The sequence below is a fragment of the Triplophysa rosa genome, linkage group LG3 (genome assembly GCF_024868665.1).
Source record: "Triplophysa rosa linkage group LG3, Trosa_1v2, whole genome shotgun sequence".
NCBI lineage: Eukaryota > Metazoa > Chordata > Actinopteri > Cypriniformes > Nemacheilidae > Triplophysa > Triplophysa rosa.
The window spans coordinates 5062407-5350764 of record NC_079892.1 but is presented as its reverse complement, the minus strand read 5'-3'; the positions used below and the strand labels follow the sequence as shown (position 1 = coordinate 5350764).

Sequence of the window (288358 nt, the reverse complement as noted above, 5' to 3'; positions counted from 1 at the left end):
CTTTGTCAAAATTAAAACAACCTAGTTTTCTTTGACAGACATCTTATGCTATTAGATGACCTCAACTTACATGTGTCCTAAAGAATTAAGACTTTTTATTTTATTTTAGTCACATCTATTCATAGAGTCACGTCTAGTGCCTTTGAGCTTCTTCTGACGTTATGAAAGCACTAAAAAACATATTTTCTCTGTCCCTCTTGTCCTTTTTTCAAAAGAAGGTTTTCAGAAAATGGATTAATGGAACCATGACCCTGTCAAGGAAGGAAAAACAAAACAATGAGGTAGAGTTGAGACAGAAGGCAAAAATTAATAAGAAATAAGTTTGGGCACAACCTAAACTGTGCTTGGAATTCCAAAGCTACGTCTGAAGCTGATGACACCGCTGTCTAAAAATCAATCAATCAATGAAAGGAATTAAAATTTAATTAAAAACGCTTATGGAATGACGTGGAAATGACCATTGGCTGGCTTGTAATTGAGTGCTACTTGCCTGTTATATAGAACGCCGAACGTTAGCACTGGCACAATTAGCCACATTTACATATCAATTATGTCGTAATTCAAAATTAATCACAGTAATAATTACGCAGCGTATTGGTCAAAGCATCATTGTCGCTTAACAAAAACTTAGAAAGGGAAAGTGTGACTCGCGCTGCTAATGAACGCGCACGGTCGTCTCTCATTGAGTTTTTACAAAAAACCTGACACGCATGGAGCAATGCACCGACGCCAATTAGCGCCCGCACTGTCAAGAGACAAAATTTGTATTACAGTCACTATGCCCTCATTGTGAGCGTGCGTGTGTGTGCTTTGTCACAAGATTAATTATGCCCGGCTCTGACTAAACTTAACGGTGTGTTCATATTGTGTCAGGAAAGCTAAAAAATACTGCCTGGTGTCAGGCTTTGTTTTGTCTGACATTTGACTTCAGCATCTTTAGGTGTTACACGCGCAGATGCCGAAATACACACAAGCTCGCTGTTTGTTTATCTCGGTTTTTTGTAAACGCTGTGTTATCACATCCCACAGGTGTTTTGCGATTACCACGGCCACTCCAGGAAGAAGAATGTGTTTCTGTACGGCTGCAGTATGAAGGAAACGCTGTGGCAGTCTGGATCTACCATTAACACAGCCTCCCTGAAAGAAGACCCGGGTTACAGGGTATGAAAAAAACCAATGCTTAAAGGGATAGTTCACCCAAAAATTCAAATTCTTTCAGAGTTTATTCACCCTCATGTCATGTCATATGACTTTCTTTCTTCTGCAAAACGCAAAAGAAGACATTTTGCAGAATGTTGGTAACCAAACAACATTGGTCCCTATTCACTTACATTGTAAGGACACAAAAACCAAGACATTTCTCAAAATATATTCATTTGTCTTTCACCGAAAAAGGAGTCGTATACAATTTATGAATGACATGAGGCATGACGACAGAATTTTTTCACTAATGCAACGGTTCAAAATTTATAAATATTTTGTATTTTATGATTATTTATCAAGTTGTTTGATGACAACAATTGTTAAGGAACATTAGCTCCCACTTAATCTGTGCAGTCTTTTGTCTGTTTTGTAATTGCCAGTGTTTGTTTGTGAGCCAGCGTTCTGCGTCTGAAGTTTAGCGTGCCTGAAACATTTTTCTCCAGCGCTCGCTATGACGAATTGAGTTAATGGGTAGGAAAGAGGCATGTGGTAACCGGTAGAATCTGTAATGCATTGTGTTCTTAGCTACACAGCGTCTGTTGTCTTGCCAAAGATGGTCTAGAACAAACAATTTGACACCCTTAAACTAAATAATAAATATAAACGAAACTGCAGCCGAGACAGAAAATATAAATAATAAAACAAAATTTAAAAACATATTTTCAAAGCAGAGATATTTGTTTGTATTTACAGACCATCGCTAAAACTTTGGACCGAATAGCTCCTGCATTCTCTTTCAACAACTGCAACTATCTGGTGGAGAAGTCCCGGGCGTCCACGGCGCGGGTGGTGGTTTGGAGGGAGATCGGAGTTCTCCGGAGCTACACTATGGAGAGCACTTACAACGGCTGCAATCAAGGAATCTACAAGGTCAGTTAAAGTAAAACCATTTGTGGTTTTAAACATTTCGCTACACATTTTTATTAGACAATTTGCCTCTCCTACAGTTGATGGTTTTCATTAAAAAAAGAAAAACACACTAATTTAGGCTTTTCGCCGACTTTCATTCTGTAGGTTGAAATAAAGGGTGCTGCTTAAATCTGACCTTCTTTTCGTCCCCCGACACTTTCCATCTGTTCCTCCGCAGCTTTGCTCTTCTCTAATGATGCTGTCTGAGGGACCATCCCTCATTTTCCCAGCTGTTCATTATCTACTCGTTCTCTCTCGTCTACACATTTAATAATCATTCATTAACCTGCTTATTTAGCCACATGTGGTTTTCAGATCGCATTCTATACATACCTCCATATTTGCTTCCCTGAGAATGAACTTTCAGAAGTTACTTCTGTATGACAGCCCTAGTTTATTATATAGCTTTTTCTAAAATTAGTATGAACCGGAATCATTTTTCTCTCACGATTTGAACTACAATTAATATTAGTAAACAACATATATGTTGTCATATTTCTTATTTCATTGCTGATTGATAACTAAAATGATTGAAGATTTGAAGAGCATAAGAAAATATATGAATTGTATTAAGCTGCCCTAGGCATCATAAAGATGGCCGCCAAGTTGGCTGAAACTTAGTCTGGTACTAGCATAGCCGATGATATTATAACAAATCTCATCCATCCCCAAAACACATTAGACCGAGTAACAGATACTGACACATGATATTTCCTTAAAGGGGAGTGATAATAATGCAGTGACATTTGGAAACATACTGGGAGGTGTGGTAGCCCTTTAATAAAGGACAGAGTGCCGAATGACTCTTGACCACGGCCTGCACCTTTGAAGGTTCCGTAAGTAAGAAAAATGTTTTTGAAAGGTGCTAATGGTCGAGGAACAAGGTCTGATTCGCAAATGTCAGACCTTCAGGGAGAGACATTTTATTACGTTTAGCAAGTCCTTATTTCCTGCCAAAATGGATCTTGTAACTCAAATAAAATCAGACGAGTGCGTGCGTGCGGGTGAACATGAGGTGAGAGCGGTCCTATCCTTGCTCAAGGAGACTGGAAATAAAGACCCGATTGGCTAACAAGTGCAAAACTGATATTCCCAGAGAAAGCTTTCCGATAGCATTCCTATTCGTCTTTGCTCATGGCCATTTAGTTCCACATACATTTTGGCACATTTTGTCTTGGGTAATAATGCATTAAGTTTGTAAAATCAATTTAAATTATAATAAAACATATATTAAAAAAATTTAACTTACACATTCGTTTACCAGTAAAGACCAAACAGCCAATGCTAACCAGCCTAACGTTGACCTCTTTGATCAATCCCATTGATTTTTCTGACTCCATTTCGGACATCTACACACATCATCTAAATGTAGTTATCGCCCTTACACAACGGTCGACATCAGTGCAAACCACGTCCCTGTTGGTGTTCGACCAGCGTGTCCGACAATATGCAGGACGCGTGAGCTTCTAAATGCATATAGATTTGGACTAATGGATCAGAAAATCAGACATTTCATTACGAGCGGCGCGCTTGGGCGCAGCTGGCAGGCCAGATGTTTTGGTACATGTACTTTTAGCGATGGGCGGCTGCCCGAGAGTCTGTTGATTAAAAAGTCTGTACTGATATTCACCGCCGATGTCAAGAACCTGGCAGACCATTAGACTGTAGAGCCAATTCAAGAGGGTGCTCTACAAGCTTTCTAATGCGATTCAGAGAACAGTGAGAGAGTGAGAAAGAGAGAGAGAGAGAGAGAAACATTCCCTCTGTTCACAGCTAATTCATGCCAATTAGCAGTCCAGACGAGCTTTGGGATTCGGGTTGGGAGCGAAGCTTAATTACGTTCCCAGTCAGTAAATCAGAGTCTGGATCATTCCGTGTCATCGCTGCCTTCAGTTCCTGATCAAACGCACGACTACATGTGAAACACAAAAGAAACGTCACGCTAAACCCGAGCTTCATTCGGTCATCATGGGTTTGATGAATTAGCATTTACATATTCCTCTGGATTGATGGAAGGAAATGATGTAACTTGTTCAAATCTATCAGTGCGTCCGAAATCGCATACTTCCATACTATATAGCATACGAGTATGTCCGAAACCTCAGTATGCACAAAACAGTAGGCAAGAAATACCCGGATGGTCTCTGCTTCCGCCGAGATTTGTGAGTGTGCATCAGATGGACACTTCTCTATCCCATGATGCCACGGGAGCTGAGCAACGGTCAAATTTAGTTAATCAAATAAAAATAAGGGAAAACTTCAAAGCGGGTGTCCGTTTTGTAGAGATTTATGAATTTCTCGTGAATAGATTATGTTTGTACCGACGCCTAGGTACAGGTTGATGTTAATTCGTCATATGTCAAAGAGCATACGGGTCGCATGACAATAAAACATGGCGGATGCAGTACGTCAGAAATCTATTCATACTACCCCCACACAGACTATACTGTTTTAACGGTCGATAGGTAGGTACTTCATTTAAATCAGTACGTACTGTCACAGTGTGCGATTTCGGACGCAGCATATGTCACTTTTTAAACAATAAAGCCCACAGTGGTTGGTTTTGGGAACGAGAAGCCGAATTGCACAGCTGTGACATTCTGCCACATTTCTCTGCACTTCAATAAGTAGAGCATGAAACGCACAACTGGAAATGAAGTGAAACGTATCCATTATCCCAGATTGCCAGTGACACCGGGAAGACCTATTGTATCCGTCTCCCACTCAAGGCGAAGGTGTCTTTTGCCAAACGATGAATAATCTTCAAAAGGAATCTCATTTACATCACAAAGACGGGACCTTTAATCACCTTAGCTTTGCAATTTCAGTCTGCGGTATGAAATTCCCCTCTCCTGCCTTTCCCTTCACACTTCTTTTTATTCGGAACTTAATCAAGTATTGTCATTTTTTTTGCGTAGAAAGAAACACATGGATTAATATAAACGGGAGGCTTGATGGAATTGGCACAAAGTTTCTTAATTAGGTATGCTGAGTGCTATGTTCTGATTAGGTTTAATTTCGCCGCAGCTGTGATAAACACTTTTGTGTCGAGCAAAGCTGGAGAAAAGTTGAAATTTTGGTGTAAGCGTTTCTCAAAGGACCGGAACATTCCACTGGATAATATCACTTAATCTTGAAGTCAACATATAACAGGCGGTAAACACTGTCTGATCTTATCAGATGTTTAGAGTTGTTAGTTTGGAAGTTTTTAAAGAGAAGTTTTAGTGCACAGTGCTTTGACTTAAAATAGAGCTTCGGGAAAGGCTACTTAAAGGGGTAGTTCACCCAAAAATAAAAATTCTGTCATTATTTATTTACCCTCATGTGGTTCAAAACCTGTATATGACTCTTTCTTATGTCGAACACAAAAGAAGATATTTAAAGAAATGTGGTTTTGTGTGCATACTGTATAATGGAAGTCAATGGGGGACAATGATGTTTGCTTACCAACATTCTTCAAAATATCTTCTTTTGTGTTGTGCAGAAGAAAGAAAGTCATACAGGTTTGGAATGAAACGAGGGTGAGTAAATGATGACATTTTTATTTTTTGGGTGAACTATCCCTATAAATTTTACCTCCTCGACCCTATATTCTTGTGGTAATTCGAAAACCTGCTTTTAAACACCAATTAATTAAGAAGTCAAATATTCTGTTTCACTTCAAGTGTGTTGTGAATGCTGTTTCATGTTGACTTTAAAATGAAAGTGTCATACAAGGTTAATTTTGAGTTTACCGCTCCAAGCCACGAGTCAGCCTGCTCTTCTAAACCTTCCACTGAGAGGCATTTTTTTGAAGAAGATTGATCTGATAATTGTATTTCAGGACAGTAAGTGGAGCTATGACCCATCTGATTTCCAGAAATTTAATTGGATCTTTGGAAAAAAGAAATAAATAATGATGGCTGCAGCCATTTTGAGGAACATATGCTGGAGACAGTAATTTGATATTTGCAAATTGATTAAAGCAACTCTCATAATATGTGATTCATTTCAAAGGACGGCTTTTAATTATGGCCAAGGCAATATTTCGCCAGGCACAGCGAACGGAGGAGACCTGCTGAGTGTGCAGATCTGACTGTCAGCTGGGTTCTGCCTTTATGCCAAACGCAGTGTAGGTGAACGTTTAGAAAGTGGATACTCCGGATAAACATTTTTTTTGTATAACGCTAAAGTCAAATAAGTGCATAAACACTTCAATTTTGGACTGTTTTCAAGAGAAAGCCATCATATGCATTTAATATGAATCACTTTTAATCACAGGTGCGGTGACATAAGAGACGTTTTATGAATGTTTTATGATTTTTGATGCTTGAAAGCATGCGTCTCTATTATTATTGCTCCTTTTGTGTTTTTATAGAAACATTCAGACAGGTTTGGAATAACATGTAAGTTATGGTAAGTTATGACAGTGTTTTTTTTAGTGAAGTATTTCTTTAAATGTAAGTGTTGGTTGTTTGTAGAGGGATAGTTCACCCAAAAATGAAAATTTTGTTATCATTTACTCACACTCTTGTCATTTTAAACCTATATGACTATATGGTAAAAGAAAATATTTTAAAGAGTGTTGGTAACCAAATAACATTGGAGCCCATTGACTTGCATTAGTTTTGTGTTCATACAAAAGAAGTGAATAGGTACCGCTGTTTTCTGGTTTTAGCTCAGATATATGCTTTCGATCTGAATTAAATGTGAGAGAGACTCAGAACACAAATTTATAAAACACAGCTTCTAATAATAAAAAATAATAGTTTTAATGCAGTGCCCTTGATGGAACTTGCACACAAATATACAAATATACAGCAAATATTCTGAATCATAAAAAAAGACAAATATATATATATTGTATATAGTTAAAACTAGTCACAAAAACAAACTTTAAAGGATCAACATACTTTTGTATGATATGTGCTTAGATCTTCCGGATGTCTCCATCTTAATGTCATCCAAGGCCAGAGGAGTGCCGCAGACCTCCCTAAGTGATTTCTGCGGGTCACGCTTCTCAAATCGCTCTGTTTCTGTCCGCTATTCATCAGCAGCCGATGTTAAATGATGGTGTCACGCTGGCATATGAGAGGAAATGTCAGTTGTCAAATCCACGGAAGAGATGATGGGTTTGAGAGGAGGATTTATTTCATATTGGCGCACACTGCATACGCTCAAACACACACTCACACGCTTGTTTAGATAGACATGTGCCGGTATAGTAAAGAGAGATGCCTGTAAATATAAAATATGAAGGTATATATAATGTTTTTTCTTTTATGATTTTACCTGTTTTTAATAGACAGAGGACACATCTGTGCCAAAGAAATGATGTGACGTATGTCAAACACGCTTTCAAATTTTTATGAAAGAGAAATGATATATTAGGAAATAATAGTGTGCTGTAAAATGAGTTTTGTAAAAAAAAGTCCACCATTTCAGGTCTTTACAAGAGTGTGATTTGAAAGCGTGATGTTTATCGGATGCGACCGGCTTGTATAACCAGGTGATGCTTGCACGACGCTTCATTTTAATAACAAGTTCATTAAGTCTAATTAAAATCATTTAGTTCATGTTTATTAATCTTTTAAATTTCTTGCTGAACTCCGGGGGCCACACGAGCATATGGTCTGTCAAAACCAGCCTTGACTGTTAGATTTCCCCTCCAACTAAACACAATTCATCTGATCCATCTAGGACTTCATGACATAGACGTTTCACCGGGCTCACTTCCAAATACTTAATTATTTTCCTGTGTGAAAAGATGGAAGAGATGTCGACTTGTTTTCAAGTCCCATTTGTTGATGTAAATATTGACAAAGAATTGACAAAGCCCTGCTGGCGGCTATACAGGGCTGTGTAACCCAAATACAAAATAGATCCAAACAGAAAGCAGCCGAGTTTAGTCTTACTTTTTTATAATTGCTCCTGTTGACATTTAAGTCTAGAATATAAGGTCATTGTCAAGAGGCTGTTTGTGAGTGTGACAGTGAGATGTGTGCCCAAATTGCATCGTCCACCGCACAAAGAAAACATCCTCAAACTTCTTAAGAAACCGTTTGTAGAATGGAGAAATAAACCAAAATGTACTCCAAACTAAACAAGAATTCAGATCAGCATAGAATAAACTTCATTGCACAAAAAAACATGTTTTGTGAAACATTACGGCATTTATATAATGCAAAATATAAGAAAGATTCAGTTTGTAAATCCACAAGATTGCAATGCAGTGTTGCATCTGACACCTAGAGGGCGCTGCCGAGTCAGGGACTCCAATCCCATCATCACCCACTTCATCAATGACACTGATACTTGCTAGCAAAGCTCTCAGTGTAATGTATGCTCGCGCCTCTATTGGAAAACAGTTCAAATTTGGCGTTACAAAATGTCCTGTAGGGTCATTTAACCACAAGACTAAGCAATAGAAGTCTCAGGGGAAATAAAAAGCTCGCTGGAAGTGGCCAGGTACAAATGCAACTGGTTATTAATTGTTGGACTTGTAGTTGATGTATGATTGCAAGCTGAAAAAAGAAAGGTGCGTGTGTGTTTTGTGTGCGTATGTATCAGAGAAGTGGACGAAACAGTTCGGCACTACAGGAAACAATACGACTTTTATTTCTTAGACTAAACTTTAACATTCATATGTAACACAACATTGTGAACTGATTTGTCCAAATTGAATGTTAATTTAATCTGTCAAGTTGTTTAAATTCACATATTTCTGTGCTACACTATGATAAGTTGCATAAAGAGACATTTTACGGCATTTCCAGAATATTTTTGTGATGCAACTCTTCAAAGATTTTTATATATGTCATGTTGTGTTTCAGCTGTTAGACTCCCGGCATCTTAAACTCTCATTTAAAGTGAAAAATGTTTCATTATTTACTCATCCTCTTGTCATTTCAAATCTGTATGACTTTCTCTCTTCTGCAGAACGCAAAAGACGATATTTTGAAGAACTTTGGTAACCAAACAACATTGGCCATTGACTTCCATCGTATGGACACAAAACCACCGAGACATTTTTCTAAATATCTTCTTTTGTGTTCCACAGAAGAAAGTACGTCATTTAGGTGTGGAATGACATAAGGGTGGGGTAATGATGCCAAAACTTTCATTTGTTGGGTGAACTATCCCTTTAACTGTTTTCTCAACCCAGCTGTGATTTGTTTATTTTCTGCCCTGTGTTTTCACGCTTGACCTGATTTTGCCAAGTGAGAGATTGGGTCAGCATACTGTAGTTTGTTGTCCCTGGAACAAAATATCTGCAGAAAAAGCCCAAACCCTAACCAAAATAAGAGGGAATAGATGAATATCAATTGTGTAAAGCACCTAGCCCTGAATGAAAGGCTAAACATTTATTTCTCAAATCGGATTGGTTGATTAGAATGTTGTCCGGGTCCACAATGATGTTGACCCCCAAATATCTTTTACTTTGCAAAATTAGCATTTTAGCATCAATTCACAGCAAACCATCGTGTTGTTTGGGGTATTTTGACTTTTACATTTAACTGATAGTTCACCCCAAAATAAAACTTCTGTCATCATTTACTCACCTTCTACTTCTAGTCATTTTAAACCTCTATGTCTTTCTTTCTTTCTTGCGCAGAACACAAAGAAGATATTTTGAAGTATGTTGTTAACCGTCACCCGTTCGCTTGCATTGGTTTTGTGTCCATACAGTCGAAGTGAATAAGTGCCGTTGCTGTTCGGTTACCAACTTTCTTCAAAATATCTTCTTTTGTGCTCTGTAGAAGAAAGTAAGTCATAAAGGTTTGAAATGACAAGAGGGTGAGTAAATGATGACAGAATTTTCATTTTTTGGGTGAACTATTCCTTTAAAGAGAGAGCAGAATCTACTAAACATTCACACAATATAACATACATTATGAAAATATGTAGTTTTGCACATCGCCAAGATGTTCAGCCATTAAACTAAAATGACCCAAAAACATGACAAATGTATTCCTGCAGGGCCTTTAAACATTACAGGTACTAGTAGATTTGGTGGAATGGTACCATGGTGATCAAGCCGTATGCCACTGAGATTAGCTCTGAGTTAATAAGAGCGATCAAGATGGGTAATTTACCCCTCTAATGACTCGGACCCTCTGAAAGGCCACGATAGCTGCTACGCCTGCGAGCCGCTTTCACAGGCTTCCCGCAACCCGTGTGGCTCTCCTCAACTCGGGCCTTATCAACATTAAAACCTGTCACTGCAATAAACAAGGAATTCGCCTCCCCCTACCAAACGCTTTGCTGCGTAAGCGCCGCTTTTTCCTTCAGTTAGAAGTCTAGACTCAAAGTGATTTAGGCTAATTTGCAAACAAGGGCGTGCGATGTGTGTTCGGTTTGTGACTCATCGGTTGTGTGAATCATCTTTTTTTTTTTGTTTGACTGCGTTATGCCTCAGTGAATGTTAAATCAAAGGTTTGTTATCTGGTTGAAGACATATCAAGTTTTATTTAAATTCTTGATCATCCAATTCATTAGTGCCGACCAATTAGCCGTAAACGTCTTCATTGCTCAACACTGAAGCATGTGATCTTTCAGTACTAAAGAATATCAAATGTCTTCTCTCGCACACTTATGACATAAGTCAAAACATAAAACGCATCCCACGTTTCAAATGGAGTCGCTTGCTGTGATTTGTTTGATTTGCAATTAAGAACATGTGCAAACTACGCGAACGTGTTGACTTTCCTCTCTGAATATTCTAGCGCAAGTGTTTTGACATCTCTGGCCGCATCCGAGCAGAAGTAAAGGCTCAGCGTCGGTCGGAATGATCAGTTTGGCCTCCTCAATGCAAACATGGTGAGAATCGATTTTCGACTTGAGCAAACAGCCTGACCTCTATGCATTCTGTCCATGCATCAAGCCCCCCCACCCTCCCCCTTGCTCTAAATTATTGAAGAGCGATATCCCAGAACGCCGTTCTCCCTCGCTTTCCACACCTCTGCATCTCATTGGCCGGCTGGTGAGAGAGCGGGCTTTGTGGGTAAATGTCTGTTTACGTTCGTGCGTGTGCCCTATGTACCCGGCCGTACGTGTTTGCGGTGCGAATCGCGTGAGTGTGTGTTTTCGAGTGTTTGTGCCTCCCGTCACGTAAAGGTCAGATGTAGGTGGGTTTGCCTGGTGTTGCGCAGCCATCACTCTTTTCCTTGCACGGCTCCCTATTAATTTGGCTGCTTCCCCAGAGTGCGGCGAGACTCTTAAGGTATTAGCACCAACGCTCGCTCTGACTCATCTGCCATGCTGAGTTCACAACCAAGACTTACTTATCTACAGTGACAAGGTTCCTGGAGAGAGCGAGGTGGGAGAAAGAGGCGAGGTGGCGGGCCAATGACGTGACTCTGATTTTGTCGGCTTTTACAATTATTGAAAACATTGTTAGGAATGCAAATATACAATACACAAATATACATTTTCTGTAATTAAATAGTTTTTCAGGCCAAAATTTGTTTTGAATTCACTTAAATTATATTTTTGGTTTGGCATAATTTATAATAATTATTATAGATTATAAAACAGTCATATACAGATATAAAATATGCATTTTCTGTGATTCTGTGCATTTTTTTCAGTATTTTTCAATTCATGGTGAAATTTTGTTTTGATTCACTTAAAAGGGTTAAAGTTGAAAGGTGGTGTAACTTTTTTAAAAGTATAATTTTTTTGTCTGGCATAATATTTAATTATTTTGTATAGAATAAGTAGCAGTGATATACAAATATAAATATACATTTTCTGTGATTATATATTTTTTAGGGCTGTCAAACGATTAATCGTGATTAATCGCATCCAGAATAAAAGTTTGTGTTTACGTAATTTATGTCGGTATACTGTGTTAATTAATTTTGTATTTATGAACACATACACATAAATGCATTTATTTTAGAAAAATATAAAATATAACAATTAATAAACGTTTATTTAGAATTTAAATTATTGGTAAATATAAATTAATACATTTAAATATTTCCTAAATATATAGACAAGTATGTGTATGTTTTGTGTTTATAAATACAAAATTAATATGCACTGTACACAGATATATATTATGTAAACACAAACTTTTATTCTGGATGCGATTAATCGCGATTAATCGTTTGACAGCCCTAAAATTTTTCAATATTTTCTTATTTCAGGTCATAATCTGTTTGGAACTCACGCAAATGGGTTGAAGTTAAAAGTAGATGTAACTTATTTGTTTTTGTTTCTCATAATCTATTTTTATAATTATTATTTGACTCATAAAAAGCAGTAATATACTGTACATATATACAATATACATATCACGTTATCTGTGATGAATTTTAGTTTTTAACTCAAAAGGTTTAATTTTAATAAGGTGGTGTAACTTAAAAAAAATGTTTATCCATAATTAATAATTCTGTAATTATTGATAATAATTTTCTCAAAAATAGCAGTGAAACATTTTTTTATATTTTAAGTAATGTTTATTTATATTTTTCATTTTATTCTTTGTTCATTTATTTATGTATCATTTGATTTGAATTTATAGTATGAATATATTTTTTAATATTTGAAAAACATTGGTTTGCCAAAAAACAATTTTATTTCTATGGGACGACTAAACAAGTGAGGACCTCATTGCTGTGCCAGTTCTTTTATTCATAAAAATGCATAAAAACCTTTTTAAAAATTGGTTGTGCACGTTTATTCACGTTATTTTATTGAATTCATTTACGGTCAACATTTTTGTAGAAAAAAAACTAAAAATGAAGGAGACATGCTTCTGAGAACATGACACGTTTACGTTAAAATACATTTTCAAATATTGTCATTGACCCCGGAATCATGGCATGAGATGTACAGTAGCCTTATTAGAATGAAACAAGAGGGAGGGGCTCATCCGAAAGTTGTGACACCCTTTTCTCACTTGATTACATCCACCATGAATGAAACCACCACATTTCCTTAGATAACACAAGCAAGTGATACACTGGGGTTCGGTGAGGTTATGGCAGTGATCTCTCATAAATGAATCTTCATTAATAGAGGAAGGGGCTCTATCGCACCAGCTTGCTGTTCCCAGTGCAGCCCGAGGTTTGTGTGAATGAAAGGCTCATAGGGATTTGTTGCTGCATTTCCTCAGGGAATCGTGCGGCGTTCACACGCTAATAACATGCTTGAGCGGGCAGGTGCGGCTGTTTCTTGGCGAACTGCTCTGCAATCATTATGATGTTATGAAAGGCCTAATCTGACGTGAAAACGGATCGGTAAAATATCCAGGTTGTAACTGTGGGCAGAGCATAAGGGTTAAGGAGTTTATCCGGGCGAGAATCGATACAATCGTAAAGAAAACCGCCTGTTTGTTTTTCATGCCATTTAAACATTTGTCTTATGACTGATTGCACACGAATGCACTGAGGCATAACAGGTCTGTGGTCAGTTCAGTGAATTAAAGGAATAGTTTACCTGAAAACAAAAAAAATCTATCATTAATTGAATTGTTGTTGTTTGTTAAACAAACCAAACAACATTTAAAGAATCATTATGTAGACAATATCTATACAACAACAGTTGAGTAAATAAGTTTGCTTCACTTCTAATAGACGTAAACATAGAAAATGTATTGTGGATGTATGGGGTGGGTGATTGTATGACCCCTAACCTAAATTCATGTTATAGCTAGCTATGGTGTTTTGTTAGAATTCAGGCATTAGCGAATGAGCCACAAACAGCCACAAACACTTTTGTTGTGTTTTCCCTGGCAAGTGGAACGCAGATTTATTGATTTTGGTTAACGTGCAGTAATCCACAGCAGGTTTTGTGTGCCCAGAATACCGTGAAAGGTTCAATGCCTGCACCGTGTTTGTTTACTGTCGGCAGAACATATCTTTAGTGTCTGGATTTCTATTAATGGTCGTTTCCGGAACGATGCATTATATGAGGTCAAAGATGGTGCTCGGCAGGAGGTGTAGCTGTGTGCTGCCAATGCAGATTAACGCTAAAGCCAGACTCTCCGGTGCTACTCGCAGCAGATTTTCCATGAAACAAAAGATTGCAAGTGTCAGCTTCAGACAAATGACGCTAGACTCTCTTCCTCGGAACTGAAAAACTGCATTTTTGAGGTTGCTTTTAAGTAACTGGTCGCTGAGGTCATACAGTAGGTGACCCTGGCAGAGTAACCACGATGTAGTTCATCTCTCTCGTGTGAGACCCAGGGCCACCAGCCTCTTTGTCTTGAGCAAATGTGAGCTATAATGCACAGATAATGGGAAATTACATCACAAATATGAAAAATAAAGTCGTAGCTGTGAGATATAGGGTTGTAATTATGAGAACAAACACAGCTTGTGTGTGATACATTGGAAGGGAGTTAACAATATATCACAGGTAGTACAACACCCAAGATGCAATACGGTGTTTAGAAGGTGTAAATAGTGTTGTGGAGGAGCCAGGAACAGATATTTCTCATGTTTTCATTATTTTTCTCTGTAGTATTATTCATTGTGGTGTTGTTCGTATGTAGGGGCTTTTTCTAGGTCTCGGACCCCACAGAGGATGCCCCTGGGGGGCTTTTGGCTTGGGCTGTAATCCATCTTTGCTAACAACCCGAAAGTGTCCAAATGTCATTTTCATTTGGAATTGGAGAGAAATAATGTCACTCGTTCACAGAATAAAACTACTACAGATCCATAGAAGACAAGCTCACAGAGGTTGTTTGACAGCCTTCAATCAACCACCCCATCAACCGTGAATCTCAAACATCAATCTTGTTTTTCACCCCGCAGGGTCTACAAACAGGGACGCGGGAGCTGGAGGAGATGGGAATGAAGTTTAGCCAGAGTCTCCTCACCCTCAGGAGGAACTCCATCCATTACACCAGCCGTCTGATCCACAACGCATCTGCCCTGCTGGATCTGGATGACAGACTCCTGGACCACAAATCCAATAAGTGAGCTCCAAATGACCTTATTTTTCACCACCGGCTCGTTTTGAGCTCCACAACTCTTTAAGATTTTAGATGACCCTCGTGTCAAGTTTTATTTAACCTTCTCTGAATTCAAAGGATGCACTCAGTACTTTAGAAAAACAGCTGTCTTTGGATTTTTGATGGTATGTGTGCGTTCCGTTCAGGTGCCTTTGTGGGCTTTTTTGTTTGGGATCTGTAATTGTCTTTAACTATGTTATGATAACGATTCTGCTTCGGTGAAGCAGAATGAAAATAAGTAGATTTGCATTTCCTGGAGGAAATGCCAACGCATGCAATGCAGCAGTGGAATAGAGGTAAAGACTTTAGTAAAAGGAGAGTTTGAAAAAGTTGTAAAACAGAGATGTGCATACGCTGAAATGTCATTTTCGAAATTGCCTAGTTGCGGTTTGCCCTCTGTTAGTAAAGTTTTTAAACTTTAGTACACTAGAAAATTTAGTACACTAATAATATGATGTCACACGCTGGATTTGCAAAACTTATGTCATTTTTTTCTAAATGTCGATAAAAAGTTGCGAAATGATGCCATTTCCATTAAACGGTGTTATGCGACTGAAATGTAAAAAAATGTATTCTCTCAATAAGTCATTTTGTCCAAACTTCTTTTGGTTTTATGGTGGGTTGCGAACCAACTTTAGAAGTGTGTACCGCCACTTACTGTAATGAAGTGTGGAATCTAGCCGAACCATACAGCGGCATCTTAAAAGAATGCGACAAAAAATTGCAGATTTTGTAAAATATTCCTTTATCGAATTGCCTCAAAAAACACATCATGCAAGTGTAAAAACCTTTTTGCGATATATGTGAGTTTTTGTGAAATTGATGTTACCATTAGGCATATTTTTTAATTCGTAATATCAGTTTTCGGGATTTGTCACACATGACAGTTGAATTTGGAATAGTGTTATTGGTTGATCTCATTGGTGCCGGACATTTAAAGAAAAAATGGCAATGTTAGTGGTTTCCAATGACCTTTAAAAAGTTATCGTATTGTTTTCTCGAGGCAGCTATTTTGCATAGCATTTTAAAATATATAAAATGTTGAAATAAAAGCATCGGGTGCTTTGCCAGTTTTCCGTTTGCGACTAAAGGAGTTTCCTGGGAGCAATGTTCTGTATTTTCCTTTCCTCCATCTTTTGTTTCATCTCTCTCTCTCTTTCTCTTTCTCCCTCACTCTCTCTCATCCTCAAGTTAAAATTCACTTAGTGTCTTGATTTCTGTCATGGAATGAAATGGACCAAAGCTAGGCTATTGATTTCTACGAAGTTCAATTAAATCCCTTTTGTGTGCGTTTTGAATTGTTACATCTTGTCCACACAGGCGCTCTGTGTTCTGAGGAGATTATCCGACTCTTCTCCCCTCTCAAGGATTTTACACGCTTTCTTTTCTTCCCCCTCTTCGCCTTTTCTTCTTCTTCGTTGTTTTGAAGAAAAATGCTAAACTTGACTGGTCTTACCCAAGTGTATTGCGTAACTGAACTGCGAGCATCCGCCGAATACAGCTTCATACCTATTTTTGCTTGGAATAGTTTTATGTTTTGCTTACATGGAAGCATCAGAAAATTTCTATTATGTAGATAAGAAATACATTTTAGGATGCCTGCTGCTTTGACGTTGCAAGCTATGAATACAGTGTGAGATGTTGTCTCTCTGTTGTTAGGCCAGAAAATATGTAGCGGCAACTTTTGACAGACTCGTCAGAATAATATGAATTTGTAAAATGAACAGTGGAATTTAACATAAGGCTTGTGGCGAAATTATTTTCAGGTTTATCATTGTATTGAACTCATGCTAACTTTTTACGAAACGGTTATATATATGAACCTTGGCTGTCAAACAATTAATCTCGATTAATCCAGAATAAAAATTTGTGTTTACATAATATATATCTGTGTACTGTGCATATTAATTTTGTTTTTATAAAAACATATACACTCACCTAAAGGATTATTAGGAACACCATACTAATACGGTGTTTGACCCCCTTTCGCCTTCAGAACTGCCTTAATTCTACGTGGCATTGATTCAACAAGGTGCTGAAAGCATTCTTTAGAAATGTTGGCCCATATTGATAGGATAGCATCTTGCAGTTGATGGAGATTTGTGGGATGCACATCCAGGGCACGAAGCTCCCGTTCCACCACATCCCAAAGATGTTCTATCGGGTTGAGATCTGGTGACTGTGGGGGCCATTCTAGTACAGTGAACTCATTGTCATGTTCAAGAAACCAATTTGAAATGATTCGAGCTTTGTGACATGGTGCATTATCCTGCTGGAAGTAGCCATTAGAGGATGGGTACATGGTGGTCATAAAGGGATGGACATGGTCAGAAACAATGCTCAGGTAGGCCGTGGCATTTAAACGATGCCCAATTGGCACTAAGGGGCCTAAAGTGTGCCAAGAAAACATCCCCCACACCATTACACCACCACCACCAGCCTGCAGAGTGGTAACAAGGCATGATGGATCCATGTTCTCATTCTGTTTACGCCAAATTCTGACTCTACCATTTGAATGTCTCAACAGAAATCGAGACTCATCAGACCAGGCAACATTTTTCCAGTCTTCAACTGTCCAATTTTGGTGAGCTCGTGCAAATTGTAGCCTCTTTTTCCTATTTGTAGTGGAGATGAGTGGTACCCGGTGGGGTCTTCTGCTGTTGTAGCCCATCTGCCTCAAGGTTGTGCATGTTGTGGCTTCACAAATGCTTTGCTGCATACCTCGGTTGTAACGAGTGGTTATTTCAGTCAAAGTTGCTCTTCTATCAGCTTGAATCAGTCGGCCCATTCTCCTCTGACCTCTAGCATCAACAAGGCATTTTCGCCCACAGGACTGCCGCATACTGGATGTTTTTCCCTTTTCACACCATTCTTTGTAAACCCTAGAAATGGTTGTGCGTGAAAATCCCAGTAACTGAGCAGATTGTGAAATACTCAGACCGGCCCGTCTGGCACCAACAACCATGCCACGCTCAAAATTGCTTAAATCACCTTTCTTTCCCATTCTGACATTCAGTTTGGAGTTCAGGAGATTGTCTTGACCAGGACCACACCCCTAAATGCATTGAAGCAACTGCCATGTGATTGGTTGATTAGATAATTGCATTAATGAGAAATTGAACAGGTGTTCCTAATAATCCTTTAGGTGAGTGTATATGCATAGGCTATATTTAAGAAAAATATAACAATTATATAGAATTTAAATTGATGGTAAATATAAATAAATAAATGTAAATATTTCCTAAATATGTACACGTGTATGTGTTTGTAAATACAAAATTAATATGCACAGTACACAGACATATATTATTTAAACACAAACTTTTATTCTGGATGCCATAAATCATTTGACAGTTCTAACGTGAACAAATACAACCTTATTGTAAAGTGTTACCGAACTTATTTGCCATTGTAGTAATTAAAAAAATTTACTTAGTTTACAAATATCATATGAATCTATACTTTTGACTAAGTTAGCAGTAGCTTGCTTTAGCTTAATATCGAATAAGTTAAGCATAGTAAAAGTCAAAGTAAAGTCCCCTTTGAGCTATGTGAATGTACAGTACATGTCTAAGAGAGAGAGAGAGAAAGAGATTGTCTTGTGTGCTCAGGGTCTAGGTTAGGGATTCGATCAGTCTCTTTTGACACTCGACACTGTAGAAGATAGATGGATGTCACTTTACCGCCAGCTTCGCAACTTCAGTTATATTATGCAAGTGCTAGCACAACCTCCCCCTCTCTCTCCCTCCCTCTCTTTCCTCACAGCCTTCATTGTGCTTAACAGAAGTCAGTCCAGGACAGCCGACTCTACTCCACATATCCCAAATCATTCCAGACAGAATCACGCGGATGGTTAATTCACCTCAATCCCCTGACACAAAAGAGAGCCGAACGCTTCACAACTGACAGGAAGCCTTTCTGTAGCTCTTCTGTGAGCGAAGGGAATTCACATTCAGATGCTTGCTATTTAGATGCAACACATGTGCTGGCGAATGAGAAGTAGCCGGTCTGAACGCTCAATACCTTCTAGATGTCACCGCACGCTGAAATATTCTCGCTCGCTTCATCTTCAGGTCTATTATATCTTTTGTGATGGCTGTCAGAGGTGAGAACTGCTTTTTTGCTTTCATAGTAAAACGTGGCAGAGAATTGATTTTGTAATAATAAAGCATGATCTTTGAATAGAGAGAGAGATGGCTTTCTATCAAAGGGCGAGAGTTAAAATGAAAAGGTTTAATTTTTCCGCCTTTGAAAAGCTTCACCGTGACGTCACTTAAAGGTCTCCTCAGACGAGCACTTTCAACAAGTTGGTATGATTTATTGGGGTCTTCATGAAATGTCTGGAGCATATTTTGCTTAAAAACACTCAATGGCTGTGTAAACAAAACCCTTCTTGCCTCGTCAAAAACAGCTATGCTCATAGCAACCCGTTTTGGCGTGTCAACACAACACACGTTTAGTACTGCCATGGCAATGGTTTAACTAAATGATATTTCCTGAATTCCTCTGCGGTTAGTTTCATCTTAAACGTCTCAAATCATTCGTCCGGAGACAAAAAAAAGACAAAAAAATCAGTCACAGCAAACAGCGCATCCTAATGTGCTTACGTGGTGTATGCTTACCTAAAGCGGAATTACATGGATTTTAGCGCTCGTCATTGACAAGTTATAACGTTACACACACAATTTGAGAGCTAGTTTGCTGTGACAGATTTTTTAAGCCTAAGCACGAATGATTTGAGACTTTTAAAACGAAACAAACCGCAGTGTTTGCCCCTGTTCATTAGCAAAACAAACAGCTTGCCTCAGCTAAACATATTAACGCACATAATGTATTAACATTCATACAGCTAAACTCCAAGTGTCCATCTGCACTTATATACAGTGAGTTTAACAATGACTTTTAATGTTCTATTTAGTCCGTGACTGACTTGGCTCTCTTCACTATCATATGCTAGCGTTATCCTCCTATATATACGGTACATGTACGTCAATTCAGACTGTTGATAAATATTACTCACATCAGCAGTTTTGTCTCATTCAGTTGGTCTCGATCCCTCTTGAGGAACAAATTTGAAGCTAATCCTGCTTGTACTGTCCCAGGTTGAAAAAGCACTCCGGTTTGAAGTGATTTGCGCAAACAAGCAGGTTTTTACTTATGGTTTCTGATGGATTTCCACTAAAAATAAAATAAATCCACTCCTGTCCCTTCCGAGGTTAGGACTCTGTGCAGCGACTACATTGTATGTTGTCCACAAACTTTATGTCAGGAAAATTGGCAGAAGAACCCAAGCGCAGGCAACGGCAGTGAAGGGGTTAACCAATGACTTTATTAAATGATAGACACAACAGAAACAAAACACCCACGATGGGGAAAATAGAACTAAGAGTATATATATAAATATAAAAGAGTAAACACAACAACTTCCCTCAAGGGGGCAAAAACGAGAACAAAATAATAAACAAACTAACAGGCAAAACAGCAGAAACAACACGAGAAACTCACAGAACAGCAAGACCAGGAACGTCGACCATAAACATACACACAGAACGCAACGCAATACAAGAGCACAAGACAAAGAAACAAGAGGGTATATATAGGGAAGACAAACGAAGGATAATTACATGGGGCAGGTGTGGGACATTAAACACTCAGGGAAAGATAACGAGGAAACGAGATGGCGGGAACAGAGACGAGACACTGGAAAAACACATGAGAGGTAAAAACATAAACATCTCATGGCCTTCCCACATAAAACCCAAGGACTCTGCCCCGATCCCACCACACTACTAGAATTTCATAAACAAGACGGTGGGACCGTGACACTTTAGCCATGGCGTCACGTACATCGCTGTCGCTTGTGAAAACAACAATGGCGGAGTGCGGTGGGTGGAACTGTGTAGATTAAGGGGCGGTAACATTATAATAAAATCCGCTTTGGACATCACAATCGGAGCAAAATCTGATCGGCTCGATTTCTCACATGCTTGCAGGGAAAGGCACACCAAAACAAACTTACTGGGTTCTTATTTTTCACATTTTCTGGGTTGCAAGATGCACCGGGGACCCGATTATAGCACTTAAACACAGAAAAAGTGGGGTTTTCATCTGATGTCTCCTTTAACATCAAGAGGATTTCTTAAAATAACCTCAGGGCTTTTGAGAACGCGTTTTTATGCCCACCGCATTTTGATGCTGAGACGCCCAGGAGATAACAAGCTCTCAAATATAACTTTGAACATCTCAACATCTCTAAATCAGGACGTTTTACATTAAAGGTTGACTTATCCATACAGTAGAACTTCTTCACCTCTTGGGGTTTGGAATTGAGCCCCTGCGGATGCTTTTGTTCTCATATTCTTTTCTTACTCCAGAACGCTTTATTAATACCATTTACTTGAAACTTAGTCAGTCAGGAAACATATTAGATTGCAATACACAAAAATGAGTTCAAACAAACAAACAGACATATATGCTTAGTTGACAAATAAATTGCACGTGTGTCCTATGGTGTGACAGCAAGAAAAACAATGAATATAAATCTCTTATGCATTTATATTATACATAAAATATTGATCAAATATATTGATAATATATTGTATATTTTTAACAGTATATTTTTTGCTGTCACACCATAGGATGCATGGTACGGTTTGTTTGTCAACTGTCCATGTACAGACAGGAGCTCCAATAAGAACAACAATAATAATGAAATTCCACATAAAAACCAATCACAGGACCTCAGCGACCACATTTGTTGTTTTAATTTTTCTCAGTTTATTTCCTCAAGAATCTGGGGTGAATTTGCCCAGCAGTTTCTCCAAGCAACGACCGCCGGCTTATCGTTTCATCTATTATTTTGTCCTCAGATTCACCCAGCTTGGCCCGTGAATGCACCTCCAGCAATTCAGACAATGAGAATTGAGCCGGGCTGCTGTGAAACTCATCAAAAGTTGCCACAAACTACATTAACTTGTTAATCCACTCTGAAATGACTGTCGCCCTTCAGGAAACCAGCGAATGTTGAACCTGACTGTTAGCTTGCTTCATTTCAATTTATTTAGACCATTTAAGAAGTCTTTAGAGAGAGAGACGCATAATGTTTGACTGCTTTCCAAGACAATCTTCATCCCTTCTTTATTTGTCCTATGCAGGGCTGTATGTTTCAAATGTACTATATTATTACCTTCTTACTACTATCTACCTCTCTTACTTTCATTTATTAGTGATGCTTTGAAAAAGCATAACTATTGTTATTCGAACATACATACTTCTTATAATTATTCTTGTTCCGCCAAAAGTTTGGCATGCTACTTGTCCCGCAGCTTTTGACGTAGACCCATGAATGAATACGTCACATCGACGGGCCTATTCGGGAATGGTGTGCTGTGACTTTTATAAGCGATCAGGTGGGGGGGGTGCGATAGGGGGGAGAAAAACCACCCGAAAAATCCCTTTGACTTAACATTGCGCCCAACTTTAAGGGATCGTAGCTCCGAGCGAGGATATCGTAGAAACATGAAAATAATACACGATTTGAAGGGGTTATCAGGCTCTATAAGAACATCACTCACAATGGGGTGTAAGTTGCACCCCTGGGGTGTGAGAGCCTCCCAAAATTTCCGTATACTTATAATGGCGCCCATAGACTCCCATTCAAAACCTAGATACCTATATATTCACGCGTTATTTTTTCGCTTTGGACCCATGAATGACTAAATCAAATCGAGCGGCCCATTGAGGAATGGTGTGTACTTTTTGAAGCGATCGGGTGGAGGGGGTGCGATAGGGGGGCGAATAAAAACCCGAAAAATCCCATTGACTTAACATTGCGCCCAATTTTGACAGGTCGTAGCTCCGAGTGAGGATATCGTAGAAACATGAAAATAATATACGATTTGAAGAGGCTATCAGGCTCTGTAAGAACATCACTCACAATGGGGTGTAAGAGCCTCCCAAAATTTCCCAATCACAGTAAGCATGCCCATATAAGCCGTAAAACGTCCCGTGTTGAATATCTTAGCAGTACAACCACTTAAGAGACAAGGGGGTGGGCTCATTTTACTCAGGCTACCAATCAGTGTGACATGATCATTATGAAGTTATTAAGCCACGCCCATAGCAACCATTTACAGCAACCTAGCAACCGATCCCATAGACTCCCATTATAAAAAGTCCATGTGGATATCTTTGCAACACAGTGTCGTAGAGACAAGGGGGTGGGCCCGTTTTACTCAGGCAATCAATCAGTGTCCCAGGATCATCATGAAGCTTCGAAGCCACGCCCATAGCAACAAAACATGTCAGCCTAGCAACCGTTTAGCAATACCTATATCTCTGCATCGGAACATTGTAGAGAGACGGGGGTTGGTTCTTTACACTCATAGCTTAGAGCATCATCAATTGGCAGATGCTAAGCCACGCCCATAGCAACCAAACAGGTTAGCCTAGCAACCATTTAGCAAAACCTATATCTCTGCATAGGAACTTCGTAGAGACACGGGGGGTGGTTCGATTCACTCATAGGTTAGAGTATTATCAAGTGCAGATGCCAAGCCACGCCCATAGCAACCAAACACATTAGCATAGCAAACATTTAGCAAGACCTATAACTCTGTATCAGAACATCTTAGACTCATGGGGGTTGGTTAGATTCATTAGTACTTAAAGTGTCATCACCCTAGTGCCGAGTTCCGCGGTTTGCCACGAAAGCATCACTCACAGTTTCTTTAGAAAATGTACTATCTAGTTAGTCTTATTAATGTTCAGAACCGGTTTTTAATGATTTCTTCTGTGGAATACAAAAAAAGATATTTTGAGAAATGTCTCTGTGGTTTTGTGTTCATACAATGAAAGTCAATGGGGTCCAATGTTGTTTGGTTACCAACATTCTTCAAAATATGTTCTTTTGTGTTCTGCAGAAGAAAGAAAGTCATACAGGTTTGAAGTGACATGAGGGCGATTATTGATGAAAAAGTCTAATTTTCTTCATTCTGTACAAATCTAGTTGTTTCTATTTTCTGCTGTGCGCAGCCGATTGTGTATTCCAATTTCACCTCATAATAGCAATTTTCATAAATCATACAAACTTTCCCGGGCTTGTTGGTTATGTTATTTATGAGGGTAATGGTAATCACTACCTGAGTCTTTCCATTCAATTGAGTCGTTCTAATTGTACTAAAACGCTTTCAAAGAGCTCCCAGATGCACGCGGCCGTCTCATGAACGATCAGCCCGGCGCGCCTCTGAACGAAGAGGGCAGGATATCTCCACATTAGCTGATGGTAATTCCTTTGAACAGCTGCCTGCTCACTCCTGAGATATATTTCACAAACCGCCTCCAGAGCGGACGCGTTTAGTGTCATCCCCGTTACCGAGCGGTACCCGTCCACTTACGCATGCCCCGTAGTCGACCTGCTTGGCAAGCGCCGCGAACAGATGGAAAGAGTCAAGCGAATGCATTTAGGAACTGAACGCGGATGCTTTTTGGTGGCCAAATGAGAAACGTGTTTCCAATGTACGACACAGAAGCTGTGACCTGGAAGTTCTTGAACTGTTGAGCTCTTGGCTCGGTCATGCACGGTTCAGATTTATGACATGTAGTTTTGTTAGAATGCGAGACTATAGAACACGCATTCTTGATGTTGAATTTGTTAATGGTTGTTGGTCACGTCGTTCAATTGCTAGATCAATGCATAACTCATCGATTTATTTGATTCCCAGGAACCACATACTGCTAAATATATACAGTATATGACTTGAATAAACTAATCGCTGTGCCAAATGCGTAAATGCAAGTTGCGGCGCATTGCGTCAGGTTGGGTTCTGGAAAAGAATATTAGACTTTTATGCAATGGCAGTTCTGCTTTTCATGGCATTTTACACCTGATGCGTCAGTGCACAAAAAACGTAACCTTATCTTATTTGCTAAAAGCTTGCAATCCATTTTAACCATGCAGCACATTATCTAAAATTGTGATGGGTGGCACTGAAATAAAGTCCTTGTTTACAGCACAAACACATCTTTCTATGCAAATTTGGATGGTTATAGACAGATATTGATTTAAGAGATGTTTGTTTACATTGTTGTATCGATCCGTGTGGTGGATGCGGAGGTTATTCATTAAATGACGACTGAATCATGCATGCATTCAGACACACAACATGGTCAAGAACGCTTTCAGCATTTTAAAGAGCTTGAAGCAATGTGGTCAAGCGATACAGTACATGGTAAAAAGTTGCACCCTAAAGAAAATCTTTTTACTTTTTCGTCAAGGGAGCGGAGTGTTAACGGTCCAGTGTATGAAATTTAGCACCATATAGTGGTGAGGTTTTGAATTGCAACAAACGGCTCACTCCACCCCTCCCTTTCGAAGCACTACAGCACAAAGATGTCGTCACGTTTTCGCTTCTTTGCCGAAGGAGATAACGTATTTACGAAACGCACTCTGTAGAGAAGTTTGCGCATTTAGGGCTACTGGAAACCAAATGGCGAATTCCACGTAGGATCATTCTAAAGTAATAAAAACATAACGCTTCATTATGTAAGGTCTTTATACACTATGAAGACATAGTTATGTACATTACATTGCATTTCTGTCAATAGATCCTCCAAAAAATGACCTTTTAATGCATTTCTAAATATCTCACTATAAATCACTGAACCAATCGATACATTTAAAAAAATGGCATCATGAAACTTCACCAAACTTCCTATCGCACAATTGTTTAATTATTAACGCACAATTTGACAGGCTTAAAATTCACAGCTGTTGTTTTCGGTTACAGTCCCCACAGGGGCAAGCCTGATAGCAGGACGTGTTGTAAACGCAACTACCTCCACACGTCTTTTACTAGCATGCACTATGCACTCAGAGAGAGAGAGAGAGAGAGAGAGAGAGAGAGAGAGAGAGAGGAGGAGGCGAGAAGATAAGAGCTGAAAAAGAGGGCTGCAAACTGCTTTTGAGTGGCGTTGATTTTAATGCCTTCTAGAAAATATTTGCTGGCAGTTCTGTTATGATGTGTCTGTAATAGTTTGTGAGAGCTCACACTGTAAACAAGAGCAGCGTATCCTTGTGCGGCGATGGGCATCTCCCAGGAGAGAGCTGATTGAATATCTGTCCCCCGCCGTCGCACTGACCTGCTCGCTCCAGCGCCCGACATGCGGCACACAGCTTGTCCTTTCTAATCTGCAAATGAAATTATTTCCAGGACTTTGGACACACTCTTTTTTTACTTTATTTTTTCTCTTGGAGCTTTCTGAGGCGCCTGTCAGATTGTTCATGGTAGTAGACATACATTTACACATTTGACAGAATTTTCAGTTACAGAAACAAAGACTTTTACAAATTTAGACATGATGTGTTGTTAACTGTTGTTATGTTTTTTTGGATATAGATATAAAGTAAAATTATGTAGTGGTAGGTCAACACCTTTGGTGTAGTAATGCACTTAAAAAGTATGAAAAAAAGTGTTTTTAGTCAATAATACTCCTATTCTTAAAGGGGTCCTATGGTGCGAATACATGTTTTTCTGTGTCTTTGGTGTGTTATAAGTTGCCCATGCATGTATTAGACACGTAAAATTGCAAAAATTAAAGTGTAGGAACAAAAGAAGCATTCTATCTAAAAGCGAATGTTCACCCAGACCTGCCTGAAACGCCTCGTGTAACCACACCCCCACAAATCTACGTCAGTTCGTGGTCTGAGTTGACTAAGACCGCCCAAATGTATACGCAAGTCAGTACTGTCAGTACAATTGCTTTGGAACCTGATGTTCCAAATATGGTAAAAGGCGTTACATTTCCGTCACAAACTTGCAGTAGTCGACCAATCACTACGCACTGGTTAACTGGCCAATCGTAGCACACCTCGCTTTTCAGAGCCATGAGCTTTGTAAAAAAATCTGCGCGTTTCAGAGAGGCGGGGCAAAGAAGAGATACAAACATGCACGGTATGTGGAAAATACAGCGTTTTTTAACCTTAAATCGTGTATACACATTGCATTACATCTAAAACGAACGATAATATTCGTTTTAGCCGTGTCATATGACCCCTTTAAGTTCTCATGAATTCTTGTTTGTATCCACATACTAAAATCATAACTTTTCTTTAATCCTCCACATCAAAGTTACATCACTTATATTTAAGATTAACAGTTTTTTTGAAGTTGAAAAGACGATTATTTTAATTAAAGTTTACATTGAAAACATACCATGCAATGACAGTATCACCCATTAGGTTTTTATTCAGTCAGCCGGTTTAAACAAATGTAAATCATTTTAATAGACATCCAAACACATTTGTTAGGTCACATTTCTTCAAAGCTCATGTCATTTCAAGTACCGTATATTTTTCAAGTACTAGTCTAGTCTCAACTAGTCTACTTTTCCTGTACTTAAACCTCTTCCTGAATGTGAAACCGTAATCCATTATAAGTAGTTTATGATCATTTATTTTATTTATATAGTTATTTTTTGGGACCAGGCCTTCAACAAGGGATTTGAGAGGCAATTACATGCCGTGTGGTAGTGTAGCACACCTCTCCCCAGATACATATAACTTGTTTTTTAAGTGTAATCAAATCATGTTTGTGAATTGTAAGTAGCTAAGATACCAATCATGTCATTAACTGACAATATCTCACTCCTGCCTCATTTTTCTGTGTTGGAGAAATAAGCAACATTTTTAATAAAAACAACTTTTGAGTATAATTTTGTGACCCGAAGTCTTGGTCCACAGCATGACGTATAGAAGAGGTAGAATAGACGTTACTATTGTTATTGTTATATTATTATATAGATTAACATTTTTTAATCTAGGGAAGTTAAAGGTTTTATGTGATTGATTTACAGTACTAAAGTGTATTTAATACCATGCACTGCAGTAATATTGACTTGTATATTACAACGTCAACTTAAATATTACAATAGTATTACAAGATACTTGTTTCAAGGTTGTTTTACATCTCTGGGTTTGCGATTCAAACAGAAGCGAAATGTGGAAAAAGCGAAATGTGTGTTGTCCAGTCCCAACTGAGGCACTTGTCTTTCTCTGCTGCAAAATTAGCCTTTTAAAATTCAAGCTGCTAAGACCCTTTATCAAACAGGCGAGGGAAGAATTGTTTGGATTGTTTTTGGTCAGGAGGTGATAGTGGGAGGAGATTTGATCCTCATTTCTCACACTTCCATTGTGTTTATGATGAATGTCGTTGTGCTATTACTGATTCTGATCGCTGAGGATTTTGTCCCGTGGATGACATCAATAATCCGATGAAGATTGTATATAATTACAAAACTGACAATGCGTTTCCTGTTATGATGCAAATAGAACAGATGAGCTATGGAAGGCGTACGATTGTGTGTCTTGCGAAACTTAAATAATAAATAGAAAATTATAAAAAATAGTTGTGGGTGAATTACATAAGAGATTAATGTGTTGGAGTGTCTGAATATATAACCAATAAAGCATTTTGTCACACACACATATATTTAATAAGGTATACAGTAGTAGTAAAATGAAATCGGGACAACTCTTTAGACAAGAAATATTTGGTTCCACTTTATATTAAGTTACACAAATTCATTATTAACTACTTGCTTATTAACATGCTTATTGGTTGTAAATTAGTACGTATAAAGCACATATTAATGTCTGACCTTATTCTGCACCCCTTAATCCTACCCAATACCTAAACCTAACAACTACCTTACACGCAGTTAATTGAGGCAAAGTCATAATTAATAATAAGTTAATAGCGAGAAATGGACCCTAATCTAGACAAAATATTTAACAAAGGAAAAAGCTCAAATATAAGAGATGTATAAGATAAATCGAAAGTAACGTATAAATATCAAATATTTATGAGACAAAATAAAATAAAAATGTAACTTCTGCCTTATTTCTGCATAAAAAAATCTCTTGAAAGGTTACCACATGTAAGAAATTCGTGTTTGGAAAAATATACTTCCATTTTTCCTGCTCTTGGTGAAATATAGCGCCTGTCAGAATAATAATGCAATCAAATCCCTGTATTTTCAAAGAGTTTATACATTTCGGGTCAGTGTCTTTATTATCGGCTCATTTTGTCTATGCTGCAAAGCCGTTTCCCACCGTGACATTTTCTGACTCTCTGCATCGTCTGTTCTCGTATCCATCGAGATGTGGCACAGCCCTTGTAAACATTTACATAATACTTGAATGAATGATGTATTTACTTAGCAACTATCCAACAAGGAATTCAAACTCTTTCTGTTAGCACGTGGGCGACATAACAAAATGCAGATAACGCCGGCGTTTCAGAAGCATGCATACCAATTTAGCCAAGCCAACAGGGACTTCTGTAGATCATTAAACTGAAATCACGATTGCCAAGTCTGTGAGATGACTCGAGGCATTCTCTAATATTCTCGGAGTTGTTAAAAGTGCAAACTCTCTCTCTCTCTGCTCGTGGTCTCTCTTGTCACATGGTATTTTTATAGCTCGTATGATTTGCTCAAAAACTGTATCCAGAACCAGGGCCTCACATGCATATGTGGTCTAGACCTGTTATAGACCCTTGGGTGAAACTTTCCTTGGTCTTTTAACATGGGCAAGAGCCTGCCATCGCTAATAAATTTGCCATCACGACCATGCCAAGCGGTCAACCGCGGACCCTTTAGCTGTCTGTTGTTTATCGAATCCCCGGAGTCTCCATGTTCCAGCCTCCAGCCACACGAGCTAATCCTTCTGGCAGCCATTGATTGTCTTCCATACAGTGAATTACAAGTGATGCTGGAGTAATTGAAATGGCAGGTGATTGTGTCCTAGCAACCTGCGGCACATTAGCCAACCAGGATGCCAAGCTTTTCTAAGATATCATTGAGTTAGAATTGAATTAGAGATTCTGTGTTTCTAGTTCTTTCTTTCGCCTTTTCACTCTCTGTCTGTCTGCAGTATGAAGTAGACTGGGGCAAGTTGTCACCTGTATAACTGCTAAATGTTAAGACATAAACTGTCTGAATATGTAATTTTTTCATTCTGTTTTCAAAATTCTTGTATTATTTATTGAACAAGTGAAGCGTAACAAGAATAAATTTGCTGGGACACATTATGACAACAGTTAACTGTCGACCAATCAGAATCCAGGATTGGAATTTACTGTTTTAGAAACTGTACAGGTAGATTATAGTAAAAAATGACGTTGTTTTTATATTTTTGTACATTATCTTTTATATTTTTGTTTTATATTATTTGTTTTTACTTCATAATTGTTTCACGGGTTAATTTTCACCTCTTTAATGGAAGGTTCCTTTTGTGACAACTTACCCCATATAGTGTCAAACTGATAAAGCTGGACTCCCATACATCCAACAGTGTAAAGACGTATTTTAAGGGTCCGCCACAATGATTTGGTGTACCTTTCACTATCAAAAATAACCGATGTTAAGAAACTAAAATGTAGAAGAACTAGCCCCGGACTCCATTATGTTATTTCGATTTGTGTATGTGTTTGCTGTTGTGTTTATGATGGAGTGCTGAGAAGCCGTTTTGCTGTCTATCAGACAGACGCATGGACTCCACATAGCAGAGCGGCACAGAAACGAACACCGCTCTCTCTCTCAGCGTCCACTTAACGTAATTGAAACCAGACCTGAATAAGCACACAAGTCTTTGTTTTCAGAGAAGTCAAAAAATGAGCTCATCAAACCAAAATCTGGCATTGTTGTTTGGCTCACAAATGATATTGCTTGCATTGTTGGTCGCGGAGTTGAAGGTGCCCTGTTCTTTAAAACTGATCATTCCGGTCTATTCTTTTGTGACATCAAAAACGTTATTGACACGTGTGTCTGCGGTAACTCCATGAAAGTCAGTTACAGTTTCGTCCTTACTGTCGTTCGGTGTTACAGCAAAACCCGAGGAAGAAAAATGCAACGGCCTATTAGGAAAAGAAAGGATGACCTTTTTGTGTGTATTTTACTTTTTTTAATTTCATATAATTATTGCACATTTTGGTTTGTTTTTGCAAATGCTCTGTAATGGCATGTCATTTTGAATAACTTTACCCAGTCATATTTAAAGGGATACTTCAGCCAAAAATGAAAATTTTTGGGTGAAGAACAACTCGAAGGTGAGTAAATGATGACAGAATTTTCATTTTTGGGTGAAGTATCCCTTTAATGTCTGGCTCCAATTTTGTGTTTCACTGCCAAAGATTAAATGGATGTTAGTACCAATGCACACGTCTTTACTGCTTCGAAGAATATTGATAGACAATATGAAGTGCTTTTATAATGATGCTTTTGTGAATATCTTTTGTAAAGTTTTAAGAAAGGTCAATGCTTATGTTGATCTTTTTAATTTAGTCATGACCTGTTAATAAGTGGATCTTTGACCTGACATGCAATTTAAGCAAATTCAGCGTTCCCCCATATAAACCCAAAAGGAAAATGGTATTGCCTCTATAGCTCAGGAGATTTGATGTTTGACTTCTCAGTTGTGTTTCGTTTAAAGGTCCAATGTGTAATTTTTTGGAGGATCTATTGACAGAAATGCAATATAATATACATCACTATGTCTTGTATGCGTGTATAAAGACCTTACATAATGAAGCTGCACGGCATTCGCCATAAGCAAAAGTTTTCATATGCCCTCCATTTAATCTCACTGATGTAGGAGAATATTAAAGAGATCCGTGATTTTTCTGTTTCATGGGAGTATTTGGATAAGAAATGTCTTCCAAGTGCTATTTTAATTCAGATATCAAAGACAGGAGCTAGTTTTTGTAAGTGCGGTTCTTCATACGTCTTCTCATATTCTCAGTTTGAAATCGAAACTACAATACTGATACCCCGCTCAAACTGACTGCATTACACGTACAGTATAATTCCACGGTCTTGATCAATAATCAATAAGTGCTTTGCTGAAATTTACCAGGTGTTTCCTTATTTTAATGAGGTTTTCATACAGTTTAATGACTCCACAAATATGTTTAACTTCCTTTTGAAGAGCTGTTAGAATATTCACAAGACCGCATTAACCTCAATCAAACGGCCCGTATACTGTGTATGCAAATGATCCCGCTTTGCAGACGACAGGTGCTCCATCCACAAAAAAGACAGTAATATCTCCGCTTGTTATGCGTCCCGCGCTGAATTCGGAGACCCAGGAGAATAAAGAAGTTACGCGCACCTGTTGCCGCTCTGACAACCGCAAAACAAATTGGTTCATTTCGTGAGTCAAGAGGACGTGATTTGTTTGTGAAAGGGATGTGTCTCCCGTGCAGGGGCGGACTAGGACTAAAAAGTGACCCTGGACTTCAAACCAGGAGCAGGCCACAACACCAGGCTGTCAACATAATACACCAGATAATTAATGCACAAATCATTCTATAACACCACAATTTAGAAACAAATGTTTCTAAGGACCTTTTAAAGACACATTGCAAAGCCAATAAAACAACAAACATTAAACATTAAACGGTAAAGGCCAGTGCAGTCAGAACAGACATCAGAATTAAATAAAAGCCTGCCTAAACATGTCAGTGTAATGTAGGGTAATGTATTTGACCTGTTTGTAAATGACACTTTACTGACCATGACATGTAACACACCTGAATCAAAGATTCAAGTTTTCCTCTGTTTTAAGTCTAAGGGTGATGACTTCCTACTTATAAATAATTTCCTAGACAAGAGAATTTACTTAAATGCTGCCAAAAGGTGTGAATAGACTTTGCTAAAAACTCTTACATCAAATATAAAGTTCTGCTTTCCGTACTGGAGAAAGACTGCTCCGCGCTGCGCGCCTATCCAAACATGGCGTTTCTGATAAACTAAACAGATGAGTTGTTTACATTTCACGAGCGCGCGCAGCCTGTGTTTGAATGCTTTTGAAATTCTGTCCGTCTCTGTTTCGAGTTACCAAAACAGCGCAACGGATGAGCTGTTTTAACATCACAAACACGCACGGCTTGTCTCTCTCAAGCAGAGTCATGCTCGCGAGCCTGGAGTCGTGGCTCCGCACTGCGGAGTCTCCATGCGCGCGTCTTCCAAAACAGATGAGACATGCGCGCAACCTATATCTATTCGTGTGTGTCTAATTTCAATTGGATTAAATGATGTGACACAACACATTTTCAACTCGTTTATATAATAATAAATCAATCAGCCCAAATAATAGGCCTATTTGATAACATTGAGAGCTTAATAATTTGCCGCTTACGCTACATAAGACAAACATAAAAATCTGTCCATTAAAATACACATTTAAATATAAAAAAAAAATTGTTGCAGGCAGCTATGATGAACCAACCCACTTTTTTTAATACTGCTGGTCCGCGCTGAATACAATTTATTTTACATTGCAGAAAATAAAGCAGTGTTATTCTATTCATAAATTCTTTATTTTTGGCCTTATTTTTTACTTAAAAAAAATCCCAAAGCATCGATAAGAAAACCGTTAAAGTACCGGACCGATAAGCAGTATCGATAAGAGTAGTAATACCGTTAAAATCATAACGATACCCATCCCTAGCTGTCGGTTATGTTTTTAGGCATGTTAAGTCGAATGCACATTAAACATCTTACATTACGTGACAAACCACCTAAGTTTTAATTTAAAACAGCAGAATTCACAAAAGTTAAGTAGTTTGCATCTGTAAAATCTTACCGTTTATCATTTTTATTGTTAAACAGCTTTGTTATGTTTGACATCCCATATCTCGATACTTCACAGTCATCAAACTGAATTTGCGCTTGGTTTCTGTTAGCGCCCACTTACCGAACTTCTGTCTTCCAGTCTTCTTCAATTTAATTGGCTGAAACGTCTGTCTTCTTCAGTTTGATTGGTTTAAGTTCTGCTTGGCCTCTGTAATTTGATTGGCTAGAATTCTCTAAACCCTGTTTGATTGGCCAACCTTTTGACATTGACGAGCGCTGTTACCGCTGCGGCTAGGGCACAGAAATCGCAAATATAACAAGTGCGCAAAAGAAAATGTGATGATCATTTCTTTATATTCATACAGTGGGTCGGCCCACATTGAGCAGCGGCACACCGGGAAAACTCCCGGTGCTCCAGACGGCCAGTCCGCCACTGCTCCCCCGTCTCGTGAGAGCGCTCCGTTTTTCACCCGCAGCATCTCATCTTTCCCATATAATGAAGAGGAGAAAACACAATGTTGTTCTTCACATTGTGGCGCACCAGATGTTATTCTTCCCTTTAATTTCCACCCAGGGCAGAGAAAATGATAAACAAACGCGCATCTAGCCGGGGTGAGGACGGGCGGAATCAGATTGCTCGTCACACGCGTGTTCTCTGCGGATCCCTGTGGTTTTGATCTGATTAGTGTGACTGGGCTTTATGTTTACTGTCAATCAAAACGCTTGGTGAGCTGAAGGTCACCGCGTCCTTCGGCGATGTGTCGAGAGGCGCACAGCTGCAGAGCTTTTCTGATTTTACTTCGTAGTGATGAAGCGATGACTTGGGAAGCACTTTATTCATTTTATCAGGTTTAATACATCTCTATTTTACTTGTATTTTTTTGTGCTTTAATAGTTTGGTTTTGGTTTCTGCAGTTGCTTCGAGGACGATGAGCCACCTTGCCCCGAGGAGATCCAATACTCATCCTGCACTGACCTGTTTGGTTCTAAAGATCTGGACACAGAAGTGAACGTTAACATGTGCAGTATTGAGCAGGATGAAGGCAAGAATGAGCAACGGCGTACCGACAGGAAGTCCCAACTCGTTCCTCACTTCCTGCAGCAAGATGCAATGGAAACTTTAAGCATCAAGAGTGGACAGTGTAACAACATGGACATCAGTAACAGATACTTTTATTAAAGTTAGATTGTTTGTCTTATCTGTTATTTATATTTTGTATCAATATACAGTGTCTAGAGTGTTAGCTTGTCTTAAAGGAACAGTTCACCCAAAAATTCAGTCAACTATTACATATCCTCATTATTTATTTGTTCCAAACTTTTGTGATTGTTTATTTCTTTTATGGAACACATGGCATAACTTATTGAGGAGGTGGATTCAGTACTTACATCTCACTTTAGCACTTAATAAAACACATAAAGAGTTCACCCAAAAATTAAAATTCTGTCATCATTTACTCATCCTCTTATCATTTCAAACTTGCATGACTTACTTTCACAGAACACAAAAGAAGATATTTTAAAGAATGTTGGTAACCAAACAACGGCGGTACCCATTCACTTCCATTGTATGGACACAAAACCAATGGGTGCCAATGGGTCGTTGTTCATTTACCAACTTTCTTCAAAATTTCTTTTGTGTTTTGCAAAAGAAAAAGTCATACAGGTTTGAAATGACAAGAGGGAGAGTAAATGATGACAGAATTTTAATTTTGGGGTGAACTATCCCTTTAAATTTTAAGTGGCTTGCTGATCATTTTAAACTACTTTAAACAATCAATATTTTGTATTCTCAAACAGCAAGAAAATCATTTAGGTTTAGAACAACAACTGTAAATGATCACCATTTTTGGGTGAACCCTTTAAGGGTCATATCAAAATGTAATATGAGATTTCATGTCACATGTGTTTTGTGAATCTAAGATGATAATGTGCAGAACAACACTTGAACAGTAATTCACATTCGATTACTCATAATTATATGATATGCCAATCGTTTGGTCTTTGCAATGTTCCAGCTCAAATCATGACAACATTATGGGTTGTTTACAGCTGAGTAGCTTACTGAGAAATTCAAGTGCCTCTGTTATATAACAGGATATGATAGCACTGCAGATAATTAATTAATAATATTTATTATCTTAACGTTTAAACATTTATGTTTTCAGTATGTTCTGTTTTTCAATCTAAGTAGTTTTGAGAAAAGTTATTTAACTTTCACAATGTTGATATACAAGTAGTTAATTAATACAATTAATGTACAATCAATTATTAATATAAATTAACATTAATAAACATCAAGGGGTGGTTTCCCAGACAGGGATTATTTTAAAACAGGACCAGGCCTTAGTTAAATTAGGATATTTAAATCGTTTTAAAAAACATATGTTACAAAAAAACATTACTGGTGTGCATCTTGAGACAAAACAATCTCACTGATATATTTTAAGATATGTCAGTACAAGTCTTTTTCGATCAAAACACCTCTAACATTTAAGTTAGTCTGGGACTAGGCTTAAACCCTGTCCTGGAAACCACCCCCAAATATAAAAGACTTGTTATAACTAAACACAGACCGGACGTTAACTTCGGCCTCACGCGTCTGATGAAACAGTCTATAACCTCACAGATATTATTATATATAACTTATTGTTGGACCATTTTAGAGCATAGATGATACGTAGATGCTGTATTTGACTTAAGTCAGTCTGAAAAAAACTTTTCTTATCCTATTAAAATCTTTTATATCTGCGTTACTTAAAAAAATCACATGTAAGTGTGCACATGTAAACCTCAGAGTGTTTTTTTACAGAGCCTTAGAAATAATGAACAGCCTTGGGTCAGGAGCAAAGCTACAAAGATTCATGTCAGTCCATGTTCAAATTCAGCAGCCAATCAGAAGAAAGCAATTAAATGGTGACAGTTTTAGCTGGAAGGGAAATCTGCCATTGCACATTAACCCGCAGTTTTAACTTCTGTCTAGATGGGTGACGAAAGATCGGAAGACTGTTTATGCAATTGAATTTAGCAAGCTTTTTTCATTTGTATGTTTTGCAATTCACACCATACATTACAGTGATTTGCCAATGTGGATGAGAATCCATGCTTTATTGACTATAGTTACAGCTAATGGGCATTAAGCACAACGTGCAGCGAATATCTGAATATATTTACAGTATACTGTCGTTTCTACACTTAATCCATGGGTGAGTAAAATATGGACAAACCCAACCATTGGTTTAAATGAACCTAGAAAATGTCCATATTATACCCAACCATGAGTTGAAACAAGGTTAGAGATTAAGAACCTAATTACCTTGGCTGCAAGTAAGTCACTTTGGATAAAAGGGTTATTAGTTTTGTATTGCATCATAGTTATTATGTGTATTTTAGCACGCCCTGTGTTCGTTCTCCATCAGCATCCTGTACTACTATACATTTGTACAATAATTGCGTATTTGAGACCATTACTAAGCAAATGGCCACCACAGATGAGTCAAAACATCCCGTCTAAAGTCTCCACCGGCAGAAGAATTGAACGCGCCGTAACTTTGTAAACAGCGCAGCGTCAATAGAATAATAACTAGGAAGGATAACTGCGCTGTTCCTCTGAATGAAGAGAGTGTGTGTAATGACTCCATTTTCATTTCTATCTCTCAGGGGCATTTAGGGCTCAATCTAGGGGTAGATAATGACTTAGCTGTGACCTCCATGTCCGTCTCGAGCAACCTGCAGCAAACAGCGTGCTGTCCTGCCCTGTAATCTCATTCCCATTTACAAAGAGATGGTCTAATTAGATCCTGGCAGGGTGAGGTACGTACCTGAGTGCAGAGCGGCGAGCGGGCGCTCATTGGTATGCGGCGGACGCGGGCTATGCCACACACCACTGCATTTCTTAATTGTGTCTCACACCAAGTCTGCTGCTCGACTCACTGCAGTCAACGCAGGGAGACGATACCAGTCGAGGTATTACTCCCTTCCCCGCCGAATGACCCTCCTGGAGCTCTCAAGCCTGCGATCACATGCGTTCGGCAAGCAGGTGGTCTTCTTTAAATAGCTATAGGGGGCTGAGATGAAATGATATGGACATGATAAGAAGAGAATTACTCTTTCCTCACAACAACTTGTGCTTAAAGCTACAATCCGTAACTTTATTGGTTAAAGTTATTGAGCAAGTACAAAATCGATGAGTGTTGAAAAGTGTTTCCTCATAATAATGATTTACAAAGTTAAACTGTCATGTTGAATTTCCCAGGACGTGTCGTTGTTTTTCGAGTAATGTAAAGATCATACCGTTAACATTTGGGTACCAAAAATCCAAGCATTCTATGAGTATTTCGTCTGTTCGCATCTACCGGGAGAAATAACCGGGAAATGGGATAAATAACAAAACGGGAGGGTGGCGGGAGATCCCCGATAGCACAGGTACGTCTCTAAGATGTCTGCTCAAGATCTGAAGATCTTGAAAACAGCTGATAAACGTCTTAGAAATGTTAGTTTTACATACATTCTAAATCATAAGCATCTCACGGACAAAAACATCTTTTATATATCTATATGACAACAGACGGGAGACATGTCAGAGACGTATTGCAGATGTTCAAACAATCAAAAAAATGTCTTGCAGATGTAATATAGACGTCTCCCAGATGTATGTATCAGGGTTGACTTTGAGAAACGGGAGAGAAAAATGGGATTGTTGACAGATGTATGGTAAAGATACCTGTACCTGCATAAGAAAGGCATACTTACAATTTTAAGATCATCATTTTAATGAAAGAAATGATTCCAGTCCATCATTTATTTACATTCCTCAAAAGAAGCCTAAAACTGTCTAAAACAGATAAAATACAGTTTCATTGAAAAGCGTCAGTGTGTTATGAATAAAACATTGGTCAGAAGCTCGGTTTATAATAAGCGTCATGCCCTTTTAACTTGATTAGATTTTGTTGGATGCTCTGTGCGCTGCGTCTTTTTATCAAACTGAAACCCGTTTACATTGATCATTAAATCTCAGGTTTGTTTTTCTTGTCAGTGGACCATCTGGATATTGTGCGTCGTTTTTTTGATTTATGGCTCTTGTATCTTTTCTATTGCAGAGTGGACTGATAGACAGGTTTGGAATTTATCATACAGTACGTGATGGTCACTGCCGCACTCACAAACGTTTGTAAAGTTTCTGGACTATAGACGGTTTCATCGGACGCACACGCCTGGCCCGAAGTTAACTTCCGCTCTGTGTTTGGTTACAATGTAACAATTTATATTATATTTAATATACATTAATATTAACATATATGAACATTTTATTGTATAAAATGATTGATTATTTGCGGAGGTCTACCGGACATCAAGTTTGGGTCACATAACATTTATTTATGTTTTTGCTGCTGAAATTTTTCAACCAATGAGATTTGAAGTTATCAATACGTCATCGTATTTAAATTTAGGGTTCTTACTTTCTTTTACATTTCTATTTTGCTAAATTAGCTTAAAACATTGATTTTCTCTCACAAATCTACTTGTGAGAAATGTACTTGAATTATGATTTTTGGAGTTTGAACAAGTCGGGATCTAGACATATTTATGGAGTGCCTGCATTGCGTTTTAAGCCTTACTGTGGAATATGCTGCAAAGTACAAACTCTGTGTTAGATAAATAAAATGAAGCTCTTAAGAGGGAGATGTTGCTTTTCCTCGCTAATGCCCCATCACAACTTTGCTTTCAAGACCGTTTTTGCCTTAGGCATCTCTAGCAGATAAGAGACGTTAAAAAGAGCGACATTAAATTACCTGTTTTAAATTTGTCTGTAGTGGATAATTGACCACTTTCTCTGCTCTTAGAGGAGATTTGATGTACTTCTCCAAGGGAACCATACAAAACAGAACAACACAATGTCTTTTAAGAAAGCTACTAATGGACGATGACAACATGCATGATGCCATCATGAATTTGTGCGGCAAAGATGGAATTCCCTCAATATTTCTTACAGGTTGCTATGGCACCCCAAATATCTTATTTGTTACTGTGACTACTGTACGGCACAAAGAGATATGTACATCATTTTGTTTTCAACTATAGAGAATTGAGACTCTGAGCACGATTATTCTGTTCCAGGTTTTGCCTCCATGTAACCAATAACAGAACAGCATCATCAATCCACAACATAAAGTACAAAGGCTCGACTTGAAATTGCTTTCTGTGGGCACACAGTCACAGGAGATTAAATTAGGGTAAATATTGCATCTAGATGTCCGGAACAACTTACAGAAATGTTTCGGGTTTGATACAACTTACGCTCTACCGACAGCTTCTGTGGCATTAGGATATCCACCGAAAATGTCAAAAGGTTGTGAAAGGCATAAGGGGGAGCAAACGACGACAAAGTGTTTTGTTTTTGTCACAGTATTAAGTGCGAGTTGTGTATTGAATATGGAGTGCATGTGAATATGCAATTGCATGTGTAAACATTGACCCCAGAACAGTAATGAGATCGATACTCGCGTCTAGACGAAAACAAAACATTTAACGGCCGATTTGGCTATAATCGGATTGCAGACTGTTCCCCTCTGCTCCTTGTTTGTTTGTTTTTCCCAAACATGACATTTTCAAAAGTGTGGTAAACGTAAGTAATAGATGTCTGTGACCAAATACAGCAAACTACACAAATGTTTTGCTGTGAGAAAATCACAAGAAGTCTGTATAACTGTAATCTGGGCTTTTATTATGTGTCCATGTCTTTATCAATTCTTCTTTATGAAAAGGTGATGCCAGTCGACTGCACAAGCTTCAATAAAATTGTTTAAATACCCCTCCACCCCCCTCTCCTCCACATAATGTTTCTCTGCGGGGAATTTCATTATGGCCTAGATTAAACCGATCACTCGAAAGAGAGAGAGAGAGAAGGAGAGAGAGAGAGAGAGAGAGAAAAATGTTTTCCAAAAACAACAAAAGATAAGGTGACATAAGGTGACAGTGATGTTGGTGGTAATATTTCAGAGCTCTGTCCTCTTGTTATAGTTATATATTTGCTTTGTCCATACTCACAGGCATTAAATTGTAAATAAGATATTTTTGATAAATGCTACCAATGGACAATTTTTTTAATTGGATAGTTTATCCAAAATTAAAATCGTTTTATCATTTACATATCTTCATGTCACACGCAACCTGTCTGACTTTCATTCTTCTGCAAAACACAAGAAAAAAGATCTTTTTAAGAATGTTGGTAACCAAACAACACTGGTCCCCATTGACTTCCATTATATGGACACAAAACCAAAAAGACATTTCACAAAAAACCTTCTCTTGTGTTCCACATAAGAGAGTCATAGACAAGTTTTGAACAAAATAAAAGTAAAACAAATTGTGACCATTTTTTCTGATTCTGATTTTTATTTTGGCCTGAACTATCCCTTCAAGGATGTTTTGGCATCTCTAAAAACTAAGCATTATCAATAGAAATGTATTCTTTTTATGGGCTTTCTTGAGAACTCTTTAAATATTTTAGCATTTCTTTTGACACAAGACAAAAATCTTCAATAGTTAACATTTGAAGCCCAAGAACCGTAATGCACTGATGTAAATACCAGAAATCAGGACCTCTGCAAAGTCAAACTTCTACCTTTGGGATGCCCTCCTAACGTCCCTGTGTAAGGCGTCAGCAACCAATGAAACATGAAATTAAATTAGCGCCTCTATATGTTTTGTGGGCAACAGAGCCACACAAGAATGATCGGCTGTCTCTTGTTTGGTTTCCTGGTCGTAACACTGAAGAAATAACATCTCTCTCTCCCCCCTGGCTATCTTTTTCACCTCTGCCCAGCTAATGGGTATATCGTGAAGGAGTCTGTTGGTATTTTCTGACAGGCTTGAGTTAAAATCAAGAAAACCGTCGGTAGACTCTCGCTACTTGAAGCAAATGATTGTTTTTCTTTTTGAAAAAAAAAAAACCAAGCATTTAAAACACCCGATCTCTAACAAGTTAAGAAGACAGAAGTTTTGGCGGGCTAATTCAAGGTCAGCATCTAGCCCCGACGCTCTGAATGGGGTTCCTCAGAAGTCCGTGATGAGATTCCTTCAGCAACTTTTCCAGACAGCAATCACAAGTTGACCACCTTGATCTCCATCGAAACCCCGGCAGCCTTGAATCTTCCAAAATTCACTTCTCGCCGCGGATTGATTGTCGCAAACACATTGTTCTCTGATCATATTAGGTCCGTAATCAATCCGCATCAGATTTAACAAAAACGATTTCACCCTATGAATACATTAACGCAATCGTGGCATTCATTGCACGGTTAAATCAACCTCAAAACAACCCCAGCGTCTGTAAACAACAGCACGGCTTTTTTAAGAAATAACACAATGAAATGTGTTTTTATTTGAGGGGGAATGAAGGCAATCTGGAATACAAATAGCCATATTTCATTTGTATTCCATCAGGAGATTGGGACGAAACGGCAGCCGTAAATAAATAATGGTGTCTTGCTCGGGATGGGCGTCGTAAATTTTTAATGTGCGCTGCCCAGCAGGAGACACAGGCAGGTAGAGGCCACAGAACACACCTACCTGCTGCTACGGTGTATTGCGGTGGTTTACTGTAGGTGTTGAATGGGTGACGCGGGTGTTTATTGGTGAGATGAAAACTGGAAAACGGAAATCAAAAGCAAACAACACAAAATATAATAAGTATTGGGACGCCCCCTTTTAATAGACATGTTTATCTATGTAATTTCAATCCAAACAAATATTAATGCCATAATTTCATATTCAAGAATTTTGTTTCCATCTTTGTTTGCAACAAGGGTTGTCACGCTACCATAAACATATCTAACGGCACTATAGGGAGCCGAGGAGATGACGTATTTTTATATGCAAAACATGGAAGCGAGTTAGCATTTTAGGACTTCCGGTTCCATTGCTCCAAAGTCCATGGGTTTTATGAATGGGTTTTTGGTAAATCGCCCGAAATAAGGTCTGTGGTAAACAAAACCTCTAAATATTTTCACGTTTTATTCTATGAGTAAAGACACACCAATTTTAACCCGCTTGCTAACAAGTTGCTAGAAGCGACTACGACCCATATGAAGCTCACAAATAATGCAACATGGGCACAAATCTCTTAAAACGTAGATGCGGATTCATTCTCGGTGTCATTACATACCAAGGAACACATTTTTAATAAAGTTTGAAAGAGTTGTCGGAGGCTTGGTGGTGGTGACGTTGATATCGAGCCTACAAAAATATGTCATCTCTGAGGCACTGGATACCCGAGCAAGTATCACGGTACCAAATTGTATCGCGATACTGCCATGTTCACAATTCAAATCTACAAACCAAAATTATCTAAATACACACAAAAAAGAAAACATTTTGTATTTAATATAGTAAAATGTTATTATACCATTATACGGCAATATATTACTCATTTAATGTACACTATTTTATAACAATATTTTGTAATATTAACTATAATAACTGGATAAATGGTATCACATAGTATACTTTAAAATGTAATGTTACTATGGTAAAGCAAAAAGATAACGACAGCACACGATTTATAAAAAGAGAATATTAACCAAATTGATAAATATTTACAATAAACGCTGCAATATATCATGATAAAATAGGCATTGTTCTTTTTTATTTCACTGGGACTTTAAATGTAACACTAAAACGTCCAGTAGATGGTGGCAATATTTTATGGAGTCAGTGAATCTTTCAACCGATTCGTTCAAAACGACTCATTTATTTATTGAATTAAATGAATGATGAATGACTCACTGAGTCACTGTTGCTTCGATGAAAACACAGATTCTTTTAGGAGAGAAAAGTTGTTAGAGAAAAAGGCATGTGTGTTCAAATGAACGTCCATGCGCATGTGCAACATTATTTTGTACGACAACGTAACTACCGTTTAAAAAAATGGAGCGGCATCGCGAGTATTTTGAAGCTTTAGCATCGCGATGCTATATGCTAATAAAATATGCCGAAGCGTCTTTCACAAAGCTTCGCTTGCCACTTTTTGCCAAGTCGCTCTCCTCGTTCTTCCTTTTCTCCCATTGAACAATTAGGAAAGTAAATGCTTGGTAAACACTGGCAGCTGTGAAACCTCTTGTCCCATCTGCCGCCCCAGGAAGGGCCAGGCCTTCAGTACTTAACTGTAACACATTCATTGTAACCTAAAGCAGCAGTGTTTGGAGGCTAATTAAGACTTTTAACAAGACTAACCAAATGTTGCCAGTTTCTACTCATGAACAGATGACTCATCTGATTCGCTCGAGCTGTTCGTTTGAACATAAATGGCTGACGGACGGGTATTCCCCCGCTGGGATTTCTACAATCCAACGTGTCCCATGGTGATAAGGTAGGTGCCTGTGGATATCAGGTGGATCTAAAGAGGATGATGTTGGTTTGTAATACAGGTGCCTTGCTGAGGACGGTTGGAAGAGAGGAATTCGGCTGACGTTGAGCTGTCTTGTGGCCTTCATAACTTTGTGAGTATTGTAATGTTGTACGAACCATTTTACTGTATTTACTGTTCTTTACTGAATGCAAATATTTAACATTGAGAAACTGAAGTAAATATGAGTGCGACTTCCACAAAACCGTAATGTTTTATTACAATTGGCATGATGTTCCTGCATAAGCGCGTCCAACTGAGGCGTCGGTTCATCCATCAAATTTGTATTAACCGTCAGTGGCTTTGCATGCTTTTTCATTCATTTTTAAGCTTAGAGTGAAGCATTTGGGTCACTGGATCTAAAACCTTCACATAGCTCATATTTTGTCTTTGTGGGAACTTAGAGAGCCCACATAAAAACAAGCCAGATAGGACGGGAAGCTAGACGATTTTAGGACTGACAACCGTATTCTATTGCTACGTGAATATAGACAATAATAGTTCTCCAAGTAATAGTTCTTTACAGTTAGAAATACAGCTAAATATGTGCAGTCTTGAATGATTTAGAATGGACCAAATTGGATCTCAGTGATGGCAAGCACAAGAGTTAGTACTGTATAACGATTGTTCAACTCTTAATTGTTTTTGATGATAACCAGATCAAACATAAAGTCCTCTCGATCTAATGAATAAATACCTTCATTATTACTTCAAAGTGAACCAAATATTAAATGTTGATTTTTTTAAGCATGCAAAAGAAATTGTTCTGGAGCTATGTGGCTTTTAAATATTGCAGACTTCAGTGGTGAGGTTGCGAACTGCAACCAACGGCTCACTCCACCCCTCCCTTTCAAAGCACTACACTAACACAGCTGACGCCACCGTAGAGCAGTTTGTCCATTTAGGGCTACAGTAGAAACAACAAGGGGAATTCTATTGAAGGGGACGGGCGGTGTATGTAGATAGAAATAGCTTATTCTAAGGCAATAATAATAATAATAATACACCTCTGAAGACATACAGTACAGCAGTTATATAATTATATTGCATTTCTGACAATAGATCTTCCAAATATAAATGCGTTATAATCTAAAGAAAAAGAACAGAGATGAAAGTAACATTGTGCCACCTCAATCCAGCACTTGCAGGGACAGATAATAAGATTTATTGTTTAATTCCCTAAACTTAAATAAGACATTTTGCAGCCTTAGTGCAAACTCTTTATCTTTTCAATTATTCTTATTTTGTACAGGTTATATTCCACAGGCTGGGACATTTTGTACAAAAACTGAGACGTTTAAATGTGTGTAGGGCATAGTTATTACTGTCCTTTATTAAGGTTGACAGAAACATTTCACTCAAATAACCCTTAAATTTTGATTCAAAAGTTTTGAATAGTAATGTCTGTAACTCCATAAGAAAATTCATGCTGGCTTAGTTTGTCAGCTCTTTTTATACAGAAGGCCTAAAATAATTCAGTTAATGTCTATCAATCCTCTGCATCCAGGACCTGTGAATGTTCTAGATCAGTGACTTTGGTAATTAAAATGCTGCACAATTTCTCATTAACTGTGTCCTTTTCTGTCAGTGAAGTTAAATTGATATGCAACACTAATCTCCAGCCTCCACATGTACCTAAAAACAGAATGACCCCCAAAAAGTATTTGGACAAGTGTTTGGTTTTGTTGGGTTTTTATTATACAACAAAAGAATGTTTAAAATTATAAGACAAAAATATTTGTACACTTTTGGATTGTTTAGTTGAACATGTCCATCATTCACTTGACAACTAAACCTGTGTGAACTGTAAAAGTTAAATCATTGCAAAAAATATGCAGTGCAAACATTCATGCGCATTGCATGCAGCTTAAAGGGATAGTTGATCCAAAATAAAAATCTTTAAATTAAAAAATCTGTATGTGACTCTTTCTTCTGTGAAACCCAAAAGAAAATATTTGAGAAATGTTTCAGTGGTTTTGTGTTCGTACAATGTAAGTCAATGGTGTCCAGTGTTGTTTGGTTAATATCTTTTTTTGTGTTCTGTAGAAGCAAGTTAGTCAGACATGAGGGTGAATAAATGATGACAAAATTTTCATTTTTGGGTGAACTCTGCCCTTAAGTGAAAACTGTACTTTCACAATCCCTTTGTACACTGCTCTCTGTATGTTCCATCACAGGGTTAACACATGAATGCAATCTCAACACCTTCCAAGTCAAACAGTCTCTTCTGAAGACGGCTTCAATCTGCCATGGACAAACTCCTGAGGATTTAGAAGCTTTGGCGCTATTGACTGAATCTATTCAGCATCTGATGATAAAAAGCTTATATGAGCTCAGATGCCTTTGAAATGAGTGCAGCCAAGCAACCAAGACAGCCTGAAAAGAGTGCGATCATTAAATCTGCACTTTATTTCCATAAATAGTGAAAACGTGGTGCCAGTAGGAATAAATAAACGCTTGTAAAATTACACTGAACAAGCTAAAATATTGTTAAAAAAATATATATGACAAATCATTCACAGTTGGTCACATTGTCAAATCATTTTCCAGAAAGATCCGCCATATCACGATCACATCATCATGCCGCATTCCCTTGCCACACGTTCTGCCACGCCATCTTTTATTTTGGTCAGGTTTTACCAGTGACAGATGGAGATTACAAAGGAATAGAGTATTAACTCCGCCAACTACGAAGGGAACAAAGGAAGTCCGCAAGGGAAGCAAAGAGAAAGACTTCCTCATCTCTTTAATTAGAGCAGTGGTCTCGGGTGAATATACCCCTTCCCTAACATGCAGAAGAGCTGACATTCAAAGACTTAAAAGAGCAAGATGATCACAAGGTGACACACACAGGTGTTCTTGCCTTCAAAAACAATGAAAAGCCGACTGGGTCATAATTGGGTCTTTCATCGCTGCCATGCTGTAAGTTAGTTTACCTAAATATTACAAAACTTCTCTACCATGATGACGCACAAAAATAACCTTTGGTCTTATTGTGAATAGCCCTCATATCATAAAGAGGAATCATAAAAAGAGGTTATCATTGCTTTCTTCGGGTGGAAGTGCCCCTGTTTACTGTTGCCTTCGTTGAGGTTAACATCCCCTTAGACACCGGCCCCTGCTGCCAAAAGAATGTTTCAAATTGTGAGCCCACAACTACAGGCAGCTCTGAACAGCAGTTGTTTTGCAGTTCAAATCGAATCACACAGGAAGTGAAACGTGCTTCTTACTGCACAGCTAGCGCTTCCGCCGTAAAGACACAAACAGGGTTTTCTGTCTTAATTCACGAGTATAAATAGATTTCACTTGAATTCCAACAAAATTCACTGTCAGTCCGGGTTACACGCAGGCTGGTGTTCAGCACCACGGACAGCGACCAAATTAAAGAACTCACGTTTCTTTAAGACCTCGTGAGGAAAGACTTACGCTGTTCAGAACTCATCAAGAATGACTGAAAAGTTGTCTAGAACTAGACTAGAATGCAGTTTTATTTGAGAAACCAAAAGCCATTTTGGGGTGAATAAAGAGGGGAAGTCTTCATGCACTTTTCTTGCTGAAATATTTTTTTTTCTATTTCAGACCTGGAAGTGTAAATTTTCGACCATTTTGCAATCGTAAGTAGGCAAAGATGAAACCATTTTTAAAGGATTTCTACAAAATGGTAAATACAGAAATGCAAATGTATAAATTGGGTGTAAAATAACATGAAAAACTTGTAATTTTACTTTACAAAAAACAATAAAAAAAATTCTGGTGCCTGAGCTGCCAGAATATTACAGTTTTTTACAGGATTTTTTTAACAGTGTGGATATCTTTACAGCCAATTGAAATGCGAAAAAAAGTTAAATTACAGAAATGCAAATGTACAAGTAGGGGGTAAAATAATATGAAAAACATGTAATTTTATTTTACAAAAATGTTCTGCGACCCCAACTAATGGAAAACAGTTTTTTTTAAAGAGAATTCAGAGATATAGTAGATCATGCATAGATAAAATAAACGTACAAATAAATAGTAAAACACATAGTTGCACTATTATGGTGCAAACCAATTTGTGCAAGAATAATTGGAATGCGTCTTTAAACTATAAAATTTACTTTTTAGTAAATAAAAATGTCTACATTGTTCCTTCCTAATCATATCCTGTGTGACCCAGAAATCAGTATTAGCCTTGCTCTTTTCATTTCCCAATAGTAAAAAAGATCCTTTCTCAGATGTCCCAGTGATATAAATATATCTATGCCCCAAAGGGGCCGTCTTGGACGGTAAATGGTGGGGGAGGCCATCCCATATCTTTTGTATCAACAAGAACATGTCGAGTTTAAGTCGTGGCGGTGTCCTCCATCAAAAACCTTGTGTAAAGGAGAATCTTTGATCTGGAGCAGAGAGAGATGATGTCAGTTGTGGAAGACTGCTGTTTATCACTGTCACTTGTTTCGAGCGCTATTTTCTCCTTTCAACATGTGAAAAGAATGAGGGGCTGTCAGTATGACAGATGCAGGTGTGACAGATGAGGTGGATGATGAGCAGCCGCCACACGCTTTGTAGAATCTGTTATGCTCAGCTAAACTGCGCTGAATCTCATCTGCTTGCTCATTTTGCTTTCGGGTGTTTGTTTTTTTTGCACGCGATTGACAGCGACTCTGGATTGATGGAGGCGGATTTGATTTTCAAGCCATCACCTTCAGTATGTTTGCTCATGCTTAATATTTATGGACGTACCGCTTGCATGCTTTAGATTACAGATTCATTTATTGGTTTAAGAGTGATTGCAGAAAACGGGGAGAAACTCTTGTAAAGGGGTCTCGATATGCAAAAGACCATGCGGTGAAACACTACAATATCAGTTACAAGCAGTTTGCAGAATCTCTCAATTTGCTTTTCTTTTGTAGTCTTTAAAGCCACTTAGTGTTTTGTCATTTAATCTTGACCGGCTGTTGGATCTTATCTGTAAATTACGTCTTCACTCAGACTCCACTTGTCCCTTGAGGGGTTCCTGTTGTGTCCAGCTCTAAATCTAGTGTCAGGCTGTATAGGCTTCCTACATTCAGCATAAAATACAATACATATAGACATACATACATATCCCAAGTTCTGGTTAAAATTGTAGTCAACATGCTTATATTAACTTTGACCTCTCCAAGTTAGAAGTCAACATTTTCTAAAGGCAAGACATTTCTAGGCAACTAGGGAGTTTTTAAGGATGATTTATTTTACTTAGGTCTGTATTTTCTCCCTGTTACTGACCACTGATGTTCAGAAGTTCAATACACAAAAACCCATTGAAAGTTGGGGATAGCCCAAGCAACACACTTCTGCCCATCTGCCAGTATTTTAACATAATTAAAATAATCTGTTACATGTACATTGATCGTTCTGATGTGTTACTGTTGGCATGCTAACAGAGTGTGATGGGCAGGTGCTCTAAACTGAGATGCTAAGATGAGCGTGTAATGTTATATAGATGTGTTATCGTACCTCCTCTCATCATCTGTCCTGAGCGAGATGAGCACTGATGGACAAATTCGCCACAGTTGTCATTTTTTCCGCAGCATGTCATTTTTATAACAACCTCAAAGGTGCTGTGTCCTAAAAACATGTTTAAAATTAGTCTTCAAGCAGTACGGGCCCTTGACATGTTGAAGCATTTATAAGAAAGAAAGAAAGAAAGAAAGAAAGAAAGAAAGAAAGAAAGAAAGAAAGAAAGAAAGAAAGAAAGAAAGAAAGAATGTGGGGGGATAGAGAAAGAAAGAAAGAAAGAAACATTTGGTTGCAAATATTGAAAGAAAGAAAGAAAGAAAGAAAGAATGTGGGGATAGAGAAAAAGAAAGAAAGAAAGAAAGAAAGAAAGAAAGAAAGAAAGAAAGAAAGAAAAGAGAAAGAAACATTTGGTTGCAAATACTGAAAGAAAGAAAGAAAGAAAGAAAGAAAGAAAGAATGTGGGGATAGAGAAAGAAAGAAAGAATGTGGGGATGGAGAAAGAAAGAAACATTTGGTTGCAAATACTGTTCCAATTTTAAAAATGTATCATTTTTTATACAAATATTTATCGATATGTTAATTCAGGTAATTGAGATGCCTGTCAAAGTGTCCCAATTTACCTGAATGTTTTATGTAAAAGATGTCGATTTTCGTTTTTCGTGAGTCAATTGTGAGTAGAATGGGGTGCTGTTACAGAAAACAGTGCACGCTGAAAATACAACACCACTCACAAGAGTAAATAAGTTTGAAAAGCAGCTGAAATCGGTGGTCTCACAGCAGGTCTCCTCATTGAGAGTGGTATAATCTGATTGCTCCCGGCGCTAAAACCTCCTCATCTGTATCCAAGGAGACACATTCACTTCTTATCACAAAACCAACTGTATTACAAAGACTCTGTGCTTGGAAAACACAAGTTCCACACAGCCACACAGGATAAAGAACATAGCATTCGAATGCAAACCAAATAAACATTTCCACACCTTCCAGAAGCTTCCGTAATCCCTTCTCGAGGTTACACAGGAGGTTATTTATTTGTGTCTTTTGTTCACGTTTAACACCATATGTTGGATGCCAAATATACAGCACAAACTGATTGACGTTTTCCTTCTTTTAAAAGGGAACACAGTGAGAGGTGGCGGCCAAAAAGAAAACAAACACAGATCACGACAAAGAACAGTCTTATATCAGCGCTATAAAACACCACAGCAGGTATATGAGGTAAAAAGCCCATCTCATTAAAAGCTGCCAGATCTCCGACAATTCCGGAATTGTCCATTAAAATGATTAAAGGGATTGGGAGACTGCAGGCAGCGGGGTCTGCCAAGAGAGCCAAAGAACTGCGCTCGGATATGTAGTGGGCATCTTTGTGAGCTGTCGATGTTATGATGTCGAGAGAATGGATATTCACAATTATTACAGACTTTTTAGTTATCGGTGGCAATTGCATTGTGAGATGTTGGCAAAATGGAATAGCTAAATTCATGATGTATGTATATGTTGATTCAAAGGATTGTATAGGGATGTGATAACAGTCGACAACAAATCTTGGCTTATGCAAAAATATGACTTGGCAAATGTTTATGTTATATAGAATATATAAGGCATTCAATAGCTGTAGTTACTCAAAACCTATTGAAAAAAATATAGAAAATATAGAAATATAGAAAATGTTGAAAGCTCAAGAACAATAGTCAACAATTAATACTTAAATAATAATAATAATAAAATATATATTATTCATTAAATAAATGTAAAGCTTTTTTGTCATTTTTGTAGAATTAAGTAGCATTTACAGCTGAAAAAAACTTGTAATTTAATCAAATCAATCTAGGGATAAAAGTTTACATTAAATGTTACATAAATTTTTTACAATTTACAATTGTCACAATTAAATAAGCATGTTTTAAATGTTTGTAATTGTTGAATGTGCATTGCTTGTAAAGGTTGCCCCGCTATCCCGATTCCATTTACCCCAACAAACCTGTGCCCTTTGGTAAACAGGAAGGCAACAATATGGTTTCTGTCACCTACAGATGTAATCTGGAAACATAAGTTTGAAAGCCGTTGCTGGTTCTCTCATACACCTCAGGTGACCCTGAAATGGAAAACATTGAAGCGCTACAGAGCTGGTTGCCCACATTTGAGCCGTTCACCTTGAACAAGGCGTATTATGTTTTTGGTGTGGAACACCTGTGTGGTATAATGGCTTTGACCTCGATAATGGATCCCAAAGTGTCTCTCCACTCCACTGTGTCAAAAATTTGAGGTACATATAGAAGACCCCAGTGAAAATACCCCAGAGGAGCATTTGTGTTGAAAGGTAATTACAATGTACTTAATTATTAGTGGAGATTGCGTCATCTAGAGGTGAGGTTACGAATTGCAACCAACGGCTCACTCCGCCCCTCACTTATGAAGCATTACGGCAGCTGACACAGAAATAAAATGTTGTCACGTGTTTGCTTCTTTGCTGAAGGAGATAACGTATTTAACAAAATTTGTTCTGTAGAGCAGTGTGTCCGTTTAGGGCTACTGTAGAAACAACATGGCGAATTCCATGCAAGGGGACCCGCGGTGTATGTAGATAGAAATAGCTCATTCTAAGGTAATAAGAACATAACGCTTCATTATGTAAGGTCTTTATAAACCTCTGAAGACATAGTTATGTATATTATATTGCATGTGTATTAAAGTCATAAAGTCGAAAATGTAATAAAACAGCATTTGCAGTGTCAAACAAACTTTATAATGCACCTACAGATTCCTCTTGTGATGGAATCAAAAAATCTGATTCCAATCTGCAGTTCAACAGAAGGTCACAGGCATGTCCAGATTAATATATTATCGAGAGAGAGAGATTTTATTTTTGATTTTTCTCAACACATACATTTATTAAGTCAGTTTCAATCACAGTAATACCAATAACAACACAATTAAAAAGAAAAACCACTCACATCAACAAAGCAAAAGATTAAAAATTAAATCTTCCTCCAAAACAGCACAAAATGCTTCATTAAAACACCACTGTAGTACAACATAACTAAATCTTTCATCCCTTTATAGTATTTAAACTCAACTGATATTCTGGGTTTGATAAGGCCTTTGAACAAAAAAAGAACATCTGTGCCATGTGAATTATTCATCTTGTTTTTCCTTGAGATGTAAATTGCCATCTTTGTTTGACCAACCATAATGTTAATTAACTGCCATTTAAAGGCGCAGTTCTTAATTAACAGCGGCCACTAGCGTTGTATTATAGATTTGCCACGAATCGCTCCAACACAGTACAAAAGGATGTCGTTCTCATGTTGATGCAGGGAAGATATTTTGCGGGCATTAGAAAGACTGTAGAAAGAGCGATGTCTTATGTATTACATAAAATAAAAGGTTTGTGGATTTTAAGTTTAAAAAGAAGGATAAAAGTCAGGCAGGAGCTAGGACCTGCGTTAATATTATAAAGACTTTCCAGCAGAGACGCGTTAGGACCCATGGCTTTTAGCAGATATACTCACAGATATCTATAGAGATACTTTCCAGCAGAGAGACGTTGGAGAGAAAGATCGTCTAAAAATCACCCCCGAGGAGGATGCTTTGATTCGGATCAGTATGTGAGTAACATACTAACATACGAAGATATGTTGTTGTTGTAATATTAGCTGTGTGACGGAGCAGTTTTGAGCGTCATTGTTTATCTGGAACCGCTTTAATATTGTACTCGTCCAGATACTGGAGAGAGAGAGCGAGAGCGCGCTGGAGCTGAATCTGGAGAGCGAGCCCGTTTTACTCTTTTACTCAATGATGAATAAACTTTCAGTTAATCTGCGGGTCACATGCATTCTGCACCGGAGAGCACGATCCGTACGGATCACGGATCTTCCTGCGATCCGTTTCACCACGATACCGCAGCGGAGAGAAAGAGGAAACGCCTTGTAGAGTTGTTTGTCCATTTAGGGCTGCTGTACAAAACATGGCGGTGAATTCAATGTATGTAGGCCGCTCTGTATGTAGATATAAATAGCTTATTCTAAGGTATTACAAACTTAATGGTTCATTACGTAAGGTCTTTATACACCTCTGAAGAAATAGTTTTGTATATTATATTGCCTTTCTGTCAATAGATCCTCCTAAAAATGCCGTATTGTTCCTTTAAATCTTTGATTACGTTTGTAACCAACTCCCAAAATAAAGGCAGTAAGTGTGAAATTCTTCCCAAAACCTAAGTCTCCAGTTTTCTTTATCAATGGTGGTTCGTAAAACACCCTCCAATATGGTTTAATCCCATCACCCAATCCAAGATTATCCCTCCATACATTGTCAGTTTTATCACACAGTGTTTTGTGTATTAATTTAACAAAGCATTTATACATAGTCTTTCCATTTAATTCATCAATGTTTCCATAAAACATCAACGTCCAGCAATTGACCGGACATGTCCTTTAAGACCGGTGTTATCCAATGTCTAGGAAAAGGATCTTTCATGTTTGGAACCAAAATTCCTTCTTTGTGTTTTTTAAGCATTGCCAGATCATCAGCAGTCAGCTGTTCCACAATTGTTGAAGTACAACGCATTGACTTTAGGCCTAAGAAGCCACAGCAGATACATCATTCAGCTCTGGACCAGCAATTTTTACTACACGTCCCAGTTTCACAGTCTTGTTCCGTTATGTCCAGGTGACCTCCTCTGACTAGAGGTTCGTCCAACAACCAGAACAGTGAGTCAGTATCTTCTGGTCCTCTGGTATTAAAATTACCGCAGATCTTAAGCAGCTTCTTGTAGAAAGTAGATAGTCCATTCATATGTACCTTGTTTGTGTCCACAAGGAATAAAGCAGTATCCAGTCCAATTCCATCCACACACTGAAGTATGATTTTGGCTGTGTCCTTCCATACTAAATCCACTGGACCTGTTAGGAGTCTCTGAATAAACTGCAGTCGAAAGGTTGCAGTAAGGACACCAGGCCTTGTCCACCTTCCTCCACTGGCAAAAATAAAACACCTTGGGGAACCCAGTGCAATTTGTCCCAGAAGAAATCAACTAGTTTTGTCTGCAGTTTTGATAACAGTCCAGTTGGGGGTTCCACACACCAAAGCTTATGCCATAAGGCTGATGCTATCAAGTCATTAGTTATTAACACTTTCCCTCTAAAAGACAATTGAGCGTGTATCCACTTCCATTTTTGGAGTCTACCCTCCATTTTTTCCATTATTCCATCCCAATTTTTATGCTGTATAGAGGCATCCCCGAGGTACACTCCCAAATATTTAAGACCCCCCTTTTTCCAGATTAAACCAGCAGGTAAGGTTGGAACACCATTCATCCATTTGCCACAAACCAAAGCATCACTTTTCCCCCGGTTCACCTTAGCAGAGGAAATTACACCAAAATCATGAACAGTGGATATCAAATTATTAACATCATTTTGACTATTAATAAACACCATAACATCATCAGCATAAGCAGATATATAAGCATAATCAGAGCCAAACTTAAAACAATTTTTGAGCGAAGCGTGTTCAACATGGGCTCAATGGCCAAAGAATATAACATCCCAGATATAGCACACCCCTGCCTTATACCTCTTCCTATCTTAAAGGGGGCACTCAAACCACCATTGATTTTCAGTATGCTTTCAACACTTTAATCATACCAGAAAACATTGAGCCAAAACCAAAAGCTTCTAGAGTATCCCAAAGATATTGATGTTCTATTCTATCAAAAGCTCTTTCCTGGTCAATAGAGACAAGACCAGAATCCAAATCGCTATAGGTAGAAACATCCAAGATATCTCGAACGAGGGAGATATTATCTTTAATAGACCTGCCAGGCACACAATAGGTCTGATCAAAATGAATAATCTGCCCCATCACATTTTTTAGTCTGTTGGCCAAGACTTTCGGGAAGATTTTTAGGTCACAGTAAACTTACGGGACGCCAGTTTTTTATATTGCTGTAAGTCACCGTTTTTAGGTAACAAGGTACCACACCTCTCCTGCAACTTAGAGGGAGTGAACCCTCAACCAGACTCTCATTAAGAACAGCCAAGAAATCATCGCCCAGCACTCCCCAGAACTTTTTAAAGAACTCTACAGGAAGACCATCGATACCTGGTGCTTTACCAGGTTTCATGTCTTTCAAGGCTGTTAAAAGTTCCTGTCCAGAGAGAGGCTTATCAAGTTTTTTCTTGGAGTCCTTTGAGATATTGAATAAACCTTTATAAAAACTGGTAGACAACTCTTTATCCTCTTTGTGTTCATCTCTGTACAGCTTAGCATAGAACTGCACAGCTCTCCTCCTTATGTCAGCAGGTTCCTTCAGTTCCTGCCCAGTTTCAGAACGTATAGAATGCATAAATCTATTTCACATGAAATCGGCAAGAATTTCTTGGCAACGAGTATAGCTACCCCACCCCTACCTGAGCTAAGGTGGGTGAGATACACTTCACCCTGCCATTCTTTCCTCCATTCAATTTCATTTAGGCTATCACTTTTAGTTTCTTGAACAAAAGTCACATCAATGTTTTTTTGACGTATTAATTCAAACAACAATGCTCTCTTAAGCAAAGGCGACTTGCACCCAAATGGTAACTTTTTCATTTGAGACATGATCTTGCCATAACTCTTTTGTCAGCAAATCGTCTTTTATAAAGGGGGGAACACTGGACAAAATGATCCTTCTTGCGGGCTGCATTAATGGCATAACAGGAGTAAAAGCGTCCCCAATAACAACTCCATTCTGAACCACATTATTAACTTTTTCTACAGCGCTATTCATTCAGGAAGCAGACGCTATACTGTCATAACCAACTACCTTCTCTACAGCTAGAGCACAATCTTCTACGGAACAATTCAACGCAGGCACAATTCTGATACCGTGTTTGCGTGAAAGTTGCTCCATGCTCTGAGGTAACGCTCCTAACATTCCTTCACTATGCAAGCTAAAATACACCCGAAAACCAGAACATAGAACCGAGAGAGAGAGAGAGAGATACTCTGAGTATCATTGAATTTAGATTCTAGTCCATGTGTGCCCGGGACCTAGTCAGTGCCAACAAACAAATTCATTACGTTAAAATGATCAGCAGGGTTGGGCCAACCCAAGCGTTAGATGCACTATGAAATTGCATTCTCAGTACCGTATAAATCCACGAATCAAAACTTTGTGTACAATCCTCTGGCATATTAATACAGCATAAACAATGTCAATCAAAGACAAATTATGTCCATTTTGTCTGAGGAAGGCGAGCGGATTAAATATTTGTGATTAAGATCTGAATAAATTTGTAGTTCATCATTAATCTTGAAATGATAAAGTGTTGCTAGAACTTGTCGTTGTGATGCTACACTGGCCAGCAGAATCAATAGCATCCATTTGCAAAATTCTATGATGTTCTCATCCATAGACACGACTCGGGTTCCTCCCTCAAGACAAGCTTAGAGAATTTTTTACTGCAACTGTAGGCGATATTTGTAAATCCCTTTAAAAAAGCACAACATACTATAGTTTCATCTGATGGCGACACTATGACACTGATCAAATCCTTTTCATATAATTGAACAGCCCAGAGCATTCCCCTCTTTCACCAGCAAATATGATTTGGATAAAGACACAGTGTTAAAATAAGAAATATGATGTATTATATAGATAACTCACTCAGATCACGGGGTGGATATCTTGATATATATCCTTCTTATGGTTGCCAGAGCAGATTTTTCAAGCAGAGATTTGTCAGAGATGGCAAGGAGAGAATTTATTTTTCTTGCATTTAATAATCTGGTGGTGTTGATTCTCTTTGAAGTGACAAATTGGCTCTAAACCTTTTTATTAATAGCAACAAGAAAAAAACGTGGCTGCAATATATATTTTTTTAATCACAGATTTAAGGCTAGATATTTTAATAAAATAATTGATTATTCTTTTTTATTATATTATGTATTTTTCCAAAGCAGCTAGATATGTATGAATAGGTTATACAGTATATTATTGAATATGATTTATAGTGTCGAATCACACATTTAGAATGATCTGGTTTACACCATCAACTTCATTTCTTGAGAAGCATTTTTTAAAATAATGTTGCAGTGGGAAGTCTGATTCATTTCTGTGATTTGATTTGTTCAAACAGTTCATGAATGAACAATAAAAAAACTATTTACAAATGCATTTAAGTCACTGCATGCTATGCAGGCATATTTGCATATTTTCTACCCTGCGGTGAAATATTTTGTTAAATTCTGCTGTTTGTTGCCATTTTTAACTCTAAATATAGGCCTACTTCATATAAGATATACATTTGTATTATTTTTTATTATCCTTATGAAATTATCTTGTTTGTACCATCGACCTCTTTTCTTTAGTAGTATTTTTCAAAACAATGTTGAAGTGGGAGGTCGGATTTATCCCCATGAATTGATTTGTTCACAGCTTATGAACCTTAAAAAACTGTTTACAAATGTATTTAAGTCCCCGCATGGCATTGTATATTTTCTCTCCTGTGTTGAAATATTTAGATACATTCAGCTGTTTGTCAACTCTAAATATACTGTATATAAGATATGAATTTAAAGGATATGATACGATACGGTACAATGCGATACAATATGATATTGTATTATATAGTATGCAGAGATCCTCATTATTTTGGTGCCCCCATAAATCTTGCATTGTGTTAGAGATTTTAGTGTAGCCAACTTTTATGAAGTGTGGGTATAATGAAATATCTTTTAAACTGTAGCTTCCTAACTGGCATATAATTTCAAGTAAACTAAAGTACAAAGCTAGTTGTCGTGATCTCGAACGATTACACATTTCTGCAAGTTCATTCATGCCACACCAATAATCAGCTCCCCGGGGCTCTCCCTAACAGACTACTAATGTTAGTTCATATCCCTGGACACTCATTGAAAGACAGAGTGCTTTAAAGGGGTCGCCGGCTCTCTAGCTCCATTATCAAAGGAATGTGCCATGTGCAGGCCAGTGTAACAATGTGACCAATTAGTGAATTTTAACACCAGAACAAAGGACTCTCGTATAGCGGTGAACTAATATTCACAATTTTCTGCATTAAGCAGCCATAGCATGTTATAAAAATTACACGGCATGAAACTCCAACTGTGTAATGCGAAAAGAGGCCAAAAGAGTCACAAATAGAAGCAGGACAATATGTCTTCCAGCAGTCACTCGCCTGCCCCGGGTTCCACTAATCCAAGCAGAAATGAGCACAAATGCTCTTACATTGACATTCCACGTGTGCCGGTAAAGCCCTTGAGAAAAGCGCAGGATTTTTAAAGGCCTCTTCAAGGCTTTCAGTGCTTCTTATTGGTGGATATCCTGCGGTGGCAGGCATCGAATTCAAAATGATAGACGCTGCACCTGTGGGTTTTCTCCACACGTGGGCCGGGAACCTTTGGAAGATTATTTTTTGCTGTCATTCTTATTACCTGTCAGCTTAATTTTTTTCATCCAATTTCGCTGCCCCAATTTTCCGCTTCTGCGGGAGTAAATATCGCTTATATGAGGAATAAAGGGGAGAAAATCACCAAGTACAGCAAATGATGACAGTTTCTTTTTCTAAATGTACTTAATATCTTTACAGTCAGACATATGTTTTTAAAATGGCCTCCAGAAGAATTACAAGAATCTGATCCCAAATATGATCACTGTTAAAGTTGCAATTTGGCATATCAGACCAAGCAAAAACAGGGATCGTGTTGCATCTGGAAATTACTATGCCCCATCGTTCCTGCAATATCAACCCACTTTGCTCCCTCGGGAGGGCTGTTGAAAATATAGAAATAAGAGAACGTCTGATATATAAGATTATGAGCCCTAAGTAATCCCTTTTCTTTCTCCAACTCTCTCTCGCCAATTCCCGAAGTCTCAGTTTCGAGGTATCAGGTATTCATCTGAGAGGTCTGCTCGAATGCAGTTGGCGATGACATCATGACACTGGTCTTTAGACGAGATGGAGATCTGATTTGTCCTCATAAAACTTCCACAGCCTTATCTGTGCCTCCAAAGAAACGAATGACCGAGATTTGATGGTCAGGAATGGAAAGCCCAGCACTGAGAGATGAATCTAGGCATTATGGCTGGTGCTTGTTGGATAAAAGTGGTGGAAAGATGAAAGGTGAAGACAGGTCTAAGAGCGATGTTCAGCACCTATTTTCATGCATAATTGATGTCTTATCAGTGTATCCCTCCCAAACGTCCCACCCTCTCTGATAAGACTGACAGCTAAGATGAGCCAGCTGCTCAAGCAGGCCTAAGATGGATCGAGTTTGTGCCGTCGCTCTCCGATTACCATGCCAGTACTGTAAGAGCACGATTCGTGATTTTTGTACAATAACATCAGACAGTGGAACAGGTGTAGATCTGACTTGCATTTGTCTGGACAACTTCAGAATCAGAATTAGATGAGGTCTGCTGCTTCAATTCACTTTGATAAGCGAGAACTGCGTCTCACAAAAGACAAGAAGTCGTTTCACGGCTGTTTCACGAAACACCGCTTTTTGAAAAATTGAACCGGTAATGAGTAATGTTCAGAGGCAGGAGCTGATACGCCTGTACTTTTGCCTGCTTTGAATTAGCAGAAGAATGCCAGGTATGGTTCCAGATATCTAATTGACATCTGTGATATTTTTTAAGATCATCTGAACATTCAAAGTACGACATTTAGGCAGGACATACAGTACATTACCAATCAGCAATATTTACTAAGAAAATGTTACTATTGTGAGTACTTTCTCATCTATCAACCATGACTTGAATTTCTTTCTCAAATTGTGCAGGATACTGAAAGAATTTTTTATAAGATCTATTTTATGATTCAAGATGGGAAGATGATGAAATGGGAAAGGAAAATGATAACATAGACTTACGTTGAAGGATCCAAGTAATGTGTATGGAACTGGGGGTGGGCTCTTTTGACATGGGCCATAAAGCAACCACCTAAAATATCTTAGAAACAAAGAGACAGACAGACAGATAAAACGTATAAATGTATAAATCTATTTAAATAGTTAATGTTCTTATAAAATCTTCCAGCTCTTGAAAAAAAACATTTTCAACATTTACTCACCCTCTTGTCATTTCAAACATGTATGACTTACTGTCTTCCACAAAACACAAAAGAAGATATTTTGAAGAATGTTGGTATACAAACAATGGCGGTACCCATTCACTTCTATTTTATTGACACAAAACCAATGCAAGTCAATGGGTACCGCCGTTGTTCAGTGATCTTGATCTTCTTTCGTGTTGTGCAGAAGAAAGAAAGTCATACATGTTTGAAAGAGGGTGAGTAAATGATGACAGAATTTTCATTTTTGGGTGAACTATCCCTTTAATGCTAGTTCAAGAGTTTTGACTTTTTGTTTGTTTTGAATGGTTCAAAGTTCTCTTTTATCATCACGGTCATCCAGACTTGTCATTATGTAATCCAACACAAGTAAGAGGATGTCAAAGGCTGTTTACTTAGCCATTCAAAACGTGGACCAAATGTTTGGCTCCACGGTTTGTGCTGACAGCAAAATTACTGAGAGAAACAATTACAACAACAACAAAAATAAGTGAGGTCAGTGGAAAAAGGTTGAAGGGAGTGACAGTCATCAAAGATCTGTGTACCTCTGAGCAGGGCTGGGAGTAAAAAACGGTCCTGGACTTCTTGGCCAAAAGCGGCCGTTCTGTCCGTCCGCAACTGTGTTCCGGCTTGATCACACTTATTTTGCATTCTTTCACGTTTAGGCGAGACCCACCGGGAAAGTCCCTATATGCCAGATGGCCAGGCCGCCCCTGTCCCTGAGAGTAAAGAAACAATAAATCCCTTTAACGATACATAAACAATGTTTGGATACAAAAATCATGATATGATTACATTTCTTACTCTGTTGCTTTAGACTAAGATTAGCCACTTGAGCTACGCACAACCAATTTCCATCCCACGTTTTCCACTTATTTTTGACACACAGTAGAACAATGTTGTAAGTATAGTAGGGGTCTTATAACTTCAGACAGAATTTAGGCAGTTTTATGAAGAAACCTCACAGTCCAGCGTGTTCTCTACCCCTCTCTCTAGAGATGCCCTCTCTTTGATATCCAGAGACACGCTGTGAGCATGCTGGAGATTTGTACCTTTGTTCTCACTCGAGAACAAAGTGTGGGTGGCGTATCTGCCTGCATTAAATATTTTTATATAATCTCGACGTCAGCTCCTTTATTCTGAATATATTCAAATTATAGCCATATATGCTTTAATAAAGCATTATTCTTCAGGCCATATAAAAATGTGTAACAATAGTAAAATATCACGATATCTGAGTTAAAAAGCTCCTTAATGGTGGACTGTTATCGTTAATATTCTAACAACCATGAACAATAACCATGACTATACTAATGACAATCATTATTAGTACATAGTTAAGGTTGAGATAATGACTAGCAGAAGAATATTGTGTTATCTATTGATTTTTTTATTATGTAAGAATTGAGAATATATCCTTCTTTTGGTTCGTATATTAAAAGATATTGCTGCTACGATCATTGTGCAAAAGCTCTGTGGAGTTAGAACATAATGCCCTTATTACTGGGTCTTTTGTTGTACACATTTTTATTGATCTCTGTACAGTTTAAGAAGAAAAGAAAGAAAAGATGCATCACTTACAAAGAGTACATAATATGAGTGTATAATAAGAACAGAAGGAAAAATAACAAACTCTCACTCACCCACACAGACTCACTCAACCCACCCACTCAGCCACCCACCCACCCACACACTCACCCAGCCACCCACTCATGCAACCAAACACCCACCCACCCAACATCACCAAACCCATCCATCCTACTCCACTCTCCCAGCACCATCATAGACAGCCATCACAACCCACTCATCACTCATCACTCACTCACTATCATCACTCACTCACTCACTCACTCACTCACTCACTCACTCACTCACTCACTCACTCACTCACTCACTCACTCACTCACTCACTCACTCACTACTCACTCACTCACTCACTCACTCACTCACTCACTCACTCACTCACTCACTCACTCACTCACTCACTCCTCACTCACTCACTCACTCACTCACTCACTCACTCACTCACTCACTCATCACTCACTCACTCATCACTCACTCACTCACTCACTCACTCACTCACTCACTCACTCACTCACTCACTCACTCACTCACTCACTCACTCACTCACTCACTCACTCACTCACTCATCACTCACTCACTCACTCACTCCTCACTCCTCACTCACTCATCACTCACTCACTCACTCACTCACTCACTCACTCACTCACTCACTCACTCACTCACTCACTCACTCACTCACTCACTCACTCACTCACTCACTCACTCACTCACTCACTCACTCACTCACTCACTCACTCACTCACTCACTCACTCACTCACTCACTCACTCACTCACTCACTCACTCACTCACTCACTCACTCACTCACTCACTCACTCACTCACTCACTCACTCACTCACTCACTCACTCACTCACTCACTCACTCACTCACTCACTCACTCACTCACTCACTCACTCACTCACTCTCACTCACTCACTCACTCACTCACTCACTCACTCACTCACTCACTCACTCACTCACTCACTCACTCACTCACTCACTCACTCACTCACTCACTCACTCACTCACTCACTCACTCACTCACTCACTCACTCACTCACTCACTCACTCACTCACTCACTCACTCACTCACTCACTCACTCACTCACTCACTCACTCACTCACTCACTCACTCACTCACTCACTCACTCACTCACTCACTCTCTCTTTCGCTCACTCAGCATAAATAGTACATGTGGGTGATATGTTGCTATGAGGTTCATAAGCAAGGTTTTTGGTTGTAAGTTATTTGGTTGTATGTAAGGAGAGTAAACATCCTGCTAATACAGATAGGGATTAAGATCTTCTTTGAGGCAAATGTCAGATATTTGCTATTTCGCATCGCCAATGGCTGTAAATTTGCGTACGGTGTAATAAACTCAGCAGATTTGCTGGAGGCGAGCCAACGAGCTCATCCACTCCTGTTTACTCTTGTTGAAACATACAAACAGAATTAAAGTAATATGAATCCACCAATTCAGAATGTACCTAGTGCAAATGTCTCTAACAGAGGATTAGCCTAATAAGAATTATACACCAGTGGTCAATCAGAGGAGGTAAAGAGGCACTGGGAAGATTTGGTATATAAACTCAATAAAATGAACTGTTGATTTCATGAATGTGTACAGTATAACTTATCTCAGTTTTTCTTTCAGGTGACTTCAGACACACCTCACAATAGATATTAGTTTCTCTCAAAAATGTTTCCGGAAAATTCAAGAGCTTTTCTGAAAACAATGGTGATAAAAAGAGGAATCATGTGTTTTTCCAGTCTTTCAGCCAAAGGTTTCTTTAAAATAATTTCTTTCATAACTTTTTATAGTCTGTACAACCTTTAAAAAATTTTGTGCAACCCGACAAGAAACTTTTTTTTTAATTGTGAAGAAGAAATAAAATTAGTTTTTTTTGTAATAATAGCTAATCATTAACAGAGGCACTTAGTTACGAAGGTACAATCGTATTCTTTTGCATATTACGTATATCCAAGTGAGAGAAAAAGTAGGGCGGGACTTGATTTGCCACATCGAAAACCGATGGGATCGTTGGAAGATGGGCATTTCTTACAAAATAGAGTCAGATTTGATTGTGAGTTTGCAGTCAATCGTGAAGGATTATTCCCCACCGGACTCACCATCGGCACACTCCCATGAAGAAAGGAAGAGATGAGACGTTGTTTCCAGGGGGGAGGATGTCAAAGTTTTTACTAAAGGTTTATGAGGGCACATGAATAAAAAAAATGCAGAGATATTTTTCAATTTTGATGAAATGCCGTCTTTAAAGATATTTTAGAAAAACACTACAAACTTTAATGATCTGATCGATTATATTTTAGCCTATTGTAAAATTCCCTCACAGACTGCCACTGACACTTATGGAAATGAACCCAAGCTTCCTCCTGGGGATAAAATCCAGCCATGTTGCCTTTAACATAAGACATGCGTTTAACAAACTGGCGCCATCGTTCTGCTGAGCCATCGATACAAGTGTCGTATTGAGGCCACACTGACCTAATGTGAGTTTTCCTTACATCATCTCGGCTTCATTGTCCACCCCAGCAATAAAAGCGAGGGCAGCGAGAGCCTCGGCTTTTAAAAGTGCCTCAAAAATAACTACCGAAGAGCCACTCCTCTCATCTAATAGGGTTGGAGAAGCACAGAGGGCCCTGTCATCTGATGAGTTCGGGTCGAAGTGAAGCCGACGTCAACAAACCTCCACATCAAAAGCAGAGATCAGACGTTGAGAGCGTCTGCTCTTAGATACTGAAGCCACCAGTTTTCGGGTATTTAAGACGAGCTCCCGGTTTGACAAAACGACTGTGGTCCACAGACGGACCTCAAGAACACTTTGGCAAACACTGGTGTGATATTTCGAGCTTGGATTCTTTGTGTCGCTGTAGGTGCATGAGAAAATATCATGAGGAGAGGTGTGAATTGTCACTCCTGCTCAAGGGAAAAATGTCAAAGTAAACATATTTTAGGAGAGAGAGTTTATCACTTATGCACATTTTAATCATACTCTGCTATCGACCATGTTTTTCTTCTATATTATGTAGCTGAGCTTTGAGTTTCCTTTCTATCTATATTGAATCACATTCCCTTTCTGCCCTTCTGGGCTGTAAGGTGGAGTTTAAACATTACCCATGATGCATCTCACTAGAAAGCTGTTATTAGATTTATGCCGTTTGAAATGGCCTCCGGGAATGTAAATTAATAGAGTGAAGGGTGTTTGCGTTTTAAATCATGCTTTTTTCAAGTCCTCCATGACATTCAAAGATGACTTGGTTTCTGGGATACCTTCCTACGTTAAAATGTACTGGAGCAAAACATACAGTATCTTCATCGTAGGATTTAAAGCTTGTATTTACAAAAAACACTGCAATTTTTTAATTAAACACTGTGTTGTCAAAGATGACAATACTTTTTGTTGCTTAAATATTGGAAAAACTCACAGACAAACAAGAAGGGTGACCAAAAGCATTGATTTATGAAGAAACAAAAACCATGAATGGAGATAAAATGGAGATATGAGGTTTCAGTCCGACAGTAAAAAAATGGAAAAAGCTGAATTTTTTTAGCATTTTTGGTAAATAAATCAGTGTTCTAAGCGGTCATCTTGACCCGATTCACAACAGTTAGCTTATAATTAATTATAAAATTAATAATTTAATAAAAATAATTCATAATTTAAGTAAAACATTTTTTTTTCAGGCATGTAAATAACCTGACATTTTTTATGTTTCAAGAGAGATAAAAGAGAGTCAAAAGTTACGGATTTTACCTTAAAACAAAATAAATAAAACATCATTAGCCAAATTATGAAACTAAGGCTGTTTGCCAGAATGCATTGCAACACACCCTGTAGTTCCAATATGAACAAGCCAAGAGAAATGTTGATCAAAAACGAACATATTTAATTAAAACAATATTCCAAAGTTATTATTTTTATTTTATTTTATTTGATCTAATATTCGTGTGTGCTTCATATATTTATGCAGGTTGGAGTATTGCATAGTTAGCTAAGCAACATGTTGAAGTTAAGCTGCCTGCGTAGGCAAAAGTTAGAAAGACAGCTCCCAAATTAATAAAAAAGAGCTCGTAGATTTACTTTTGGAAAACATTATAAATCTGTTTCCCACATAAAGATTATCACTTTTTACTCACGGCATCCTTCACTGTCTTGAATTGGGAGGCCTAACAACATCATTCAACATGAAAATTATGTAAATGCACATTCTCGATACAGCACACGACTGTAAATGATTGCATAAACAGCCGCAGTGTCGCTGTGGCAAGTTTCTCCCGCAGTAGCTGAAACCGAAACAGCAAGATATTTCTCTCCTCCGTGGCACAGGTATGACTTCCCCCTCACTAACACACAGTGAAAAGTGCTTTGTTTTCCCGTTGATACCGTATGCCACCACCCTCGGGGGACGTGCTGGAAAGGGACTGCTTTATAGTGGATGAGAAACAGCAGCCTCCCAAAGCATATGCCGGGGGGCTGTAACCAGATGCATTATGGTGCTGCTGTATTATTTTCCTGATATAAAAGCGAGGGCGGCCCATATTGATCATGGCACTCAGACGAGCCCGGTCTCTCTCCCCTGGGAAACTCAGATGTCTCGCTTTCGTGTAGCTCCCGATAAGGCGAAGATGCTCTCACTTGTGTAACACAAGGAACCTTAGAAACACAACGGTGCTGAGCGGCCACAGTTACGCACGCCATTTAGCTTGATGCGGTTCGGCTAAGGCGAAAGAATACATCGGAGCGCTGTCTAGAGCTGAAACTGGAGAAGGAGCGTGGTGGAGACCACTATTTGATCAATACGCTGTAATGCCGGCAATGCATTCCTCATTAGGGAAACTATGTAACCACTTGAATTAGTCAAACATTATTATGAGGTTACATATTTAATTAAGATTTACTTGTGGAAAGCCAATCAATACCGTGACAGTTGTACACTTGAGACCTGCTTGGAGTGCTACATATACAGAGAATCAAAATGAGCAAATCGGTTACAGATTTTGTACTCAATTCATAGTTTGGTTCCTAAAGATACTTGTCAACCCATTTATGTTTTATTCTTCGGTGATCAACAAAGCCTTGAGTTCACGAGGTTAAGCATGCTGTTCATAACACAAAAATAGAACGCTAGATTTAGCAGCAAGTGGGCCGAAATCAATCCACAATCATATCGCATCTGAAGTGGCACAGCGGCTTCGGTTAAATTAAAGTCCATTCTCCACGCTAGATTAATGCCAAGAAATGACAAAACGTGTCAGTCGTGTGTCCTTACACAGACATGGAAAATATAACTCGACTGACTCGCCCGCTAACCTTTTACGTGCCCAAAAAGAGTGCAGACTACAAATCCAAGAGGAATATCCAGTGATTTCGACACATTTCCAACGGCCCAGTGTCACCCCGGTCGCAGATGTGTGAACCTCACAACGTGCCCGATCTCCGGCAGCACCTGGTACTCCCGCGGATGAATGTGGCGCGTTGAAAGGTAGGCTACATTAAAGGAGTAGCGAAAATAGCTCACTTTATGAAATGTTAATGGGACCTTAGGTTATGGGGTTTTAATAAATCATAAAGCAGAGGCGGTTTCGGCGAGAGAGCGAGCGCTAGCAATTGCCCTGGCCGGCATGATATATAATTTAATTCCTGAAAAAAATCACCTCTTTACTTACCGCAACAGCTGTTGGTGTACTGTTCATTAACCCCTTTGATGTTGGCATTTGGTCAATGAGAAGGGTTGGGACTGGGAGGGAGGAACAAAACATTTAAGGGCTTTTATTTTGTGTAGGGCAATAGAAATGTGTGTCATGAGTTGTATGTTTTAAAAGGCGAATGTGTTAATTCAACCCTATGAAATGCACTTTAGATTTTACGTAGATTTTTGGGGAATTGTAATAAATAAAGAAACTGTTTACATTTTGACAAAAGATTGTTTTCTTTAGAATAGCACGGTGGAACCAAGGAATGAATATTTTTAATTTACGTTGACAGACATCCCTGCACCAATATTACCAACACAATCTCACGGCAAAATCGTAACTATCTTAGAATGTGGCTAATGGGCTAATTTGTATGAATTCATACGATTTCATTCGTACATTTTAGTACGATTCGTTTTCGCGCCAGTCACGCTAGGGGTGAGGCTTCAGTATTGCTTTTGTCTAGTAATCGTTTGTTTTTCTACGATTCACAACTTACGAATTCATACAAAAATGATAACAGTGAGTGTCAGTGAATGAATGAGGGAATAGAGCTCCGAATGAAACCATCATGGATGTTTTGCACACACCTCCACCGTCGCTCTCTCAACACCCGTGTCTCTGTTGTGCAGTCTGCACCCTAGAGGAACTTGCCTTTCACCCTCCTTTCAACCTTCAAACCTTCAAAGGCTTGTCAGTTCCCTCTGTCTGCATAATTCATTACCAGTCTGACTTGCTTGGTGTTTGTAATGTCTGATCTGTAAATTGCCACGACGCAGGTCTGGTCGGACTCACAGATGCCTGTCATTGCACTGGGGGTTTCAGCAGGTGCCTGGTGAGATGAATGAACTCAAGCCTTGGTGGGAATAAGGAGCTCCTGCGAATGAAGAGTAAATTGAAAAACAACAGCAACAAACACCCGAGATACATGACTTGCAAAATCAACGTCAACAATTTGCAAGGCTTTGTAAGGTGTTAGTCAGAAAAGTTTATAAAGGGAAGTCATTTCTAAGCACTATAGAGGCATCAAACATAATAAAATGTTTTTTAATGGCCATACAGTTCCTGTCCACCAATAATCCGAGTTCGGGGTGGGAATATTTTTCCATCTTTTAAATAGAGGAAGACTGGAGTAGTTGAAATTCTGTCAGTTATGTTTGGCACACTTCAACATTATAACTCTATAGTATACTAATACGAAGTAATTTGTGGAATATATTGTATTTATTAAATTATGGTGGCATTAAAAACTAGTTCAACATATTTAAAACTATTTTATCCATATCAACATTTATATAATACTTATAATACTTTAAAAAGGCACAGAGAACACAGAGCACAGAGAGAAGACCAAATTCAATGGAGAGTTTCCTTTTTTCAGGTTAAAGTGATACTGTAGTTCACCCAAAAATGAAAATTCTGTCGCCATTTACTCATCATCTTATTTCAAACCTGTTTGACTTTCTTTATTCTGCAGAATACAAAAGAAAATATTTTGAAGAATGTTGGTAACCAAACAACACTGGCACCCATTGACTTGCATTGGTTTTGTGTACAATAAAAGTTAATGGGGACCAAAGGTATTTGGTTACCAACATTCTTCAAAATACCTTCTTTTGTGTTTTGCAGAAGAAAGAAAGTCATACAGGTTTCAAATGTCAAGAGGGTGATTAACTGATGACAGAATTTTTGTTTTTGGATGAACTATCACTTTAAAACGTGTCTTGTAAAAGGACTTTAGCCACCGTTATGTATAAGATATCAACATTTACAGTAGATAGCATGACTGCTTTCACCCCACAATGCAAGAAAATCATCAAATAATCTTGTGCTTTATTGTATTTTTATAGCGTCAGCCTCTGAGGAAATTCAATATTCATGAGCACAAATTCATAAGACTCTGGTACTCCCTGCTCAGCAGAATTCTGCAGATTTTACCTTCCGCAGTATAAAAAAGTCTGTTGATTATTTCTTGGCCTATTTATACTGTATATATGCACTTATATTTAACAAGCACAGCTGTCTGGGGACGCTTTGTAAAACTTTCCCACCACAAGCTAAACTGAAAGGGCGAAAATGAAGATCGTGGTCGTCATGGATTAGACTGGCAGGTCAACTTTATCTCGTCTTAAATCACCTGGTGTGCCGTCATGTTCTTTCTTCAAGATCCCACACTGTCTTAATTAAAATTTAAGGGTTCCGTCGCCTGCATGTAAATTAGAAATCCATTAGAGCGCTGTCCCTCGCGTTTGACCGGATCACAACGATGACATGAGACCCTCGGAACGAGATTTACAGCGATCAATCATGGCGTGGTGCTCGGAATCAGAGGCGGAGACAGAAAGGGCGACCTCATTAGCAAGAGATCATTTAAGACTTGACAGGTGCCAAATCATGAATGATTCACTTGTGGTATAGACCACTTCACAAGATGTAAATACTGGTTACATTTACATTACATTTAGTCATTTAGCAGATGCTTTTATCCAAAGCGACTTACAAATGAGGGAAAGAATGGAAGCAATTGAAACAACATAAGGACAACAAAAAGCATAAGTGCAACAAAAGAAAACTGGTCTCATATAGCCTACCACAGTATACAGAGCCAAGTTGTTTTTTTGAAAGAGTAGAAAAGAGATAGAAGTCAGAACTGATCAGTCAGGTGCTGACAGAAGAGATGTGTTTTCAGACGGTTCTTAAAGATGGCCACAGAATCTGCTGATCTTGTAGCAGCGGGCAGATCATTCCATAAATGTGGAACCGATCCCGAGAAGGTACGTGAGAGAGATTTCTTACCTTTTTGGGATGGCACCACAAGACGTCGTTCGTTTGCAGACCGTAGGGATCTGGCGGGTATATAAGTCTGCATTAGCGAGTGAAGATAAGGGGGTGCCAAATCAGTGGTGGTCTTGTAGGCCAGGAGTAGAGTCTTGAATTTGATTCGAGCGACTACAGGGAGCTTAGTGAAGAGAGGAGTGATGTGCGCTCTCGGTTCATTGAAGACCACTCTTGCCGCCGCATTCTGGATCATCTGTAGAGGTTTGGTTGTGCAAACTGGAAGTCCAGCCAGTAGTGCATTGCAGTAGTCCAGTCTGGACAGAACAAGAGCCTGGACTTGGACTTGCGTAGCATGCTCAGATAGGAAAGGTCTAATTTTCCTAATATTGTAGAGGATGAATCTACAGGACCGGGTGGTGCTGGCAACCTGATCAGTGAAGTTAAGCTGATCGTCGATCACCACTCCCAGGTTTCTGGCCAACTGGTTTCTGGTTCAGCACTTCTACTTTTTTTAAATCTTACATATATAATTTCATCTTAAAGATATTCGTTTAACATTTTGGTTCAGTTATACATTTTCTGTTGGTTGTGTTCTGTTCAAACGTTTGTGTAGTGTTCAAAAACTGAAACAAGAAGTTCTTTTGGACCGCGGTGGACCAGCGTTGTTTACGTCTTCCAAAGTGGTCTATAGGAACTTTACAATAGGTTTAAAAACAGATGGGATCTGTTTGTTAATGTCTGTTTGTAATGATGCATACCATGTCTTACAATGGGAATCCCATCATGAGTTATCTCAAAGTCCATTTACGGAAGTTGTGCCACTCGGCGGCCATGTTTGCAACGCCTCTGGGCAGCTATTTACTTCATAGCAAGTCCACAGTCTTATCTACTTGAATGAAAAAGGCATATATTTCTAAAATCACAGTCAAAAATCACAATTAAACATCTGATTTCCGGTCAAACATGACATGAACTGTAACTGTATTTGGTTTGCTAAGCTTAAATTGCGCTAAAAATCACCTTTTTGGAGGTCGCCTCATCTACTGCGCCTGCGCACAGGCTGGCAACCGCCTCACGAGAGCCCCGCCCCAGTGAATAGTCTTTACTGATTGACGATTAGCTCGTTTTAGTGGAAGGCGGGACTTCCTTCGCTACAGCGGCCATAATGAGTGTTGCCTTCCTTGCCAGTCATTGTAACGGCAGCAGCACATCTTGTCAATATTAATATCTTTGGTTATCTTCAGTAAAGCTAAGATGTTGTACCATTTTTGTGGTGACCCCAAGGAAAAATATAAAATGCGGCGCTTATGTTTTATATATTTTTGCATTCACAATACAATAAATCTGCATTGAGCCTCAGCTAACAACAATTAACTTCATTAAAGTTCACGTTAATGAACGTCTCTGAGGTACAATTAGCAACTTTGAACAGTTTGCAAACAACACTTATTCGCATTAAATTAATTTACATCTATTAGGGATGTATTAATAAAACAGAATGCTGCTATTTCTGTGGAACACAAAAGATCTTGCATCGCTTTTTCCACACAATGAGAGTTGACCATATCGGACACTTCATTTTTTCTACATGAATATGTGGTTGAGACCAAATTTTGACCATTCTATTGACTTTATTTTGCAATATCTAAGTGATTTAACAATTGTAAGTAAAGAAAGACGTCGAATAAGATCTAATTCACCGCTGTGTGGAGTTAAAGGAGGCCATGTTTTACACAGCTCTCTCTGGTAAGGTCACAACTGAAGAGGTCATCATCAGACTGCAGGTACGGAGGTGCTAACGGCCTCCTTCCCACCCTGGAGACAGCCTGTCGTGGATACAGAGTGATTTGGGTGCACGTAATATATTGGCGTGATGGCAGAAGCACTTATATCATGTCCTCCAGCCTGGTGTGTGAACAGAGAAAGTTATTTGACTCAAGGTCAGATGTCGAACCAGCCGAAGGGGTTCGAGGGTCCGGAAAAGGTGTCCTGTGTGCTCATATGACATCGTGCTGTATTTTATATATTGTGATGCTTTAAGAATAACATCATTATATCGCAACATCTCAAAGAATCGAATACAAAACAAATAATGACACAGGCAGGTGTATTTTTTCAGTTTATTTATAGAATAAGTCTACATAAATCATCGTAGGATACATAGTTAGTTACAGCTGTTTTTAGTTTATAGATGAAGTAAACAGAACACAGGTGGATTAACGATGAGTTACAAACAGAGGAATCTGGGAAATTTTTTCCACACCTCGTTCCGTCACCACTCCGACGAGGGTTCGGACACGATAATAGAAATAGTCAAGAGAAATCGTAGAGTCAGCACGTCAGACTTCTCAGATGGAAAATACATTACTGCGGATGCCAGAGGGTGTCACAAAGTTATTTTAAAACCGTACACAGAGCGATGGCAATGAAAACACAAAATATCAGCACTCGTCACACTCATAAATATTAAGACGGTCGAATAGCTCCTCGACTAGCTCAGCTGCTCTTACGTTAACTCAAATGAAAGACCATGTATGGAAACAGATGCATACAGATGCGTAGCTTAAACGTCTCCCACAGTTTAATATTGCAACAGATTTTTGCTCACACACAAATCACAGAAGAGAAATATATTAGGAATCATACGAAGGACGAATATGACAAATATTGCTAATGACTCGCCCAAGCATCGTTTATACCTGTAGGACATCAAGAACAATGACAACAAGCTGTGGAACAAAGAAGCGAAAACTCAACTTGTTGACATGGATTCAAGACTGTTTTACGATAATATATTTCTCTTCCGCAATAATCTGAGATGAGTTACAAAAACAGAGTCCCATTACATTCAAGATTACCGTCCCATCGCCTCTCCCTGGATTCCAGATCACTGACCTGGCTCTCCGTCAGAGCTGCACCGTGACAATATGACATCTACTGGTCTAGTGTACAGTGCGTCTATTACCTGGAGGGCCAGGATGTTTGAGAGATGAAAAGATGGACCAAACAATACATGGTGAGCCATGATTTTTTGGATGAGAGCAAATCCTACTGCCTGCAGACTTTAATATAGCTGTGGTTAGCTTTTACAACAAGGTCTGAAATGTCAGTTCCCGCTGTGGAGTTTTCAGCTACCGACTGGATTGAGCACCATGTGTGAATAGAGAGAGAGAAAAATTGAGTTTAAGCTGCTGTCTTTATTATATATTCAAATAATTAAGGTAAATGGTCTGGTGGTGTGATGAAAACAGAATTTGTATACACAACAGAATTGTATTTTTCCTCGCATGGCTTTTAATATCAAATAGACTATTTATGGCTTTCATGACATTGTTAAAAAAACAATGTGATCTGGTATGGAGATTTGTTAAGACCCTTCAATGTGAGCTGAGAAATAAGTAATGTGTTTTTTTAATCATCAGTCTTTGTTTTGGAAAACAATAAGAAGAGCGCTGGCCCCGTTTTTGACATTATTAAACAATAATATCTGAAATGGTTGATGTTTCCAACATCAAAGCTGGCACAATCGTTTCTTTATCTTTTCACATTCTGATGGCTTTTCAAAACATGTTTGTGAAATCTTTTGTGGGGCGGAAAGATCAATGACTTTAAAGTTAAAAACAACCGCAAAGCTAATTACTATTTCATGTTTTTAAATATTTTTTAAAATCACTTTCACATTTAACCAATCTATTCAAATTCACGCTATGGGTTAAACCAATGTCGGTGTGTCAAGAACCCACTAATAGATTACTTATCTAAACCGGGATTAGAGAATACACATAATAAGACCTATTACATTAAATTTAAATTAGTTTTTTTAAAGAACAACACCCTAAACTAGCAGGCATGTTTTAACAATAAAACAAAAGGTTATTAACACTAACGTAAACAGAACAGCAAGTGATGACCTTGCAATTGTAAAAGCAAAATAACATCCACATTTTTTCTACAGTATGTTTCAGAAAAACATGTGGTTCACTTATAATAAACGCTCACTTACAGCCAAGCGCGGATTAACGCACAGGCTTGCCTAGGCTGCAGCCTAGGGCCCCCACCTGTTTAGGGGCCTCTGATTGGATTCTTTATTTTGAATTTACTTCAGCGCAACTAAAAATAGACCCTAATTGGCCCATAAGAAATAACAAAACATAATCCGGTGATTGGATAGATGTTATATTTGGGTGACATCTGTCCAATCAGCTGCTGGTGAAATCATGCAATCATTTTCATTTACGTCACTGCTATTGCTAGATGGCATAGCGGCAAAATGTCTGAAAGAAAGTACAATAGTGGAGCACAAAAATGGAAAATACAAAGGTTGAAAGAACAACGTGACCAAGATAGCAGAAGGAGGACTGGCAGCTCGCATTGGCTAACATCGGTGCTAGCTGTTGCAGCAGTTAGCTCATCATGTCATCGGGAATATTTCAGTGAGTTATTCCATAATGACACGCATATTATACAGGTTGGTTTTTAATTATGGCTTTGTTTTATACACAGTTTATGTAATGCACAGGGGTTTGTGTCTCAGTAAAGATCCACCGAGGCGTTTTTAAGGGCTGTTTATATTTCACGTATACTTGTATAAAACTGGAGCTTGTGCTCTCGTGGTGTTTGCCATTGCAAAGTAGCTCGGAATGTAGAGGAAACACTGTAGTATTTGATGTGTGTGTATCCGAGTGCGATTGTTCTGACGCCACTCGCAGCGTTGGTTTGTGTCTCAGGCTCAGCTTGATTCTATCGAACCCTGGTGCGTTTGCATTCATTTCACGTCATCACGAACGTGCATGACCCATGATAGTAAACAGAACACTGGTCAATTTATTGTGTTTTAATGACTTGATGCTATTATGCGCAGCGCAGAGTAAACAACACTAGGTTTTACTGTATGTTCGCTTACAGAGCTTTCTGCTGCTTGCAAACAGACTATTTATCAAGACTTTTTTAAAATCTGGAAACATCGTATTCATTTGCCGCTCTGATTCCACTCGCAACGCGCAAAATAATGCAGGCTCACTCTTGCTCAAATCCAAGGTAAACTACCGACGCTATCATTTCTTACATGCATTGTAATCGGCTAAAGCGCATGCGCAGGGTTTGGTACCCTGGTGCGAACCTGAGTTCGCGTGACAGCTTTTACATTAGCGGCTTTTCATGCAAACCGTGCTCCGTTCCGAACTAAACTGCAAGCGTGAAAGGCACCTAAGGGGCCTTACCCAAAGAGCAGCCTAGAGGCCCCTGACCACCTTAATCCGCCCCTGCTTACAGCCTATAATAATAAATTATTTTGTTTCGCTTGGTGTCTTTTGGCCATCAAACACCTTCTAAAAATAGTGCCCTATACAGTATGTTCATCTCGAGGGTCTGCATGTACTAATAACTGGTTGCAAATTTGCATTGTGCATATGTGCATAAAAGTGACATTGAAACCATTGGTTACCATCTTCCAGTTCTTCATCTCGTTCAGCCTTAAAGGGATAGTTCACCCAAAAATAAAAATTAAGTCATCATTTACTCCACCCTCTTGTCATTTCAAACCTGTATGACTTTCTTTTTTCTGCAGAACACAAAATAAAATATTTTGAAGAATGTTGGTAACCGAACAACACTGGCCCCCATTCACTTTCATTGTATGAACTCAAAACCAATGCAAGTCAATGGATGGCCCCGTTGTTCGGTTACCAACATCCTTCAAAATATCTTATTTTGTGTTCTGCAGAAGAAAGAAAGTCATACAGGTTTGAAATGACAAGAAGGTGAGTAAATGATGACAGCATTTTTAACTTTCCCTTTAACAAAATGCACCACAAAATGAGTGTGAAATATTGACTGTATGTAAAAAAAGTTAAACGCATCAAAGTGTAATATCACATGCATCATCTATCCACACTACAATACTTCCAAAGCCTTTATATAAACTAAAAGGTCGGATGTCACCCTTCACACACTGTGACACACACAGACATTTTATCTTCATATGCTGCAGTGAGAGGCTAGTTTGCAGTAGTCTAGTTTAAACCTGCGGTGTTGTGGGTAGCATTGGTCGGGTGGGGGTTTGCTGTGATCTAATATGTTGCTCGAGCTTCAAGGCAAATGTGGAGTGAGTCAGAACTCACTGCCCCACTCATCTATACGCTACTTCTCCATACGCTATTTTTAGTCGGCGTATTGTACGGGCAGGTTACTGCCAGCACCCTCTTAACCCTGCAGGGGTTTTCAGCCATTAGCCGTGGCGCTAATGAAGATATTAAAGCTGTTTCTCTGCAGTTGGTCCTTCAGCAAGAGAGCCACGAGTGTCTCAGTCTCACGATCGTTTGCTTGGTGGGTTTGGTGGGAAAGTCAACCACGAATCAAAGGCAGAGACAGAGCTTATGACTACAACCCTGCTGAATAAAAGTTTAAAACAGCCTACGGTGGTTTGCCGGTCTTAGCTGGCCACCAGTTTAATGAGTCTGGTCTGTTTTTGATGGTTTAAGAGAATTTTGGGATGTTGGTGAACACCAGCTTGACCAGATTTGGATATTTTCTGTTATATTCTAATGAGTCTGTTTTAATCGTTTCATTAGGGATTGTATCCTAGGCACTTTTTAGCTGGTCAACCAGTTGGCAGACCAGCTAAAACAACCATCTTGGCTAGGTTCAGAGACTAGCTAAACCAGACGAACACCAGCGAAAGACCACCTAAGGTTATTTCTATACATCAAAGTATACCGCACAAAACTTGAGAAGCTTGGAAAGACGACGACTTCAAAAGTGACTTATTACATCCATATTGAGTTGGCAGCTGGCATGTTACTTTAGAAACTTGGCCGTCCCAACGTTTAGATATCCGAATAAAGACCAATAGGTTTTCGGTCATTATCTGGCACAAGTGAACAGAAACAATTACAGGCTAAAATAACATTTCACTTGAAGATAAAACTGTCCCGGTAACACAACTTTGAGTCTGAGCGGAGAGCAACAAGGTTGAATCAAACGGTTCAGAGAGTTTCAAGGAGCTCTCCTGTTGTTCTGATTGACATGTATTCTTTTGTGGTACAATGGGCCTTAGTCTCTATTAAGGAATAAAAAACACTTCAGTGGAGAAGATTGAAAACAGAGAGTTAAGCCTTTCACATGGACTCTTTGGTGTATCTCAAATCTGCTGGTAACCTGGTGAGCTTGGGAACGGTGGAGAGGTCTGAACTGATCACTATTTATTTCAAAATTTCCTTTCAAAAACAGTAACACCCTCTCTCTCTCTCTCTCTCTCTCTCTCTCTCTCTCTCTCTCTCTCTCTCTCTCTCTCTCTCTCTCTCACACACACACATAGACACACATCTATCTATAAATCTATAAACAGTATATAGATAGCACGTTCACATCTTCCTGTTCACACAGGAAACAATGATTCTAGAGTAGGTCCGAGACGCTTCTTGCATCCCAATGAGAACCCGTCAGCACGCTCACAGCGGCAAGGTTAATCTAGACGTCAAAGTCTGCTGACGATGCAGGAGTTTGCTCCGGGGTGACGTCCCCATCTGAAGTCTTAATGCTGCAGTCAATTTTAACCTCCCTTTTAGAGAAAACCGGAGTTGCATTCGGCCAGCTTTTCTTAGAAGTGGGATTGGCTTTTCTCACAGCTCTGGAGACCTGCCGGCCTGAACTATGGATCTCTGAAGCACTTTCAGTTCTAAGTAACAAGATTCACATGCTTGTCCATGTGCCCAGAGCGTACAGCGACTGCAGTGTGAGTCTAGGCAAGCCGTACTAAGACATTTTGTGCGGTATTATAGCCATATCGGTGCTTCAAATGTACAAAAATGTTGGCCGCTGTTATTCATATCATCAGCAGAACATGCTGTGATCGACAGCGGGTTTGAAATGCTTTTTCCAGAGTACATTAAGAGTACTTAAGCCGCAATGCACTGGAGGTAGATAAGGACTTGTTCTGGTAGTCTCATTTGTAATTTAGGAGTGGGGTTTTGAATCAGATAATGATCTTTAATTAAATGTTTCTAAAGCGATGAGAAAGAATTTTATCCCGCGGGCTAAGCAGGATGGCGTGTTTTTATGCAAGCGACTGCGATGGCTTGGGATCTGCGGACGATTCGGGATAAGAGATTGAATCAGTTTAGATATTTAGCGTGACTTCATCACGGGAAGATTAATGCTCCAGGTGACCACATCAAGTGTCGCGGTCCTAAATGAGATCTGAACATCGCCCGGCTAATTTGACAGGGTTGTTAGTGGTTCTAAAGGCGCTACGTCTGGTGTTTTTTTCTCTGATTGCTCGTAGGAAAATAAATCAAAAGCTACAAAAAGGAGAGAGTTAACACACGACGTGTTCCGATGCTAAATCTGAGTATTTACGCATTTGGTTTTACGTTTACGTCACCAATTCCCAATTATACTTTCTCTTCCTCGTCTTGAATGCGTTAAATGCATTGGTAAATCGGGCCCGCAGAAGGTAGGATAAATGGATGAGGAGAGGGCTGATCTGAGATCAGCAGCCAAGCGTGACAGTGCCGAGGTTTTGCAGCCCTTCTGCGGGGTTATGAAGTGCTGAAAGAGAGCTCATTCCAGCCATAATGTTCCAGTTTCCTGCCTCGCTCCTTCTTCTCATGATTAAGGTCTTAAACCTCTCATCAATCGCCCTGTGCCCTGCCACGGTGGCGAGTGAGCGAGAAAAAGAGAGAGATTCTGCCTCTCTCCGAATGCTTAACTCAACTTTGTTAGCCTGCCAACAGACAGCGCTGTGGCTCTTTCATTCACTCTGTTAGTGTTTGACCTTCACCGATTCATCTTTCCCACCCTTCCCTTTCTCACACTCGCCCAACCAGCCGCACACACCTCTCCTACGCCTCGGGGGGATTACCACAAGACCGGCCATCATATTTAAGAGATATCTAAAAGCCCAGGCCAAAAACTCATTTCATTGGTAATTTCCACCCATTTCTGCAAGGTGAAGTCATTAGAGTCACAGCAACCCCCGGAGCCGTCGCGCCGTCAACCTGCTCACACCGTCTTCCTCTTTGATCCCCCGTCTCCGAACCAGCTGCAGCCTGCGTTTCTTCGTTTACAGAATTTGCTAATTCAGGTCGCCTCTGTTCTCTGGCAGCTCCGGATGATAAGGATGCGGGCTCCCCAGCAGCCGGCCCCTCCTCGACGTGTTTGTGTAATCCACCTTTCACAGGTCATTGAACAACGATCGGTCTCGCCGAGTAAAATGCGGAGAAAATGTTGGACTCTTTCAACCCCGTTAGTCTCAGTTATATAGTCAATGACTCAAATAATCTTCAGTAGCCACCAGCTCAACCGATTCACAACAGCAAGTCACAACCTCTAGTTCTCTTTAGGACGAAGGTAGATGTTTTGATTTGGTAGAGATAGAAGCCACAGACACGTGGGGAAGGGGCTAATATAGATATAAAGATTATGGTTGGCGAAATAGAGGATGAAAATTAGAGGATGAAATTGCTGGCTGGTTATATAATGAATGGATAAGAAAATAATGTTTTATTGAATTTTTATTAAATTGTTAAATATTGGAGATGAAGCATGCTTGTGCTAATGGAGTTTTAATGAATTTCATCCATATTTCATTAAACCAGTATTTTAATAAAAGGCAATGTGAGATGGGTGGGAAAGAAATACTGGATATAGTTTTCAGAGAAAAAAATAAATTAAAAGTATATATATATATATGCCGTGTTTGATTTCGGAATAAGAAAAATATCATATAAAATATAAAAATAATATAATATAAAAATTAAATAAGTATATAATTTGTATTTTCTTATTTAGAAATCAGCAACAACGCATTCTGGATGGCATGTCTCTCTAAAGGAAGCAAAAGTGACGTTTTGTCTGTTTCCTTCCAATTAGAACCTAATTTAGCATGAACGCTCGACTGTGCGCTATGATTGACGTGAAAAATCTGGTACGCCACATCAATGAGACTTTTGCAGAAATTACAGTCAGTAAGAGGACCGTGTCTCTGTTAAAAGGCAAGCCCTCCGACAAGGTTCTGGGTGAAGGCAGGCCTGTTTACTTCATAAACGTCAGAATTCAGAAAGCCGGCATTCGGTCTACCGGGATAAATCTCCTGTGTTGCTCTTTTGCATAAAACGCTTGGCGCACTCGACATGGGCAAAATTGTTAAGTCAGTGACTATCTGCAGTGGGGGCCCGCAGCCGACAAGAATATCAAAATGAGAAGCATCTTATCACACATAAACACATCGCTGTCGGTGTTATGGAAAGACTTTTGCAATTTCCCCCTTGTCATACAGTAGATGTGGAGAGAATTATCTGGCCACTGTGGGAAGCAGAAAAAAACAACACAACAAGATCAACGAATGTTCAAGTTGCTTCCTCCGCACCGGGAATTTTTCCTGATGTGAAGGATGAGATTAAGGGTAAGCAGAAAATCGTGACGGGTAGATTGCAACATTACAGCAATTTAGTGTGCGGTCGCTGATAGGCGGATGGAAAAGTTTTCGACATTTCACGTCTGAATGGTTTAGACAGGAAGTTGCGAGAAACTTACTGCGAACACAATTCATGTGATACATTTAAGGGTTAAGTCTCCTACAGGTTGAATTGATAAAATATCGCTTATTGTGTGCTCTCAAAAAGCGCAGATGAGGTGGCTGCTGCCAAAAGCCGAAGTAAAGTTTACCTGAACGACTGCGTGTGCGGTGATGACAGATTTATCATCAGAGAAATACTGAGCCATGGATCACCTTGAATGAAAAAGCATGCGCCAGCAAAAGCATGCAAGAGAGACTGAACACCTTCCAATATAATACTGCCGTTTGTCATTTCAGAATGAAGGAAGATCTAAATAAGCCCTTTAGTTTTGGGAAAGCTGACAAAGACATCATCACATTATTGTGTTTACAAAGAATCCAATTGTTAAAGTTTGAGAAAGGAATATATATTATGCGACAGAATTCACAGAAGTTTGTTACAGGCTTATTTTGAAAAATCAATGGATACAATGTGGATACAATAAGAGAGAGATTGAAAAGAAATACTAGGACAGCAGTTTTACCTGACAATGTTTGCTATGCACTTTTGTTTATAAATAACGAAAAACGTAAGAAGTCCATTTCTAGAAAACACTGTAAAAAGATGTAATAAGCTTGCACATGCCAACTCTCGCAAACAGTCTAAACGTCTTTCTGTTATTACTTCAACTACGCTAAAAGGACGTTTTTAAAAAGAAGCACAACCATGAGATGAAGCTTAATGAATGGAATGAGATTTTCTTCAATCTTTTTTAACCACTTTAGAAGCCAATGGTCTCTGGAATACAAGGAGTGAGGCAATGATGTTTACTGCCATGGTATGTGTGTGTGTTTTGCAGTGAAAATCTTATTCATGGACACATTTTGTCACATATCAAACAGACAAAAAAGAGGCATAAGGGAATTCAAAGGAAGTTCGTTCAGATCAAAATATGGACATACATTCTATGGACATGTGAAAAGAAACATTAAAATATTATCAAAATATTTATAGAATTTACTCACCGTAACAGCACGCCAACTAAAATAATCTAATCAGGAAATGAAATAATTTAACATACTGTCGCCTGTGACACTAAAATTTACATTATATACATTCGTTTTTTTTAAATAAACTCCTTTGTATTGATTGGTGGTTCCTTTGCTCCTTCAAGTTAATCCATTCGCTAAATAGCTCCTCATTGTATTTAAAAGCCCTGTTGGATACTTCCTGCAGAGTCAAAGAGAAGATCTGGCCAATCAGAGCGCAGTAAGGCTTTTTGACAAAAAAGTCCTTGCCGATCGTCTGACCTGGCAACGGCAAGCAGTCACATCCCAAAGGTGAGATACCCTCAGCGAGAAACATGGCAGACGTCCACACTTGGAGAAAGAAAAATAAAGAAAAATATATTTTTTTATAAAATGAAAAACAACCACGAGGGAGTTTTCTCAAGCAGTCAGGAAACAAAAACAAAAAATATTTTTTTCCATATTTTTGAGGAAAGGGGGATTTCCGTTGTTCTTCCTTTAGAGTTCAAAAGTAGGCTCTTCTTACCAAAACCAAAGGAAAAATGAAAGAAATAGCGAAAGACTCCTCTTCTCTGCTGTACATTTTCTATGCAGGTAAACAAAATGTAAAAGTGCTTTTTAAAGACTGTTTTCCAGTGTATCGAAAGAAGTAGCAGGCACTTAAGTCCATCCCCATGTTGTAGGTGTCTGACAGTGAAGCAGTAAGGTACATGTTGTTTTGGGTTATTCCCAGGTTGTTCCTCTTTTGGATAGACGCAGACGTACAAACATAATCCCAACAAACACTAGCCCAGGATGTCCAGGTAGACGGGTGTGGCTTTGCCCAAGGAATAAAGAATTTTCTGGATGTCTTTGATGTTTAACCTCTGCTGTGGTTCCCTCTGCCAGCATCCCAGCATGATGTCGTACACTTCCTTGAGACAAACTCGTGGCCGTTCCAGTACGCGTCCTTGTGTGATGCATTCGATTACCTGTAGAGAGAGGGAGACATCGTGAATACTTCTGATTGGCTGATGGTACTGCAATGCATCGTGGGTATGGGTTCATATGTAATCATACAAAAATGTTATAGGTTCATTTCAGAATCAATTCCCTCTCGTAACAGTTTGCTGGTTCTGTACAGAAAACATCTACGACTTGTCTATTACAAAATACAACCATCTCATGGAACTCGAGACATCTGATCGAGTAGACAGCTTTATATTGACTTTTGGAAGAGACAGATAATTGTTTGTTGTCCCTTGAGTTCACCGCTCTTACTCCAGCTAGCGACTGTCTGTGTTCTATTGACGGATACTGTGATTTAGTTTCACAACATTCTGATGCAATACAGTAGCCACAGACCCTCCGGCAACAGAATATGGAACGCTGGTTGTCATTGGTATTCAAGTCACCTTGTCGGAGTGTAATACAAAGCACACTTCTACTTCACATAAATCATCATCCATTTACAGATTATGATTCCCAGAGATGATATTGATAATCTCTGTGTGGAGTGTTTAATCCAGCTGTGATTTGAGGTATACAGAGGGTTTGTTTTTTACTTTTCAAAACTATTTTAAAAACCATGTTTTTTATTGTGCATTCCAAGTTAAAATGATTTATTAAATGTATTTGTTTATTCATTCAATTTGATTAAGTAATTATACATTTAAAAAATACAACTAACTAATACAGAAAAACAATAAACACATGATAGCACAATAAAAACATGATTTATTTTAAATCATATTTAATTTTAATTTTAAAGGAGTTATCTGTTTTGTGCGAATTAACTCTTCAATTGTACTAGTAACTTCTTAATAAATAAACAAAAAACCAACAAAACATGTTTTCTATTTTTGGATCAGGATTTTATGCTTTGTGGCATTATTATCATTATGTTCATTTTTATTATATTTATAATTATGCACATTCCAACCCCCACAGTCTCATTACTGCAATGCATCTGGATTTTTTTATTGTAATTCCCATTATATTCATTAGATTCTCATTACTGTAATTCTGTATTTATTTGAATTCACATAAACTGCAGTACTACCAATGCGTATCAACACTTTACAATTGAAACAATGCATCTAAAATAATATTTTGTATTACAGTAATGAGTTTTTTTGGCTTGCGGTAATGACATAGGTGTAATTTGCGGGTGGGACAGGTGGGACATGTCCCCATCACTTTTTGGAAGAAATGCTTGCGGAAGGTGTGTATTGTTTAGGGGCCATTAACATCTAAAGCTCGTGGGAAACGCAGGATGCGCCGCTTTCTCAACATTTCCCGTTGCTCACACTTGTAAGTTATACTTGCGGAATATGCGGCCAGTATAAAAATGCATTCATCATCCGCACTCGCGGCGCTTGATTGTGCATCCAGTGTCCAAGCACTAAAACGCGCAAACCAATGAACAAGTGACATTTTTAGTCATAGGAATAAACAGTTGTGTGTAATGCACCGCAACAGCCAAGTGACCTTCCCCAAATGACAGTTTGGGAACCACATACTGTGAGAACTGGAGTCGGAGTAGCCAATGGATGGACCGCCCACTATATATGATAAATATTCCCAACGAGTTATTACAGAAACAATTTATTAAAGTATTGCTTTTGTCATCTCTGTCCCCTCCACTTTTCAAAACAAAGTTACGCCACTGGGTAATGACAATGGGGGATGTGCTTCAATAAACAATGCCACAATACAAACAATATTAATAATCCTACAAAGCCTCTTTCATTTATCCAAAATATAATTTCTAACGTCTTCCTTTTGCTTGCAGGGAGAAATATAACCTAAACAACCCAGGTTTTATGAGATTTTCCTTTAAAGCGCATTAGTTAATCTCTTTATGATCTTACTTCATGACTTCCTATCTGATGTGAAAAGAAGCTCCTCTATTCATAAAAAAACAGCCTCTGGCAATGTAATGTAATTAAATTTCTCATATTGTACACATAGCACCCCACTAAGATCAAAGTTTGGTTTTATTTGGAAGCATTAAGCCCAGAAACACCAACGAGTATTCTAGAAGCTATATAAAGCTTTAACCGTAGCAAAATGTAATTGTGTTTCAATAGTATTCATTAAGAGGCGCATCCGAAAAGGTAAATAACAATCTGCGCTATTCAGGCACATGGAAATATTTTTGAAGCTGCATCTTTATGCGTTTGTGTGTGTGCAGATGTTTGAAGTTCAGTTAAATGTAACATTGAGAGGAATAATGGGAGAAAATGAAGCAGGTTGCTTTTTAATGCAGTACACAAGGGAGCGTGTGCAATGAATAAGCCAACAACGCATGTATTTTCTGTTCCTTAAAGGCAACTCGTGTTCAGGACAAGCCTGAGTTGCCGTCTTCATGTTTAATACAACTCAAGGGGACACCAGAAAGAAAGAAAGAAAGAAAGAAATCCACATGTTCATTTCATCAGCATTTCTAGATGTACTGTGTCAATTCCAGTCCAGTGTCTGTTGAATTTCAACAAAATCAAACCTCAGGAGTGACAAAGTCATCCAACAGCAATGTGAAAGACTGACAGGATGACAAGACCCATGAAAACTGGATAAAAATCCAGGTTATCACATAAAAAAAACATTTGAACTTTTTCTAAATACAGTATTTGAGGTTTGAAAAAATACAGAGCATCTTTTGTGTTATTTTCACCTGTTTCTCCAGTTTTCATTTTCTCCAAATATATGCAAATAAAAATAATATATGTCTATACGCACAAACCGGCAGTGCTCATTTCCAACTTTGGTTTTTGACATACCTCATTATTTGCAAGCTGAAACCATGGCTGCTTTCCATAGGTGAAGATCTCCCAGAGAATAACGCCGAAGCTCCACACGTCACTCTCCGTCGTGAACTTCCTGTACATGATGCTTTCTGGTGGCATCCAGCGGATGGGCAGCATGGTGTGTCCTCCCACCTGTAGCAAATCAAGATTTGGATTTATCAAGACTACCCTTCAACCACCTTTCATTACAAATGATATTTTTGAGTGAAAAGTTAAAGTGAAAATGAACGTTGTATGTTTTCCTTCACTGACATCATGTGCTCAAGCTGGCATGAGCTCCACCATCCAGGTTTGTGCAAAACCTGGTGAACCATGTCATCCCAGCATGACTGAAAATGGTCCAAAAGCACCTTTGTGCGATACGATGGAAGTACAAAAATCATACCTATCGTAGGTCAGGTGTAAACATGGACAATATCACAAATTTGCACATTCTACCAGCGACATTAGAAATAGTGTGAAACCTAAAGGGATAGTTCACCCAAAAATGTACATTCTGTCATCATTCATTCACTCTTTTGCAGGACACGCATGAAGATATTTTGAAGAATGTTGGTAACCAAACAATGGCGGTACCCATTAACTTACATTGGTTTTGTGACCACACAATGGAAGTCAATGGGGGCCTGTGTTGTTTGGTTACCAACGTTCTTCAAAGTATCTTCTTGTGTTCTGCAAAAGACAGAACGTCATACAGGTTTGGAATGACATGAGTAAATGATGATAAAATGTTAATTTCTGGGTGAACTATCCATTCTGTTTCTTTACAAGTTTTAAACACCATGCCAAGACAAGCACTGGTGACGTTTCAATGGCGGCCACGTGGTTACTGCGGCTTTCAAATGGTAAGCGGTGACTGTGTATTAATTACAAGGCTCATTAGTGCGTTGATCACATGAGGGTCAGACTATCGACTTCACACACAAATACAAAGAAGCCAGCCATGTGCTGTGCACTGCATGGCCCCGGAATACAAAACACGGCCGTTTGTGTATTCACATATTGATCCTGTGCTTTTATTTCGTAAAATGCATTTATGTCTAACATGCAAACATTATAGTGCGATTAAAACGAGCGTAGAAAAGAACACAAATGTCCATTGGCTCGCAGCCCACGATGCCTTGGCAGGCGTGTATCCCTGGCAACGGCGGTTTATTCTGCACGTGGCGAGCAAAAGAACGAAATTAGGACAATTAGGAAATATTGTGACTGTTTTCTCATTTGATGATTTGCTTGTTTATCAAACACACACACATACATACGCAAATGCACGAAAATATCCGAGGGTCTCAAAATCATTTCATGAATGTGTTCAAAATAATGAGTGCAAAAATATGAAACGATGATGGCATTAAGAGCACTGTAATTACAATCCTGTGTGTTTTTATGTCAGTTTAATATCATTAATGCATGATATGATAAGACAATATAAGATGTGTGTATGTTAATCAGCCACGCTTCTCTGCCTCTCACTGCAGCCGGTTTCTCACAGAGGAGGAAGATTTCCCACCGGCTCCAGTGATGTGTGGCAAATGTCCCTCCCCTCCCTGGATCTCAATGTCTGCCTCCTGCCTCTGCCCTTTAGGAAGTGTAAGCAATATGCCGGTCCTGCTGCGGTCGAACAACGCTCCTCTTGTTCCACGAGATGGAGTTCAGGGTACTGCTGGGTTGCTGGTAGTGCTCCCCGTGCGTGGGCAGGAACTGCTCCCTATGGCCACACAGGGCTGCTCGTCTGGCTAACCCAACCCACTTTAGTGTTATCGCATTGTATGCCTGCCAGGAGAGTCAGCCGGGGATGAAAGGAATCAAACTACGAGCATCAGCAATGGAGAAAATGGCAAAAAAATGGTCTGTATGGTGCTAACATCGACACAACGCAATCTCATGGCAATTCGTAACTATTTTTAAGGTGGCTAATTCATACGTCACGTTGTACTATGATCTTATTTTAGCTTTTGTATTGCCCTTTGCGCGATTCACATTCAGGCTACCACATATTGCACATATTCTATACTGTATATACTGTATATCAAGAGACTGTTTCTTGAGTGTTAAATGAATCGATTGCACAGATTGAATTTCCATTTTTCTTAATAACATTGCCGGATACCTCCTTGCCATCTTTTGTGCCGTGGAACGTTGCGACTGCATGTAAATCAGTCTGCGGGGCTTCGCGGAGATCGGAATGAAAACTGGCAGGGCGGTGACAAAAATGCCAACGCAATTTAAAAGGGCACCGATGAAAGGCAACACAATTAGCGTCTAGAGGGGGAGAATCAGAGACGAGAGGGATGAGAATCGCATAGCGGTAATTAATGCGTATTAAAATCAATAGCATGTTTGTTCCAATAAACGGCTGATGAGAGATGATGTCATTAAAAGAAGACATTTAGAAAAAACGACAGCATTAGGAAATGTGATTAGAATTCCAATCATTTTTAGATCTAATTTAGCCAGGGCTTGGGTCTTTTAAGATAACCGTGTAATGTAAAAAAACAACCAGAGGTATAGTAACAGGTTTTCTGAAATACAGAATTTTGCAAGTTCGCTCAACTTTAGTCAGGTTTGGAGGCTGGCAAGGACACGCTTGGTTCCCGTGTCATTGTCCTCACCGCAAATGTACTCTGACAAACAAAACCCGAGGGCCTTCAAATCGACCACCAGCACGCCTCCATGTGCAAATAAGATTATACTCCACAATCAAACCAAACATGGATGCAGGAAGCCAAGCTCCTGATGAATACTGACTCCAGGCTAACCGGCTTCTTTCTTTCTTTGCTGCTGGAGAATGAACATCATTATGTCACCAGGGCTTTTGGTTGCTATCTTGGTTCCTGGAGGTGGAGGTGTACGTGTCTAAGGCAGTTAAGAGCAACTAAACTCACAGCTCTGTAAAGGACCTGCAGAGTCTGGTCGGCGCTCTCACATAAAAAAAATGAAAAAAAATGAAGATTTACCTCAAAATAGTGATAATAGATATATTCTATGACCAAGCCACTTTAGACGTTTTCGTCAGATACACGCGCCTGGCCGGAAGTTATTTTATATTAATATTGATTAATAGGATTTTTTTATTGAATATTAATTGTTTTAAATTAAATTAAAAGGTCTGGAGGTCTACTGGAAGTCAAGATTGGACCACATAATGTTTGTTTATGTTGTTGCCGCTGAAAACGTCTATAGGATGACTATGAAGCTAATGCTAATTATGAAGCCGTGAAGCTCATGCTAACTGAAAGTTCAATGCTATTTGAACGCTTATTGATTCGTAACTATTGCACGAGGTGGCTAATACCTATGAATCTGTACGATGTGAAACGTTAAAACCTACAATTGTTAGAAATGCTAGATTGAAGCCCCGTCCCGCCCCTAACACCAACAAGCACAAAAGCAGATCATGCTTAATCTACGAATAAACTAAAATATACAAATTAGCCCAAAAAATGCTAAAAAAAAATCATTTTGTTGGTACACAAGACGCATAGGAAACATATTTCGAGGATCAACTCACAATTGATTCCAAATGAAATATTTTAAAGTTAAAGATTAAGATGTTAACATTGATAATGCAATACAAATAACTAGAAATGACATTGCATAAAAAACGCTGCTTTTTTGTGACTTCTCGATTGGGCAAATGTCGTGGTCTAATGGTTAGAGAGTCAGACTCGTGACCAGAAGGTTGCCGGTTTGATCCCCAGGGCCGGCGGGTAACGACTGATGTGCCCTTGAGCAAGGCACCTTACCCCCTACTTGCTCCCCGGGCGCTGCAGTGATAGATGCCCACTGCTCCGGGTGTACGTGTGTTCACCACTTGCTGTGCGTGTGTTCACTACTCTCTGGATGGGTTAAATGCAGAGTCACATTTCGGGTATGGGTCACCATACTTGACAAATAATTAAATTAAATTAAATTAAAATTGGTGTCCCAGTAAAGTGTCCTTGAGCCTGGGAAAGGCGCCATATAAATTAAACATATTATTAGTATTATTTACTATTAAAATATAAAGTCTGTATGCTTTGGGTATTTCTGTTATGGTGCCTATATGAAATATAAAATCCCTGAATCACATTGCTCCGTATACCCATTTACCCATCATCATAATTCATTCATATTAAAGCATTGAAATTCTATGAATTCTATGAGACTAACCCCGACTTCTTTTCTGTATCTTTCTCACTTTAACCTCAAAGTGATTCGCAAAGGACAACACACGGCTGCACATCTTAACGCATCAATGCAGATTACCCCGGCGTGCGCATATTTGGATTGGCCTGTTCATAACGGCGATGGTTTGGGTCACTTCCTGTTTGTTAGGACGAGCAAATTGATAGATGTCTCTTTTGTGCTGCAGAGAGCCATCTCACGGTGCCATTAACTGAAAAGTAAGCAGCAGAATATAATAAGTGAGATGCAATGGACTATCTGACATTTACTGTTAATGTACCATGTATTTTCTCCATTGCAACTATAAGTGATTCTCTGGGCACTGCAATAACCCTTGTCAACTGAAGGCTCTGCGTTTAAAAATCTTTTACTTTTGAGGCACAGCGGCTCTTTTTGCTTGTTGCTTTTTATGTATTTCCCTTTCGAAAAGGAGAATTGACTAAGAATGCGACCTAATAGCGCTGTTCATTTGCGCACACTTGCATTGATTTAACACCCAATGTGTCAACCTAATAAAGTACAAACACTGCCAAAAATGTATAAAACACAATCTGCAAAGCACAATTTCCCATCTTGAAGGTTGCAGAGGAAGCAGGCGTTCCTTACTGGATGTGTACAGCATCACTCCACCCACCATTGTGATCCAGGGAACTGGATCGGGTACCTGCTTCAATTAACATTAAATGTACACAAACATCTACTTTTAAATAAAATTTTATTTATTACCAGGAGTTCAGGCATCAGGCATCAAGGTTTGGCATTACTCTCACAGGCACGACGCCAGTGCATCTACTGTAAAACATCCGTCAGGACATTTGCTAATTATGTCGCTTTACGTTTGGCTCTCGAATCACATCGTGACTTTGCCGTGACACGGGAGAGAGTAGCATTCAAAGCGGCGAGATGAACGATCATGTACGAATCAGCTTAATCTAGTCGAGCACAAGACGTGCTCTTTAAATTCAGCGTCACCTCATTCATCCTCTTTTTGAGAGCTAAGTAAAAACATACATTTGAATTCATTTAGGACCCTCAGCTTGCAAATTGGGCCCTCTGTCATCTGGGCCAAAGCTACAGAAAGGAGCGTGTCTGTGTCAAGACAAGATTCTGATTGAGGGTCGAATGCAGAAGACGTCGCCGAGTGCAAATGGGTTTTAAGGATGTAATTGAGCTAACTAGCCTGAATAAATCAGAAAACTGGATAACGGTATGAAATGACTCTCGAGTCTAAAGTCATAATCCTTCATTTTTACAGAAAGTATGGACGTGCAAATTATTGATGCAAAACTGGAGATGAACAAAATATGAATATTGTAACTTGTTTCTTCTTCAATATATATTTAAAAAATGTCCAATTTGTTAAATCATTAGACTGTGTATGACAAATATTTTAAAGTTTAATATATAATAATGTCGGAATTAAAACGGCATCTTTAAATCTGGCGAGTTTTGTTATTGTGTCCTTAGATCAGTAGTTCTCAAACTGGGGGCCGTGGCCCCTGGGGGGGCCCCGAGATGGATCCAGGGGGCCAAAGATTTTGTGGTATTTCATGAAATATATAAATTGATCATAGATTTTATGCAATCAAACATCAGAAAAATAAGACCACCAGACAAAAGAATTGATGTTTCAGCATTGTATAACCAAATATGTTTTTGTTTAAATAAAAATGTTAAATTTAAGATTATAAGTCTTTATTTGGGGGGCCGCAAAGCGATGCACTCTACACAAAGGGTGCCTTACAATAGATAACAATTTGGTATGACTGTAATCTAGCGCGTGTGAGTAAATGTTCATCTATTCATCTAAATTCATCTAAAATGAAAATAGTTTCTCTTGTGTGTTTCACAATTACTTAATAAGATGACATGAACAGCGATGAAGTTTAAATTTTTGGTTCAACTTGTGCAAAAGCTGCTAAATATACAAATATTACAACATGCGAAAAAGTTAAAAACAAGCAATTGTTAGCGGCGTTATTATGAATCCACCATAAGTCACAATCCAAGACAAAAAGTCAATTTGTGTTTGTTAATATTTGATGATTAATCAATGAGCTCATTTTTAACTGTACCTGCACATTATGAATGCAAGAAAAATATGACAACAAACAATCTCAGTCCTGCATAATTAATTTAGACCTTATTAAACTTTAATGCTATGTGTTTTCCATTAACTTTAATCACAAACTTTTCGATTGAACGCATGTCACTCAAATGAATCCACTCTTACCCGATAGTAATCCGTGCTGTAGATGTCTCTTGACATTCCGAAGTCTCCGATTTTCACCAGCAGGCCGTTGCCCACCAGGCAGTTTCGTGTCGCCAGGTCACGGTGGACAAAGTGCTGAGACCCCAGGTAGACCATCCCTGATGCGATCTGAGTGGCTATATGCAACATCTGAGACAAACCCAGTTCTCCGTTGGTCTGAAGTGGCTGACCATCAACAAGAATCATCGCGTCTGGACCATGAGCTCTGTAAGGACACATGAGAATTTTTGACAACCAATGCAATTTATTCAGTAAACACAACATTAAAATAATATTACAGAAACATTCTAATGGTCGAATTATGTCAGTGCAATGCATATTAAAGTTGCTGAACATTTTTGTTTCTTCATCACCCGCAACCAGCGCTCTCTGCGTATGCAAAAATAACACTGTACGATGCAATTTGCATTCCTGCCAGTTTTCTCCGGCCCTTTCATGAAATCTTCTTACGGTGTCATTACGTATCAAGCAGTTTTGACGAAACCTGTTATCCCCCATAATCCGGCAAGCAGGACAGAGAAAGCAATTTCTGCTCTCCAGACAGCGTCTTGTCGGAAACAATGTACACCTGTGTATCCACTTCCTGTTGCTTGTTCAATACCTCTGTGGAAAGTTGTAACCTATCAATCAAAATCTCACGGGCCCACCTGACATCACAACGCTACACTTTGCATTGTAATGTGTTTATATTGTTGTAGTGGAATATTTCTACTTAAAATAAATAAATACATTTCACACTGCATCTAAAATATACACTTCCCTTATACATTTTTATACATTTTAAAATCAAACTCACATTAACCCCAATCGGGTAGCAGCCCAATGTAATATTTGTACATCATTATTTTCCACTGTGATGTTATTCACAAATTGATCTGATTGATTATTGCAAGAGCACCAATTGCAGCACCCACACACCTGAGAAACTTGTTGAGGTCTCCATGCTTCATGTACTCAAAGACCATGATGATCGGGTCGCCGTCCACACAGACACCGTAAAACTTCACGATGTGATCATGCTGAAGGTTGGTGAGCAGTTCAGCCTCTCGCTGGAAATCTTTCCTGGCTGAAAGGGTGGGATCCTTCAGCGTCTGCAAAAACAACCCAACAACAAGACAGACGGTTTATTTCCCAATAAACACAACATTAGCTACTGTACAAACTGACCAACAATACTTATCATACATGCTTCTTTGCTGGGAAAAGAAAATTAAAATAGCCACAGAAATTCAAACATGCATGCATTAGAAAATGTGCAACAATTGCAATAGCATTAGAAAAGGAGTTTCACTTTTAACTCAAATGAAATGCCACCAAAAATTGAAAATTGCAGTTTTGTGACTGCGTAACATTTTTACAATTGTAGGCATAGTTAATCATTCTAATTAATGAGGCTAATTTCCTTTTTAAAACTCCTTTTTTTTACAATTAATAAGGTTAATTAGATTAACAGCTTTAAGAAATGTGCGTTCTATAAATGACATCTGTATTTACTGTATATATATTTGCGTTAGGGCTGGCAAACGTTTATTTGCGACTAATCGTATGCAAAATAAATGTTTTAAGAAATATTTACATGCGTATAAACATTTGTATATAGTTTATATTATATTTAAATATTAAAATGATACATGCATGCGTGATTTATATACATACATATTATAAACAATACACACATATACAGTATATCATGTAAACAAAACCTTTTATTTTGCATAAGATTAGTCAAGAAAATTCGTTTGACAGCCCTAATTTGGGTATACAGAACCTTATGTGTGCATTTTAGCTATACAACAGCAAACAATGTGGATTACGAGAGTTTTTTGAAAGTGCATTCAAATACATCATCAAAATGTATACGACTTGTGTGTAAATGGCACATATATTGTACATTTCTGAAGCTCAATAAAGAAACAATGTAATCAAGTTGCTAAAGTGCATTTTGTCATTCAGGTGACAGCAAACTCACAACACTTCATACACTGTACAGTATATTGCATTCTCTGTCATTTTAATGCACACTTTAATGGACAGACCAATAAATCCAGCGCACCAAAACCACAGAAACCACAGGGTTGTGCATCAGAAAGATGCACAACCCAAACCTCTAAATGACCAACACGACTTCTTTGATTGCCTCCTGTGACCCTCTCTGTCTACCAAGAGATTAAACAGTTTTCTGGCCATATCTGTCTTTTTGTCAGAGCATGTCTGATCTTGTATCACGTCATTCAAGAAAAAATAACCCCCCGCGCGGTCTGTGTCCTTGGCCGTGATATGTCAATTGTTTCCCGGTCCCTCTCTCGGCCTCACGATGCACTGCGGCGTTTGAGAGCAATCGCTCCTTCAATTATATGATAATTGCGTTTCGCTCGCAGACCACGCAGTTTAATTTTAATTACAGCTACCGTGGGTTAATCTATATCAGGGATGGGAAGAGGGGGATGCATTTTGGATGGATGGGGGTACCGATTCACAGATGGCAAGGTATCTGTCCCTATCCATAATGCTTTATTGCCCCTCTATGTTGCTAAATTGGCAACCTGCACAGGCCATTGAGAGCAGAGGGGAAACCCAGCAGCACCTGGGAGGTTGTCACTAGAAATCGGGGTTGGAGGTCTCGGGCATCAGGTGGAGACGGGAGAGGACGAAGACACAAGTGTGGTTTTGGCAGATCTTTGGCCAAAACATCAAGGAAATGTTGACTGTGTGAGCTGGATGCATTTAAAACAACAGCTGGTTTAATGGAGCTTTATGAAGCCATGTGCTACTCCTAACCAAGTCCCAGAGGAATATTTCTCGGGAGACTTTAAAGAAAAAAGATTCTGTCCTCATTTCATTCAGAACCTGTATATAATTCAATAAAACAAAAGAAGATATTTTGAGAAATGTCTCAAGGTCCATACAATGGAATTCAATGGAGACCAATGTTGTTTGGTGACCAACGTTCTTCAAAATATCTTCTTTTCTGTTCTGCAGAAAAAAAAGAAAGTCATACAGGTTTGGAATGACATGAGGGTGAGTAAATGATGAACAAAGTTTCATTTTTGAGAACTATCCCTTTAAAAGAGGATACGTATATGCAGCCGTGTCACTTTTGTACCTTTTATAGTTGAAACCTGTTTTTACCGCAATTAACCTTTTGTGGAGGTTTCGAGTTGTTCCAAAACTGAATACATTTCTTTGTTCTGATGAACACAGAGACAGATATTTGAAAGAATGCTTATAACCAAACAGATCTTGCCCCCCCATAGTAGGGAAAAACACTTTATCACAAAACACAAAACAAGACATTTTGAAGATGAACAGTTATGACTACCATTGTATTTTTTCCTACTATGATAGTCAATGGGGGGCAAAGTCTGTCTGGTTATAAGCATTCCTCCAAATATCTTTCTCTGTATTCACCAGAACATAGACATTTATGCAGATTTGGAACAACTCGAAGTTGAGTAAATGATGACAGAATTTTCTTTTTTGGGTGAAGTATCCCTTTAACAACAATTTTCAGTTAGTGTCTTTGGGTCCACTCTAAAATTCTTTCAGAAATGAACTTTAAAGGCCTTAATGCAAAGATTTGCTCTTATTTCCAAAAGCAGCTTTATCCGAGTGTCTTTGAGTGTGCTTTATGGTAAACTCAATGCTTACCAGAATATCAATTGAAGCATCCATATCTCATTTGTTGACATGCTTCTCGAGGGGATACAAGTGTTGTAAACACATGAAGTACGTTGCAGGCAGCTAACGCCAATTTTTACACATTCTGCGCTTGATAAGGACTTCATATGCAGTGTGAGACATAAAACAAGTGTTCTTTAGTCAACAAAACCAGGATTCACACAGATAACTGCTGGCTATTTTGCATGTGATGAATAGCTGTTATATACATTAAAATGTGACACATTTTAAGTTTTAATACTGGGGGATGGAATGTTCAGTAATATATAATAAAACACTTCCAGTCTGTCAATCATTTTGCATGTCGGGGTTTGCTGACGTAGACTGGCTGACATGTCTTTAGAGGGGGCGGGATCAGACGTTTGACTCGTACTTCAAAAGTAATAATAAATAAATAAAGTTCGAAATTGCCAGCATCTTCCACGAAGTCTTCAAACGTTGACATTTCCAAACCGACAGACTGTCTGCTTATAGATCAGCATTGAGTCACACTTCAACAGACTGCCTGAGCTCGCTGAATGCCGACTCCTTTGACCTTGGTGGATGGACCCGTGTGGTAAAGCAACTTAAAGCATTATCCAGCCACTGTCTGCCCACAGCGATGACTCATTGCCTGTCAATGACATGGAGACCAACCATACCACTGCAGTACCTTTAAAACCCCCCAAATCTTATATCACTGCCAAATATTAAATACAACTGTAGCTGATCTCTCCGCCTAGCGCGGCCGAGCTCCATCTCATCATTGATCTTAGTCAACAAATCCTCCACCACCAGGCCGTCTAGCGATCGTTCCCCGAACGAAACCCCTCTTTGCCGGGCACAGGGGGATCAACTTTATATGTCAGATGAGGGGGGCTGGACGAGGGGCTTGACCTTTCGAATGAATCCTGCGTAACTAGAGAGCGAAATGGCCCTGCTGCGATGGGCCGATCATTTCTTACCTTGACAGCCACTAGCATTTTGTCCTTAGTGGGGCTTAGGTTGTAGCACTCTGCCAGGAACACCTTCCCGAAAGCCCCTTCTCCCAGTTCCCTCTTGAGCACAATGTCTCGCCGCTTAATGTGCTGTACATCTGAAAAGAGAGAAAGAGAGATTAAGCGGATTGTGTGACAATCTTTCTGGAGGCTATTGCTTTCAAACTGTGATTGAGAAATGTATTATTTGTGAGTTGGATTCAAGTCGACTTGACAGAATAGCGGTCCCAAAAATACATCAAATCAACTCCTACGGACAGCATCATTTCACGCTAAATATTCCATTTGTCTTCGGAAAGGTAACGCAAGGTCATGTAGCCTTTGATGAAGATGATGCATTGCTACACTTTGATGTACTTTATAAACTATGTACTTCATCTTAGATGGCTGCTGTGATCTCGAGGGTATTTCATTTAACCGGCTTGCTAGAACATATGCCCGCCGTATATGTTTACACCACGCACATCAGAACGAGGTAATTTGCCACGTTTTTCTTCAAAAGCTTTGCGTGGGCTCTCGCCGGGAGCCGTGTTATCAGATGAACTCCTAAATACGAGAGATCAGGTGGATTTGCCACTCAAAGAGCGATGAATGAAGCCACGCTTGGTCTACCGGGCAGAGTAATGGAGCAGCAACGGTTCTGCTGGCGGTTCAAGTCCCCGCTGAGCTTTACTGCGGATCTGCCCTTGAGTGAGAAGTGTAACCTCAAACGCCTTCATAAATACTGCCGCGTGCTTCAGACGGCAGGTAATAATCGTCCGTGATCATCGCGCGCCTGACTTTGATGTACAGATGGTCGTGAAATGTTATGAAGGAATGTGATTGATAAGACGCAATATGGCGTGTCACAAATGATAACAAAAGGCAACCTTTAATTTACACGCGAGTTGGCATTTCTTTAATAACAAATACAGTACACTTAATTGACCCATTTTTTTGTAATACCAAGCAATTCTGCTATTAGATCTACGTAATGCGTATTTTCCAGACAACTAGGATTTTCGATATGCCGCAATGCAAAAAAGAACATAAAATATACTAAAAAGGGCATTATTAGGGCTTCATTAGCATCAGCGTTACGTTATTGTATCACGTTACGTTACGTTTAAAAGTTACAATTCCAAAAACTGTATACAAGTAAACTGCACTAGGTCTTTTGCGATATGAATAGAAACGTCAAACTGATTGGATTTAACCGCGGATACAGATGCGTCATGATGTAATGCGGTTCGAGTGGGTCCTTAATCTCTGTACCATCCACCTGCTTCCATTTCCAGTTCCCAGTCTGCTTGCGAGGTAGCGAGCTCCATATGGCCGACCATGACAGCATCTGGTATTTACTCCAAACAGGAGTTTTGGATAAGCCACCATCCAACATCAATACTTACTGCCCAAAGCTAGCAGCCATTCCACCATTTCTCTTTCAAGATTAGAAAAAATCCAAAGCAAATATTGATGAATGGACAGCACTTGGGGATAGACTTTTTCGCTGGCAACCTCCCCATTCTCCATCTAACCAGATGCCCAAATCAGCAGAAACATATTAGGGACAATTTCATTTAGGGCTGCTGAGGCAATTGCACAGTGTGGCAGACGTCCAATGACGATGGTGAATATTTCTGCTTCGACCGTAAGCGCACTCAATTTTACAAGCGGAGGGTTTTTTCGCCGCACTGCTGGAGATTAAGACAAAAGATGGCGAACACATGCATTACTTCCAAACTAATTAAAAAGCATTTGTTTAGTCAGGACAGGCGAAGACGGTGAGAGCGGCTGAGACAAAGGAGAAGAGAGATAGCGGTTCTGTGCTCTTTCTTTTTTTCGTGGTCTCAATTTTCTCGTGATTGATAGGTTTACAATTAGCAGGTAATAGGTGCAAGAAGCACTTTCAGTCTGACGAACAAATGAAAGGAATAGTTGAATAAATTGAATAACTTTGGAGGACTTATCGTTTTGCAGCTTGACAGTCCTAGTCCACATTTTACTTTCATTATATGGAATCAAAAAGAGGACAAAAATCCTTGTGCGCAACAAAGACAGACAGACAGACATACACGACAAGAAAAATGACACAATTTGACAGAATTTCATTTTTGAGCAAACTATCGCTTTAAGAACTGTTGTGTTTAGCCCGCAGGTTGCATTGTGAGAGGCCACTCTTGGGAAGAGGTTTCCGCAGTAGACATGATCGTTCTGAACGTAGCGAGCAGCTGGGAATTCATGACAACGATTTCATCCTAAATATGATTTTTTGTTGTTGTCGCTGTTCTCTGGCAGACGTTTAACTCGCTCCCAACGCAAATGACACAGCAGACCACAGCGAGGCTGATTCGGGTGCAAATGGCTGCACGGAAACTTTCAGGATTAGGTTGGACTCGCCCTGCAGCAATTTACCTCCTCTCTGGATCTAAAGACAGCACTAAATGAAGCTGAAACAGCACCTGTTCATTTCGAGCCGGCCCCAATGTTATTTCCTGCCGCCTGATGATTTAATGCAATTACGAATGTTTTTGTAAATAGCCCTGGTAAAACGTTATACGCTCTCGGAAGTTTGAGAAAATGTCAAAAGTGGATCAATAAAAATGGAAGAAATAAGGAAAACAAAACGGGTATCTACATGAAATCTTCAGTATTTTTGAATCATTCATTAATTCAAATTTGTGGGTAAAAAAACGAACAAATTCACTGACGTATTTTAATTCTTTTTCAAATGATCCACAAAATATTCAGATATAATTAAGCAAATTATAGTTTATTTTATGAAAACATCAACTGCAATTCAATAAAATTAATCTTTAAAAAGCTGAAATAAAAACATCCTAATTCTAGCCGGACTACTTAAGTAACAACATTCTTATTTTTTCTTTTGATTTTGGTCGTCTGGGATTTTTTTGTCAATGACGGTAACAACTACAATATGATAATACGAACATATCTATCGGCTAATAATGAAACACAAATGATTGACTGACTTGGTCCCTTGAAAAAATCTGAGTGAAAAATGAAAAACCACGTCAAGATGACCCGAAATACATTGTTTATCCTGCATTTAACTGGCTGATTTAAAGCGACTCGTCATGCCTTTAGAGCAACAAGTCCACGCTAAATAGAGCCCTGTGCGACTAGGCCACATGTGTTTGCGAAGACATCCAAGTGTTATTTCGTTCACAGGCTCTGTGCTACACAAGCGCCCTCAAGATGCTATTAATAAAGCATGTGGGTGTGCAGTCATTTGCAGACAAGGTTAATGCACGCTTGTCTTCTGTATCTCCGCTGCCAAGCCTGCTATCGCGACTGACAGTCAAGAAAAGCCCCACCAGGACCTTCAGAATGGAACGCGAGACGTGTTCCTGTCTGTAAACAGGCACGCACGCCGTCCGTCAGAAGCTTGCTGCAGCGCAGACACGCCCACCTAACAGCCATGCGTCTTACATAAACACGACTGCGGCATTTCCCTCCCCTCCACCCCCACGAGCGCACAACAGAGCATCTCACGGATCAGACCCGTAGCGAGAACACATGTCTCGCAGGGATGAATCGCTGCTCACCTGAGGGGAAAAAAATCACTTGCTGTTCTGCATCTCAGTTTTTATTTTGTCACTTTAGAGGCAAGATTGCTTTTTTTGTCTTATTTCCTCATTATGCTCTCGCTTTCTGTTCTGTGTGTCTCTTTGTTTGCACTTTTTCTATGTTTCCAACTGCGGTCTGTAAAATGCCTCTATTTTGCATTTTTGTTCCAATGTAATACCAACATCTTCATTACAAATTATACTATCAGCATAAATGTAAATTAAATTAAATTGAGCTTTTCTGTGGGCCAATAGAGACTCATGTCATGTACTTGTGTGTATCATTAAGAAAAACATGTTCTCTGAAGGAGCACTTCTTGTACAACATGGTACAGTAAATCTGCACATGATCTTTGTGAAGTTTTCGTGAAACGAAATAAACAAAAATAAACATGAAGGATGAATGGCTTTTGATATGCAACTGTAATGCCTGTGCGATATCCATAATGTATTATAATTCATTCATATGGCCTATACTTTAAAATCAGCTCTATGCTCTCATAAATAATGTTCGGTTATAATATAATAATCTGCCAAATGCATAAATCTAAACGGGTGTGTATTGAAACATATAATAAATAACACGCATCTTCCTTCAGAAATAACTTCATAATGCACTATACAGTAAATACATCTTGAATAAAATGTATCTCAACTGTCACTCAAAAATGGATTTGTGTAAAGATGTCGAAAACTTAAAAGGAGGATAGAGACACTCATAAAGAACAAAAGGTATCAGAAACAGTCTTATTTCTCGAAACCACAAAACAGCTCAAGCAAACACGACAAACACATGAATAAGAAATAAGGCTTAACCGCAGGCGACGGCGTGTGAAAAACATGTTCATCATGTGTGCAGAGAGGATGAAGAGATGAAGGCCATATGCTTCAGTCGAGGACTCGGGAGCTTTGTGGTGTCACATGTATAGGAGAAGCATAACATAAGTATTGAAAGTCAATACTGAACCACGAAACAATTACTAACGCACAAAGACACACGAAAAGCCAGGCTATGAGTATGTTTTTATATTGTTTGAAAAAAAACGTAAACCCTTGTAAAGGCTTCTGAATATCAGTTCTAGTGGGACCAATATTACCAATCAATACAGATCGAAAGGGATTTTGATGGAAATATCCCAGAGATACAGATGCTTTTAGAAAAAAAACTGAGGAAATCAGTTATAGTTATAAAGCTGTGTACACAAGAAAAATATTAAAGGTCTCAATACTAACAGCAGAAATAATTCCCAGCTCTTTAGCTTGTAAGTGTACAAGCTCTGATTGACAATTTAAGAAAACCAGAGAACATTGAAAACCGTACAACAGAAAGTGATTATATTCATGCCTTGCCATGACCGAAATTACCGATCGATATCTGTTTACTGCGACGGCAACTAAAATACAAAGCTGCAGCTAAACATTCTCGCATTACAGATAAATGGCAAGACATGCGGCTTTGATCGGAGCCGCTACTCAATTACAGAATTCCTCCCGTGTTTCCATTCGATCCGAGAGAAGGAGTAATGTCCAGCCGCTCCGGCTCAGAGGGAAGGGAATTAACTGAGCGTGGAACGCGTTAGTCCTCAGCACGTCACATGGGCTCGGGCTTTGTGAGATGGAGTGACCCAGAGTATGCATTCCCCGGATGATTGAGCTGGACGACACTGTGTGGGTCCGAAATGTTAAAAGCTGTCACAGTTTGTCCCATTTTTATGAGGACACCGTGCAATTGAGGTCTGTATTTTACAGATTACAGTATTGAAAGAAAGAAAGAAAGAAAGAAAGAAAGAAAGAAAGAAAGAAAGAAAGAAAGAAAGAAAGAAAGAAAGAAAGAAAGAAAGAAAGAAAGAAAGAAAGAAAGAAAGAAAGAAGGCATTATTCTAGCCTACTAAAAAAACACCTAGTCATATTATCCTTAAAAATCATTCTAAAGTGCAAATTTGGTTCTTAACAAACCTTTCTCATTATAAGCACAGTTGAAAATGGTTGTGCCGCCTAATGAAGTGCATACATCACAATGCACTTTTTATAGTTGGATCTGCAAATCAAATTTAAAAAACAATTGTCCAAAAAGAAACACATTTCCTTAAAAAAATCCCAACATTCTTCGTTATGAGATGGGGGCCATTCAACATGCTCCTGTCTTGAAAAAGAAAGCAAACTGGAAGCAGGACAGAGAGAGCAGTCGATGACCCAAATGCACAACAACAAGAGGGCGCATCAGAGTCTCTAGTTGGAGACACAGCTGGCAACTTTATTAAACAGCACACGCCAAACAGCACACGCCAAACACCAGCTTCATCTGAGACAGATGCTGCCACAGAGTTTCAGAGAAAGCAACATCTTACACTAAATATGGGCAGAATGAGCAAAACAACTTGAAGTTTGGATGGTAAACCAAGGAAAATGGTATCGTGACTGGATAAAAGGTGTCGAGTTTTTTTTCGAAAGCTTTATGTAACAAATGCATTTAAAGGGACAGTTCACCCAAAAATAAAATTCTGTCATCATTTACACACCCTCGAGTTGTTCCAAATCTGCATAAATTCTGATATTTGGAAGAATGATTGTAACCAAACAGTTCTTGGCCACCATTGACTACCATAGTAGGAAAAATGACAATGGTAGTCAAAAGTGCCCCAGAACTGTTTGCTGTACTACATTTTTCAAAATATCTTCTTTCGTGTTGAACAGAACAAAGACATTTATAAAGCATTTTTCCTACTATGGTAGTCAGTGGTGGTCAAAAAATGTTTGGTTACAAGCATTCGTCCAGATATTTTTATCTGTGCTCATCATAACAAAGAAATGTATAGAGATTTGAAACAACTTGAGGGTGAGTAAATAAAGAATTTAAATTTTTGGGTGAACTGTCCCTTTAGCGTAACTTTTACCAATTTTACACATGCCTAATGAATAAACGTATCTAGTTCTCCAAAACCCCTACACTATTATAATCCCAATTCCGATGTGTATTTAACAATCCAATTTTGTTTATAAACTCCTGTGAGAGGAAGATATTTCTAATACTGCCTCAAAGGAGTTTCAACACGACTGTACTGTTCTAAAGCTTAAATCCGACAGATTTACATGCATTACTTACATCACTGTTACGCATGCACGGACAAGCACGTGCGCATGTGTGCGCATGTGTCTGCCTGGGTCACGCAGACCCGGAGCTTTCAATTATCTTGTACCTGAAAGTACATTTGTGTACGGCGATAGGTTGCCGTCAAACACTAACGTCAGTCTCATCTTTGCTTTTAGAGCCGGCCCTTTATTTAGAGGTTGATTGGGTTAATTCATTAGGTTGCAGAGGCACCGGACTAATGATTTTATTATGCGGCATATTGTGAAGGAACGGACGGGGAAAATACGATGAAGAGAGCTGATGAAGGTTAAACATTGTTGCCAAATGACCGTTACGCCACTGTGTTGCAATTAAAGTGTTTTTAATGAGTTGGGAGGGACACATTTGCATATTTAGTGCGGTACAGGGCACGGGACCCAGAAGAGAACATGGCGCAAAGGTGTTTACATTAGCCTCTTTTTTGCCATATGACAATGAGCAAACATATAGAGAAGGTTCAGCATGTTTAGAGAAACTGACCTGTGTTTGGATGGTTTATTTTCACCATGTTTTTTTTACAAATCACTCAATATTGGTTTAACACTGATTCAAATACGGGTTTATTAGCGCATGAGAGCTTGTGGTATAACGTTGAACTTCATAACAGTGGCCACCTGAGACACTACTGATGCAACTTTAAAGATGTAATGTCTTAAGGACATTGCACATCGAGTCCGAAATTTGCATCCGAAATTTCCGCACGTTAAAAAATAAATATGACCTCACGTTGTGTCAATCACATTTACACACTGCCACCGATATTTTCATCCGTCATAAAAAAATTCGGACTGGGTTCGATTTTCTGCGTTTTTCGCATCCGTAGCAAGCATTTTGAGAGGCGTTTTGACAATTCAGAGACACCGTACAAACCAGCGGCAAATACGAAAAAACGCATACGAACATTTCGGACTGTATGTGCAAAGACTTTTACTGTGTGTTCACACCGCTAGCGACTCTGTCGCTAGGTGTTGCTAGTCTCTTGCTACGAGGTCGTTAGAAGGAGTTCCTAGCTTTGGTTGCTCTAGTAATATTTATAAACAAACTCTGCAGTAACTGACGAGAGACGGATGACGTGAGCTCCGTTGCTTTACTGCTATTGATAGTCGCTCCCGAAAGTCGCTCATCATTTGCATAAAGTTGAGCAAATCTCAACTTTGTCGCATCGCTAGACACGTCCACTTCATGTCGCCACCGGTCACCGGCTCTCCATTGAAATGAATGACATCGCCTCGCTTCGTCGCTGGGTGTAGCTGGCGGTGTGAACGCACAGTTAAAGCCTCAGATTCCCTCGGTTCGCATAAACGTCTCATGTTATGGCATCCGCTCGAATGGAAGAGATTAAGATACAGATGGATGAGAGGAAGGGGGCATGACTTCTGGAGATGGGGGGCGAGAGCTCGGATTCGAGTCAATCTTTTGATATTGATTGCATCTGGGGAAAATTCATTTCTGGCTCATAATTTGAGAGCAGAGAGCATCTATCGCTCGCCAGCGGGATAGGGGAGGATGCGAGGAGGTAGCGTCCCATCAATTACCCCGAAGTGAGGGGCTTTTAAACAGAGAACCCGACGCCGCCTTAGATGACGGCGATGGCCCTAATCATTGTCTCCTTTCGCTTTGATGATTTGGCATTTGGCTCCGGATGGGATGTTGTTATGGCTTCCTGCCTCCGAGAATCGAGCGTGAGGTGAAGGGAGCAGAGCAAGAAGATGAGAAGTGAGAAACAGAGCGGGCGGAGAGGACCGCCATGACCTTTTCTACAACTCGAGTCTCATTTGAGCTCGGTACTAAAAATCTCATCTGTTGTAATTTGTCTGATCATTACGCGATTTAAAACTCAAACGCCTTTAGATCATGGCGAATGGCTTTTTTTACATTTTGAGAAATGTGGTTTTCTGTCTATACAATGAAAGTTAACGGGAGCCAGTGTTGTTTGGTTACCAACATTCTTCAACATATTAAATCTTTCAATGACTCTGGCCTACAATAACTCCAGTCCTGTCTTTTCAAACAGGGAAGCGGTTAAAAACATAACTTTGAGTCCTCTCCAAACATCAAAACTTGATTACCCTTGACTTAAAATAAAAGAGCCTTCCGCGCTTGAAATCTGTTCCTTCAGCACTCGTATTCCATCATTCCCCTGCCCCTTTCTCTCCCATTTCCAAACAGCCTCTCTGTTAATGTCCTGCAAGAAATCTAAAGCTATCATCTAATTCAAACTGACAGATGATAAAAATACGGATTCATTAACGCTTCATCGCTACAGCGCCAGGAGGCAGAGCATGAGCTGATAAAAAAATAGGACCTCAGACATATATACGTATCTGTCATTAGGCCAGCAGAACTGCCCAGCGTCGCACCCCCTTCAACGCTCCCTAATAAGGATTAATTACCTGCGGTGGTTACACCTGTAGCTAATGGGAGAGGGCCGACCCGCAAGGTGTGCGCCAATCAGCGTGTTTTGTGTGTGAGCCAAAGCCCCCCGTGGTTCAGTGGAGAAGGTTATCAGTCTTTTAGATTGGCTTTGCTTCTTTTATAGCGAGTGGGCTGTCAGAGAGAAGCATATTAATGAAGTGCGGTGATTTAAAAAGGATAAGAAGTCTTCTGGTGATGCTTTTCTTAAGTACATTAAGTTACTGACTAACTTCACTCACTTTACTTACTAACCTTATTATCCAACAATTCAGTTTTATTTCTCTAGAGCTTTTCAGAAATTTGCTCATATACAGATATAGTAAGAATAAATAAACACATAAAAAATAAATACAGTAAATAAGGCTAAAAATACAAACATAAAAACGATATAAATAATGGTCTTATGGTCTTAAAACAATGTTATTGCTTAGTTATTTTTCCTGGTATATAGCCATTTTTTAAAATCATTTAACTAAAAGATAAATAAATACAAAAATATAAATAAATAAACTTTTAAATGGACAAACTAATAGACTTATTTAAAATTGTTTATTTTATTCATGTTTTAAAATGAAGTTAAATAGAACAATAAATAAAAACATTTTTAACTTATAAATTAAAACTGTTAAATTCATTCAATTGTAAATCCTAAATAAATAAAACAATACAATGTACACGAATAAATAGTTTTAAATGCACATTTTTAACAGCTTTAAAATAAAATATTAATTAAACAAACAACACAAATATTAATAATAATAATAATAATAAATAAAAACATGAATTAAATAAACAATTTTTAAAATCGGTTAATTTGTACATTTAAAAAATACATTTCTATATTTGAATTATTATATCGATAAACTAGTTATTTTATACAATATGATTTTGTTTTATAAGTGCCACTCTTGGTTCTCTATACAAGCAGCAATAAACACTTTTTTGAAACTTCTATTGTACCTTGGTTTCAAGAAAGCATATACCATAAAGGCTTTTTCAAAACATTCAAGTAAAAAAACATTTAGAACTATCCTGACCTGTATTCATCCCTATAACTATTTGTTACATGCAGACCTGCTTGAATCTACTGCTAGGGCAAAAAAGCATGATGGTATTTCTGTTGTAACAACACAGACCTGTATCCAAAACGGAGAGCATTCTGCCCCTACAATTTAGATGTTTAAGGGGCACAGCATGATTTAAATTCTATAAAGGACGAATGATTCCAGAGGTGAGTGAGCTCTAAGTTTGCCATGTCTTTTGTGCACAGCGTACACAAAGGGGGGGGGGGGTCGGGGTTATGGGTGGGGGATGAGAACATGGCTTTCAGTGCAATGGGTTTCTATTGGACTTGGTTGCAGTAAATAAGCTCCTAAAAACTCTCAAGAGTGCTGTTTGGATCCATTCAGACACTTTGGCAATTTCGGACCAAAATACTTTCCTGGACTTTCTAATGGATAAGTGAGGAGGGCAGGCCCACACATTCAGAACTTCTTTAGAGGGAAGTCAAAAGAAAAAAATAGTTTCTGGTATATATCACTTGGTAGAAAACATCAGAGGGGTACAGGTTTTGCACCTGCTGGGCTGAAGGTGGCTCTTAACAAGATATAGCTTGACAGTTTGGAATAAATGGCTGGAGAACAGTGTCCCACACTACCGACCTGGGCTCCTGGGCTTCTCTCCGAGCTGACTGGATGAGACTCTGAATCTCAGTGAAAGGAGATGAAGCCCAGTTGGGTGACGAAAATCTTGACAGGTTTTTAGCTTGATAATTGTGACCATTCTTACATGCAAATACAAATGATTGCATGGTAACATGGTTCCTGCCAACGGTTGCATAAGCCACCTATAGTTGTGGCACAAATGGGCACCGGTTACCATTTAGGCACCACCACTGCAAATATTCAAGCATTGCACTATTCAACTGTCAAATATAAACTGAATATCAGAAGTGTAGTATTTATTCAAGCTATTTTTATTCACACATTTTAATACATTTTTATGATTGCTTGTATCATATTTTTTTTTACTACTGACTATTATGTAAGGCAAATCAATTCTGGAAATGATAAAAATGAAATGTACAGCTTTCAACTTCGGTTTACAAATAGTAGTAGTCACAACTCAAATGGATCAAGAAAGTTGATTTTAATAATTGTAACTGTAAAATTAGCGTTTTATTAATTTAAGTTAAATTTTAGTTTAATTATTAAAAATAATCAGTTTAAAAAACACAAAATAAACAAATATTTGAATTTTAAGAAATTACATTTTAAAAAGTTAAACTCACACCACGTCATAAATGTATTACTTCAAGCATATGGGTTTAAAGTGTAAGTTACTATAAGCCCTAATATGACCGATCTTCCTTAAAATGTCCCTTTGTAAGCCCTTATAAAGAGCAACTAAACTACTGTAAAGTGCCAACACATATACTGTTCCTTCAAGAGCTAAAAAAAGTAGATGTCACAAAAATAGCTTCAACTGCAATCAATTCAGACAAGATAACAAAAGAAATCAGTTTAGGTAAAACAACTCCATGTAGAACTTTTAACCAGAATGCCCTAAAATGACTGCTGAAAATGGTCCGTACAATTTGATTCTCTAATCTCGCCGTAAAACAGAGATTGTCTTCTCGGTATTTGAAATTAAGGTACTCTGTCAAAACAGATAAGGCTGTTCAATTCCACTTCCCTTGGTTTCTCAAATACAGACAGTGAAAGAAATTCTGTCGTACAAAATACAAAGACTTAAAAAGAGATTTAAAAAGTGTTTGGATGTGTAATTCTAATAATGTTCAAGATAGTCTGTTAAAGGTTTACTCAAGATGTTGTTTTGGTCCTCGTACACCTCTTTCTGACAATCCTGTATGAAGCCTACATTGGGTCCGTTGAAATCTTTGTTACCAATGTGACAGAAACTGCTGGCCCCTTATTTATTGACTTTATAGTCTACAGTGCCTGAATGAAATTTATATTCTCAAAAGTGATGTGAAATTCTGCAGGGTCCTTCATTGGGTAATTGGGGTGGAACAATTTCACTGCTAAAATGCCACAAGGTTCAGGGTTCAAGTCTGGAGAGAGATGATTACAGAGACTCGGGTAATTGATGACCATTGAACGAAAGGTTCAGCGGTTTCATAGAGTTTATATCCAACAATGTACAACATAGCTGGGGCCTAAAGTAAAGGACAGCCGCATGTTAAACATGTAGCCAATAACCCATCATAATTGTTTTACAGACCTGATGACCTGACAACTGGTCAAGTGGTGTCCTTGTCGTATGAGTTTAACCCACGAGTTTATACAATGCATATCGACCAATGAGTGTAGCGATTAAAGCTTCGCCTTTAGCTACACTTAAGGCTAATTCACACCGATCCAACAGACGCTAACCAATACCAACAAACTCCAACAAACACCAACGTCCTAAATTCCCATTGACATTTATAAGTCAATAAGTGTTAATAGAGTATTGTAGAGAGGACATATTTTTGAAGCGAGATAGCATTTAGCACTTCTGGTTCCATCGCCACAAAATCAATGGGTTTTTGGATAAATGCCTAAAATAAGGTCTGTGGTTAACAAGACGTTTTATTCTATGACATAAAACACACCAATTATAACGCGGTCATGATTTTTAAAGCTTGATCGTGTCTTAAAAATGGTGGTCACTAACAAGTTGCTAAAAGCGACTACATCCTTTGGCGGGGACGTTAGACATTGTCACGCATATAAATCTCACAAATAATGCAACGTGGACACAAATCTCTAAAAACGTGGCTGGATATTCATTCACGGAGTAATTACTTACCACGAAACGCATTTTTAATAACGTTTGAAAAAGTTGTCAGAGTCTTGGTGGTGGTGAGGTTGACATCGAGCGCCCGTGTAGTCTGTTTATAGCATCATGTTATCTTTTTACTTCTGGAGATTATATTTCAGCAAATAGTGTGTTAATCTGTAAATATTATCTTGATAGACAAAACATGTAAACATCGTAAACCTTTGTTAATCTCAGAGTTTATGTTTTGCGATCTTTCAAAAGTCAATGGGAAAAATTCATAGGCTTTCGGTCGAGGGAACCAGTGCGGTGCTAACTTCTGGGTTGGCCTACAAAATACGTCATCTCTGAGCTACTCTTTTAGCCTTTAGATACAGCAATGTATGTAGAAATGTCCACTAACCTACAAAGAGTCACTTTCACTTTCAAGAGTACAGTGATTTGCTACTTTGTAGCAATTAAATCAACATCAATGCAACTAAAATTGTGCATTAAATCATTTTGTTCAATATTGCTATCATGAAACGCTAGAGGCAAATAACAGTAGTTGCAGACTCAAATCGGTGGTTTTGCTAAGTGCCTGTTGACAATTTTTGTCTTCTACTTTGAAGAAATTTAAGGCAATCACGTATACACGCTTTAAATTTTTAGGAGTACACTAGCTTGATTCCTGACAAGCGACATTCATTAGTAATGACCCACCTGTGCTAGTCACTCTTTATGCTAAACTCTCGGTTCCGCATCATTTCAGGCCCTCGCGGGTAAAACCGAAAGGTAGAAAATAAAATTGATAAAAGAGACCTGTGCCATTAATCTATTAGCATGCTAGCGCACGTTTGAGAAACCCTGCTGTAAACACACACAAAAACACAAGCCGGTAGGATTATAAATCACTCAATTTGCCATTAAAGATTCATGCAGTTCATAACACATAACTCCTGTGAATATGTAGGTGTATCTTTATATACATACGTATGCTTTTGCATGCTTAATGGGATTTCGCACACTAACCAAGTTGTGCTTCTGCACCGGGTGGAGTGTTAATCTTTCAGCAGGGGTTTAAGAAAATAGGACCACTCGTGTTCAGAAACATAAACTGGTCCAGTTAAAGAACTTGGACTGAGAATCTACTTACTCAAAATATTAATAATTTTATCTGGGCTTGAACTTGGAAATTTTAACCATTTCGTTACCATAAAGCAAAATAATCAGTGACAATCTAATAAAACAATTCATACTTGGTTCCTCATATATGGCTACTGATACTTCATTCCATCCATGTTCTTCTCTCCAAGAACAAAATGACAAATCTAGATGCTTTACAACCCGTCCATGTGCTTCTCCATAGCCACCAGACACTGTTTGATTGTGTATCTGCTTCACGGAGCAGCGGATATTGGCTTTGTTTGCCTAAGGCTCTGCCATTTTTCATTCGTGTCCCTCGATTTTGTCTGGTTGGTATCTGAGTTCAATGTAATGTGAACAATTAGGGGCTCCGGGTAGCTTCATAAACAACCTTACAGAAGATAGATAAGGATAGAGAGTGCGTATTGCTTGTTATAGCACACATTTTGTAATCTATACTCTTTGTCTTTTAAACATTTTATTTGAAGGCACAACCTAAACATCTCCGAGTTGACTTGGTATGTTCAGTTTGTGTGGAAAAGTAAGGCAGAACTGTAGATCAAAGTCAGATCGATACAGAAGCTAAAAAAAAGAAAGTTCGCTTTTTGGTTACAAAAGAAAGTTCTGAAAATAAAGCGTACAACCTTGAGAGTTCAAACTTGACATCATTCCCTCTTGAACTAAAAATTAATATCTTTGGTTGCTTCGAGGTAACTCGAAACGGAATTATTGCATTTTCTTCCCCAAATTTATTTTAATAATGATGCAACAATGCAGTATAATGTGACCAGAGATACTTAAATGCCTTTCAGTATTCCAAATATTTTGGCCGGCAAAATTGATCCAATTTAAAAAAACTCTGTTAAGGATTTCCCAGTCTGGAGAAGCACATGGTTTGTGAAAACAAAAGGTAGCACCGTTTTGTACTGTGCACCGCTGAGAATCCAATACTGGGTCAATTTGCAAATCATGGAATAGCTCAGAAGTACAGAGGGAGAGAGAATAGAACAGTAATGCAGTCTGTCAGCCCGGAAATAATGTAAAATCCTAAAGAGAGATAATTCACAGATTAGTTCGGATCATGGCCATGTGGAAGACAATAGGAACCCCAAAAGCTTAAAAGTCTAAATCCTGACTTCTTTCCTCAGGTGGAAACCATAAAACGGTTTGGCAGTTGTATAAAAATTACCATGTGAATAGGAGTCCATGGTGTTTTTTCACTCCAGTTAAGGAAGATTAAATTAAACTATTTTTATAAATTTTATAAATATATATTATTATAAATGATATAAATATATAAAAATATTTGATATAATAAATCTACAAAAAATATATACTGTAATTATATTTTTTATGACAATATGACAAAAAATGTATTTAATTTAGGGCTGTCAAATGAATAATGGCGATTAATCGCATCCAGAATAAAAGTTTGTGTTTACATAATATATGTCTGTGTACTGTGCATATTAATTTTGTATTCATAAAAACAAACACATACATGTATTTATTTAAGAAAAATATAAACATTTATAAACATTTATATATAATTAAAATGATTGGTAAATATAAATAAATAAATGTAAATATTTCCTAAATATGTGTTTATAAATACAAAACCAACATGCACAGTACACAGACATAAATTATGTAAACACAAACTTTTATTCTGGAGGCGATTAATAGTGATTTAATTAGATAGCCTATATGTTTTCTTCACATATTTGTAGATCACCATCATTAATAGCATCACAAGCCTTACTCTATCCTTGAACATTTTGGACCCTGGTTGAGGAGATCTGTTATGTAAAAAAAGAATGGATTTGAAACAACACTCGAATAAATAAAAAAGTTCAACACCAAGCGGCACAAATTGGTAAATCGGTACGCCACAGAACACTGACCTAGCGTATGCGTTTAAGACTCTCCTTTGAGGCCCGGCTCAAATACTTACATTTAAAACTATCGACTATATTTCACTCCCTATTTCCCACTTCACCTCTCTTTCTTAAGCATACATATGCTTTTGTCTCGAATTCGATCTCTAAGGCGCGTGAGGGAATTTGAAGCTGACCTGAATTTTAACCCACGTTCAATTTGCTGTGAAAACATGACAGTACAGTATTCGCACTAAAGCGTCTTGCGAACGAGAGGATTTACGCACTTCCTTAGCAGACTGTAAAAATGTAGGCAAGGACAGAAATGCCACAAATCACAGTAAATGCGTAATAAGTACAGTAAGCCGTCGTGGGCTTTTAAAACAGCAGTGATCTTCAGACTTTAATTGATTCAGTTCTGACTCTAATAAGACTCAAGTATGCAGTGGAGATCTTGGGAATGTCCGCCACCTGCTGTACAGGACAAAGTCAGATTAGGGGACAGGCTGTTGGCGAGCGGCGGCCGTTTGGTACTCACAAGTGGTGGGCTTGTTGCAATTATGCCCGTGCCGGAAGTACTGCGGGTTCTCGATTACCGGGATACGCGTCATGCCAATCACCACGGCGTCTGGTCCGGCATCCAGGGTGCATGGGGTTATAATACCGTGGTTGACGTGGTGAAGAGGGCTGGCGGAATCTTCTTCTCCGCTGATTACAGCCACCGGTCCTGCAGAGAAGAAAAGATGGTCAAAAAGAGGGAAGTAAGATCACGTAAGATGCTTTGCTACACAATGACATTTGTGACAGAAAACAAATGCAGCATAACAAGTCTGAGAGCCAAATACAAATAAGACAGATTTCTCAGAATAAATGTCGTCTCGGATCTCCACTGGCCTTTGAGCACACGTCGTTTTGGGCACACGATAGTCGCCTTGGCCTGACTCAACCCAGAAGTCTCAGCTGTGGTGGCCCCAGGCCATCATAAACACTGACATCACAAGTTTCCCCAAAGCCCTACGATTGGTTCATGTGGTCACATCAACACACCCATGTCCAGATCCGGGCCTGCGATGATGTAATAAATAAACTCCAAGTGGGGATTGTTGAAACCACAGGACCGGAAATACAACATAATGTGGGAGACTGGGGCTTCTTGTCACAGTTTGAACTTTATTTCTGAAGAAGTTAGTTTATGGATGCATACATTAAAGTCTTGGCTGCTAAAGAAAAGCTATTGAACATTTTCACTGTTAAACAGTAAAAAGTTTAAAACCAACCAAGAACCAAGCATCCAAGCAAAAACGTGCACAAATGTTGTGACAACTAGCCCCGGTCTCTCTATACAGGATGCTAAGAATGAATAAAAGCAATGCAGGGCTGCTAAAGCTGTCATTCAAAGACCTGGAAAATTCATGAGGCCATTAAAGTTCATGAGGTCAGACATCTTCACACAAGGCCAAAAAGTGAATTGGAAGCTGACTGACTACTTTTGAGTAAAAGAGGTCAAATGACAGGAAAAAGGTTGAAAATAAGCACAACTACTTGAGTGTGAGACAAAAAGCGAGGTTCTAAAAAACTGAAATATGCATCCTCCTCACAGAGAATCAAAAATATATGTACATCTCTTTTGACAGGTGTCACAGGAGGGGGCTTAATAAAATAAAGATGTGAAGTGTAAACAAGAAGATAAACTGTATAAATAAGATGTATACATTAAAGATAAACAAGTGATAAAAACAAATCTAATATAGCGCCATACTAAAAACTGAGCTACAGGAACAAATTCAGACATGAATATCCTAAATAGTTAATCTATAAACGTACGTTATGTGTCCCAAACTTAACTTCCAGTAGACCTCCCTCTGCAAAAAATCTAAAGCTGTTGAGTAGTTGTAATGTGATTTAATACAATTAATGTACAATAAAATATGAATAAAAGTTCATATTAATATAAATTAAAAACAAAATAACTTGTTATATTATAACCAAACACACGTACCATAAATTAACTTTGGGCCAGATGTTGATGATTTATCGTCTAGGGTAATTCAGAATTGCTTCGCTTAACCTCTAAATAAAAGATTTGAGCTTTGCAAGTATAAAAACAAGCAGAAGTCCAAATGAAATGAGCGGGCACAATCGTTTTGCATGCCTATAAATAGAGATTATTTTGAGACAATAACTGCGGTCTGCTGTGACACATTTAAGCAGAAATCTTGGGAAAAGGTCTTAATTAGCTTAAGCCGTTAAGACAGGAGACGATGCTCAGCTAGCTGTCAAATAACTCCTTGAGCCAACTGGGTTGTTAAAATGCTTTTCTTTTACTTAATTGGAAAGTCAGGGTCAAGCTAAAAGCCCAAAAGAACATTTAAAGTTATACTAACACGAATGCAAGTGTTTTCAGACATTCAAATGACAAATAATCGAATTTAATACTGTAGCAAATTACTGTTATCAACATTAAAGGAGTACAAAATGTTTTCCGTTTCATATATTCTCCCCCTGTTTTTATAAGCTCAATATTAAAAGTTATTTTGATTAGCTCAGTTATGGTTCTGGCTTTATTGTATATCAAGCTTACAGTAAAAGCAACGTTCCTGCTTCTTTTAATATCTTCAGGTTATTGTTAGAGATACGCAACGTCAGACGCTGCTGTAAATACGCTTGAAAAATAAATACATAAACCATATCAAATGGCACTTTCAGAATCCTATTATACACAGTGGCACGGTGAATTGGAGATCGCATTCGCTCGCACTTGCCTGTTGGCGTTTCCAGTTAGGAACTCTATCAATAAAGTGCAGGAAACAATTCGTTAAAGCGACGGAACAGAAAATGGGAAGCGGGCCATCTCTGAAAATTCAAAGGCGTTGCATTTCTGCAGGACTTCCTGGGTTTTTATCTCTTCTGTGGAGCGTTTTATCCAGAAGTTGTCATTTATTACAAAGAACCTCCCTCCTCTGCCTGAGAAAATAACAAAAACACACAAGAATCCGCCACAATCTGTCGTCTTCTTATCACCCAATTCTGAAAAAATATGTTTTCGCAGGTGATAAAGAAAGACAGAATGAATAATATATAAATATAATAAATGTAGGTCTTTCAAGCTGCTCCAAATGTACTTTGAGTTCCCCACTGGGACTACATGTTACATAAAGCACTTAAAATAAAAAAACGGAAGCACATTTCAATGATAAATTATGTCTTCCACTTCCCAAACAACAAAAGCTTCAAGGTCAATAGTATTTATTGCCAACAAGTAAGCATTAGTTAATCCCTTTTTCTACTTTCGCATCCACAAAGATGCAAATGAGATCTCTTTAATACGTCAATTGTCCTATTGTAGACAGAAAGGAGACCAAATAGAGCAAACAGAGACTTTTGCTTAGTTTTCCTGTTTACCTTATCTTTTTTACCTAAAGGTCTATAATTATAATTCAGAAATCGTCGAATGAACTCAAATGTTCTTTCAAGAGCAAATTATCTGAGCTATACGGTGCCCTTTAGTTCTTCATTCTTGCTGTACATCAACAATTGTTCTCCTTTCAATCCGAAACATCAGAAACCCCTAAACGGAAAATAGCACAGATTTCCATTAAGTCACTTGAGCTGTAAATAAGAAACCTTAAAGTTGTCCTCTAGGTTGGCCAAGCTCAAGCAAAACACCCACTGAGACGATCAAGTACATTTGTGTAAATACTTCCAGAGGTGTAACACACAGCTGGTTAAACACAGATGATATGGGTTTATTATCATACGGAGTTCAGCTTACAGGACGCTCTGGCAGAGTTGTTAATTAACACTGAAAATAGCTTCGGCAACCATCCGTTCCCTCCGAACACATGCATTGCACATGCAAACACTCACACATGCACACAAATTATCACCTTACTGCATGTAGCACAGTAACTTCACACATCTCCTGCTATATGAGTGACAGTGTTACTTGCTACTCGGGAGAAATCGGGTTAAATAAGTTATTAAGTAATATTAAATAATAAGCACTTGACGATCGTTTCACCTGACAACCTTAAATTTGCATATTTATTTGTACAGTACATCTGTGTATTGAAGCGCTTATTGCTTATTTAATTCATTGTTCTATTTATATTCCTACTCTGAGTGTCAAATATGATACACAGATACACAGTATCAGCGAACACATGACCTAAACATCGTTTATCGCGACAAATCCTGAGAAAAAAACAGGGTTGGCGGAAAATTACATCGCCCGCATTTACAGACACGCATAATCAACTACACCTCCTCCTTTTTTATTTCATCTCTATGCTTTTCCACACGCACGCACCTTCTTAGCAAAGGTGACAGGTACGATTGATCCTGTTTATAAAGCCATCTGAACCCTGCTGCTTGAGTGCCATTTGCCTTGAGTTCATATCTCTGGCTTTGATGTTGAAAGTGCACCCTGCACTTTTCGTATCTCAGGTAGCTATAAAAGATAAAACAGGCTCCATCCAGGCCCACTTCTCTCTTATTGCAATTGTGCTCTGATTGCAATGCAAAGCAGCCGTGGAAGACCAGCAGGAATAAATGACTCACATTACTTCTTCTGATCTCACCAACGTGAATTGAAATGCCTCCTTGACATCAAACCACCTCGGCCCGGAACGAGAGAGAATGAGAGTTAGCGACATGGGGATAAAAAGACAATGATTCATACGTTTCTAAGTGATTGGAAGAGGTAAGGCTGAAAAATCAGGTATATGGAAACACTCAAGTCACTTCCTGTGGCCCTAATCGCACCGTCTGCTTGGCTCATTGCCGTGAAAACCTTTGTAATTGCCTGAAGTCTCTGTTTTTTCTTTGCTTGATTCGCGTATCGCCCGGATATGTCTACAATGCCCCTCGGTGTCAGCCGCAATGACAAAACTCTTTTGTTGGGTAAACAGAGTATATGAACAGAGAATCGGCTCGCCCGGTGCTCTGATTGCCTGCAAGGCACACGGCTACGATGCAGTTATCACCCTGACACTTTTCTCTTCGAAGACCCCCCTTCATTTTTGTCCAGTTAGGTGGGTCTGGACTCGACCGTCGTTGGCAAGAAAACATTCACAATAAACTTTGAAAAGTGAGGCGTGTCAAAAAGCCGTAGGGACGCCCGATGCCTCTAAAATAAAAGGATTCTTAATCATTTTAATTTGGAGGATGGCAGCTAATAGACCTCATTTGCTGCTTATTTCCACTTCAACGAGGATGGCTCGGAACAGTGACAATCTCTGAGCGGAGAGATCGTGAGTGGGTGAGCGAATTGTTCACGCTGCGTCTCCTTAAGTAATAAACAGCTCGTTCGCTTGGGTTGAAACAAAATAACTACCTTAAAAACAGAAGCTCGCCGGTTATCTCAATTTCCTCTCTGTGATTAATAGCGCGGCGGCTCTCGGGGTCTCAGGTGACCAGGAATTTGTCGCACCTTATAATTTATACTAGTTATGCTTAGACTCAAACGGAGATAGATAGACAGACAGACAGACAGACAGAAAGACAGACGGACAGATACAGATAGATAGACAGACAGAGAGACAGAGCGATATAGATACAGACAGATAGACAGGCAGGCAGAACAATATAGATACAGATAGACAGACAGATAGACAGAAAGACAGACGGACAGATACAGATAGACAGATAGAGAGACAGAGCGATATAGATACAGACAGATAGACAGGCAGACAGAGCGATATAGATACAGATAGACAGACAGACAGACAGAAAGAAAGACAGACGGACAGATACAGATAGATAGACAGACAGAGAGACAGAGCGATATAGATACAGACAGATAGACAGGCAGGCAGGCAGAACAATATAGATACAGATAGACAGACAGACAGAAAGACAGACGGACAGATACAGATAGACAGACAGAGAGACAGAGCGATATAGATACAGACAGACAGACAGACAGACAGACAGAAAGACAGATGGACAGATACAGATAGACAGATAGATAGACAGACAGAGAGACAGAGCGATATAGATACATACAGATAGACAGGCAGACAGAACAATATAGATACAGATAGACAGACAGAAAGACAGACAGATACAGATAGACGGATAGATAGGCAGACAGAGAGACAGAGTGATATAGATACAGACAGATAGACAGACAGGCAGAACAATATAGATACAGATAGACAGACAGAAAGACAGACAGATACAGATAGACGGATAGATAGGCAGACAGAGAGACAGAGTGATATAGATACAGACAGATAGACAGACAGGCAGAACAATATAGTCTGTCTGTCTGTATCTATATCACAGACAGACAGACAGACAGACAGATAGATAGATAGATAGAGAGACAGAGAGACAGACGGACAGATACAGATAGACAGATAGATAGACAGACAGAGAGACAGACGGACAGATACAGATAGACAGATAGATAGACAGACAGAGTGATATAGAGACAGACAGATAGACAGGCAGGCAGAACAACATAGATACAGACAGACAGACAGACAGACACACGGACAGATACATATAGACAGATAGATAGACAGACAGATAGACAGAGTGATATAGATACAGACAGATAGACGGAGTTCAGTGACAAAAGCTACAGCCCATGCCATGCGTATCCTCGTTGGACCAGGACACATCAATCCTGCACCTCTGCAGTTGGGACTAACTATGACAAAAAGGCGTGAACACAAAGGCCGTCAGTCATCTTTATGCCTTTAACAAAGTAGGCCATAGGAAATTTGTCGGCCCGGCACAACATTCAACGCGCGCTTTGTTTATAGCTGTATAAAAGCCTGCGGAGCTCGAGGGGAAGGACAGTACAGCCGAAGAGCCAAAGGTGGCACGCTGATCTCCTAAAAATCAAATTTAAATGAACTATACACTGACACAACTGTCACAGAGTCAGTATGCGTAACCTTGTCCTCAATAGCTCAATGATCTACCAGCTGAGCTGCACTATATAGAAGAATTCATACACATACCTGTATATTTTACACAGGAATTCTGTCATGCTCGTGTTTCATAAATGAGGTCGGTCTATTCAGATTTCTCAAGGTCTACAATAGCAGGTACAATGTAAACAGCAGGCCACCCTTACGTGAAATCAAGCCTGCTTTCTGAGAAGTGTTAGACGCAAAGCTCATAGTTCGATTTTCCAGAACCGCACATGCTGATAAAAATGCATACTGAGCATGAATCGCTTTTGATAAAAGTGTTTGCCAAATGCATAAATGTAATGTAAATGACCCACACCCACACGCGCGTTCATGAAACCATGGAACGTTTCAAACCTGTGAATCACACCTACGTGTCAATGTTCACATTCACAAACACTTGCAAAGCTGAAATGTTCCAGACTCAGCAAAATCCAGTCGGCAGAACAAAGCTTGGTTAGGACGTACTGTTAAAAAATGTGATGAAGCTCAGTTTGAGTCTAGCAGAAATAAAATGATTTCAAATTTCCTTGAGTGCAATTGTTCAGGTATAGCGGGTACAGTTTGGCCCAGACATACATTTTATTGCTCAGATGTTGCTGTGCATGAAGCTTTCAGTTATTTTTAAGTATCAATTTTGTATTTTCTCAGTGAACACTTTACTACATTATAACATCTATTCATTAATATTAGCAAATGCATTAGCTAAGATAAACAAACAATGAACAATATATTTACAGCATTTATTCATCTTTTTTAAATACTAGTTATCGCCAGCTAGAATTATTAATTGATGTAGAAGTATTGTTCATGATAACTAATGTATGTAAGGAATAATTGACTCGGTTGAATACACCCCGAGGTGGTGATGCGGCCATGACGTCAGCCAATCAGAATGAAACATTCCACAGCACCGTGGTATAAATAATGTGAACCAATGCAAACAATGCATCCTTATTGTTGCATTTCTTCAAAAACAATAAAAAAGAATAAAAAAATAAAATAAACAAAACTTAAGTAAAGAAGTAAACTAAGGTAAACTAAAGTAAATCGTAAAAAAAATTAAATGACATGACATAATCATTAAGGTGTAAAATTCATAGTTCAGGTAATGTGGTCTTGGAAGTTATTAAAAGTTAAAAGTTTGTGTTTCCATAATATATGTCTGTGCACTGTGCATATTCATTTTGTATTTATAAAAACATATGCATGCATTGTTTAAGAAAAATATAAAAATGTATATATCATTTTAATTATTGTTAAATAAAATAAATGAATACATGTAAATATTTTCTAAATATGTATACATGTATGTGTTTATAAAATACAAAATGAATATGCACAGTACACAGACATATATTCAAACTTTTATTCTGGATGCGATATTTATGGAGATTAATCGTTGACAGTTCTACTTTTTCTGAAAAGCTTACGAAGATAAAAATGAGATTACAAGAGTTCATTTTTCAAATATCTGAGCAGCAGAAGAATCGTTTTGCTCTTCATTTGCTCTCTGTCAGAAAGAAATGTAATTTTATAGAGACCTTATTTTATTATCTTTCCTATATTTGCAGTGAGACTTTTGACTGACCAAGATTTATATATATAAACCAATAAAACAATTGCTGGAAACATGTAAAATTGCACCAACGGTGCACTGGTGGTCAGGTTCACAAGTAACCTTGTTTTGACCCCGTGTCACCTTGACCGTTTCGCCACTCGCTGTCGGCCAGTTTACACTGTGAGTGATGAAATGAAGCAGGACCTGCCAATATTCCTCCAACCCTCCGAATGATCATCCAGTATAAAGCTATTTTCTTAAGTGCAGCGAGATCTGTGACGGTAAATCAGAGCGCTGTGAACGGATGGTGACGCTTAGGTGCACCTGAACCCTCCATGCGGTATTTCAGGCACACAGACCCCCCCGGCGCATCTTACGAGAGGGTTGGAGAAACAGGAGGGAGGGAGCGGGAGAGCGCAGAACACATATATCAACTGGAATGGTGACAGCCACACACATTCATCGCACAAGGAAAACATTTGGCTGATTGTGCTCACCGCAGTAAGGTTTCACGTGGCTGGCAGGTGTTTGATTCCTGCGGAATGCTAATGACCCTGATCCCCAAGGCATAGTGAGAGAGATGGAGAGGGATATGACAGAGATACATGCTGGTCCTTGAAAGAGAGATCAGGAAGAGACTCTGTGACAGAGCATTTTAACCATGGGGGGGACAGCTCTGCGTTTAGGGGGGTAATTACACTTTAGAGGAGACCGGAGCTAATTGTCACAATTTGTCTTCCTGCAATTCGTTTAAAGAGACAGTTCACCCCAAAAATTCTATCATCATTTACTCACCCTCATGTCATTCCAAACCTTTACGACTTTCATTCTTCTGCAGAACACAAAATAAGATATTTTGAAGAATGTTGATAACCGAACAAAAGTGGTCCTATTGATTAACATTGTATGGACACAAAACCAGTGAGACATTTCTCAAAATGTCTTCTTTTGTGTTACACAGAAGAAAGGGTCATATACAGGTTTTGAATGACACGAGAGTGAATAACTGATGACAGAATTTTTATTTCTGGGAAAACTATCCCCTCAACCTCCACAGACCTATACATGTTGTCACATGGGGCAAGTTGTCACAACGAGTACCTGCCAATTACAGACAACTTAATAGCTTTGCAAAACATGCAAAACCCATTCAAGCTGTTCTGTTTTGACAAACAGATCTTGACATTAAAAAACACCAAAAGCACCGTAGACTAAAACGTGGAGGTCAAAAATAATTGTTCTTCACAGGCAGTGGTGCAATATGTCAGCATAAACCCAGAGACATAGTCACAGGGGTAAACAAGCAAGCTGGTGGAAACAACAGAGAGCATGCTGGGATATAGACAGGTAGAGAGATAGGCAAGCAGGAAGTGAGGCCACGGGGGAGTTGAGGGGACAGAGAGACAGACAGAACGCAGATAAACTATCAGACGGAGAAGAGCTGAGAGTCAGCAGGGACCACTGGGGCCGGCCCTCTCATTTGTTATCCACCCAGGCAGACGAAACCCTTCGTGTGGTTTTATTGAATAGTATCCATTTCTGATGTATCTCTAGTGCACATGTAGATGTGATGCTGACAATAGGGAGGGTAGATTTGAATGGTAAAAAGGACCACCATTCAGTTAGACTGAACATAAAAACGTCCATACAAATGCTGCACGCACAGTTTACATACTACATACTGCAGAAGTAGTAAGAGTAGCGTGGTAGTATGCTATTGCCAACAAAGAGATCATTTTCTTGCTCTCACCTTTCCTCCCTAACTGTCTATAAACCTTCCTGTCATCTTTACTTCTCCGACGTCTTCTCATTCAGCTCCTCAAAGGTCTCTCTCTCCTTCCCTCTCTCGTTCTGCGGGTGGCAGGTGCATGACCAAATGAATACAGATTCTCTGGATGTCTCAGCATGATGCACCTAATCAGACGGCTCGCAGGCAGTATGAACACATAAGTGCACCTTCTCTTGCCCTCCACATGCCCTTCTATCAGCGATACCCCCTGTCACCGCATTAGAGCCTCCTGCTTAATGCCACATGTATCTTCTCCACCAGAGAGGAGGATAAAGAAAACAAGACCGAGAAAAGGAGGTAGTATGCTCATTTTCTCCCCAATGTACAAAAATGCATTCATGATAAATATGAATGCGTAAATGTTGAGTTCTAGCTGGTTCACTCACTGTGTCTTGTGTGAATTATGCTAAATATAACAATCTCCACCATTTAAGTCATAAAAAATATCGTGCTATCGGCTTGAATACTTGGTCATCTTTCAATGTTATTTTAGCCCTAAATGCCATAAAAATATGTATTTGAAATATTTAAGCAAACTTAGTTGAATCTGTTTATTCTAAACCTTTGACTTATAGTTTTAATTTCACTGCTGGCCTAAACACTGTCTCAAGGGCCAGGAAATCTGCCTGCACTCTGCCCAGCCAACATTTTTTAAACAAACACTTAATGCACCAACTTCCTGCAAAACTGCGAAAATGAATTTTGTAAAAATGTTCTCAAGCAGCCAAGAGAGTCGTGAGTGCATTTGTTGTGCTGTAGACTTTAAATAGTTTTTATGTTTCTTTATTTATGTACATATCGCTGATCGCACACCACTGTGATGCAGAGATTAAGGAAATTAACTTTAAAAAATCTGCAATACACAGCTTTATAAGTTATCCCATATGAACCGTTTACTGTAAAGGCAAGAGTAAGCAATTTAAAATTCATTACAGATATAAACTGAAAATATGCATGTTTAGTAGCTGGCAAATTACAGATTTAAACTTTTATTTTTAACATCACGCTTTTAGAGTTAATAATTATAAAAAAAGGTAAAGTGTATAAATACTCCATTGTTTTATATTAAAAAAAAAAAAAATATATATATATATATATATATATATACATAAATAAAACACAGAGGCCAGTAGTTTAAAAACAGCCGATGATCAGGGCCGATATCTATGCGGACAGGAAAATGTAATGAATTTGTGATCTGTATAGAAAATGTCAAGAAACATCATCAGTTTGATGTTCAATATTACTGTAATAGTCATTATATGAATTAATAACATTCAGAAAGTTAAAGAAATATTATTTAATCTTCAGAATCGGCTTCGGCAGATACCACTCTGAATAATCGGCTTTCGGTATCGGTGGAGAAATTTAGTATCAGTGCATCTCTAGTATTTTATTCATATTTTCATCTCGACAGTGATAAAACTTATTGTTTTGACCAAACATTAAATCTTTCATAATTTCTTCAGCAAGGACCTGATCTACAGCCTAAACCCTAAATATAGTCAGTCTATTAATTTGAATGATTTAAAACTGACCATTAATTATGTAGTGCATTCAGTTCATCATCCTTCTCTCCCAATGATTACAATCGCTACTAAATAAAGGTTGACTCAATAAAACGAAACAGTGCCTAGCCAATATGGCATGTCTGCATAGTTCATTCATAACCGCCTCCCACAATGAGGCACAAAACTAGCTAATTTCAAGATAAGGTGGCACTATGAACCTGCTCCCTTTGGATTGCTTTTCTTCCCACAATGCTTTGAGTGTCGATTTAAGCAACAGGGACAGATAACTGCGATTCATTATGCATCGCTATAGATAAAGCCCGCTAATCCCGAGGAAAGCTGTGATAACATGTCCTTCCTCTTGTCAGCAATAATAGGAAACAAAACATAACCTTCACGAGGTGTGAGCGCACATGCAGTATGTTCCCAACATGCCGCCGGTTGTGTCCACTGCAGCTTGTATTAGTGAACTGTAATGGCCAGACGGAACAATCAAAAGCGGACACTAAACTGTTCAGACAGGTCAAGGTTTTTCATTTCAAAGCCATCAGTGTATTGAGATTGACACGACCTCTGCCGCCACTCTCCTCCCCCACCTTCTGGCCTCTCCCCTCTTCGTAATTGGTTTACTCGCCAGCGTGGCGGCGAGTGATGTCAGTGCTCTGTCAGAGCAAGCGTTGAGGAAACATCAAACGGACAAACAAATCGCTCTCCCTCAGATGTGCATCCGTTTACCCTCCCTAACGCGCTTTGCCTTGATGATGTGCGTTTTTGGGATATGAAAAATATATATTGCCATCATTTACGGCGGCGACACATTTACACTACTTTAGAGGGGATAAGAAACCAGAATTACGTACTTCAAGCAAAGACGACACCGCTAGACCAACAAACCCCATATGCCGTGGCATTGCTGATATACGCACTTATCCACTGACCCGCAAAATTCAAAGCCGGATAGCAGCAGATATGGGAATGAAGTTGTAAAATCAAAAATGTCATGTTTATTTGAGCACCGGGTCAGCAAATGTAAGCAAGAATTACTGCTCCCACAATCACAACATAAAACAAGTAAAAAATTGGGGCCAGATTTACTAAACCGGGAAAAATAGCGTGAGAGCAGAATTTCAAAAAAGCGCAGATGAAAGTGGAAACTTTTGCAGGTGATTTACTAACAAGGCACACAAACCTTAGTAAATCACGTTGTGTGATTCATTTAAATACTCTCCTCCCATAAAGTCTGCGTCTATAGAGAAAACTCCTACAAATGCATTTGCAATTAGTCGCAAAAACAGCTGCGTCCACACCTTTTGAGCTGCCGCAAGCTGTAAATCTGGCCATTGATGTTCTAAATCACCTATGTGTACTTATACTACATAGTATGTAAAAAGTATGCATCAGTATGCAAAAAAGTATTTGAGTAGTACCCAGATAATCTATTTGCTTCTGCCGAAATTTCTCAGCATGCATCAGATATGATGCTACACCTTTCTATGCCATGAGGCCACGTGGAGCGACCACATTTTAATAAGTAAAATACCTTAAATAACTGTAAGTGAATTTCTTGCTCATGGTTAAATTGTACTTGTTTAACAACACCCTAGTAAATTATGTTTGCAGTATTAAACAGAACTAGGCACTTAATTTATTATTATGTACTGAGTAAATGATTTTGGACACAAGGATAGATTAAATAATAATGTCAAATAATTTGTGCATAATTAATATTAATATTCAAGAACTTACATTCAACTGCCCCACTTTTAAAACAAAGTGCAGGTAAATGTGTCTGCAATAGCATCTAGCAATTACAAATTCCTTGATAAACAAGTGGCCGGATGCAAGGGTGCCAGGTTGCGCACCTGTCAGAGCCAGAGAAGCTGTCGTCCAGATAGAGCCCAAACCAGCATTGGTGGAAGAGCAAATTACAGTGAACAAACACATAGTGTTACTTCAGCATCGGCGATATTTGCCTGTGAGGTATTCCAGCGAGGCGGGGGGAAATTAAGGTGCTGGATGTTGCACTTCCACCTGAGGATACTGGTGGAAATTAAGCCTAGCAGTGATTCGAATCGCAGCATAGGCTGTGGTTGGAGATTGATTCAGGTGTTATGAAAATAAGAAATGATGGAGATGTCCATAGTTCTTCTTTCATGCAAAACATTGAGTTGCATCATTAATATTTCTTATTTAAATTTTTGGCCTTGTACTACTTTTATTGAGAAGAGAATTGGGAAAAGACAGAAATTACCATATAAATAAATAAATAAAAATCACAAACCGTAATATCGCAGGCTATATTGAAACACACTTCACCCACGCAAGTAATAAAGCATCACAGCTTAACATATTAAACACACACGTGCTAACTACTTGGGCACAGGTCCAACACTCATTAATACATAAACAGTATCAACACTGCATTTGTATTTATTGTCCAACCAAAAACGCTACACTGTTAAAAAAACAGATTTTTCACATATTTTTGAAATACTGTCAACCACCGTCAAATAATAGAACAAGACCGCTAAATTACAAGAAAAACATGCAAAACAGGGAAATCGATATTTTTACAGTAAATATCCCCAGCTGCCCAAAAATGTTCGTGTTTTTTATGGGATGTGTTATTTTTTATTGGTTCTAAATATAACAAATTAAAAACTAAATTCAAAATAAAATAAGAGAAAGAAACAAAAGAAGAAGGGGAATAAACACATCCAAACAGAAAAAGGAGAGCATGTACTTCCAACATTTCGAGGATCTGTTATTGTTTAACAGATTTTTCACATATTTTTTAAATATGGTAAAAACCGGCAAATCACAGAAAAAGACTGCAAATTTACAAGAAAATGATGTCATTTTATAGGAAAGACTGTTATTTTACTGTATATTTCTGGCGGCCCAGCTGCTGGGGGGATTTTTGTTTTTTTACAGTGTAGAATGATATGTGGTAGATGAGGTGTTGCTATACAGTCACTGGGGTCCTATAAGTGGTTTTTAGTGCATTGCTAACATACAATAGACTATAATGGCAGATCCTATCGCAACACAATTACCCCAAAATCAGAATGTTATGGACAGGCTGATGGACAAATCTATATTCCCGGCATTATGCAGTTTAGCCCTGTGTGTGGTTTAAATGACTCATAATGGATACCTCTGGCAGAATTGAGACTGTGAGACACAGAGCCGTGCTGGACCCACGTGACTACATTAGATGACCTTCTGTAGTCTAGTGTACATATGGCCATCTGCCTCATGGGCTCATTCAAATGCAAAGTGTTTAGAAAAACCCAGAAAATGTCCATGGGATGAAACAACACAGCATTTAAAACATGCAACCTTGATTGGTAACTATCATGCAGAGGAATTTAACTTTTCAAGTTGTGTTCAGATCTTTCAGAAATTTCTAGGTGGTGTCTAGAAAGTGCATTATTAATAAATGCAGTGATTGAAGTGAATTGCGGCAAACCTTTTCCCAACAGCCCCTTAATCCACAATCGCAATCTTGAAGCTAGAAGCATTTCAAAGCCTATGGCAACATTAGAAATAAATTACAGGTCTATATGTCCTTCAATAATACCTTGTTATTCCAAAATGCTACCAGGACCCGCACAGGAAAATGAGATGCCTGCATGGTTTCCATTGCCCCCAATGGAGTCAATGCTCCCCAGTTGGGACCCGAGCATCACACAGAATAAGGGAAAAATTGGTAAACTAAGAAACGTCCTGTATATTACAGAAAAATAGTCTTTCATGCCTTTCATCTTTTGCAGGGTCTTCACAATGAGAAGAAAGTGTAAATGCAAACATCTCAGTGCTGCAAACATGCAGCAAGAGACAGAAACCACTTTATTTGTGCCCCGGCCAACGGCCCTGATCTCCCTGTCTGTTTATAAAGCTGATCTTTTGGTTGTTTGTCTAGATCCTGCCGGAAAGTACCGATGGCTTCATGATATAAGTGGTTCCAGTCAACATGGACTGGGGTCATTATGTGTCCTGTCCACCCACTGAGACCTGCCCGTCTTAACTCACAGGAGGGGAAAGCTACGCTTTGAAAAATAGAAACTCCAGGAGTCATAATGATTTTGTCTCTCGCTTTCTCTTGTTGTCTCACTGTCTCCCTTCCGCTCCTGACTGGAGCCGACGTCGGTATTACTGTTATGACATTGTAAAGCGAACGCTGGGATACAGTGTCCTAGCTGACATAATGACACACAAAACATAGCTGGTGTTCTTTTTCCCCCTGGTTGGCATTTCTTAAGGTTGTGATTTGTTGGTGTTGTGTCTCTGTGATATTATTCCAGGTGAATGATAGTTTAAATGTTTTCATGGACATATTTAAAATAAGAATAACTACTCATTTGAAATGTGATGGGAACTGTGAGACGTGTGGCCACCTGCAGTAGTGGACAATGTGGTTCGGTTCAGGATGTCCTGATCCTAGAGGACAAAAAATATCATTGTGGTTTCCGCAACCAGGGTCCTCAGCTCCAACCACGTCCCGCCACATTGCCCATTTTCAACTATTCGGGAGTGACGGGCGGCGACGCACTGCTAAGATGGCGACGGCCGGCTTCTCCCACTTTAGGCTTCAAAAAAGCGGACGGGTGACGTCACGGACACTATGTCCATGTTTTATACAGTCTATAGTGACAACCTGAAACAAAGACATTTTAGAAGAGGCACTTTGATTCGAGCGCAAACATTTTTTTCCGTTCCGTGCACAATAAGACTAGGACTCGATGCACATTAAGAAAACAAATAGGATCGTTTTTGATGTCAAGCTGCTGATGTAAAATTCAAATTAAGACGCAATTGCGGCCTTTTTCTTCTTATCTCGCGGGAAACTTGTCCTCCGTAATCAATGGCCCTTTAAAAATGCTTTTTTTTAACCACTGTTCTGTTTAACCAGAATCCTTTCTGCCCCAGATGTTTTATGTGTCACATCTGGAGAGTGACATGCAAACGGCTGCACTGCAAAGCAAAGAGGCAATTACAGAGAGCGAATGGATCGATATCCCGCAGTGAGAGCGCGTGCGTCTGTATAAGCGTGTGTGCAGATGTGAGACAGTAAAAAGTCTGCGGCTGGGCTAAAGGCTCATGATGAGAACAGGAAGACTTCCACCATGTGAGAGAAAGAGAGACACAAGGTTCAACGCTGTGGTCGGTTGGCGTGGTATGTAATTGATTTCCACTCACAACTCATCACAAAGCATCACACGCAGCAAAAACTACAACTTGTCAGAGGTGGACGAAGTACACAACTTCCTTACTTGAGTGAAAGTACAGATACTACTGGTCAAATATTACTCCACTACAAGTAAAAGTTGTAAAGACAGATTCTTACTTAAGTAAAAGTACAGAAGTACGTGCTTTTAAAAGTACTCAAGTATTAAAAGTAAATTTCCTTTATGTCAGTTGCGCATTGTTTTATTGTCGTATACCTTATGCCTCTGAAGCAACCTACTGAATACACAGAGTAGCTCACAGTATCAGTTGTATTAAAGGAGTAGTTCACTTCAAAATTTGCCCCCATTGACTTTCCATAGTAGTTTTTATTCCTACTATGGAAAGTCAATGGGGGCAAATTTTGCAGTGAGCAACTCCTTTAAGAGCTTTATATGTTTAGCACACATATGTTTAGTTTAGATATAATCCTGTATGATCATTTAGCCTAATTATCCTCATTAGCCCCCTAGGCCTATATGTATTTATGAGCAGTGTTCTTTTATTTTGTATATTCCCTTTACCAGTTTTAGCAGCAATTTACCAGTAAGTAGTAAGGTTCTTGTAAATAGTAAAGTGTAGAAGCCATGTGTTTGTTGGACTTATTACCATAATTTAACTACAAACATAAACTATAGCTAGTATAATAATGAATATAATGAAACTATGGTATGTTTAGTTGCTGTGGTTTTACTAAAGATTATTAATTGGAGTATGGTTCCTATATTTAGAAAATGGTAAATTTGTGGATACTGTGGTTTTAATGCAAATACCATCCCTGCTGAAAAAAAACAATGAATTTTTTAATTAGAATGAGATTTTTAAATTAAATTCCTCTTTGTAGTGTGTTTTGGGTTTTATTCCAATAGGATTTACCATCCCATCAATAGAATCCATCACATACAAGTAGACAACAAGTATCCATAGTACAATTCCCATTATAACCATTAAATCCATTACATTTTATGTTGTATTTTGGGCAGGGTTCTATTGTTTTTATTTCAACAGGAATACTTCAACTATAGTTACTTCAGTAAAAACATCATTCATTTTCCAAATCGCTTTAAATGATATAGCAGCAGATCAGAAGTTAACACGCACGTGTAGCTCAAGGTGTATGTGATGCTTATTTACCGTTTAGCCGTTATGCCGATCATTTTCATGACAATGTTTCTACGATCTTTGACTGATCGTAACCCACAGATGATTACACCACACTTTAACATGTGCCTTTTTCGTCTTTTATTGTTCTATTTGCCTTTTTAGAGCGCTATCAATGGTGTAGCAGCGCGTACGTTTACATTAGTTTAGCGGGGAAGATCCCAGAGTTGCCAGATTTGCGTTAAAACAATCTGCCAAATGGCCATGCAAAGCTTGCCGGAAAAACGCGAGCTTAGAAAAACTGAAATACTTGGCAACAGTAAAAGGTCCTGGAAGATCGCAAGCCAGATAAATTGCGCACACAGGAAAACCCGCTGCATAGAAACCATTTTCTACTTTTGGACCTTTTTATAAATGTAGTGGAGTAAAAAGTATGATATTTGTCTTTCAAATGTAGTGAAGTTAAAGTACAAGTACTCAGAAAAAATAATACTCAAGTAAAGTACAGATACTCAAAAAGTGTACTTAAGTACAGTACTCAGGCAAATTTACTTCGTTACTGTCCACCACTGCAACTTGTAATGCTCTGTACGCAACGTTAGGTGCTCACAGATGAAGAATATTGAGCGGTGCTGATGATGTAAATGAACGAAAAGGAAATATTACTTTTCTAAAAAAAAGTGAAGTTGGTGTTTACCCAGAAGGAAAATTCTTGAATTATTTACTCACCCTCGTGTTCCAAACCTGTACATATTTTCCAACATGGAAAATAAACATGAGAGATGCGCAAAGAGTGACCAGGTGCTGTCAAGCTCCTAGAATTAAACTATTCAATTGCTTTCTATGAGGAACAAAAATGAAAATCAACATGCTATGAATGAAATGAGTGAGATTTAAAATCAGATGAAGAAGCAAGTTGTACAAGTTTGGAAAGATATAAGTAGCAAATAAATAATGGCATAATTTAGATTTGGATCAATTATTCCAATGGAATAAAATGTGATAGTTGCCCACGAAAGTGGCATCCATTGCTCTTAATAAATCACATCAACACTACTTTTTTCAGTACTTCCCTCCATAATTCACAGCATGACTCACACACCAATATCTAAAGAGACGTTTGAACCGAGGAAGGGAAATATCCAGACTTTACAAAGAGCAACGTACGCACAAATATATATATCTATTCCTAGAAGTGTGGTCAGAAGATAAAGAGATCTATTGAACTCGCTCTCTGTAAGCAAATCTTCGCTTTTCTTTTAAATCTTTTTTTTTTACCTATTCAGAAATGCACAAAAGGTTGAGAGCGTTTTCCTCCATTTTAAGATGTTTCTGTGAAATAAAACGCTGAAATGGCTGACAAAACTGGGTAAAAGCACAAATGTTTCTCGAGCATCTTATTCTTCTGCATGCTGCCAAAACCTGAATTGCACCATAATCGTAATGGTTCTTTCTTTGTATTCCACATATACAAACTGTTTTCTAAATACATTTTGGAAGCAAAATTGTGTTTTGCTGTTTTGTTAAATTGACAGTTAACATTTATTATCCAACAGCTGAGATCAAAGGCAGCCAAAACAGCGGCTTGTTATTTGCTAACGAATGCATAAAGCTGATTAATTCTCCAGGGCCCGGGGCACTACAGAGATTGACAGAAGAAATGCGCTAGATCCAAACAAAGCTTTTCTGCTTTCATCATTTTGATTTCTGCAGTATTTAACAGACACATCAGTAAAACAAAGTGATCTGCAACTGTAAGCTATTTTTTCGATGTGTGATGTCATTTCCACTAAAACAGCTCCTCCCCCTTTTAAAATAGCCAGTAGTGTTTAGTTTACCTCACAACCTAGAAGCTGATGAGAAGTGCAGAATGATGTCATAAAAATCATCTATATTGGCAGAACTGACGGACTTAAAGTTTTAAACTTCAAAACGTGAATTTTGTAAATGTTTTGGAGCATACTAGCTTATAGATATCCTTAAAGGAATAGTTCACCCTAAAATGAAATTCTGTCATCGTTTACTCACCCCAAGTTGTTTCAAACCTGTATAAATTTCTTTGTTCTGTTGTACACAAAAGAAGATATTTTATAGAATGTGAAAAACTACACAGTTCTGGGGCACCATTGACTACCATAGTAAATGTTTTCGTATTATAGTACATTTACATTTATTCATTTAGCAGACGCTTTTATCCAAAGCGATTTACAAGTTGGGTAAACAATGGAAGCAATTGGGTCAGCATTAGGACAACAAAAAACATAAGTGCAATAAAACATGTCTCACAAAGCCTACTACAGTGTACAGAGCTAAGTTTTTTAAGATTTGTTTAATTTTTTTATATAGAAAGAGTAGAAAAGATATAGAAGTCAGAAATGATCGGTCAGGTGCTGACGGAAGAGATGTGTTTTCAGCCGATTCTTAAAGATGGCCACAGAATCTGCTGATCTTGTAGCAGGAGGCAGATCATTCCACAAATGTGGAACCGATCCAGAGAAGGTTCGTGAGAGCGATTTTTTACCTTTTTGGGATGGCACCACAAGACGTACTTCGTTTGCAGAGCGTAGGGATCTGGCGGGTTAGTAGTCAATAGTGCCCCAGAACTGTCAGATTACAAACATTCCTCCAAATTCTTGTCATTCAGGTTTACTACAACTTGAGGGTGAGTAAATGATTACAGAGTTTTAATTTTTGGCTGAAATATCCCTTTAAGGCTAACATAGTCAAACTAAAAGCAAAAAAAGATAACAATTTGGAGAAAAGGAAAAGTATTCCAGGGTTCACGTTTTTTTTTTTTTTACTTTCGATGGCCTAACCTTGCCTGAAATATTTCCATTAATGAACCCAATCTCTGCTGTTGATAAGATAAAGATTAGCAGAACACATTCTTGGTATGTCTCTTTATCGCTCCCTGTCTCTCTCTCTCTTTATTTACATCTTTGTTCGGGTGGAGGTGATAAAATCCTCCTGCCCACACAATAACAATTGTCCAGCGCCAGCCACTGTAACTTCAGCCACAACACCATTATACACGTCCTCCAGTCCAAACACACATTCTGACAACTGCAGAGTCACACAAAAGCACCAAAGATCCACATGACAGCTCGGGTTCCATCTAAAAATGACAGAATTAGATTACATTAAAGTAAGAATTAGATTGAAATAAAATTGCTGTTAAGAATCGGCTTTAGACTGAATTAACATCATTACAATCGATATGACACAAGAGCGTATTGAGAGTGATTTGTCCAATGGTCTGGATGATGTCAAGCATGCCAAGCAGAGGCCATAATAATAATAACAATTTTCTTACAACTACAGTCAAAAAATGGCATTTCATTAACCAATGATAAGTCTATAAGCAGCTGCTGCCAAACAAACAAATTTGCTAAATCTTTACTGTAAACGCATTCCTACAATCACACAATATACCATCACATTGCCCAGCTTTACGTCAGAAGAATACGCTCTTCTCACAGACGCCACTTCAAAGTCCTAATGAAAGCTCATGTTGTAAACCCAAGCCTCATTTACACCGACTTCACCGACTACTCGACCCATCACAGAAGAAGAGAATGAGGGAGTGAAGGATACAGATGTTGACAGTGATAGAGAGAGACAAGGAGATAAATTGAGGGAAAAGTCTCACAAAACCTGTCAGGAACAAGTCTGGGTTATTTAAGGTGAAGTGCTTTGATAGTACCACAGATCTTTTTACACTTTATCTGGGAAATAAAAATAGACAACTTATTCGTGTCTCTTCATATTGTGCTGGGAAAAGACTGTTTTCATCCAAACAAAAATTAGGAAAAAATATTTTAGGACAACTCCTAAAGTGTAGCATGTTTTGTTGGTCGGATTGATGAAGGCTATTTGTGTCACCAAAGTTACACAAATTTCATAGTTAAACACTAGTCACTATAGGGAGACGATGGTAAATTTGTAGTTATGTGTGGGTTTACTACAAATCGCTTCCGTCCTTTTCGTGATTTTTTGCTCAATATTACTAGTTACCCTTTATGTTTGTCACTGGGTTTTGCAAAGATCTAACCAACAAAAAGTATTCAAAAGTGCTTGTCAACTTTAGCAACAGTATTTAATCATTTAAAAAGTACAGTGTTTTTCCCATTTCCTAAAAAACAAGCGAATTTGAACATCTGAGGTTTCGGATAGATGAAATACAAGAATTCAATTATGGTTACTGTAGTAAAACCATGGTTTATTTCCTTAAGGCCTGAACACATTTAACACCTAATAAATAATGATTACATTTCAATTGTAAAGTATTCACATGTGGTAGTTTTTGCCTTTATCACTTTTATTTTTTACAATGAGACATTTGTACTTCATGTAATTTATGCTTCATATTATTTACGCAAAACATTTTTTTCTACGACCCAGACTTGCTTTTGCGAGAATGAGAAGAGAGCACAGAAGAGAGAAAAAGAGAAAAATGAAGGTCCCGAGTCTCAATGCTAATTACTGCCTATATTTCTGTTTTCATCCTCAGGCTCTCAAACGCTGCCGTTCCTCTGACTGTCAGCGGCGTGTTTATGTGTAAAACAACACACGTAAGAGCCTCCGCCGGGCCCTCGTGTTCAGAAACACACCTCTGCCTCAACCATCATGCCCACGTCTTTCTTGTCACTTCATCGCCCTCTCTCCTAACTATACTTCTTATTACTTCTTTCTCAAACGTTCAGCCTGACGTTGTTTCCGAGGTTAAGCGCTGACAGAAAAACAACACATCTCTTTAAACACTACAACACCAAATTTTCAGCTTTCATTTCACACTTCGGTTTGAAGCGTTACTTTGATGTTTCACAGATACAGCCCTAATCTGATTTCCTCCACGCCTGTCTTCTAGATGTTAACAGGACGAGGTGAGGTGCATCCATTTTGCTCCATCTTTTCCTTAACGTTCAGCATCCTCCTCTCTTGAGAAGGGGAGAGTGGAGGGCTCTTTTGAAAATGAGTCCTTCAAACATCTCACCCTCGAACACCCACAGGAGAGCGTTTCTTTCCCCGCACAAAGGAAAACAGGATGTGCTTCCTCCACTTGTCAAGGCTCATTTGCATCCCGAGCTAATTGGCAACATTTGCTCATCAAGGTTCCTTGAATTTGTAAATGACTTGCACAATTGAAGCCAATTATGAAGCTCAATGCTTCAAAATCGACACGATCTGTCCCTGACGGAGTGAGGGGGAAGCATTTTCACCAGTGGGTGGCTTTCTGCATTTTTACTTGTAGTCTAATGCTCAATTTGTGGTGTAGAAACATTGTGGGTTCAACTTCCACCAAACATACAAACTGATCAAATCTAAACCTTGTAATACACTGCTAATTGAATGAATGTGGACTGCATAATATGTTTATTTACTCTTTTTAAAGGGAAAGTTAACCCAAAATGAAAATTCTGTACCCATTTACTTCTGTTGTTTGGACACAAACCAATGCAAGTCAATGGGTACCGCCGTTGTTTGGTTACCAACATTCTTTAAAATATCTTTTGTGTTCTGCAGAAGAAAGAACGTCAGACAGGTCTAACAAGAGGGTAAGTAAACGATGACAGAATTTTCATTTTTGGGTGATCTTTTCCTTTAAAGTTCTTTAGATGTTTCCTCACAAACATATTGCAATGGTTTCCAGATGATGAGCTCTTCCACAACATGCGGATTTGTTAAACAGACGCAAGTTAACCGAGAAATGAAATGTTTGTTTAATTTGCCCTCAATTTGCATGTCAGAGCTGTCTCCATGTCCTAATTATTATTTACCAAGACCGTGTTTGCATGATTCATGAGAGAAAATCGATGTGCATCGCGCGAGCTGAAATCGTTCCAAACGCGGCGAGTCTGAAATCTGGCTGTTTGTGAGTTTTTGATGGGCAGGGTCGACTGAAAGGTCTAGCTGTTTACAAACAACAGGCTGATAACACTGATAAACCTCGACGTGTTCTCTACTGATCCATGTGTATTTACATGCTCACACACCTGATCCCCGCACCAACCATCTCAAATCCTCATTTAAAATGACCTCATTATAAAGAAAACATGATTGACAGGCAATTATCTTTCTTAAAGCTGTGTTACTTCTTCACAAATAATCGTGAAGGGATAGTTCACCCAAAAATGAAAATAATTTGATTTGATTAATTCTTTCAAACCTTTCTCCTGCAGAACACAAAAGAAGATATTTTGAAGAATGTCGGTAACCGAACAACGGCGGTACCAATTCGCTTCTATTGTGCGAACACAAAACCAATGAAAGTCAATGGGAACATCCGTTGTTTGGTTACCCCTAGCTGCTTTAAAAAATAGAAAGTTTCATCTCAAACCTTCAGGTTTCACAGCCAAGTGTGCGGCTTTAAAGAACCATGACGTTGAAAGTAGACCACAAAGTGACAGGGGTCTCAGAGGGAAGCGGGGAACGCTGCGCACACACACATTCCTCATTCTAATTGCCGCCCATTTATTTATAGGATGTGATTGCCTGAAAGAATGATGGGCTTGTTTTGCCCGTCTGCTGCTTCTGATACCACTGGAGAGTTAAGACAGGAATTAGACAAGACGTATTCCCTCAGTAAGTAGGTAAATAGCCTAGGGAGATGGAGTGGGGAATCATTTCGCCTGGATTTTATTAGACTAAGAGTATGAACAAGGCTATTTGAAAGTTATTGATCTGCCTCGCAAAACTTGAGGTGATTAACTCGGTAAATGTTGTTTTGTGTCTTGGGCGGTGTATTCAAAAATATAGCTAAGCTAATTTTAACACATTTGTTTAGAGATATTAAGCTAGTTACATTAAAGGTGAAATACAAAACAATCACTTCTTAAACAATAGTGGTTCCGCTACTAATAAGCATCAAGATAAAACAAACAACAGCAACTGCATCACCTTTTGAGAAAATGAGTTAAACTAATAGCTTCTCTGTTTGAAGGAACCCGTCTGCCAAACTGTGTGTGTGGGTTAACGTCACCAATCCAAAGTTGTCTTCTACGCTTTCATTGCTGCAGTCCAGATGCCCGAGGTCCCTAACTCATTCAGTGAAGACAGGAGGACAGATATTGTTCGTCACGTCGAAGATGACTAGCGACCTTCCAACTTTGACTGTTCCAAAATCAATGCGAGAATCTTTCACACACATAATTCCACCCGCCACTCTTGAAAACTGATGCCCGGCAAATTTCTGTCACCTGGAGAGAGATGCCCGTAGCCCTATCACCTACAGTAAAATCTGAAGAGAGAAAACTGACAGAATTACCGTGGGACGAATTCAAACTTGCAGTAGATATATGGATGTCGAGTTCAGGAAAGCATTTAGAAGCCTAAAGTTATTCAACCCTGTTACAATTTGAAAAAACCTAGGTCATCTCTAAGCAAAATGATCAAGATGATTTCTAGGGACCCACTGGATGAGCTCTAAACATATGGCAGACAGCAAGCACGCAGAAGGCAACACTGTCATTAAATGCAAATTAATTTTTCTCTCGTTTTAGTTAATACTGTATAAAACGATCAGCGGCAATCAAGGTCAACTCCACGACCGAATAATGTGTCCACCGCGTACGCCTGCCAAAATGTACATTTCTGGAAAAAAGACACTTTCTAAATAAGTGCACACAGGACTGTCTGAACAAGAATAGCTAGGGTGTTTTGGATGGTTGCCAGGGTGTTATGTGGTTGCTAAGACAATCTGAGTGGTAGATTATTGCCTTTAATGTCAGCCTAACAGAATCTTTAAAATAACAGAATAGTCAATGTGTTTGCTAGTTAGTCCAAATGACAAGGTAAACAGCAACACAATCCAATAAAAGCAACAAAGGCCAAAAGTGAAAAACTCCATTCCTGAGATTTTAAATTAAACAGCTTTTAGTTAAAGTATTATCCACTTCGTCCCCACAGCATTACACATTTAATGGTCGTACAACAGAGCGAGAAGAAACCGCTACACCGCAGTCCGCCAGTGGACCATGAAGAAGCACTTAGGAGGTCTCAAATTCCACATCTAAAATGCAAAGCATTTCAATTAACTGCAACAAGATTAATCTGTAACCCTTCCCGTTGTAGCATATGAGATCAGGTGTGATTTTGGCAGCCGTATTCAAGACGTTGTGGTTGACGTTAGCACGTACAAATTAGTAAGGACATTCAAGGCAAGTTGAGCTACTCTAATACCCAATGGACAAAACATGTGCGACCTGTTCCGTAGCGGTGAAACGCACCATGCAAAGGATGCTGTGTTGAACAAGCTAAATGGTACGTCTGCAAATTGTGCACATTCTTTGCATGCCTGTGCACAACTACACAGGTGTCTAATTGCTGACGAGAGGCTAGGTCCTTCAAATGTGTGCCGGGCTGCCCATTAGAGAGACGGGAAGAGAAAGAAAGCGAACCCAGGTGTTTTCACACACAGTTCTAGCTTGGACCAGAACCTGCTCACATTGAGAAGCGCTAGGATGGGCCGACGCCATGACTGGGAATCGGTTCCAGCACCAGCTAACGTTGCCCACATAATAGTCTATATTACACTATCATTAGTCATCTTCTGGGTATTGACTGTGAATGTGAGGAGACACTTTTAAATTAAGATCTACAATATACAAATAATGCTGTTAATATTTCCTAAAAAGGAAAAAAAACGATAGGGGATGAATATAAAAATACACAGTTAAAATTCACAGAAAGAAAAGGAAAATAATCATCTCTGGAAATACTACAGGTAGATTGTAAGAAAACAGGTTGATGTGCATGCCAAGAGGGTCAACACCACAACAACTTACACAGAATAAAACATGGTGAGTGAAAAAATGGCCAAACCCATCCGTTGGGTTTAACCCAAAATGCTGGGTTGTTTTCTACACTGTAAAATATAATGTATATAATATGTCATGTTAACACATGTATTTATCGGAATATTTAACCAATTTAACCAATTACAGTAATTTAATTTAATAAATTATACAAAATGCAACTAGAAGTCAGTATAATATAATTAGCATTCAAGTCAATTAGATTTAATTAAAAAGTTTAAGGCAGCTTTTGATTTTTTACAGTGTGGGTTCATTCAAACCAATGGTTGGGTTTGTTCATAACTTACCCAACCACGGGTTGAAACAATTAACCCAGCCTTTTCACAGTTTTAGACCCACATTGTAATGATGCATATTAAAGTGTCAAAAAAGCCATTTGCTCTACTCTACTCTACTTACAGAAACAGAACCCAACCTCAGTTTAAGACCCAATTAGTAAACATCAGGCACACTCTACCGGAGTCAGTACTTCTACCCCAGAGATAGCTTAGTGTCCCGTAAAGACTGGGAATGTATCCTTTTTCATTGACAACCTGCAGAGTCGGCCTTTAATGGGAAATCCAATAACGGAAAAGTCCATAATTCTTGGCCGGGTTTAAAAATGCAGCAAAATAAGAGTTAATGTCCCCTGGCTGGCGGGCCGCCATTAAAGGCAGAGCCGTGAACTGAGGGTGGACCAAAGGAAGTGGCTCTCAGTGGATTCATTTATCCTTATCCATCAAAATGAAACTGCTCTCCTTTTTCACGCCCTCCATCTTTTTCTCGCCTTCCTGTGCCTCTCCTGATCTTCACAAATGAATAATTAAGGAAAATGACTTGTGATTACACAACAATTATTCCCCGCTATTTAAAAATTGAAAGAGCCCCCATGAAACATTAAGAAGCCGGAGTTCTCATTTGTGAGGGGCCCCGGGGAGAGAGCCATCCAGAGGCCCCGTCCAATGAGAACAGCGGTCTAGCGAGCTCACCCGTCGCTGGAGAACTGACCTACGGGCATCTATGCAAGCTGATAAAAACACTGCGGCTGAAATAGCCTAATGAAAACCGAGAGCTCCGATGGGCGATGGGTTCTGTTAAAATCTGCTGTTATGAAGTTCTAACCATAGCATAACTAACACATAATTTCTTTATAACACACAGGTTATTTTCTGCATTTCAAAAATACGTGGAAATGATGTAAAAAAAAACAGCAAGATTCTGTAAAATTACATTTTCACTGTGTAAAGTACAGCAAGTTATAACTGCATCATTTTTTAAACTTCTTATCTTCTTTTCTCAATGGGCGTGTTGCTCTTTTTCATCTTAAAGAACACTCATATTTGCCAGCCGAAAACCCTCCTTTTCCCATACATTGTTATTTGTCTGGAAATTACTCTGCCGACTCTGGCGTCCCAAAAGCTCACCGGCGCCATCTTTTGCAACTAGCGAATTTAATAAATTTGGATTAGCCAATTATTGCCAGATTAATGTTTTATTCCACCTTCAATATTTAGAGAAAAAGCCACTTTAGGAAACTGTGTTACTGTAAATTCTGACATATCTCATGTTAATCTCACAATTCAATGCTCCAGGCTGTTTCCGTAGATTTTGCCTGAAGCAAGAGTGAAAAAGTAGCATTTGTTTTGCCTCCTGAATATCACAAATGACAAAACTTTCAAACCCTTTCATTACGCATGCAATAAAATTTTCTCCAAAAATAAAATTTTCTCCAAAAAGTCCCCCAAAAATCTTAGAAACCAATCCAACAAGCAGACATTTCTTTGAATGTAGAGTATTTAGCTTCATCACACATTTCTTCTCAATTCGCCATGTGCCCCACTGGACGGCTGTGAATCAGGAAACCGAGCGGTCTTCTGAGAACTGGTGTAAACACGCCATCAAAGCAGCCATTGAGCTGCCTTATGAGGAAAGCTCCGCCCCCTCAGACATTAGCCAGACTCGCTCGCCAATTAAACTCCTGCATTGAAAGCTTGTGGATTCTTCTAGGATTCTCGAGTGAAGCTTTCTGAAGCTGTGGTTGAACAAAGCTTGCCATCAGAGCTCTCCACATGAGAAGAAATCTCTCCGGCCTGGGACTGTCACTTCAAAGCTATCTTAGACTCGTTCCTCTTGAGCGTGGGACCAGAAGTCAACAGAGCGATTTTTTTGTCTGTCATTGTTGTGTCTAAAAGATTCATGGCTCTCGTGTCACAGATGCAGCTCTATTTATAGATTGAGGGTAACACTTTCTATTCTTACATATAAATAATCTAGTAAACACAGCAAGTAAAATCCTGATTGATTCTCATCAACATAAAAGCAGGAGAGAAATCTCTAACACATTATGACAAAAGCATTTCAACCGCTCGGCCCACTAAGTATTTGCACAAAAACTGCTGAATGTCCAAGATCCCTCATCTGTCCCAAATACCTCCTCCTGACTCAGCTCCACCTTTACATAGCATCAGTGAGCACCGATCGCCGGAGTACAAGCGGGTATACATCTGTTTAACGCTACGAGACATTACTTAAACATTCACTTTACTGCGAGGGAACTCATAATTATGTATATCTTTAAGCATCCAATTAAAATGCTAATGAACGTTTGCCGAAGACCGCTTTCCTTGGGGAAGCCAGCAGAACTGTTTTTCTGCCCCATATATTCATGTGAAACGCGTGGCCGTTCGAACCCTGGCAATGTACCACAAATCTCGAGCACGCCTTCGGTCATGCCTTTTCGAAACATAACTCTTTCTCTTGGATTCGAGTTAAATTCATTTGGAATTCAAATCAATGCAACTCTATAAAGAGTTCAACTGTCTACTAGACTAACAGGGAGAATAGTAAATGAATGTTAAATCCTGTTAGTTTCAGTCATTTTACCTTTAAGTTATACGACTTAAGTTACGTCTACTTGCTGACTCGCCCCGTCCTTCAATTCCTCACAGTACATCCCCCGGTCTATCAAAGTTCACACGTGATTCTTTTGGTGTATGGAGTTGTGGAGCAGTCGAGCCCCGCGTATGTCGTGCCAATATGGTCCCAGTACGTAGCTGGCAGAAGCTCAGATTGAGTATCTTGCCCGAAGTGTCCCAGCACTCTCCTTTGTTGGCCTTCTTTTCATTGGGGTCCTGTGTTTGATACTGCGGCAATTATGAAGGCTCTGCCCCTTCATCACTTTGTTCTATTTCTAGGACGGTGACAGTGGAAGAGAGCCAGATTGTACTCATCAATCTTTAACTGCAACACAATAAATAAATAAAAGGCTTTGAGGGCCTCCTATTTTGTTTTAGAGGGAAGAAATGATGGCAGATGGGAAGCAGACCTGCGGGCGATGGAAAAGAGCGCCATGTTCTCCAAGTGCACCCTCCACATGGAGAAACAGTACATACAACTGAGAAGAGCTGATCTGTATGCAGTATTTCTCATCTATCCATCTATATATCCATCCAACCCTTTCTTTTACAATTTTGTCATTATTTTTAACTTTTACGCTTGCATTTTAATGACAAAAATGCCAATCAAATCCTTTCATCGTTTACTCACCCTCATGTCAATCCAAATCTGTATCTCTGCAGAATACAAAAGAAGATATTTTGAAGAATGTTGGTAACCAAACTACACTGTCCCCCATTGACTTCCATTGCATGAACACAAAACCACTGAGACATTTCTCAAAATATCTTCTTTTGTGTTTCACAAAATAAAGAGTCGTTTGCAGTTTTTGAATAACATGAAGATTAATAAACAATGACAGACTTTTTGTTTTTGAGTGAACTATCCCTTTAAGTAACTGCCAAAGCAATATTAATGCCTTTACATACACATAATATTAATCTTGGTTATCTTCTTGAACTATGTTCTTTGAATTCCTGGCCCAGAGTAACTTAAAATCTTTAACAGACTAACTTATAAGGACAACTTCAAAAACATACTGATGGAATTGATTTCAATTGTGCAGGACTCCAACGCTATGGTTTGGGCTAAGAGCCAGTCAGGAGTGATGCATTTCCATTCACTTGCGTGTACTAAACACCCTTCGGCTCTACACAGGCAATAGCGCAAGAAGAAAAGACCCATGCGACAGACGTGCTAGAAGGTGGACGTGGGGAAAGGGGAGAGACTGCACGGGTGCAAGTGAGGTGAACTGAATGTGGCAGCGCAGGGAAACCTGAAGTCCACAGAAGTAGACAAGGTGGAGGAGCTCAGGCCTGGAAGCGGTTAGTTAGTCAGCGAGAGAACGGAAAAGAGTCTCAGTGTGAATGTCAGAGTTTAATACGCCGCCTGTCAGGCCCCGCCTCCGCTCTGGCAGCTCCCGTTTGCCGGTTGACACGCGGAGCCTGGTTCCCGGAGCGCAGGTGCCTGCTCTCACGCGGCGGGGGTCAGGGGAGGTAGAGGCAGACGCCGCGGAAAAATGGACAGTGACAAATGACGGTGCGGCTGAGGCCATCAACTGTGGAGAGAGCGAGAATCAGTCGGCGCGGAAATGTCCGGAGCTGCGGGTGGATTAGAAGTTGCGTTTTAATGAAATATATCAATGTAGTAATGTATAGAAATATCATATGAAGTCAAATAATGCACATATTAAAGCTGAACACCTAAATGATATTATCATTCTATCATTCTTCGATGTAAAGCGCTTTGAGTACCCAGAAAAGCGCTATATAAGTATAATGAATTATTATTATTATTCGTGGAATTTCAGCATTAGAGGGCAAATTCAAATGTGACCTTCTATACAAAAAGAAACCGCATAGTCAGTGTCACATCATTATTTACTTATAATTGTTTTTCCTTTTGCGTCATAACATTTTAACTTTAATTCTAAGGTCTTACAAAAAGTTTCAAAGCTGAAACTAAATCTGAATCTATTTACAAAGATCACATCAGTACCCCAAATACAGTATTTATTTTCCATACAATTACACGATGCTGTAATGTTATTATGCTGTTCTGGTTCAAAGCAAAGCCTCACCTAATGCGTCCCGGGCAAAAAAAATGAGATTTTATTTAGATACAAAGCCTGTGCTAAGAGGAGAAAAAGGAATTTCATTCCATTTGTCCTTTTGGCAAGGAATCCATTGTTGAAGGACGACAAGCAGAGGCCGCTTAATAGAATCATTTGTTCAGTTGTGCTGTTCCTTTTGTTTAAAAGCCTCTATTTTTCCCTGGTTCTTCTTCAGATGTTATATCACCAGATGAATCTCTGAGTTGCCTAAAGGGAAGGGTGCTGAACTCTGAAATAGCACGGCCAGTTGGAGTCATTACATCAGATAAAAACATAGAAGCTCTTCAAATATGGATGTGGTTGCAAGCCCACCAAGAATAATAACAAACAGATGAGTCTTGTGGCCTCCATTTAAGAAAATAAATCCTGTGGTTTTTATACTGTATGTTCTTGTAAAATACAAAGGACAGAAGGAAGGGGGGAGCGATAGGTAAAGACTGTGAGAGAAAATTATTAGTGCACTTATTTCATAATTTAAAAAAAAATTTAAAGAAAGAAAGAAAGCAATCAAGCAAGAAAGAAAGAAAGAATGTGGGGATAGAGAAGGAATTAAGGAAAGAAGGAAGGAAGGAAGGAAAGAAAGAAAGAATGTGGGGACAGAGAAGGAAGGAAGGAAGGAAAGAAGGAAGGAAAGGAAAGGAAAGGAAAGGAAAGGAAGGAAAGAAAGAAAGAAAGAAAGAAAGAAAGAAAGAAAGAAAGAAAGAAAGAAAGAAAGAAAGAAAGAAAGAAAGAAAGAAAGAAAGAAAGAAAGAAAGAAAGAAAGAAAGAAAGAAAGAAAGAAAGAAAGAATGTGGGGCTAGAGAAAGAAAGAAAGAAAGAAAGAAAGAATGTGGGGATAGAGAAAGAAGGAAGCAAGAAAGAAAGAAAGAAAGAAAGAAAGAAAGAAAGAAAGAAAGAAAGAAATAATGTGGGGATAGAGAAAGAAAGAAAGAAATAATGTGGGGATAGAGAAAGAAAGAAAGAAAGAAAGAATGTGGGGATAGAGAAAGAAAGAATAGTTGGAAGAAAGAAAGAAAAAAGAGGGAGAAGAGAGAGATAAAGAATGATAGAAAAAGAAAGAAAATAATGAAAGGTGGAGAAAGAAAGGAAGAGAAGCGAAGAGAAAAGAAGACATTTGGTTGACGGTACAACAGTAAAATGGGTCATTCCCAGCTCCAAAAGCGGAAGCAAAAAATGCTTTATATAGCAGATTTCACAGCAGAGCAAACTCAGCACACTCCACCTGGTGATCAGATCACTTTCGTGAAGCAGCAAGACCAGAGAACCGAGGAAAGCATTGCTACACTGTGTGTGTGTGTGTGTGTGCGTGTGTGTGTGTGCGTGTGTGTGTGTGTGTGTGTGTGCGTGCGTGTGTGTGTGTGTGTGGAGGCATTTGTGTGATTGTATCCACAGCAATTCAGGCATCTACAATCGATCACCGATTACAATCCCTGTCAATGAGAACGAATGAGGTCACACAAGGGTCCTTATTCCTCATCTGCTCTTCATTACGCTTCTCAAAAAGAACAATAATTATAGCCTGTTACACCTGAACGCTGAAATAAATCAAGACCAAGACACTTGTAGGAGAGAAATAACAATGTCCAGCTTCTTCGTTATGGACACAGTGACTATCGAGCTTATAAATCAGTTGAATGCAACAACATGACGCAGTGGGAGAAGTTTTAATCAGGGTTCTGTGACCACACAACATCTCCACTAGAGCAACAGAGATGAGGAAACCAGAAACAACCTTTGAGGTCTAGTGGATGGTGTCCTATTTTTCATTAGTGCTCAAGAGTTATCCCAAAGGACTGAAAAAACTAGGCTCCCTCCTGGAAAATCAAGGTAAAACAGATTGTGATGGTTTATACTTCACAGTCATGAGCTGGCTCAAATTGGTTTTGGAGGTCGATAAACTCAACTACTTTTTTCTGAGGTCTACTATCTTGAAGATTTTTTAAAAAATGTTGGTAACTAAACAACACTGTCCCACATTGATTTCCATTTTATGGACCACTTAGACATTTCCCAAAATATCTTCCACAGAAGAAAGAGTCATATACAGGTTTTGAATGTTTGATAGCACAGTAGCATCCATTTAAAACACACTTTTATCAACTGGTTTATGAGGAAGCCAAAGAAAATGTCATCGCAATGAGAAAAACACCAAACGGCTACAAAAAGCTCAAAAATCAATCAGATAGAAGTAAATCAAGGAAATGTGCTATTGATGTTCCTCAGATCATCTTTAATGAGCAATTCGCTTTGAGTCAAAGCATTTGGGCTCCTCGTCCTTATAAATAAAGGGTGGGCGACAGGAACTATAGCCGTCTTTTATTGAACCAGAAAAATTAATTCCTACTTTGACACGCAGGCACTGCAAATCTCCCCCACACACATACTCTGTCTCAGATGTGAGAACTTCGAAGAGAGAAAAAAGCTTTTTTTACATTGGTGTGAGAGCCCTGCTGTCAGATTTAAGATGGTAATAATGGGATCTCACTGTGGGCCCTCGGAGAAACTCGGGCGTACGATGCGAGCTGGAATAAGAATCAGGACAGGAGCTTTGGACACCCTGCAGGTCCAGCCGGCGAAAGCCAATAAACCCGGTTGCGGTAGCATTTGCGGATAAACAAAGATGGATCACGAAGCCAAGATCTCTCAAGATATGAATCTCACATGTGATGCGACACCAAAAAACATCATTTCGGGATCTCATACCCAAGAGAAACGCAAAATCTGCCTGAACAGTTTAATTTACAAGCACTACGACACTCACGTTTCTGAAGGATTTTGCGCTTTCCCTGGACTGAATCTCTTTTTCTCACTACAGGAGTGGATTAAGTTTATTTACGCCTCAGTTCATATGAACAACTCTCATTCATTGCTCTGGACGAGGACCAGGAGAATAATGTAAAGTCTCAATGCTGGAGCACAAACAGCTTTTTCACGGCTCTCAGACGAGACGGTCGGACATAAAAGGCTACTGTTCGATTTCAAACAAAGGAATAATAAATCGCTGAATAGGGGACATTTCATGCCTAGAAGGTTGTGGTCTTGAGGTCATAGAGGCAAGACGGCAAGAAATCAAATTTGACAGTATACCAGCATTCAACACAATGTACGTTTCATAAATGTGACGTTTTGCAGTTCAATTGAAGATACCTTTGCTCTTTTCTTCATTCTTTTTTGTCTTTGATCAGTTGCATGCAGAAGATCGGGTGCAACGGGCCCAGGAACGGGCGACCCGGGCACCTTTAGAAACAATCTCAAGCCAACCCCTTCTTCTATCTTCCTCAAATCTACTTCCGTTTACATTACTGGCTTTATCTTCTGTTAACTAGCTTTGTTACAATAAGGATGGAGAGCGCTCGGTTTCTGTCAACAGGAGCAGAGGGTAGCAAGCGGAAGAGGGTGGGGGGTTGGCAGCAGGGTAGCGGTTGTAAAACAAGAGAGAAAAAAAGACGGAGATGGAAAAATAGAGGAAACGTCCCCGTGGGAACCAAAGCGAAACGGAGAAAGTCAATGAACATGGCGCGGTGCCAAGGCAGGACACAATCAGCCAACATGGCACGCATTCATTTAGAGCTCTGGCTGCTGCGCAGTGGAGGCTTGTGGGTAATCTGACACTGTTACCACCAGAGCGAGCTACTGATTAGATTCCAGTTGATGTTGAACGAAACAAAAATAATATGGCAAGCGGCTCCAGGGACGGAAAGCATCGCATTAATTATCCTTTTGATGCACGAGCATTTGTGTTGGTTGTAGTGTAATTGGTGTTGCATGGTTCCACACCAGCCAATGTGTCATATGTAATGTTCATCACGAAGCAATTATATGAGGTCTGCTTGACTCGTCTTCATAATGGCTGTTGTGTCAAGGGAGGGGTTCTGCTTTTCGAGCCAACGCCGTGTTTGTGCGTGCTTTGAAAGGGTTCTACAAAAGAGCGGCCAAAATGCATTATGGGTAGCCAAACAAGCCAGGCTTTGGTGGATTTTAGGAGGAGAGAAGACAACAATGAAACAAACCCTGCCAAATACATCTAAAGATCAGGAAGGCATAACTGAGCAGAGCATTCTTCATCACAGCATGTTTCCATGGCAACGCCCATGAAATCAGCTAACTGTTTGCCAGTAATGCATAGGCTTTGGAACTCTGTCCAACACGGCATATGAATCCTATATAGACATCAAATGCGTGACTGAAAGTCCACCAAGCTCATTATGCCACAAAATCGGCAAACATTACGCCCAATTAAAAACCATAAACTAGCGTTCCTGGTCCAACGGAAAAGGTTGTGGGTTCAACTCTCGGGAAACTCACATACTGTACACCTTGAATAAATGTATAAATAAATGTAAACAAATGTAAATGGAAAAAAAAAGTAAATTTTCTATCCACGTTTAAAGGGACAGTTCCCCCAAAAATGAAAGATGAAAGATATTTGGAAAAATACTTGTAACCCTTGCTTGTTGGCCACCATTGACTACCACAGTAGGAAAAATTTCTTTATAAATTTCTTTGCTCCATTGGACACAAAAGAAGATATCTTGGCGAATGTAGTAAAGCAAACAGTTCTGGTGCACTTTTGACCACCATTGTCATTTTTCCTACTATGCTAGTCAATGGTGGCCAAGAAGTGTTTGGTTACATGCATTCTTCCAAATATCTTTCTCTGTGTTCATCAGAACAAAGAAATTTATACAGATTTGAAACAACTTGAGAGTGAAGAAATGATGACAGAATGTTTATTTTTGGGGGAACTGTCCCTTTAAGAGCCTGCAAGTTCAACATTTCAACTTTAGCTTGTAGCTTATGACACACTTTGAAAAACAAGCAAAACCAAAACAATTTAAAATGTCAAATACGACAGATCTCTAGTACAAAAGTAAATGATATAAAAATGAAACCAAGAATCTGATTTGAAAGTTGCTGTAAAAAGAAAAAAAATGTTTTTGCCTTATAAACTGTTAGTGGTGTAATAAAAAAACAAAATGTAGTCATTTGATGTTACAAGTTTACTAATAAAGGCAATGTGTCAAGTTTCCCGCTGAAGAGTTTACATTAGCTTACCTTTCATGCCAAACTTTGAGCGTCTGCCATATTTGTTGATTAGCACAAACATGACGACAAGGAGAACACAGGCGAAGCCAGCCAAGCCAACTGCAATCGACACCTAGAGAAACATGAGGTAGGAAACAGTTTGAATGAAGAAGCAAAACATTCAGATTTGTATCTCTAAAAACGGATCAACAGTGATATTTTATCAAATTTAAAGGGATAGTTGCCTCTCATCATTTATTGACTTAGTTGAAGCCTGACTGAGTAGATATACTCAGAAACAAATGTATAGTATAATGCAATGTAAGTCGCTTTGGATAAAAGCATCTGCCAAATGCATAATGTAAATGTAAATGCAAAACCTGTATATAACTCTTTCTTCTGTGTGACACAAAAATAGATATTTTGAGTAATGTCGCACAATGTGTCCATACGATTGGAAGTCAATGAGGGACGATGCTGTTTGGTTAACAATGCAACATACTTTAAAATATATTCTTTTGTGTTGGGCGGAAGAAAGAAGGTCATACAGGTTTGGAATGACATGAAGGTGAGTAAATGATGAAAGAATTTTCATTTAGGGGTCAACTGTCCATTTAATTGTTTGTTTTACACTTTAAATGGATTGAACTGTATGAGGGGGCCATACACAGTATATTTTGGCTAATATTGTTCATCGGGGTATTCTACGCATGCAGAAAATCTGTGCATTCTGTGCTACATACTATACACATCAGAAATATTCATAGTAGCAGTGGTATGACATTATGACATCCCTAACACAGCCCTTACATGATTCTACAAGCCTCAAACGCTTTTTAAACAGCTCACCAATCAGCAATACAGTCACACATATGAGAGCCTCAATATAACATAATATATCTTTGCCAATAAATGCGTTCTAATAGGTTTTACGAGAAAACTCCAGCACAGGAATGTCACGACTAGCAACATAAAACACGCCAAATAAATATTTCTGTCTCATCTTGCGTGTGTCTCGCCAGGAAAAAAACCTGCAATATTAGAGCGAAGCCACGCGCCGCGTCCCGGCTTGTTTATGTGATTTGTATTGATGTTGATGCAGTAATCATGAGGGGTTTATGTAATTGGTGTCGTAACTTGCCTATGGCTGCAGTATCTTTAATAAATTGCACAAAAAGGAAAGGGGCGAATAAAAACGAAGCAAAAGATAATAATTCAAGTTAGGTGTTTTAGGAGAGAGATAACAGCCCTCACAGCCATGATACTCACTAGCGCATCCTTATAGGAAAACAAAGAATACAACATAGATAAACACAAAAAAAGACAATAAACAATAAATCAAAGCAGTCACAGGGATGAAATAAAGCTATCGGAAGCAAATAATTAGGGCCTCCAAACAATCGAGGGCTGGTTTCTCTCTCTCTCTCTTTGTGCCTGTGCCCGAGTTTCCATTAAGACCTTCAAATGAAAATATAATCTCTGTCGAGTTAATTGCGACACAAAAAAACACAAAACAAACCAAAGTACATTTTTGGACAGGCTGCGAAATGCACGGGCCATGAGGGAGTGGTGACGGGAGTTTCAAGGATGTAACGCGGGAGAAAAAAGACGGAATGGTTTGCTTTCAATGTCTTTTCAACCATGTGCACCTAAAAACAAGATGCTCATGTACACAAAATTGTTTTATACTTTTATATGTGTGTTCTCAACTAAAGAAATTGATCAATAAATAACACTCACGCCAAAGGTGTCCTCTTCTGGCCGATGTGTCATGGTTGGAATAGCGGTTGGTGTCGGACTCTCTAGAAGACAAACAAGAACTCAGTGTTAGGACAAAAAAAAACGATGTTTTGAACCATTTTTGTACACTTTGTTCAATACTTTCTCAACCTTTTATTCTCATCTCATCAACGTCGATTACTTGACCGGTTTGTTCAATGCACTCTTTTAAAGGTGAGAAATGCATTGTGTGGTCACACTGGACAACTGTTTCAAGAGAACCATTAGGTATAATTCACTAAATATGTCAAACACTGTTCGATTAGACTTGTTTTTTTGCAAGGTTATTGCTATTAGGAGTCGGATCCTAGATTGCTCAGCTGTTATTCATGTGGTATTGAACACAACCCTCAGGCTGTTCTCATTTGGCTGTTCTCTATTAAGCCGGGAACAGGTATCGAGCCAGGACTGGCTGGCGGGCCTTGACATTCATTTATACGCCGTGTTCACACACAGGCACACTCATCCCCAGCAAAACCATCTAACTTCACTTAGAGCTCCGACAGAAACAATCTGTCATCAGTACAGTTCCCAAGTGTCAATTTTATTAAACGTAGTACATTAGGAGGTATCAGTGTATGGTCAGCGGCTCAAATCATGACTCAAAGTTTGAAATAAAAACAGATTAACTGGGTAAATTTCGCTAACAGGCCTGCGCTGTTTAAAATAACCTTGATCTTCATTGTCTAAGTTTCTCTAGAAAAGGTTGGTGACCCAAGGTCCGATTTGTCCGATGCTGACAGATATCGGTCGCTATATGCAAAAAATACAAAACAGGTCCAATAACAGCACACACGACACCGTGGTCGCAAGCCAAAAACATATTAGGCCGAGAAAATTGTTTGGGAGGGGAGGGACTGTGTTTAGCTGTTTGTTTACACTAAATGAGTTCTTTCTAAATAATTGTATGTTTTATGATAAACAAAACTAATGAGTAATATACAAAAACGCATGCACAAGACGATTAAAAAGAGGAACTTACCATAACCTGGGTAGTCTAGAGAGAGGAAAAATGACAAACACAAAATGGTATGTAATTATAGATATGAATATGTCAAGATCATTTCTGCATTTCTGTTACAATCGTGTTCAAAACAAGACTTTGAGATATAAGAATTAGTCCAAATTTGACGGTCAAAAGTTTTAGAACACTTCAGTGAAATGTTTTCATCTGAAGGTGTGTGCTTAAATGTCTGAAATTAGTTTTATAGACAGAAATATATTTGAAGAGTTTGGTTCCAAAATGAGATAACTCCGTTTTTAAAATGTTTCAAAAATCATGATTTTTTATTGTGCATTCCAATTAATATCAATCAAACTGCAGCTGGTTTGTTTTGATTTAAACCATAATAACAAAAAAAAAAAAAAAAAAAAAAACAAAAAAAAAAAAAAAAAAAAAAAAAAAAAAAAACATGATTTAGTAAAAATCTCATTTTGGAACCAAACACTTCATTTGGGCAAATATAAACTTTTTTCATATAAACTAACACAATTTTATTTAATAACAAATGACTTTGAAATGGATGACTTTGATTAAATAATGAAAAAAGAGCAGTCAGTAAAAGCACAGAATAGATCCTTTAATATTGTTTAAAAAGCATCTTTGGGTAAAACCTCAAGAATCTATTTGAGAAAATGGCAAGAGAACATTTCTGCAAATTTTAGGAAAAAGGTGACTACATTGAAGATGCTAAATTATAACACCGTGTCTACAGTACACCGGACAAATGACAATAGAACGAATTAGAACCCATTATAATTAAAAATTTTGTCCACAGTGGATGCGGCGCGACAATCCCATTAGAACAAGCCATGTCATAACAGTTTTGATGAGCTTACTATTTTTCTAAAATGTGGAAAAAATATGAATAAGTCAGTGAGTTAGTATTCAAAAACTGTTGACCGGTAGTGCATATTGAATAGGCATAAATATATGCTTTGCCCTTTTAGTGACAGCATGTACTCGGGCTGGCATGGACTCCACAAGTTTGTGCAAAACCTCATGATACATGTTAAGCCAGCATGATCTGAGAATGTTCCAAAGAGCATCTCTTGTGCTTCAATGAAAACAAGGAAATCTGAAGGAATTAATTCACAAAAAAAGGAACTCTGTCATGATTCTTACATTTGATTTGAATTGTTTTATTATAATTTCTTAACACCTTCTTTGTGATCATTGTTTTTAAATCCCAAACATTCTTTATTTTTTAAATGAAAACTGTATCGTTTCATGCTTTTGGATCCCACTATGTTTATCTATCTACAACAGAACATGCTTACACACTTTTACCTGCTATAGCATCAGCCGAGAGATGTGAACTTTAGGAGTGAGGGCGTGCACCTATATTTATCTATGAACCTGATGGATTCTCACCTCTGGTGTTACTCAGAGCCTCTAACCAACATTCAGTCTGCTCTGTTTCTCAACACATGATACAATCTGTGATGCGGTATAACAGCTCTAATCTTAGAAAAGCACTTTTAGAACGTGTGCAAGAACTTGGCAGCCTTACTATTTTTGCACACGTGGAAAACAACTGTTTAACTGGATTTTCGTTTAAAGTTGAACTTGAAACGTTCAGTGTATGATTGAGTTTAATTTGCCGACATACCCTCAAAAGGTGGCTTCAGGAAGTGGGCGTATACAGTTTTGACAGCCACGCCCAAGAAGTTGCTGGCCTCCAATGTGTAGTTGCCATTGTTGTGGTGGGTGGGGTTTTTAAACATCAGGCATCCCTCCCGATTGTCCTGATAAGTCTCCATGTCTGGGCGGATGTATTCGGTCTGCTTGATCTCCTCGCCCTTGTAGAACCACCGCAGGGTGGGCAAGGGGTGCGCACGGACGGTAAAGATCATACATGTGTCGTGCCATCTCTCGGGTTCCTCGAACTTTATGATGACAGGAGGAACTATCGGAAAGAAGTAAAAGTGCAAGATACCTTTCAATACAATTCTTAAAGGAGCAGTACACCCCCCCCAAAAAAATATTTTTTAATAAAAAAATTACAGTAAGCAGGTTCGGAAAGACAATTTTTATTTCTGGGTAAACTACCCCTTTAACTTCGTGCCCACCATAAAACCATAAATCCCCGCGAGCTTGGATAATCATACTGCGTTTATGCATGAGTGGGGCTTTAGCCTTCACAGCACAGGTTGTCCGCACGGATGTTTGTTTGATCTGCTATCCTGCCTCTTGGACAGGAAGATCGCAAGCTAACTGCCTGGCCGCTCATCAAGCGTTTGGGTGAGCGGAGGTTTCATGGAGAGAGGGCACAGAGCCAAGGGTGGAAAACAACTGCAGTCCATAAACGCTTCCATCACGTTTCCACTCGCTACATGCCGGATGCTAACTGTCAGCAATTACGATGCTGTAAATATGTCACCGACAAATATTAACATTCATCAAAGATCAGATCTGAGCTTAAATCACAGATGCAAACAAAAAATAAAAGAATGCACATTATTAATACAGATGCTGAAAAAGCTTTGGGTTGTATCTTATGCGATCAAATGATGATTTAATACAGTGGTTCTCAACAGGGAGGCCGTCGCCCACAAGAAGGCCCCAGATGACATACAAAGGGGCCTCAGGATAACTAAAGATATAAAATGAGACAAAATGAGCTTTGAAATACATTTTAGAACAACTAAAAACCAAGATATGTTCTAATATGTGTCCATTTTTAAATTGAAAAAGCACTTTTCCTGTTAATATCAAACTCTGAAATATTTTATTGGGTAGAAATGTTGAGTTTTTGTGAGCGGGAGGGGGGCCTTTGAATATTGTTGAACACAGTGTGGGGGGCCTTGGAGTCAAAAAGGCTGAGAACCCCTGATTTAACACGTATTGGTGCAGCCACACAGACTCTGAAATAAAAATTGCTTTCAAATCTTAAGTCAATAATGGTCTTCTAGAGCGAGCGAGAAAGTTACTGAGAGAGACTGACTCTTATTTCCACAAAATTTGCAGTTCTAAGCAAATCTCGGGCAGTCGATAGATATCGAGTGTCGGAAGAATTATGTTGCATTGTTGTTGGCCAACACCGTTCAGTAGAAATGTAAATACAGACACAACAGGGCAACCTCATATTACCATGTAATTGTATCTAGCTGACAGAAACTGTGTTTTAATGAGGACGTCTTTAATTGCCATTTGTTTCATTCCAAGTGGGCGGAAACAGCTGCTGTTAGATATACTGATGTTGCCCCTTTCTTTGCCTTTTCATGTTTTGATTTTGTACTTGTTTTCATGAATGAAAATCGCAGGCTAAAATATGTGTCTGAAATTTCCGCACATTAAAAAGAAATACAACCTCACGTTGTCAATCACATTTACACACTGCCTCCGATATTTGCGTCCATCATAGAAAAATTCGGACTGGGTTCGATTTTCTGCATTTTTCGCATCCGTAGCAAGCAATTGAGAGGCGTTTTGACAATTTAGAGACACCGTACAAACGAGCGCCAAATATGAAAAAAACACATACGAAATTTTCAGACTGTATGTGCAAAGACCTTACTTGAGAGCGGGTTTGATGAAATCCATATGAAACTGCTGAATAAATATCTGAATATTTACATAAGAAACAATATTATGTGAAATTGGTGATACTTTATTTTTAAACGAGACATATTTTTTAGTAACAGGTGTTTTTTTATTGACATTTTACTAATAGGTGCACAGAGACCAAACTTAGGAAAGAAATACATCATTATTCTAATATTAAATGTAACCCATCGACACCACAACTGAGCAACTAAATATGTAACTAAATACGAATGTCCAAATTCAGCATATTTGCTAATTTTCGGATTTCTAAAGACCCCATCACCCACCCCAACACACACACAGTCTGAAAATATACATCCCCTCTCCCATTTACCGCAAACTGAAACATAACATTGATAGATCTCTTTAATATTTCATATTAAATGAATATTTAATATTTTTTTTGCGTAAAAGACTAGATGAAGAAAACCTTCTCTTTAATAGATCAATAAATTACACAAATGACTTTCAACACTGGGTTTATTATAACCTGGGCTTTTTGTGGGGGTGGTCACCTCTAGTGAAGCAATTTCTCATTTTGCTTGCTTTATTGTGATTTTTTTTCACAATACATTTTTAGAATTTATATTGACAAAGCAGAAATTTGGACAAATTAACAAACTTCAATATATATCTATTCCATTATAGATTATACGGTGTATACTGTATAATATTTTATTTAAAAATGTGATAAAATGGTGCTATAATATTAAAGCTGAACTCTTTAATGTAAATAATTGCAATATAAATAACATAAATGATTTGTTATATATTGGTGGTTTGTTAAGGGAAGAACTGGTCTTGGACACAGAATACATAGCAAAATGCAATATTTGTAAACAAATACATGTTGGTGATTTTTTAAATATAAAATTAAACAAATTCAAATATAAAATGTACACACTTTACCTTTAACTACTACTTCTTGCTTTGGCATTGATTCTGCTTTTGGCAAAACAATCTACATCAATACAACTAACTTTCTGAAGTAATGTTTTCTCGGGATCTCCTTAAAGGGATAGTTCACCCAAAAATGAAAATTCTGTCATCATCTACTCATCCTTTTGTCATTTCAAACCAGTATGACTTTCTGTCATCCGCAGAACACAAAAGAAGATACAGTATTTTGAAAATAAAGTTGGTAACCAAAGAGCACCGCACCTATTCACGTCTAGTGTATGGACACAAAACCAATGCAAGTGAATGGGTGCGGTCTCTGTTCGGTTAACATCAACTTCAAAATATTTTCTGTTGTGTTCTGCAGAAGAAAGAAAGTCATACAAGTTTGAAACAACAAGAGGGAGAGTAAATAATGACAGAATTTTCATTTTTGGTGAACTATCACTTTAAACACTCATTGAAATAAGAGGGGATACAAATTACATTTTGTCCACTCACAAAATATACTGTACACTTCAAATCCACTGAATGCAACTTTTGATAAAATCATATACAGTACCCAATGCATGATGTTAAGGTTTTTGAGAAATAAACACTTACATTGAACTGACAGCTGTATAGAGGAATTGGTCATCCCAACTATATTCTCTGCAATGCAGGTCAGCATGAAGCTGTTATCGTCTCTGCTGACGTTGACCAGAGTTAAGTTGATGGAGTGGACATTAGGTGGGTATTGATTGGACTGGAAAAGAAGATAGAGCAATATATATCAGTTTGCTCAGACTCAACCGATGGTTTGTGGTGTAACCAGTCATTGTGGACCTCAACTGACTGTTCAATGGATCTCGGTCAGTGTACATGAATTTTAATATTAATATGATTTAGTGAGGATGAAAGACAGTCCAAATAATAGTTCAAAAACCTTGCTTAAACAAGGATTAAGTGGTTTGCTGGTCTTACAGTAGCTGGATCAAGATGGTCTTCACCAAGTCTGATAAATGGCCAAAAAGCCTGAACATCTTGGCCACCTTATCCCGGTTTAAGACGGTTAGACAGGGTTAAATTCTGGATCAAGTTAAATTTTCACATTCCATGTTTTAGTCTAATAGAAATGTTTTGAATGGTTCAATGGCTGTTTGATCAAAAGTACAGCACAATAAACAGACTGTATGCTGTCTATCACATTCTAGTTTCATTTACATCACAGCATCTACCCAGACTAAGGTCAATATATTTTGAAAGGCATATTAAATGCAACAGAGAAAGCTGTAAGCAAGTGTCAGTCTTACTTGATGTGTGTTAATGGAGTGAAGTCCATTTACGGTCCAATCCACTTCTGGTACAGGAACACCCGATCCATTACATGTGACTGTGACCGAGTCTCCTTCTATCACCGTCAGGTTACTGTGACTTACACTGATTTCTGGCAAATCTTCATGATAAATATGTAAACAGTTATTAGTATTAAAGATAATTAAAAAAATGATGTGTATTTTATTTAATGTTTATTGCTTGACTCTGTGAACAATTTCAGTCAACAATTTTATTCGGATGTTTATCGATATGCTAGACATGTTGCCAATAGAGCTCAACCTGTAACAAACCCAGACGATTATTTTAAAGGTACAGTTCACCCCAAAATACAACTTTTGACATTGTTTACTCACATCTGTGTCTTTTAAATTTCCTAAAAATTACTTTCTTATGTGAAATTAAAAAGATTTACAGTATAGCAGGAAGAACTGTTGCTTTCTCCTTTCCAATGAAAGTAAATGGTGACTATGTCAAGCAAAAAGTTCAGTGAAAAACGACTTAAATTTCAGCCAGTTGCTCACAAATACTAAGACGTCAGATGACTTAATATAGTGGATGACCTAATATAGAAAGAATATAGTTCACAACTCTTACGAATTACATGTTTATGGTGTAATATTGATGTGATACATTGTCATTTTTAGACCTTGACAGCTAGTCCCTATCCACTTCTATTGTAAAGAAGAAACCAGCTCAGACAGTCTGCCAAACCAGTTTTGCACACATAAAAGACATACTCACCTGAAGCCACATGAAGGTACGTAAATGATAACCGAATTAAAACAATTTGGCGAACCCATATAACATGCGTCACGTACCACACTGAGAGATGTTCATCAGCTGAAGGGAGATCTTTGAATAGCCGTTGTTACAGTACAGCCGCTGGTTATGAAGTTCAGACTCGCCTCTCTGCTGCCACAGCTGGATCCAGCGGATACTACAGCTGCAGTTAAACAGCACTCCTTCCAGCTTCCTGCCACCACATAATAGAGTTCTCAGTTAGAAAGCAAACGCACGCGCACGCACAACAGCAAGAAGTCCAAAGTAGGTGAAGGACACGGTTATCCTGCAAAACATCAACATCTCCACCACACATCACTCAACCATGGCCCGGAGATCAGCTGGCACCTTTCCATTTTGCAGCCGGAGCGCGCTGTGTGCCGAGGGCTTTGTGTATGAATGCGTTCTGGAGCGCGGCCCTTTCCTGGCCACGGCTGTTGAGCTACCGAGGGTGCCAAGTTTACCGCTGTTGCCTTGGGCGATCAGAGTCCACACAAATGAAGTAAAACAAAACAAACATCCTTGGATCTGGGCTGAAAACTAAACTGTGAGATGCGATATACTGTGACATGTTTTGGTTGGTAATATGCGTGGGTCCAAAATGATCACTTGCCAAGCACCAAATGAGTGAAAATCGCCTTCGGTGAGTTACCTACCCGGTAGTAAACGAAAAAAATAAATTACAATTTAGTAATAAGATTCTGAATCGTGGTGATGTCAATTTCATGAGCGATTGAAAGACGTATAAATCATCTCGCAGTTTACACATACAGTACTGTGCAAAGTCTTAAGCATGTACGTATTTTTACCCTAATAAAATGGTTTTAAGACAGTTATTTACATCTTTTGCTGTATATGACCTTATTATTACCTATGTTACACTGGACAGACGGTAGAGACCGAGGTCAATCCCACTTACTGTAAAACTAGAGTTGGACAGCACCTCCACCCACATCTACCACAATCCGCCAATGACTTCAACACCTACTCCCTATACAGCTACTGTATGTAGCTGTGAACAACAAGCATCTCTAAACCCGTTCATTTCCATATTTCACAGACCTCCAAACAACCTTGAGAGCAATCATCCCACTCCAGCACCAAAAACAGACGTCTTCTGGATCAACCTCCTCTCAAACGTCTAAATGTCAGCTCTGCCATATTTGATGACATCATTGAGACTCCATTGAGAGTTTAGAGCAGGGGTCGGCAAGTAAATTGGTATCGGGCCAAAAAAACAAATTCGCCACTAGATGACATAGTCAAAGGATAATTTAAGAAAGTCATTGATGAAAAAGAATAGCCTACTTTTAAAAATATAGTTATTATATAATTATATATTATATATGAATACATAATAGTCATATAATTATTTGACGTAATAGCGCTGGTGGGTACCAGGGCTGGGCTGGGACGTTAAATTGGCCCTGGCATTTTTGACCAGCTTCGGCCCTCCACCATTTGTCATGTCGTGTGATGTTAACATTTAAGATAGCTAGATGGTGAGAGAAAATAGCACTATCCTTATTTAAACTGAGACATTTATTCAAGAAGTTTATTATCAACTGAAAACAATTAGGCTTACTAGACACATTTTATGTCTAAGCGGGATTTGGTTTACCGGTGAGCATGAGCATAATATGAGCGGAGCGTTTGCTTGGTCCGTGAGCGACTGAGCGAAGCGCCATCATTGAGCGAAATATTAATAGTAGGCTGAAAAAGAGCAGTTATGTTTCAGTCAGACATTCTGTGACACTACAGCCAATATTTTTAGTGCCTAGAGAGTAACTGTATAATAACTGATAAAATATATTTGATTTTCGTTACTTTTTTTCCGTCAACATAATTATTAACGCTACGCTCTCGTTTCGCTCACATGCTCTGCTGGCGCGGGCCAGATATTATTGCTGGCGGGCCAGTTTTGGCCCGCTGGCCACCTGTTGCCGACCCCTGGTTTAGAGGGTCTTAGCCATCTTAGAACTGAACTGCTGACTCCAGGGCACAATTCCAGAATAAAACTATCCCCTTTCATCTCTGTATCCTCATTTATTGGTGATAATTTGTTTGAAGGTCAAATGTAAAGCTCGTTGGTGGTTGGTGATGCACCATGTTGAGAGCTCAGATTTTTAGTATGAGGAGGGAAAACGTTCATGTTGAAGAAAACAAGAATATTTGTGTACGGGAAATGAAATGGTTTAACTTAAAAGTTTTCTCCACATATAAACTGGGATTCGTGACTTTAACATTGAAGAATATTATACATGGTTCGATAATCACAAAAGAACGTATGACTGCAGCCCTGGAACAAATGACAGTTTGCATAAAGTTTATTACGAAATGAGTAAAAATGACATTTGTACCAGCTGTATTATATACCATTTACTGTCAGAATGATCCATAATTACACATATTGTCGAATGCAAATTGTCCAAACATTAGAGGCAAAATTTTCCCTCAATTTTACGCATTTGGGAAATTATAAGCAAACCGCTCCTGTGCATTTATCTACTGCGGGGAGACCAAAAAACAGGGTGTAATCCACTTTGTTCCATTTTACGCTTAAAGGACCTCCAGCCGGCAGGATCCCTCAGCCCTGCGGAAGGTTCCAGATCTGATCTCAGTGGCACACTCTCCCCCAAGAATACGAGAAATTAAACACACAGAAAATCTCTCGCCTGGTCTACAGACGGTTTGAAACTCAACATGCCCATTCATTCATCAATTGGTGAGAGCAAGATAACCTGGTACATTTGCAAGATGGGGCAGGAGATGGAGGAGTATAAGTTAAATCCCATGCATACGAAATGGGCCGAAAAATTGGGTGAGGAGTAAAACGGCACTGTTTCTCATTTGCACGGGTACATTCATCACATGTATCTTTAAACGATTTTGTCGGCACGTTCTTGGTGTCTGGGGTGGGCGTTCTTCTCGTGCATTTTGGAGCTTTGATGAATAATGATCAAAGGAGAGTGTAAGTGGTTTCTCCGCCTCTTAAAGCTAAATTAACATGTCTAATGAGAAGAGTGCACACTTCTTTTTTTTATTACACAGCATCCAAAATGGTTCGTAAAGACGATGATATAAGCTTGCACAACATGTTTAATTTAAAGCCTGCATGTTAAAAACAGTACAATACTCAAGATTATGGACAATTTAAGCAATTTTATAAAGGAAATTGTGAAAAAAATGCTTAAACCATGTGGCATGGTGGTTTTAAACTGGTTTAGATGGTCTCTTCACCTGTCCAACTGGATTTAGTTTTTGTAGCTTGTCAGACTTATGGTCCACCAGGCAGTTTTCCTGCTAAAAACCGTTCGCTGGCCTTGACTACTGTGCTCTTGCCCCGATCTAGCTAATCCACAGCTAGCAAAACCTTAACTATTTTCGAACCTGAATAAAATCTCAAATTAACCTTTGGAAAGGCCAAGGTGACTGCAAGCTGGGAAATAAAAAGGAAAAACACAAGGGACACTGACGCATCAAACCAGGCTGCTTGAAAAAAGACCCAAATACTAGTAAAGTAAATCCGAGCGCAATCCATGCATTATGCATGCACATCCGACTCACATGTGGCAAAACCCTGGGACAATGAATAAAACCACTAGAGCATTGGAGGGGTGGACAGGGAAATGCATACGTTGATATAGAAAATCCAAATATAGGCAATATATCTTCAGCCTTAAACAAAAGCACCACAGAGGCACAGGTGACAAACTCTCATTACTTTGTCGACGAGGACTGAGAGCATAATTGAGCCTTTATGATATGAATCAATTCAAAAGCACTCCAAAATAATGCCTTTATTCCTTCCTGCCGCTATAAATTGTTCATCTGCATACAGTAGCGCGCGCAACACCGGCAGAATTTATACATAAATAATCAGAAGACTGCGCTGGCGTATGATCAGGGAGCTCTCCAGACAAGCCGAGGAAATGTCAGCTATGCATCGGAGATGAGTTAGACCGCACGGAGTAAAGACCAGACACTCCACTAACACCCTCTCTGGAAACACTTTTTCATTAAGAGAGACCCGGAGGACGGTGAAGATGACATAATCCTAATTTAATGACAATTGCGATCAACGGATACTTACGCCCTTATGCTATGGCTCTATGGGGCTCATTTAAAAACTGTTTGGATGTTCTGAAGTTGGTCCCAAAAATGAAAATTCTGTCTTTATGTACTCTACGTCGTTTTAAACCTGCATTAACTTTTCTTCTCGGGGGACATAAAAGGTCACATTTGTGACAACAGTTGTACTGGTTGCTCTTTTTTACAAGAGAGGCTAGGGCTTTAAAAGCTTTAGAAAGGATGCAAAAGTGCCAAAAACACAGCTATTTACATCACTTTTTCTCCCATGAATGCAGAAGAACGAATATGGATGTCAAGATTTTTCTATGAAAAATGAAATCTATGTTCCATGGCTATCGTACGACTTAAGAAAAAATGTTAAATATCATATAGTTGCTAATGGAGAATATCAGGACCAGTCAATATATAAATATATAAAGGTAGATTTAATATTATACACGAGAAAAATGGTAATAAAAATATGAAATCCCTTTTCAAATCAAATCAAATAATTAAAAAAAATATTTTTAATATATACTGTATATACTGTATATATAAAAATATATTAACAAAAATAAAAAAATATTTTGTTTTACACTGAAAACAGAAATTAACAACATGACTGGAATGACATGAAGATGAGAATATATGCTAAATGTTCATTTTTGGTTGAACTATCCCATTTAAAACCATTCTGTAAATTATTCCAGCTCATGCTGAGTGCAGAGGGCATTTCAGAACACCTTTAATGTTGCACTACATTCTGCCTCAAGACAAAACGGTCGGGCAGAGAGTAAGGCTTCAACACCAGCCGCGAATGTAGACCGACAGAGCTATTCAGATTCATTATACCGGTGGCAATGAAAGGTTAAGCTAGGGGATACAGCTCTGGCGGTGTGCACTACTGTTTCAAGCTGCCGGGGTCATGCGTTGTGACATATCACAGTGGGCAGCACTTTGAGCCCCAGCCAATGAGGTTCTAACCTGAACGCCTGGATACTTGCAGAGGAGATGCTGCTAGCCGCGTGAGTAGGGCTAAATTAAATTTAGTCTGTGACCTTCTTGGTAAAATTGCAAGGACGGCACATTGGTGGATATGGAACAGTGACTGAGACTGACCTTAACGCTAATAAGAAGCTATGTGCGTGTAATGTGCATGTGTTTTTTTAATCTCTTTTTTGACAAAGGGCTTTTTGACATTTGACATAGTGGAAAGATGGAAACGTTGAGGAATGGAGGCAAAATTCAAACCTGGTTTTCCCAAATGAGCACAAACTCAATGTGTATGAAGCATGCACCCTAACCAAAATCAGATAATAAAATAAAATAAAATAATAAAATAAAAACAAAAAAATACTTATTAAATAAAGGACTGAAAAGGACAGAAAAGCAATTTTCAAGCAAAAATTCAAGCATGTTCGTGTATTTGCGGTAAGGCAAAAAAAAACATGACTCCACACTGAAAGAACAAGCTCCGTGCAGACAACATCACAGTTTTCTCCAAGCTCTCATTAACCTTCCTGTGATGTTCAGTGTCTTTCTTACAGGGATTAAACTGGCTTTACTGCATGGTTAGCCTGATCCTATATGAGGGGGCATTGTTTAATCATATTAAAAATTAAAGTTCTAAAACCCAGACATCACAAACCTAATTATCAATAAAACGATGTCATACACAATCATGCGTTACCTGGCAAAAAAGAAACGACAATAAGAAAATGCAAACGCTATTTCCCCGACGACTTTCTCAAACAAAACCACAAATGCATTTCCAAGCCAATACTTCCAGTAGGAACTGCGGAAAAATAACGATGGAAAGCAGACCGATATTTGCCGTGTTGTGAATCCTTCACAATATGACCACAACTGTCAGGTTCAAAGTACGGAAAGCCGCATTCCTCTCAATCCATATGGATTTCCTGGCGACGGTCCAAACAGCAGGTATAATTTCCCAAACCGCACCTTCTCCAGCGCACTCCATTACCATACATGGTGGCAGGAGGCCTTTTCTGTTAGCCTGCAGGAGCGTAAGCGCTAGAGAAAAAGATGGCAGGCAGTGGGGATGAATGGAGAGATATAGTCGTCATTGACCAGAACTGCAAATAACACATGTTTATATGGATTGAACGGATGTGAAAAGGGCGGCGCTCTGTCAGGTGTTTGCACAACAGAGGAAGACTAGCAAGGACCAAGACTGAAATTTGCACACGAGTGGAAAGGAAAGTACAAGACCTGTGTGTTACCTGCTGATAACATAACAGCACAGAAACACTGTTGAAAACTTACTTTCTAGAAATGGCACACACAATGATTTCACAATGTAAAAATCTCATTCAAAGTAATGAGATAAATAAAATTTCATCTTTTTGGGGTGATTATTTTGCAAGCAATCTTAAATTTAGATTATTGTATTATCTATTTTATTATTTAACAATATTTCACCTTTTTAATAATGAAAAACATTGATCTTAAAAAAATATATAGGCTATATATTATTTTTTCATCATTTTTAATATTTAGTGTAGAATTTTAATACTGATTTTAATTAAGCATGTTGTTTCTACTTCGGTCAAAACATATTAAATATAGTAAAAAAATGTCTAGATTTCATTAAGAAAAATTATATATAATAATATAAATAAATAAATATGTATTTATTTATTTATACATTTAATTTGTAAATTGAAATTAAATAAATAAATAAATATAGCAGCTAGCCCAGATCCTTTCTGCTTTTGCCCACAATTCTCTACCCCTCAGTTTTCTATTAAAAATCATTATGTTATAGAATATGTTGCATCCATCAGTATTGAACTAACGTTTCAATAAAAACACACTAAGCAAATGGTCAATGGTCAAAATAATGCACGTTTTAGTGTGTTCAGCTTTTAGCAGAATTGCGTCAAATAAATAACAAATTGCTGCGGTAAGTGGAAGAAATAATCAATAGAGTGGAACATCATTGCCAGTGCATGAACATTTTGCCATGCATCTGTCATGTTCCCTCCAGTTCTCTGCTGCTTATTATCTTCATCTTGTGAGTGATTATCTCAGGCTTACAATCAATATTTAAACACCAGCCCCATTATTCTACACATAAAGAACCAACACCACCGACATGCAGAGAGAAGGGAAAAACAGAAATGAAAAGACATAACACGTACACATTGCTGTGACTGTAAATTGGTTATATGGTTAATGATATGGAAATCAAACAATGTTGACTTCTATAGCCACTTTTTCCATACTACAAATCTTAGTGATGATTTTTTATCATTTCCATTTAAGAGCTTTTCTTTACATCATAATATTACTGCAATAAAATCCAAAATATTACAGAATGTTAATAACTGATAACTTGCTTTGCTAAAACAGCTTTTATGTCAAGATCAACATCACAAAAAGTCATCATCCTGACAAAACATGACAGAAAAGTAATGCCGCAATTCTGTTTGATGCCGCTATGGACCTTCAAAACGTAAGTATTTTGTGAGAAATCATCTCTCACAGTATAAGTTTCATAATAAAACAAATTGATAGACATGCAGAGGCCTCCAGTCAAAAACATGCCTATCAATTCATTTCTCATTCAAGAACTCCGCCTTCAGACCTTTGCAAAAAATTGTTGGCCTACAGAACCGCTGGCCTTCAGATGACTTTTTATGAAATTCTTAAAAATATTTGTATTATATTCTGAGTGCACGTATGCAGGTATGTGTTGCTGTATATCATTTTAATGGCCAGGAATTACAGACAGTTTTCTGTCAGCCTTCTATGTTTTCTCCTCGCGCTTTCACTAGACCGTGCAACTAAAGCTTGTCCTTGTCTTGATAGAGAGCGCACGGTGTCGGTGCGGTCTGACATGTGAAAAGACAAGAGCACGTGCGAGCGTGTTTACAGGTGAGGGCAGACATCAATGCGAGACAAAGAGCGTAACTCTACCTCATAAATGATCTCTGATCAATTTTAAACTGTCAAAACATCCTGTAAAGTTTAGTCACATCCTTCGGTTATTTTTCAACCAAAACAACTTTTTTTAAATCTGTCAGTAATTGTGTTGAATATACCTACAAAACCTCCTATTCCAACAGGGTGTCCTAAAAAACAAGCCAGAAATGGGGTTCAATAATGAATAAGCTACTGTAGACATCTCCACAAACAGATCTGATTTAATCACTTGCAAAATGTGCAGACAGTCTGTTCTTAACATCAGATTTGGAAAATGAATCAGAATTGGGTGCGTTCAGATAAAAACCAGATATGTACTAGCAGCAAAAGACGGAAATGTGAAAAATTGATTCTCGGCTACATTGCCAAGATCTCTTTAACAGTCCCAAGACTAATGAATATATGCATTTTAATCCGTTCCGAGATACATGCATAATGACTTAAGCATCCTTATAAACCCGAGGATTAATTCACGATCTCTCTCCTCAATGTGTCACAAGGCATTACCACTCTCGCCCAATTGATAATCCCATTAAGTTACAGACAAACAAGATGAGTATGTTTGTGTGCTGGTTTTGCGCTGCCCTTTCAATTTGGTGTTTAAAGTGAACCCAAGCCAGAACATTTACCTGTGTGCTAAATTGGCATTGGTTAGATTGCTGGGCACGGTTCCATTCAGACGGACAGCACCTGCAGTGCAATCACTCCTAAAAATGGACAAAGACTCACTGCTCATGATAGGTCAGGCCCATCAGAGACAGCTCTCAAATTATCCAAATTACAGCAACCAATTTCTTAACTAACATAAAAACTATTTATTTTGTTTCCAAACCTAACTTTGGGCAAAAACAGCTAAAGAAAACCACCTTTAGTGCTTGCTTAGCTACTAGGGATGGGTATAGTTAAGATTTTAATGGTATTACTACTCTTATCGATACTGCTTTTCGGTCCGGTACTTTAACGCTATTCTTATTGGTACTTTTTGATATAAAAAGAAACAAATTAGGAACAGAATTAAAATTGCTTTATTTGAATTAACATAATTAACAATAAATAAATAACTCAAAATAAATCAAATAAACAATTTACAACAAAAGAAATTCTAGTTTTCATAAATTCTTCCTTAATCCTTGGGGCATCAAGAGATGAACTAGATTGGGCTAAATCAAACAGCGCATCTCTCTGTCTGTACATGATGCACTTTTGACAGGTGCTTTGACAGATTACTTGTGTTTCCACCCTTACAAGCAAAGTAAACTTGTAAGCAAACTTGTAAGTAACAAGTAACTTGTAACAAGTAACAAGTAACTTGTAAGTAAACTTGTAAGCAAACTTGTGGCAACGAGCATCGTCACTGTCAGCATTAACTTTTGTAAAGTGCAACCACACTTTTGAACTTGTTCTCGCCGCCATCGTCGCGAATTAAGAGCGTCTACCTTCTGTGTGGCTGTTCTTGTGTGTGTGCGCGCTGTGTAAACAAACTGCGCGAGAGACACGTGACGTGCCGCCTCCCGCGCTATGCTGGTAATAACGAATATGCATGCGCCAAAGACTAAATTTTTGGTGTTATTGAAAATTAGAAACTATTGTTGAGATAAAATGTGAAAGATAACGTTAATGTAGCAATAACAAATAAGATTTGTTTTCCTGAGGACCGAAAGCAGACCCGATAGGGGCGGAGCTTATCCCGGTCTTTCATAATTTTGCCCTGGGCCCATTTAATACCGGGTTTCGGTACCTATCCCTATTGGCTACACACCTATAGTTATATGGTATGGTGTGGTATGGTATGAATATAGTATATTAAGCCACAGAAACAATTAAGAGACAAGTGATTTTCCAGGTGGGCAGAGGGGGGTCATTACATATATTTTTTGCCCCCAATTATTTACTGTAAACGAACTATTTACAAAATAACAATTTCACTTTTTGAATTACATTCTTATGTAGGCTATATATTTACTTTTTTTTTTTACATTTATTTAACATTTTACTATTTAGTAACTTTAGATTTGATGAAAACATATAAAAGAGCTATTCATATTACTATAATATTCACAGAATTAACTTTCTGTTCATTTTAGAGAATTCTGTCACAAACTCATCCATGTCCATGTTATTGCTTTTGGTGTCAAAACCATCACCCGTAGGGTAAACCGCTAATATTTGATGTAACGGGTGGAATAATTATTCATGTGTCATTTGCATGTGTCATTTGGTTCGGGGGCGGGTCGGGAATTAATATGCACGGGCGGAAAGCGGATATCCAAAACTATTTCGACTCACCTCAGCCTGCATTTACATGGTCCTGTGCTTATTTGTGTTCAAGCTCTGCCCGAAGAGCTGATTTCTAATTGCAGCGCGCTTTGCAGCGTTATGGTGGATTCACACGGTACACGGCAGTCGCGTTTGTCCAGTTCATTGTGCAACTGATGGACAGCTATAGTGAGGATTCGATTCTCTTATCACAATTTAAATAAACGTTTTAGCTCATCATGCTCCTGGTCCCTTTTCTGCATTAAGCTTTATTTAGCCTTGATGGCAGTTTAGCCTATAGGAGCTTTGGTATAATTTTACAGTAAAACTATTGTTAATATCACATGAATAATATAGGCTATTTTTAAAACATTTTGCATAAATCAAAACACACTTCATAAATCACTAATCAAATATAGAATAGCTACTATTAGCTAACAATATTTTAGTGGATTCACACTTGGTTGTCTCTCCCATATTGAGTTACTAGGCTACATGTTTTTGTCAAACGGACGTACATTTTTGTCAAACGGGCAGGGTCAGGTACGGAATTAAATTAGAGATGCTGTCGGATGTCGGGTGTTCTTTTAATTACTGCGGGTGCGGGTTTATCAAACAGGACCCGTGCAGGAATCTGACGCAGAGTCGCTGAGAGAGTCCAAGTCTGTTCACTGCAATGGAACATGTTTTTTCCCAGCAACGGCGGTTCACGGATCCTCTCTCTCAACAGCTCTGGGTGGAGGCAGGGTGGGCAAAGCTTCTCTGGAGCCGGGCCTGTTAATCAGCATTTCTGGATGTATTGTGGTCATTCCAGTCCAGTGTCTGTTGAATTTTACCACAATCAAACCTCAGGAGTGACATAAAGTCATCCAACAGCAATGTGAAAGACTGACAGCTTGACACATGCAAACTGTAAATAATCGAGGTTATCACATGAAAAATATTTTTGAACTTTTCCTAAATACATGTAGAAATATTTCTGTTGTACTGCTTAAAAGTGAATATGAACTTGTTTTCTTTGCAGTATTTGAGGTCAGAAAAAATACAGAGCATCTTTTTCTGTTATTTTGACCATTTTCTGCAAATAAATTCAAATAGAAACAATATTTTTATTTGAAATTTGGTAGAAATATTGTTAGTAGTTCAAAAAAATACCTTAGACAAATAAATACCTTTGCTGTTTTCTCCATTTTTTGTTCCATAAACCTCTTATTTTGATGATTCATTCTAACCTTAACAAAATGGCCTCCGGACATTTTTGGCCACTACACCAAAGTAGGATCTTTGACATTTTTTTGGTCAAAATAATCAGATTTAGGCCTCTGGCCTTTCCTAACGGCTGTAAATGTAAAAAATAAATGCCTTAAAACACTATATTTTTGCAGCAGCTTGTTTACAGTTTGCCAGTATTACTCTTAGCCCTTTTTTACCAGTGATGATCCTTCTAGCGATGAGCCAGACATGAAGTTCGTGTCTGTGGGAGCCGCTTTATACAGGCGAGGATTAGAGAAAGGTCAACAGAATAAAACGGATTGATGGCGCCCACAGCTGCTAGCCGAGAGGCTGAAAGTATGCCATGAGTGACTGAGTCTGCCGACTGTGGCCAATGTGCTTTGTGCTTCGGCCGTAAATAGGCTTGTATCATACGGTATCATCATCAGCGAGCGCAGAAGATTTACTGTTTGATGCCTCGATCGCATTTTAGACAGAGATGCTAGCTAAGGACGCTAAGTTTAAGCTATCTGGCTATCTTCAGGTATGGAAAGGAGAGAAAATGTGTACTACTCCTTTGTAGACAACTAACCCGGCTGGTTTGCTATGACCAATCTCACCAACCAGATAATTAACCTGGCTGGCTTTCCATGACCAATCCCACAAATCAGATAACTAACCTGGATGGTTTCCTATAACCAAACTCACCAATCATCCTATCAGCCCGGGAGCAACACCTACTAATAGACAAGCCACCTCACATTCACCATCTCTAGTGTCTTTCAGCACCCCTCCTCCACCCTGTCTCATCACCTTCAGCTCAGCACCTTCTAGCTCAGAAGGGGAGGGGCACATAGCACATACCGGGCCCAGGACCCTCTCCCCGGACAAGGGGCGGGCGCTCCGAGTTCGGAGGATCTACCGAGCTCTGAGTTCTCTCCCCGGGAAAGCACACCAAATACGCACACTATACGTCTCTAATTATCCGTTAATATTATCTGCGAGGTGAACTTGTGAAAGAAGATATTTTTAAAAATTTCTCAGTGGTTTTGTGTTCATACAATGGAAGTCAATGGGGCCAATTTTGTCTGGTTACCAATGTTCTATAAAATATTTTCATCTGTGTTCTGCAGAAGAAAGAAAGGCATACAGGTTTGAAATCACATGGGTGAATAAATGATTTTAGAGTGAGCTCTCTCTGTCACGTTCCAGTCAGGGAACCATGAAATGTTGTCTGCCTTGATTTTGCCGACAACTCCCCGCGTCAATAAAACCCGACAACGTGAGCGATTTCAAGGACTTGCTGCGAAGGATCAGCCAACATCTTTAAAGATCACCTCAGAGGCGAGTTGACAAACATCCAGGCATACTTCATGCTCGCCTTGAGATCGCAATCACCGAAGGAAAATAACAAACAAAAAGAGAGGGGAGGGGTGGCGTTAAGGTCCGTTCTGTCAGACAAGCGCTCAATCCACCAATAACATTCCATTTCCTGTAGCAGTCAAAAGCCTGTCTCAATCCTGTGTGCTTCTCCGTTGTAAAAAAGAAAGATGTTAGAAAATAGATAATTGAGAAGACGGAAAACTACAGCTCTGCCCACCTTTTCTCCTCGGCCTTGTTATTTACGGCGAATGCTTAATTGGATTTGCAGAAAATAAACATGGATGACACACTTGGCCTATATCTGCACCTGAGATTAGTCTGTTCTGCTGGCCTTTGCTGCATTATTATACAAAGCAGACTAATTATGGCCATTCACTCTGTACAATACAGTCTGTGCGAAGATCTGATTTCAGGGCACAATTTTCCCCTGAAAGCCATTTTCTCACTATATCTGTCTTGATTACTGCAGTCCTTACTGTTTCCCTTCATCCCCACAGGGACAGTCAGTGCCTGAAGAGACAATGCAAATGGCGATAAGACATAGAGGACTCTGTCATTTGTATGCATGTCCACAAAGGTGTGTCTTTGAGCAGCTACTGAAGCAAAATAGAGTAAATTGCCCAGCCACGCCCTACAATGGCAGTTTTTCGTTCTTTTCTTATTACAAAAAAATGGTGATGATCTTATTATTAACGTATGGCTTTCTCAAATACTTAATTCTGATTGGTTAATTGCTTGTACACCATGCTTTCCATATACCATGGTATTTCTGCAGTACTTCCAAGAGTACCATGGTAGTCATATTACATTTTACATTTTTGTATTTGCCTTCATTTAAAAATCTTTCATTCATAGTAACTAACTATATATATTTATACAATTAATCAGTACACAAAAATCTTAAAGCTTTTACAGAATTTTCATGTATTTTTACATTTGGTGAAAAAATGTCAAATTACAGAAAAAAGTAGCTAATTTACAAGTTTACTGTAAAATAATGTGAAAAACTTTGGCACCCTACCTGCCAGAAAATATTAAAGTTTCTTTACAGGAATTTTGTCTTTTACCACTATTTATATTTTTCTATATTTTTGTTTATATTTTTTTATTTGTATGTCTTTCTGTACATATTGTTCACGTGTATGTGAAAACTACTGAAGAGACAACTAAAATGTTTTTGTACATATGTGCAATTACAATAAAGGCATTCTATTCTATTCTATTCTATTCCATTCTATTCTATTCTATTCTATTCTATTCCATTCCATTCTATTCTATTCTATTCTAGCTGCAGGAACAAAAGGAACACCTACAGCAAAAAAAGCATCCCAGCAACTGTTTTTAAGCATCTCACATTCTTTATGTAATAATGTTTTACAATTTTATCATCTTGTCTTTTTTCTTAATACTCACTCTTTTCTTTTTCCTTCTCTTTCTCTCTGTTTCTCCTTATGCCTTCTCACTCTTTCTCTTACTACACCCCACTCTAATTTGTGATACAGGCTTCTATAAGAACATACAGGAGATTGGCATATCTCAGCGCAAGCCACTGTTATCTGAAAATAGGAGTCAGAGCGGGTCGACTTTTCTACACAGGTCGTTCCCCCACGCTGTGATTACACCCCACAGTACTGAGCCGCACGCACCACCCGTCTCACTTCCCGGCCGTCAAGAATAAAAACTGACAGCAATTACATGTGTGAGCACACTCACGCGTGGGTGCGGACAAACACTCCCGCTCGGTTTTGCAGGTGTTCGCGTCAGACCTTGTAGAGAGACGCCGTGAACGCTGTTTTAATGTGCGATTCCCACCACCCATGTTTCCAATCCTGCAGCGTGTTGACGGCTACATCCGAGTATTCCTAGAGTACATTTCAATGTGAAGAGCTGAAGTGTTTAGATGGTAGTTATACAGGCTATTGTGCACTTATATATGTGCATCATACTGTATATCAAGACTGTGGTGGAAATCATCGCTTGACCACGCCGGTGGTCAAGCGATGGTTTTCTCCAAGTTCACCAAACCTAGTAAAAAAGCAACTTAAACCAGTTTGCTGATCTTAGGCTGGTCTAAAGAGTCTTGTCTTCTGCCTGGCAAATCAGTTCAGGATGGTTTAAGGTTTTTGTGTTTTTCTTTTTGCAGGGAACTGAAATGGTCTATTCTCCAGTTTAAATATATATGTCATACCTATGAAGTTATGTTTGTATACTTACTGTATTGCAGTCTGCAGTAATTAATAACACGTCAGAAATTCGTGATTTATATTAAACAGGCCCAAACAAAGTCAAAACCTTTGCAGATTTATGCTAAATTGCAATAAATTATTCAGTTAAGGTCGGCTAAAAATAATGTTTTGTAATGCTAAACTGATCAACAGCTCAAATACACAGTATATTTAACTATATATAAAATTATGAAGAAATGATATAAAATTGTATCAAAAAATGTAAATAAATGGTATATGTATATAAATTATATCAATTTCAAATGTATATACCAGCTAAAAGAAAATCGTCAATATCTAGAAGTATACTAACATCTATGTGCCTTCATAGAATACACACATGGACTAAAAACTCTCATTTCAAATCTTTCCTAATATTAATTATTTTTAACATATAACTAATAATTCATTTTATTAAGTCCAAACATAAATGTCTTTATTCTATATCAATTTCCTGCTACGCTCACTAAAATCCACGCAACTAAGAACAATCACAAAAAGCATAGATACTGCCTTCTCTATGACACAATGACGATTTCGGCTTCAAGATGATGAAAGGAAGGAAGCATCTCTCAGCTTATCTGTTTTTAATCAACAGATGTGATCCCAAGTGGACGGGCTCCATGACGACCAGCTGCCTGTCACAAGCTGATAATAGAAGCACTTAAAGTGCATCAACAACCATCTGAAATCAAGTATAAATATATCAACACATGGGGTTTTCATGTTTGCGCCTTTGTGCACGACTGTAATCTTAGAGATGTATAGCCAAGTAATTAAATTTGCTGGATAAAACAGCAAATTCCATCAACTCTCTTTGATTCGAGATGGTTTGCTTAGCTCTTTTATATTCCAACCAGTCGGATCTTTGATGTTTAGGATGAATTCATTTTCCTATTATTTTCTTTTTTATGAATAAATCATGCATTAGACTCAACAGTCGGCTTCGGAAAAAGGCTAAAATCCACTTTATTGACTTATTTTTAGATACAACTATACATGCATTATGGGTGCTGTATGTTGCCACTTATAACCATGACTGCTTCATGCTGCAATACGACTCGATATCACATGAAATGAATGTAATCGCATGACTTGTCTAAGTATAGCTGAAACTTGCCAGAAGTTTGTAATTTCCTTTACAGCTGCTGTCTTATTACAGAAGACAGTATAAAGGAATCAAGCATGAGGAACTTCCAAATGTCCTAATTTCCTCTTGATGTTGAAAGAATATTGAAATATTCACTAGTTCTGGGTCAGAAATCAAATGTAAGCAAATAAGTAGCTTAGATTTTCTTGCTTCCAGTCTCAAATCACACCCAGATAACACAGATCACAGGTTTGCAATTCTAATTTATGACTGATCAAACGTTTAGGATCACTTGACCAAAATGTTTCTCATGATTTAAAAAAAATCGTTTAATCTCACGTTTCAATGTTTCAAATTACTTTTGTATACAAAAATATAATTGTGCCAATATTTTAATTTCTTTCATTAGAAAACCAAATGTTTATTATATTTGAAGTGGATTACTTGTACTACAGTACTGTTTAAAACGCTTCTCAGGTTGACACCTCCAGAAGCTTGATGATAAAATGCCAAGTGTATGATTTGGGTTTGAAGATGCTAAATATGGAGTTCTTTTATTTTGGATGCTTTTAGTCACAACATAATCCCAATAGTTACAATTGTGTTATTCCGGTTTTGATCGGTTTACTATTATTCTAAATGTGAAAAGAATATAAATAAAGAATGAATCCGGTAGTGTACAAACACAGTATATGGAATTTTAAAATGAAAGAGCACAAAACAGATCAGACTTCATTGCATTTGAATAGGTTTTTTGGACCTACTGTAACTGGCAAACTGCTAAATATATATTTAAGGATAGCATGTACAAACCTATTGTTAGTGCTTTTCTTGTTCTACAGACAACACATTTTCAATATCTCCTATGAAACCCAAAAGTGCCTCTCCTTGGAGCATCTCCAAAGGACGTGCTAACCCTGCAGAGAAGATGGCCCACCACAGAGGAGCTGTCCTGCTTCCCTGGCTTAAAATATCACATTTAGTCACACGCACATAAACACATACACACCCGCATGCGGGGGCACAGATGCTTGCGCGGTAAAAGCCTAATGCACTCAGTTGATTGGTGTTTGCATGTTGCTTCATTGGGCAACACTATGATAACACCTCCACTATAATTATGAAATTGCTTTACTTGATTTACTACAATCCCAGACAAGGACCTAGCGACTAGCTCGTATTGCCATGTGTTTCCTCTTGCAGGGATAAAGGCTGGTTCTACCCTATATACCCTATACCCTAAATTTCTAGATAAAGATAATGGTTACTATTTTATACCAATCTAGAAACATTTGACATAATTGAAAACTCTTTTCTCCAATCATGACTCCATATCACAGGTAACCAGCTGACCTCGCAAGAGCCACTCTTAATACTCCTACAGCATATCTACAGCAGAAGTGACGAGTGAACCTTTGATACATCAAAACTAAATTGCTCCCAATATAACCAGTGAAGCTGTCTAAACTGGACGCACTTCACACAGCGCATCGCACCTTTAGTTGACAGATCCCCCGTTTCTATTTTTGACACGCCGAACAGCCATTTAAGCACTTTATTTTCCAGTCTGTCTCAAATAAAATGTGCAGAGAAACATTTTTTTCGTAATACCATGAACCAAATGTGAACTGGTTGGTAACTTCTGAATATACATTAGGACCAGCTCTTGAGCTTCCAGGTCTACTATTTCAAATTATATTTTGCTTGATTCACATTTTACACCAATGGGTTCACGCTGGATAAAAATAACCACTGGACGAAATAAAGTAAGATACTATTAAGTATTACTTGAATGTAAACAGATTATAACACAATAGGATTGAAGAAGAATAACCTTTAAGAGGTAAGTTAACATTTTGAGAATACACACTTTCAGTGTAGACAACTGTGTCACACATTATGGGGCGCTTCTAGTATCCTCAGCTCAAATTAATTACCCAAAACAAAATATACATCAAGAAAAGTAGATTTAACTTACAGCTCAAAGAGTTGAAGATGCTGGAAAAGCTGCCATGAAAGAGTCGTCAGAGGGTTCCTGGACAAGTTTCTGCAGAAAAAACAGAAATATAGAGAGAGTTAAATTATATCAACATTGACCACTTGAGTCAAGGTGACAAAGAAAGGCGCGGGTGAGAAAAGCAACGTGGCCACCAGACGAAAGAAATAAGTGCGGATGTAAGGAACCTTGCAGCCTCACCAATCCAATAAACAGAGACTTGGTCATTTTCAAGACACCAAATTCAATCGAGATGAAGAAAGCCTGGGGCCTTAAAAGCTACTCAACTCAATACAATGGCAAATGACTGTGAAGCAGATAAGGCAAGTTCTCAAAGGCAAGCTTTTAGACGTAGGAGGCAAAAATGGAAGTCAAATTGATGTCTATAACAGAAGCGAGACTTTCTAAATGATGTTTGTGTGACAGCTCCAGTAAATAATACAGCAGAGGAATCAAATGCAATAATACAGCTGCATTCCAAGCAAATACAAAGTCTTTCAAATAAGATAACATTGAAGGTCAAGAAAAAAAACAGTACAGCTCTTCAAATCTTTTCTCTAGCATATTGACACACACAATTACACACAGACTTCTGGGAGCAAGTAATGCCCCCCACGGGCCTGAAACCGAAACCTGTGAGCCTTACTATCAGGCCTTCATTATCAATATTTATTGAATACTTCAGATCACTTAATACCCCAACACTGCCCTGCTCAGATGCTATCAGGACCAGCTGACAGATAATCGATGGATCCAGATGCATTCTAACGCCCAACGCTGCCCATGGGACCAGGGCCTACCGACTGCCCGTTCGTGATGCTTTACCTCCTTTAGTTTAACGTTCTGTTGGTAGCTATATGGACAGAAAAGCAAGATCATTGCACCTCATCTCGTACGCCTCGCCCCTTTTAAGGAGAAGCCTAAAAATCACATACAATCATACTGTAAAATTGTTGCCAATGTTTAAAAACAAATATGAATTTGAAAGCATCTCTTAATACAGAATAAAGTTGTAAGTGCCACTGAAAAACAAGATGTGCTCACTAGAAAGGTCTCAAAAAGAAGAAGCAACTAAAACAAAACGCCCACTTGTTGCCCATTTTAAAGACGAAGTCACTTCAACATGCTCATCTGAATACGCTTAGCTTGTCCCTCGTGTGGTGCATGAGGAATCTCCAGCAGCAAAAACCAGCACTCGCTGCTCCGACTTGTTGCCATAGCAACATCGTCCTGCAAAACCTCACGCTTTCTTTTTTCCTCATTTCCTGTGCCGCAGGACGGAGGCTGGGAAGCGGCTACCCAGTCACCACGACCATCCTGACGCCCACAACGAAAACATAAAGACGAAAATGTATAAATTAAAAACGAAAACAACCTTCCGTTCCTCAAACGCAAGTTTCTGAGGAACGCGCCCACTCCTGCTCCTGCATGCCCTCGGCATTCTAATCGCCTCATTAAATAGATAATGAGATTATTAAGGTGGCCTCCGCGGGGACACACGCGGGCTTCAGGTTTTTTGTTGAGAACATTATTATTCTTAGCACACAATAAGAAGAGTTCATCTGGACAGTGTGTATCAAAGAAGGAGGTTGAAGGATCAGGACAAATTGAAGAATTCATTGACCAAGAGCACCGTCCATCATGACACTTGACTCTAGGCTGCTAGACAAATGCATGATGATTAAACCAAAACAAACTCTTATTGACATGCTGACTGTGGGAATTGGATCATGACATTGTGACATCATAACAAGAAGATTCTGAATATTGCGTAATTATCTCTTTTTTATGTGTTTTAATGCCGTAATAGGTTGTGTTAGATAGGAAACCACTGGGGAGAGAGAGGATAGATGAGGGGTGTGGGAAAAGGGGTGTGTCTTTTTAAAACAATTCTGGATTGACAAGAGATTTTTTTAGATTGAATTTACAGCACAGCATATGGGCAATTCCATGCAAAAGTCAACTTTAAGATGAAAAAAATCAAGTTTATACCAAAGGTTTGCACCATCCTGATAGGTCAGATGTCAATATTTGGTGATTTAAATACCCATGTCAAGTTTTGTAAAGTCTTTTAAAAATGTTGGGTTATTTCAACTCATCGTTGGGTCAAATATAGACAAACCCAACAGTTGGGTTAAATTAACCCAGAATATAGTTATATTTGACGGGTTAAAACAACCCAGCATTTTGGGTTGAAACAACCCATCATAGGTTAATTTAGAACCCAACAGTTGGGTTGGTCTATTTTCGACCCAATGATGGGTTGAAATAACCAAACATTGTGTATATTATGTTCCTTCAAGAGTTGATTATTGCTCCATGGTTTGTACATTTTAATTCACAGAAAAGTATGCGTCCTCTTTTGTCACATCCATAACGCAAGCATTTTTTCCTCTTTTAAAGCATAAAACTTGAGCATAGACTGACATTTTTCTGATGTCTAGATTATATCATCAGGGGGTTAGTAAAATATAAATAGATGATTCATTATATTGGGAATAAACACATGCTCTGAAAATGCATTTCTTTTATTTGACTAAGAAAATGTGACATCCATAACGACAGAAAACAAGACACTAAATAAGAACGACAAACTTCTAGAAGCTCATGCAGCAACTCATTTACAGTAAACACATTTATATCGATTTTTTGCTGTTGCAGCAAAAGTAAGATGCATTGTTAATTGTTTATTAATTCTATTGTAACTCAAAAATCGATATTCCCACCCTCAGTAGACACACGCTCTTCCTGCCGCGTCACATCTGTGACGACCAGACCTCTTGACGTTACTTATTTATAAGTGGAAACATTCGCCTCTGTTTTTATAAAGTATTACGCAATACAATAGCACGAGACTTCAATGAGGGAGCGATAACGCCATTCCAAAGAAAGAGAAATAATCACACACGCCGTTAGCTTGAAAATAGCCTTTATCGTCCTACTCCCTTGAGGAAGTTTAGCTCCCAAATAATCCTTTGGTGCAGACAATCAATTACCATAACAACTTTCAAGGAAAAGCCAGGCATATGCTATCAGAGAATGAGAGCCTTTGAAGGTCTCCTGTTAGCCAGATAATGACAACACGCATAAATGTTTACACGTTTATTAGTACGCCTATATGTGTGGAGGCACGTTACCAGAGGGGTCTCAAAGCAGTGCATACGAATGATGTCATTACCGTGTCAACAGTTTGGAGTAAGGGGCATGCGAGACGTGGGAAGAAGGTTTAAGGACCTTATTGAGACAGATCATTCACCTGCATTAGCATAGAGAGAGAGGAATTACTGTGATAGCTTCACTAGCTCCAAACCAGACACCGCATTCACAAAGCACACGGTTTCACACGGTCGTTTCAGGTGTTCTAACAATTGATGTGGTCGTCAGCCTCGACGCTGATAGCAAACACATTAAGAATCACGCAGACAGCTTGAAATTCACAATTAAAGGGACAGTTCACCTAAAAATGAAAATTGCAAAATAATTTCTGTTCTGTTCTATTCTCACACAAAGCTATCTCTAGCCTTCAGAAGACTTGGAAGGAAGAGCACGAGTCATATGGACTACTTTAATGATGCATTTGCTCATTTTTTGAAGCTTGAAAGCTCCATTCACCATTCATTTAACTATATAAAAATGTGACAGTCGTCTTTTTAAAATTTCTAAAACTCATACATTTCTCTTTTCATAATTAGAAATTTCTTGAGGGTGAATTAATGATGAAAAAAATGCATTTTGCAATTTTCATTGAGTTTAGTTTAAAGGACCACTGTGGTGAAAATCATGTTCTTAATGTTGTTTATATGTCTGTGTGGTGTTTTTAATATCGTCACTATCCTTTTGAAACGTCAATGTCCAAATTCTATGTTTTTTTAAGAAATGTGCACTGTACTTTTTAATCGAATTAAAGGTCAGTAAAATCTAGCGGCAAGGTTGCATATTGCAACCAACTGCTCACTCCACCCCTCCCATTCGAAACACTACGACGGCTGACAGAACATGGCGATTTACATGCAAGGGGACCCGCAGTGTATGTAGATAGAAATAGCTCATTCTAAGGTAATAAAAACATAACGTTTCATTGTGTAAGCTCTTTATACACCTCTGAAGACATAGTTATGAATATTATATTGCATTTCTGTCAAGAGATCCTCCAAAAAATTACACACTGGACCTTTAACTAAAAAACTTAAATCAAACTCTGCGCATTCATTTGCATTGAGAATTGATGTTCCAGCATTGTATAATAGTATATGTTTTTGTTTTAATTCAAATTTTAAGTTTAAGATCATAAGCCTTTATTTGGGGAGCCACAAAGCGATGCACCCTACACAAAGGGGGCCTTCCCACGAAAACGTTTAAGAACCACTGCTCTACGTCACAAGCATGTTGCAATCATTCACGTCACACAGTTGACAGATGGGATAAGGTAGTCATTTTGAGCATAAAAGAGGAGTTTTAAGGGATACAATTATCTACTGGGGACTTGGTGGAGGTCATCCCAGAATGCACTGCGGGTGCGCATCAAAGCATAAAGGGGGTTCCACCCGTCGGGCAGCTGCCCAAACTGCTGTCCACGTACAGGAAGTGTCCTTTAAAAAGGTCATACTTCGTTACAGTCAGAAGAAATGTCAGCTAAAATTGGATTTGGTGAAGAGGCAATAAAGAAATAAATAATCAAATCAGATATCAAACGTGATAAGCAACTATAATACACAGTTAGCGATTGTTACCGAAGATGGAAAGAGACAATATAAAGGGATAGTTCACCCCAAATGAAAATTCTTTTATCATTTATTCATCCTCATGTCATTCCAAACCTTTATGACTTTCTTTCTACTGCAGAACACAAAAGAAGATATTTTAAAGAATGTTGGTAACCAAACAACATTGGCCCCCATTGACTTCCATTGTACAGAAACACAAAACCACAGAGACATTTCTCAAAACATCTTCTTTTATGTTCCACAGAAGAAAGAGTCATACACAGGTTTTGAATGACATACTGTAAGGGTGAATACATTTTTGAGAGAACTATCCCTTTAAAGTCATCAAAACAGGTGCTATTCACACAGCAAATCTAATTGGCGCAATGCTTTGATAAACTATGTAATATTTCGTTACGGTCCCCTGACCAAACAGATGTAGAAAATAAAGAAATAAATAAATCAGTCCCAATGCACAAACCTCCGCAATTTAACACCTCAATTAAACGAGAGCATCTTGGTGAGGTTGAAAAGTGAATCCTTCAGCAGACACAATGGAAGAAAGCATAAAGCCATACTACCTCATATTTCCACTTGTGTATCGCTGAAGCACAGCTATGTGAAATTAATTATCCCTGATATTCATGACATTCACACTGCTGAATGACAATGGTGCAGTTTTGGCACATACGTGTGGTGGACGTATCGACCTCGCAGTGCGTTGACAGTAAACTCTGCTCTCATTGGCCGAAACCTTTGGCTGTTCTGGGATTGTAGCGTCTCATCAATAATACACGCCGAGGAGTCACAGGGAAGGCAAGGGCTAAATGGCCATAAAACAGCAATTAGATACATAGCCCGCAGTCGTCGGTGAGGTAACTATCCATGAAGAGGTAACCAAAGGCCAGGGGCAGGCCCTGAGCTTCCCTCAGCCAGCCAGCCAGCGGACCACGAGAGAGGCTCTTCTACCTGTAGACAACAGACAACAGGTGTCACTCCCTCAGGAGGACTAACACTGTCTGCGGGATGTCGTGGATGCGAGACGAAGACCAGAACAAGCTTGGCAGCCCTGATGAGAAAACATATTTTATATCAGACACCTGCACGACAGTAATTCCTGCTTTTAAGAGACCCCGATGCCTTTTCAAACCTCCAAAAGACCTTGAAGTCATAAAAGATGAAAAGGCCTTTTTTCCTCTGTGTTGTGATTTGTTTTCTAGTAAATCTAGAAGAATAAACTGAACAGAACTCCCATAATCGCTTCAAAAGAAACCAAAAACAAGCACAAAACAAACCTACACCAATCTGACGTACCCCAAAACAGTCCCATGAAAAATAAATAAGTCTGTATGAATTTTTAACCTCCATCGCTGCAACTATTAGACCAACAGGCATTCATCAAATTCTTCTTCAAGGTCAGAGTTTCTTCTTCAAGGCTGACCGCCTCCTCCCGCAAATGGATATTCAAATCCCTCTGTCAGCAATGTATCGCGCTGTTTGCTTTGTTCAGACAAGTTTCTACGGCTGCCTCGTCCTCACGCCTGTCTGCTCTCTACAGCTGTCAGTTATTCATGGCTTTCTGCATCGTCCCAGATACTGTAAGCTTGCTTTAAATGCTAATTCACCCTGCCTTTCGCTGCAATAAAAAATAAATAAAAGGATAAATAAATATCCAGCCTACATGCCGTTAAACAAGGACGAATGCATGGCGAACAGTTCTTACAGGACTTAAAACTTCTAATAGAATAGATTTCTCAATGCCAAATTCAGGTTGTTTACAGCTAAGGGCAGGTCATCATCGAGGGGGCGAGTAATATAAAGGATATAAAGGAAAACGTAGTCGGCCAGTCGCTGTTGTGTAATAAACTAAGACAGGGTGATAAGAGAAGAGCGTAGACGTCGTGTATCAGTCTGAAAGGGTTTATTTAGCTATAACGTCTAGCTATACAATATCCCATCTTATGCATAGTGTTTGATATAGAGGTTTGAAAATATTATCTTGGCAGTTATGTACTGCTAGTAATGCAGAAATCATGCCCTTCCCTTAATGTAATTGATGTTCATAAAAAAGTTAATTACCTGAAATTCGTTCGCACACTGGTTCCATCTCCAATCAAATAGTGGACCATTCAAACCATTATAACAAGTTTAAGGACAATGCTTCCTTTAATGTCAAAATAAACAATATATATATATATATATTATATTTGATCTTTTGATAATGACATAATAATTATCATCATCATCATTAATAATAATAATAATAACCGTTATTATTATTGTTGTTTTTGTTGTTGTTATTAATTATAACTACTAGTTAATAATACTAATAATAGCTATAGTTATATTGTTATTATTATACTGCTAATAATAATAATAATAATTATTATTATTATTGTTGTAAAAACAAATATATGATAATTGTATTTTAATAATAAAATAATAATACAAATATTATTATTACAATGTTATTATTATAAAATATAACAATATTTGTTTATTTTTGTTTAGATCTTTTAGTTGCAACATAATTCTTACAGTTCCCTTTGTGTTCTTCCACAGTTTTGATGTTGTCATTATTTTTCTAAAATGTTGAAAAAATATATAATGTAAGTGAGCAAGTGTTGGAATTTTTTTATTTATTTACTTCAATGCTTACAGATTAGATTCATGCTACTAATGCTTATATATGTTTCTATAACCAAGGCCTTTCTTAAAGATATACTGGAACAGTCACTCAAAAGCATCTTAAATAGATGCTACTGCACACACACATGGCCATGGTACTATTCAAAACAAGTATGTACTCTAAAAATACAAAGAAACACTTCTTCAACCTCTAATGTTGCTCTTTTCTTTAACAGCTTCAGCTTTAATAAAGAACTCACATCATACAGCTTTTCTCTAGAGAAAGCCAGCCTACCACCTTAGGTCATTATCACCCAACACTGCAGTGACATCAATGATACATTGTGAATCCCTTCCCAGAATGCAGCAGAACCCTGAAGGTGCCTGCGACACCGTTGTCCTTACCAGTGGCCTTCAAGAACTGCAACAAAGGACAGTGAAACGCAAACCAATATTCTTCTCTGCTCAGTAGGTAGCTATTCGTCAGTCTGAATATTTATTCGCTCCCCCTGGAGTTGACCTTCGGTACTGCAGCGCACTGTCACGGGCACGTTTCTGGAGGGTACATAAATGGTGATAGTGACTGATATGTTTGTCCAGGGCGTGGTGCGTCACGGGCCCCAGTTCTGTGCGCTAATTGTCTCCTTAATGATCTCTGACCGGCCCGCGTCTCAGAACCGCACTTCACGTGACAAGATTTATGACTTTGCTGGAATAATCCATTCAGGGCATTTCTACAGCACGGACTGTGAGATTGCCTACACTCCATTGGGTACCAGGCACGGGGTATCAATTAGTGTTGTCAGCTGTCCAAGCTGTGAAACTGAGGGCTTTCGTTTATTACGGTGGGGTTTTGTGTGTCAACTTCAGATATTTATAATTGGGAGATAATTGGTGTTGCAGGAATATAAAAAAGGAAAACACGTTGCTTATGGGAGACACGACCTGACAGAAACTGGTCACTGTGGGGAGAATGTTGTTTGTGTGTGCTGTTCCTAAACTTTGCGGTCTGTTGTCTTCTAAACTGCTCTACAAAAGCCAGCTCGTTCTTCAGCCCGATCGCGATTGTGTTTTGCGGTCCGGGGGGTGGGGGGTTCCACCTCCATTCGTTCCCGTTCCGGTCCACTGGAAGAAGTCCTTATACAACCGATGGCCAGATCTGCTCAACATAAAAATACACGGCACATCCAAATATTTGGTTAAATAGTCTATCATTAACTACACTTTTTTTCTAGACTTCCAGTACAAATATCATTTTCATTCTTTTTACTTCCTCCACCATATTTGATTCATTTTTCCACCTATGCATTCTGGGATTGCCTTCTACACAAAGGACACTCTCAGATACCCATAAACTGCACATCTGCCTTTAGGAACAATCTTCACATCAGGAGTGTGCCTATGAACCCGTAAAATAGAGTAGGTCTAGGCAGCTCACTATATTTTGGAACAGAGCTTTAAACACACAAACAGAAATAATAATAGATGAAGAGGACCGTGAATTTATGTCTACGTGTGCATTTCCAAGGAGAAAACAAGGACAGAAAAGAGCTGATGAAAATGACAATAAGCAGCTGGCAAAACTGCCAGAGGCACTTTGCATCTCTCACCCTTCTCCGTTACCCTATTGGTTGAAAGCAGGCAGCCAAAATGCTATATAAAACGATGAGAAGATTAGAGCTTTTCAAGACCGGCAGTGACAACTGTTTGTGCCTGAGAGGCTTAGTGGCATTTAGTAAAATACTATAATAACTATTTACACAACCAGTCAAAAGTTTGGACACACTTTATTGCATTTCTTTTTAATGCTCTTGGAAACCTTTTGTTCTAAACACTTTTATTTAAATGCTTAAAATTTGCTTTGCAGAGCAATATGAATTGTGCATTGATATACATTTATGTACAAAACTAAAATGTCAACTTTGAAGAAATGAAATACTGTAGAATATGATTTAACATTGTCTAACAACACAACATAATTTCCAATCTTAATTGTGTTATTTTATAGTTTAAAGGCTTTTATTCGAAAATGTGTGAAGTACAAACTGAAGAATGAGTAGGTTTGTCTAAGTGTAAAGTATGTAAATGTAATATCTGGGGAAATGGTCCAAAAAGACCGATGACTCATCTTGTATGCAGAGGCATAAAATCCAATAAACTGAGTATGTTCCTTTATCCTCCATTATCACATACAACTGACTAGTAATGCCAATTTCCTGTTTCAACAGGAAATGCATGAAAATAAGACATTTGTTGAACCAGGTCCTCCAGGTTGGTCTTACATGACACCAGGTGCTTAGGTGAAAAACGCTCACCTTTTCTTTGATAATTACTCTAAAGCAACACTATTCTTCAATGTTGGGAAATACAACATTTTTACTGTTAAACTTGATATATTAAACACAACATATACACCTATATTTAATGTACATTTTTATATTAAAATGACTATTTTAACATTTTACATTGTGTTATGTTTTATGTTAACAACTCATTTTGCGCACATGCTTCATTTTCACATCTTGCTGCATCTAGATATACGTGCTTGGAAAGAAAATAAAAAACACCAATTGACTTGACTACGCATTGAAATGTAACGCCACCGGTCAGCCAGGTCAGATCACCGGGTCATGTTTACCAACCTGGTTCGGTCTTGTTAACTTAATGACCATGCAGACCTGCATTCACTTCCACCTGCACAAACTCTGTGTGTGTGCGCATTTGTCTGTCTGAAACAGGCTTAGCTGGAGTACATTCACGTCACCGCTTGGCTCCAACTTGCTCATATCTCTCGAAACAATGAGCTGTCTGGCCTGGCAGTGCCGCAGACGATGGACATGTGGGTCAGGGAGAATACAGTCCTCCAACGTGTCGGGTGGAGGCGTCCGCTGTCACAGCGGCTTGGACAGGAACCTCGCAGGACGAATGTCTCCATAGCTTCCTCACGTCGTACCCGGTGCCACGCTATCTCTGCTAGCAGACTCGAGGGGTATTGTGTGGCCTATCCAAGCTTTTCTCAGGAAGACACTAAGCTCCTTGTGAAAGCATCGTTTGCAAAGTCCGACGGACCGGAAACTAAGTGATACTAAAGTGAAGGGTGAGGTTCGAGGTTAAATGCCCACAAACCTCATCAAAGGGACATAATGAAAGATTAGCATTTAAACAAACCTAGAATGCAAACAAATATGCTGCCGTTCGTGCAAACTCACTTTCACTTACAAGACTGCAGTACTTTTTTCTTGCAATCACGGTGGCAGAAGATGAGATGCATTTAATTAGGATTTAATGAGATGACAGAGAAAGGAGTTGTGGGGAACATCACAACGGTTTTACAGTCATCAGGCGTCTGAGAATGCTTTCATATATCAGCCAATAAAAACAAGGATGTGAATCACAGATGTCTCAAAGAGTGACCTTAGTGTCATCTTTTAAAGCCTATAGTACAGTATATATACTGTAATTGCAGTATAATATCAACGGGACGACACTGCAAAAACAGGTCACGTTCGTAAGCAAACGTAAGTATAATTTGCTATTGACAGTTACTTCCTGTTATCACAGCCATGAGGATTGAAACGTTGAAATAAAAGACACCAGATACACAGACAGCACCAACCGGCACCAGACTCAAATAAACAAGGTTGTTTAATGTGACCGGCACATTGACGATGTGAGATGCGACCTGGCGGATTCATAATCAAACAAACCCAGGGACGGCAGTATGCGTCACCGACACAACATGGGAAAAATAATGAGATGACCAAGACAAGCCATCTTTCTCAGTAACTGTGAGAGAATGGGGAACGGAAAAAACCCCCAGAAAAGACAAAAAAGAATGGAACGATAGACAAGGAAGAAGACAGGAAACCGTAATAAAAAAGAGGAAGAGATAGTGTTATCACTTAGACACAGCCCATTAGCCATCCCAACTGCTTTCTGTTCCAACGTCCATCTACCTGCGGAGGGTGTAGGCCGCACCTGCCTGCGTATCCTATCAGATCTCTCGAACATTCTCATCAGGTATACAGTGGCCTTCATCTGTTGTGCAGAGCAGATCGGTCAGTGACAGTCTAGTGCAGTCAAAGCCCAGACACACATGTGATTTTTGAAAAACGCGACCAACCAGGAGAAAAAAACATCTGCGAGTTCGCGCCCCTGCCAAATCACCTCTATTACCCCAAAGGAGAGCTTGAAACTCTAAACGACACAAATGTACGCTGATTTATTGCTCTGAAATACTTTCAGGGACTGTCTACCTGACCCCCCTTCTGTCAGCTTTTTGATCTCTCTCTCTCTCTCTCTCTCTCTCTCTCTCTCTCTCTCTCTCTCTCCCTCGCTCTCGCTCTCTCTTCGACGTATTTCCTAAGAAAGGCACTAAAAGCATAAAAATCAAACACTCAGGCACTTTACTAAAAGATGTAGGCTGTGTGCACGGGGCTGGTGTAAGTGGTATAATCTTGATTGAATGATACAATCCACAGAAGGCACAACAGGACCCCATTTACAGGCTGTGTTCTATGCTAGTGTTACACAATCGTTCGTAATTACTTAAACAAGCTGTATTATTCAGAGTAAGAATAGTCTGCAAGACTGCTATTTTATGGACAATAAGACAGATTATAACTCGGTGTGTTCACCTTGTCCTACCGATGCCTGCCAAAAGGGCAGTACATAAACTGCAATAAATAGTTTAATGGCTTTTAAGAGTGTTTTGTCATTTGGTGATGCTATTAATGCGCTCACGACATTCGCTTAGTTGCACTCAGTATTTGGCTCACATGTGTTCTAGAGTAAAAATATGTCTTATTACTAATATCTTATTACTTAGCATGGCGTACTTCTTACTAGTTTACATACTACAGAAATAGTATAGTAGGCAACACACTATATGCAATGTGCATTACGCTACAAAAAATGGAATTCTAAGCACTTTATTAGTTTAGTTATTAGTATCAGTCAATCTTTTCAATCCTCTCCCTGCAATGTCCTTTGTCATGCGAGCACATAATTTACACCTTTATTTCTCTATAATCACTTATTTATTTCACAATGATATTGGTTGATCATTTATCAAAAGTTTCAAAATGTATCAACTGCTATTTAATTAATCAAAATTAAAATGGGTTTATCATTAAAGAAATATGGAGGATCGTTTGATTTTGTCAAGATTATCTGTATTGTATATATTGCTCCAATATATTTTTTTATTATATATTATAATATTAAATAAATTATCTTTTTATATCAATTATATATTTATCATTTATCAAATTTATCAAAATGTATCAACATTTATTTAATCAAAATGAAAGTCAAAATATAATTGATCAAATGTTCAAAATTTATTAACAGTTATGTAATTAATAAAAATTAAAAAAGTTAGTTTATCATTAATCAAATTTATCAAAATGTATCAACATTCGTTTAATTAATCAATAAATTATCATTTATCAAATGTATGAACAGTTATTTAATTTAAGTTGAAGTTTATAATTTATCAACATTTATTTAATTGAAGTTAATTGATCAAAGTTACAATTAATTTATTAAATTTTTTCAAATGTATTTTTTAACTAATTGATCAAAAGGTAATTTATCAAGATTAAAGTTAAATGATAATTTATCAAATTTATCAAAATGTATTCAATTTATCAAAATTAAAGTTTTTTGGGTTTATGTATCAATGTTAGCCTGAAGAATATTTATACCCTAGCGCAGCTCAAAACATTGACAAAATTCACATTCATAAGACACACAAGCATTTAAAACTTACAGTTTCTCAAAGTACATCAGTTCAGGATAGAAACGATGGGTTTATTCTCATTTTGTTGACAGTGGGATTATTCATGAAGCCCCAAGAAGGTCACACGTTTGGCCTGAGGATCCATTCACACATGTTCCTGTTCTGTGAGACTCGATTTTGTGTCACATGCGTCATCCAGGCAGGTGGCTTCAACTAGTGCAAAAAAGGAGTTGTTGCTTCCATGACCTCCCTACAATCTCACACCCTAGACTAACTGCACGTGACGCGGGACCTCAGCGTCACCTCATTGGTCCAAGACTGAAAGCCCTCCTGTCTGACACGAGCAAATGGGTTGTAAATAAACTTAGCGAGATGGACATGCACATGGCATGCCACATCTGACACCGTCATGAGAGTTAAATCTAGAATCTTGAATGCGGACAAAGTTGACGGCCCATTCGGCATGAGGTTTTTTGTCTAAGAAACGATTCTGAAGGCCTTCATCCACTACAAGCCAAAAAAGCACCGTATGGCACTTACTATCTCATTCACCACTATTGCTCTACCCGCAATGACCCTCATCATCCAAGCACACACATTTAAACCTTTATTTCTCTATAATCACTTATTTATTTCACACCAAGACCAATTTGCTGAACGATCTGTCACAACACAACGGTGACTTGCATAAACAGCTCTTTACTGGCCTACGGTCCGCCCACTCTATTAAAACCAGGAATTTCAAAGCATGCCTTTCACAGCTGATTGAGGTCATTAAATAGTTGGGTTGGTTCACAAACACGCTGAGGAAAGCGTTCAGGCCTCACAACATCGCTTGCCGTGCGCAGAATGTTCTCATGCACTCATTAAGCAGCTCTGTATATTCACTGGTGCAGTTGGTTAGATAGCGATTTGCTAAACCCCCTCCCGAATGAAAGCAACTTTAATGGCCATGATACCTCCGATGACATGAAGCAGTAAAACGCTGCCAAGTGGCCCCCATGGCGTTTTGTAGATGCTTTACGACCGTGGCAACAGGCTGGAGGGGAAAACAGCAGCCATGCCGTCTTGATGGTCTGGGCACGCATTGGAGGAAACAGGGGCCATCTTGTTCTGTTTTCGAGCCGAGGCATCCTGTGTGGCAAGCACAGATGGTACCTTGAAACTGGCATGCGTGACGACTCTATGGCGCGATGCCAACGACAACATCGGGAAAATCTATTCGTAGCACACCTACACCGCTGACGGTGAGCTGCCAGTGTCGGCCTTGGCAACCACTTCTTCAATACGAGTGCGACATAGCTTATACATCCAACAACCCTGCTGAAACAAAACAGCATTGCTTGTCAAGATGTGTTGTGTTGAATGGAAAGTGACTCTTACTGGGGTGGTTCGTGCAAAAAAGTGGCATCATTTATTCACCCTCATGTTGTACAACCTTGTATGTGACTCTCTTCTTCTGTGGAACACAAAAGAACATATATTAAGAAATGTCTAAGAAAACCAGTGGTTTTGTGTCTATACAATGGAAGTCAATGGAGGCCAATGCTGTTTTCTTGCCAACGTTTTTCAAAATATATTGTTTTGTGTTCTGTAGAAGAAAGAAAGTCATACAGGTTTGGAATGACATGACTATGGTCAACCAGCTTATCCAGAAAAAACACACTGCTTGCATCCAACATCTAGACCAGCATAAACAGCCTAGACCAGCATGTTAATTCACAGTATTTTCCAAAGAGTACTTCAAAAGAGCTCGTCTCCAACACCATAACCACCCACTTGAGAACCTAACCACTCAAGGTCAAAGCTTATACACCAGCTCTGGCTAAGCTCTCTAGAAACCAAATTAGGGCCCACTTTTACGTAACAACTTATTAGCGAGCCCAACTAGAGCAAGCACCACTTCAACCTGGCGAAGAGATCTTCTCAGACTAGCACCGCCAGCTATCTTCTCCATACAGTGTATTCAAATAAAGTTCTAGACAAAGGCTTCATCCAAGCTTGTATGACGGCGAACACAAGAGCAAGCTGTCCTGACCTAATACTCCATTTTCTCCCCCGCCCTTTTCCTCTTCTCTTTTTTTAACCAAACCTAAACATGTTTTGAAAGATAAGCCTCCTTAACCACAGCGGATTCTGCATGCTTTTTGTCTGTGTGAAAATGGATTAGAAGTGGAACGCGGAGCAAAAACGAGAGCCGGAAAAAGCTACAAAAAGTGAGAGAAAGAACAACTGAGAGTTTTCGTTTTTCTTTTCCAGATTTAAACAACAACATTCGTCTGACGATGGCCCTATGGGCTGCCGGTTGAGGAAAAGATCTGAAACAGGGCCCCGGGGATCAAGAACGGCCTGCAGTCCCCTGCCAAAGTTCTTCACTCCATCATGCCATTACTTAATGAAAGCGTTGTAGCTCTTTTTTTAATTTTCTGTGTGTTTTAATGAGATCATTAGCAGAACAGATTTAATTATAGCACGGGCAAGCATGTGGTGCATTTGAGGTGCACCTGGCAAACTTGGTCCATCATCAAAATACTGAGCTTTGCTTTCCAAGGGCTGCAGTGCCCTTGTGGGAATTTGGAATTATAATGAAGTATTATATTCATAACCTGGTAGGAGCTAAATATCATTTTCTTAAGCGCATAAACCAGCAGGGACGCTGATCTTGGATCTGACTGTTCCACCTGGCATGGTTGGCCTCGACTGGTACTTGCTTTTGTGTTTGGTCTTTAAAGCTGTGATAACGTAACTTTTTGCAGGTAAAACTAAACAAACAAAAAAAGTTCACGCAAGTTAACTTTCTGATACGCGATAAGTTGAGCTGATGATTTCATAATGTCAGGTAGTGACGTCATTTAAAAGCGCGCCAATTCGCAATTTTGTGGCTAAGTGCTTCCCTAATTTCCCTTCCTTACCTCCAGAGCAGCGGTAGGAAACCATGTTCTCATTTGTCCCGCATCACAGAGGAATCATTTCAAAGCTGTATGGCATTATCTTAGCTTTTAGCGACCACTCAAATGCTAAACATAAGCGTTCATGCGAAAGGGAACTGGGAATAGAAATACATGAGGAGTCTTGGGAACAGGCCATAGAGAGGATACGATCACCTCCTCTTGTGCTCGTCTTAGTCTTATTCAATTTAAGGTCTTATATAGGATACATTTCTCTACGTTTAGACTATCTGAACTGTATCCAGAAGTGGAAGACAAATGTGATAAATGCCATGGCTCTCCTTGCCACCTTAGCCGCATGTTCTTTCTTTGTCCTGATTTGAAAGGTTTCTGGGCGGGTTATTTTACTATTATGTCCTCTGTTCTTGGGGTAAATCTCCAACCTTCCCCTCTGAGTGCTATATTTGGGATTCCTGACCCCTCACTTGCACTTAACCCTACACAAAAGGACATTATAGCTTTCACATCCTTACTAGCAAGACGCTCCTTATTGTTACATTGGAAATCTGCTAAATACCCTCCTATCTCCCAGTGGCTCAAAGATATCATGTATTTTAGAGAAAATTAAATACACGTTGAGAGGATGTACAGTCAAATTTTTCAACAAACGGCAACCTATTTCACTAATTTAGAAGTACTACCCAATTGAATGTGTGCCAATAACTGGTGTGCCTTTTGTAATTTGGTATTGCATAAATAACCAGTAAAATGTGTGTTGGTCGCGGTGAGCTGAGTAGGGACATGGGTGGGGTGGTGTTCTTGGTTTAATACACGGTACTCTGTGATTTAATTTCATTATTTTCTCCTATATTCTTATAAGTTTTTTTGTTTGTTTTTATGTGTATATATGTGTCCATGTACATGTGCACATATGCTAAAAAAAAAGGGTAAATTGTGTCTGTGATAGAAGTATTGCATTGTATTTTTTTCCAAAAAAGAAAAGCGTGCCAAAAAAAGTGCGTCAAGTAACCTGCAATTTCATGTTTTAAACAGAGATGGTGCAAGAGAGGTCACCATTTTTAAGATAAAATATTTTGGTGCACTTTGAACAGTATAAAAAAACAAGAAATTCTAACTATACTAGGATTTTGTTTTAAAAAAACACAATTCTACCAGAAACTACCACAAATGAAAAATGCAAAACACGCTATCACAGTTTTGTCAGGCAGACGCGCTGCCATATAAAGTTTGTGCCTGATATTTTTTCATTAACTCCCTCAGACTGTCATAGTCTATTTACCAAATGAATACACACGGTTTACAATGATGATGCAAATGGGGCAGAGGAGTATTTGACTTTCCGTGCCGGCACCAAACAAACGCGGATTGTGCATACTGAACTCGGCAGACTCAGAGGAGCAAACAAGCACGCACAAGCAGCGATATTTGTGTACACAGAGCTGTCGGTTCTTCTGACACGAGTCTATGTTTGTATGTATATGCATCTCTCGCTCTCTCTTTCATGACTCCCAATTCTCTCCATCACGCTGCACTCTCTTTTCCTCCATCATCATTTCTTCGGATCATTATTTCAAACCGCGTTGTGAAGCACCTTCTCCCTCTGCATCCCTCCCATACCGTTGCTGTTTCTCTCCGTGCCTTGCGCTTACCGACAGATTATACGGATGTCAGAAAAAGGGGCTGTAAAAATAAAAGGTGCACGCTGCCATCCCCAGGATTGGTTGGCGGGAGGTAACAGCTCAGCGGACAGCACGGGGTTCTGCAACGGAGGTATTGATCCGAATAGTGTCAGCAGGGTTGGCGTGGCCTCCCAGGGGAGAGCACAGGCTGTGCCCGGCTCATCTGAGCATCGCAGCCCATTAGCCCAGCTGATACCGTGAGCCGCTTCTATCGAAAAAGAATGTAAGAGGTCAGTGGCTTCATGATGGTATAGTACAAGGAAGGTGTTTTAAGACAGGAGTTTTTGTTCTGTGTGTGTGTGGCATTTGGAAGGGCCAGTTAAATTTGACAGTGGGTGGGGCAACCTAGCATGACCTTTTTAAAAACTGTGCCAATTAATTGTCGTTTTTTCGCCACAATGTCCAATAAAGTACAAATTTGTCCTTGAGAACATAAAAACCCCCCAAAAGATTTAAGTGAAGATGAACAACCACATGCACTGCAAGTCAATACAGCGGTTTCCACAATTTCAGCATCCAGACTGACTGACAGCCGAGGACAGCGCGGGCCAGACCCCATCCCCACAAGTACCATTCTCACCGTTTGATTGACAGCTTTAATCGGCAATCATGCCGCTCCATCATTTAGCCCTCAATCTATTTTAGTGGAAAAACACACATTAGACAAACGGACGCTGTTTCATGTTTCATAAAAGGCGAGAATGGCGTGTCAGGTGTGATGTGCGTGATGACTGGTGGACTGATGATAGTGGTATTGTTTCAAGCCATTAATCGGGTCAAACGTGAAAGTAAGATTACAACAGCAGGAATAAGATATGGAAAACCCTACTACATTTAGTGATGTGTGGATTGAAAATGAGTAATTCTTTAGGGAATATCAATAGATATGCTTTCTTTCTTTGGCAGAACTCAAAAGAAGATATTTTGAAGAATGTTGGTAATCAAACAACGCTGGTTTCCATTGACTTGCATTGGTTATTTGTCTATACGATAGAAGTGAATGGGTACCGGCGTTGTTCGGTTACCAACATTCTTCAGAATATCTTCTTTCGTGTTATGCAGAAGAAAGAAAGTCATACAGATTTGAAATGACAAGAGGGTGAGTATGTGATAACTTTTCATTTTCAATACACATAACATTACAAACACTACTGGTCAAAATTTATAATAGTTAGTTATAATTTATAAGAGTCATTAATAATAATCAGGTTACTTCATTCAATTGTATGTTCTATAAAAGTATAAGAATACACAATGACAATTTTCATTTTTCATGATCTATTAATTTAATAAGCCTATGAATCAGCTACCATTAGACCTTGCTTGTAACTTCAACATGCTCTCTCTCTACACATTTCTTTCTAACATGTTTAAGAGGAACCATGGCAGAACCCCTGGATATAAAAAAGAAACCTCTTCTTTTGACACATCTCTGACAAAGAAGCCAATTAGTTGGCCCTCTCATGGTGCAGACCTGCTCTCGTGTATGCCAGGGAGAGTTTTTATTCCACCACATGAGGACATCTCCCCATGGAGAAATGACATTGATGCTGTGGCTTGAGTTAGGTTATGAGGAAGCGTGCTTCTTATGTGGGAAAGTTGCCACAATGGGCTTGTTTTTAATATTAACCAACAATGGATACCATATAAACAGGGCATTAAAAAAATCCACCTGCTGCAACAAGACCCTTAAAGGAAATTGAACAATAGGTGATATGACTAATCGATTCATGAGGTCATTACCAAAAACATAGTCCTGTTATCGGTTAATGTTGTTTTTTTGCTAATCTGATAGCCTGAATGAGATCAGCAAGAAAATAAAAAGCAGCTGATAAGTTATGCACAACCCAAACTAAGTATGTGCTCATATGAGATCCCAAACTATAGATCTCTTTCACACAGGGAAGGGGGGTCAAAATCTTGGCCATCACCTTAAAACATTTTAGACGGACTTATAGAAGAAGACTAATGGAATTCCAGAGAGAGCACAAGCTTTTAACACATATTAAACCATCACTGTCACAAACATTGGCATTTAACTCCAGCTTTTTTAAATGAGGATGTGAACGACTGTGTGATGGATGCATTAGAGCTGTTGTGGTATTACAGCGGCAAAATCTCAATTTCCCTCTGAAGAGGGACAAATGCGCATAGCACGGCACGCTACAAACCCACAGCAGGCCTCTCGCCACCCACAGCTCAGCGCCTCTCCATCACACACACAACAGCTTGTTCCGTGGGAGTCGGGATGAAATCTGGCTAAAGGCCGCCCAGTAACCCTCCCATCTCTACCAGTGACGGATGGGTGATCTCTGCACTAACCCGGCATTTCATTTCACATGTGCGCATTCTGTCTTATCTCCGACAGTCGATATATCAGGTTGAGCCATATCCAGCGACATTTAAACATCAAAATATTCACAACACGCAAGTTCTCACCAAAATGAGAAAACCCTGCACATCCAGACAATTGTGTAAATCAGATTGGAGCATGTCATTTTGGAACCACCTTTGGAGGAACTACAGTGCCAACCACCATTGAAACATGTGGTCTGGATAGCTCAAATGGAAGAAAATGAGCGCGAGGAAGATAAAGAGAAGGAAAGGACATAAAATAGCGAAGAATGATAGCCAGAGACACAGAGAAAGACAGCAAGAGAGAAAATGACAGGCGCAGTGATTGCAGAAGATACAAGATTTGGGGACAGTGAGTACCGCACATATTCAAAAGAATAGAACTTTATGACCTCTATAGACAACTGACTTTGTCTGTGCCGCTCCGCTGCGCTGGGTCTTAAGGGGACTGTCTTTCAAAAGTTTGTGATGTGGAATTGCAATGCATCATGGGTCATGATGAGTGATGGTCTCATTGCCAGGATTCATGGGCTCGTAATGGGAAGTAAAATGAGAAGAATAGAACGATGTGAAATCCCGTAGGCCAAAACATGATGTAACTTCTGCCTGAAACCTCTGCATTTTTACCTTTTCGGGAACTCATTTGAACCGACTTCAAAAAGAGACATTGCAAGGGCCATGCACTACTAGTTTAGGAACGCTAGATTCTGAACTGATTTATTTGTAACACTTAACAATAAGTTAAGATTCATTTATAATAGTTGATGCAATACATAACATGAAAATGAGGAAGTGTTTTCAACTCAATTTGTACCATAATCACGACTTCAGATTTACCTTCAGCAAATCATGTTCCTTTAGTTTCAGATCACACCTGTCACAAATGAATAATGCAATAATGCAAATAACACCTTGTGGAAACGCAATTAGTCAGTCCAAAGCTTAAGCCTGTAGTTCACACACCTCTCCGAAATCACAAACAGGCACCATCACTCATATCCGATTCATATTTCAATGAGCAAAAGAAAAATGCATCAAACTTTCAACAAGCCAAATAAAGCTCTCAGTGGGGCATCGGGGCCTTCAAAGCCCACGGAGACGATGCATTGTCTCTCCATTACTGATGAGCGTCCCGATTCGTTTCAGGGATGGAAACAGGGCTGACTGAGTAACCACAAAGTCAAAAGCTCATTTTGGAGTCCTTTCACAGAGAAGGAAAAGATGTAAGCCGCTTCTCCCGTTGTGAGGGGAATAAAACAGCAGCCACATCGACAGTGGCATGAATAAATAATGCCATCTTAGAAACAAAGATAGAGTGAAGGATGGATAGAGGGGTAGTGAGAGCGATGGAAAAAGTTTAAAACACAAGGTTTGCATGGCGAGGCCAGAAAAAGAACAATAGGAAAAAGAGGGAGAGTCTACCAGTGACAGTTTGTAGAGAAAGACCAAGCTTGAAAAACTAAAAAAGGGTGATAAAGAGAAAGTTCAAGGGAAACTGGCATGAGGCTGAACAGCTAGGGTTGGAGAGGAATGCCAAAAAATATCCTGCAAGCAGCGTTACAGCATGTCCGAACCAGGCACGACATGGTAGGTTTCCGCAATAAGCAATTTATCTGTTCATACCTAAGGCAAAAGTTTCCGCAATGCGGCACAATAACAGCCAATCAGATCATATTTGGTGATTAATGTACGGAGCAATCTGACGTGACAGTGCTGGAATAGAAACCAAGCGACATGAAAATGTTTTTTTGTTGTTGAAAAAATGTAATGATTACAGTTAGGGGTATAATATACAATATACCGGTTTTGACAATAACTGTGATATAAAAATGTGGGGGCGATTCCGATATCGTGTTAATTCTACACATATTGTAATTTTGCAATCTTTCTACGTTACGATATGTAATATTGCTTCTGATGGCTTCATTTATTTATTTTCTAAAAACATTACGGTAAATGCAGAGCCATGGAGAGAGAGAGTCGCGTCAACTCCGTTGACTCCAATGGAACAGTTTTTTCACAGCAATGGAGGCTCTCAATAGTTCCCGGAAGTTACTAGTAATGCACGGGGCTGCGACTAAACTGAGGTAAACTTCTAACCCATTTAAAGACGAAAGCCGTTTAATGAATAACAAAATGAAATAAAGCATTTAAAGAGAAAACATAACTTCCTGGAACTATCTGAAGGCTCCATGAATCACGTGACGCTCCAGCGTTTTGGACTTCCGTTGGCAGAATGTTCTCTCTCAATGGCTCTGGGTAAATGCTGTGATGACATTGTTATTGTGAATTATTGCCGTTATCAATAATTATCGTTATTGCCACAATACCAGTGTGGTGAAAATCGAACATTGTGACAGCCCTAATATCAATAAAAAATATATTGTTTACGAAAATAGTACTGCTGATGCACTTACACGTTTTTTTAAAGCAAAACTGTAAAATAGATTAATTCAAATAATTTGGTATCGCTCTGATTGAGCTGAAAAAAGCAAAGCAGATATTTAAATATGACATACAACAAATACATAGAATATTATAAATCTATATTACAGCAGCACATCAAAGAGAACATGGGTAATTGACAAAATGTGCAACTTATCATCAATTAAACATTTTTAAACAAATACTGTGACTTAAATGCAAAAGAATGTTTAAAAATGAACACCACCTTCAAACGATCCATAAAAAAAGCAATGTCTCTTTGAAGACTTTGTGTTAGTGACATTTCGGTGTGGGGGAGGCGGTGAGAAGCAGGTGGGTTTAATGAGTTAGTCTCTGGTCTTCCACTGCCATTCCTCACAGGAATAACCTTTACAACTTACGACCATTCCTGAAGACATATTGTGTCCTCTCTCATCTCACCCAATGAAAAAAGACTCTCCTCCAGAAACCCATACGGCAACCTTTCATTTCACCACACATGGCCAGTAGACACATGAAAGCAAATGCCTCACTTCACAAAGCAGGTAGACCAAAGCCGGTTGAAAGCAATAGCCTCTTGTATTGATTTCTTTGTCTTTTATCTAAAGTGGGCTGAAAACAAATTTCCTTCAGCGGCCGGGATACGAAAAACAAGGAACAAACATGCAGCAACAGCACTTTTAACAGAGAGATTCTTACCGCAAGGGTCGCAGATTCACTAGAATCTCTGCCAAAAAGTCAACACTGGATTTATCTAATGAATACAAGTTCGTGTTGGTATTGCGCAAGATTTTTCATAACTGCATGATTTTCAATATACACAATTCATCAAAATAATGCCTTAACTTATGTCTCCATTAGAGTTTCAGAGGAGATCTTAATGTCACAAACTGAACTCAGATTTGCCAAATCAGCAATCAAAAGTCAATATTATTGAACTTCCCAACGAATCTACTCAAATCCAGATTATTTTGTCAAAACATTCATTTTACAGCTCCTTACTCAATGTATTCAAAAAACGTCTCATTTGTATCTATTACATTGTCTCCTAAGCAATTTTAGGAGAAACATCTGAAATGTAAAATTTAAGCTCATACCTAAACGAAACTGTGAATTCTATCAAATATCAACTTATTTTTCCTCTGGGAAGTCACAAAGAGCTAAAGTTAAGAGCTACCAAATAACCCTACAACTATAGTTCTGCGACAAACACTGTTGAGCATTGACATTTAATCGATGAAGAGTGATACTTTCGTTTAACAAAACATAACTGTCTCCCTCTGCTAGCTGTCACTGTATGTATTGATCCAGAAGGGGAAAAAATGCATTTATTATCACTCAAATCCCCAGACCTGCTGGAGCCATAACTTGAGTTCCCTGTGAGAATATAGTGCTGATGTATGAATCATCCACGTCAAATGTTTGGGGCATAAAACAGGGGGGATGGATCAGAACACTGCCGTTTTGTTTCTGGGGACCTGACCCGCTTCTTTGTCGTGAACGAAAATCTCAGGGATTTTTTCACTCGTAAAAGTCAGAGCTCTGAGGCAACAGACCACACATGAGAGTCCAAAAAGAAACTATGGTATTACTGTAGCCTTCTGGGTCACATTCTGCAGAACACTGCCTCTCTAAATCACATGCACAGACAGTTCATAAATGCCCAAGGGCGCTCAGAGAAAGACATAACAATGGACCATTCATTGACCAATCAGAACTTGTCCCCCGATAAGTATCTGGACACTTAAAGGGATAGCGCACCCAAAAAAAAAATGTCACTGTATATTAACCATAATAAACAGCATATTTTCAGACTACTGTCCACATCTTTCCCAAAGGTTGACAAGGTGCTCCAGCACAACCTCCTAAAGTCTTTACCCTGAAAATATGTACTGACAAATACATGACACAAAGGGTTTTCAAACATTCCCGGAGCATTCGCCAATGCATGAATTCGTATACGCGTCGATTTATGACAGCTAGAAAATAAGAAGTGCATTTGCAGGCAGTGATGGACAGCTCAAATTGGGGTTCGCTATGTGGAGGTGACAGTACACGATTCCATGTCCTTTCTGCAGCTCACCGGCAGAAAATTGGGAAATAACAGAGCTGTCACACTCGTGCCATTGAGCATTCATTAAGTAAATCATCTCTCGGCCTCCCTCTCGTTTCTTCATTTCATCCCCCTCCACGACTCAGCCCTACCTCAAACAACCTTTGTTAATACAGTATGCGTAACAGAGGGTCTTTGCTGACTGAGCGAGGAATTCGAAAGAATTTCGACAGGCGCGCATCACCGCTTTATTCTGCGGGTTAAGGCAATTATCGAAAAAAGTCATTTGGGTCAAGCGTTATAAAACCATCAAATGACTACAGACAATGATGATGTGTTAACAAGCCTTTCGCATAGTTGGTCTTCGGAGATTAAAAGAAACTCACGAGGCCGCTTGCAAGTTGGGTTTGAGATATAGCGGCTGCTGGAGGTGCTCAGCAACAATGTTGGGATGCGTTCATTTTTCTCAAATTCACTTTCCCAACGTGTAAAAGTGCGATTCTTGCATTATATTTGAGAGTAAAAAAAAACAAGTACAGTAAATAGAACAAATATGCACACAATGTTATTCCTAACTGAAATGCAACGCTTTAAATTTGACAAGTAACACGCTGCGTTATTCGAAAATTTGTTATGCGATTGTGTGACCTGCATTATTCTAAACACACTATACTCAAATCTCCTTATTAACTGCAGAGAACTCTATCATTGTAAATTATGCATGGACCACGATACCGGGTACAGCAACCAAAGACACAAAATGCATTGTTCCCATTTGCTGAACACGGCCTACTTAAGAAGATTTACAGCCTGCTGTGGATGAACAGAAGAACCCAATCTATCTTCAGCAGTATGACGGTGGATGGGTCTGAAGGAACAAACAATGAACTTATGAAATGAGGTGTTTAATCAGAAGATCGCAGAACTTACATGTAACGCAGGTGGGGGTTCTTAGCAAACGCTCGTGGCTGAATCACACGCAGGTTGCAGTTCACAATGCTCCTGGAATACAAATGATAAACGTGCGTTAGTTATTTAGCAAAACAATGACGTGACTTTTTTCCAAGCTCGGCTGGGTTCTGTTATGACCAATGGTCCCTCTACTAAGTGATGTACACTTTGGTTCAAAAGTTTTGGGTCATTTGACAGAAATGTTAGTTACAATCTTAAAAATGGTTTATTCTGAAAGCGTATTCTCAGATGAAACAAAACATTTTAGATATCTTTTTTTAATCATTTTATTTCATTTTTTATAGACAAAAGTTTAATTGTGCCCAGCACATTGATTTATTTAATCAGAAAACTAAAGTTTTATTTAAAAATAAAAGAAAATGCATGACTTTGATTGAATAATAAAGAAAAGCAAAGGAGTCCGTGACCAAATCTGCTAAAATCTGCTATAATATAACATATTTTGATTTAATCAAAATTTTCTTTAGTCTAAACATAGTAAGTATTTTAATAATTGTTTGTTGTTGTGATGAGCTTACCATCATTCTAACATGTAAATATATTACTATATTTATTTACACAAACAGAAAATATTAACAATAATGCATGACCTTGGTTGTCAAAATGACTCAAAATGTTCTGTACTGTTTGTAAATACAATTACTTTGTCATTATCTCACTATTTAATCAAACCTACATTATAACTGCACATGATTCCTGACAGTTTTACTTCCTTTACTTCAATAGACATGCGAAAGGTCCTCGGTTGAAACGCTGCCCATTCAATTACCCCTGATTCAAGAAATCTCCGCTGTTTACCACATCATTTTCAGGCTGCCCTCAACAGTGAATTATGTTTTTGTCTGTGTAGGAAGCAACACCAGAAGTGCACGGACGTGCGTGTGCGCAGCTCAGAGGGAACACTGTCAAATATGCGAAACCAATGCAAGACTGTAACCATGGAAACCTTAATGCTACTTGTACTACACAAAAAACATCAACCACCTGTGGAAAAGAACAATTAGGTTATGCTAATATCAAATGCATCGCTAGGTTGCTCTGATAAGCCTTAAACATCATGAAAAGACCTAATTTAAAGCAAATGGTGGAGGTAAGCTGGTTAAAAGGAGTGTGAAGGACCAGTTCACGTTCATCATTTTTAATGGATGTGACAGCGGCGAAGAGCTAACCGGGCCGCTAATTGCCTAGCCGGCTAGCAGCGGTGTCAGATGGGGAAATGTGGAAGTAAAGGTAGAAAAACATCATCTAATCTTCTCTTACAATCTATCTTCTCTCCTCAAGGAATGCCATTAGGGGCAAAATATCATCAAGAGCCTGCATCCGTGCTCCCGGAGTTATTTACCCAGGCTGCAGGAATCAATTATGTATATTGAAGACATTTTTTCCTGAAATGTTTATTTGCACGAGTACCCTCGTCTCTTGTCATTACAGGCATGTGACTGAGCGAACACATCAAAGTATTGCTTTTTAGCATCAGGTTGGAGAAAAAACACGATGCTAAACATGAATAATCATCTCATTCTGACTGGAATGATTGTGAAAAAGATCCATTGACTTGAATACTCAGACTTCAATTATTCCTTTATTTAAAAGACAAGAGCTTTTAGGAGGTTCCCTTGCACTGCTTGCATTTTGTCAATCTGAAGTCATTGAACAGTCAAACGTCACTTTAAGGACAAAAACGACTAAGAATAAATGTTGCCAGCTGATAACTTTGTATCTTTGCATGCACTGTCTGTTTAAAATTGCTACAACATGTATCTGGAAATACCAAATTATACTTTCCATCATTTGATGAATAACTAGTGCAATCCGTATTTTTTTATTTAAAAATAAAGAAAAATAAACAATATTCAAAACACTTACAATGCCATAGAACCATGACTAAATGGTTCCATAAAGAACCTTTAACATCTGAAGAACGTTTCGGTTTCACAAAAGGTTCTTTGATGTGAAAAGGCTGTCACGATTATGAAATTTGGCTGACGATTAATTGTCTAATAAATCATTGTGATTATGACGATTAATTTATTCAGCTTTGAAACGACCATATTGTTCTGAATATAAAGCCTATGTTCTTTTTTTTGGAAATACATATTAAAAAATTGGGTCATCATACTTAAGGTTTAGGCTTTACCTGTCAATAATACAACCGCCAAATACTTGTAAATTAAATGCATTGATCAGGAGTGAATTGAAGCCACCATTAAGATGCTATCAGTCATAGAAAAGCTTCTAGTCTGTTTTTTTCTCACTTGCGAGACTACAATACAAGTTTACTTCTATGTTAATGAGATTTTGGTAGACTGGTTTTCACACTGAAATAATATTAAATTGTACTGCAGGTTATTTGTATGGTATATGCTTTAGTTTTTTTTTAAGTGATGGTGTTGTGGTGGTACATTTTACAAGTATTACCATGCTTTAGTTACAATATATACAATAAAATATGCAATATGCAGATGCACTACAGCTCCCCCTAGTGTCTTCTATAGAGATGCGATGATCTGAATCCATCGCGATGAGGTCAAACAATCGATAAATAATCGTGACAGGCCTAATCGCTGGGAAGCTTCTTTTGTTGCAAATTTACTTTATAAAAGTGTACCTTACTCGGATTCATAACAGTAAACTAATAATAATAATTTTAAGCTGTCGGGTACAATTTTGTGGGAAATGTCATTTCGACATCATTTGACCACATAAAAATACATACATAAAGTCACCTGCAGTTTTATGTTTCAAACAGAGATGGCGATATAGAGGCGACATGTTTTGTTAATGTGCATTGCACTTGCTTAATTTACATAAAAATGAGTCCTGTTTGCACTAAAAATCACAATCAAGTAATTTTTAAAACCTTGCACGCGCTGTACTAGATTGCAAGTTTGAATTTCACCCAGCGGCTCAAGTTTGACTTCACATTCATTTCTATTAACATGCATTAGAACGCATAGAGTTCTTTAATTCACTGGCCAAGACCGGAGGAAATTTCACAAGCTCTAAGCTTAATGTGACCACACCTTCACTGTGAGAAAAAACCCAGATCCTTCTCAGCCCAGCAGTCTTTCTTAATTGGCAGACTGTGATCAGGTACTGCCACGTCCCCTCAAGTCAAAGTACAAGTAGGAAGTAGCTTTGTGCGGATGGGAGTTAACAACTAATGAGAACCTTATTAATCATTGCTCAAGGTCTTCATTAACAGACAGAGCAGTGAAAGAAAGGGGTGGAGGGGTTCGTGTGGAGGAGGAGGAAGCCCTACTTATGTTGAGCCAGGTGGAGAGGAGACGGTTTAAAGTATGGTCACAGCTGACTGGATGAGGTAAAGCGAGTTAGCCTCCATCTCGTGACCAGATGGAGGATGTTAGGGGGTATAATTAAATTTTCTGGCTACTTCAGCGGCATTATTTGATCATTTTAAAGCAGGCCTCGGGGAGCCACTTTTTATGTGAGGCTAGGAAAGAATTTTGATGCTGCTATGAAATTCGTCGTGCTAGCATGCTAGCACTCTACGGATGTCACATCAAAAAGGAATATCTTTGGGAATTTTACTTTTGGTGATTTGAAGTGTGGCGACGTCGCTATTTTGGTATGCTTGTTATCATGGCAGAACCATCGGCGTGTTCAGTGGCTAAGTGAGATTAGCGATGTGCTAATAGAGGGTGTGCCCATTACGTCACTTACAGTCTCTGAAGCCCAGTGTACAGCTCCATGTCCACACCCGTCAACGTCTGCAAACCGGACCAGTTCTCAATATGTCTGTAAAAGAAATCCAGAATAGAGATTCAGAATATGTTCATGTAGAAAGTACATAGAAAGTATTTAATAAAATGGGAGAATGATTAAGAACATTTCAGTGATTCCTGCTGGTGTGTTAAGATGGTAGATGTTTTTTGGGACATAGTAGGCCTAACTGGATTCTAGCTGGTTCTTGGTTGATGTAAGATGATCAATGGCTGGTTGACCAGCAAAACCAACAAAAACCAGTTTGACCACCAGCTTGGATCACATAGAAACCCATCAGCACGTTTTTATCGGACAAACAAGATAGAAGTGAAATGAAAATTATTTCTGTAAGACCGTAAGACACCAATCACTACTCCAAGGTTTAAACTGAAAATGAACATTTAAGAAAGCCAAAACAACCTTTCACTCCATCCTTAAATATAAAAATAGAACATGTTCATGATTTGTATTTAAGTGGCTCGATATTCATGCCAACGGATGACTGAAATAACCAGACCTCTTCATAGCAGCTGTGATGAGAGCCAGCTGGCTTCATCATTTCAGAGTATACGAATTAGCACCCATTACAACACACAGTCTGATTAATAAATGTTTTCAGAAGTTTCGCCAACGCCGTAACTATGTTTCTAGAAGTTTCCCCCGCCGTTTCGCCACCTCAAACACTGTGGGCTTCCTCTGCTAAACACTGATAAACACAGACGCTCGTGAGACAACTAGGAAATTCAAAGTGAAATGAGACTTCCTGTTCTGCGCTTCGTGTTCTTTTAATGGAACATTCAGCTGCAGTTTTCTTATGGCTGTCATTTTAATGTTTATCCATTCAACCTCTATCATTCAGACAGAATCAGTCATATGCTAAATAAAACCAAAAATTGAGCCTAGACAGAGAGTACAGGCCAGCCTTAAAGATTAAGAAGCACAGAGAGATTGTAAATATAAGACATTCTGTCCCGCTCTGGATGACGGGCATATTTTTCCATTCAAGAGACTTATTTCATTGTTTAATGCAAACGGATAAAGGGGTTTTAAATGTATTTTTGGAAAAGCTGACATTCAAAGCATGCATTCCATACATGTACATTCAATATGGCTATAGTATTCCTAGTAACGGATTCTGGGTAATTTGGTTTCAGATTGAAGACAAACAGAAACTCTTGTCAAATCATTGCATTCCGTGGGATGCGGTTTTGGAACCCTTTAGGTTTGAACGACTTTCCTGGCTGCAGAAACGTATTTTCTAGTGCCAATGACTGTTGAGATATGAGGCTACAACTGCAACCAAGCATCTGTCTTCAGAACTCCAATGTGCAACAGAGAAAAATCTGAAGATATTACAACTATACTGTAGATGGACAGTGTGACCCACAGACCATCAATATGATTCAGTTTCATATCCAGATCATTTCTGTTCTTTAGTTAAGCTGAACTGCAAGTATATCTTGAATTCGAATGCGTCGTTTATTCACATGGAATAGATTACATATTGCTTTTGAGGTTGCATCATCCAAATCATTTTAGAAATTTTCTGAGTTCTTATACCGTATTTTTTATCTGTCAGAATGATGGAAACGGAATGATCTGTCAAGGTTTATGTTCTGGCCCTATTTTAGAAATGCCTCCGTGAAATAACATTTTAATGTAATACAAAGTTTTACTGTAGACTAAAAATTGTGTCCAAACTGATTGCAGCGCAACTGCGTCAGAAAACAAAAATGTATTAGCATTTATACCTGGATTTTGAAGTGCTGTCCCTTTGAGATCCAATCCCTAAATCAACATGTTAATGCCAAGTGTCAACAGACTGTTAAAAAGAGAAGCAATCCTGTAACAACCGAATAAAATCTTACCAACTTTTGCCCGCAAGCACAAAAACACAGACACGAATTGTATCCCAGGGCACCTAGTTCACCATTACTGCTCTCCCTAATCATGTTCACATTTCTGACTAGTTTAAATTACCCACGATGCAATTACACCTAACCTAATGAGAAAGCATTTAATTGAGGAGAGGACTGCCACACACCCCAGAGAGTTTCTGACTCATGCAAATGCACGCACATGCAGTTTGCTGTCGTGGAAACATGGCCCCACCGCTTTCCCCGTCCTCTAACGGGAACGTCCGCCTGGCACCTGCCGGCTGGTGACAGGCAGCCTATTCGGGCTGGGGAGGCCATTTTGCGACGCTCCTAAAGGAGTCACAACTGGAGGAGTCTTAATCACTTATTTATCTCTGGCACTTAACGCCGAATGATTTAAAACTTCTGGGATTTGCCATCGTGTCATGCTCTCGATTCTGTCAGTTCAATCATTCACTGGCTCAGGCTCTTCTCTCTCTATCTGTCTCTCGATCACTCATTCTCTCTCTCTCTCCCTCACACACAGACATACAGACACCCAGACGTTGTTTTTCTTGACACGCCGCGTAGCCAGCAGCTGCACGACATGCATTTCCAATAGCTGTGCCCAGGAAATTACAAGCCGCCCTCCATCTGTTGCTGGCATCAGGTTTTCTGAGCTTGGCTTGCACATATTTACATCAGCCGTAGAAATGTATCAATGTAACCATAACTTGAACATGCCTTTGATCTGTGTGTTCATGTATGTGTATGTAGGAGTACGTTGGTGTGCTTTGGTGGATTTAGGATATTAAAAGAAAAACTGTCCTGTCCTGATGGTTAAAATGCAGGTGACATATTTATTTGTCTAATAGTAAGTGACATTTACAGCAGGGGTAGTGTTCTGAGAGTTACACATGTTACCAGCTAACAGAATAAGACTATTATCATACGTATTTTAGTGCATGTCAGAATTTCTTTCAGCACAACAGATTTTGCAGACTGGGCTTAAATTAGTAGTTGAAGACTGAGAAGGATCGAAGTTTGGCGGGTGGCAGGTGGTGATTGACTAGATGCATCTGAAAGTGTGCACTTGTTTTTTTCTCCCCTGTAACTAATTGACAGATCGACTAATTGATGGCTGCATCGATCGCGTTGTGCGGTTTCTAAATGACCAGTAATGAGTCAGAGAGGTCGATCCAGAGTGTCTGGAGAACAGGTACCTGTAGTAGATATCCTGTGGCCTCACACTCTTAAATTACAGACCAATTTGTCTCTCTTCAGTCGTCGCGTTCATGCATTTTTTTGGGGGGGGGACGAGCGTGCATAAAGCAATCTTGTAAACGCACGTAAGCATTCATGAAATGTAGGTGTTTTACAGCAGTTTTACAGTTTTACATTCAAGATTCCTCAGACGGATGCTGAATAATTTCAATTTCAGCACGGCTTCTTGTTTGTTTGGCGAATTTTAGAATTTACTTTATAGTCAAGCTGACATTTTATAGGCAAACTGACACTTTATGACATGCGTTCTCATAAAATGTGAAACTGTTACAGAGGAAGCTCAAATTCATTTAAAACGGCTGTTTAAAATGCTGTCATTGCTATTGTAAAAGAAAGTTGAGTTTTCTTGGCTCATATTCATTTCCAGCCATAAAAAGCACTTGTTTTCTAATTTTAGAGCAAAACTTTATATATACTTAACATTACCACTTCAATTCTTAAAGGGATACTCCACTCAAAAATGAAAATTCTGTCGTCATTTACTCAACCTCAAGTTGTTCCAAACATGTATAAATTGTTTTGTTCGGATGAACACAAGATATTTGTAAAGATGTTAGCAACTGACATTCATGGGACACCATTGTCTACCATAGGAAAAATTATTTTATCATTTTTTCTTTTGTTGAATTTTGAAGAATTTTGGAAAAAATTTGGATTTTAATTGTTCCTATTATGGTAGTCAATGATGTCAGAGAAATGTCAGTTGCCAACATTTTTACAAATATCTTTCTTTGTGTTCAGCACTTAGAACAAAGACATTTATACAGGTTTGGAACAACAAAACATCAATGTCTCTATGTCAAAAACCTTGTGCCTTTTAACCAATCGGATTCTCTGAGACAGTTGGGTCAAAACATTGCTTCAATTTGCATGTATATGACCTCATATCACCCTACATATGACAAGCGGCAAAAAAACCTGACCTCTAATCCTCTTTATAACAAATTGCTGATGGAAACTTTTCCACAGGAGGATTTCTTCTTACATTAAAATCTACTTTTGACCTCAGTTTGAAAGCTAGTTGGTGCTTCCTCAGGCAACAGAACAGATTGCACTATGAATGGCTAAGCAAGGACAACATCACATCAAATCCCAAAACTCCAAACCCATCTACTTCCATCTGTAAAAAAGATTCTCAACGGGAGACACTAGTCTATGTTTCAAAAATATTCCAGCATTTGGAGATATGCATACTCACTGTTTGATGTAGGGACCTGAGAGATTGGAGGACTGCCAGCTCTAAATCTTCCCTTCAATTCAACTTTAGGTGAGTTAGGAATACAAAGCCACGGTGAGTTACTGAACCATTCCAATAATTAACTTCATGTTGGGACACACCGGCGTACCGAGATCTGACAGGCCCGGAAAACAATATATATATTTTTTTTTTGTCGCTTTCTTTTCTGTCGTCGACATGACAGATGTGCAGCCGGAGCTGTAGGAGTCCGTATCATTTATTTTACACATCAATGACCCAAGCCTGAAAGAAAAGGAAATCTTATTTTCTGAAAATAAAGGAGAACTGTTGGGAAAACTGCTTAAGACAGTAAACCAACGCATGCTATGATATAAACAAATAAACTCAATACAACCACATTTCTTTAGCTGTTAAGATTGATGGCATACGATTGCCCAATCTGTTAAAAGTTTCCTTACATACAGAGAAAAAAAAGCAAATGCAAGAAGCAAGGGCAGTTTTGAGGTCAGTGGATATTTGGGACTGATATTTGGAATGTTGCATCCACAGATATTTTGCCTAAGATAAAATATAGCAATATGATAAACTATAATGAAAATGTTACAAAAGCAGGGAGACTTTAAGAAGAAAATCTTTAAATATTACAGGAGCAAAAACTTTTAAAGAGTTTCTGTTAAAATGTGCATTAATATAAACTAATAAAAAACTATATATTATTTGTATATTTAATTGCATATTGTAAGATAACCTATAAAAACAGGATTTACATTTTTATAAAAAAATAAATAAATAAACAGGCCTACATTTTAATAAAAAATAAAACACAATGTTAAAAATGTTAGTACCATTTTTTTTTTAATATAAAAATGCTAATGGTTAGGCAAGAAAACATGTTAAAAACAGAGTTAAACAAGGTGCTACAAAACAATCTTGACAATAAAGGGAGAGAAACAAAATAAAAGCTGTATTAAAGATCTTCTGTGGAACACATTAAGATATTTTGAAAAATGTCTAATTTGTCTTGGAAGTCAACAGGATTCAGTGTTGTTTGGTTACCAACATTCTTCAAAATATCTTCTATGTTCTGCAGAAGAAAGAAACTCATACAACTTTGGAATGACATGAGGGTGAGTAAATGATAAAATAATTGTTATTACTGCCTGAACTATTCCTTAAAATCCTAGAAATCCAACCCTGGTGCCACCCACGACCAATAATCTCACCTCAGCTGGGTGCAAACATTATGGCCCGAAACCAGCCGGGCAGCTCGCACTACCTCTTAAATAAAGCTTTAGAAGAAACACAGGACACTTTTTTCTCCGAGACCCCTGCGGCAGTCCGTAAGGCTAAGCTGAAGACCCCGAGAAGGCAAGGGAGGTAGAGAAAGGTGCAGAAGAGCCGAGGGAGGTCTTCTGGCCTTTTCTTTTTCTCTCTCTCTCTCCCACCCTCTCATCGCAGCGGTGGAGCTTACACCTCTCACTCGTTCGCTCTGCTGTACTCTGGAACCCGCAGTTTTTAAGACTGGTTTTGCTACCGCCTACAGAACTAGCCTACAGGAAGAAAGATAAAAAGGCCCATCACAGAGGCTCATCTCTCCCTGGTTTACAAAGGAAAAGCAATCTAATCCTTGTTAGGTTGTACGTGTAGTCTAAATGTTGTGATTGAGAGTAAACGCAGTTGTCAGGTAGGGTAAATATCTGGAAACTGAGCTCGCACAATTTTTTATACAGGGTACATTAGCATATTGCTTTTATCCCAGCTCTGCTTCATGGATCAACGAGCACTCAGCAACATGAGGTACCACGTTGTTCTGCTGAGTCTGCAGTTTGCACTAATCCGACCCGAGGTTGTAAAAACAAGCATGTATTTGAAAGCAACGATGTATCTTCATCTCATATTTCGCTGTGTTTGTTGCACCAAACATGCTGCTTTAAGACAAAAGCGATTAAATAAAATGACATCTGTACCGTATGCGGCAAAACTGGATTTGAAATTCAGCATGTTAAACATTGTCAATCAAAAACAAGTGTTCTTAACCAATGCCTGAAACAAAATGGCATAAAGCAATATACTGTACACTATTAAAAAATAAAGGTGCTAAAAATGGTTCTTTGCAGCGATGCCATAGAAGAACCATTTTTGGTTCCCCAACAAACCTTTTAGTCAAAGGTTCAATAAAGAACCATTTTCTTACCTAGTCTAAGCTAGTCCGTTTTCCACGACTTTTGTGGAACAAAGTTTCTGTGGATGTTAAAGGTTCTTTATAGACTTCTTCGGATGATGTAAACAATGCGGGTCCAACCTGTTTCATGTTTTAACATTAAACAAACGTTTGAAAAAATACAACCAACATTTATAACCGAATCAAAAATGTTAATTGGATTTCTTTAAGATTTTATTATATATAAGATTAAATAAGATTCATATTATATTAAAAAAGGAAATTTTACATTAGATTACATCTGGCAAAGTGGTCTATAGAACCAAGTAGCCAGACAAGCAAACTGAATTTTCAGAAGTGTATAATTTAAACATATTAAAGCTAATATAGTTTGTGATGTACAGCTAAGAAATATTGTGTGTGTCAAAATATTAAACACAAAACGGAGGTACGTGTTAAACCCCAGAAATAAAAATAATCATGTTTTTCTAAACCTGCATTTAAAAAAAGGTGCTTCATGATGCCATTTAAAGCACCATTTTTGGCTAAATACAATAGTTCCATAAAAACCTGTATCATCTAAAGTACCTTTGTGTTTCACAAAAGGTGTGCTTTGTAGTAATGAGAACCTTTGAGTGAACGGTTCTTTCTGGAACCAAAAATGGCTCTTCTATGGCATTATATCACTTCTTTTAAGAGTGTTTGCTCTTTTTTCTATGGGACAGATATTTGAAAAAAAATTCCACACAACAATTTCAGGTAACACTTTACAATAAGGTGCTATTAGTTAACATTAGTAAATGCATTAGCGAACATTAGCCAACAATGAACAATTTAGTTTTCCAGCATTTATTAATCCTTGTCAATGTTAGTTCACGTCAATACAGTTATTCATGTTAGTTCATGGTGCTTTAACTAATGTTAACAGTGACAACGTTTGTTTTTAATAATGTATTAGTAAATGCTGAAATTAACATGAATTAATATTAATAAATGCTGTAGAAGTATTGTTCATGGTTAGTTCATGTTAGCTAATGCCTTAACTAATTGTTAAGAAATAGCACCTTATTGTAAAGTGTTACCCAATTTCATTATGCTTACAGTATGTCTGTCAAGATGTCACCTTGAAGATTTTTAAAACTTGACACAAGGTTCTCATTGGTCAACAGCTCCCTACATTTCTTTTTTCCTCTACCCTGTAATTCACAGCATTCTCTTATGCAGCTATAGTAAACTGTAGCGTGGAGGCAATGCTTCATCTCAGTGTCACTAGGCTAAACTGTCCCTCTAACTGAAACACACTTGTGTTATACCACTACGTTTGTAAGTGGGAACAAAGATGCTCTTCAGTCACTTTTATTTCTAAAACAGCTGTATGAAGATTATTCAATATTTCTCCATTTGTGTTGAAAAGAAATAATAACGGTATACTCATTTAAAGAAAATGGTGATTCACTGGCACCCAATGACAGGGAAGCTTCCATCAAAATGCATTGAAATCGCCTACACTGAAAGAAAAAAGCTTTACCTTTGAATGCAGATGCATCCACAAATAAGAAACCTTTCCTCATTCATGCAGTCCCATTTAATGTTCGGGGCCGCTGTGTAGGCTACGGAGAATATGAAAAGATGGTTGTCATGGAAACTCTTCTTTTGTTTGAATATTAGCATCCTGTTAGATCTTGCAGAAACGCAGAACACACAGACTTGAACCCTAGAAAAACAGCCAATTCGGAATGACGAAAAAAAAGTATGCAAGAGAAAGAATATTTCCGTCTTTTCATGCACTTACCAAATATTTCTGGATCTCTTTTTTTTGCCACAGCATTTCATCTCAATTGACTCGAGGGTGAACAATTTTGTTCAAAAAGAAAATGAGTAAAATGCAAAACAGTGCATGTAAAATATGTGTTTTATGGAAGTGATATTGCGGAGATCTGGCAACCCTGATGTAAAAAAATGAAAGAGCTGAACACTAGTGAACTGAACAGCTTTACTCGCAGGTAAACTTGCACTTAATCGTGTCTAGTAAATACAAGATGAATCAGATTTACAACATTAAAATGATGTTAAATGCTTTTTTAACAAAGCGTAAAAAAACGACCTGAAAAATAAACAGACAGAAACCACGCTAAGATAAAAAACTGCGGAGCATGACAGCATGCGAGACATTACGTCAGCAGGAGAAAATCTCTCAGCTGCTGCACAATTCTCAGGTGGCCGAAATTACCTGTCGGGTGGGTCGTCCACAGTTCAGGGGCGCCAGGCTGCGGGTCTGGGCCGAGTGGAGTAAAACACAGACTGCAAACTGGATTAAAATGACCCTGTGTTGGCATCGGCGTTTTCGTTGACGATGAAATGGTTCAGAGCCATGTTGTGCTACTATAGGCAGTCTGTCAGAAGAAAATAGGCGATCATGTCCTTCTGGCGCCCAGCCATATGAGCCCAGGAGAAAGAAAATAAAGGCCTGCCACTGCTTAGGGGGAAATTATGGGTTTCAAGCACCTCCCATCTGCGAAGCCTGATAAATAGCGATCGAAAGAGAAACTTTCGCCAGACGTGCTTGAGGAACTTATTTGCTGCACCCTCTAAATATTATTGAATTTATAGCACTATGATTGGGCTTCATGAGCTGGCCACTGCATATTTCATCTCCGGGTCTTTTATAAGATTTGTATAATATACGCATGTTATCTCACAAAGTCAATGAATCAAATCTCCTATAAAACAAGATAATAACATTTGGAAAAAAATCATGAATGTATTTCCTTGAAGCTATGGCCTTGTAATATAGCGGTATAGTATCATAAATGTCACCAACTTGCTTTGCAACAATGCGAACGGCCCAAAACCATCACAGGGGAAGGCTTTATGTTGACAACATGTTGCTCTGTTCTTTAAAATAAAATTTTAGTACCATCCTCATGAGGTAAATCTTTAGAGAAAGCTCTGACATAGTTCTCGCTTTCTTTTGATTTGAAAGGTTTCCCATTTAAATGATTGAATTCACTGGTTTTCTGATCCAGCTTTAGTAACATTTAGCGTGTATGCATCATAATGCTTCGTTTCTGTGTCGCTGGGCTAAACTGCCCTTCTAACGGAAGCCCGCTAGCGTTCTCATGTTTTACTTTCTCTCCGATTTCAGAGATAGGTTTGTCAATGCGAACAAAGCTCTTTAGTCACTTTTAAGTCTAATAACGTGTCAGACACTGTAGTCTCACTCGAGTCTCTACCCAGCGGGCCGTGATTTATTTGAAGTCGCACTTCAAACGGCGACTTGCCTCTGGTGAGGCTAATATATGCAATGTCCAGTGTCATTGTGATTTCTGCAGATTGGAAATGAGAGCTGGCATTACTGTTCTGCTGGCCGAAGAGCTGTTTCACTGTAGCTAATGTTTGAAATGAACATTAAACCCAATTACTGTTCAGGCCCGAGAAATCAAAGAAAAAGTGTAAAAACATTCTCATTAGCGGGAGCACATGACATTGTTTAATCCTCATTAAGGACTTGTGGCGGTTCAAAAATACATTATGGTAATATAAGAAAAGCTTCTAAAGTTTCCAAGCAAATCTTAGAATTGAATTTACGGTGGTATGTTTGCAAATTCTGGCCACCTTTCCATGGTGTTTCCCTGTTCAAAGGATACTGGGATAGGCTCCAGCACTACCCTACGGAGAATAAGCGGTATAGAAAATGGATGTCTACGGCTTTGTTCCAAAACCTGGTGAGCTGCCCACCTAATTGAAATGCAACCTCATATATGACTAATCTGGAATGCTCTACATTGGTTGAAACTTTGTATCAAATACTGATCTATTTAGAAATATTTTCCACAGATAAAGATAGTCTCAACCTCAGATGTCACATCCACAGACTGTTGGATGAGCATCTGATGCATAAGGAATATAGAAATGAAAACACTTTCAAAGTTTGAAAGTCATCATCTGATTGGTTGAATTCTACATGATTTTCAGGAGATGAGCTGACTTTACATGTCACGCCCTTAAACATGATGCTGAACAAAATAAATTATATCTGAATAATGCATGCACATTGGATACAAGTAGTGGCTAAAAAGTCTATTATGAATTACTTCAAACAATATTGTATTCATATTTTTCAGTGTTGAATGAATTAGAAAAACATTTATTATGAATTCTCTCACTTTATTTGCATCTAAAGCTCATCTAAAAGGCATTCTGCGATTGTTTTTTCTGTAAAGCACATATGCACGGCTCTCTCTTTGGCCAACACACGCCTTCTTACGCACACTGCTTCCAATAGAAGCTGATGAGATTTTGGAACAGATATACTGTATGACTTTTCCCCTTCAACACCAGCTGCTATATCAGATCAAATCTGAATCTGTTGAGTAGCTTGAATTTAATGTATCACAATTAATATACAATTAAATTGTTATATTAGAACCAAACACAGACCGGAAGCTAACTTTGAGCCAGGCGAATCAAAACAATCATTTTCATTAGCTTTACAAAATTCTCAGGGCTCTTGAAATTAATTAGCATTGTTTTTAACCAGCACTGTAAAAAAAGATTGTATTTTAACAGGAAAAAACCTTAATATTTTACTGTAATTTTTTCTTTTTTTTAAATTGTATACAAATTTCATTAAAATTACAGACAATTATCTGTTAATTAATAACCCACATATTATTTTACGTGTTAAGACAATAATAACAAATTACATGTTTTTCTTGTTTTTGTAGAGAAAAAATACTGTAATATTTATACAGTATTTTTACTGCTTTCTTAAGTAACATACAAATTTATGTAAAATTATGATAATTTTCTGTAATTAAATTTGTTGCTCATTATATAAAGGTTTATTTCTGTACAAATAATTTAACGGTTTTCTTCCATATTTTTAAGTCAGATCTTAGTTTTTTTATTAGTGTATATGCATATTTTTACGTTAAATTTTTTAGCAAACTGTTTAGTTAGGCTACAGTACATTTAAACAATACACAGTCAAAATTACAAAGCTGCACTACTCTTGAGGTTGGAACTTTCATGTTTCCTGAAAGTGATATGACAGCCCCGTTGAAAAAAACAGCATATGCTGGTTAGGTATGTTTTGAAGCATGGTAGCTGGTTTAAGCTGAGAACCAGCCGGTTGCATAAAGCACCTTAAGTGTAATTTTGCCTTAAGTGTGTCCTTAAGTATACCTTAAGTTTTACTAAAGTTATTCTCCTATTGTCTTCGGTAAAGGGAAATCACCTCTAAAGTGTCATACTTAAGGGAAAAAATTAAGCTGCTTTATGCAACCGGGCCCCGCACATGACCAGCTCAAACCAGCTACCATGCTTCAAAACATACCTAACTACAGTAGCATAAGGCTGTTTTTTTCAACAGGGAGAGAAAGCACATGGCAGTAAACATGACAAAAGTTGCAATAGTCTAGCCAACAAAAACATGATTAATGATAATCATTAATAAATTCATTTTTTCTCATATCATGAATGGCTATGGCCTAACCACTACAGTCCATACATTAAACCTGGTTAGCTCAGAGAGAAAAACCTTAAAGACAGGAGAATGGACTGATTTAAAACTGCAGTTAAAGAAACATATGAAAACAAACGTAATCAGAATAGAACTTTGGAGAATGTGGCCAGAGGCTTAACAGATTTGTTCAAATTCAAGAGGATCATTCTAGGACAATACATCGAGCTGTAAGTTACCATAATGTTAATACATTTAGTAATGATCTTTTCATATAGGCCTGCAGTATGTCATAAGCATCTTGTTTGCTCTTTTGCTATTTTGTAAAAGTAGTGGCTGCATTTTTGTTGATTGTCGTCAGCCCTAATTTTGTTTCATGTAATGGCACTGAAACATTTTATATTTGTGTGCCTGTTTTTTAGAAACCACTTCCAAGCACCAAACGTGTGTATTCATTAAACTTGTACCATACATTAGTTAATTTTATTCATATACTGCAATGAAAACATCTGACCAATTAAATATATAGCAACATTCAAATAAAACTAAACACGTTTATTTTCTTTTAAAAACAACCTATCTTAACTATAGCTGTTGTTACTACACTTGCTATTGGTAAACAGATGTCATTGGTTGACTCCCCGTGCTGCTTTGAGCACGATTGGGTAAACTTACTGTCATTCAGGAAACTAGCCAATTAGAGCTGTTCGCGCCCTTCACTGGTTCATTTTGAACATACGCGAGGAATTGATGTCTGTCAGTTAGTTTCAGTAGTATTGATGGTCCAGTTATATGTAAACAGCGCTGAAGACACGAAGTCGTGTGGAAGTTGCAGGGTGCTGGAGAATAATCACACGCATTAACAGCTTTACCAGCAGAAGGTAAAAACTTGTTTTTGTATTTTCGTCTAGTGTGATGCTAATCGTGATTAGCGATATTAGCACTAACTTCAATGCTATAACATTCTACATAATATTGAGCTTAAGTAATCTTCCTCTTCTCACACGTGTTTTTCTTTAAGTACACAGAAATATATGATAAGATTTGCCTGGGCAGTACACACACCTGGTAAGTATGTGTAACGTTAGATTTCTTTCTGACTTTCTTTTGCATTCCATTTTAAACACTAATTTCAACAATAACTGTTAATGATAAAACATTTGCTCTCATTTTTTAGATGAAGGGAAGAAAAGCTACCCAGGCACCCAAACTCCATCGGTAGTAAGTGTTTAAACATTCGACCTGAGTATTTGTATTATGTTGTTATTAACAATTGTGTAATATTATGTATGCTTAATACTGTTATAATGTAACTCTGTAACCGTTTGGGTTACGTATTTCTTGGGTTAAAACATAACAAAATAAGGGACTTTTTATTTTCTAACTCTTACAATAACAATCACGTACAGTTAAACATTTACATCATTTGTGAAAGAAAAATTGTCCATTCCTTTAAACTGGTGACTTGTTTTGCTGATTTAATGATGGAAGTTATAAGACTTACATTTAAGTTAGCATTGTAACTTGTTTTCTAACAGTATACTCTGTATTCACATTGCCGTAATGTATAATGATGGCAGATTCAGTCCTTTATCTAACGTTACTACATTGCATATTTGCCACAGACTCATTTACTTTTTTGTGGTATGTTTTTACTTATGGTATGATTTACTTATTCTGACAGTTTGATGTTTGTCCAAATATACTATCAAAACTTCCTCCGATACCTTTTTGTGACCCTGTGTAAATGTTTTCAACACCACTTGAAACTGTTGTATTTCTCCAGGATTAAAAGTTTGTTTTATAAGAATTTGATGAATGTATTGTATGGGGATGTACTTTTTATTTATTTATTATATTCAACCATTTGTTTAAAGCATATACTGTAATTCTGTACTGTAAAGAAGTCAATCATTGTGTATTTCGAGTGTACATTTACAAATTATGGTGATTGTGTTCATATGATTAATATGTTTACCTAAATAAAATGTTATTCTACAATGCTAAACATGTGTTTTTCATTTTATTGACAGTATCTGACTAGTAATTCATGGCCAATATCTGTAAAGTTACAGAGCATTTACTGTATTAAAAGTATTTGACTGAAAATTTTCAGGAAAGAAACTGTAAAATAACAGTGTTTTTCTGCAGAACATTAGTACTTTCACATAGTTTAAAGAGGTTTATCATTATAATTCAGAAAAAAAGCATAAAATAACAGTATTTTTCTGTAAAACCTTATGTGCAGTCACTTTATTGAAGGTGTTTGATCGTAATAATTAAGGAAAAGTCTGTGAAATAACTGTGTTTCCCTGTAAAACATTTAAAGAAAAATTACGTAAATGTAATGTTTTTCTCCATTATTTGATTTACGGAGTTTCATCTTAATTTTATGGTTTTTGGCTGCCAGTGATTTGACCGTTTTTTTACGATATTTTTTTTTACAGTGAGCGCGACGCCTCAATAACATGTGCATGGCGCAAACGATGCACGCTTCCGCTGCCGGCGCTCAATGCCAACTGCAACCCGTCTCTGGCAGCGACTGGAGCGAAATCTTGAATCTGATCTGCATTAAAAGCATAAAACAAGCTTATTAAGTCGATCTTGCTTAATAAGCGCGATGGGGAGAAACGCATCTCTGGCTGGCTGACAAGAGCTTAAGCGGGTGGTCTGGTGGTAAAGCTGGATGGCAAACGGCATCGATGGCAAACCACACACACATACACATGATGACTGGATGGCCGCCTCTGCTGCGAGGTAGCCAATCAATGTCACGCAATCCAAATTCAGACAGGGTCCAGCAGGAGATGAGCCATAGGTTTGTGGCAAATTATGCCTTTTTCGTTTATGGAATATGATGGTTGTCAGAAGCACAGAATAGATTCCTCACCTCGAGGTCAGCCGAAGTATGACTGTGCTGTCTGCATCACAAAATACATTATAAACAGAAATCTAACATGAAAAAGGCAACAAAGATTATTTGTTTTTTGATCCTAGAAGTCTTAAAGAGACAGTACACGCAATTATTCAAATTTTGCCAAACATGACTTTCTTATATGGTTTACAGTTTTGACAAAAAAAAACTTGGAATATAACATACAGAATATATGTATCGCTTTTAAAACACTATTTTTGTCATTCTAAAGCTTAACACCCCCAATCCACATTCACTTCTATTTTATACAAAGTAAGAAACCCTTCACCTTTTGTGTTCCGTGCAACAAAGAAATTCATAAGGCTTGAAACGACATGACGACATGCCAGTACAGACAGAATTCTCTTATTTGAAGGACCACCGCAGTTTGTCTCCAATACTATCAATATTTTCTTCACCCTGCCTCCAGAACTTATAAAATCCGGAGCTGTGAGGGGGAAGAGCGATTCAGCGCCGCGTTTTAGCGTGACGGTGGATTAATGTGCGTGTGTGTTTTTGGAGTGGTGGGTGGAAAGAGATGAGTCATAAGAGCAGACACGATCTCGGCGAGTTCCGCAAAATACCCCATCTGGACCCATCGTGATCACACGCCCGCTTACGCATACAGTTGTTGAAAGGGGCCCGACTTGGCTGCGGAGAGCTTGTGATTGAGACGCACCCCGGGTCTGTTCGTAACTCAATACCGTGATTGAAAGCTCGCCGACAGAGCCCGGCCACCTTTAAATGATTGATGGCACCTACAGACTAGCAAGAAGACATTGTCAGCGCTGCGTAAGCTTAGATTTGATAGAGAGCTACCTTTGACCTCCCAAACCCCTTTATATTGTATCTGATTCATACTAGTCTAAGCTGATCCTTTCAACGGGGTTCTAGTCATTTAGTGAGGTATGTACAATTTTTACATTTTTGTTTTAGATTATGGACTGCTGAACATTTCTAACTATAAACCCATTTGACTTCAAGGAATAGTTCATCCAAAAATGAAAATTCTTTTATCATTTACTCACCCTAAGCTGTATGACCAGGGTTTTTCCTGGCTCAAAATGAGGTGGAGGTGGTGCCATCCTGATCTTGTACATACATACGCACATGTGTAGGGATGTACCATCCCTTTATGTGGATTAAGCAAACACTTTACAAACAACATATAAAAGTTCTAAAAATTAGATGAAAATGACAATTATTAAGTTATATCAAACATAAAATGTATCCAACCAACAGAAAAGTTGCTTAAAATCAAATATAAGCTTTTTATCATTTCAACTAACATTTCAGCCCACAATAGCCAACTGAATCATCAGTTTTACTAAACTGCGTTCTCTTGTGGTTCATTGAGATTTAAATGATTCACTGTTCTCTTATATTCGCCAGTGACTGAATAGTTTGAACTGTTCAAACAAATCGTTTCAAATGAGTCATTGGTTTGCGAGTCGTTCTGATCACAATGTGCGTTCATGCTGGCGAACTCGCTGTGTGCAGTATAACGCTGATTCAAAGAGCCAACTGCACAGCTTAAAACATTACAATGACGTACAGCAGGTTAATTTAAGGAAACTTTTCAAGAAATTGAACGTACTTGGATGCAAAAGAAACAATATTCACCTGAACAGCCGTGAAATACAGCTAATACAGCTTCTAATAACTCTTGTACTGCGGCTCACTGGTATGGTTAACGAAACAGCGCCTGCATTGTGGCGTAATGCCGCAACTGCAGTTAAAATTACAGTCGTAAGTTGAATGCACGCTGTTTTTTTTATTTAAGTCACCCGACCTAATTTTGGCCAGAGACTGAGGCGGCACGAAATTTGACTGAGGCGGCAGCCTCCCATTTTTCTACGCAGGAAAACCCCTGAATTGGCTTTCTTGGTGGCCACAAGATATTTTGAAGAATGCTGGTCTCCAAACAACATTGGACCCATTGACTTCCATAGTATGGGCACAAAACCACTGAAACATTTCTCAAAATTTCTTCTTTTGTGTTTCACAGAAGACTCAATTACAGGTTTTGAACACCATGAGGGTGAATAAATGATGACATAATTGTTTTTTGGGGTGTACTATCCCTAATGCTTTAAACTAAACCAGCTGCTTGCCCCATGACAAATTCCGCTGAATGGGGATCAAAACACACTAATTATATCCCTCACACATCAATACACACATACACAAACCCTCCAATGCAATCAGCCTGCGTGCACACTTTTTAGTGGCCACTGCAGGGAAACAGAGTGCGTTTCGGCGACATTCTTTTTTGCTCGCAGCTTTAGAAAGCTGAATGAAAAATTGCATTTCATAAAATCAATCTGCTTTGTTATTGCTCTACGGCATGTGCACTAAATCGTCTATTATGTGAATCTAAAGGTGGCACATAAATTCCAAACATTACGGCGTGTTATTTCAGATTAGGGCAGCGGCAATAACGTATCCCGAGCATTGTCACACGCCACATGTTTCTCATTTTCCATCTTTTATCAACAACATGCAGTTCTATGAGGAGCATATACTGAACGTCATTCTTCTGAAAACAGATGAAAGCCCAGCGTTTGTATTATGCAAAGCACGTCTACATGGAAAATATATGATTTTGGTTAGAACATGTCCTGCTTTCCACAGAAATAAACAGAAATCTACACTGTATATTTGAAGGGCAGTCAATATTTTAAATGACCCCAAAATTTACGTTATGATACAGTATTGATGTTCTTCGGGCCAAGAATCAATGTTTTTAATTAAATGTTTCACATATATTTTTGGGGACAACTATTCAAGGAAAGTATGGTTTGCGCACTGTAACATTAGGTCAATGCATCGGTTATATTTGTCTGGCCAAACTCCAAATTTAGTACGAGTTTAGAATATAAATGCACAAAGCACTGAAGTCCAATGCAGACAGAAGAGAAACAAGTATGTAAAAATGCAATATTTAGTTATCTTTAACTAACTTTATAGACGGTTTCATCATACGCACGCGCCTGGCTCAAAGTTAACTTCCGGTCTGTGTTTGGTTCTAATATAACAATTTAATTGTATATTAATTTTAATACATTAAATTCAAGCTACTCAACAGTTATTGATTCTTTGCGGAAGTCTACCGGAAGTTAAGTTTGGGCCACATAACGTTTATTTATATTGTTGACTGAAACCGCTCTATACAATATCACGAAAAAAAGAAATGCAATATTCTGTATAGCAAAAGTCTTATTTTTTATTCACTTAGCAATATTGTGTACGCTTTACTAAAGTAAATAAATATTGTTGTACCATCCAGGATGATCACATTTCTACGAGATGGTCTCGGAGAACTCTTTGTGCGTAAAACAAAGATGATGCCCATCTGGAAACAACAGTAATCTCATTGTCGTATCTGGGTGGGGTTCATAAAGGGGGTTTGGGAAATGGCGGGGGTCTATCTCTATAAACTAGATTAAGGCGTACTGATGACATTCTCTCGAGAGTCAGTTAGCATGGAGGAATGGTAACTGCCTTCACTAAACCGAGTCACAAAGACTTTGAGGCACCGTGATGAAAGCACGCTGAAAACAAAACCTGGAGTGGGAATTTGGGATTAGTGGACAAGTGATCCGTTTGTGGGTTTGTTGACAAAAGCCGAACGACTGTGTGAAACAGAACTAACGCCTTCACTCAATGTTTGCATTACAGATGAAACTGCGTACCGGATTTGTGTTTTTTTTTGTAGCGAGTGCCTCGTGCTAAGTGGACCTGGAGTGTGTTGTAGCAAAGTAGCATATCTAATTGAGTTGAAGTTGTCTGGCAAGACCACCTTTGTGTGCCCAGAGGAAAGTTTTATAGCTCTGAGGTTGCTCTTTCACGGCTCAGGAGACTTAATAGAGTGCTCAGTTATAATTCCTTGATGTGTCAAACTAAAATTCTTAAGGAGACAAAAACAGACACAATTGAGATGTTGGTTGGGCATTTAAAGGACTAGTTTAACGGAAAATGTAAATTCTTTCATCGTTTACTCACCCTTGTGTCATTTCAAACCTGTATGACTTTCTTCTGCAGAACACAAAAGATATTTTGAAGAATGTTTTAATTTCACGTCAATGCTTCTTAAGAGGAAATCATGTCATTAAAGAGATGACATCAGATATGACATTACCAATCTACTATTAGCACCCATAGTCAATTGTTAAAGTCTTTTTGTTGCATAGCAACATTCTATACGCTTTACATACAGGACATTATACATATAATGAAAACGTGGCATAATGATCACTAAAGCGCTTGCATGACCTCGGCTTTGCTCTTGACAACCCCCACAGCCACTCAGAGTGTTCTGAAACAAGAGTGTCTCATAATCTTGTCAACCTGGGCTTCATTCTCCTCTACGAATGTGACAAGGTAGAGCAAAACAACATGCTGTCAATAGCACCAGCCAGAAATAACTCACAACTTTATGAATAACGCAACAGAGGGTCTTGCCCTCTTGCACAAAGGCACCCATGGGAGGGGGCACAGAGGGTGGGCTTTGACTCCTCTTAAGTCCCAGCAGGGTCCTCGCACACACACGCGCATACACACATCCTCCACTGGACATACCATTGGGATAGTGTGCAGCATCTAAAACAAAAGCCCAAGAACCAAGAATACACACAGCTACCACATAACTAACTTAGTATACATATTTTTGAAATCTCTTACAAACATTAGCACATATTTGTTTTTTACTATTTGTTTTTGTAATTAACAAAAGATTTTTGCAAATGCTCTTGGTTTAGTAAAAAACAAATATGTGCTAATGTTTGTAAGTGGGTAACCGCCAAATAAATGTATAAAGAAAATATGAAGAATTCTAATCATTATTAAAATGAATTATTATTTAAAGGATACAAATAAAATAAAATAATTCTAATTATTTTATATAATTAGAATTATTAAATAAAATAATTTGACTTACTATTGAAATAAGCTTACTATTTATTCAGTGCTTTTTTTGCTGCAAGATATAGTTGCTAAACAATGAAATACCGTTATGCAACAGGGTGCTATTTAGTGTAGGGATTTCACAACATCAGATTTTCACTACACGGTTATCATTGCCAAAAGAATTCATGACAACAATATTATTGCAATATCTATTGACTTAAAAAATAATACTATCGGTCAAATTTGTCTTTAATTTAGTTTATATTGCGTTTTCTCTTTATTACGTAAGTTAAGTGAGGCTGAATTATTTACAATAATATATGTGTACTGTAAAACTGGCTATGAGTTTCTGAACCCAGACGACTCCTTGCAGAACAGCTCCGCTGAGACCTGCACCCTCTCCATCTCCTTAACTAATCCTGAAAGGTAAAAGACGAGGCGTGACAGGAAGAGAAGCACATAAGGGTTCTGCCATCAAACCCCATGTGTTCTCCACCGATGATGGGAGCTTCTGGCATCATCTTCTCATTTTGAGAAATTCAATTAGACTGAGTCAGACACTTATGGGGTTGGATTTTAAGACATGATCCTGGCTTGGTTTATTCCAGTGGGTATTCGTAATAAAGTCATGGGGAGTTTCTTTCAACACAGAGATTTAAGAAAGGAGATTCTTAAACTTATCCGCTATGCGGGTTGAAGATCGTCATTTCTTTTTTGTTACAGTTTCTCAAAAAACCTGCAATTAAAGCTTTGCAGAAAGAGAATACGTCAGCAAAAGCTTTATAATTTCAGCTAGCATCTGAGCAATACCCAATACCCTTCTTACACAAACCGAAACACAAAATTCAGCATTTGGCACAACTGTCAATCAACCGTTCTAGCCAATCAGCAGCTTTGCGCTTCCAAACACAAGACAAATCTATCGAACCTAAAGTCTCTCCAAAAAACCTTCATGACTGTACGTTGAACATTTTCTCATCTTGACTGATTAGATCCCAAAGATCTGATCAAATCACAACTAAGAGCAAAACCAAACATAATGCATCACGGTCGTACATCCCCATGGGAAACCTGTGATATACAACCTCACTGAATGTTTCATATGCATCTGCCGGTGGCCAGGAAAGATAAACCAAACCTATTTCCATAGTTATGAGTCCTCATTTTACTCTCCGCCAATATTGGCAAATCAAATTTTACACCCCCCTTAATAGCTCAGACCTATCAGGGTATTAAACGCTCAGTCCTTTTTAAATGTTCTATTACTTTTTATTCCTTGGGTTTGAAATATTTAAAAAGTCGCTTAAATCAAATTCAAATTACCAATCTAAAACATCCCATCGGGTGACATGCTTGTAATTATTTAGGGAGAAAAGTAACAGTGGTGAGCTCTCCAAGTTTCCAAAGCAATTATGAATTAATTAAAACAAGATATCCCCATGAATTAGTGATGAATGTACGTGAACTAAATATCCATTGTTGATGTTCTTCGCTCCTATCAATTCTCCTGTTTTAATTATGGCAAATTACAGCCGTATAATTGTGCGTTTTACTTAAAGGCGCGACCTGCCGGCGCCATTTGTGCTCGACGGAAAAAATACACTGGGGTTTTGGGCCGCACCACAGTCCATGCTAACAATATAAAGACCTACAGAGTAAAAAGGAATTACGTGTAAAGCAGCCTCTCTTTCTCTCTCAGTATCTGAATGGGCTTTAGCTTGATGAAAGCCAGACAGTTAAGTCTCTGATGTGCACGGAAAAATTCCAAGCAAGCCAATAAAACGCCAGTAGAAAAATAAAATCAATGACCTCTACGAAACCACAACTAACTGTAAACACAAACTTTGATTTTTGAACTATTACTTAAAGCAGACGTAGTTTTAAAAAGGGAGTGCGTAAAGGAAATCCAATGCTGCCCCGAGATGATGTGAATCTGTCAGCCAATCACAGCAAAATCCATACATTCAAATATGTGACCCAGATGGTAAAAACCCAGATAAAGTCATTTTTTGTGATTTACTGTTTTCTACATAAAATCCTCCTACATAATGTAAAGAACATTCTGCACAAATATAACATTGATATATTTAATATTGACTAAATAATGTCAAAAAATGATATCAGAGCAAGATTAATGCTTGAAATCAAACTTTGGTGATCATTATCTCACAATAAGATTTTGGGACTTTAGCCTGGTTTTCACAAACTGGGTCACATGATAAACCCCAAATGCATGCAGCAGTCTTTTAAAGAAAAATGGTCATTTGTTACAAATTACAAAAGTGACTGTTACAGTGTTCAAAACAACGACAAAACTTTCTAAAACTTTCTGGTTGTCAAACTTCATCGAACATGTCCATACTTAAATGATTACATTAACTAAAATTCCCTTGACAACAACTGCAAATGTGTGAATGTCTCCAAAAACTGAAGTAAAATTTAAAGAAAACCTTCAGCGTGGTTTATCTGCAGCTGACACTTTAAGATTTTTTTACATAATGTCTTCACAATTGGCTTATGTGTCCAAATGCCTTCAGGGCCGTGTATATCCGTCATGTGCTACAGCAACCTCCTAAAGCATTCTTATATGTTTTAGAATTAATAGGACGTGTTGACATGTCAGCATGAGAATACGTGCCATCGTTTTGATGTTAGTGTTTTACTGCATTTGCTGTGTGTTGATATCAGCTCCGTGGGCTGGTGGATGGAGGATGAAGGGAGCCTGACGTGGGTGGCGAGCTATTTATGAATGCACAGGACATGCATCGGCTCTGCTCTCATTAAAACTCCTCTCACGGTGGAGGAGGAATACTGCCCACACCCTCTGTACGGCTTTCCTCCACTGCAGTCTGGGCCAGAATTTACACGCTGATCTGAGATCAGGTTTAGTCTCTTATCATGCCGAGACCTTGTAAAAGCAAGTAAAACCGATCGAGGGACAGAATAGAAACTGTGTGAATACACATTTAGCAAAAATTACATTCATTTCTGATTATATCTGGGCACCACCCTGTCTGAGATTTACATTCTTGTTTACGGTTTTCTTTAAGTCCTAAATGAAAGTGCTGTTGATAAAATTATTAGAAATCAAACCATCAAGGGGAATCAGAGTCCAAACCAGAATTATTACATTTCTTACAATTCCCATCCCTAAAGAGCGGCCAGTCTGATAAATCTGAACTTTGATCTCAAATGCGACTTTGAAGAAACTTTTACTCCAAACGTTCAGTCGGCCACGTTTTCAAAAAGGCCCAACTCACAGATGGATAAGACAGATATGCCAGGTGCAGAAATGCTTCTCTACCTTCTAGTTTTAGGAAATTAAAAATCTTCAGCAGCAGCTGGGTAATTAGGCCTGTAGATCTTGGATGTTGGCCACTCTCTTCCGCTCGCCCAAAATGATTCTCATAAATGGGATCGCCAGGTCAGAGCACCTGTTAGACAGCTTGAAAACTTTTCATTATCAAAGAAAACAGCTTGGCAACATCTTTTCAACAGCAGGAAAACAGCCCGGGCCTCTGTTGCATATGTGGTGAGGAAAGTGGCCGATTTAAATCATAATGAAAACACGATAATGGCAGTGATTACAAATCGACTAATTTTTTCCTTGTTTGCGGGATTCTCTAAATGCTCGGCACAAGAATTCTTTTGGAGGCAAGTATATGCTAAATACGTGTGTTTTGCTTTATAAACATATTTCGTTTCTTGGTGTAAGTGAAGAATAGACTTGGGGCAGAAAGCAAACATCCTAGCAACATCATGGCAACGTTCTAATAACGACTCAAAAGACCATACCAGCTACAGTCTTCATCCTCTATTCAAAAAAATGATTAAAGATTTGTGTATGTTTGTTGTGTTGTTGTGCTTGCAGTGTAAATTGAGGCTTAGCTTTGGGAACTTTGAATATGTTTTATGCTTTCTTGTTTATTACAATAAATGCAATATTCTCTGACACACTCTAGTTTGCCTCTTAGTTTTGTCAATTGAATAAGTTTTCTCAATTTCGTTGCATATACAGTACATACATGTTCCACACACACATACTCAATTATTTATGGTTTATTCTTAATTAAAATCTAACCTAAATTCAAATATTGTACAAATAAGACCTCTGGACATCACTTTCAGGCCACTTTCAAGTATACATATAAACGGCCTGGCAATAAAAGCGTCTGCCAAATTAATAAATGTAAATGTAAATGTACCCGTGCAGGTTTTGTACTGGTATAAATCTTATTTTAAAGCGCTTTTATGAACTTTACATGTTAATGAAACCTTCATATTATTCACAAAAAGATCTCTCAACATTGCAACATTCATAACACTACTAAATGTAAGCTTTGCCACTGCGTTCTTGGTGTACTTTACCGGCAGACACAGACTCGGCATGAGAAGGCAGTCCATTTATATTTGTGTCCTAGGACTTGGATTGCAAACAAGTTTTCAAGACATCAGCACAATGACCTTATAGAGACTCAGCCGCTTGCAGTTGGAGGAAACATTTCATTACACCGAGAAATGCCAGCGATAGAGGTAAAATCCCACTTAGCCTCTCCTCACAGTAAAGCTCTACTGGAATCCAAAACAGACCCAAAAAAAAAACATGAGGGAGCAGCGATATGCGGCTAAACCCGACCCACATCCGCCTAGCTAGCGCAGGTGCCTTATAAGACGCTCAATCCCATTTGTGACGCCCACTCTTGTTTTCCTACTGCTGTGACAGCCGGTGAATATCAATGAGCAACACATTGTACTTGGACCTCTGGCAGCCCTGAACCCTTTGGCCTTGTGCTTACATCCACCTCCAAGTACTTCTTGGCTTTGGAATGACATTTAAAATGTATCTAGTCTTTCTAGCATGGATTTACCTGCTACATGCTCCACAAGTGTAGAACGTAGTTCAGAGATTTAAAACATGCTACTGGAAATAAAAGAGAGAGACAATGTGGATTACCACTCGGAAATAGTTGGCTGCTGGCACTGGACCTATTTTCAAAACCAGCCATTTTGAAAAATTGTATAGGCTAAAATATTTTATTCCAACAAAAATACATGCTAATTCTAAAAAGACTTTATTGTAGAAAGCTGTTTTTAAAACTATAGGGTGTAGTTACAGCATCTACCAGCAGGGGCAAAATATGCCTTGCTAATCAGCTGGGCGGCATGCATATGACCAAATGTGTTTGTGACCCAAAAAACTCCAACCTTGAGTAAATCTTGTTAAGATCTGTGTCTGATACTTTGCAACGACATCCACGCCTGGGTACGGAAGGCCTTTTTAAAAGGACAGCACTGCACATCATTAAAAACGCCACTACCGCCAACCTGTGGACGCCCGGCTGCCAGCTAACCAAGAAATGAACTGCTCGGGATCATCCGCACTGTTCTACAGTCTATCAGGTGCTTCATTAGCCAAGCAATGAATAAAAGATCAGCAGCAAGCAGGAGGAGAAAAAAACTGAGTGCAAGTTGCAAAGAGCGAGAGAGAAAGAGAGAATAAAAACGAAGAAAATCTAAAACAGCAGCAGGCGAAATTACCTCCAACATGTCCGTGATTGAAGCCCAAAACCCACTCCCTCGTAGTATCTGCCGTCTGAGGCGCGGAATATTCTAGATTGGAATGTCACTGTCACTATTATTCCATTACTTTTGTCTCAATCAATAATTTTCTATTGAATTAGGAGACTCAGTGGGATGTGCTTGTGTTTCATTAACTTTCATCATCGACGTCGTCTAAAAATGGCCTCGAATAGCACGCGTAAAGAGCCACAAAAATTGTCAATTTACAATTTCGCTAGTAGAAACGAAATTGAATTCATTTCTACGTCTCACAAAGAGCAAAGGGCTGTAGCGTGCTGAAAGAAGAGAGTGATCAATATTTTAACGTGGTCTATGGGCACGACTGTACGTGTCCTCACTGGATAATGCCGTTGCGGTGGCATCATGCTACGCCGGGTCTCGCTCGTCAACTTTTATTTATTTATATAGAACACTTAAAAACAACTTCATTGCCCAAAGTGCTTCACAATACATTAAATATATACATTCAAATATATAAACTACCAAACAAGATTTACCATGCACTACACTCAGCAGGTTTGCACTGCAGCTTTTTCATTACGGTCTAAAAATATGAAGTTTGACTGCCTATACAATAAAAAGTTGTCGAGCGAGTACGTAAATACAATAAGACAAATAAATAAACCATGTTAGCATTTTTACGATGTTTCTTTTGACAAGCAACGACAGCAGTTTGAGTGATGAAACATTTACACTCTTTTTTTATTCCATGCCATATGCAGAACTGAGCTATGAATAAAGGTTTTTCCAAACTCAAAGTGACAGATGCTGTTCGAAGGCAAAATAAAGCCTCAAGACAAAAAAAGTCAAATGCGTGCATTATATGACCTGGAGAAACAGAGCACATGTGCTCATTTTGACCCAACCCTTCAATGTTTTCCAAATCTCTACAAACATCATCATTGCATTTCTTCCTCCCGTTAAACTTTCACATCAACGTGACCTTGAGATCTCCGGCTGTTATTCCTACAACTGAGAAGACAGATACAGATCTAAAGAACGATTACCCATCAAACATGCAAACAGAAGTGTGCACAGTGTGGGATCTGACGGAGCACTGGGTAACTTATTTGTAGAAGCAGTGGGAGGGGGGCGGCACGCACATATTTTTGCACCACACTGTTTTGACGCAACAGCGGCCATCATTTTACCTCAGCGTCCTACTGTTATTTGGTGTCACGTAGAGCCGGGAAGCTCCAGCTAGATCTGTCTTTGAATGTATTAAATGAACTTTATTGGTCATGTCTAGACTGTTTAATCTAACAGCTACAACACAAACTATAGAGTACTTATGTGGCTCACAAAATGTGTTCTTTAAAGTGTAGTCTTAGATTAAACATAAACTTAGTCTTGGACTATCCACAATGTAGGACCACCTAAAATGCAAAACATCCACAAGCTGCTCATTTTAATGGTACAAAAAGAAGCTCTGATCAATATTACATGGCAACGACACACCAGGGTTATTTATGACCGAAGGCACTCAAGTACAATATTTAAAATGGAAAATTGGATCAACCCTCTTACCAGAAGAGTATCTCGATTATGAGGACACAACAGCACCTTGAGCATGCCATATTCATATCTGCCTCTGTACTGTAGGGTCTTTAGGGCTGGCTGTTCTCTATTGATCTTTCGGCCATTATGTTTATCATAAAAAGCGCCCCCAGACACATTATGAACATCAGGGGTCACAGAAATGGACAACTCCCATTACTGTACAAGGGACAATACCAACGTGCTCTGTATTCCAACATGCGTTTCTTTCTAAATCTATAATTTGCACATTAGCGACGGATATGCATTTTTTCCATCTATCAGTAGGTCATTAAAAGGATGTTGTGTCTAAAATAATATTGAAATAATGACGTACAAGATGTGTTCATTCATGAGAGTCCTCATCGCCAACATCACTTCAGAATTATGAACAAAAAACCTTTAAAGCTTTCAAGGTCAAAAAAAGGTCAATAAGAACTTTAGCGATGATGCACGCTAAACTTTCATAGTTTTTAGGTCATCCAACAAGCACCAGGGCAACTAAAAATACAAGGAATGCTTTTCTTTTGATCTGACACCTACAGCTTTCAAAATCGCTAAATCGCACCTGCGCTTTTGTAAATAAATAAACAGACTTTGCTTTGACTTGACACAGTCCATAACAAGAGTGAACGTTTGTGTTCTTGAAAAGACCCAAAACACGTTGTTTCCAAACACTTTTGTTATGCAATAATGAAAGTGAGAAAAACGATGCTTTGGGACAATACACACTTCTTCAAAGCAGTCGGGACTGCTTCAAAAAAAGATATTTAGTAGATTAGTATAAGTACATTAGTATAGCATAAAAATGAGTATAGAATAATTATTAGTATATAACAAAAAGGACATTTAATTTCTAAATCAAAACCAACCTTTCCTTTAAATCAGCACTATACATTTTAGAAGGCTGACTCTTGCTTGGCCCGACACATTTGCATGGCATCCACACAACCGCGGCCTCAAAACAGTCAATCTGTATTCTATGCATTTCACAAAACAATCAAAAAGCGCTTCCACCATGTTCCCATCTCCATGACCTTTCCCACAGGGGTATCGCAACCCGGGTATCGGGCATAAAAGGCAATGCAAACGAGATCCTATTGCTCTTCCTTAGATGCAGCACTCTCATCCGTGGTAGATAATAACCCTCTTCACCTTTCTCTCCTAGCACAACATATGCCACGGATGATTGCACAGCTTCCAACACGGTTTCCAACAGCCACCACCAAACAAACCCTGCTGAAATTAGCTGGTCTTACGCATAACCGCACCTGCCGGCGAAAAGACGCCTTGGATGTCACAGGTCACGAAGCATTATGGAACCGGATGGTTACAAAAAACGAGCTTCGACCATTTGAGATCGTTTAGTTTACATTTTGACTAATTAACAGCAACAAATACTCCCCCCGTGTGCTTATGCAAGGGAGAAAGTCTGATAGTCACATAAGGCGTGTAATTATGGATCCATTTGTGGCCCGAAGCTATTGTTTGATTACCTGAAAGCGGCAATCAAGCAGGCAGGCAACGTTAAAAGAAAAAAAACGTCCTCCTTATGCACATCGAAGAGCGAAAACATCAGTATAGAAGCTTTCTGAATTCTCATTAAAACGTTCGTCAATAAGCGACCTATTTTTCGTGGCTTTGCCATCTATCAGCAGGTATGTGACATTCTTGGTGGCTTTTATAGGTGCCGATTTGAAACGGCTGCTTTACTTTGAAAACGCTTTCTGAAAAGATTCTGTGTAATTGAGCTTCGGAGATCTCAGCAAAGTACCGCCATTTAGATTTACGGGAGTAATTTTCAAGTAGGCCTATCTCAAACTGTTCCTAATCCACTCTTTTTTTAATCACGCACGAAATTAGGTGCTGAGATTCTGGTCTAGACACAGACTCGTGGGATGGATGAATGGGGTTTGAATGGACAATCGAAAATAAGAACTTGTTTTCTTGCACCAGTAGCCTATGTGTTCTGCTTAGAATGCACTCATAACTCTAAATAAGACTCATAGCATTCTCAGCTTTGAAAAAAATGCATAAGAATATAATACTCATACCTTGCCTAGTAAACAGAACGCACTGGCAAGATAGAATTTAGACGCTTTCTTGTTGTTGACATTCTCAGAAAAAGTATTTCTCTTATTTTCTAAGACAAAGGGGTTGAGGTGAGGTGCTCGTAGTTACTATATATTCTGGCCATGAAATGTGACATTCCATTAGCAAAATAAAAGAACAGTAAAGCTAATACAGAAATAGCATTGTTGAGAGTACCGAAAAGACAATTAGTGTAATGGATATGCTTGATGAAAACAAATGAGCTACATTAAGGGCACTCGATTACAATGATGCGCAACAAAAAGAAGACCATAACACTACTAACTTGTACAGTACCAAGACATTCTCTTTCTTGCTTGGCTTTTTCAATTGCTAGCAACAATGAAAACAAGCAAAACTGTAAAAATTACTGTACCCCGAATACTTGTGATAACAACAAATTCTATGGCATCAGTGCTATAAAGAATGAATACTAAATCGCATGAGCCATTATGCAGTCTTATGACATCAGCTAAGGACACTTGACAACTAGAAAAGTGTCCAAACATTTTTGTCTACATTTTTGTACCACTGCAAATCAAAACAAAGTCATATTTAAAGCAGACACCTTACATATCATTTACTGCTAAATGGAACATCCCCTATTAAACATCTATGGCAGTACACTAAAACAGAGCAAGCTGTAGTTGTTTAGAAACCTATTATTAACCTATATTTGTCACAGAATTATCTGCACAGCATAAATCACATGTCTTCTGCGGGATGTACAAGCACTTTTCTAAAAAATATGAAAGACCTTGACTCTAGCACACTTTACATTTAACGTTGTTGTATGCTAAAGTGATTTTAACAAAGAGCTATTGCAAATATATTTTGATTTTGATCATTTGGAGGATATAATTTAATGGAATTAGAAGTTTAAAACTAGCATAAAAACCTCCTGAATAAAAATATGCATTTGTGAAAAAGGACTTCTTAAGACAACTTTCCTATGTGACATCATCCTCGATCACTCGTATAAGAGTTCAGATGCAAAAGCCTGACATTTTTCTTCTAAAACTATTAATTTTATCAGACTCTGATGTTTATCAAACATTATGGCCCGGTTTCACAGACACATCTTAGCTTAAGCCAGGACTATGCCTTAGTTGAATTAAGATATTTATGTCGCTTTTCTAAAAATGCCTTAGAAGAATACATTACTGGTGCGCATCTTGAGGCAAAACAATGGCACTGAAATATTTTAAGACATTTCTGGGCAAGTTATATTCAGTTAAGACAGGTCACACGTTCATTTTAGTCTGGGACTAGCCTAAGCCTTGTCTGTGAAACCAGGCCAATAACTTTTTATATTCCAAAAACATTGAGGGTAGGTGACTGAAGGAGTATCAACACCATCTGTAAATTGGTCAAGGTCGATTGAATACAATAGAAGTGGGTTGATGACTCGTCTGGGAATGCTAACTAAAAATGTCGACCGCTTTCTGCAGGGATCAACTAAGAATGGCGCAATAGATTCTCGAGTTAAAGGAGCTGTCCAGCGTCAGGGGGTGCTGATCTCGGTTCGCCTAAAGCGCATGCGCCGTACAATCTGTTCAGTACAAAAATATAAAACAGATCGCTAAAACAAAGGACAAGCACACATTAGTTACACAACAAACAAACAACTAAACAAACAGGTTCTCTGACTGACGCAGTCTGAGTAACTATAAGGCTTTCCAGTTTGGATGCTGAAAAAGGTTACCACTATCCCCTCTAGTGGCCTGAAAGTGACAGGATTCGGAAAGTAAAAGACGTCTCCCAAAGAAACTGTTGAGTGCGTGCATTAGTTTGCATACACGATCATGCTGCCCGCCTTATAGAATGCGATGAAAAAGTGAATCCATCACACAGCGCTATAAGGTTTCCATGGCATCCCTTCTAGGCAATTCCCAACAAAGCATCAATCATGAATTGGGTTTTTGTTCCACCAAACGCGCTTTTGTTCTCAGTGCTGCGCTGGCGTTGAAATTATTCCACAGGAAATAACACGATCTGTCTCGATTTGCACTCGCGATGTATCTGCAGTCTTATATTACCGACATTGCATAATGAAAACGTAATATCAATCTGCAGCACGTCCAAAAAATGTCTCAGTGAACATTTTCTGGCAGAATGAAGCAAAAAACTTCGAGGGGGGAGGATTTGTTTTAATTCCTTAAACTAATAGCCTTTTCTATTCACAATGTCATTACTTGGTAGGCCCCGTTGAAGAAAACAACATTAACGTTGTCTTTGCTTGAGGCGTTATTATATATTTGCTCCGATCAGTTGAGGGCCATTATGCAGCCCCCGTTATTTATCCGAAAAACCATCAGGGACCATCAAGAAGACCATCATACCCCGTAACGAGTTTACCCCATTGTAGCGTTACTGTTTCTTTCTTTATGCCTCATAGCTGTCGACTTTTACCTTCTCATTGGACGTGCGTAAAAATCTCAACCTTTTAACGAATGGGAAAAACGTGTGAATTTTCTAATACCCGTGCACTTTAACCGAGTGATTTATTAGTGATTTATTAATACACACTGGTATATTACTGTGTCACGACTTCAAACTTGTGCAAACATTTTTCCTCTCTCTTTACGCACAATGCACCTTTCGCGTGCGCAAATGTGACAAAATTCCTTTTGGCATTCCTGTCATGAATACAAAGCAGCCTCAATAAAGACGCCTCTCAGTGAAGCCAAAAACAAGAACCGATGCGGATCACATCAGATGTTGCGATTCATTTCCACTAATTATGTTTCCAGCTGAATATAAGATGCATGTATTTTCTGCGCTCTAGTGAAGCCAAAGATTTTGAAGGTCCGTTTGTTTTAACGCAGCTTCTGTTAATGCTTCATTACAAGCTTGCGAGACTCTGTATAAGACACACTATACTTTGTTTTATGTTCTGGGCTTTATCATATCGACATCATCTTTTAAATTCCCTATTATGCAATCAATTAATCGTAAAGAACCATTTCGCCAAAATGTCAGGCTTTAAAAGGTAGCCTAATATCGACTGTGCATCATTACAGTTAGCATAATCCCACACGCTAACGCAAAGGCTGGCGTGAGTGGGCGAGTTGAGAGTTTATCTCAACGCACACATGGACTCAACATGTGACGGACACTTGTGCGCTTGACTTACATCGATGAGATGTTCTCAAACAGGTCTGGGAGGCTGTTGGTGGTATTCCCGTCGCTCACCGTGTCCTGTAGTGCCAGAAGGGGAAAGAAATTCCCTTGGTAAGACTTATTGCAAAAGATGTCCGTGACGGAACAAGTGCACGTCGGCGGGCAGTCCAGCATTGAGCTCATGTAATCTTGGAAGATGCTAAGGAGAAACAGGACCCTCCACCAGCCAACGCGGGGCGGAACGGAGAATAAATCCATGTTTCCAGGTGTTCCCGTTATCTCCTGTTTTAGCTCCTTTGCGGGGTTAATGTTCAACAGCCAAGAAAACGAGAGAAGAGGTCAGGGTATCCGTTTGGTGATGAGAGCTCGCGCACGGGTGCCTGGATGAGTGAAGGTATGTTAGATAAACGAGATTGCAGTAAAAAGAAAATAGGGTAAAATACTCCGTCAATGCAGAAAGGGGTCAAAAATCAACGGCCCCAGACTGTCCTCCTCTCCGGGCTGCATGGTACGGGCTACCCCGTCTCCTCGGTTCGGTTTGGCGCGTAGTTCCAGGTTGTTGGAGCTCCGACTTGAAGACTGAAGCGTCAGAGCGCAATTGGAGGAGAGCGGGAGAGAGCGGGAGAGAGAGAGAGAGAGAGAGAGAGAGAGAGAGAGAGAGAGAGAGAGGTTCATGCTCCGAGCATCAAGTCCCACCTACTGGGCAGATTAAAAACTGACGCACCTGCAGAAGAGATCAATTCAGCCAAAAAACGGACACTGCAACAGGCATATAACGCGTACAAACGTGTGTTTTACGTAGCATAACCTATTAAATCAAGTTGAAAAAAACATGATATATGTTTATTATTGCGTTGGCCATCTAAAGCATGTGACTATCAGAAAGCATCTGAAATTTGCGTGGCATCTCAGCAACCAATCCCAGTGAAATGCAAAACTAAACCAAGTGTTAGGATGAAATCAAATCTAGACGTGCACTTTTCAAAAACGTATTATTTTGAAATAATTTTATTCAATATGTTTAATTTGAGGTTTATTTGACTTTAGCTTTCCTGTAGCTCAGTGGTTAGAGCATGGCTCTAGCAACGCCAAAAGGTCATAGGTTCGAATCCAGGGATTGCACATGTACAAACAAAAGGGAAACAAATGTATAGTATAATGCAATATAAGTCGCTTTGGATAAAAGCATCTGCCAAATGCATACATGTAAATGTTATGTAAAAACACTGTAGAAATGCAGAAAAATAATGAATAAATAAACAACAATTAGCTGGGTTGTCTCCAGTCATAGTTTTATATTTAGACTCCAAACAGAAGTAAAATTTGGTTCTAAATCATATCAAGACTATTTGTATATTTATTTTGTATAACACATTTTAATAGGTTTAATAAATATAAATAAATAAAAACTAAAGTAATGTGAGGTCAACTGCTTATTCTTTTATCGGAATAATCAATATGTTAACAAATACTTTAGTTTTCATTTGTACTACAGTTCAATACCAGAAGAAACAGAACTCACAGATTTAATATATTACACACCATAATGCAAAACAGATCAGTTCATGTACACATAAATGTAATGAAAAGTCATGAAACTTCGATTTTAACATAATCTAAAACGAAAAGTAATGTACTGTAAGCATTAAAAGTTGAATTATACAAACGTTTATACAAGATACCGTATACCATAAACGGTCACATTTTAAAAGATGAACTCCTTAAAAACACTAGAAAAAGAAACAGACCTAAGAGGTCACCATCCTGATCTTCGCTCTTCTGCTGTGGAATCATGTTTTTGCCAAACTGTAAGCTGAGATCTCATGCTCTTGCTCTTTGAACTCTGAGTGCTTTAAAGCCAAGATGTCCTGCCCTATAAAGGCCTCATACAATTAACGTGTATCTAGCCATCTGCAAATTCTTTTTCATTATATCACCGTAGATCTATATTGCGTTCAGACCATCTTTTCTGAACACAGAGAGTCCTAAAGGAAGAACTCGGAGCTAAAAAGAACATTAGTTCCCTGTAGGATACAGAGCACTACTAAGTATGTCAAAACCTACACCACACTATTCTCTCTACACCTGGTCCATTCGAAATCAGCGTGGTGTATTTGAAGACCAACCCACAAAGCAACACACAAGAGAATGCACCAGTCTCCTCATAAAAAGAAAACACAAACTTGTCCCTGAGCATATAAGGCACTGGTCTGAACACTGAGTGTATCTGAGTACACTGTACTGAAATCTGAACGTACTGCCTCCAAAAGCAACCTCAGAGGAACACCATATATATGTGGCATTACTACAGTAAAGATAAAACTGTAAACACTATGCACTTGCTCACTGGCTGATAGTGAACTCGTATCTTGGGAGTGCACACACCATTACAAGTCCATAACATAATTTATAGAGTGGGAAGACCGTTTATAGATACAGCAAGAACATGGATGTAGGTCAACAAACTATCACATACTGTACAAGAGATGCATTGGCTTTGGGTGGTCCATGTAAAAGACAATAAACTGTCTGCTGGTTGTTACTGTACAATAAAAACCCTGACATGCTGCTCAGAAAATATTTTTACCAACAATTTACGGTACATTTTAGTGGTCACTAAAACAAGCTGTGCAATGTAAATTCATTTTATTCAGCATCTTATTGCACACATTCTAAAAATTGTTGGATTATTTTCAATTCAGCGCTGGGTCAAAAAGTGACAAACCCAGCTGTTCATTTAAATTACCTATAATAAGTTTATATTTGACCAACAATGGGCATTTCGGGTTGAAACAACCAGACGGTTGGGTTCTTTCCTTTTTGACACAATGCTTAGTTGAAAATAACCCATTTCTTAAAGTGCACATCATTTTTGTAATCATTCTGTTTAACTCATCCTGGCAATCCTTTGAAAATACCAGCAACAGATGCCCTAAACTGAGATGCAGGCTATATAAAAAAGAAATCACAATTACATGCTACTGAAGTGTTGTGCAGCTTACAAGTGGCCAGATCGCTTATTGTCATTGCTGAGGATGGATCATTTGTCCCCACTTCTGATTCATTTGGTCCATTTCACAATTGCGTTTTACTTATGAACAGAGTTATGTTAATAAACTGAAGCATGAGAGCGTATAGGAATTCATACCACAATAAAAAAAAACAATGGTCAAAAACTTGTTGATGGCAAGGTAATAACACGTTTTACTTTTAGGAAAATGCTGATCTTCAAGTCTGGTCTAGTTTTTCTATATACACCTAGTTTTCCTAGGTTTAGGTCCCTTCTTCATTGTAAATCTACCGTTGCGTTAATCTGACTTGTTTTATTGTCCATCACATGAAAACACATCGAATCGCTAAGGAAAGAAATAGTACATCTGTCCTCAACAAGCTGCACAAATTAAAGCATCATTCATATCTGTGTCTGAAAATTAGCAGGGCAATGTGTAGCTGAATTAAACTGATATGTAATATTTGGTTTGCCAAACAAAAGATAAGCCTTTCCTAAAATCTCCTTGGTAACAACGAAACTGTTAGATTTAAATATTTATTTTTAAGGACTCTCCTGTAGCTAACTGCTCAAACTGCATGCTGGCCATCTGTTGACCGTGGCATGTCAAGTTAAAGAACTTATTTGTAAGGTTACAACCTGTATACATTTACATTATGTTTTGGCTTATCCAGATCGACTTTAGGTGCGTTCAGGTTATACATGTGTATCCTGGGATTCAAACTCAAGATTTTGGCACTGCACGCTCTACCAATTGAGCAACAGGAACATAATAAGATAATCAATAACATATTGACCTTGTATTAGCTTACCTTAATTTTTTTGTTACAGCTACAAACAGTACACAGGCAACAGAGACATCCTGCACATATCTTTAGAGAAGCACCAATGGATAACTTTGTGTCCTGAGTGAGATAAAACACACATTTTTAAATATTAATACCTCTTTATATGGTATACTGTAAACTTACTGTAAAATGTGTTGGTCTAGTTGTGGTTTTTGATAACCCTGCAAGGGGGCTGGGGTTCAAATCCCTGTCAAGGGGTGTCACAATACACCGATATTGTCAATAACCGTTATATTTAAACGAAGAATATCGATATCGTGATAATTGTACACATATTGTAATATCATAAACTATTCAGCATACATTCAAACTGTTGCTTTAAGAGTTACAGTGGTTACAAACTTCCTCCGCCTCCATACACTTATATTATGAGTGTGATTGTAAGAACGTTGCCCAAAACATGAAACTGGGAGAAGGATCTAAGTGCAGCTAAAGTCTTTAATAAATCCAAACGTGAACAATAATCATGACATGAACCGAGAACCAGCAACCATGACACTCATATACTTACATTCAATAACCAACCCTAGACACATGAGACACCCTGGTATTTATACACACAAGGACTAAAGATTAACAAGAAACACCTGAAGACAATGAAACAATAAATCAGAACAAGACACTTGAAAGAACTACAATAACCATAAACCCAGGACTACAAAGACAACGTCATAATACAAGGCAACATGAACCATAAACACAAACCAAAACCCATGGCAGTGATTTGTTGACCAAATAACAGACAAAACACAAAATAAACAAAATTAAAGATGAATTTCACTGATGGCATCATTTATTTATTTTCAAAAAACAATCCAATAAAACCTTGATATCGATATCGGACATTTGGCTGGGCACGATGACCGTGCGGTCAAAAAAAATCTGACATCGTGACAGCCCTGTCACATTTTTTTAAAGAAAAAAGCTTTACTTGAACAGCTGATAAGATCAACCTGCATTTTTGTATGAAAATGAACAGCACGCGGTGATCATTTCTTTCAGATGATTACATTTTCAGGTAAACGATGAAGACGTTTTATTTATTCCTCTTTATACATCACTAGTTTAAGATCATGATAAGAATAACTGATTCAGTTACTGTGGCTTGATTTATTCATTTTAGGATATACAGAGAAGAAAAAGGTGCATATCAATCATATCTTTTGCTTTTACAATTATTTGCACGCATACAGAGTTTCCAAGTGTTGAATCTGTTGAATCTGTCAAGTACCTAATTCAAAGAAATAAAGAACCCATCATTTCATATACAATCTCATTTCTACAGCTCTCCCTCGTTCTTTTTCTGCTGTGACAAATTATACATGTCTGGGTGTCTGTAAACATGACAAAAGGACAAATTTCTCATTAAAATGATTGCATAATAAGCAATGGTGACTGGCACCATAATCTATTGTTTTTGAGCGTGTCCTAATCCAAAATAGGAAACAAAACCAAAACTTTCACTAGACAGAAAGCGTTCACCCTGCATAGAACAGAGAGGCAAATTTAAAAAGAAAAGAAATAAAGTTTTTTCAAAGACTTTGCACTAAACAAATAAGAAATTGTATACAATTAACCATGGAAAGTCTAAGTGTTCAATTTATTGCAGCAAAATACGGCTACTGTGAAGAAAAACGATGTAACGTGACTTGTTTTCGTTGGCTAATGAGAAAACCAGAAAAATAGTACTTTGAAACACTTTACACCATTTAGCTTCTAAAAACCACAGCTAAATGCAGTCAAATTATCCTTATTTTGTTTTCCCCAGCATTGCGGTCACGTGATAAATATTTGATGCCGTATCACTTAGCTTCATCGCATGCTAGCTTACCTCTATTGGGCCACATTTTGGTAGATGAGTAAACGCATTAAAAGCGATGGTTAAAGCAGTAATAGCATTCGTTCCCCATACGTGCAGGACTCTCTTCCTGTAGAAATAACCCATATCTGATGTGATGACAAACGTACTGGATATTCTTAAGAGTGATGTGCCCACAGAACCAGTTTCAACCTGTTATGTCTAAGTGGTTAGCACGAAATGAACAAGTCTTGCAAGAGATGTGGATTGCATTAACACCAGTGTGAAAAAAACATCTTTAGAACGTTTTAAACCACTGATGATAAAAAACTTCCTTCCATCAATGACTAGTTGCCAAATTGAGTTCTTTTGATAACCTAGTTAGTTATAAAAACCGTTATAGATGTTTCTAATTTGTACATTTGTTGGAGGTGAAACTCAATAACAGTAAAAAGTAATACTTTCTTGTTCTTGTGCTTCCAAACCAATTGGAAATCAACATTGACCCTATACTGTGTGAATGCATGCTTCTTGTTTATAATGCACACCCTTATTAGTGCAAATTATTTCAAAATAAATAACATTATCAATTGCTTCCTCTGAAACAGCGGATGTCAAATTCAGTTGAACAGACGAACAACACATGTAGGTGTCTGTTTCATGCACGTCCCTTCTGTCAAACCCCTGACCTGCCCCATCTTTCTCCTAATGAGAGATAGAAAGGAACCGAGCCACAGAGCCATGGGGTTGAAGCCTGCTTGACAGAGCAGAGAAACAAAACCATCTGTCATTTCCACTTCCTACGCATTTCCAATGTAAGACCCCAACATGAACCCTGTGAGCCCGTACAACATTTAATGCCTTGAAACGTACAGAGATTGCGAGTTCTCTCTTGTAATAATGTGACTAATCTGTTAATCAGTCCTTTGATGTTATTCAATAACATTTCCCATAATGCACCTGGGTGCTAAATGTGTTGTGAAGGACTACTGCAATGTTGTTTCCACATATAGCCGCGGAAAAAATGAAGAGACCATTTTAAAATTATTTTTCGTTTTTCTGAATGTACTATTTATAGGTATGTGATTAGGTAAAATGATAATTTTTGTTTCATTCTGTGAACTAAGAACGATATTTCTCCCAAATTTAGAATAAAATATTGTTTCTATTTGCATTTATTTGCAGGAAATGAAAACTGGAGAAACAGGTCAAAATAGCAGAAAAGAAGTAAGTTCATATTCACTTTTAATAAATACAACAGTAATATTTGTACATGTATTTAAGTTTACTATGTGATAACCTTGATTTTGCTCACAGTCTTGTCATGCTGTCAGTCTTTCACATTGCTGTTAGATGACTTTATGTCAATCCTGAGGTTTGATTTTGTTGAAATTCAATAGACACTGGACTGGAATGGCCACAATACATCTAGAAATGCTAATTAGATAAAAATTGGGAATGGTCTCATAATTTTTTCCTCAGCTGTATGTGTAGCTTTTAGCCCTCCTGGTGGTGTATATTGAGAGTAAAAGTTATTTACTTACACAATATAAAAACTGACAATGTCACGATTAAAGCCTTGACAATTTATTCTGTTATCGCACACAGTCTGTCTCGCAGCTTCCTCAGCAGCATAAATGACTGTTCGGCTGGAAAAAGTGAGAGAAATAGATAAATATTATAAAAAAAGATGCAGTGACAATTTAACATTTGTTTACTGAAGCGCTGACTGACAACAAATGTATAAATGTAAAACACGCCTAAATAAAAGGGATTTTGAATATACAGACAGTAAACGTGCAATATACTGTAGCTGTACCTACTTCGTAGAAGCAAAAATATCTGAAACAATATGAGAATGCGTAAATGGCTGCAATTTTCATTCTCGTTGAACTGCCTCTCTGTCAAAATATCATTAAATATTTCGATGATATTCACAGACATTTCACATCTCTATCATGCATCAAAATACACTACTCCACTTGCATTTCCTGGCATGCCTTTCAACGTCCCTCGTGCACTCTAGGAAAGAAAACTAAAATGGCAGAAGAGTCAATTAATGGAACAGGATTTGATCAGCTTCAAACCGTCAGCTGCGTTTGAATGGCGTACGCCAACATAAATAACAGTCCTCCAATCCGACGTCTTTTCAAGTTATTACATCCACTGAAAATAAAAGAAAATAAACTCAATCTAGCTGTCGAAGTTTTCCAAAGACCCACTCAGTCACCTGTGCGTCATATTTTTTCGGCACACCTGCCTCTCCAGGGAGGGCCGAATAAAGGCTAGACTCGTGTTTCTGGATTGCGTTCCCTCCTTAATTGCCTCTTCACATTCAGCTTGTCAGGAGTGCTGTTTCTTCCTCTCATCATTCATGTCTGTCCGAAGCTGTCGAGATAACTGTCATCATTACTGTAGTTAACATCTCTTTTCCATTCCGTTCAAAACCGCCTCTTCTGAAATGGAAAAACAATTATACGTTTTATCTTATTTATGTTGATGAGTGTTTGGCTTCCTATCAGTCAGAAGACAGAAACAGTGATTTAGTCACGTTGCAGAGCTTTTTAAAAACGTTGTACTGAACACGTTTTGATGTCAAGAACGTTCCAAACCCAACTGACTTCCTTTCATGTGTGAAAAACGTTTATCACAATGCACCAATATTCAAGTTTTCAAGATTTGCCCGTTCTGATCTCCTAAATGAAAGACAGCAAAGGGACAAGTAAAAGAAACAGCATAATACTATCAATAATGTTTGTATCATGTCATCATTCAGACAAACATGCTTAAGGTCCGGTGTACGAAATTTAGCGGCATCTAGAGGTGAGGTTGCGAATTGCAACCAACGGCTCACTCCGCCCCTCCCTTTCGAAGCACTGCGGTGGCTGACACTGAACTAAGACGTTGTCACGGTTTCGCTTCTTTGCTGAAGGAGATACGAATTTACGAAACGCGTTCTGTAGAGCAGTTTGTCCGTTTAGGGCTACTGTAGAAACAACATGGTGAATTCCATGCAAGGGGACCCGCGGTGTATGCAGATAGAAATAGCTCATTCTAAGGTAATAAAACCATAACACTTTTTTATTGTAAGATCTTTATACCCCTCTCAAGACCCCTCTGTATATTATATTGCATTTATGTCAATGGACTCTACAAAAAAATGACACAATGAACCTTTAAATTTACAGTAAGTTATTATTTAAGCATATTAAGCATAATACACAGTTTAAGTGTTACTGTAAATGCAGAATGTTGGATTTATAACCTTTAAATAGATGTGTAAATAACATTTGGCTGCGCAGGACTGTAATGTATATTGTATACGGTTGGGTCATTTCACTTAGAGGAGGTCCAGTTACTGTGTATTAAAGGACTTAATTGCTTTCAAATTAGATTGATGAGTCAAGCTCTTCTATCTGAGGCGTAATACCATTAAGAACCTCTGTCTGGATCTGTTCTTTCATTTATAAAACAGTATCTATAGATCATACAATACATTGATGATCCGTTCAGAATCAAACAACTATATTAAATACGTTCTATTTTTTTGATATAATAAAAGATAAATTAATTGGTGCTTTCAAGAACTAGAAACCAATACATTAGTCTTACCAACAGAAGACACATCCATGAAAATGTTTAAATGTGTCTGAGGGTAGCAGGGCGTTCCTGCTCGAGAGCCACTGTGCATGGGTGTTCCACCAAACCTGAAGGATCTCACCAGTCCCTTAATAAGTCCTGACAGGAAACGATCAATATCTGTCACTCACCAACCACCTGAGGACCTCAGCAACTCCTGTGTCAGAGCGGAAAGACGAGGTTGAAGAAAATAATGAGCAAAGTTCAAACGCAACCTTGGATAGGGTTTGTTATACCATTTTTTGACTGAATTTAAAGGTGCTGTGTGTAATTTTTTGGAGGATCTATTGACACAAATGCAATATTGTATACATAACTATGTCTTGAGAGGTGTATAAAGACATAAAATAATGAAGCGTTGTTTATTTTCTTAAAACAAGCTAATTCTGCACCGTGGGTCCCTTTACATGGAATTCGCCATTCTGTTTCTACAGTAGCCCTAAAGAGACAAACTGTTCTACTCGTAAATATGAGGCGTAAATCTCCTTCACCAAAGAAGTGAAAACGTGACAACATCTTAGCTAGTGATTCGAAAGTTAGTTGCAATTCGCAAAGCCGGCTGCTAGATGCCGCTACATTTCATACATTGGAGCTCTAATATATGCTATTTGAATCAATCAACAGATTTGAAAAATTCGATCTTTTCACAGCTAACTGTAAATACAGCTAAATATAACTAAAATAATGTTTTGTTTAGTGGTCCACTTACAAATACCAATAAAAAAACACAGAGGCATACAGAAAATTGGCGAAGCTAAATTAATTATTATTGAGTATTACGTGGCTGCTTAGTAGCATGTAACTTAGCTTTAAGACAGATTGTATAACACCTGTATAATCATAAATGTAAACCTTGAATGAATAGTCAAAATGCATATACATCAACGTGTGCTTTAATTTAACTACGATTCAATGCATCTGCAGTGTGCACTAACGACACATACGATGTTGAGAATGTTGTATTCTTGTTGTTCGACGGTACAAGCGACATTCCCCCAATGCCACTTGAATCACCGGGTGTCGCGCTCAGGCTTTTGAAGTCGTACAAGCAAAACAGGAAGTCTAGTGAGAGAGGAGAAGCTGGAGGGAGAGAGAGAGATGGGAAGGGTGGGTGACAGAGTTAAGAAGGAAGAGATTCTTGAGACTGCATCAGATCAGCAGGTTGCGCTGACTTCATAAAACACGGCTGTTTACTTCAGCTGCAGTCTGCGCCAGAGGAGAGACATGTGATCAACTGTCAACCAAACTCTGAATTGAAAAACAATGAGCGTGCGTTTCTCTAAAGGAGCAAACAGTTGACTGACAGCTGACAAGTTATTTTGACAGGTTTTGCACTTAAAGGAGCCACGTTTGATTTCGCAAAATCGTACTCACAGCTTAACTTAAAAATCAGTATTATAATCGGGGTAAGGACAACGTTTTAAACACAATTTTTTTATTCTTGCTCAATAACTTTATTTTGAACCAACACAAGATAAGGATTGCAGCTACGAGACGTTCTACAAAATGCCCTGATTTTAACCAAACGTACATGATGCTGAACTTGTGAACACACATATAGAAGAGAAAGAGACAGCGAGAGTGGGCGAGCAAGCGAGAAAGTCTGATATCAGTTCAGGTGTGAGGTCAGATGTGTGAAGGTTAGCTCATTAGTTCATAACTTGTCACAGCATAGCTAAAGTCTGTTAGCCGATTAGGAATTTCAGGGGAGTTTTTGCTGTGCATTATGGGAAACAAACATCAGAGAGCCTCGTCAAGCATCTCTCTCTCTCTCTCTCTCTCTCTCTCTCTCTCTCTCTCTCTCTTTCTCTCTCTCACACACACAAACTATTTTGCGGTTCTGCACCTACTCAAAACATTCTGCAAAAGCAAAACACTTGCAAAGACGGTCTCACTCGTTTTAAGGGCTCTCATCATGAGCTCACTATTCTAAGTAGTCTACTTGTACAAGCCGTTTCCAGAATTCAGGGTCATGCTTTTCATATCAGGATATTGTAAGACGTTAAGAGTGTCTGCTGGGTGATCTTCAAAAATGTGTACAAAATAAGAAGTAGGGATATAGACAGGTTTAAGTATGAAGGAATGTTAATAAAAGGAAAGTAGCATGAGCTAGGTTTCAAGCACAACTGAGTGCTCATAAATATGTCTGAAAGGCATATTGGTGTCAATTTTTGAGCACAGTTACATTAAAAATAGCATTAACAACATTTTAATAGTGGGGGCAAAATTTGCACTGAAAGGAAATTTCTCCATTTTCTTTTTGACATTTCATATTTTATTCTATTAGCTGACATGAATGAAAAATATTCTGTATGTTGTATGTTACTACAAATAGGCCCACACATGGCTTTGAAATAGAATGGCACTGAAAATTACGAAAAACATTCCACCTTAAAGAACAAGATTATTTCTGACAATGCATAATAATGCTGTAATACCAAGCCTGATTTCACGGGAATCGTAACTATTTCACGCATTGGCTAATTCGTATAAATTTGTATGATGTGATTCATACAAAAACATACGATTATTAGAAAACTCAGTACTTGACGCTCCACCAATAAACTTAACCATCACTGGTGCGAATGCAAATCATACTAAAATGTTCACATGACATTGTACGAAATGTTTACGAACCTCATTAAATAGTTACGAAATGGTGTGAGAATGTTGCAAAACTACAGTATGTCTTCTTGCAGATGTTACTGCGCCTGGCCTGCAGTTAACGTCTGCAATAAACTTAAGCATCTTTATTCCACAGTGGTGGACACATTGTATTTACTCAACAGCTGCACAAAACACCTGAGTACAGAGAGGTCACATTACACAAGTTAAATCTCTTAAGAGAACCTCAAACAACTTGGTCGACCCACCCAGGCCAACTCCTAAAGCCTGGATCAAACCGTCCTCTGATCCAAACTTACACAGAACCACAGAGCTTCATCTTCCCGGCACGTCTCTACTTTTGAAGTTATATGCACATTAATGACCTCTGTCTGACATCACCCGCTTGTCATTCTACAGCATCATCCGGCAGACACACTGGGGAGCCCCCTCTGCCAGTTAAATGATACATCAAGACAGTTCATCTGCCAGCATTGATTAGAAATTGATAAATCAAGAGTTGATGAGAGCCAGAAGAAGGGAGGTCATTTGATTCATCATCCCACTCCGCTGAAAATTAAGTGTAATTAAGTAACAGAGGATTTAGTACTTTTAAATCACACACAATGAGAAGAGAATCTTTCCAATTAGCGTGATTTAAAGATAACTGACCTTTCTGTGCGAGATGATAAGATGGCCGTTTTGTTTTTAGCTTACTTAGTTCATATAAAATCAAGGTAGTGACCTACACATCTTAAAAATAGCAAGTAAAGGACACATTTAATCACTAAATCAAGGACAAAAGTTACTGAAACTAAAAGTTTCTAAATCTGTAATTTGTTTTTGGTTAAAAATTTAACAAGAATCAGTTATTGAACAACTACATTAAAAATCAGTGTACAAAACTTGTCTTGACACTTTACCCCAATACGCATCAATAAGCTTCTAACAATGTCATGGTTCTGCCTCACCTAGTCTTGGATTTCCTGGTCCTGAGGCAGAGCCATGACAAAGTCTTTGGTTATGTGTGGAGAGAAACATATTATTGTCCTTTTGAAAATAATATGCGTTCTCTCCAGTGTCTCGTCATTAGCCCCGCCCCTCTCGTTTCACGTATTGCTTCCCATCCGTGTTTCATTACCCTCACCTGCCCTGTGTCATTATCCCTCATTTGTCCTCCCTATATAATACCCTCATGTTTCACTGTCCTGTGTCGGTCATTGTATGTGTACCTCGTTTGTCTGCTCCTTGGCTCTTCAAGTCCAGCCTTGTGTTTTGACGTTTGGTCGTGTTAGGTCTTGTTATTTGGTCCTGCTGTTTTTGCCCCCTCGTGGGAAGTACTTTTGTTTCTGTTTTTATATTTAGTTCGGTCTTCGTTACCCCATTGTGGGTCTTTGTTTTGTGTTTATTTGTTATTAATAAATATCCGTGTTTAACCCCTTCATCACCGCTGTTGCCTGCATTTGGGTTCTTCCACCACGCCAGTCGTGACAAACAATGATTTATAATTTAAGATGTCAGATACGATTTTGCAGAAATTGTCAGATTTACATAATTTGACCTCAACCCACGTAAAGATATGTAAGGTACGACATGTGATATCATAATTTGTCTGATTTACTACTGAAGATTTCTGTGCAGTAGCAATACGGTTTTGTAGTTCATCCAAATCAAATTTAACAAAATGTTGTATATTAGCATGCATGCACTAAATGAAACTGTTCACCATTTCGCTTTTGTCACTGCACCTTTTTTGAGCATGAAACAAACACACCAAGGTTATAAGCAATAAAATAATCCATACTAAACCACAGACAGCATCAATGCAGGACAAACTATTGGGTTACAATTCAGTGTAGAATCAGCTTTCTGGTGTTTTTCTGGTGTTCACTATGATTATAGCTAAAAAACATAGGGATTGGGAGAAGAGAAGACCACAGAATCATTCTCAATTACACCACATTTGTGTAGATGGATATTCAGTATAGGCCAAGATCTACAATGAGGCCTCAGAGACAAAAACTAAAAAGTACAAAAGTTAAAATCTACAGCAACTACCAAATGACTCAGAATTTTCTTATCCGTATAGCTTATCTCATCTCATCAAGTAAGTAGCATCAACTCTCTCTCCAGCTGCAGTACAGTTGCCAGCTTATTTCGTGATCTGGTGTCTGCACGCAAGCTATGACAAAGCGTGACGTTTTTGTTCAAAAGCCTCTGCCAACTGTCCAGAATCAGCCTGCCAATTCAAGAACATCCAAACTGGTGCTCCAAACTAATTTCCCGTGGCGTGGTGAGTTTAATTCTGAATCTGCCCAGCTCTGCCTGGACCCCAGCAACCCGGTTAACTGCGGATGTAATCGATCCATTTGTTAGGCAAAGCAAGAAAAACAATTTAACCCACTATTTCTGCCAAGCCAAGAACAGCAATTTTCTTTGTGGAGTGAAAGACGAGTCGGTCACTTCAGGCGCCCAGTTAAAGAGAAAGTGCAAAACAGTCCTTCACAGACAAATTGAAAGTGGAACACATTGAGTTTCACTTTAATAGCAATTTAATTGGAGTTAGTGGTTTGCTTCAAAGGCTTTTGTTCGTGGGGTGAAAAATAGGTTGTTCAGATGGCCTTGGCCCTGGTTCTTAAAGTCCCCACAACTTACCCACTACCCCCCTCCCACTGTCCGAGTACTTGCACGCTAGATCGAGAGCGCCATTAACCTCTTCCATTTGACTGCACAGCTAAACATCACTACTACCACTAAGTTTCAGAGGAATAAATGAAAGTCTGCTCAAAGGATCAATAGAGCAAAGGTTTGGATCCAGGGAGAGAAGGAGATGAGACAGTGAAACACACACACACATGCTGAAGGTCAACACACCAAGTCTCTCAACTGCAAACACAAGTTATTTAAAAAGGCACAGATGAAGAGAATTCTGGGAAGAGATCTAGCTAGGTTTTTGACTGGCTCTGGGGCCCCCGCAGGACTGACAATCCTATAATTGTCTCTCGAGACATATTGATTGACTTGAATTCAAGAAGTCGCTTTTTTTTCCTTCCCTGGCTTCGAGTTTGTCACCTCCTCTTCTGTCCTTTCTGGATCTTCAGAGCAAAGAAAAAAGACAGGGAGAGAAAGACAGACACTGGTTTCTGGGAACTGCTGTGGGAAAATATGCAGTTGAAGTCTTTTTTTCCGTTATAGCGTCTAGAGTAGGCGAACAGTGGACAAGTCCTAAAGGTAAATATAATCTTTGGCCTTCATTACTAAAGATGACTTGTTTGGTGACAGGAGTGTGTGGTCTATCATTACCTGTAGAGTGGCTCTCGAAGGATAAGGAACAGTAGATATTTTCTGGCACAAGAGTTGTTCCCCCTTCTCTGGCACCAGCCCAATGGGTTGTATGCTGCAAACGGATTCTGCCCGACTCTGGTCTTCTGAGACTGAGGGTCAGAGACAGCAATAGTGGTGTGTGAAAGCCTCTCTGTCTTTGGTGCTGGATGGAGTTGACTTTGCTTAGACTTTTATTAACCCTAAAGATCCCACTGCAATTGCAAAAGTTGAAGGTTACTAGCACGAGGCCACAAGGTTTCATTCCTGTGCGTCAGAGTTGTTATTTGAGCATGTGAACAGGGATCAGACTGGTGAAAATCTATTTTCACAGCCACACAAGCCATGATTGATGCATGCGCAGCTAGAGGATGCTGGAGGTTTTTGTAAGGGTGTTATTTATGTTAAGGAAGCAGTGAGGGATAAAGAAAGCATCAGACAAGAAGTTGAAAGTGGGTGGAAAGAGGACGCGGATGCATGCATGTGTGTGTCCAATCTGCCTCAACCAATATTTCTTTGCTTCTTCTCTGACCACAACAAAAATAGACCTATTACAGCCCTCGGATCTCTGGAGAAACACTGTTCCCTCTAGTACAATGGTCTCTAGATTGAACACCTGTTCATATTTGTTGAGTTCTGCAGCCACGAGAGACCAAGTCGAGGGCCTGCTGCAGTTTCAGCTGACCCGCCGTCCACCTCCCCTTCGGTTTCAATCCCTAATTCACCTGTTGTATTCATCCCTTGCTCCTGCCATCAGTTGTTCATTGCTAGTGCCTCTGAAAGGCCGTACGGTAAATGCCCCGCTCAGATCAACAGCCACTAGGGGGCCTGTGAAATATATCAGGCTCAGTCAGGAGGGCACATCTCTTATGAAACTCAGCTGTGCGGCTAAGCGTTTGCAATGCACAAGGCGAGCTATGCTAACTGTCCTTTCACAGGTGATGAGAGCTGGTGCTCGGGGTTTTGTCACTCAAAACCAGGTGATTTCTTTCATACACACACAATGAATTTCCAATTCACTACAAGCAAAGTGGATGGGTTCAGATATTGCCTTTTAGTTGTCGTGGGGTGCATGGAAATAAATACATTTAGAGTGAAAGAACTTGACATCCAAATGCCATCTGCTTAGCCATAGGCTCTGCCAAAAAGGGTATAGGATGGCATTTCTCAACCTGACATGCATGCCGGTGTTTGGCAGAAGCCGCAAGGAAGCTGGTAAAGGGTTTTAAAAAAAGCAGAAGGAAGAAAAAAATTAAAAGAAAAAAACCCACACCTCTGACATCTATGATTAATTCCATCTTAAAGTGAGCGTGGACTCATGAGAAGTAAATATCATTATTCTTCATGTGGCGTGTAGCTTTTGTCAAGCTTTATTTGTAAGCTGCTAATAAAATGAAGAGAAAACAAACACGTTTATCTTGAGTCAAGAATCTGTTCTGTTCTTAATATTCCATGTACTTAAGCTGAGTGTTTACGCAAGAGTTATGCAAGACACAATTGGTGAATAACACTTGAATGTATCAATACATCAGTCTTACATGTATGTTTACACTACAAATTTTGCCAAATCTTAAAAACAAAACCAAGGTTAATATTAAAAAAGCATGTTGCATGTTGTAATATTTAACACATGGTTTGGAATCGCTCATAAGTTTCACCAGATGTTAGTCCAACTCACTAGTTATTGGCAAAAAAAATGTCTACAGCCATACAAAAATAAGCATAGAGATCAATAGCTGCTTTAGAAAAAGTTCATTTGAATATCTGTAAGAAAGGGAAAAACATGATGTTTTCTGCAGAATTCCTGGTGCCTTACTCAGCATTTGAACAAGTGGACATGGAGTAGGTGTCAGGTCTCGGGTCTAGCACTCTCTATTTTGTCTGTCCTGTCCTATGTCATTGTCGTGTCGAGCACGTGGCTCTGCTTTGACAGCTCGCTACGTGCTCTACCTTTGTTACATTATTAATTAATTCATTTGGGTTTCCTCTTTTCACCTGGTTCTCCTTACTGTCTTCCCCTTTCCCAGCTGGTTCCTTGTTTCTGCCTAAATTACCTCCCTTTATATTCTGTGTGTTTTCACTTGTCCCATGTCAGACCTTTAGAGTTTATACCCTTTTGACTGTCCGAACTTTAGATTCTTGCCTAGGCTTGCTTAAAGTAACCTTGTTGTGTTTGCTCACCTAGAATTGTCCTGTCTTGGTTCCAGAGTTTAGAACACTCCCGGGTGTCTGCCTCTCTTTTACCATTGTCTACCCAGCGACCGCCTCCCCGGCTGCCGGCTTCGATCCATCTACCGCTGGCAACACACGCTACCGAGTCTGCTTTCAGTTGTGGGTGGAAGGAATTCTCCAGGCGAATTCCGAGTGGTTTCACCTGCCTTGTAGATTTATTCCAGTTTCGAGTGACTCTTCTGCCTTTTGGATTTATTCCCGTTTCGAGTGACTTCTCTGCCTTGTGGATTTACCCCTGTTTCGTGTGGCTCTCTACCTTTTGGATTACCCTTTTGCCTGGAATTTCACCGTGTGGATTTCGGGATTTTTGTGAACTATCTGCCCCACAGACTGTTTTCGATCTGCCGACCATCCGTGCTGTTTGCCAGCTCTCAATACAGGTTGGTCATGGACTCTTAAGACTGGATTGTTCCCTGTTTATCACCTCTGGGTTCTGGCCTCTCGTCGGCCAACAGACTCTGCTTGCTCTCCCCCTGGACCATCTTATACCACTGGCCGAGCGCTCGAGCCATCTTCCCCTTTCATTCTCCTCTGGACAGTACTCTAGTTTTCCGCTCCGGCGGCTAAGTTTCTGATGATTCTCCGCTCTGGCGGGTTGTTTGGGGTTTGTCTGAAGCATTAATAAACCTGTATTTGTACCCTTGCACTTGACTCCTGAGTAATCTCTGACAGTAGGCCTATATGAAAGACTTGAAAAACTGAATAACTATTTGAATTGACAAGAGACATTTTACAACAACTGTGAAAAACAGTGTTAGTCGTGGGCTAGGGCTGTTATAAACACCTTAAGTTTGGCCTTTAGATTTAAAATTGCCTTACGGGTACGGAAACGTCATGTTTAGCTGGTGTGCACTACTTCATAGTCCAAAGGTTGACAGCTTTAGTTCAGAAAACGGATTAAATCTTACCAGAAAGGTCAGTCCCTAAATTTTACTTTGGGGTCATGACACTGTGGCCAAATCCACAGACATAACGAGAAATTGGCTGGTTAATATCATCCTGTCCTACACAAATGAGACCAACATTGGAAAGAGATGTTTGAGCCATTCAGGAATCTCCAGAGGGCAATGCTATAAACGCAATGGCCCTGTTCCATAAAGAACAGATCTAGAGATGCCAAGAGGTCTTGGCCTGGAGATAAAACCAGCACAAAAGAGACATTCGAGTTCATTGTCAAATACAAGACACCTGTAGCTTATTCTTGTATTCCACTTGGGATTCATCTAGCGTTAATGAATGTTTTGTATAAGAAATATGTCGACAACCCTAAAGTGAGTCTCTTAACATGTTTGTGAACAGGAAAAAAATGTTGTTTGGTGTCATTCGCTCTGTGCAGCAGAGATTGTTAGAATTAAATTAAATGGAGTCAAAGACTTAATGCAGGTGAGAAAAATGTCTCACTATTTACATATTTTTAAATGACATTCAATTATTGTATCTACAGTATAACCAGCTAATTGTTTTCTAAATGGTAACTGGATATCAGCTTCTCTATAAATAAAACTATGTATTATGTCTGGCTGGGAAAAACTGTGGCATATAAAAGTAGAAACAGGGGCATCTGCCAACAATGCATGTTATGCCAGCCGGCTCTGCAATCTAGTCTTGTGTTGCAAAGTGATGCGTGGTTGCAATAGTTCGTGACTTTATTAAAGCAAAGAGATATGAAACAGATCTTGCTCAGATAGGATGTAGAAAACTACATAGAAATAACAATTGCAACTCCATCACTGAAACTATTAAAACCAAACCCCTAACATAAAGATGGCACAACATGCTCAGTAATAACAATCACAATCCATTCATAATAACTGCCATAAACTCCAATATTTTATTTAAATAATATGTGAACTAAAATAATTTTATAATCAGATATACACTCAGAACAACACATTTTTTATAGTAATAAATTGCATCTGTTTTTTATTTTTAAGTTGTAAGCCATTTTTAAATACATTCTATTAACATTTCTGCTAAAAAAAAAAAACAATGTTCAGACCTGTTATGTAACCGATTCTTTGTACAGATCCATCTTAGGTCTCTCGATGAAACTGTATGTTTTCAATTAAAAAACATGCTCTGAAAAAGTTGATGCAACTTTAACACAATTAACTCGCACATTTTTGCTGTTGAAAACATCTCAAACTTTCAAACCAGTTTATTTTCCAGGATGCTGGCAAACACACTTCACTCTCTGATCTCCACTGCCTCAGTTTCATGCAGAGAGAGGCTCTGATCAAAGTCAAGGATGGATGATGGTTACATTCATAATCATGACTGATGTCCTCCTGGAGTGATATTATTGGAATTCTAAGCACTTTCTCGCTTCTAATCAAATATAATCTTACTTTAAGAGTTGAATAGACGTGCGCTCTCAACTAATTGGGTTTGAAGGTATTGTATGCAGATTTCGCTTTATGCCGCTTCAGCAAAGAGAAGTGCAGATAGAAACAGAGAGGAGTAAAAAGGGAAACAACAGAGATTGGTGGGTCATTCAAGCTCAGCTTTTCCCAGCTCGTAGCGACCTTGTCCTTTAAAGCCAAATTAGCAGCAGATTTCTTTGAAGAGGTGCATAATTGGTTTGTGCCTTAAGAGTTTCCGTTTATCGACTTGCACTTGTTCCATGACAGTATTATGGATTTTACTTGTTTACTTTTATACGTTTAGAGAGAAAGGCATTCATGTGTATGCTATTCTACAGCGAGGTATTTGTCTTCAATTGAGCAAAGTCTACTTTAAACTAGGGCTGTCAGTCGATTAACACGATACGCTGATTGATTAAAATAAAATAAATACATTGAAGTTTATAATACATATATAAAATAAACAAATAATTTTTTGACTATGTGTGGTATTTGGCCTCCCCCAATTCCGATTGGTTCATACGCTATAGACGTTGTTACCTGATTGGTCAAAAATACGTAAAGCCCACCCATAGTAGGAAGCAACGAGAGTCCGACTGACAATGCGACAAGGTTATAAATATAGACTAAGCATTATATAGACATTTTCATCAAGCCAACACCTTGTTTGATTATATAACATAAACATCAATCACTGATGAATCCACAGCAGTCCATTTTGAACGATCTTACGTCACCTGATCTTGGCTAAATGTACAACATGGCATTTCAAAACAGAAAAAGCCTTTCAGAAAGATTCACCAGATAAACCATGAATACAATTCAAACAAACCTGCTCCTTAAGGGACGTAGTTGAGTATTCCTCGTACTGCAAAGTTAAAACATATGGGAACTGTGCTACTTTTTGGTTTGCAAAAGTTGCCAATATACCAGCTGTCAACCTCCTGCTGGTGGATGACGTAACTGCACCACCCTTCCAACTGCACATGAAGAGTTCATTTAATCTCCGTTTTTTTTTTCAAATTCAAAAATCATGTTTTTTATTGTGCATTCGAAAACAAGTTGTTTTCAAAAGATTAAATATGTTTATTAATAAAAGAATAATCTTGATGATGACAGTACAAGTGCATGTTTAATTGAGAACATCTAAATATGCCGCATTATGCCTGTGGACAAACCTGCACCCTACACACAGTAGACGTTTGGTCAAATCTGTGTACTAGTAATAGTTAGGCAACATTTGAGCAAGTCCTTGTCTGTTCTTCATATTAAAGTGAGGCAGTTTAGTTGAACTCTTGCTGAGAAATATAAATGTCAACGTGTGATTCACTGTTGGAGCGTCACTCAGCCTTTAATAGTTGCTTTTAAGTTGCTCATACAAGCTGCTCCACAGTTTTTGGCCCCCTAGCAAGGGCCTGTTATTCAAGCACTCAATAATCAGCCTTTAGAGGTCAATTTGGTGGTATTACAGTGCATTCGCAAAGTATTCACAGCGCTTCACTTTTTCCACATTTTGTTACGTTACAGCCTTATTCCAAAATGGATTAAATTCATTATTTTCCTCAAAATTCTACAAACAATACCCCATAATGACAACGTGAAAGAAGTTTGTTTGAAATCTTTGCAAATTTATTACAAATAAAAGATGAAAAAAGCACATGTACATAAGTATTCACAGCCTTTGCCATGACACTCAAAATTGAGCTCTGATCAGTTTCCACTGATCTTCCTTGAGATGTTTCTACAACTTGATTGGAGTCCACCTGTGGTAAATTCAGTTGATTGGACATGATTTGGAAAGGCACACACCTGTCTATATAAGGTCCCACAGTTAACAGTACATGTCAGAGCACAAACCAAGCCATGAAGTCCAAGGAATTGGCCGAGACAGGATTGTATCGAGGCACAGATCTGGGGGAAGGGTACAGAAAAAAATTCTGCAGCATTGAAGGTCCCATTGAGCACAGTGGCCTCCATCATCCGTAAATGGAAGAAGTTTGGAACCACCAGGACTTTTCCTAGAGCTGGCCGCCTGGCCAAACTGAGCAATCGGGGGAGAAGGGCCTTAGTCAGAGAGGTGACCAAGAACCCGATGGTCACTCTGACAGAGCTCCAGCATGTCTCTGTGGAGAGTGGAGAACCTTCCAGAAGAACAACCATCTCTGCAGCACTCCAACAATCAGGCCGGTATGACCGAGTGGCCAGACAGAAGCCACTACTCCGTAAAAGGCACATGACAGCCCGCCTGGAGTTTGCCAAAAGGCACCTGAAGGACTCTCAGACCATGAGAAACAAAATTCTCTGGTCTGATGAAACACTGATGAACTCTTTGGCCTGAATGGCAAGCGTCATGTCTGGAGGAAACCAGGCACCACTCATCACCTGGCCAATACCATCCCTACAGTGAAGCATGGTGGTGGCAGCATCATGCTGTGGGGATGTTTTTCAGCGGCAGGAACTGGGAGACTAGTCCGGATCGAGGAAAAGATGAATGCAGCAATGTACAGAGACATCCTCGATGAAAACCTGCTACAGAGCTCTCTGGACTTCAGACTGGGGCGAAGGTTCATCTTCCAACAGGACAATGACCCTGGCACACAGCCAAGATGACAAAGGATGGCTACAGGACAACTCTGTGAATGTCCTTGAGTGGCCCAGCCAGAGCCCAGACTTGAACATCTCTGGAGATATCTGAAAATGGCTGTGAGTGTGTTTTGAGTGTCATGGCAAAGGCTGTGAATACTTATGTACATGTGCTTTTTTCATTTTTTATTTGTAATAAATTTGCAAAGATTTCAAACAAACCTGATGGAGCTTGAGAGGTCCTGCAAAGAAGAATGGGAGAAACTGCCCAAAAATGGCTGTGACAAGCTTGTAGCGTCATACTCAAAAAGACTTGAGGCTGTAATTTGTGCCAAAGGTGCTTCAACAAAGTATTGAGCAAAGGCTGTGAATACTTGTGTACATGTGCTTTTCGTTTTTTATTTTTAATAAATTTGCAAAGAAAAACTTCTTTCACGTTGTCATTATGGGGTATTGTTTGTAGAATTTAAAAAAAAAAAAAATAAAATCAATATTAAAATAAGGCTGTAACCTAAAATGTGGAAATAGTGAAGCGCTTTGAATACTTTCCGGCTGCACCTTATGTATACAAAATGTGAGAAATCCATGGCAAAGCTTAATTTATTGCTTGTCAAATGGGCAGAATTTAACCGTTGTTGGATGCTAGCATGGATGATGCCACTTGTATGCTTATACTTACAGACAAATCACAGATATAAGTATATGCAAGAAAGCTATTTTTGTGTTTTTTATATATAAAATATGTAATAGTCATTTATAAGCAAGTATTAACATTATAAAAGCCTCAAATGCAAATTATCAGACTGCTTATTTATTTATTACAATGATAGAAACCGTAACAATAATCTTTTGATTGACTAATGACACGCATTTATTTATTTAAATAATATCAAAACCTAAACAATACCATTATTTAAGCTGTTAATTTTTTCGCTTTTATGACCACGACTGTTTGATTGAGCATTGTGAATTGTTTGCTAACAACGTTTTTTTTCACTTTACAGCTTATGTATTATGCTTCTTATATTATTATGTATTCATTTTAATACTAGAGCTATATAGATTATAAAATATAGTATGAAGAATCAAACCACATGGATTTTAACATGCACCTTATGGCTGGCAGAGTTTTGTGTTTTTAATTCACAGTGGTATGGTGTAAATTCATAATGTAACATTTGTAAACACATGGTAACAATCACTAAAATCTTTAATGTTATTTTTTTTCCAATTAATTTTGCAAACTGCCTGTGAAGAGTGTGTGTTTGTGTGTGCATGTGAGAGAAAGAACAATTGCGTAAGTGTGCTATTGAGTCAGAAAAGGAATCAGAAAGTTTCATCCCGCGTAATTAAATCTATTTCCCTCTCTCTTCATTTCTCACCCTATCTGAGTAACAGCGTGGCCCCAGCGTATAGGCGAATGAAGACACTCCCTCTTTATTTTGTTTTTCCTTGTTCGTGACACTCACAAAACACAAGGATGCACTCCAAAGCCAAAACAAGTCACAAACCTGCAAGTGTTTGCAGAGTAACAGAGCTGAGTGTGAATAAATGACACCTCAAAGGGCAGAGAGGCTGTTCCAAAGACAGCTTGTGCAACAAACACTGACCAAACTAAGTCACCTAAAGGTCATCATTTTCTGCTACTAACATAAAATCTCTGTAGATCTGTTTCTAAAACACTGGAGGGTCTGTGAATTGGTTTCTGCTACCACCGTTCTGCCTTTAAGCTATACGCACAAACTCAGCATGCATAATGTATAGATTAAAGTATTTAGAATGAAAAGTGTATTTAATAGATCGATTAAAAGTAAATGCATAGAACAAGATTTGCTGTTAATTCTAGACAGAATTTGTTTATGTGGAGTATAAGGAAGTGCATGATCATATAAATAATTGAATCCTCTTCAACGTGTTTTTGAGAATTTGCATATATAAAAGGATGATTGAAAAAAGGAAAATATCTCTGATATCAAAATACATCAGTTGTTTCTCCTAGATAGCAATAACACAACATAGAAAGGATATTAAGATTTTGTTATTTTAGATCTTGAAAACTTATATCTTGATATCTCTGCTTTATATCACTAAATGAGGAAAACCAAATCACCTAAAGTTGAAGAAAATGACCAAATATATGTGTTTTACTCATCCGCATGTCTATTTTGGGGTGATGAAGGGCTTTGTCTTGTACGTCGTTGAGTGTTAAGAGGTGAAACATCCACATGTGCCAATTCATCACTGTCAGAAATCCATTTTAGGACACCTAGGGACATGCTTGTTTTCTGCTATAGCGCATGTCTTTTAACCAACCAGAGGAACCTTTTAAAAACCCACGGTGCTCTCTGGAGGTTGATGGGTGTGGCCATGATGACTCCAACAAGACTGGTGGAACATATGCTTGTAATGGAGAAGATGGACCTCTGCAATGTGAGGTCAAAGGATGAAGATGACAAGACGGGGAAAACAGTTCTCTGTGGGCTTTGATAGTGGGGCTCCTCGGGTTCTTTTTCTGCAGATCGAAGAGAACGGTGGAGGTCTTGGATGTGGTGACCTGCAGAGAGCGCAGAGACGCATATATCTGGGTTCAGTTTCAGTTTATATTCACAAAGATGATCTCAAAGTCATGGTACAGTCAATACAGACTAGCTCAAATCAGAAGGTCAAGGTTTGACTGGTTAGCACGATCCAGTTACCCCATGCTGGTAAATTGTGTAACATTGTGTAATTCTGCATGCAAAAGGCATTTTTTCTTAAATGTGCTCTGGGTAATATTTAGGAGGATCTAGTGAAATGCAATATAATATACATAACTATGTCTTCAGCCTTACATAATGAAGAGTTATGTTTTTAATACCTTAGAATGAGTTATTTCTACATGAAATCCTCCATGTTGTTTCTACAGTAACCCTAAACGGACAAACGGCTCTACAGAGAGCGTTTCGTAAATACGCCATCTCCTTCAGCAAAGAAGCAAAAACGCGACAACATCTTAGCCCTGCGAGAGCCACCGTAGTGCTTCGAAAGGGAGGGGTGAGCGGTTAAGTGAGCCGTTGGTTGCAATTCACAACCTCACCACTAGATGCTGCTAAAATCTCCACATTGCATATCAAAGGATTGGCTTTTTGAAGTAGCTGCCTATTCTGCACATTTTAAGTATTTTATTATGATACAGGTTGCAGGTTGTTTATAAGGCATCATAAATGCATTGTTTCTCGCGATGCCATCAGCTTATAGACATTGATTCAATAAACTCAATGCTAACAGATTTCTCCAGGTAATGTAGACTTCCTTTGCTCAAAGCTATTGTTATGCCAGTCAAATGTCAATTGCAAAAAAAGAATCCATTTCAATTGGTACTCTCTTTAAATCCAAAATCTAAAAATATTCTTTGGTCTAAAGCCGCGTGCAGAAATATTGTGGTTTTGGGTGCAAAATTGCACATGTGGCATTGTAAAATAACACAACCGCTATTTTATGGCTTTTATTACTAATAAGCTTTTCTGTAAAATCATTAAAACAGCTAAACAGAAATAATTCCCTGTAGAACACTGATTTTATTCTCTCCAGGAGACCATAAGAGTAAAATTGGCCTTTAAAAACGAAGAACAAAGCAATAAAGTGCAGCATTTTCATTCAGAAACAAACAAGTAGTGAAATTAAATAAGAGCCACTCCAATTGAATCTGGAGTTCCTTCCATGGCTCTTCTTTTGATAAGAAACAATAACTACCTCCCACTGATAAACACCCTCCGAACATTTAGCCCTACCGCTTCTTCAAACTCAAACTTTTCTCCTTTATTAAAATATTCACATTTAGTAGTGTTCACACATTTTTAATAGATTTGAATTCTCCGTGTGCCAGGCACTTTGAAGTAAGCTTGCTTTCAGATCTAACGTGTGTGGGTAGATAATATTTTCATTAAATAGAACAAATATATTGTTCTGTCTTATTTCAAGAAATGGAAAAAACGTCAAATCTTAAAAACTGAGCCAATGTTGCAAACTCGAACTGGAACGTGTAATGCACTGGTGTTTCATATTATAATTATTAATGCGTGTGTTCCTTTATGCATTAAATAAAAGGTTCTAGTTGAGGGGATAACATTAATCAAAATAAGCTAGTCGGAGTAAATGTGATGTTAGTCTTTTAAACAATAATGTAACAGATCATTTAAATACGTCCTGATGTTATAGCCGCTATAGAACCACGTAGAAAAATGAGGAGATGGTCTGAGGAAATGAATATCATAACTGGCATCTTATTTTTTCGATTCTTGGCTGTAAAGATTCAATCAGTCTGTTTTTATTTTGCCCTAACAAAACCCAGCCAACCAAGTATCCATATGACAAGCCTGTAATAGTGACAAAAAGGGAAAGATTAGGTTATTACAATAAACAATTACATTTTAGATACAAAAGAATACTTCTACAAGTAATTTTATGCAAGGGAAGAAAAGCTTAAAACATTATTAGTGGAGATTATTGCTCAGCAGGCCATGACCGAACTAAACCATGTTGAACCTGGTAAAAAAAGTGATTAAAACGTGTCAGACATATGTCCATACATGTCTTAAAGGAACACTTCACTCAAAAATGAAAATTCTGTTCCAAATCTGCATAAATTTCTTGGTTCTGATGAACACAGAGAAAGATGTTTGGAAGAATGTTTGTGAACATACAGTTCTTGGCCACCATTTATACATTTCTTTGTTCTGTTACAGTTTTTCTCAGTCACTTTGGAGCATTTCTCAGATCAGAAATGAAATTTTCAAAACTAGTTATTCAACCTTCACATCATCTTGTCACTTGTGCACATCAGAAAAGTAGATTCATATTATTTTGAACAAGATGCAATTGCTTTAGTACATTCATGCAATTGATTATGTACAGTTGTCTGTTGTTTCCTACATTATCAGTTGCTATTGTCATGTTGCTCAAAATGTATCGTATAGTTCTCTGTGCAATAGTCTTACCCCCTAAACATCTAGTCATTTGTTCATCGTCTTAGTCATTCAATGCAAAATGGTTAGACCAGTTGTCATAATCTGTAAGGCGTATTCAGTTTTCTTACACTTACAGGGTTATTGATCCAAACTGTGACTAGATTTACTTTGCTCACAGGTTGCTTTCACTGTTAGAAACTCAGATTCTTCATTCATACAACACACACACACGCGCGCGCGCACGCAAGCACACACACACACACTGTACAGAGATTTTCCACAAGGATCTTGTCTCGGATGAGGAGATAGCTCTGTTTCAAGATGATTTACAAAAGCATGAGGTCATTTCGGATATCGTTGCATTGTACTTCTGCGTTGGAAGAGTAAGACATCCCAAAGCCAAAGGGGGAGTAGAAAATATGTAGTTTGATTCCTCATACAGCACTGTATACAGTTCTGCCTGAGGGGTCTCTCCTATGTTTATCTTTTTTTTTTTGCAATTTTTCCCATTGTGCTGTAAAATAATGTTGCATTTTCTTCATCACAGTTACTCTTTTCAAGCTTGATGTGTAATTTGTTGACAGACCAACAGAACAAGTGTAAAGTGAATCTTGTTCAATCTTTTGCGATCAGTGTGGCACATACAGTTATATAACTTTGTACTATTGAAAGTGAAATAAGTCAGTCTTGTGCATTATCAATGAGTGTCATTACAAACTGAAGCCATAGTTTACATCAGAAAATACTCAAAAAAATAAAGCACCCGTTATATTGACAACATGGCTAAACATTTTGACTGTCTTGTTCACGAACAATGACACAAGGACTTGCCATTTTCATGGGACTGACATGTTCACTGATGTAAAAATGTAATTTTGAGAGATGAACTAAGGATTTTGAACAAGTTACACACTTTTGCAGGAAATGCATGATGTTGTGCAGTTTGTACAAATTGTTCGGAGAAGAATGAGTCGAGAAATGCTCCAAAGCGACCGAGAAAAACTGTAAACACAAAATAAGATATTTTGAGGAATGTAGGAAAGCAAACAGTTCTGGGGCACCTCTGACTATCATTGTCATTTCTTCTATGGTAGTCAATGGTGGCCGATAACTGTTTGGTTACAAGCATTCTTCCAAATATCTTTCTCTGTGTTCATCAGGAAAAAATGAGATTTACACAGATTAGGAACAACTCAAGCGTAAGTAAATGATGACAGAATTTTTATTTTTGGGTGAACTGTTGAGAAAACTCAACTTGGTGGAGAAACGCACTGTTTTGACCTCTAGATCACACTCCACCTCTCGCCTGGAGTATCACCAACCATAAACCAAAGACAGCCAGAGATGCCATCCCGATCCGTTTTTTCTGTTTATCTGTTTAACATTTTAAGCATCTTCCTTTGCCCAAACCAAAGCCACTTATCCAAGCCCTATTCAATTACTTCTGTCTATCTCGAATCAAGCGAAGACCGAAATGGGGCAAGATGTCCATTAAAGGGCAAGCAGGGTCCCACATTTGGCCACCGATTTGCTCCATTCTGCCTGCAATGAATAGCAATAAAACAAAAAGGCCCGGCAATTACGGGACTTTATGACCTAGCTGAAGTGAATCATCCCAGGCCACAACAGCGACCGCATCCGCTCTCCAGTCCCCCATCTGAAATATCCCCCCCTGCAACTAATGGCATCAAATGGAGATGCTCTGACAGTTAGTGCGTGGTCTGATCTAATAAGCCACTCGTTCGGGCTGTAATGTTTCTATTAGAGACACACATGCACCAAAAGATAAGAAAACATCGCGTTTGAAACAAATATGAGCAGAGAAATACGCTCCATGCCGTGATTATATTGCACATGTACACGGTGCTTGGCACGCGTGCACCACCTTCCAGAAGTGAGAGAACTGCTGGGAATTGCCTGCTGCTGGCATTATATTAAAAGGTCACACATGCACGCACACACATGCAAACACACAAGCATCAACACAAGACTCAATTAGTGTAATGCACTGGCTGGAGCAGAGGTGTTCGTTCAGGTAAAAATATTTGAAGTATTTACAGTTTCCGACCGCTGGCAAGAATGAAGGGTGGACTTTGGACTGCACGATGCCTGCTCTGGCTATTCATCTCTCTTTTGTTCTTTTTCTTTCCAAATTCATTGTCCTGATATGAGGAAGTAGATGTGTTGGGCACTTGGGTGTGCTGGGTAATAAACGGGAATAAGAGCCAAAGCTATTAAAGCCACAGTTCACCTTAAAAATGAAAATTCTGTTATCATTTACTCACCCTCGTATCATTCCAAACCTGTATGACTTCCTTTCTTCTGCACAACACAAAAGAAGATATTTTGAAGAACGTTGGTAAACAAACAACATTGGACCCTGTTGACTTCTATTGTATGGACACAATATACTGCGACTGCACCATGCATTGGGTCAAAGCTGTAGATGTTGTCTGTTGTATTGTGTTAAACTGCAATTCAATTGTGTCGAGGGTCCTCATTGTCTACCGTGGTTTTTAAGTATGGTGGTCCTGAGGGATGCAGGGATGTCTGATCTGAGATGGCTTGATTTAGCTTTAAGCTGATAAAGAATGATAATGTCTGAAAGGACCCCTGCTTCATGTGGATGCAAGAGTGAGGTCATCTTTTAACGTGATTTAATACTGTTACCAGATTTCATATTGAGTGCTGTTACACACACCAAGATGGGTAAAAATTGGTCAAGGCAACAGGCAATGTAATGTACAGTATACACATGCGTGCAGATATGCTACTTTTATTTATTAAAAATATATATTATTGAAGGTTTAAGGCCATCAAGGCTATTTGGCATATTTGGCCACCTCCACTATGTTTAGTAATTTACAAAGAAGAGACAGAGTCCTTTAAAACAGTCTCTTGTGAGGCTTGGCAAGGAGGTATTTCCATAAAAGTATCATAGAGAAGCTTGGACTTGAAACTATAAGACGCTTTGGCTCAAACATTAAGAAATTGAAGGTGTGCTACACTTTGAGGGCAAATGAACTTTGTGCTGGCAAGCATCCTTTGGTGTAATGTCCAGACTTCATGATTTACATTTGAATTGTGACGTAAGAAAAAAATTTTTGGAGTTGAATCTTTATAAGACTTGCAATAATACTATGTGTTTTGTACTCTGTATCGTAATTTAAATAATGCCTATATTTGCGTGTACTTTCATATTACTCTATAGGGCTATATTGTTATTTATTATGTTTTCCTGTACCGCTGCTTTACAGTAATACAATGCAATTTGAAAAAAACTTTGTATAAATAAACCTGACTTGACAAACTTTTGTATTTAAAAGCCTCTTTAAAGATGTATCCGTTGTTCACTGCATAACGCAAAAATATATATATTTAGGCATTTGGAAAATGCTACAATCCAGAGCAACTTTCAGAGCATTCAAAGTATGAATTTCTCACAATAAACCACTCGCTGAGCTAACGGAAAACAAGATGGATAGATGCCAAACATGATAGATAGATAGATAGATAGATAGATAGATAGATAGATAGATAGATAGATAGATAGATAGATAGATAGATAGATAGATAGATAGATAGACAGACAGACAGACAGACAGACAGACAGACAGACAGACAGACAGACAGACAGACAGACAGACAGACAGACAGAAAGACAGACAGACAGACAGACAGACAGACAGACGTCAAACTGGATGGATGGATGGATGACAGACAGTCAGACAGACAGATACTGCGCAACACAATAAATAATACATAGTATTTATTTTATTATACAAATGTACGTTTTATAAATACTATCAAATTAATTTAGTAGGATTTAGCTAAATAAATACAATACAAGTAGTGTTACCGTATCAAGTTTCAAATGATTACTCCTGTACTAGAATACCACAAAGCTTCACATTCCTGGCCAAGACATTACCATCTACTATGGTTTTACAGCCGCCCACCCACCCACTCCCTGCTGAAATCAGACATCCAGAGCAGAATTTTGCAACAAACCGATATTAAAAAGCCTGGGCCTCCACATTTTTGTTCTGTTCAATCTGTTCCTGTAGCATAATTGGTAGTGCATTGCACTGTCAATGACAAGGTCATGGGTTTGATTCCCAGGGTACACGTCACTGATAAACCCTGCACCTTGAATGCACTGCAAGTCGCTTTGGATAAAAGTGTCTGCCAGCTACGTTAATGTGAATTTAAATGAGAAAGCTGAGACAATGTTTTGGTCTCAAAGACCTCATTAATAGGCCCTACCAGAACGCTTGCCGCTGTTTATATGTTTGGCGTGGAGAGATGGAGGGAAAGCCTCGGGGTTAAAAACACCTGTGTGTTGGCAGTGCGGATACAGTCAAGAGACCTCAGCTCCACAGAAGGAAGAGATATGGAGCATGTCCGCAGGGCTGGGGTCAGTCCGGAGGAAGCGCAGCTGATATCTTCTCATTTTCCTTTCGATGTGTTCACTCCTGCAGAGCGAGCAGGATCATGTCTTTGTGATAGCTATTGCCTTTTGCACACACCGACATTGATGGCGGGTTTTTAAAAGGAATAGAAGGGGTACATCTGCAAGACGTTTGTACTCAATAAGGTTTGCTGAATGCCATTTTTAAATGTCAACATTTCAGCTTTTTATTGAATATAGAGTGGAAGTAGGACGGAGATTTTATAACACATGTGCCAAGCACTATTTACATTTTTATGCATTTGGCAGACACGCCACAGCTGCCCCTGCATAGCAAGCAGAGAAAAGCGTATTTTAGGCATTTATATAAGCAAAAATATACATATTACACACTTTGAGTAAATCAAGGCTAAAAGTCTTGATCATTTATCAGTCTCATTTTAACCATTGGAAATTAGCACAAATTAACACATTCATTATTGAAGGTTTAAGGCCGTATGTGACATGTATGATATGTATGTGTCTGTATTTGTGCATGTATTTTATTTTCTTTACTTTCCTCTATTTCATATTACTATATAGTGCTATATTGTTATTTATTATGTTTTCCTGTACCGTTGCTTTAATACAATGCAAACTGAAAAAACTTTGTTTAAATAAACTTGACTTGACAAACTTGCATGCTTTTGTATTTAAAAGCCTCTTTAAAGATGTATCCGTTGTTCACTGCATAATGCAAAATATGTATATATATTTATGCATTTGGAAAATGCATAAATCCAGAGCGACTTTCAGAGCATTCAAAGTATGAATTTATCACCATAAACCACTCGCTGAGCTACAGGAACACAAGGTGTGTGAAAGCCATTTAAAAAAAACTTTTATCCAAACTTATCAAGTCAACACAGGGTTGAAGATGTTGTTTTTTATACACATACGTATATTTCACTCTCTGTGAGGATTGAACCAACAACCGTCTGACCACTTAAACCCACCACTCTGGGCTTTTGGCAACAGCTCTACAAAACGCCGCCCTATGCCAACGCTTACAGATTTATGCCACCATTAAGCATTAAAAACTGTTTGAGTGTCTGAGAGATTTGCTTCTAACACTTACACAAGGTCTTCACAAATGAGTCACAGTATTATTGTAGATGTAACCGTAAAACACTGTTGCACTCCATCAGAGGTTATACGAATGCCATTTAGCCATATAAAACTCAAAACCAAGCACTATAAAATGCTGCCCTGTGTTTCGCAAACATTTAGAACACCTCTGGTCTGCTGTCATATTTATGGAGACGCCATTGTCAGTAATATACTACAATCTTTGAAAGCACTGATGATACTGTGATTTTTATGGAGTTATCTCGATGATAATCCACAGTCCACTTTTTAAGTTTGTCGGCTTGTTTCTCAATAAACGTGAGTCGACATTTTGCATACTGATAAAAGGTATATTTTTGGTCACGGTCCTCCCTGTCCGCCCCCTTGTGTTCCCCTGCCAGTTTCCCCGTGTTTTTACCCTATGGAGATGATGGATTCCCCATCATGCACTGCACTCCGTCAACCATATTTGATTTCACCCGCACCTGACTCTCATTACCTGGACACTATATATGTTTCCGCATTGTCTTTTTGAGTTGTCAGGTCTAGTTGTTTCTTTGTGTTCACTAGTTCAGACCATACGATTATTCCTGTGCATGTTACCAGTTGTTCTCTTGTGGATTATACTTACCTGTGGATGTTACTTGTTTGTTTTGCTGTGGATATACCAGTCATTAAAACATCATTGAAATTCATCTGAGTGTACATCGTCCATCTGTCCACCCTAAAGTGTTACTCAGTAGCATGATTTTAGAAAGATTTTTGTGCTAAGTTAAACAAAGTTTAACTATTTTCCTCCACTGTAAAAAAAAGTAATTTTGTAGATTTGTACTGTTTTATTTTTACAGATTTAACGTATTTTTGAAATGCTGTAAAAAAGTGTAGATTACATATGGCAAATTTACAAGTTGACATAAAATAATGTAATTTTACTTTACAAGCTGCCGATATATTACACCGTGTCATTATAATTTAAAATTTTCAAAATGTGTTCTGTTGTCTTTTGCCTCTCCGCGTCCAAGGAAGACACGGTGTTACAGTTTTGTTTACATTATTTTAATATATTTACTTATCAAATATTTACAATAATTATTTAATTTATTTAATAAAATACTAAAATTATTTTTTATTTAATATTTTATCTTTTAATTTGTATATAAAAGCTATTATTTTATTTTATACATTTATTTTATTTTATTTTATTTGAGTGTGGATTTAGACATTTTGTTTTAATGAATACACTGTAAATCACAAATTCAAAGGAAATCTAAATTCTAATAAAAACTGCATCATGAGTTGTTTCAATGTATCTATATGGACCTAAACTGCAGAAATCAAACCTTAACATTCACACAATGACAGTCCACAATGCTTTCATTTCAATTGTCATATTTATTTCTTTAATAACAATGTTGCATAAAATGAAGCCATTCGGCACTCACTGAACATTACACATCACATTAAAACACTCTACATGTTAACGCATGAGCTTATCTTTATTAATCCTGTATTCCCCCCGTGCAAATGCTCTCTCCCCTGTCTTTCCTATTAGAGTCAATTAGATCCCACAATGCCAAAGAGCCCATGTTCATTTCTCATTAATAATGTACATGGCAAAAAGAGAAAAGAAAGTGCCGGTCATGTCGCTGGGCTGCTGTCTGAGTGTTAAATTAATAGGACTTGCTAAGAGCCATTAACTACCCCTGTAATGGGCATTACGAGTATCCTCCGGATAGGTCACTAAACAGAGCACCCTCCATTTAGGTGTTACTATCCAGCATGTTATGACCCAGCGGTGTTCACGGTCATTGAACTGGGACTTTGTCCCTTGGGTAATTTACCATTCAAGGGGATAGTTCACTTAAAAGTCTAAATTCTGTGATTTACTCATTCTTGCGCTATCCAAACCCACAAGGATCTGAACATTCTTTGTTCTGAACTTAGAAAACCACAATTTTTCTTCCAAACATTAAAAAGAATACAACTGCACCGAAAAGTATTTTTTAAAGCCACATGGTGATGACCAAGACACTTTCACAGATGGTTTACAAAGTGCCATTTATAGTGAACGCAATATAAAAGAAAATACCGGACAGGGAGATACAGTATAATAACTTGTTATTTTATATCTTATATATTTTTTTTACGTTTAACAAAATGTATCCAACATGGTCATTTAGAAACATCTCAATCATTTGTAAGACCACTATGTTCTGTAAAACACACACCCACCAGTGTATGACATAATGCAAGGGAAGCAAGCGACACGACTTTATACGCTCTAAAAACAGGTTAAACACTCCAACTGCCCTTTTGTGCAAGTGTCTGTATTTACTTTAACTGTAGAGTTGATGGCTCAGGGCACTGAGAGCTACCGTACCTCCATGCTGAGTGATGTCTATATGAAAAATCAAACATTTGCATCACTTACTCACCCTATTGTCATTTCAAACCTGTATGCCTTTCTTTCTTCTGCAGAACACAAAAGAAGATATTTTGAAGAACGTTGGCCACCAAACAACATTGACCACCACCAAACCACTGAGACATTTCTCAAAATATCTTCTTTTGTGTTCCATAGAAGAATGTGTCAAATAAGGCAGCCATGTTGGCACCAGCATCATAAATACAACATATTGTAATAATCTGGTCTTTTCAGCAACAAAGTTGGCTTGTGTTATCTCTTCAAAGAGCCAAGTGCTGAAAAACAGCTATTCATTGGAGACCACCGTCACTTTACACTTTACAGGGAGAGTTGAGTCTGCCACCGGTCAGATTCAGCAGGTCGCCCGGAGCCATGCGTGGGTCAAACCCATGGGCGGCCGAGCCTGCTGACTTACCATTCAAACACTTCTCAATCACTTTCTTGCAGGCCAAGAGCTAGAGATGATCACCCACTGCTCCTGGTAGGTGGTACCCAGTGGGGAAGTTCTGTTGTTGTTTCAATCTCTGCTAACAAATTCCCTCAGCGCTTCAATCTTGGGCTGTTTTTCTCTTTTTTTGTGGAGTACTCTTGCTCTCTCACGAGAGGATTTCTAGGGAACTAGCTTTAATAGAATTCTCCCAAATATTCATAGAAATTCTTTAGTGGAGCTAGCCATCTTTTTTCCACCTTTCTATCATTGAGGAAGAACTTATGACCTGTACATCGGCTGCCTCAGTTGGTCACAACTGAAGAACCAGTGTAAATAAATAAGTAAATTCTTGGCAAGGCAACTTTAGCTTTTGTCTTCAAAGTTTTTTAATGCCTCAGATAACACCCACCAGAAGCGTAAAGAGAAGGCAGCAGAGATAAAAAAAAGAATGATACAATGATGGAAAAATAAAGACCATTTTAAGACCTGCATGGCAAATCTAACATTTCTATATTTCTATATTCTATATAGCGACTATATCTATAAACATTTACGATTTATTATGTTTGTATTAATGCAGCAGACTGAAATTGGTAGTAATATTCAAAAGACAAAATTTTAATGGTTTACGGGTGGAGTTCTATGCCATTCTGGAGACAAAAAGCATCTTCTTTCTCTATTTCTCTCTATTTCTATTTGTAAAAAAGCTGGAAAAATGCTTTGCAAATAAAATAAAATATTGCAGTATAGTACATGACATTACATTGCATACAATTAAAATAATGTTAGGTAATGTTCTGTAATTTTATTTTATTTTTGTGCCATGTAATTGTGACAAGCAGAGTAGGACCGTGAGGGAATGGCGCGAGGCCAGTGACGCGAGTGATAACGATTATTTTATATTTATTTAATGTAATATAATTTTATTTTATTTTTATGCCGTGCAAGGTTATTTTAGATTAAAATGAAAACTTTCAAAAATGTTTTTGTTCATTGAAGTAAAATAAAATATTGGCCTAAAAATTATTGGAAAAACTTGAACTAAACTACAATTAAAATGTTGCCTCAAAAAAAAAAACAGAAATAAGTTCGAGGCACTAAAATTAAAATAATAAACAAAAACTATCATAAAAATGAATTAATATGATATTGCAACATAAGAAATAAACAAATAAATAATAAAATGACAAAAGCATGTAACAAAATTGCTAAAAATGTAACTAAAATTAATATAAAAAATAAAAATAAAACCTAAATTAAAATATTAATGAAACTAAATAAAACTAAAAACAAAACTATAATAACTATATAATATAATAATGTAATTTTATTTTTATTTAATGTAATGTAATTTAGTTTATTTTAATTTTATGCAAAGTAAATAACATTACATAAAGATAAAATAAAATTACATTGCATACAAATAAAATAAAATAAAATCTAAGTTAATTTTTTGTGCTATGCCTTAGCTTTGCCTTTTGAGATCTAAAGATCAGGCTTAAAGATCTCAATAGAAGCTGGATTAAAAAAGGCTTTTCAATCCGCCAAATGGTCGCAACACCCAGAGACAGATCCAGTTTCCACGCAATCCACAACAATGATCTACGACGCGACCGGCCACAGTTGCCTCTGTGCTGTAGATTTCGACAAAATGCTCGGTAACCTTAGGAGCCAAACTGTGTTTTATCTGCTGAACCATCAGTAACACATTTTTAATGGAATTATGCTGCATACTTAGCTATTAATCCGTGCTCAGACTGAGTTATCCTGCTCTACTAATGCCTTTTTACCACAAAATTCCCTCAGCATCAGCACCTTGGGCCTGATGAGCCCATTATGTAGTTCCTTTCTTCTTCTGATGACTTCACTGGAGACATTCATGACCCCGGGGCTCCTTTTCCAGGTTGCCGGTGGTTTCAAATGTTCCTGGGCTTGGCATTCTGCTGTGCATTTGTGGTTATTTTATGGCTTCGCTTCGGGACCGAGTCTCCACGGGAGATGTTTAGGAGGTGGCTTCAAAGTGCCTAGCTGCACGCTACTGTCTGGATACTAATGTTCCTGTGTGGGCAGCTACAAAATGGCCATGTTTCCCCTGTCACAGAAACAATTACGGGCCGTATTTATGGGGTGGGTTTGTAATGGACCGCTCCTATGGAGGAAGCCGTGTATAAATCACTGGGGCTTTCTCTCAGGGATTCTCTATTGACCAAGAGTTTTGCTCTTTAATAAACCAAGTTCAAAGCCGATGCAGAAATAGTTTAAACGCTTAATTTAAATGTGAAGTGTTTAATATATATAATGCACGTAGATCAAAATGAACAGTTAGATGGGTCAAGAGATTAATGTATGATAAGAGTAAAGCTTTTAAGTCAACTGTGGGTTTTCTATGCATCTGTTTGTTGTACACCGCAATGATTAATAGTAAAAACTACCTTTAAAAATAAATCAATTACTAGAAAATGAAATGGTGTTTTTTTGTGGAAATCTGGGCACCAAGCCATCTTAAAGAAATAATGACAGTGTTCTGTTTTTCGCTATTCTAATCCAAAAAGAAAACAAGGTTGTATTGCTCTCTGTTGTGTCGTAGTAAAACAAGCTTTACAGTGAAACATTACCAGAAAGTCTTCATGGCCTTTAGAGGAAAGAAATTATTCATTTTCTCTTATTTTTTTCAAGAGACAGGACTGTGAGAGTCAAAGGAAATGGATTTGACAAAGAACTTCCTGTTCTGAATCATGTGCCGAAGAGAATTCTAATGGGGGTTACTAAACATAATTAAAAAGACATGATCATTTTGATATTTGCAAAAGTGCACATTTTTAAGCAAATTGACAGTCTGGTACTTTTTATGACAGCAATTATTGCTGCTTGCTAGTTTTATAAACAACACATTGAACGTTTCTTGTGCATTCTCATAAAGTTGACATTGGCCAGTCTGTTGCCAACTTTCCAGGATTTAATATCTGTGAATAGTGACCATCAGTGTTGGGTGTAACTAGTTACTAAGTAATTAGTTACTGTACTTTTTTAAGGGAAAAGTAATTAAAGTAAAGTAAGGGATTACTCTTATTTTTCTGTAATTTAATTACAATTACTTCTGATGTAATTAAACTAAATACTTTGTGTAATATACAGTATGTGTGTGTGCAGAAGAGGAATTGACATCAAAATTCAAAGTCTAACTTTAAAATCCGTGCTTTAATGTATAATTCTCACATTTGTAATTAATAATAATACTTTATGTAGTTTTATATTATTTATTTGAATGAATTAAAAGAGCCGTTTCATGTCTATCCTTCAATCACTTAACTCATCAAGGTTGATGTAGGATATAGAAAGTCATTAGTAATAAGTAATTAAATACTTTTTGAAGAGAGTAACTTGTACAGTAATCTAATTACATGATTGAATATGTAATTAGTAACTAGTAATTAATTACTTTTTCAGAGTAACTTACCCAACACTGGTGACCATGAATGTTTATTGGCTAATATAAAACAATAAGTATTTGGCGCCTGTTTGTGCAGTTATTCGTTTGTTGAATTAAGTGATGTATTTGAAACTGCAATCCTTTTTTCAAAATAAATAAAATCATTTATTTGGTATAAACATAAAAAAATCAGATCAAAACTTTAAAAAATCCCTGGTGCACAATGTTAAGTTTATAATAATAATAATTTTTAAGTCATCTGACCTCAACTCATGAAAAGATAAGTTTGTAAAGAAACCTGCAATTTTATGTTTCAAACAAAGAGGGCGATAGAGAGGTAAAAAATACAGATTGCGGTTTTAACCTACTGATTTTTTCTTAGCCTCGTTGAATATATGAAACAATCTGTTGTTTCATCAGACGCACGTGCCTGGTCCGAAGTGAACTTTCAGTCTGTGTTTGGTTAAAATATAACAATTTATTTTATATATTTAATTTACATTAATATTAATTCATATTTTATTGAATATTAAGTGTATTAAATGAAATGAAAACTATAACAGTTACTGATTGTTTGCGGAGGTCTACCGGAAGTTAAGTTTGGGCCACATAACGTTTATGTTCCTGCCACTGAAATTGCTATACAAATCGTAAAAACGAATTATAATTTAAAATAAAAAACAGCAACATGAAAATCTCCCAATTCAGATGTTTATCAGCAGAGAACAGTCTTTTGCCCCAGTGCAACTGTTTCCATTTATCTTGTGAAAACAACATGATTTACGCCATGGCGAGCAATTAACATTAATGTCTTTCTACGAGTTATAATTAGCCGATTGGAATGTGAATATTTCAGAGCAAATTACCAACAAAAAGAGTCAACCGATGGCAAACAAAACCAAGCTGAAACCAATTCCCTCAGCGCAATGCATGTTAAATAACTCTCTCTCTCCCAAATATTTGGTTTGTTTGTTTTTTATTTCTGTTCCAACTAATAATTTTTACACGTGGCTGCCAAAGAAACCATTCTTATTCATATTAATAAAACGAAGAGGAGAGGATATAGCAGAGAGCAGTGGAAACTGTCCCATTAAAGATAACCACCACAAAAACACATAAACGTTGCGTTTCATCTGATACGTAATCTACTTTCAATTCAACGACACGCTCACTGCTAACAAGACACACAGACACAAGAACATGTTGCTTTCAGTTGTGCAGTAGCAAAATCAATCTCTTCATCTAATTGAAGAAAACTGTAACATCAAATTTCTTAATAACTGTGTCAGATCTGTCCACCCAGTACATTGTGACACTTCTGTATGTGCTGAAGATCGTTCTCTGACATTTCTGGGGCATCACTGGCTAGCATAGTAGAAAAAAATGAGAATGGTAGTCGAAGGTGCCCCAGAACTGTTTGCTTTCCTACATTCCTCAAAATATCATATAACAAATAAATATATACAATTATTTTTTTCTACTATGGTAGTCAATGGTGCCCCAGAAATGTCAGTTGCTAAAATTCTTCCAAATATCTTTCTCTGGGTTCAACAGAACAAATACATTCATACAGATTTGAACTTGAGGGTGAGTAAATCGTGACAGAATTTTCTTTGTTTGGTGAACTATCCCTTTAAGAGTGTATTTTGGTCCCGGTCATAACAACCCCTGTTGTTGTTGTTGTTTTTGGTGGAGCCAAATGTATTCTCAGGTAGTTCATCCGCCTGCACTCAAAACAAAAAAAGCTGGTTTAACAGGAACTGATCAATTATTTTAATGAAAGAGACTTTTAAATAGCGTGAGAACTCTTCCAAATCTTTCTTTAATAAAAGTATTTTCTAACACCATGTTGCCTGAATAGTTTTACGTAAACAATGGCGGTAGTATTTCAGTAGAAATGAATCTGGCAGTAAGCAATGCTTCCAAAACAGCATAGCATCGGCTGCGCTGCACGGGTCACTCGTCACAAATAAGAGCATATTCAGGGTCTGTACAGTAAGATTTGTTGAAAGCCGGTCTTGAGGGGCACACGAAAAGCCTACACACATATATCATGTTGCGTGGGGCTGCAAGAGGTAAATAATTTATCTGGAGATTTATATAGAAAGGTGCAGAAATGTCCCTCTAATGGGTTTAATATAGCTGGCTCCAGGCTCCATCCATCACAATGGGGCAGAGCTGATGGCGTGCTGACTTCTCTCTTTCTTTTCACCCCCCCCCTCTCTCTCTCTTTCTACTTTTACGGCCTCCATAATGGCCACTGGTTAACCCTGATCCAGGCGGGGCACACACATCCTTTGTCTTAATTAGTGTCCCCGGGGGGCTATTTTTCTAATTTTTGACTCTCCCATCCGTAACCGTCTTCCATGGCGTGTGTATCTGGTGCTACTTTTCCTTCGTTGTTTTTCTCATTTTTCAAGTTGAGATGGCCGGGTGCGATTAATACACTAACAGTGGTTCAGGAGGTCAGAAAGCACTATTACCTCACTAGTCAACTCTCAGTGGCTTTGCTTAGAATTGCACGAGCGGCCTTTGCAAATACACAAAAACACATTTGCCTGCGCATTTATCTTGCCTCGTACATGAACATCTCTGTTAACTAAGTGAATGTTTCTATTATCACAATTCGTCAGTTTTAGCTCGCATTCAAGACCTGCACACGCTGTACACGTTCAGCTTTTGTTCAGGTTTGATTGACAGGGGCTATTATAATGTAGCTTTCCTATTAATGAAATGGAAACATCATGCAGTTTGGAGGATATTTTAATTTTAATGCCATAATCGTGCTGTTTTGGCCTTTGTGATTTGGAGTGACAAATAAGGCATAGGGCACCTGGTATTGTTTGTCTGCATTATACTAATATACTAATATTTTTTCCAAAAAACATTTTCATGGTAACCAATCTGACCTCATCTATGGTGAAGCTGCAGCTACCTGGAATAAAAAAAGGCAGCGGCTATTTGCACTTAGTGTAAATAGCGACAGATGCTATTTACACTAAGTTTAAATAGCAGTAGGTTCTGTTTACACTAAGTGAAAATAGCAGCATTTCTTAGCAATATGCTATTTACACTAACCGAAAATAGCTGTATTTTCTTTGGATTAAGTATTTACGTATAAATAGTGACAGATAACTTACTATTTGCACCTCAGTATTGTTGTGCATTAAACATTATGCAATAAAAACAAATTTCATACACTGGAACTTCAAGACCTCAAACAGGTTACATGAGCAACGTGTTAAACCTGAAGTCACATTTTAAAGGTTCTGATTCATGGCGTGTGTGTGTGCGTGTGTGTGTGTGTGCGTTCATGTTTGTATATCCCGGTGGGGACCTAAACCTGAATGCACACCAACACATGGGGACTCGTGTCACCGTGGGGACCAAAATTGAGGTCCTCATGGGCAAAAAAGCTAATAAATTGTACAGAACAATATTTTTTACAAATCTAAAAATGCAAAAAGTGTTCTATGATCTTTAGGTTTAGGGATAGGGTTAGGGATAGGGGATAGAATATACAGTTTGTACAGTATAAAAACATTACGCCTATGGACTGTCCCCACGGGATAGTCAACAAAGCCTGTGTGTGCGTGTGCGCGTGTGTGTGTGTGTGTGTGTGTGTGTGTGTGTGGTGTGTGTGTGTGGTGTGTGTGTGTGTGTGTGTGTGTGTGTGTGTGTGTGTGTGTGTGTGTGTGTGTGTGTGTGTGTGTGTGTGTGTGTGTGTGTGTGTGCGTGTGTGTGTTTTTATATGAATGAGATGAACAGGCTATGTGTGTTATACAGTACGAACGAAATCTCACACTGTATCTTACAGTATATGCATGAATATCTTACATTGAAATCTTGCATGTGGCACAGTGGGGGGTCACTTAAGGTTCTTAGCATGACAGGTCTCTAATTCCAATCGTACTTGACTAACAGCCATTTAAGATAAAATGATCAAAATATCAGTCACAGATTTTAAGAGTGCTGACAGATCACTTATTTTTTATTGAGGGGAGCCTGATAGGTTTTATATCATGGTAATAGCAGACATCAAGATATTCTTGCTGAAAATTCAACCCCAAAAAAGCTTTATAGACCTACCAATAGATAACCATACCTGATTTTTATATTTACATATAAAATGTGTTTAAAACGTATTTAAAACGTTAATTTTTTTACTTAATACAAACCAAAAGGTAAGAATATATAAAAAAAATATATATGCACATTTATTGCATTTTCTGCAATAATGACACCACATAGGTCATAAAAAAGACTCCTGTATGTTAAAGAAGCAATGTTGAGATTTTAGCGGCATCTAGTGGTGAGGTTGCTAATTGCAATCAATGGCTCTCTCTGTCGCCAGAACCCCCTACCCCCATTTTCGAATCACTACAAAGATGTCTTCACGTTTTCGCTTTTTTGCCGAAGAAGATGACGTATTTACAAAACAAGTTCTGTAGAGCAGTTTGTCCGTTTAGGGCAACCGTAGAAACAACAACATGGCGATGCAAGGGGACCCGCAGTGTATGTAAATAGAAATAGCTCACTCTAAAGTAATAAAAACATAACGCTTCATTATGTAAGGTCTTTATAGTTGTGTATATTGTATTGCATTTCTGTCGAAAGATCCTCAGAAAAATTACAAACGTGACCTTTAAGTTCAGTTACTCCAATGATTTTTAATGGCTTCAGAAAGGGAAAACAGGGACACCGGTAATACCACGTGGTAGTTTCAAGAAATCAAAATAAAGAGACAACAAAGACAGAGAAAGTCAAGCTATACACCGTGTTACAGAAGTGCTTGGAGATAAAACAGTTATTTTACCTGTCTGTAATTGCTGTTATTATGATGTTACGGCCTTGCATGAAATTATACATCTGTGACAGGCTACATCTAGAATTTGCCAACAATTTTCAGGTGACTGAATGACTCAAGTCATTACGCACTCACTCACGCTGAAAAAATACTGTATATTGCACACATTTATTTTTTTCCGCTTCTCTGTATGACAATTGAAATGAATACGTGCAATTGATCATGTGAGAGAATGTGAATATGTGACACTTAATGTTATTCAGTGCTTTCATCTTTCTCTTCTGAAAGTGAAAAACGTATCTCACATTAGAGTTGATCTAATCAAAAGGGGATTTGCAGAAGGGCTCGTCGCGGGTGAAATAAAACAAGAGTGAAACTGAATCATCGTGGAGCTTCGTTTACTCACAGCAGATAATGTATCGCCATCTGGGGCGTCAACTGCGAATCACCATCTGCGGAGGTACAACAGGTCATGACCAAAGAGTCATCAAGCGTCCAGAAAGACGGATGGTTTGCCGTGGCAGGCCAATCAGTCTTTTATTACCGTGCAACGATACTGTCAGATGTGAGCGAGATTTCCACTGGGCTGCTATCATTTTACTATAATTATATTGAGAGATTTATTTGAGGGGCATTACTCATACTTTTCACGGGGCATCTTTTGAAACAACAAGTTTACGTATACTCTAAAAGATGATGGGCTGGTTCCTCCCAAGGTCGCGTAAAAAGGCGTCCATGCGTCCATTCACACAAGGTCTCGGTGTGCAAGTTGGTCTGTCGCTTTGTAAACTCAAGCCAAACTAGGCAGATGGCAGGAAGGATAGGATACGTGAAGTGTCCACCCGAAAACCATTAACAAAACTTCTGAGATGCAGTATATGAGACGACATTAAACAGAGGTTTATTCAACAGAAACTCGTTCGTAACTATTTAATGAAGTGGTTGATTCAAATTTGTGTCTTATTTGTACGTTTTAGCATGATATGCTTTCAGGACAATGACATTAGGTTTAGGGGTGGGGTTAGGGGAGGGGCTTCGGTATTGCTTTTTTCAAAAAATCGTCCATTTTTGTACCATTTACAAATAAGCCACCTCGTAAAATAGTTACGAATTCACGTGAGATCAGATTGGTTTATTTGCAACATGTACTCGTGTATTCTGGGTGTTGAAACATTGGCGGTGATAATATGAAACCTTTGAAATTTAACTATTTTAAGTATTTGATTCATTTTTTATATTAGCAATTTTGGTCAATATTACTTCATGCTCAGTCTACAGAAACATATGCATTGGTTCACTTTTAGTGATCCGAAACAAACAATAAAACCCCAAAACTTGAAATGTCTTATAGAAAAGTAAGATTTAGTGAGTTAACAATAAAATGACTAATTCAAGAGCAATTGTGTAAACTGTTTATTTAACCATTAATCAAATGGCAATCAATTAGATCGTCCTGCTTAATTCTGAGCATTATTAATTCTGTTTTGCCACCCTCATCTTAATGAGAAGCCAGCAGGTCCTCGGAAAGCGATTCTGTGATTCTAAATTAAAATCACCGGTTTGAAAAACTAATTTTACCCTGTTCCCCACCTAAAGCTCCTGCCCTCCCGTGTGGCCACAGTTCCTTTATGGGCTCAGCAGTCTTCAAAGACCTCACAGAAATGAAGGATCTACTTTTTTCCCCCTTAGCTTGAGGAACAGTGTGGAGCTTTTAAATATTAAGACATACATGCAAAGATAGAATGACATTTCCCCTCCTTACCTAAATATTTAAAATGTTAAAACACTTACATCATCAAAATCAATGAATGGATCTTAAAGGGTTAATATTACTAAAAATACATGCTGGAACATTTTAAAGCTGTCATCATTTATGACATCTTTACATTTTAAACGTATCACACCAGCATCAATGTCGATGTAATAATTGATGGATTGAACAATTGAGAACACTGTGAACGTCTGACATGATTTTGACAAGAGACGCCCCTCGGGAATTCAGCGTCAGGAAAAAACATTGTGAGGCAGGCGTTTCTCTATAACCATTAAATTCACTTATTATATTCCACCCAGTGGGCCCTCAAACATATCATGGGTATTATTTTATGCATCTCTGTAATATTAAAAATAATGAAGAAATCAGAAAGCAAGGGCTTTAAGCCCGGAGGGCAGCGTGCCATGAAATGGAGAAGTGAGCGCACATCATTTACGCAGGCAGGGGAAAGTATGCTTAAGCTCAAAAATATTATTTACTTTGACGTGTAATGACCCGAGGAGGGTCCTTGTGTCACTCTCCCATTTAATATATATTCTGCATAAGTGAGCGGCGGGCGATGGGAAGCACACGTCTTATTTATCTGCGCTCGGCTTGTTTGGCCTTAATGAAATGATGTCATTATTAATAGAAATCTTATGGTAATGTGAAAGGCAGATTTATTTGTATTTGTTTTCCTTGTTTTAAAACATTTATCCTTAAAGGTAATTCAGGTGATAGAGCCTTAAAGGTCCATTGTATGAAATTTAGCAGCATCTAGTGGTGGCGTTTCCAATTGCAACCAACGGCTCACTCCACCGCTCGCCCCTCCCTTTCGAAGCACTACGGTGACTGACACAGAACTAAGATGTCGTCATGTTTTCGCTTCTTTGCCGAAGGAGATAACATATTTACGAAACACGCTCTGTAGAGCAGTTTGTCCGTTTAGGGCTACTGTAGAAACAACATGGCGAATTTCATGCAAGGGGACCTGTGGTGTACGTAGATAGAAATAACTCATATAAGATAATAAAAACACAATGCTTCATTATGTAAGCTCTTTGTGCACCTCTGAAGACATAGTTATGTATATTATATTGCATTTCTGTCAATAGATCCTCCAAAAATGTACATTTTGGACCTTTCAAGGAATAGTTCAGCTACACATAAAATCTCTCATTTTTACTCATCCTTCTACTGTATGTACAACAAAACAGAAAACTTTGGGAATACGCTTACAGCAACAGTTCCGCTTTACACACAGAACTTCAGATTATTTCATATACTGTACAGTTACTGTAAAATGTAGAACTAAACCACTTACAGTATATGATCAAACCCTCAGGCGAGAAATCATCGCCACTCCTCAAAAAACTACCACAATCCACAGTGAGCACAAATAAGACCATCTGATGTGTTTAGGTCAAGACAACTGTTTTCGATCAAATTGGACTTTGTTTTTATTGTTTTAGTTCAAAAATACAGTCGTGTTATTTAGCTAGGCAATTACGTTTCACTTCAAACTAGTTATTACAGCAAGAGCAACGGTTGGAATTCTAGCCGCGGTCCGGCTTATGCTTCCTTATGCATCAAATGTCTGAAGTCTGGGCCTGTCTCTGAAGACTGATGAGGTCAAATGATGAAGACATCAATATTCAAGTTGACTGCAAATCAAAAAGTGATTCAAAGGGCACCGCTCATTCATCTAAAAGTTCAACTGAACTTAAGAATCGCAACTTTCAGTTCTGATGTTTATTTCATTTTTGTCAGATTGTACGTGATTCCTTGATTTGAACATGAAACTATAATTTTAGCGTTTTAAGTTAATCATTTATCCAGATCTTAAGGGCTGTCATGTGTCCTCTGGGAGCTTTTTTATGCCAGAAGGCTGTGAAGATGCTAATGCGCTTTTAACATTGTCCTATTTTCGAAGCCTTTCCCACCACGGACGGTTCGTTGAATATGATGCAATGCTTATGCCATTGACGGAATGATGCAATTCAGGCTAGGAAATATTTATATCTTTGAAAGAGTGATCAGGTTTAACAAGTTGACCAAAGATAGTTTGATGTTCGCATTTGAAGGACACAGCACAGCTACCTGTTTCCTGTCCACAAATAAATCCTTTGAAGAGGATTTATATAATTGATATAGTTAAATTCTTGCATCATTTACTCACCCTCATGTCTTTCCAAGCTGTATGACTTTCTTTCTTCTGCAGAACACAAAAGAAGATATTTTGAAGAACGTTGATAACTAAACAACACTGCATGCCATTGACTTCCACAAAACTGAGACATTTCTCAAAATAGCTCCTATAAAAGTCATATACAGGTCTTTAACGACATGAGGGTGAAGCAATGATGACATATTTGATTTTTGGGCAAGCTATCCTTTTATATTCATTAGAATTTAAGGTCGAACCCCTTTCATCCCCCGCTCTTAAATATCCATACCGTATTGTTTGCTTTGGCTTTCACAGCCATATTTCCAAATAAAAAGATTCTAACTAGCCTGCGGCCTTTTAAAGATTTATCGGTCTTAACAACACATGAAAAAACGATTACATTTACTGAGGATTTTGACAGCGTCGGTGTGGGACGGATCTTTAAAAGCATATGTTGACAGCTCTCAGAGAAAATCCAACGTTTGACAGACCTCGCCAGCTCGCCCTCGGTGGATAGGCTATTTGAGCGCACGTGGGTGTGCATGTGCTTTAAATCTATCAGCGTATTAACTGAAAATGCCACAGCTAGTCCCACGAGTCTTTGTGAATTGTGAATGTAAGTGTGAAGTGGACGGCAACCTTGCCCTGACCATTCACTGACACCAAGTCAATTAGTAGAGTGAAGTTTGTCTGCAGTCCAAACACACACACACACACACTTTTTGCTCCTGGCTTACCTGACCTGATGCCGCCTCACACACCACTCATGACTAAAAGATAATAGGCCACAAAGGAAAACAAACACATCTTAGATGTTGTGCTTTCTAGACTCTTTGTAGGAACTTCATGTGCCCTTTTTCAAATGTCTTTTGTTTACATTTGGCGCTTTAAAATTTCAATCTCGTGCAGTGCAAACATATTTTATTCAACATCAGGGAGTTGCTGCAGTAGAGAGTGGCATTGGAACACATGGCGAGCCTGACTCAAACCTGCATTCCCTGCATTAGCTTTACAGAACAACATTTTTAAAACCACCACATTTAAAGGGATAGTTTAAATGACAATTCTGTCATCATTTACTCACCCTCATGTAATTCCAAACCTGTATGACTTTCTGTCTTCTGCAAGACACGAAAGAAGATATTTTAAAGAACGTTGGTAACCAAACAACATTGTCCTCCATTGACTTCCATTGTATGAACACAAAACCACCGAGACATTTCTCAAAATATCTTCTTTTTTGTAACACACATATACATGTTTAAAATGCCATGGGGGTGAATAAATAATGACACAATTTTATTTTTAGTCAAACTACCCTCTAAGCAAATTACTCTCGCCGATAAGAAGCAAAGAAAAGTTGACTTGTCAACATGCCTGAGTTTGTGTAACTCCCAAACACGGTAAGCGCTCAAGTGTTTATTTATTCAAACAATGAGTCAAAGACAAACACGGCAATCCGCCGAGTGCTGTTCCTGACACGTGCGATAACTCATCAAAGTTAAATGTGCAATGGAAGAACTGAGGAGGGGAATGACAGGAAGATTCCGCAGAATTCGCTCCTGACAGGCAGTCACGCATTCAGTTGTCAAAGTCAAAGGAAGAGCTCGCTAATCATGTGTGATGTTTTATAATGTGCGTTTTTTCAAAGCCAAGCTGCCTACTCTGACAGGAAGGAGAGGGGAGGGTCTTATTCCGTTGTTATTTTTTATC

At 38.5% G+C, this 288358-nt stretch overlaps 2 protein-coding genes and 1 long non-coding RNA gene across 5 annotated transcripts in view; 2 read left to right on the top strand and 1 right to left on the bottom strand.

The window, feature by feature from the left end:
• Nucleotides 1-40450, top strand: part of LOC130552170 (cytosolic carboxypeptidase 4) — a 135696-nt gene extending 95246 nt beyond the window's left edge. For 2 of the 3 annotated variants that reach the window (XM_057330333.1, XM_057330335.1), the window contains 5 exons: nt 216-281; nt 1030-1161; nt 1897-2073; nt 14859-15022; nt 34607-40450. In XM_057330333.1, the coding sequence (XP_057186316.1) occupies nt 216-281; nt 1030-1161; nt 1897-2073; nt 14859-15022; nt 34607-34871 (804 nt within the window). In that variant the 3' untranslated portion in view covers nt 34872-40450. The remainder of the gene's footprint in view (nt 1-215; nt 282-1029; nt 1162-1896; nt 2074-14858; nt 15023-34606) is intronic. The other variant, XM_057330334.1, reaches the window with a different exon arrangement.
• Nucleotides 40451-74054: 33604 nt separating this feature from the next.
• ntrk3a (neurotrophic tyrosine kinase, receptor, type 3a) lies at nt 74055-239354 on the bottom strand. The gene is made up of 17 exons (XM_057329253.1): nt 238785-239354; nt 206615-206689; nt 202889-202960; nt 177447-177515; nt 159322-159476; nt 158479-158621; nt 157790-157931; nt 154353-154649; nt 152723-152737; nt 151702-151763; nt 149992-150094; nt 113558-113746; nt 97088-97218; nt 93384-93556; nt 92427-92670; nt 86000-86158; nt 74055-83209 (listed from the first exon to the last, which is right to left on the bottom strand). Exons 1-17 carry the CDS (start codon nt 239027-239029, stop codon nt 83024-83026), a joined length of 2460 nt encoding a protein of 819 aa, XP_057185236.1. The 5' UTR covers nt 239030-239354; the 3' UTR covers nt 74055-83023.
• Nucleotides 239064-256857, top strand: LOC130551559 (uncharacterized). Its single transcript, XR_008962629.1, has 3 exons — nt 239064-239165; nt 245613-245654; nt 256177-256857. It is a non-coding gene; the product is annotated as an uncharacterized LOC130551559 (long non-coding RNA).
• Nucleotides 256858-288358: the final 31501 nt, after the last annotated feature.

Coding starts and splice junctions, on each gene's coding strand:
- ntrk3a (XM_057329253.1), bottom strand. CDS start 239,029: ATGGATTTATTCTCCGTTCCGCCCCGCGTTGGCTGGTGGAGGGTCCTG. Junction 157,932..158,478: donor ACTCCATTAACACACATCAA/GTAAGACTGACA, acceptor CTTCTTTTCCAG/TCCAATCAATACCCACCTAA. Junction 113,747..149,991: donor CTCAAAGTTTGGCATGAAAG/GTAAGCTAATGT, acceptor TCTTCTCTGCAG/GACCGGTGGCTGTAATCAGC.